At 38.0% G+C, this 246,123-nt stretch overlaps 6 protein-coding genes across 6 annotated transcripts; 5 read left to right on the top strand and 1 right to left on the bottom strand.

Moving 5' to 3' along the window:
* The first annotated feature begins 50,758 nt into the window (after window positions 1-50,758).
* Window positions 50,759-138,372, top strand: LOC127449533 (unconventional myosin-X-like). Its single transcript, XM_051713020.1, has 40 exons — window positions 50,759-51,004; window positions 69,104-69,202; window positions 77,586-77,744; window positions 91,376-91,563; window positions 94,454-94,588; window positions 94,955-95,079; window positions 99,247-99,260; window positions 99,448-99,532; window positions 99,673-99,779; window positions 99,891-100,020; window positions 102,355-102,473; window positions 102,611-102,757; window positions 102,872-102,972; window positions 103,198-103,264; window positions 103,469-103,561; window positions 103,688-103,756; window positions 104,751-104,833; window positions 105,273-105,381; window positions 105,649-105,729; window positions 105,924-106,048; window positions 106,143-106,272; window positions 106,417-106,523; window positions 110,131-110,401; window positions 110,623-111,405; window positions 113,120-113,243; window positions 114,387-114,630; window positions 115,366-115,461; window positions 115,560-115,653; window positions 115,792-115,847; window positions 118,501-118,643; window positions 118,792-118,986; window positions 120,034-120,191; window positions 120,871-120,994; window positions 121,939-122,236; window positions 128,106-128,313; window positions 128,453-128,589; window positions 128,758-128,881; window positions 131,832-132,311; window positions 132,590-132,781; window positions 135,860-138,372. The coding sequence occupies exons 1-40, from the start codon at window positions 50,759-50,761 to the stop codon at window positions 135,962-135,964; spliced, it is 6,351 nt and encodes a 2,116-aa protein (XP_051568980.1). The 3' UTR covers window positions 135,965-138,372.
* Window positions 138,373-140,454: 2,082 nt separating this feature from the next.
* On the top strand, window positions 140,455-150,612 carry LOC127448944 (pituitary tumor-transforming gene 1 protein-interacting protein-like). The gene is made up of 7 exons (XM_051711942.1): window positions 140,455-140,719; window positions 141,298-141,350; window positions 142,220-142,328; window positions 145,461-145,563; window positions 146,740-146,805; window positions 148,454-148,500; window positions 149,138-150,612. Exons 1-7 carry the CDS (start codon window positions 140,644-140,646, stop codon window positions 149,182-149,184), a joined length of 501 nt encoding a protein of 166 aa, XP_051567902.1. The 5' UTR covers window positions 140,455-140,643; the 3' UTR covers window positions 149,185-150,612.
* A 1,250-nt stretch (window positions 150,613-151,862) lies between these two features.
* On the top strand, window positions 151,863-155,446 carry LOC127448947 (small ubiquitin-related modifier 3-like). Its single transcript, XM_051711946.1, has 4 exons — window positions 151,863-152,004; window positions 152,947-153,075; window positions 154,027-154,098; window positions 154,291-155,446. The coding sequence occupies exons 1-4, from the start codon at window positions 151,984-151,986 to the stop codon at window positions 154,351-154,353; spliced, it is 285 nt and encodes a 94-aa protein (XP_051567906.1). The 5' UTR covers window positions 151,863-151,983; the 3' UTR covers window positions 154,354-155,446.
* On the bottom strand, window positions 154,428-184,060 carry LOC127448949 (multidrug resistance-associated protein 1-like). Its single transcript, XM_051711948.1, has 31 exons — window positions 183,945-184,060; window positions 182,738-182,914; window positions 182,177-182,302; window positions 178,706-178,885; window positions 175,288-175,407; window positions 174,149-174,210; window positions 173,932-174,063; window positions 173,044-173,250; window positions 171,986-172,163; window positions 171,670-171,831; window positions 171,381-171,473; window positions 170,450-170,653; window positions 170,081-170,227; window positions 169,839-169,926; window positions 168,385-168,454; window positions 168,113-168,239; window positions 167,011-167,187; window positions 166,403-166,570; window positions 166,108-166,300; window positions 165,859-165,937; window positions 165,115-165,232; window positions 164,793-165,000; window positions 163,879-164,189; window positions 163,479-163,678; window positions 162,617-162,743; window positions 162,189-162,290; window positions 161,822-161,968; window positions 160,821-160,979; window positions 160,425-160,591; window positions 160,062-160,256; window positions 154,428-158,122 (listed from the first exon to the last, which is right to left on the bottom strand). The coding sequence occupies exons 1-31, from the start codon at window positions 183,984-183,986 to the stop codon at window positions 158,014-158,016; spliced, it is 4,575 nt and encodes a 1,524-aa protein (XP_051567908.1). The 5' UTR covers window positions 183,987-184,060; the 3' UTR covers window positions 154,428-158,013.
* Window positions 184,061-218,976: 34,916 nt separating this feature from the next.
* Window positions 218,977-231,263, top strand: LOC127448933 (carboxylesterase notum2). The gene is made up of 11 exons (XM_051711920.1): window positions 218,977-219,287; window positions 219,974-220,026; window positions 220,656-220,751; window positions 220,860-220,920; window positions 221,019-221,095; window positions 221,170-221,269; window positions 225,556-225,744; window positions 228,272-228,372; window positions 228,778-228,925; window positions 229,230-229,277; window positions 230,963-231,263. Exons 1-11 carry the CDS (start codon window positions 218,977-218,979, stop codon window positions 231,261-231,263), a joined length of 1,485 nt encoding a protein of 494 aa, XP_051567880.1.
* An 11,250-nt stretch (window positions 231,264-242,513) lies between these two features.
* Window positions 242,514-245,327, top strand: LOC127448938 (C-C chemokine receptor type 7-like). The gene is made up of 3 exons (XM_051711931.1): window positions 242,514-243,043; window positions 243,249-243,289; window positions 243,791-245,327. Exons 1-3 carry the CDS (start codon window positions 243,028-243,030, stop codon window positions 244,856-244,858), a joined length of 1,125 nt encoding a protein of 374 aa, XP_051567891.1. The 5' UTR covers window positions 242,514-243,027; the 3' UTR covers window positions 244,859-245,327.
* Window positions 245,328-246,123: the final 796 nt, after the last annotated feature.

Below are 246,123 nucleotides of genomic sequence, written 5' to 3'. Positions count from 1 at the left end.
TTTGCTGTGAGCAGTTTATCGAGATGTCAGTTGATTTGAACTGAAATGGTTTTGATCACCAAGGAGGACTTTAAGGATTGCACATATGAATGAAGTGTATGCAGGGTTCCTGCGGATCCTTGAAAAGTCTTAAATTCAGTTTTCCAAAATTTAAGGTCATAAAAAGCCTTAAATGATACAACAAAAGTCTTAATTGTTATTTAAAGAGACTAAGAACATTGAATATAGGCTACCAATTTAAAAAAAAAAAAAAACTATTGGCAGACTAACTGGCTTCCTTTCAACACATTATCGAATCAGCACAATCCAATATCGATCAACCCCTAATTTGTATTTATTTATATAATGGTACATAAACCAATTTTAATGTGATATAAATGTAAGTTTTAAACTTGCATATAGCCTACTCTGTTTTACTGATAAGCAATGTTAAGGCCATGTTGAATGTGTGCCTCTGCCTGTTTAAGTAAGAGTCTATGATACATGATTTATTTTGAGATTGTGTGGGTTTGTTTTGGGATGGGGATACAGTATTCATTTTATTTGTTCAGGTCTTGAAAAAAGTCTTAAATTTGATTTTAAAAACTCTGCAGCAACCCTGGTATGTTTAGTTAAATATTGTTTGCCTTTTTCCATTAACAGAGTATTGTTCAATAGTATTTTAAAGACTTTTGAAAGCATTGTTGGTTATAAATGCCAAATTTGGTTCATTTGTAAAACTGAATTGTCCTGTCTTTTGTAATACAAATGAATATTTTGCTATCAGAATATTTTTTATTTCATTAAACAGTTGCAGGATATGTGAAAAATGAACGATTCTCATAATTACCTACAAAGGTTTCGCCCTCATCTATCATCTTCAATAATTTTTCACCCTGTCACCTTTGCCATTGTTTGGCACTTTTCTTTTTAAAGCTCTTTTGGAAATTGGAACTATTTGTATTGAGAAAAAAGACTACCAGTAAATCGATAAGTTGAGTAGAGTTAAGATAAGAGTAGAGATAAGTAGAGCTTTAACAATTACATGGAATCACTGCATGAATGCCAGAGGAGCCTGACAGCCTAAAGTCTCTTCTGCTGTGAACTGACCAATCAGAATGACAAAAGGTCAAAAACTATTTAATGCATAATTATTTTAATCTGCAGGGAAATTGCCCTGGTAAAATGCTTTAATAAGAATTTACAACCTGTATGGTAAGGATTATTTTAAGTTAAGACTGGACCAAAGTATGGATGACACCTCATAAGAATTGTATAACTAGGAGTGAAGGTTTCTTTTAACCTAAGATTGTCTATCCAATATACCCAGTTAACAGTTGTGCATGGATTTAAAGTTAGTAGAGAGGATTACAATAAATACACTCCTAATATATATACTGTATATACCCCTGAAACTATTAAACACTTATTTTGGGTTTTTCCTAAAGTGCAAGTGTTTTGGAATGACTTGAAAGTTTATGTACAAAAAAACAAAAAAAACAAAAAAACAAAAGACGAATAATTTTGTAATTAACATCTATTTCTTTAAAAATGTTTGTTTCAGTTTGTTTGAAAAGACTTAAATAAATGCCTTAATTTGAGCCATTTAAATTGAGGTCAAAACAGACCTAGAAAATGTAGAAAATATATTAAAAAAGTACATATCTTTTTTTTTTTTTACTATGTACAGTACAATCTTTTTATATTTATTATTTTTTATTATTTATTTATTTTACAATTTGTTTTTACTGTTAATTTTTATTACATATTAAAGATATGATGGTAAACCTACTACAATCTTTTATTATGATAATGTAGAAACCTTTATTAATTGTATAATTGTACTAATAAAACTAATATGTATAGTGTCTTTAATGGGAAGTGATACAGTATATATATATATATACAGTATATATAAGATATACTAGATTATTGCAGAAATAATAAGAGTAGTGCACTGAGCAGTATGCAGTTTTTTTGTATGCTGTACAGAGAGATGCTGTTTTATGTTACTTACTGAAATTTTAAAACAGTAATGTACTACATATAATATTTTACAATGTTATTTGCATGTGGCTTCTTGGAAACACATGGCGATGGGACAAAGAAGAATCTAAAAACTGTAAAAATGAATGAGGAACCATCCTGTGATAGGAACTGCAGTCACGCAATATCGGCAAGACATGAAGAACAGGTTCACTGCACTGTCAAGTGTGTGCCAGATATCAATACTGACTAATTGAGGTTCTAGGCAACTCTCCTGCTAAAGAGATGGTGTGGTGATTTCAGTTTGCATTTATGAACTTTGGTGGAAAAAAGACTGAGGGAAGAATTTTCAAACTGCCATCTTTGTTGATTTTACTGGTCATGATGGGGTTATTAGTTTAATTCCATGCTTAATCAACAAGATGATGTTTATATTATTAAGTTCTGTATTGGTTCATAACTGGTGGAAGACATTAATTTATTTTTTTATTTTTTATCTTTGGTGAATGCATTTGTAATGTGTTTTTTTTTTGTGTGTTTTTTTATCAAGGTAGTGGCATGTGTTTGACATAGTCTTTCATTGTGTCTGTATGTATGCTTACATTACATTATTCACATACAGTAACAAGGTCTTCCTAAAAAAGGCAGCATTGATTGGAAACACAGGGTACTTTTCCCCCAACATTTATTTTAAATAAATACTTTGGATTCCATGGTCTGCAAAACTGAAAGCACAAATATCCACTTCCTCCTTTCATTATGTCTGAGTCCATATAAATAGCAGAGCAAACATCAGTTTGACATAAACTCATAGAGTTTGAGCATTGAGATTTGTTTTTTTACTTATCCCAGCTTATTGTGTGAAATATGCTTCAGCCATGATTAAAATTCAATATCATGACCTGATATGTGGTGTCAAATTTAAAAAGCCTATAATAAAAGTATAGAAAATTCAAGGCGCTCATGATTAACCCTACTATTCTGTAAAAGAAGGGTAGTTTACTGGTTATGGTCATTTTTGAAAGTACAGAAAGTGATGCTGTAACAAAAAATTATGCTGTAATGTCTGAATGTCCTCATTGTGCGGTTTAAATAAATAATGTGATTGCAAATCATGTCATAAAAATTATTTGCCTTTAGGCCTCAAATCCAAAGGTGACTGTGGAAAGAATAACAAAACTCCATAAGATGTTAGTTAATGAAGAAAAAAAAAAAAAACCTTGAGAGAAACCAGGCTCAGCTGGGGGAGCCAGTTCCCCTCTGACTATACAGCATGAATATAATGGCAATATTATTTGTCTATGTGTAATACAAGTCATGTTTTATTTGAATAAATGGAGTAGATGTTGGTGTTGCTATGGTAAGTATACATACTGATATCCTCATTGTCAACATGTTCCAGGGTTAAATCTGATGTTGGAGATGTGTAATGTGAATAAGAATGTTTCACTAAAACGGAGTGATTCATTCACTATTTAATGTATAGCGGCTTTACTAAAACAGTACCTTGAGAAGCCTCTGAATTGCTCACAGCCCTGTCTGATGCACAGTTCTGCAGCAGCATGTGGTTTGCAACAGCTTGACATTTATGAAATAAATCATAGTCATGAGAATACGTTCATAAGAGTTCAAGATGAAAATATACAAAGACCATTGTCAGATTGACCTTCGGGAGGGGTGTGACTTTTCCTGGTGAGCTGCTAGTAGGTTGATGCACATTAAAAAATAAATGTAATTTGAATTTTATATAAAAATTGTCATTTTGAAAATAAAACAGCTCCATAATGCTGCTTTCCTGAGTGTTTCATGCACCCAGCTACTGTCATCTCTTAAAAGACAATGTGATCTCCTACAACTACTACTGACGACTAAAGGTAAGACATATGTTTAGCATGCCTGTATAGCATATGTGTGTGGTCTTATTATGTATTGGTGTAAGAGCCACAAATTAGACTAAGATACAAATATTTATTTACTTTATATAGATGTGGATTTAATAATTGAGAATAATGCATAATATAATATTTGAATATTTATAACAGTTTATTATTTTTATTTAAATTGAAGCTCCAGTGAAGTTGCACAATATTAGCAACATCGTCTCACTAGGACTTTTAATTTGAAGATGTGAGCTTGGGGCAAGACAATTTTTTGACTGTGTAACATTCTCTCTTGTTAATTTTTGTTTTAAATGTTCTTAAAAGAAGTTACTGGACTACTGGATGTTACTCACATTCAACTCATGCTCACAATTCTTGGTGGTACAAAGAAATAGAAGAATTAGATGGAGTGCTACCACAATTGGACTTAAAATGGCATTGTGTCATATACAAGTTACTTCAGGAATCAAGTCATTGTGGATATGCTGAACATTTTACTTACTGAAAGTTCACTTACAATAAGAGGATTTTCCAGCCAGTGTCTCTTGTAACAATGTTTAGGACAACTCTAAACTCTCCTTAACTCATAAAAAAAAGTTGTCTGAAAAAAAACCAAAAAAAAAAAACAACACTTTTGATGATTACATGCTGCTAAAGTTCAGGTCAACACTAACAGATCAATCACAGCAAACCACACCCCAGCACAAGTGATTGTAAGGCGTAAAAAGATGCAAACAAATTTTAACATGCCACCAGGTCTTTAAATGCTAAAATGCCTTTACAAGGAGAGACTTCCTTTCATTGAAAAAAACACATCATGCAACAAGTAAACGAAACTCTTGACAAAACTCCTACTAAAATCCTTAACCGGTTAGATGACAATCCTTAAAGATCTTTTTTATTCTGGTTCTTCCTTAACAAAAAAATAAATACATTTTTTTTGACAGTCTCAGCACGACGTGTTGCTTACGTCAAAACTGCAAACCAGACACACTCAGAAAACTCTTTTTAGGATTTACCCATTTCAGCTGTATGACAATTTTCCATAAAAATCTTTAAATAGTGTGCATATAATGAACCCAAATTCATTGACATCTGAAAACATGATGGTTGGTTCAGGTGAGTTGTCTTGATATGTTGTAGTGTTTCAGCACATCCATCCTATTTTAGTCTGTTAAAATGTGGCAGTTACAATCAGTGCCATGTTAAGTCTTTGTCCTGTGCTTAGCTTACAGAGGTGTGTGTGAGAGAGAGAGAGAGAGAACCAAAAACATTAAGCCCCCTCCGGCCTATTTCTATGGAAATCTGATCATGCTCAAATACTGTATATTCTTGTTATTGTATGTGCACACACACACACACACACAAAATACCTGAATCAGAGATTAGAAAATCAGGTATGTATATCTGTACTTCTGTTTCTGTTGTGGTTTTTGCTGTGAGCAGTTTATCGAGATGTCAGTTGATTTGAACTGAAATGGTTTTGATCACCAAGGAGGACTTTAAGGATTGCACATATGAATGAAGTGTATGCAGGGTTCCTGCGGATCCTTGAAAAGTCTTAAATTCAGTTTTCCAAAATTTAAGGTCATAAAAAGCCTTAAATGATACAACAAAAGTCTTAATTGTTATTTAAAGAGACTAAGAACATTGAATATAGGCTACCAATTTAAAAAAAAAAAAAAACTATTGGCAGACTAACTGGCTTCCTTTCAACACATTATCGAATCAGCACAATCCAATATCGATCAACCCCTAATTTGTATTTATTTATATAATGGTACATAAACCAATTTTAATGTGATATAAATGTAAGTTTTAAACTTGCATATAGCCTACTCTGTTTTACTGATAAGCAATGTTAAGGCCATGTTGAATGTGTGCCTCTGCCTGTTTAAGTAAGAGTCTATGATACATGATTTATTTTGAGATTGTGTGGGTTTGTTTTGGGATGGGGATACAGTATTCATTTTATTTGTTCAGGTCTTGAAAAAAGTCTTAAATTTGATTTTAAAAACTCTGCAGCAACCCTGGTATGTTTAGTTAAATATTGTTTGCCTTTTTCCATTAACAGAGTATTGTTCAATAGTATTTTAAAGACTTTTGAAAGCATTGTTGGTTATAAATGCCAAATTTGGTTCATTTGTAAAACTGAATTGTCCTGTCTTTTGTAATACAAATGAATATTTTGCTATCAGAATATTTTTTATTTCATTAAACAGTTGCAGGATATGTGAAAAATGAACGATTCTCATAATTACCTACAAAGGTTTCGCCCTCATCTATCATCTTCAATAATTTTTCACCCTGTCACCTTTGCCATTGTTTGGCACTTTTCTTTTTAAAGCTCTTTTGGAAATTGGAACTATTTGTATTGAGAAAAAAGACTACCAGTAAATCGATAAGTTGAGTAGAGTTAAGATAAGAGTAGAGATAAGTAGAGCTTTAACAATTACATGGAATCACTGCATGAATGCCAGAGGAGCCTGACAGCCTAAAGTCTCTTCTGCTGTGAACTGACCAATCAGAATGACAAAAGGTCAAAAACTATTTAATGCATAATTATTTTAATCTGCAGGGAAATTGCCCTGGTAAAATGCTTTAATAAGAATTTACAACCTGTATGGTAAGGATTATTTTAAGTTAAGACTGGACCAAAGTATGGATGACACCTCATAAGAATTGTATAACTAGGAGTGAAGGTTTCTTTTAACCTAAGATTGTCTATCCAATATACCCAGTTAACAGTTGTGCATGGATTTAAAGTTAGTAGAGAGGATTACAATAAATACACTCCTAATATATATACTGTATATACCCCTGAAACTATTAAACACTTATTTTGGGTTTTTCCTAAAGTGCAAGTGTTTTGGAATGACTTGAAAGTTTATGTACAAAAAAACAAAAAAAACAAAAAAACAAAAGACGAATAATTTTGTAATTAACATCTATTTCTTTAAAAATGTTTGTTTCAGTTTGTTTGAAAAGACTTAAATAAATGCCTTAATTTGAGCCATTTAAATTGAGGTCAAAACAGACCTAGAAAATGTAGAAAATATATTAAAAAAGTACATATCTTTTTTTTTTTTTACTATGTACAGTACAATCTTTTTATATTTATTATTTTTTATTATTTATTTATTTTACAATTTGTTTTTACTGTTAATTTTTATTACATATTAAAGATATGATGGTAAACCTACTACAATCTTTTATTATGATAATGTAGAAACCTTTATTAATTGTATAATTGTACTAATAAAACTAATATGTATAGTGTCTTTAATGGGAAGTGATACAGTATATATATATATATACAGTATATATAAGATATACTAGATTATTGCAGAAATAATAAGAGTAGTGCACTGAGCAGTATGCAGTTTTTTTGTATGCTGTACAGAGAGATGCTGTTTTATGTTACTTACTGAAATTTTAAAACAGTAATGTACTACATATAATATTTTACAATGTTATTTGCATGTGGCTTCTTGGAAACACATGGCGATGGGACAAAGAAGAATCTAAAAACTGTAAAAATGAATGAGGAACCATCCTGTGATAGGAACTGCAGTCACGCAATATCGGCAAGACATGAAGAACAGGTTCACTGCACTGTCAAGTGTGTGCCAGATATCAATACTGACTAATTGAGGTTCTAGGCAACTCTCCTGCTAAAGAGATGGTGTGGTGATTTCAGTTTGCATTTATGAACTTTGGTGGAAAAAAGACTGAGGGAAGAATTTTCAAACTGCCATCTTTGTTGATTTTACTGGTCATGATGGGGTTATTAGTTTAATTCCATGCTTAATCAACAAGATGATGTTTATATTATTAAGTTCTGTATTGGTTCATAACTGGTGGAAGACATTAATTTATTGTTTTATTTTTTATCTTTGGTGAATGCATTTGTAATGTGTTTTTTTTTTGTGTTTTTTTATCAAGGTAGTGGCATGTGTTTGACATAGTCTTTCATTGTGTCTGTATGTATGCTTACATTACATTATTCACATACAGTAACAAGGTCTTCCTAAAAAAGGCAGCATTGATTGGAAACACAGGGTACTTTTCCCCCAACATTTATTTTAAATAAATACTTTGGATTCCATGGTCTGCAAAACTGAAAGCACAAATATCCACTTCCTCCTTTCATTATGTCTGAGTCCATATAAATAGCAGAGCAAACATCAGTTTGACATAAACTCATAGAGTTTGAGCATTGAGATTTGTTTTTTTACTTATCCCAGCTTATTGTGTGAAATATGCTTCAGCCATGATTAAAATTCAATATCATGACCTGATATGTGGTGTCAAATTTAAAAAGCCTATAATAAAAGTATAGAAAATTCAAGGCGCTCATGATTAACCCTACTATTCTGTAAAAGAAGGGTAGTTTACTGGTTATGGTCATTTTTGAAAGTACAGAAAGTGATGCTGTAACAAAAAATTATGCTGTAATGTCTGAATGTCCTCATTGTGCGGTTTAAATAAATAATGTGATTGCAAATCATGTCATAAAAATTATTTGCCTTTAGGCCTCAAATCCAAAGGTGACTGTGGAAAGAATAACAAAACTCCATAAGATGTTAGTTAATGAAGAAAAAAAAAAAAAACCTTGAGAGAAACCAGGCTCAGCTGGGGGAGCCAGTTCCCCTCTGACTATACAGCATGAATATAATGGCAATATTATTTGTCTATGTGTAATACAAGTCATGTTTTATTTGAATAAATGGAGTAGATGTTGGTGTTGCTATGGTAAGTATACATACTGATATCCTCATTGTCAACATGTTCCAGGGTTAAATCTGATGTTGGAGATGTGTAATGTGAATAAGAATGTTTCACTAAAACGGAGTGATTCATTCACTATTTAATGTATAGCGGCTTTACTAAAACAGTACCTTGAGAAGCCTCTGAATTGCTCACAGCCCTGTCTGATGCACAGTTCTGCAGCAGCATGTGGTTTGCAACAGCTTGACATTTATGAAATAAATCATAGTCATGAGAATACGTTCATAAGAGTTCAAGATGAAAATATACAAAGACCATTGTCAGATTGACCTTCGGGAGGGGTGTGACTTTTCCTGGTGAGCCGCTAGTAGGTTGATGCACATTAAAAAATAAATGTAATTTGAATTTTATATAAAAATTGTCATTTTGAAAATAAAACAGCTCCATAATGCTGCTTTCCTGAGTGTTTCATGCACCCAGCTACTGTCATCTCTTAAAAGACAATGTGATCTCCTACAACTACTACTGACGACTAAAGGTAAGACATATGTTTAGCATGCCTGTATAGCATATGTGTGTGGTCTTATTATGTATTGGTGTAAGAGCCACAAATTAGACTAAGATACAAATATTTATTTACTTTATATAGATGTGGATTTAATAATTGAGAATAATGCATAATATAATATTTGAATATTTATAACAGTTTATTATTTTTATTTAAATTGAAGCTCCAGTGAAGTTGCACAATATTAGCAACATCGTCTCACTAGGACTTTTAATTTGAAGATGTGAGCTTGGGGCAAGACAATTTTTTGACTGTGTAACATTCTCTCTTGTTAATTTTTGTTTTAAATGTTCTTAAAAGAAGTTACTGGACTACTGGATGTTACTCACATTCAACTCATGCTCACAATTCTTGGTGGTACAAAGAAATAGAAGAATTAGATGGAGTGCTACCACAATTGGACTTTAAATGGCATTGTGTCATATACAAGTTACTTCAGGAATCAAGTCATTGTGGATATGCTGAACATTTTACTTACTGAAAGTTCACTTACAATAAGAGGATTTTCCAGCCAGTGTCTCTTGTAACAATGTTTAGGACAACTCTAAACTCTCCTTAACTCATAAAAAAAAGTTGTCTGAAAAAAAACCAAAAAAAAAAAAACAACACTTTTGATGATTACATGCTGCTAAAGTTCAGGTCAACACTAACAGATCAATCACAGCAAACCACACCCCAGCACAAGTGATTGTAAGGCGTAAAAAGATGCAAACAAATTTTAACATGCCACCAGGTCTTTAAATGCTAAAATGCCTTTACAAGGAGAGACTTCCTTTCATTGAAAAAAACACATCATGCAACAAGTAAACGAAACTCTTGACAAAACTCCTACTAAAATCCTTAACCGGTTAGATGACAATCCTTAAAGATCTTTTTTATTCTGGTTCTTCCTTAACAAAAAAATAAATACATTTTTTTTGACAGTCTCAGCACGACGTGTTGCTTACGTCAAAACTGCAAACCAGACACACTCAGAAAACTCTTTTTAGGATTTACCCATTTCAGCTGTATGACAATTTTCCATAAAAATCTTTAAATAGTGTGCATATAATGAATTTAGAATAAATGTGAAGTATTAAATTAAAATTAATTAGGAGTATGAACTTTTAAAACACCTCCAATACACACATGCCCTTCTCTGTTAACAATCACCCCTTATCTTAGTGGCTATTTGTTTTATTTTTTATTTTTAGTTTGATCATGAAGTCTGTGCATCATTGACATTTCATTACAGATTTAGATAGAGATTCAGATTTCTTTTAGTATTGCTTCTAAAGTACTAAGGGTATGGGGGCAGGTAATGGTGATACCACCTTACCTGCCCCCATTTCTGCCCCCATTTTTGTTTTTTTTATCAAGATAGTGGCATGTGTTTGACATAGTCTTTCATTGTGTCTGTATGTATGCTTACATTACATTATTCACATACAGTAATAAGGTCTTCCTAAAAAAGGCAGCATTGATTGGAAACACAGGGTACTTTTCCCTCAACATTTATTTTAAATAAATACTTTGGATTCCATGGTCTGCAAAACTGAAAGCACAAATATCCACTTCCTCCTTTCATTATGTCTGAGGCCATATAAATAGCAGAGCAAACATCAGTTTGACATAAACTCATAGAGTTTGAGCATTAAGAGATTTGTTTTTTTACTCATCCCAGCTTATTGTGTGAAATCTGCTTCAGCCATGTCTACAATGGACTCTGGAGGCACTCTCTGCTCTCATAGGTGCTACTGTGAAGACTTACACTGGATCAAAAGAAACATGGAATCAGGGTGAACTCAACATATACAATTTTATCACTGCTGCCTTACTTGGCCAAGAGATCCTGAAATTAACGTCTGCGATTGGTAATGCACAGGCGACTCTTCAGTCATTTTATAAACCAAGAGATACAAGCAGTTTCAGCTTAGACTTACGCAAGGAGCTGTTTGTGGACATGGATGTGTTCTTTGATCCGAAGTTTGATTATGATTTTACACACTTGAGAGACAACTCAGTTTGCATGCGCGGTAATGAACCATACAAACGCCCATGTGGGTGGTATCGTTTTGGTCTCAATGTTCTGGAAAAGTACCCTGATGGAAATGCCTGGCTCGGAACAAATGGATGGAGAAGTTACTCAGTGGCTGGGGAGTGGCCTGTCTCCTATCATGGAACCAGTATTGAGGGTGCTAAAGGTATCGTTGCATCCCATTACAAAACAGGTCCTAGAGATCTGTACGGAAGAGGAATCTATTCAACATATGACATTGATCAGGCTTCAGGTTACAGCAAGGAGTTCACATCTAAAAAGACCGGGAAGACCTACAGAGTGATCATGCAGAACAGGATCAATCCACAAATGAGGAAAGTTTGTCCCAGAAAGGACTACTGGCTGATTGAGGTTCCCCAAGGCACACCCCTTGCTCAAGAGAAGGAGATTGTGGAGAAGTCAATTCGCCCATATGGCATTCTGCTGAAAGAAGTGTGAGAGAAGAGTTCTTCAAACATCTGACTGCCATCTTTTGATCTTACAGGTCATGAGGGACTATGTGTTAGAATTGAACTGTTTACAGGGATTTGTCTCTGAAGTCTGTTTAATATCCTCTTATTAACAGTATTTTTTGATTTCATAGTTGTCTTGATTAAAATTCAATATCATGACCTGATATGTGGTGTCAGATTTAAAAAGCCTTAAAAAAAAAAAAAACAACAAAAAAAAAACATGTATAGAAAAGTCAAGACGCTCATGATTGACCCTCCTATTCTGTAAAAGAAGGGTAGTTTACTTTATTGCTCATGGTCATTTTTTGAAACAGAACAGGTGTAACCTTTTTTTTTTTCTTTTTTCTTTTTTTTTTTTTTTTGAAGAAATGCTAACATTCCTTCCTAAAGTAAAAACAATCAAATGATGCACTTCTTTTGGGATTTATTTTTTATTTTTTTATTTTTTTTAATCTTATTTACATGTACATTTCTCAATTTCACCCTTCATTTTTTATCTGCAAATCAGCAAATTTATGTAACTTGTACTGCTTGTACTGCTCAGATAAAGGAACATATTTTTATTTAATGGGAAAAAGTGATTTTGGTCAAAAAATGACTAAACAGCATAATCAATTTAAAGGTGTCATGCACTGAGAAATAACATTTTCCTTGATCTTTTGACATATAAGAGGTCATAGTATTATAAAAACATACTGTAAGTTTCAGAACTCAAAATGTATTCATTAGTCCAAAAAAAAAAAAAAAAAGGCTTTATTGAAACCAATATTCCTAAACGAGTCGTTTCCTACTTCCTTGTCTCTATTACGTAATAGAGATGAATACATCAGCACAAGTCTGCCTCTGCATAAACAGGCCAATGCCTATTTCTTCATCATCACCTCTTTGGCTTGCCCACAGGTTTGTGGTTAGAGCGGTGATAAGAGTCAGCACGGCAGGGAGAAACACAGGGATTATTGGAGCAACAAGAGGTTCGAGATGCCTGCAAAGTTTACAATACTTTGTGCAGTGCCGGGTTGTGGAAAAACAGACTCTTTGCATTTGATTCATAATGATCCTAACATGAGGAAAGAGTGGCTGATGTTTATTTTAAGTCCTGGATTGCATCAGTAAGACTTTATTTGACTATGGATTCTTTTTCAAACAAGACACAGTTCGATGCAGGCTTTGCAGAGAGAATTAAATTAAAAGTTGATGCAGTGGCAACTATACTGGACCCGACAGTAATGTCGCAACAGACACGTTTGAGTATCCATGTTAACTGTATTGCATCATATGTTACAAACTTTTAGCTATATACTGAGTACTTGAATGTTTTCACCAAAATTTCCAAGCTTAATATTAGATAGGGCTGAAACGATTAGTTGACGTTATCGACAACGTCGACAATAAAAAATTGACAAAAATGTACGTTGTCAAATAGTCGTTTGATCTCATTTAACGTAACGTGAGGTCACATTAAACTCTAATGATCACACACAGGAGCAGCACTGCAGTTTGCACCTGACTGAGGAGAGGAAGAATCACACAGCTCACAGTCCAGATGCACTCTAAACTTTCCAAACAGCTTCAGGTGATGTAGATCGCAAAGTATGAGGGAATTATTCAAAAATACCAAATAAGTAAATACAGAAGCACTCTCGCTGCGGAATAAGCGGAGCCGGAGCTCTTTAAAGGAAACATTCCGGCGTTACATCTTTAATGCAGTTATATTTAATGCGTTATAGCTTTATTAAAGTTCAAATATTATGGAAGCGGATCATGTAAATAACTACAAACTCCGAAACTGGCATTTTTCTGTGTGGCCAGTGCCTCTGAGTTGCGCAAATGTCCCGATCTAAGGGGGAGGGATTGAAACTACCCGGCTGAGGCACACTCTGTCGCATGCACATCCCTCGAGCACGCACGCTTGCTGCAGCTAGGTTATAACGTGATGGCTTGCGACTTATTGAATCATAATATATGTCACTGTGCATTTCTTATCGTGAATAAAATTGTCAATACGCAGCTTTATTAATAAGAGGGAGTTTGTTTTTTTGTGAGTTAAAGATAGATTGAAGGGAAAAGAAAGGTGAGAGAGGGTAGACTTCACCCCATTATACACTGCAACAAAATACATTTTTTTTGTTTTCCAATATAAATATCTTAAACTCCATTAAAACAACCTACATTTTCTTTAGCAGCTATACAGCAGAAGATTTTCCAAACAATTCCATGTGTAAAGGTGGGGGCGTTGACACTTATTTCATATGCAAAGATGTTACCCAATCATAGCAGTGGGCGTTTACAATGAACTCTTAAAGGGGACATGACCCGAAAATTTAGCTTTTTAATCAGAGGGCCAAAAACAGGATAGAAAATTGACAATTATTTCTAAATTGACAGTTTTTTATGAAAAAATCTTACTAACATTATAACCTATAAAATAAAATAAAAATGCATGACACCTTTAAACCATTGCTATGTAAACACACATACAGCACATCGTGGTGTATATATTTGTTGATATTTTTGTTTTTTTGTTTTTTATTGATTTATTTTTATTGATTATCTGCCTAAATCAAATAAAAATGTAGCCTATTATCAACAGGTTATACAATAATATTAAAGTTGATTGAATAAATAAGCGAATATGTCCACTTTTTTACAAATGTAATTTGCTACACAATAAAAATAAAGGTACAAATTAGTAAACAAGTAATAAACAAAGAATAGTAAACTAAAAATGTCACAGAAGTGTTCCTTATATTCCTGACATTTTATATGACACATTCAAGTTATTTCAATTAAAGTAATTTGTATTTGTATAGCAGTTTTCACAACACACATCTTTTAAAACAGCTTTACAGAAAATTATGCGGTAACACAAAAATGAAGTCCTCACTGTGCAGTTTAAAAAAATAATGTGATTGCAAATCATGCCACAAAGGACATTTAGGACAACTCTAAATGATCTTTAACGAAAAAAAAAAGTGGCAAAGTTGTCTCTGAAAAAAAACAACAACACTTTTGATGATTATATCCAAAACTACAACCCAGATACACTCAAAACACTCTTTGTGGATTTTTCTCCCGATTTGGAATGCCCAATTCCCAATGTGCTTTTTTTTACGTCCTCGTGGTCGCGTAGTGATTCGCCTCAGTCCGGGTGGCGGAGGACGAATCCCAGTTGCCTCCGCGCCTGAGACTGTCAACCCGCGCATCTTATCACGTGGCTTGTTGAGCGCGTTGCCACGGAGACATGGCGCATGTGGAGGCTTCACGACATCCACCACGGCAACCACACTCAACTCACCACGCACCCCACCGAGAACGAACCACATTATAGCGACCACAAGGAGGTTACCCCATGTGACTCTACTCTCCCTAGCAACCGGGCCAATTTGGTTGCTTAGGAGACCTGGCTGGAGTCACTCAGCACGCTCTGGGGTTCGAACAAAACACTCTTTTTAGAATTTACCCTTATAAATTGTATGACAAATTTCCATCAAATTTAAGGAATCTTTAAATGGTGTGCATATTATGAATTTAGAATAAATGTGAAGTATTAAATTAAAATTAATTAGGAGTATGAACTTTTAAAACACCTCCAATACACACATGCCCTTCTCTGGTAACAATCACCCCTTATCTTAGGGTACGTTTACACAACAACGATGCACTAAAAACGGAAAAGTTTTTCCTTTGCGCTTTTGAAAAGTTTGGCGTACAGACGACAACGTTGTCAAAACGATCCCCGTACACACGGATCTGTGAAAATGATTAAAAGCACTGTATTATGCATGCCAGGCCAGTAGTTGGCGATGTCACTTTGTAAAGAAACACTACGCGCCTGCGCACATAAGCATTCTTCAACAGAGCAGTGAATACAAAGATGGCGAAAGCATCGAGCAATTTTGTCTGGACAAAATCTTGAGCAGCACAAACACAGTCCTGTAGTCCATCATTGTAGTTTTGAATGTCTCACGCGTTGTTCTGAAGTACTTGCGCGCATGCCTATAGACTGAACACGTAATACGTGTGCGCATGACGTCATCATTTTCACAAATTCACCTTTTTGTATGTTTACACGGAGATGATAACGGCATCGTTTTCAAAAACGTGCACATTGAAACCGTTTTCAAAAGTTTGCGTTTTCAGGCCCCAAAATGCCATTGTCCTGTAAACGAACAGCCAAAACGCATAAAAAGTTTTCCATTTTTAGTTGAAAACGTTGGCGTGTAAATGGCCCCTTAGTGGCTGTTTGTTTTCTTAATGACTCACAGGTGAGTACAGTTGTCATTCTACTACGATGCCCGTTAATCCTTTTCTAAACCTGGAGGGATTAAACACAGAAATGTGTAGTTTATAGTTTTATAAAAGCACGTACATTAGTATGCTTAAACCCATGTATTATTTGAGCTGTAAAGATGTTTACATGGTCATTTTTACAGTTGTTTTAGGATTTGTTGACCTTACATCGTCATGGTAACGAAGTTGTAAAATTGGATATAACTTTACGCAGAAAAGGTTTTAGTGTGATTTTATCACAAGATACACAGGATAGAGCCAAACCTGTTTATATCGGGTTTAGTGAGCTCGTTCACTGTCAACTCAAAATTTAATCCTGAGTTATGATTAACCCCGAAGCGCATTTATATAAATGAGTGACGTTACCCATCAACAGCCAGTGCCAGAAGTTTGTAAAGAGTCCGTGCGATTTAGCCTACTTCTCGTGACAAATGAGGCATGTTTTACATCTCCGCTGAAGATCAAGAGATCATCATGAATATGTGAAGAATTTGAACATTTACACAGCATGAAGAGATATTGCTGCTGCAGAAGTTTTAGGTGACGGCTGGAAAAAATAACTGAATATAATGTGTAATTTAATTTATATAGGTTCACAATAAGAACACAGGGTGGGCTGCTATCTTAAACTTAGATTAAATCAAGGTATAACTGATTATTTTGCAACAGTTCCCTCTGTCTGGTTGTATAATTGCTCCCCCGTGTGGCTAGTTGTTGCATCAATGATTGAGAAAACATACAAGGTCTACTTAAAGGTGCACTCAGTAATTTTTTGAAGTATGTTGAAGTATGGCTTACACTGGCACCTAGTGGCCTGGATGCTGCATCATTCAAACACAATGATTTTCAGTTACCAATGTCATTGTAGAAATTCACTATGCAAAGTAAACCAAGATTATTTTAATCCAGGAATTAAAGTGTCCAATAACAGGGCAGTTACTGAGATTAAGCAAGTAGTATTCAGCTGGTCATGTGATCCTAACATGGCTGCCCCCAGGAGGTGCCCCTGCTCCATGTAAAATTAAACAGCTTTTATAAGGTCACTGATATGACTGAACTCTCCATCTCACATGAGTGGTCATGATTTTTTACATATGTCTCAAAATTACTATTCATTTAATTATAAGTAAAACTTTTTAAATGAGAAGAAAAAAATTACTGAGTGAAACTTTAATGTCATGAGCTTGCATTTAAAATAATACGAACTGTTACTTTTTGAAATTTCATGTCAAGTACACATTTTAACACAAATTATTAACATGTTGACACCTAAAAAATGAAGCAGAATTACACATATAACAATTAAATACTTTAAACCATTTAAACGAAAAAGTGGAGTTTGTCATAGTTGTCTGATTGTGATCTGCAAGGTCCAATTTACCTCCATAGGTGTTGGAAAAACAAACATTTAAAGTGACAGCAAAACACCTCACTAGCATTTTCACATAGTAAAAAGGTGGTGCGACTGGTGAAAAATACTTTCTGTGCTCCCACATGTAATCAATTTTGATTGACTTAGCTTCATTGCAAACAGGAAGTTAAGAGCACTAAAACGGGAGGGGCCGAAGAAGAAGGAAAATTCACCCAAGAAGGAAAATTCTGTAATAATTTACTCACCCAAATGCTGTTCCAAACTCATAGGAGTTTCTGTGTTAGGCCGAACACAAAAGGAAATATTTTAAGATGGAGCGGAATATTCATCAACATTTTTCCATTAACATTTATATATATATATATATATATATATATATATATATATATATATATATATCTATCTATATATATATATATATATATATATATATATATATATATATATATATATATAAACAATTTTTATTGATTCCATTCAACAATTAAAACAAACTAAACATCACAGAAAATGTGGAATCAAATGATGTACAATTAAACCCTTCCCCTTGAACACCCTTACCTGACACAAACACTCACCCCAGTGGTCATAAATATAAAAAAATAAATAAATAAATAATAAAAAAAAAAACACGCACACAATATTTTTTTTAAAATAAATAAAAAGAATATTTTCAAAAAACAATCAAATTGCACACACATATTTAAAACTAGAGATCCCTCTCCACTACCCCTCCCCAAAAGCCTTCCAAAAAGGCCAAATATCTGCCCCATTTCCTATCAAATAACCCCAGATTTCCCAGCCTTCTATACATCCCTTCCTCAAAAGCCGCCATCCTCCCCATCTCCGAGCACCACTCATGAAATGAGGGTGGTCCAACTGACCTCCAACCCCTTAAAATAACCTGTCTGGTGATCAGGACACTCGTTAGGACCCAACTCTTTATGTGCTGATTCTCAATGTCAATGACCACCCCATCGCCCAAAATACAGAGTCTGGGGCAAAGTGAAAGCCGAGTGCCCAATACATCACATATAAGACTCTGAACTTTCAACCAGAACTCCTGGATCTCAACACACCCCCAAAAGACATGAGTTATGTCTCCAACCTCTGATTGACGTCGCCAGCAGGTGGGTGTGTCTTTAAGACCAAGCCTATACAATCTGGAGGGGTCCAATAAAATCGATGTTAAATCTTAAATTGCATAAGGCGAACCCTTGCATCTCTAGATGCAGACTTGACATTTTTTAGGATCCTAGCCCACACCCCCTCCTCCAATGTCAAGTTTAGATCTTTCTCCCATAATTTTTTGAGAGAATTCAAAGTTCCGTCCCCCAGACTCTGAATTAACAGGGAGTAATACACTGATGCCTCATGACCCTTTCCAAAAGCAGCAATCACCTCTGGGAGTGGTGATTGCTGCTTTTGGAAAGGGTCATGAGGCCGCACTTGGTGGTGGGGGGGTGGGGGGGGTGCATGCCACTCCCAAAAACAGTGCAGAGTAGGTGGCGCAGCTGTAAATATTTATCTGGGAATGCCAAAATGTTGAACCAAATTTTCAAAAGGTCTCAATACTCCACTCTCATATAGGTCACCAAGTGTATTAACCCCCCTCACAATCCAATCTGACCAACAGAAAGGGGACTTATTAATATATAGTTTAGGGTTCAGCCATATGCTCAAGGCTACGTTTAAATAAATATCAGAATTAAACACTCTGGTCACTTTTGTCCATATCGAGTGCAAATGCAAAATAACAGGGTGTGACTTAACTTCTCCGGCTAGTTTAATCGAAAGGATTTGCAGTGGCAAGATAGGGGCAAGAACTTCCTTTTCAATACAAAACCAGGGAGGGGCTCTCTCAGGTGGAAGTGACCAATGAGCCAAATGTCTGAGACCGAATGCATAATAATAAAACAAAATCTTGGGTAGGCCTAACCCACCTTTGTCAATCGGCCTATGTAACTTATTGAAATTTAACCTGGGACACTTACCATTCCAAATGAAGGACTTCACTATGCTATCAGATTGCTTGAAATAAGAGAGGGGGACATCTACAGGGAGAGACTGTAGCAGGTAGTTGAATTTTGGAATACAATTCATTTTAATAACATTAACCTTCCCAATCATCGATAAATGTAATGAAGCCCACCTGTCCACATCATTCGAAAACCTTTTTATTAAGGGATCAAAATGAACTCTGAATAAATCAGACAAATTTGCTGGGAATAAAATTCCCAAATACTTAATTCCCTGTTTGGGCCACTGGAAGGCACCCGGCTGGAAGACCGTTACTGGACAGTACGCTGTCAAAGCCACAGCTTCAGATTTAGACCAATTTACTTTGTATCCTGAGAACTTGGAAAAGGAGTTAATAATTCTGTGGAGGCAAGGCATAGATCTAGTAGGGTCAGAGACGAATAATAAAATATCATCTGCGTAAAGCAGAAGCTTATGTGCCACACCTCCCGCAATCGCCCCTGGAAAATCATCCTCCTTTTTTATCTCGGCTGCTAATGGTTCCAGAGCAAGACAGAACAATAATGGGGAAAGAGGGCAACCCTGCCGGGTGCCCCTATCCAGAGTAAAATAATCTGAAATGAATCCGTTTGTTTGTACTGCTGCTACAGGGTGTCTATAAAGTAACTTAATCCAAACAATAAATGTACTCCCGAACCCATACATTTCCAAAATCTTAAAAAGATAATCCCATTCTACCATATCAAATGCCTTTTTGGCGTCAAGTGAGATGGCAGCAACCGGAGATTGATCATTTGCTACTGACCACATGATATTGATGAGATGCCTAATATTATCAGAAGAGCTATGGCCTCGAACAAACCCCACCTGATCTATATGTATAAGTGATGTCATAACTTTACTTAATCGATTAGCCAGAATGTTTGACAACATTTTTACATCTAACTGGATCAGGGAAATTGGGTGGTAACTTTTACACAAAAGGATCTTTGTCCTTTTAAGAATCAATCTGATCCGGGCTTGTGTCATGGTTGGCAGAAGCTTTCCATTCTTTAATGATTCCATATAAACTTCTAACAAAAGTGAAGCCAGTTCTGTAGCATAAGATTTGAAAAACTCAGAGGCAAAGCCGTCAGGCCCCAGAGCCTTGCCTGTAGGCAAGGCCTTAATTACCTCGCCAAGCTCCTTCAAGGTTATCTCAGAATTTTTTTGCTCAGTCGTCAGTTTAGGAAGATCTAATGGTTTCACAAAGTTCCTAATATCTTCATCAGTAGACGAAGATGTGGAACTGTAGAGATCAAAGTAGAATTCTTTAAAAGCATTAATAATATCAATGGCCAAGGTAAATATTTCACCACCCGCAGATTTCACAGAGGGAATGGTAGAAAAAGACTCTCTCTGCTTTATATATCTAGCCAAAAGTTTTCCTGCTTTGCCCCCCGACTCAAAGTAAGACTGTCTTGCCCTGAATAACCAAAACTCCACTTTCCGCAACAAAATAGTCTTATATCTATATTTCAATCGGATCAATTCTCTGAGGCCATCAGATGATGTACGGCGCTTCAGCTCTGCCTCGGCACTTTTAATATTTCCTTCCAACTCCACAAGTTCTTGTGCTTTGGATTTTTTGGTGAATGAGGCGTACTGTATGATCCGACCCCTAAGAACCACCTTAAGTGCCTCCCAAGCCACGCCCACAGAGGATACTGAGGACCAGTTGGTCTCCATATAAACATTGATTTCAGTCTTTAACATTTGTTGGAAATCAGGATTTTGCAAAAGGGACACATTAAGGCACCAACTATATGATTTCTTTTTCTCTGTAGATGGCAACACCTCTAAACTCACCAGGGCGTGATCTGAGACTAAGATATTTCCAAACTGAGCAATCAACAACAGATGAAATGGATTTGGATATAAAAAAATAAATCTATTCTAGAATAAATCTGATGGACTGATGAAAAAAAATGTATAGTCCCTACCATATGGGTTCAAAAGTCTCCAAATATCTGTAAGACCAAGAGTTTTACACATCCTGTGAAGCGTCAATGTTGCTCTAGGGGGTTTACACACTTATGCTTCACTATGATCAAGGACTGAGTCCATCAAAAGATTAAAGTCTCCTCCCAGTATTATATCATGAGGGGTGCCAGCGGTTTGCAGCATCCCTTCAAGATCTATAAAAAAGCCCTGATCATCAGCGTTAGGTGTGTAAATATTAGCCAAAATCAACCTTTGCCCTTGAATTTCAACTAAAACAATAATGACTCTCCCTAATTTATCTTTAGTCTGTTTGAGACATTTGAATTGTAGATGTTTATTAATCAACATAATGACTCCCTTGCTTTTACTTGAGCCAGCACCAAAGAAAACATGTCCACCCCATATCTTCCCAAATTTTTCAGCTTCCTGTGGGGAGAGATGTATTTCATGAAGAAACACTATATCATATTTCTTATGTTTAAGAAAAGTAATAACCTTCCTTCTTTTTATGGAGTGCCCCAACCCATTTACATTCCATGTGGAGAGAGACAATCCACTCATATTAACATTTGACATTTTGATATAGTAGAAAAAATAAATTGTATGTCAAAAACAAAATTATACAGACCACATTCCCCATTAGTGAAACAATCAGATCCCGAACTTCCCCCCGAACAAAACAAACAGAAAAAAGAAAAACATGCGCATTAACCCTGTGCACGAAAGCGCCAACTGGCGACAATCCCTCTAAACTCAAAAGGTCCATGAATGCCCACGAGCCCCCACAACAACTTTGCCATCGGACTGCTCAATTTAAATTACATAACAAAAAATACTTTGTAAAATAAACCCCAGCCAATAGGAATGAACACAAAGAACATGTAGATTCATTCACAGAACTGTCTCAAAATTGTGATCTTCCACAAAACAAATTCCAGCTTATATAAAACCGTTCAGATTCCTCAGACAGACAAACAAATGTTCAGTGAGCCAGCTGTTATGAGTTCAGCGGATGATGTAATCATTCCAATGTCCCGTAAAAATACTCAACAAAACAAACTCCAGCCAGCAGGAGGAATTAGCACGAAGAACGAACAGATTAATCCACAGCTGTTCCAAAGGAGTGTTATTCAATAGAACAAGCTCCAGCCGCTAGGTGGAACCAATACAAAAAGAAACAAAACCGGCATCCCGGTTCCCCGGATGGTCGAGTCAATTCACTCGGAGGCTGCATAAAAGTATATACCATGACTTACACAATCCGTCAACTTTATAAAAGACATCCTTTGTGTGAGCATGTAGATATTTTGCGGTCATCCATAGTGTCCACTCTCAAACTGGCCGGGAACTTCAATGCAAATGTAATCTTTCGTCAATGCAAAAGTGTCTTTAAGGAAAAGTGTTATTCACAAAACAAACTCCGGCCGCTTGGCGGAGCCAACACAAAAAGAAAAAGAAACCAAAATGACACCCAACTTCCTCAAAAGCCAGAGTAAGTACAGCCAGTCGACCCACTCACATGAGAAACACCCAATGGTTTACTCACCCATTGATTCTATAAAAGACATTGCCTGATTGGGACATGTAAATACTTTGCGACCGTCCTTCGTTTCTATTCTCAGTTTGGCCGGAAACATCAGAGCAAATGTGATCTTTCACTGACGAAAGAGTTTCTTACATTCCTTGAACCGATCGCGTTTCTCTCTTGTCGAACTTGCAAAGTCCGGGAACAAGAAAATATTATGGTTCTTCCAAGAAAGCCTGGTGCAACACAAGATCTTTATCGGATGATCTCAGAAGTTTGGCCAGGATTGATCATGGTCTTTCTCCCTCAGCAAATCTGCGAGCTGGGACTCTGTGAGCTCGATCGATTTCCAGTTTATGGCCTGTTATGTCGAGCAGACTCAGGAAAAGCTCGTTGTAAGGGGGTTCAGTGGAAAGGAGGAGGCGAGAACTGGCTTGACAACTTAAATAATAATTTAATAAACAATTTAAACAAAACACACACAACCAAAAACACACAGTACAGCTGTCTGCAATTCTCTCTCTCTCGAACTGTCGTCCCTGGCCGCCTTTATCCCTCGCGCGCCCCATCAGGCCAATTGGGGACCGGGTGTGTCTCATTCCAGCCCGGCCCCGCCCTCCTCGGCTCTACACTCGTCTAGAAATTTCACCATATCTCTGCCCTCCTCATGCTCAGGAATTCCAACAATTTGAACGTTATTCCTGCGGCTTCTATTCTCAAGATCTTCAAGCTTTTCAAGGAGATGTTCCAAATCAACTTTGGTCGCGGGCGGATTAGTAGTTAATTCCCTCTCTGAAGACTCCAGACAATTGATTCATCTCTCAACATCAGTCACTCTTGTAACTAACTCAGAGAATTTTATTTCCATCACCGTAATCTATCGATGTATTACAGCGAGATCCTCCAAGTCAGCAAGAACCTTCGTCAGCATCACCGACATGTTGGACAACTGACGCTGGATCACCTCTCCCGCCTCATCATCACTCCATCCAAATCGAGTCCTCGGTCTATAGGCCTGAACACGTAAGTGTCTTTTAATGTCTCCAGAGCCTGAGGATTTTGACTTCTTTGCCATGTTTTGCCGCAAAGAGCAAATGTGTAATTGGGTGTATCAAATTTCACAAGATTATAACATGAAAATAATAAAAAATTTAGCAAAGTGCGCAGAGCTTGTTGCTCACACGTCTGCTTCTTGCATGGCATCATGTGACCTCCAACATTTTTCCATTTGTATTCTGCATAAGAAAGTAATACAGATTTGGAATGACATGAGGGTTTGTAAATTATGACAAATATTTTGGCCAAATAATTTCCTTTAATTAAATGTAAAGAACAAAATTAAATAACTATTTTCTGTGGACCATTTTCTCTTTTTTTTCCTTTTTTTTTTTAATCCCTTCTGACACTGAAAATTTCAAGCTTTCTCTACAACTCTAAAAATGTTATTCTTCGTCTTTTAGTAAATTAATCAGTGTATGTACATCTTGGAGTCCAGGCATATTTTATAAATAAGAATGATGGAGTGGAAGCACTGATGTGTGTTTCTGATCTAGCTATAATGACAAAAGTGCCCAGATCAAGGCTAAGATGTTAGTGATTTGAAAAGTTATTTGAGAAGAAAAGTCATCACTGTAGTGCAATTCAAGTTCTACATGTCCCAGTTAACATGCAGTACCAGTGCAGTTGTAAAAATGATAGCGTCATGATACTGTATGTATATGCTGATGTAAAGACTATGGTTCTCCTATCTGCTGAAGAGGCTGAACACCACACGTATTAATTTCCTGTTGTCTGTGCTTCAATCTGCAGATAAATCATCTCAGAGAGCAGTGTGTGGATGTTTATGTGTGAGAGATAGTGTGCTAGACAGGTCACAGGGCTTTACTGTGTTGTGCATCTGACATTTTCATATCAAGGGTTAAAAAGGATCATTTATAGGGCAAGCAAGCATTTCTGTATTGAGGGAATAGAAAAGAAAGGGGCTTTAACCTGCAGAGTTTATTTGGGTGGGTGCTCATTTGAAAGATTGAGTAATCTTGGATTTTGCATGGGAATAAAGTAGCATGGTTAGCCATGCTGAACTGTGTGTGAGAGTCTATCTATTGAGGCAGTCTTTCAGGAAAAAAAAATGTTTTATTTTTTATTATACGTACTCCAATGCAAATCATCATATTTAATGGCAGATCTGGAAAGAGATGCATTCTAACAATCCAATACATTCACAGAATAGAGGTCTGTTGTTTCTGTTTTTACACAGGCTACACACTCTCTCTCAGCAATAGTGATCCCTAAATACAGGCAAGCCTTTTTCATTCTATTCAAGATCCTCTCAAGCCTTGCTATGATCCGAGGCATATCATCTTGATTTCCTCCTCATAAATCTCTGTAAACAAAATAAAAATGTTGATTTTCCCACGCACGTTTCTCCTGCAGTCCGGTTACAGTTTCAGAACACACACACTCTTAAATGCAAGCCAGAATCAAGGACAGTCATGGAGACTCCCAGACAGTTTTGTCTTAAAAGCATGAGAGGGGACATACTGTAAGTAAGGACTTTTAGAAGGGTGCAAAAGATATACCATATCAACTCTATGTGACAAGGCTTATATACACAAGCACATTTTTGTGGTTCAATTTGGTAAGATAGCACCAGACTGATCTCACAGTGAAATAGAAGAAGCCAAAGTGGTAAGTGTTGTTGGGCGTATGGGCACATGTGAGCTCCATTTTCTGGGTGAAATGTCCACGGAGGAGTGCCAAAAGCGAGTTGTTTTAGCTGTACAGGCTGTAATACAGTGAAGAGGAATGCTTATTTTAGAAAATGTACCCCCAAACCTAACCATCAAGAATTTTATTTTAGAGGGTAAAATGCAACCTACGAATCATGCTCACCACTAATTATGCAATCACAAGTACTTTCTATTTTCAGCACAGGACCTGAACCTTGGTTTCCCATGCTGCTGATGCAACACACTTCTGGTTGCACCACAGAGGAAGGTAAACATGTTGGAGCTGATGCAAAAATGTTTCTTAGGAGATGGCGCTTGTTGGCGAGTCGGCAAAATGATCCTAGGGTATTGGTGCGATCATTTTGCCAATGCCACCACAGCCTAAGCCAAGCAAATAAAGCTAAACGTAAACAAATGGATAGTTGATGTATAACATGCCGATGAGCCTTTTTTAAGGTTAACATTCATATGATTTTAATTGACCATATATATGAATGTGGACTGACCACCTGTTCAGGATGTCGGGGGCCTTTGGCTGAAGTCATCTCGGATAGGCTCCAGCACTTCCAATGGCCCAAGTCGGTATAGAAAATGGATTAATGGATGGATTTATATGAATATGTAAAGGAAAAATTATATTTTAAGGTGTAACTGGTCTCCATTTTTATGCAAGTATAGTTTGACTTCTATAGTTCATTTTACATGATCTTGCAGCGGTGGGACAAATTATTTTTGTAAATATACAAACATTCAAGATTTGACTGTTTACAATATTTTTTTCTTATATTGTCTTGACTTGTAAAATCTCAATAAACATATTGTAAAAAAAGAAAAAAGGTACAAATATTCCATGTAGTCTCTCAATTCATGAGATCATAAAAACTACATGAGCGATCATTATAAAACTGATTTAAAGTTTAGACAGTGTATAGCATGTTGCACTACAGGACATGTCAACTACCCAAATATTAATGATTTTACACAGATTCAGCATGGTAATCAATGAAAATGATATCTGAGGTCATAAAATACACCCACTCTGTCTATCTCAACACCATTATACCTCCAGACACAACACCCAGCACTTAACTACAGCATTATCAGTCTTGTGGCTGTCTGGTCCAATAATGGCTATAGATTGATCCAAGATCAATACTTATTAAGTGAATGGGCGTGTCTCTCTAAAATGCCTAAACTTTCATGAAAATACCAAAATTGTGACTTGCTTAGTGGTGCTCTGCAAGGGATTTGAACAAATTCCTAACCCTTAGTATGAAACTTCAGCACGTAACATAGACATAAATAATACTTTTCTTCAAATTGTGTGACTTGATGAGGAAAGGTGAGCTTTTACTTTTTTAAGTGATCACACTTTAACCTGACATAGAAAAAATGGGCTAAAATATCCATATGTATCTATGGTACAGAATACCATACTGACTTGGGGGCACCACTCAAACATCTGATTCTAAATTCCAATGACAGAATTAACTGATTCTCTGGTATGTTTGTTCTATAACAGCTAATTGAACAAATATAAACATGTTTGCTTCATTACATCCATTACATGTCATTGAATTGGCTGGACAGAACTGGGAGAGGGATGCCATATTGCCAGGGGCACAGTGAGATTTTAATCTGTTCTTATTCAGCTTTAGACAAATAATGGTAAATCCCATTAGGCTGAGGCCTCTGTTGATTCACTGAATCAGAGGGATTTATGGTGATTGCTATTGGCTAGTGCTTTTGATTGACAGTAATCTATTTGTTTCTCACCCAGTGAAAAAAAAGACAAGAGTATCTATGAGCTACTGGCACAGATACGATTTCCTGATTCAGCACTAAAACATCAGACTGCAGAGAGGAGAGTACAGTGAAGAGACATAGTAAAAGAGAAGTTGTGTGCAATGCCAAAGTCATGATTTCGATTACCAGGGAACACACAGACTGAGAATATGTACAGTATACTGTAGTTTAAATGCAACAGAAGTCGCTTTGTGAAAAAAGGGTCTACCAAATGTGCAGTAAATGTTAAACAGAGCCTAGCCTCAGTCCCGCAGGCCTATCAGTGTCCCACTTTGGGCCAATCAATTATCTACTATTAATGGTTTTTAAATAACCACTACAAAACAACTTTAAGGGATAGTTAACCTAAAAATTAAAATTCTGTCATCATTTCTCTCTACCTCAGTATTTATATTAAGGCAACTTTAAGGTCATAAACAGCATGGTTGTCATGGTTACATAACTTGTCAATGATGGCAAGTTGCTTTGATCGCTTTTGTCATTACTTTTTTCCAACCCATTTTTTTCACACTTAGAGGTGAGAACATGTTTTACTTCATATCTGCTTATCCACACAGTACAAATGTATCATGATCTGATTGCACAAAACCAGTTAAATGTCTATGATGGTTCTACTACGCAGGGCTTGTTATATAGTATATCACATTCTTCTCATCTGGCTATCTGCACATAATGACATCACCTTGAGCATGCGATTGATGGCACATTAAAATGAGATTTGATTCCACTTGGGATATGACTTGTTTGGATGTGACTCAGTTTTCTCTCTTTCTCTGTCTCCTGTTCAGTTTTTGAGCCTAGCATCATATTAAAGGGATTAAAGTTCTCCCCAAAATGAAAATGCTGTCATTATTTACTCACCCTCATGTCGTTCCAAACTGTGGATGCTGTTATTTTTACATTTTGCTCTCAAATGAACAACATAAAATTACATTAAATTACAAATACATCAGTGACACAAAACGTTATTGGTTCTTGCATGTCTCTTGAGTTGTTATTAAACATCATGACATCAAACCTGCACCATGATTGATTTAAGAGCTGCAGTAGAGGTCAAGATTATCCAGACTGATCACAATGTGAATTGGCAACAGGAGGTCCAAAGTTCTGCTGCTGAATTTGGTTTTTGCTTACCAAAATTGGAACCACTGCCCCTAGTGGTTGAAGCTGGAAGTGTTGTTGACCAGTTTTAGGGTGACATGTCCACAGGGTGGCACTAAAAGCAAGTTGTTCTTTTAGTTATAAAAGATGTAATACAGGCAACAGAAATGCATATTTTATTAACCCTACTCCCAAACATCAGCTGTACACTTGAAAACAGAGTGCATTGTGGGTAAGATTGGGTGAACAAATGTAGAGAACGAGATGTAGTGAACAAATTCATACACCACTAGAAAATGGCCGACAGCCAACTAGTACACTAGATAGTGGATGGGGGCGATTTCGGACACAGCTCTTGTCTCAGAGATTACTCGCACAACACCCTCTCAGTAGCGCCACAGGGAAAGGTAAACACATTTGAATCAATACAAAAATGTCTGATGGGGGATGCCGCTTATCAGTTATTTGGCAGAATGGTTTGGATTCAGAGTACATGAACATTCGGATGCAGCATGTCAATTTTCTGTCTGATCAAATTAGATTATCAGAGAAAAAAAATCAGTCCGTTTTTCACTCAAAGCTATTGTATGGTGTGACGAGGAGGAGGGCGGGGCCAGGCGGGGCCGGGTGGGAGATAAAGAAGAGCCAGTTGGGGGAGAAAGAGAGACACACTCAGCCGCTGTGTGTGTGTGTGTGTGTGTGTGTGTGTGTTCATTTATGCATTAAAAGTTTATGTTGATTGTTCAGCCGTTTCCTGCCTCCTCCTTGCCCATCCTTTACCTGTTACATATGGCTTCAAAAGACTACTCTGGAATGATTAGAATATTGTGCATGAGTCATCTGTAATACTTTTATTGTAATTTTTTATCTATTTTATTTTTTATTTAGAGCTTGACAGATGTGGTCACTATCACCTGTTGTTATAATTAAGAGCTTGACAGATGTGGTCACTATTTCCTATTGTTATAAGGAAAAGAGGTTTATAGATCATTCTCCTTTTTATATTCTGCAGAAAAGAATTTCACTATACCAGTTTGTAACGACATGAGGCTGTGTAAATGATAACAGAATTTTCATTTTGAGGTGAACTATCCGTTAACCGTGTCTTCCTCCTTACTGGAAGTGTGCTGGTGTGTGGGCTTGTTTTATTGTTTTACTGCTTTAGGGGACTTCATGAGCATCGCACAACATGGGCTGGTTGAAAGCAGATTATCAGGTGACTGATTAAGAAGTGAAGTCTTTTCATCTTGTATTGAGCTGTCACAGTAGGAGAGTGGTGACAGTGGAGGGGGGAACCATGTGGAACTGCCCGTAACACTTAAAAATAAAGTAGTTATATTCAGCAGGGCGAAACAAAAGAGATGGGCTGAACGCGAGGCTCTGTTACACTGGTGTGACCCTGGTCCATGTCCCACAATGGGAGGCAAGGGATGAAAGGCTGGAGGAGACAAAGAGGCGATGTCAATTCGGGTGGTGTGCTGCAGGCTACACCGCTGTGGCCCCTAAAACCTCCAGGGCCTCCAGTGACAGGCAGAGGCACACAATAGAGAGGCCCAGAGAAGGGAGACTGTGTAGCCTGACCGTCTGGAGCACAGAACAAGAAGCCTCTTGCCATCACATGACTGGATCGTGTAGTATGGGGAGTGTCTGAGGATCCAGGAAATGAGCGAGGTCCAGCGACCGCACACGCTCCCCTCATTGGTCCGTGGTGTGTGGGGCGGCGGCTTCCTCGGCGGCCTGTCTTCCCAGGGCCGCAGTGTATGTGAGAGGAAAGCGGCCCGGTGTCATGATCAATTGAGTCCGCCTGGTAAATCGAGTCCCCATGGGGGTAACCATTTGTAATGCCTGAGCAAAAACCTTCCATGTTATCATGATAGCATGTCACTGAAGTCTAGGCTAACTGAAAAACACAAACAACGACACATCTTTAATTTCACAATCTATAACTTCAGTTACATATTATTATGTGTAACATATGATTTAAAAGACATTAAATGTCATATTTACATAGTTAAAACTGCATACACCCAGAATGTTTTATGTGTTATTATCCTTATATGCTGCTCTGTACATAAGAAGCTTTCATTTCATCCCCACAGACTCCAACCCTCAGTACACGCATGCTCAGTTTCAAGCAGCAGCTCGAGATACTGTTCTCAGTTCAGTGTACTGTCCTCATCGGTTCTTCGGACACGTCCGAAAGAGACAGGTCTCAGTTCTGTGTGTACTGTGTACTGGCTCACGAGCCGTCAGACTCGCGTTTGTCAATGTAATGTTGATGTGAATTTTTGCGACCAGATAATCGTCGATAACACTATGACAATTATGACACAACATATTTCCAGAATGTTTTATGTGTTATTAGCTATCAGTTCGTCCCCACAGACTCCAACCCTCAGTACACGCATGCTCAGTTTCAGGCAGCAGCTCAAGATAGACTACTGTTCTCAGTTCAGTGTATTGTTGGAGTAACTGGAGCACTGATAATAAGAGTTGGCAAAAAACAGCATCATAGGATTATGTACCCCGGGATATTGGCTCATTTCGAGTGGGAGTGACTGTCAGGAACATCCGAAAGTGAGTTTTGATTGAGTAACTTGTGGATCAGTGTTGACTCGAGCCACGAACTGTTTCAGATGATTCAGTCCGGTTCAAAAGAACAATTCTTCACGAACCGGACATCACTAGTAAGGATGCCAGTGGGTACACACAAGGAGAATAGAGGCCAGATTCCTGAGAAGAGGCGTGGTCTACATTTATTTAGCAGCAGTAACGAGGCCAAACACACATCAGGTGTGCCCGCTGTCCAAACGAGGCTTATTAATTATGCATCGCTTGTCGATCCTGCCCACTTCCATCGTGAGCCTGGCTGAAGGATGGCCCTCAGAGGTGGGGCGATGATGACGAGAGTGAGGGGCAGGTTCATGTGTCTTGTTCTCATTGGATTATTGTCATGTTAACTTGTTATCAGTTCTGTTCTGTTATTGGTTCCTGTTTAGTTGTTTTGTTATCTTGTTATTAGTTAAGTCTTGTCATTGGTTGTCTTTGTCATGTGTTTCCCTTGTCAGTGTATTTAAGCCCTCTTGTTTGCATTAGCCCTTTGTCGAGTATTGTTGGTTGTAACTCTGTTTCCATGTCCTGTCTATCCAGTTCCTAGTTAAGTCTAGACATTTATGTTTGTTTTGTTCCGTTACCAGCACTGTAAAGAAACTGCACTTTGGTTCAGACTTCAGTTACTTTGTCTCTGTCTGTTCCTGTCTTCAGCCTGCCAGAATGTTACAGTCCCTGTCTCCTGACCCTCTGCCAGTTCTGTCCTGGTCTCCTTACTCTCTGCCAGTTCCCTTTATGGAGCCCCCTCCCGACACTCTGCCAATTCCCTTCCTGGAGCTGGCTCTCAAACTGCCGGACCCCATTCCCTTCCTGGAGCCGGCTTTCAAGCCGCCAGACCCCACTCCCTTCCTGGAGCCACCTCCCAAACTGCCAGACCCTGTTCCCTTACTGGATCCGGCTCCCAAACCTCCAGACCCCACTCCCTTCCTGGAACCACTACCTTGGTCTCCGGGCCGTCCGCCTGATCAGCCCTGGTCTCCTGACCATCCGCCTGATCTGCCCTGGCCTCCTTGGTCTTCTGGCCAACCGCCTGATCTGCCCAGGCCTCTTTGATCTCTGGACCCTCCACCTGATCTGCCCTGGTCTCCTGACCGTCTGCATGATCTGCCCTGGCTTGCTTGGTCTCCTGGTTCACGTTAGTCTTCGGACTCCCCATTGGCTCCGCCTCGTCCATTTTGCCCTCTTGTTTCCCCTGTGCTTTCTTGGACTTCCGGTTCCATGATGTCCTGCTCCTAAGAACAATTTTTCTGTTTTGGTGTTATGTTTAGGAGTGCCAGATGATTGGGGGGGGGCTATGTAACACCCGTGACTTTTGCCCTAGCGGCCACCAGAGGTTGCTAGGAGTTTAGAGACTTTTAGTTTGTAGTTCTCTGTTTTCCTTGTCTAGTCTTGTGATATCCTGTTTCCCTCATGTTCATGTGTGTTGTTCTCATTGGTTTATTGTCTTGATATCAGTTCTGTTATTGGTTCCTGTTTAGTAGTCTTGTTATTAGTTAAGCCTTGTCATTGGTTGTCTTTGTCAGGTGTTTCCCTTGTCAGTGTATTTAAGCCGAGTATTGTTGGTTGTAACTTTGATTCCATGTCCCGTCTATCCGGTTCCTAGTTAAGTCTAGTCATTTATGTTTGTTTTGTTCCGTTAGTTACTTCGTCTATGTCTGTTCCTGTCTTCAGCCTGCTAGAAAGTTACAGATATGCTGTCAACTTAAAGTAAATATTTCCTAAACAATAATTTAATCATTTCTGACTTTAGTACAATACTAATTACATTATTTAATTTTTCCAACAAATTTGATTTATAATATCACACTTACTATCAGGGTTCTCACTTTTTTCAAGGCACAATTTTCCAGGATATTTAATGTGCCCAACAACTATAATATTTAAGCAAAAATGCTGTGACTTCATTAAATAAATACATCTGTATGTGCTGTGCACTTCAGAGTGCTCTGCTATCTGTCATTTCACACATACAAGAGCACACATGATGATCATGAGGTGTTATCAGTGTATGAGTGGCTTTTTGAAGTGTGCATCACTTGCAGATTATATATTTAAATAAATCACAGACTTTTGCAGTTTAACTATCACACTAGGACTTTATTTAGCAATTGCTATATTTAGCAATTTTTATTTATTTAGCCTAATTGTGCATTCAACCACTAATATTCGTCAAAATGTGTCATATTCCGTGACATTCTGCAATTAATAGCTAATGCAATTTTTATGACTAGATTCCATGATTCCATGTTTTCTGCATGCTACATGTGGTAACTGTGGTATAAGCAGACTCTAATCATTGAATTATTGAAAATTTATTCATATCCCGAAGTAGGAAGGCTGAATCACCACACTACCAACTTTGGGTGTGAATTTGTTTAAAAAAAAGTGGTCTGACCGTCATCGATGTCTAAAGTTAATAACTCAAATGTTTTTTGTTAACAACAGCAATGTTGGAATGAAAAAATTGTATTTTTTACTAAATCAATACTTAAGCTGAGATGACAATGGATGAGCAGAGAAAGTATGTGACAGGGATTCGTTCATGACAGTTAACCTCTGATGTTGTTTCACAATGCGCAGCCGCTGGACTGACAGTGGCAAATCAATACAAATTTATGTATTTGACTCACATTCAGAGTCCCAATCATTACCATGTTTTAGTACATGTAACAAAAACCTTGTTAGCAACACAGTCAAATAGTTCTATTATATTAAAATATTTTCCAGGACAAATGATTTTCCAGAATATTTAGGTATTTTTATAATTTTCTATGACTTTTCCATGACTGGAAAACTGCACTGCAAAATTCCAGGTTTTCCAGGACACGTGGGAACCCTGACTATTTTTCTCACACAGTATAAATGGATCTTTCTTTATACATGAAAATTCATAGCTGCCTATTTATTTTTGGAAGGGGGTCCCTCGCAAGGTATAGTCATATTTGGGGGTCCTGCTCTGCATCAAAAAGTTTGAAAACCACTGGTCTAATATAGACTACGTTTGAAAATTGGGAGATCTCTCTAATATACATGTTGGTCCAGGATTACAGTTGTTTGTTTCTCAAACTGCGCGAGATACGAGTTTAATGATTTAATACATCTACCGTCTGCTTTATTTGACTTTGATGCCCAGAGTGTCCGAAAGAGCATAAACATGCTTTGTCTCATATTAAGTGTAATTTTTTTTGCAAATATGAACTTGTTGGCCTACAGCCAACCTTCTTTTTCTCTTAAAGGGTTTAGCTAATCTTTATCAATGATGAGTGGATCAGCTCAGGCCCACCCACTCTATCAGTCTAACTTCAGATGTGCTGTTCATGGATCATGCAGAAATATGTGTCAGTGCTGCCATGGAAACGCACCTGAGGGGCGGGCATCATCAGTACCACAACCAACACTGATTCATGTAAGATCCCACTAAGCGACACATGGAATACCAGAAAGTTAATATGTTCAAATTTTGCTATTACACTGTATTTCCAGCTATAGTTGAGTGATTCCCAGTATATCACGTATAGCTTGAATGCGAAACGCACTGATTATCATATTTAAGACGCTATATGATTTATTATGAATTCGGATGTGCAAGTATAGCTGCAATATATCATTATTAGCGTTAAAGTAGTTAAAGGGACTCTGCACTGTTTACGTCTGTGGAGGCTATTTCTTTCATCTCACTTCCGGAATGCGCGGTAAAAAGGGAGACTTATATATCTGCAAAACAAAAATGGGCTTTTGCCAATCTGTGGGCGTTTTCAAACCACTGAAATTCCCTACTTTCATCAGTTAGTTTAGAAATGACCATCCCGGTTTGAAAACGCCCACAGATTTGAAAACACCCATTACTGTTCTGCAGAGACCTATACTTCTTAAAAGGGCGAAATTGAGGGGCTGTCTTTGCGCGCGATGCGCCGCCTCACCGGAGATGCGCAAGCGGACACTGGCTCATTCGCTCTGGTGCAGACACCGGAGTCAGAGAGGCATGTGTGTGGTGAGCGGCATTTGAAATACTAAAAAATATCCATACAGAAACGAAACAACTGCCCGTTTTCTTGTTCTATCAGCTGTGATATATTATAACAGTCGTTTCTCTGACCGTCCGTTGACAGCATTGCCACTTTACGCAGGACTGCAGCGCCCGGCTCTTTATAAACATTCGCGAATGGAAAACTCCTACAGAAGAGACGTGCATCTTTTCAAACGTTTCTCAAATCATTTACATTTTTGTGATTGATTAGCCGGAAAAGGGATAGAGTCTTCTTGCAGCTCCTGAGAAAAGATGGAGACCTTCTTCGCAGAGGTGGGATAATTTTTTATATTATTTTTTATTAGGAAACGGATTAATTAATCTCATGTGCTGTATGTATGGCAACAGCAATAGATTATGTAGTATACAGTATTTATTTATTTCGTTTTTATAAAAAGTCTACTTGTGGTGTGAAGTAGCCTACAACCCGGCGCTGTGCTGGTTTACACCTACCTTAATGATGTGCCACCTTAAACAGTGCCATACCGCTTACATACAATCTCAGTCGGCTGTCGAACACCTGTCTTTTTAACTGACTGTCATTTTCAGGTGGTTAATTAAAAAGAACCAGTGCGTTATTTTACCTAGTCACAGTAGTTGATGGTGTTGTGATGTCGCGTGCATCGGTGTCTCGCGCTTCGACTGGGCTGTGGCGCGCGTGAGGGGGGAAGGGGACTCGCGCATTGAAGCAGAGGATGATATGGTATGTTTTCAAGATTTTCCAAAACCTTGCACACTTTTCTCTTTTGGCATTTTCATGCATCTTTATATATATATATATATATATATATATATATATATATATATATATATATATATATATATTGAAATGTCTTCGTAGATTGCACACCAGCGCGTGGCTGCGTTGTGAAGGCTGTCTTGACATATTTGAGAAGATTCCCAAATTCCATTTTCAAAGCATTCACCTTGAGCTTCGTTACAAGAACAGTTTGGAAACATACTGTATATGCAGTGTTTCGTATTGAATCTGACCCACTGCATGGATGGTGGTTTTGTTTATCTGATCTGTGCTCTGCAGAAAAGGCCTGGACAGCATTTTCAACTTGTGTATTTTGTTTCTACCAGGGGCTGACTGGGACTAAAAAGTGGCCCTGGACTTTCTGGCCCAGAGCAGCCCACCAAGCCCAGCCCGCAACACACCACACCATAACACACCAGCTCAATGATTTCATTTTCCGGCTCAATTTCAGATTTTTATTAAAAAATAATAAATTAAAAAAAAAAAAAAATATATATATATATATATATATATATATATATATATATATATATATATATATATATATATATATATATTAATAATAATAATAATAATTTCTATTGACTGCTAGTCATGACAATGAGCCTGCTGTGACAAGTCAGCATTTCTTCAAAGTTTTTAAAGACCTTAATCACTTTTCAACTTTTTTCTAGAAGTGCAAATAAACTATTGTCTTATATATACTATATATATATATATATATATATATATATATATATATATATATATATATATATAGCTGTACAAGATCATAAAATGTTTAAAATAGTCAGATGAAGAAAGTGTCACACAACAGGACACTGATGACAGTGCTTAAAATTTAATGTCAATTACTCACATAAATGTGTAAATGTTTATTTTAAAAAATCAATGAAAACTAAACTGGCCAGAATATGTAAATATATAAATATAAACATAAAAATATATGTAAAAAATTATAATAAATATGATGGCTCATATTTTCACTCTGTGTGAGTTTGTTGAGTCTTTATATCTGACGTGTTTTAATGCCTTCCCCAGATTATTCTTGAGAAAAAGTGAAAAGCCCAATGCTTTGACAAACACTATTTCTGCTATCCTGTAAACAAAGACTCAAATAGCCACAAAGTAGTATTTTTATTTTCTGCATTTTTATAAGGTGTGAGCATTATTCAGCAAATCACACTTCGGCTCCCAGTTAAGCTTTGAGGTATGAATAAATTATGCAAATGACTATTTACTGCTCATAGCTTTTCATATTGCAAATTCTATTTATGCTGCTGTTATTGTATTTGTTGTAACTTGCAGTTATTTGTCATTTTGTGACTATTTAGAGCTCATCTCATACTTAATATGTTGTTTTTGGTTGTCACCATTATTGTGACTTTTATGTCAAATAATGAAGTCCATGGAGTTACAGTGTAAACATGCTCATGTAGAAACCGCACCACTGTGCAAGTGATTTCAAAATAAAAATCATTACATGATTTCAAAATAAAGGCCATTTGAATTGTTTTGACCTTACTAAATTTATTGAATTCTAGCACTGTTACGGGTCCGTGTGGCCATGTTGGAGCCCAGAGCGGCTGCCTATATCACCTGTAGGATGGTCGGTACTTGCGCAGCAATGGGCTGGCCCAAATTACCCAGCGGCCCACCGGAAAAATGCCCGGTGCTCCCGAGTCCGTCCCTGGTTTCTACTGTTGCTAACAGTGACTAAACCTCTTTAATTTACAGTCAAAATAGCCTAGATGAGTAATAAATGCCCAGTGCTTTCTTTCTTAGATGATTTTATCATTAGGCCTACCACAGTTTCCCTGTCTTTAATCTATCTGTCAAGTGCACACAGTCTCTCACACAAAAACACCGGCATTTTATCTTCTATCCAAGACAGAATTACAGCATCCTCGTTAAGCCATTTATCTTCTTGAGCACATGCTATGTGTCACAAATGGTTTTAAGTGGTCAGCATTTAATCTGCGTCAGAGTGGATAGCACACCAACAGAAGACTTAGTGAGTAAATTACATTAAATAATGATCATGTACACACTTGATATTGTATTTACCAGAAGGGTAATCAGTGCATATTCTGTTGACCACTGCAATACAGTAAAAGGCAAAAGTAGCCCATGTGATTGCCCATAGGTAGCAAAGCAAGAGAGCTTGATCTTTGCACCCTTCATGACTACTATAACAAATTTTTTGCAAACTCACTTTTACGTGCAGTTTCTGTTTCGTCACAGTTCCCTGGTGAAATTAACACTAGAGGTGCTGGAACAACTGTGCGTTTTATTCACTTTCACACAAATCACAACTACAATGGCTGATTAGAACTTAATAGACATTTATTTTTCACACTATTACTCGCACACTGCTATATTATGATATCAAAACACTTTTACTATAACACATTATTTGAAAAACGCTACATTTTAACGCTTGTATTACAGACTCACCTACGTTTACACACTTATTCCAATGGAATTAGCTTGAGTGGTAGCTCAACTCAGAGTGCTGGACTTTGGACTCGGAAGACCACGGATTCGAAACCAGACAAGCATGCAAGGATGTGTGAGACGAGAGTGTCATAGAATCAACATGAGATGATGTGGTTGTTTCAGAGAATGTGCTTTTCCTTTTGCATTTTGATTTTGGACACTATCGGTTAGGTTTAGGCGTTGGTTAAGGGTAAAGATGTATGTTTTGTATCAACCTCTCATTTGATTTTACATCACTATTGGTTAGGTTTATTTTAAAGTTTTATGTTATGGAGGTACGTTTTACTCATTAAAACCTCCATCTAATATTCACCTTATAAACCTTGTCTGATTACGACTCCATTTTACTCGCTTTTGGCGCTCACCGTTGGAAATTTCACTGGGAAACTAAGGGGCCGTTTACACGTTTTCAACTAAAAACTGAAAACTTTTTATGCGTTTCGGCTGTTCGTTTACCCGACAACAGCATTTTGGGGCCTGAAAACGCAAACTTTTGAAAACGGGTTTTGAAAGTTTTTGAAAATCATGCCGTTATCGTCTCCGTGTAAACATACAAAAATGCGAATTTGTGAAACGATGACATCATGTGCATGCATATTACGTGTTATATATAAAGAATGATGGATTGATAGGCATCAATTTGAGATGTATAATTATCAATATGAATACTGGTGTCTGTGCAAATAACAATAATCAACAGTTAATTCATTTGGAGTGTTTTGTATGGAGTGTGAACATTGTAGAACCTGCAATTTGAAAATCTTGAAATTAATGTATGGATTCAGATGGGAAAAAATGTGTTTGTATTTTAAATGTTATTTATTTATTTACTTAATTTTATTTGATGTACCTTTACCCTGCAATTCATTCACCCACCGCTTATGTATATAGCCTATAGACAGAGATGTGATGCCATGTACAGTATCCAATGATATGCTTAGAATATGAAAACATGAGGCAGTGAAAATGTATGTAGATACAGTGTACACAAGACCTCTCTCTCCATCAGAAGATATCCATATATCAGAGTTCTGTCTGATCCAAAACCAGTCAACAGCTTATGTTAACTTACTCTCCTACCAGCCCAAGAGTCAGCAGGCGGAATACAGAAGAAGGCAGGAGACGAAGTGATGGTAAAAATGAGCAAAGTTTATAGAATAATCTTGAGAGTTCAGTCTATAGGCATGTGCGCGAGTACTTCAAAACAACGCACGAGACATTCAAAACTACAGTGGCGGACTACAGGCCTGTGTTTGTGCTGCTCAAGATTTTGAGTTTATTGATGCTTCTCCAGCAAAGTAATTGTAGTAATAAGCAACCTCATTGTCCGTCCAGACAAAATTGCTTGATGCTTTCGCCATCTTCATTGTTTGTATTCACCGCTCTGTGGAAGAATGCTTATGTGCGCAGGCGCGTAGTGTTTTTTTACAAAGTGACATCACCAACTACTGGCCTGGCTTACATAATACAGCCTTTTTAGTCGTTTTCGCGGATCCGTGTGAATGGGGATTGTTTTGACAACGTTGTCTTCTGTACGCAAAACTTTTCAAAAATGCAAAGGAAAAACTTTTGCATTTTTAGTACATTGTTGTCGTGTAAATGTACCCTAAGACACGTTATTTTGTTTGGCAAAAATGTTGCCACAGTCACGTAATGTTCATGAGATCAGGCTGGAATTTACAGTGAAAATCGCTTTGTGGTTTCTAAGGTTTTCTGAATGATTTTTTAGTACATTGCTATGTGCTTGGTATGGTGTTCTGGGTGGTTGCTAGGTTGTTCTGGGTGGTTACTAAGGGTGCTTTCACACTTAAAAAAAGTTAGTTTGCTTGGTCCAAACCCGAGTTTGTTTCCTTCTGCCTCCACTTGCCACTGCTGGTCTCTGTTCACATCATATTTCTTGGGACTGAACCATGGTCCAGTTGCGTCATCAATGCGAGTACATGCGGCAGCTGTATACCACTGTAACTAGGTAACAACTTGAGAAGACCTCAGCTTCACTGTATTATTGAAGTATTCCTCTTTTTAGATTTGCCATCAAAACTTTACATGCACAGAACAACACTTATGTTTGTCTGCTACAGATGCATTGAATGTGCAAAAGGGGCCACAACAAAGTCTCTATAATATTCTGGTCCCTACATATGGCCTAAGTTTTTCATTTATTGGATCGTGAAGTAATTTTTGACTTAATCATAAATCCTTTTAAAAAAAGAGTAACCTTAAGTATGAACAATTGTAATAGTGATGCTTTACTTAGCCAGCACCAATGTTAGTAAAGGGGTTACAGGTTAAACTTTTCCCCCAGGGGGTTGTGAAGGGATGGCACTTTTAAATTGGATAAAATATGTTAGATGCAGTGGAGCATGTTAAGGTCCCCCAAAAATACAGGCCTGCCCGACCAGCCCACTAAGATCCTTATCTATGCCCAACATCCTAATGAGTCATCACCCAAAATTATCTTTGGAGCCCAGAGGTGTTTCTTTAGAGTACCTCACTGACCCTTAAAGCACAACAATATCCAAATTGCTCTCTTTCTCATTTCCATCCTCCCACTTTCTTTCTACACCTCCTTTTTTGCTGTCTGCTCTGTAGTGGCAGTTCATGTTATCATATTGGTGACTCAACACTCCACACCTCAAGTCCCCACAGCAACATTAGAAGGTTGGCTTGTTTTACTGGGTCACCCCATGTTCCTAATGCCGAGTGTTAATTTATGATGAAATCTAGAATGCACTAGATTACCTAGATTTCCTCTGTAAGAGAGGATTTACATTTTGTTCTATATTATTTATCCTAGAAATGTGATTATGATGAAGTTTGCAATGATGTTGATATTACTGACAGCTCTGTACATGATAAAGGCAATGTGTTATGAGCCATAGATTAAAGGGATGGTGCACCCATGTTGTACCAATCTGTGTGACTTTCATTCTCGCTAAAAGAAATGTTTGGAAGAATGTTAGCCTCAGTCACTATTCACTTTCATAGTATAGAAAAAAAACATACAGTGATAGTAAACAGTGAATGAGGCATTCTGTCTAACATCTCCTTGACTGAATTGCCATTTTTACACCTGTAATTATTTAGTGGACAACCTGCTTCTTGCAGGACAGAAAGAATCTGCAATGTAACATCTCTGCTCAGTTTTCAACTGAATGTGAAGACCTAAATTCAACAGGAAGTTCTATTTTCATGCAGGGATTTTTTTTGCTTGATCTCATGAAATTTACGTGACCATAGCAAAGTTTTTGTTAACCAAAATTACGTGCTGTATTACACATTTCGCTGCAGTTTCCTAGTGAACTGTCCAGCGGGTGGCGCCAAAAACAAGTGAAATAATGTTGTGATCAGACAAGGGTTGTAAGTTGAATTTTAAGTTGATGTTTTAATGAGTAAAAGTACTTCCCTAACCTAAAACTTTAGCCTAAACCTAACAAATAGTGTCCTAAAAGATAAATGAGGTGAACATTACAGATATCCTTACCCTTAACCAATGCCTAAACCTAACCCATAGTGTTCTGAATTCAAAATCCAACTCTCTATCAGAATTCCAACTTGGAAACTCATGCAGAAATGTTCAACTCAACGAGATGCAGGTGCATGACGTCACACAAACATGACGGCACCCAGGAAGATTTACAAAGTAAGTGATAAACATTCACTTTTATTAAATAATATCAATACATGAGTAAAAGTTCCTACGTTACGATATTACAGCTTGTTTAACAAACGCCTGTAGAATCAGGTGTATAAATTATACTGTCTTTTGATAATCGTACGTAACGTTCGTAATCGTAGCGTTGCAGCATTGTTTATCAATTGGGTTGCTTGGAGATGTCTCTGGTTACAGTCAAACACCTACTAAGCTAAAGGGAGTGTTGCAGTTTTGTTTCCTTACACATCATCTTCCGAGCATCTTGCAATGGAATGCATTTATGGTCAGAGATCGGAGATGTCAAGTAGGAATATCCTAAGTCCGACTTGAGTGGAACACAGCATATGAGGTGAGCTACCACAAAAGCTAATCACATTGGAATAACTGTGTAAATGTAGGTGGGTGTCTGTAACAGAAACGTTAAAAAATATCGCTTTTTAAATGATGTGTTGAAGTAAAAGTATTTTGATATCATAGCAGTGAGTGAGTATTAGAGCGAAGATTAAGTGTTTATAATCAGCCGTTGTACTCGTGATTTGTGTGACAGTGAATAACACGCACACTTGTTCTCTCACCTTTTTTACGCACTCTCATGCCATCCAAGATGTGTATGACTTTCTGTCTTCTGCTGAACACAAACAAAGATTTTCAGAAGAATACTTCAGCTCTGTTGGTCCTCACAGTGCAAGTGAATGGTGGTGAGAACTTTGTAGGTCCAAAAATCACAAAGGCAGCATAAAAGTAATTCATATGACTCCAGTGGTTTAATCAGTGCCTTCTGAAGCGATCCAGTCAGTTTTGGGTGAGAACAGACCAAAATGTAATTCCTTTTTCACTATAAATATTGACAGGCAAATCCATCCATCACCTTGAGGTCAAGAGTCGCAGAACAGTGTGAGAGAGTAGGTCTAAATCCTGTAATGTTGGATTTTGCATTGATGAGTGTTGCTACCCAAAAATGGCATTAAAGGCTTTGCATCGGATCAATCATCAAACTCTACAGTGTTTTTCACAATATGCTCCATCAGAGACCTATTTATAAACATGGGCTGTGGAGTAAAAGGAGAAAAGGACAGGAAGTCAGAGAAAAGTGTGTTGAAAAATGTATAAAAAGAGATGAGAAATAGTACAGAAGGGTAGACAGAATAAAGCTAGGGCTAACAATCTCGAAATTTCTGAATGGCCATTTCCATAACGATAGGAAGTCTGGATCAGGGATGAGTATATAGACTATATATCTTAGTATATTTCAGCCTTTTTATGCATGTTTTCCACACTGATTTTCACTAGCCTTAAAGGGATAGTTCACCCCAAAATGAAAATTCTCTCATCATTTACTCATTATCATGCCATCCCAGATGTGTAGGAATTTCTTTCTTCTGCAGAAGGTCCATAGTGAATGGTGATCAGACCTTTTTAGCTCCAAAAATCACATAAAGGAAACACAAAAGTAATCCATATGCCTCCAGTGTTTAAATCCATATCTTCAGAAGCAATAAACAGTGGCATGCAAAAGTTTGGGCACCTATAATTTCTGTTGCTGTGAATAGTTAAGTGAGTAGAATATGAACTGATCTCCAAAAGGCATAAAGTTAAAGATGAAACATTCTTTTCAACATTTTAAGCAATATTAGTGTATTATTTTTATTTTATACTATTTTAGAGTGAAAAAATGAAAGGAGCACCACGCAAAAGTTCGGGCACCCCAAGAGATTTGAGCTCTCAGATAACTTTTACCAAGGTCTCAGACCTTAATTAGCTTGTTAGGGCTATGGCTTGTTCACAATCATCGTTTGGAAAGGCCAGGTGATGCAAATGTCAAAGCTTTATACATACTCTGACTCCTCAAATCTTGTCCCAACAATCAGCAGCCAAGGGCTCCTCTAAGCAGCTGCCTAGCACTCTAAAAATTAAAATAATTGATGCCCACAAGCAGGAGAAGGCTATAAAAAAGATAGCAAAGTGTTTTCAGGTAGCCGTTTCCTCAGTTTGTAATGTAATTAAGAAATGGCAGTTAACAGGAACGGTGGAGTTCAAGTTGAGGTCTGGAAGACCAAGAAAACTTTCAGAGAGAACTCCTCGTAGGATTGCTAGAAAGACAAATCAAAACCCCTGTTTGACTGCAAAAGACCTTAAGGAAGATTTAGCAGATTCTGGAGTAGTGGTGTACTGTTTTACTGTGCAGCGACACCTGCACAGATATGACCTTCATGGAAGAGTCATGAGAAGAAAACCTTTCCTACATCCTCACCACAAATTTCAGCGTCAGAAGTTTGCAAGTGAACATCTAAACAAGCCTGATGCATTTTAGAAATAAGTCCTGTGGACTGATGAAGTTAAAATATAACTTTTTGGCTGCAATGAGCAAAGGTATGTTTGGAGAAAAAAGGGTGCAGAATTTCATGAAAAGAACACCTCTCCAACTGTTAAGCACGGGGGTGGATCGATCATGCTTTGGGCTTGTGTTGATGCCAGTGGCACAGGGGAACTTTTCACTGATAGAGGAAAGAATGGATTAAATTAAATACCAGCAAATTCTGGAAGCAAACATCACACCATCAGTAAAAAAGCTGAAGATGAAAAGAGGATTGCTTCTACAACAGGATAATGATCCTAAACGCACCTCAAAATCCACAATGGACTACCTCAAGAGGCGCAAGCTGAAGGTTTTGCCATGGCCCTCACAGTCCCCTGACCTAAACATCATCGAAAATCTGTGGATAGACCTCTAAAGAGCAGTGCATGCAAGACGGCCCAATAATCTCACAGAACTAGAAGCCTTTTGCAAGGAAGAATGGGTGAAAATCCCCCAAACAAGAATTGAAAGACACTTAGCTGGCTACAAAAAGCTTTTTCAAGCTGTGATACTTGCCAGGGGGTGTTACTAGGTACTGACCATGCAGGGTGCCCAAACTTTTGCTTCGGGCCCTTTTCCTTTTTTGTTATTTTGAAACCATAAAAGATGGATATAAAAAAGTAAAATTGCTTAAAATATTAAAGAAATGTGTCATCTTTAACTTTATGCCTTTTGGAAATCAGGCCATCTTTTGCTTGCTTAGCTATTCATAGCAACAGGAATTTAGATCAGGGGTGCCCAAACTTTTGCATGCCACTGTAATAGGTGTGGGTGAGAAACAGAACAATATTTAAGTAATTTTTTCCTCTAAATCTCCACTTTAATTTTCATTTTCAGATGTGAAAGTGAAATTAAACAGGCACTACATGTAAAGTTCAGAGGTAAAAGTGAACGTGGAGATTTAGAGTAAAAAAGGACATCCATTTTGATCTGTTTCTCATCCACACCTATAACAGCATATAGCTTCTGAAGATATGAATTTAACCACTGGAGTCATATGGATTACTTTTATGTTTCCTTTATGTGATTTTTGGAGCTACATAGGTCTAATTACCATTCACTTGCATTGTATGGACCTACAGAGCTGAGACATTCTTTCAAATTTTTTTGTTAACTATCCCTTTAATGAGAAAAAGAAAATTTAAAATTAAACTTTTTTTAATGCAACCATGTGTGCACTAATACGTAGTTATAAACAACCATATTCACCTAAATATATTTTTAGGAAAACGTTTAAATACATGAAAAATGCTCAAGGGAGCTCAAGGGAGGCAAAAGAAACGCTCTTAACCTCTCTCATTTTAGCTTTTAAAAATTAACAAGTCCATGTATTCAATCAATAAATATGATAATATATTGCATATATTATTTTTTGTTACATGTTTATTATTTAATAACATAATTTGTAATATTTACAGGTATTTACATTGATTTAACGTGTGTTAAAAACTGGTACTGTCTCTTTAAGAAAGACGCCTTAAACGGCGCCTATAAATGAGTGCATGTTAATAAGAGAGCCTTGAACGGCTTTATCTCATCTGTCCTATGCGTTATTAGAATTAAATGTTAATTTTTTTGTTGTTTTCAATCAACAACTGACTATAGAGAACAGAAGAGTATTAAAAGATATATTATTCAATAACAAATGGGTGACATGGATTTCATCTTTGGACACACACACATTTGGAACATCTTTTTACTCTCAACATGTAGTGAAATGATCTCACTGCTGAATACTCCACCACTGTACCACACACAATTACTAGTAAGTGAAATCCAAACATTTTCCAGCAAGTTGCCGATCTACATTTTAGTCGCATAGCACGAAATTTGGTTGCTAATGCGAGTGATTTTCAAATTATAGTGGAGTGTTGTACATAGAGTAAAAGATCAATCTTGGGATTTAAGAATCAATTTTGAGATCGTTCAAAAGAAGAATTTTCATAACATCTTGTTCAGTGACTTCAAGTTGATCTAAAACAGGACAGGTATAATCCGGAAGTGTAATCAATCTTTCTCTCCAATATCGCATTGGAAAGTCGATATATTTACCCACCCCTAGTTAAGGAGTAGAGTTATAAAATATGCATTCCTGTTGTCTGTTTACATAATTTACTAAAAACTATTTTTTAATTCAAAATTCACATTTCTGTGGGCATTTCACTCAGATACTGGAGCTCACACGTCAATACATTGAACAACACATTTCGGTAAGTGCAGACTGATTTTTAGCAGCAGAACTTTCGACCTACTGTTGCTGAATTCACAGTGCAATCAATCTGGGACGGTCTATATTTAAGTTGCATCTTGCTGTGTTTTTCCACATCTTGTGACTTTTAAGAAGAACATCTCGAGACCTCTGGGTTTTGTTCCATTATGTTACGTTCTGCCTAGCTATTTTTGAACACAAGAACACATCCTGTGTGAATGCTACTTGGAAGAATGACTGATAGAGTTTTGTTGAATTCTAGTCGATTTTTAAAATATGTAGTTTTGCACTTCCCTAGTTACCATCTGGGTTTCCATCCAAATTTCTCCCTCTTTCTTGTTTTAAGTCATGTTTCCCTTCTATTTCTGTTTTGTGCTCTGTTTTCATAGTATTGGAAAAGCTCTCACAGATAGAGGATATTCTCCTCGTCTCCAAAAATCCTGGGAATTTTTATCGTTTAAGGGCATCACTCTCCTCTCTGCCAAATTCTCAGCTTCAGATTAGGAATTCCAGTCCTTCTGAATTCTCATGAGGTTCCAGTTGAAGGTTCAACTCTAGATCTTTACAGAGAGGAGTGACATGTTGGAGATGGACATAAATGAGATCAACTGGAGAGCTAATGGAGAATTCTGCTTTTGTCTTCTGCTTCTCAGATTTTTATTTTACAAAAATGTGTCTCCTCTAAGACATATTGAGATCAGAGATTTATCAAGATACCAAAAGTTTGCAAATCAAAAGTCAGAGATTTCAGGAAAACCTTGTATATTTCTTATCAAATTATTTTCTGAGCTATTCTATCAACATTAATTTTAAGCACTAATCTCTCATTATACATCAACAGTTGTCTTGTGTGTCAAAACATCAGTTGCAAAGTTGATACTTGAATAACTAAAAGATTAAAAAATAGCTGTAAGAAAAATCTTATTATATCTCCAGAGCTATGAAAGAGCAGCATCTGAGCAATAAAATGTTACCCTTGGACGTTTTTCACCCAGCTGAATTTTGACATCAAGTCTCAGCTTTCTAATGATATAATTATTGTGATTCTTCTCCAAACTGTTGCCCAGAAATAATCATTTAAATATTGGCTGAGATTTTCCCTGTTATTTTACTGCATCATACTCATAAACTCAAAATGAGTTTCTGGGTCAAGGTGACTCGAAATGATGTAGCAGGTCACATATTGTAGCCAGTATATAACACGTACTCTATGTATAGCCTGATCCACTGACATATTTTCACACAGACATACAAACACTAGAGTGTGCACACGTTTGTGCATCATTCTAATTCTCCCACATACCCTTAGTTTGACACAGAAACACGAGCAGAGCATGCAGTGATTTGTGAGCTCATTGAAATCAGGATGGATGGAAGACTGAGATGTGTGTGGATGCGCTTGCATTTTCAGTTAGAGAGACCAGCAGAGAGAAGCACTGAGCAAAAGTTCTCTTTCCTGACCCAGATCAGCCGCCTCCGCCTGCCAGTGAAGTGCAGATCTGACAAACCGCTGCAGGCAAAAGTGCAAATGCCTTTCCAACACAGCTGATGCATGTGTGCCCATTCCTGTTCCATTCCTTCTTTTTCTCTTTCTTTATACATCCAAGACATCACCATCAGGTCTAGTCATTGTTCAGGTCCCTTGTGTATAATTAGAGCATCTCTCATACTGTCACACTTGTCTGGAGTGATAGCTTCTTCTTTTATTCAAGACATCATTTTGCAGGGCATGCTGTGTTTCTGAGAAATATGTACTGTACCCCATGCAGATAGAGACCAGGGTGCTTCAGTCCCAACACAAGTTCTCAGCCTCTGATCATTGCAGGGTTTTTATCCAGGCTTATTTAAGAATGAGGAGCTGGTTGAGAAATGACATGCAAATGTGATTTTGGGGGGGCTTTTGCCAGTTTTTAATTAAGGGGGGGGGGGTCAAAAGGTACATGATGCAAGCCGGAATTGAACTTTAATCTTCTGAATAAGCAAAACACTGCACAAATGTGTACTTGTTTAATAAATAGTTTTGCTAATTTAATTATGCTTCCATCTACTAAAAACCCATAAATCAGGGCAGCTTCTTTGTTTTTCTCCAATAAAAAATGATTGGCAGCCTTAGATGTTGAAATATTGAAATCCAACAACTGTTTGCATTTATGCAACAGGAGAACAAGTGCAATCACCTCTGCTGTATTTGAGTGCATGTGGGTGTGCTCACAGATTGAACAGCACATTGTATCCGTTTGTACAGGTGTACTGTATATTTGTCTGGACATAGAACAGTCCTCACCTCAGGCTCATCGCATTTTTAGTTCATACTAAGACAAGAATGGAAAAGTGGCATATAGCAGGAAATAAATACATGCGGTTGGGGTGCAATTCTGAAAGGACAAAGCATGTGAAAAGGGAGTGTTTAAGAACTGGTGTTTTATTGGATAGATGGCACCACAAATGAGTGAGCATTGCATGCTGAGAATAAACATTAAAAAACTGTTGAAAACATTAAAGAAACTGTTGAAGACATTTGATGGGTTCCATTGAAGTACTGGTTTTTACTAAGATACATACAGAGTAGGGTTGCACATTTTAAGAAATTGTATTAATTGACAATTGCTAACGTTAATGAGTGAAAATCGATTAATCATTAACAATAACAATAATAAACTAAGTGGTCAACGGCTTGAAACTCCAAAAATGCATGCATATTTTTCTTGAATCAAAGCTTTATGTATACAAAGTATAATTTTTGACTGACCAGCCATTCTCATGCAAACTTGAAAACGTTAACATCGGAGAACATTTTTTTACTGCAAAAGGAGATGTGAAAACATTAAATTTAAATTTTGAAATTTTGGTAAAAGAGAAAGATTGATTACACTTCCGGATTATACCTGTCCTGTTTTAGATCTAGTTGAAGTCACTGAACAAGATGTTATGAAAATTCTAACATCACTTAATAACTCAAAGGCTCAAGATATATATGGGATTGATTCTAATTTAATTAAGAGGAATGCTACATCACTTTGTGCTCCAATTACAAGTTTAATAAATAGATCTATCAAAGAAATAATTTTTCCTGATAGTATGAAAACAGCTGTTATTTCTCCTATTTATAAAACTGGTGATACTTGTGAACTATCTAATTACAGACCCATTAGTATACTTCCAATATTATCTAAAATATTAGAGAAGGTGGTAGCAAATCAATTAATAACACATTTAAGTATGGGCCAACATCCTCTCCATCCTATGCAGTTTGTTTTTTGTGAAAAACATTCCACAGAATCAGCTAACTGTTATTTTATGGAAGAAATTAAAGCAATGCTTGACAAGGCTGGAGTGGTTGGCGCTGTTTTTATAGATTTAAAGAAAGCATTTGATACAGTTAACCATGATCTGTTGCTGTCTAAATTATCAACACATAATACATCCCCAAACACAATACAATGGATGTCCTCTTATTTAGATAATAGACAACATTGCACTAGAATCAATGGACATTTGTCTTCTTTTTTTAGATTGTTCAATAGGGGTTCCACAAGGGTCCATTTTAGGCCCCTTACTGTTTAGTATATATATTAATGATTTGCAGTCAGTTGCTCCAGGGGTTAAAATGCAGATGTAAGCAGGTGATACAGTCATCTACGTGCATGCAAAGTCGAAACATCAAGCTGCATCTTTACTTAAAGTAGCAACGGAAAAATTGTTGACTGGATAAATTATTCTTGTCTGACACTGAATGTCTCTAAAACAGTTTGCATGTATTTTTCTATTAAGAAGAATTATATTACTCCACCTGAGATCATAGTAAAAAGTCAGCAATGGAAGTGGTACAACATTTTTAATATTTAGGTGTGTGTGGAGGTGGGGGCGTGGTTGAGGGCCAGCTTGTGAATGGAGAGCGAGATCGGGAGATGAGAATGGTATGGATCATCACCTGTCATTGATCATCTCTGACAGCTGCTTGTCATTGCAGAGAGAGTTGGAGAGGGATTTAAGAGCGAGCCAGACACCAGAGAGGGAGAGAGAGCTGCACACACACACACACACACACACACACACACCCAGAGAGCGTGTTTATTAAAGTCAGCTGAAAAACAATTTTTGAGTGAAAAATAAAATTATCTTTTGAGTTGGATTTCACCGTCTCCCGCTTCCTCCTTTCCCCTCCTTGTGAACTTGTTACACTGATGCCAAAATCAGGGATTTAATGAGGAAGAACGTCACCATGGATGCCTCTCCACTGGAGGAAGTCTTCAAGACCCTCGCCAGCATTCACCAGTCACAGCATCAGGCCCTCCTTGAGCTGCGGTTCATCGCACTTATCCAGGTCCAGGCGGAGGACCGGCAGGTGCTCCGGAGCTTGCTACCCCATGAGGGGGCCCTGCAACCACCCTGCCCCATGTTCCTCTTGTCAAAATGGGGGCCCAAGATGGACCGGAGGCCTTCTTGGAGCTCTTTGAGCAGATGGCAGGTAACAGCACCAACACTTCCGATCACTGACACTTGGTGAGCTCGGCCGCCCATTTGCCAGAGGTGGTTGCTGGCTGAGCAACGCGATGTTGGGACTGTGATCGATCAGGTGGTACTGGAGTAGTTTATTGCTCGGCTTTCGAGAGGGACGGCGGAGTGGGTCCAGTGCTATCACTCGGCGTTACTCCAAGCGGCCATCCAGCTAGCAGAGGATCATATGGCGGTGTATTCGGGAGTTGGCGAGCCCTGAGATCCTTCCTTCTCTCTCTCTCTCTCTCTCTCTCTCTCTCTCTCTCTCTCTCTCTCTCCCCTCCCCTTCCTCCCGTCCTGTTCCTGTTCCCCAGAAATGGGGAATTCCTTCCCCCAAACCGGTTCCCCGGTCCTGTGGACCATTCATCATGCTGGCTTTCCTTAACCCTCTCCACTCTTCCCCACAGGCTGGTGAATCTGCTCACCCATCCACTAATCTTGGGAACGAATTGGCCGGCATTTACTACCTTATTAAGGGGAATGTGTGTGGAAGGGTCCTGCAACAAAACATATAGGTGTGTGGTGTGTGACTCGCTGGTTGGGGAGGTGGAGCCACGCCGTCTATGTCAGCTCCACATCAAAATTACATAAGGGATGGGCACGCCTTTGATCAAGTGAAAGTGATTGATGGTCAACACCTCCTGCCAGACGTTGCACTTGCATATCCATATTTTTCAATTATTCAGGATTGGTTGTATCGAGTGAAGCAGGACGCTCAGACAAAGGAGGATACAACCCAATTGTTAGTACTGAAGAGCCATCGGGAAATGCTATTCCAGACGGCTCATTATAATCCGATGGCGGGTCACTTGGGGCAGGAAAAAACACTAAACCATCTGATGGCTTGTTTCTATTGGCCGGTCATTCGCGGGGATGTTCGCAGGTGGTTTGCAGCATGCCATGAATGTCAGCTAGTGAATCTAGCAGCCATACCAAAAGTGCTGTTGCGCCCCTTCTGTTGATCAAGGTTCCCTTCAAAAGAATTGCCATGGACCTCGTCGGGCCATTAGAACGGACGGCATGCAGGCATCGCTTTGTGTTCATCCAGGTGGTTTATGCAACATGATATCCGGAAGCAGTGCCTCTGCGCAACATCTCAGCACGCAGTGTTGCGGAGGCACTCTTCAGAATCATCTCCCAAGTGGGGATTCTGAAATAAATCCTCACTGACCAGGGCACTAAGTTTATGTCATGTACACTATGCGAGCTGTTTGAATTATTGGGCATTAAATCGATTAGGACAAGAGTGTACCACCCAAAAAGGGATGGCTTGGTCGAATGGTTTAATCAAACCCTGAAAAACATGAATCGTAAGTTCGTGCACGAAGCTGCTCGGAATTGGGATAAGTGGCTTGAAACCCTGTTATTCGCAGTTCGAGAGGTACCGCAAGCCTCCACGGGGTTCTCCCCTTTTGAATTATTGAATGGGCGTAAGCCTTGCAGTGTCTTAGACGTCATAAGGGAAAATTGGGAGGAGGGACCTTCAAACAGAAAAAAATAAATATATGTTTTTGACCTGAGAGCAAAGCTCCACACATTGGGCCAGCTATCACAGGAGAATTTGCTACAGGCTCATGAATGTCAGTCCCGGCTGTATAACAGGGGAGCTCGGCTACGGGAATTTATGCAGGGAGATAAAGTGCTTGTATTACTACATACATTAAGCTCTAAATTACTCACAAAGTGGCAAGGGCCCTTTGAGGTCACACGGTGAGTCGGGGAAGTTGATTATGAGGTTATACGAATGGATGGGGGTGGAGCATGGCAAATTTACCACCTCAACCACTTAAAACCATGGAGGGAGGCGGTCCCTGTGTCTTTGGCGACGGTGGTTCCAGAGAGGAAGGTGCTTGGTCCGGAGGTGAACTTAACCAATCGAGGCACCCCAGTCCCTTGCGGAGACCACCTATCACCATCATAAGTTATGGACATGGCCCGACTGCAAAGAGAATTCTCAGATGTGTTCTCACCTCTTCCCGGTTGTACAAACCTCATAGAACACCATATTGAAACAACCCCAGGGGTAGTTTACGCAGTTGTCCTTACCGATTACCCGAGCACAAAAAAAAGTGGTTCAGGAAGAATTAAAGGCCGTGTTCTTCTAGAGGTAACTGCTGTATTAAATATATATCAACAAAATTTTGTTGATAATTTTTTTCAGTTAGAGCAGTAAAATATTGGACTTCCCTGCCGAGAAATATTAGAGAGTGTAGTACTTTAAAAATGTTTCAATTGGGGCCTGGGTAGCTCAGCAAGTAAATGCTGACTACCACCCCTGGAGTCGTGAGTTCGAATACAGGGTGTGCTGAGTGACTCCAGCCAGGTCTCCTAAGCAACCAAATTGGCCTGGTTGCTAGGGAGAGTAGAGTCACATGGGGTAACCTCCTCATGGTCACTATGATGTGTGGTTCTCGCTCTCAGTGGGGTGCGTGGTGAGTTGTGCGTGGATGCTGCGGAGAATAGCGTGGGCCTCCACACGCGCTCCGTCTCTGCGGTAACACGCTCAACAAGCCACGTGATAAGATGCACGGATTGACGGACTCAGATGCGGAGGCAACTGAGATTCGTCCTCTGCCACCCGGATTGAGGTGTGTCACAACGCTACCATGAGGATTTAGAGCACACTGGGATTTGGGCATTCCAAATTGGGGAGAAAAGGGGAGAAAAAAAACCTGTTTAAATTAGGTGTTAAAAATTGGCTGAAAGAAAAACAGTCATGTGATCATTAGATCGAGTTGGTATAATTTGTGTATGTTGATGTGATTGTGGATTGTATTATGTTGTACATGTCTGTATATGTGGTATTTTTAGAATGTTTAACTTTGTGTAGGGTAATTATTCTTTATTGTTATTAACACTATTAATGATCAATTGTGATTACACGTGGCTTTCCAGGGCGGTACTGCAACTGCCGCAGAGGGACTGAGGTTGAAATTTAGTTTCTAGCTAATACAGTTACAATATATTTATTGTGAATTGTCCCTAAACAAATAAAACAAACAGCCACAATGTATGTGCATGTAGCCTACTGTTTGAATATCATTTAAATAAATACAAAATGCAAGTATTGGTATTTTCAGTTCAGTGTATTTTAATATACTCCGGCTATGTTTAGTATGAATTTGTGAATTGTTTAATTAACTGTTAATGTCTTACTGTTAATAATTACTTGGACAGAAGATACATATTCAAGTAAATTCCAACTTCACGTTATCGTGGGATAATCCAGACCTTATTTTTTATTTTAAATTAAGTCAAATAATAGCACGCTGTGCGAATACAGTAAATAATATGCCTCTACACTGGTGACGGTGAGATTTCAGGAATGTTGTCGGTGTGGATGATACAGGGAGACTGGCGGATCAACAATACTTGTTGTCATGTTGTACTATAACACACTTTTGTGGTTTATGTGGTAAACGTAATGTTCATCTAAAGAGAAATCAAGTGAAGGAAGTGAGGGATGCGCACCTGTGTTTTTTTTATTTTGTGTCGCTCACATGATGGGATGGAGCACGCAAGTGGAATTGAGTCCTCTAGCGGACGGATGACTGTATAGACAGTCTTTTCTCAATCTGGTGGCATGAACATTTAATACTCTGCAACCTGTATTACTTTTCTTCATCCTCTGCACCAGCATTAAAAAATCCATTCAGCTTTAGTCTATATCCATCTGTGTTTGAAATCAATCCAATTCCGCAATGCAACATTTCAACCATAATATTTAGCCTACAGCACTGTCCACACCACTATCACCCTAGTTTATACCCACACCTGCTGCCACGACCCTGCCCCTCTGTTGCCATGGCAGCCGTGTGCATGTGCTAAACCCTTTTATGGAGAGGTGGCAGCTTTGTGGGATTACTGTAACACAGCAGGTGATTATAGCCTTTGTGACTCTCATAGAGGCTTGGATCATTTGTCTGGATATTCCAAGGAAAATTTCATGGGAAATATCTTGCGTAGATAGATGTCTCTAACACTACCTGAAGCATGCTTTTCAAATTGCTTAAGCTAAAGTGTAGTCTTTTGGTAGATTACCAGCTTGTGTTCTCTCTTTCTTGCTGGCTGTAAAGGCTTATAATTATCAGACCACAAAACAGCTTGGCTTTCGGTGTAATTAACTCCCATTGTCATCAAAACTGCAGCTTTAGCTTTCCTGATTTAGTATCACTTGTTTCCCCTGTGATTTCACTCTGCCAAAATACATGACTTCACAAGAGTCCATGTTTAACAATTGCTAGATCTTTAAGGAATAGCTCATCATTTTCATTTTTTGGGTGAACTCCTTTAAGAGGTCAAAAATCAATTAAGCATCAAGTACATTAACAATAATCCAAAGTTGCCAGATAATGGTCTAGTGATGTGTTTCCTTGACAGTAACATAATCACTGCTTTGGCAGAATGGCAGAGTGAAACTGAGGGGAAGAACACTCTCAGATGCAGAGGTTTACATCTTCAGTTTATTGGATGTGTTCCCAGACGTGCTCAATGGGATTGAGATCCGGGCTCTTCGCTGGCCATGGTAGAACACTGACATTCCTGTCTTGCAGGAAATCATGCACAGAATGAGCAGTATGGCTGGTGGCATTGTCATGCTGGAGGGTCATGTCAGGATGAGCCTGCAGGAGGGAGGAGGATGTCTTCCCTGTAAGGCACAGCATTGAGATTGCCTGCAGTGACAACAAGCTCAGTCCCATGATGCCTCAGACCACGACGGACCCTCCACTTCCAAATCGATCCCGCTCCAGAGTACAGGCCTCGGTGTAACGCTCATTCCGTCAATGATAAACGTGAGTCCGACCATCACCCCTGGTGAGACAAAACCGCGACTCATCAGTGAAGAGCACTTTTTGCCAGCCCTGTCTGGTCCAGCGTAGGTGGGTTTGTGCCCATATGTGATGTTGTTGCCGGTGATGTTTGGTAAGGACCTGCCTTACAACAGGCCTACAAGCCCTCAGTCCAGCCTCTCTCAGCCTAATGCAGACAGTCTGAGCACTGATGGAGGGATTGTGCATTCCTGGTGTAACTTGGGCAGTTGTTGTTGCCATCCTGTACCTGTTCCGCAGGTGTGATATTCGGATGTACCTTGTGCAGGTGTTGTTACACGTGGTCTGCCACTGTGAGGATGATCAGCTGTCCTTCCTGTCTCCCTGTAGCGCTGTCTTAGGTGTCTCACAGTATGGACATTGCAATTTATTGCCCTGGCCACATCTGCAGTCCTCATGCCTCCATGCAGCATGCCTAAGGAACGTTCACGCAGATGAGCAGGGACCCTGGGCATCTTTCTTTTGGTGTTTTTCAGAGTCAGTAGAAAGGTCTCTTTAGTGTTCTAAGTTTTTATAACTGCGAACTTAATTGCCTACCGTCTGTAAGCTGTTAGTGTCTTAACGACCATTCCACAGGTTTGTTTATGGTTCATTGAACAAGCATAGAAAACATTGTTTAAACCCTTTACAATAAAGATCTGTAAAGTTATTTGGATTTTTACAAATTGTCTTTAAAATACAGGGTCCTGAAAAAGGGACTTTTTTTTTTTGCTGAGTTTACATTTAATGTAATTAATTAAATACATTTAATGTGTTTAATACATGTTACATACATATAAATACAACAATATAATAAAATAAAAACAGAAAAGATCAGATACCATTCAAAAAATATTTATATACTACAGTACTACACTTCACACTTTTCAGTCCTCCTGCTGTGTCCAGGTGTAGCCTACTTCCCTAAAGTCAAGATAACATTTTTGACAGACTCACCTTGGGCTGAAGTTTCATTCTTTTCACATTATATTTAGTACGGATAGTAGGTGAATAGAGACTTCTCCCTTCACTTGTGTTCTTCATTGTATTTTCTGATTTTTTTGCCATTGAAACACAAGTGCCAGCTTTACAGGTAACACACAGAGGTTGTGCTACATATATGCGACAAACTGAGTTGTATAATTTCCATCATGGTCTATTTCATCCATCATATTAGATAAAATTTCACTGATACATAGTCAATTTTATTTTGTCTTGATATAGTCAACATTTTCAGTTTGAAATGACTTTGCGTAATAAGCGTGAGTCTTATAAAACATGTTCTATTTAATCATTTGCAGAGTTGGGGAACATACTTTTTAAAGTGTACTTGCATTATTGATATTTCTGGATGAGAGCGGCAGAGCACGTCTGGCGAATGGCAATCTCTTTCCCGCACACAGAGGCAACATAGGCGCGCGGGCGGGAGAGTTAAAAAAGTACTTCGAAAGAGTGCGCGCTGCTGCTCTTAGCTAGAATAATCACACGTAAGGACATATACACGTGAAAACTGATGCACAGTATCAAATACACAGAATGTATGATAGTACTAACTGGAGAGAGCACATCAATATGTAGACAAAGCCAAATCCTGGACATTTAGAGGCAATTTTGAAATCCCAGCCGGACACTTTTTCAGGTCTGAAAAAGAGGACATATGGTTACCCTTCGTTACATTATTTGTTTTTTGTTTTTCATTGCATCACAAATGCCATGGACTCTGAAAAAAATCCAGAGTCTGAGTCAAGTCCAAGTAAAAATGCATCCGAGTCTGTGACAGGTCCAAGTCCATTGAAATTGGACTCCTGACTCGGACTCGGTCCGAGTCTGAACTTGAGTACCCCAACTGTACAACACAATACTTTAATAAGCATACAAATAAATAGCACACACAAATACTTGCTAAAATAGCCCATCCTTAATTAGAGTGAACTATTTGTACCGATACTTCTCAGCACTAAATAACACTTCATCAATATTTATATCGCTTCATCCTCCAGAGCTTGCTGATTTTGCCTTCTCCTTGAAGCATACATACGATGCTGCCTTAGAATTTCAAAATGAGATATCTTATAAGGTAGCATATAAACCTTATTCACACTAGCACCATTTTTAATGGGAATGACAATGAGGTTGTGAGGGATAGACTTAGCATATCTTCAGTTGGCTGTACTGCAGTTTAAAATGTTTTTGGATCATTCTACGGACAAAACTTTGATAAAATATCTGTCCAAGAAAATTCAGTATACAAAGAACTCCAGACAACATGAGTTGTGGAAAATCAAATGTGATCTAGGAGCTTTATACCATTCGTGCCATTGAAGAGATAGTAAGTCTATCCCTCACAGCCTCATTGTCATTTCCATTTAAAAATCAAAGATGGTGCTAGCGTGAATAAGGTCTGTTTATGCTGCTTACCTTTTGGAACAGCCTTCACATTGGGACTGTGTCTATGATGCCTTAAAATGTTCCCTACAAAGGCAACTCACTAGGTTTTGAAACAAAGCAGTAATCTCACCAAGTTCCAGTTACTGCTGTTAACATTAATGACCTTGTTCAAGCTGAGAATAAAATGGCCCATAAAACTAGTGTGTGTGCATGCGCGTATGTGTCTTTTTAGTGAACGTTATTATGTAGGCCATAAATTAAAGGAGGATGGGAGAGGCGTTGCAATGTAAGACTTCTAACCTCATCATCATCTCTCTCTCTCTCTCTCTCTCTCTCTCTCTCTCTGTTTTTCTCTGTGTGGTGGAAATCTCTTCTCTCAAGCACAGCTTTTAGGCTAACTGCTTCATCTATCTTTAATTTCTCTCGCTCTTTCTCTCTCCCTCTTTTTTCCTTTTTTCTCTTTCTGTCATGTATATTTGATAGCTGCACAGGAAGTGCACTGTAATGACATTTTCATGCTACTGTGTGTGAACATGAGGCTAGGAGATAAGTGTGAGATAAAGGAGAAAAAAGGGAAGGAGAAAAGCAAGATGAAAGAAGAGGTGAGGAGGAAGATGAAATTAATGTTTTTGATCTGCTGGATATGTATTTCTGTTGTCATGTTTGATGCATCTCAGGATTTCTGCATTCTTCAAGACCATTGAAGTTCTTAAAACACAAATTTTGTTTAAAATCCTTGAATTTTACACATTTCTTGGACATTAAGAAAGGGAAATTAGAAAATTAAGTGAATGTGGTGTCATTTTTGATAAATGATATTACGTGGTTCCTTACATGTATCGCGGCAGCTCCGAGGTGAAACGTGCACTGTTTGGTGCTAAAAGCAAGTTAAATTTTCCTTCAAACAGTTATTAAGGTTAATGCTCCATCGAGTTTTAAATCAATAAAACCTACCTCCCTACTCTAAACCTAAAACTAACTGATAGTGTCATAAAAAGCACATTTGTGATGAAAAACAGATAAGGTTTTTTCAGGTTTAATGATCTAGATTGGAAACAGAAAGGAATAGAATATAGATACTTGGTTACTCCAATAGCTTTTAGATTATTTCACTTATTCCTTTAGGTTTCATTTTTAGCCTGGTCTCATGAAATTTACGTGAGCATTTGCAAAACTGAAATTACGTGCTTCATTACACATTTGGCTGCAGTTTTCAAGAGAAATGTCCAGTAGGGGTCGCCAAAACCGAGCGAAATGAGGTTGTAATCAGACAAGGTTTTTAAGCTGAATTTTAACCTAACCTAACCTAAAACTTTACACTAAACCTAACCAATAGTGTCCAAAAAGATAAATTAGAGTTTAAAAAAACATACATTCTTACCCTTAACGAACACCTAACCCTAACCGATAAAAAAAAAAAAAAAAAAGAAAAACACATGCCACATCATTTTTTGTCGCTTCTGTGCCACTTTAACTTTCATGCATCTTTGGCTCTATTAGGCGAGCTACCAATCAAGCAAATGACATAGGAATAAGTATATACAGCTGTGCTCAAAAGTTTGCATACTGTTGTAGAATTGGTAATATATGTACCATTTTTAAAGAAAACATGAGTAAGCTGGCAAAACACATTTCTTTTATTTCTTATGGGATTCATATTCAACTGTAGGTTATAACAGAATGGCACAATCATAAAACAAAACATGGCAACAAAGAAAAAAATTAAATGACCCCTGTTCAAAAGTTTGCATATCCTTAGTTCTTAATACTGTGTATTGCCCCCTTTAGTATCAATGACAGCGTGCAGTCTTTTGTAATAGTTGTCTATGAGGCCCCAAATTCTTGCAGGTGGTATAGCTGCCCGTTCGTCTTGGCAAAATGCTTCCAGTTCATGCAAAGTCTTTGGTCATGAACCGCATGTTTGAGATCTCCCCAGAGTGGCTCGATGATATTAAGGTCAGGAGACTGTGACGGCCACTCCAGAACCTTCACCTTTTTCTGCTGTAATCACTGGAGGGTCAACTTGGCCTTGTGCTTAGGGTCATTGTCGTGCTGGGAAGTCCAAGAGCATCCCATGCGCAGCTTTCGTGCAGAAGAATGCAAATTGTCTGCCAATATTTTCTGATAACATGCTGCATTCATCTTGCCATCAATTTTCACAAGATTCCCCATGCCTTTAGAGCTCACACACCCCCAAAACATCAGTGAGCCACCACCATGCTTCACAGTGGGGATGGTGTTCTTTTCACTATAGGCCTTGTTGACCCCTCTCCAAACAAAGCTCTATTTTGGTCTCGTCACTCCAAATTACAGTGTGCCAGAAGCTGTGAGGCGTGTCAAGGTGTTGTCAGGCATATTTTAACCGGGCTTTTTTGTGGCATTGGCGCAGTAAAGGCTTCTTTCTGGCAATTCAAACATGCAGCTCATTTTTGTTCAAGTATCGCCATATTGTGCTCCTTGAAACAACTTTTTCTAGAGCAGCCTGTATTTCTCCTGAGGTTACCTGTGGGTTTTTCTTTGTATCCTGAACAATTCTTCTGGCAGTTGTGGCTGAAATCTTTCTTGGTCTACCTGACCTTGGCTTGGTATCAAGAGATCCCTGAATTTTCCACTTCTTAATAAGTGATTGAACAGTACTGAATGGCATTTTCAAGGCTTTGGATATCTTTTTATATCCTTTTCCATCTTTATAAAGTTCCATTACCTTGTTACACAGGTCTTTTGACAGTTCTTTTCTGCTCCCCATGGCTCAGTATCTAGCCTGCATCCACGTGAGAGCTAACAAACTCATTGACTATTTATACACAGACACTAATTGCAATTTTAAAAAGCAACAGGTGTGGGAAATTAACCTTTAATTGCCATTTAAACTGTGTGTGTCACCTTGTGTGTCTGTAACAAGGCCAAACATTCAAGGGTATGTAAACTTTTGATCAGGGCCATTTGGGTGATTTCTGTTATCATTATGATTTAAAAAGGAGCCAAACAACTATGTGATGATAAATGGCTTCATATGATCACAATCCTTAAATAAAAGATTATTTTAAATAAAATAATTTTTTTTGTCATATTTTCAAAATCAATGCCAAAATTTCACAATTTCTGCCAGGGTATGCAAACTTTTGAGCACAACTGTATATGTAGGTGGGTCTGTAATAAAAGTGTTAAAATGTTTCGTTTTTCAAATCATGCGCTGAAGTAAAAGTGTTTTGATATAACAGCGGGAGATGAGTAATAGAGTAAAAAATTTGTTTTTATAAGATCAAAATCAGCAATTGTACTCATGATTTGTGTGACAATGATTAAACCACACAGTTGTTGTGGCGCCTCAAGTGTTCATTTCACCAGGAAACTGCAGCAAACATAGAAAGCGGCACCTACAAGTCAGTTTGCAAAACTATAGAGTAACGTTCATTCTATGAGACCAGGTTGTTCATTTTAGTGTGCAGAGCTGCAGAAATGAATTCCTGACAGTAGCTCACAGGATGAACCATCTGTCATCACTTTAGCACACTGTCTTTAGGGCAGTATGTCTACAGTAAGAACAGGAGCTGCCCTTCAGATCACCTGAGCAGCTAAAGTTCTCTGCTGAGTGCTGGCATAATAACCGAGGGATGCCTGAAATGGAGCAGAAATATCTCAGAATGGTTGCATTGCAGTAACTGAGACACCACTGGTGAACAGTGATATGTCAGTATGTTCCAAAAAAATTTAGAGGTGGGTGATGTGGATGCAGTGATCTCCTTGGGCCTGTAGGTTTATTTTGCCTTTTACAGTCAACTCTCTCCCTCTTTTGCCCTTTCTCTGTCTCTCTCTTTGTCTTTCTCCTTGTCTCCTGGTCTAGCTGGATCACGCTTGACACAAAAGATTGATGAAATCTTCATATACAGTGTAGTAGGAATTTATTTTAAAGAATTATTTTGAAGATAGCAAGCACACATTTCAAGCTAAGCATTTTACAAAAAGAAGTTTGTTAGGTTTTAAATAATAAAACAATGCTACCCTATAAAGCCAAAACATAGTAACTACACCAACACTGAAACTGGGAAAAGGGGCTTTAAAGGTTGTTTTTTATTGTCTGGCCAAATGTGGATTATTAAATGGTCTCATACGAAATGGTCTCATTCTCATAGTTTGATGTTAGCATATTGCTAAGCTAACACTGCAATTAGCATAAAAATGAAAAGCAAACACAAATATTGGGTAAAATAGCTTCGCTTTAATAAGAGTTTGGTTAACTTTTTTTTCTGATATGTTTCAGTATTGAATAGAAAATAAGCATATTTGAAATCAACATTTCTATCGCTTTGTCCATCAAGTTGGATTTTTTTTTTTTACATGTCTATGTTAGGACACCTGTGTGAACTTGAGGGAAACTGACTTCACACATCTACTTAAAACCTCAGGACCAGTTGGTTGAAAGTGCAGTCATTGAAAAATAGCTCCAAAAAGTTAGTTCTGAGAAAAGGTTTAGTGTCATCTGTTGGCAGGTTTCACTTTGTTTGATAATGTATTATATAAAACAATTTTGAAGTGGCGTTTAAGTGTCCAAATACTTTTTGAGGCCCTTATATTTAGTATTTTCTTTTACTCTGCATTTTTGACAAGTTTTCAAGCCAATATTCACAAAAAAATGGAAACTCTGTTATCATTTACTAACAAATGAGCTAGATAATTAGAGATCGACCGATATTGATTTTTTAAAAACCGATACGATAAAGATTATTTGTATGTTTACGTATCCAATAACCGATATGCAGAACCAATTTTTTTAATTAATTTACATTTATTTCATCTTTATTTTACAGTTCAACAGAGAAAAAATGTGCAAAAACTTCTCTGTTTCTTAGCACTTAAACTACACATCAAGCATTTATGTAATACATCTCACTAGAGCATGAATGGCTGTTACGTTTAATAAAATGTATTAATTCAAGCAATATATTGCAAAAGCACGTTACATTACCTGTGGACAACCCTTAGCACTGTTTCCTCTCAAGCACTGCTGCAATGGCCGTCTTGCATGCAATTTCAGAAACTCCTGCTAGATGGCTCCAGTTATCGGTGGATCCGATATTACAAAAATGATATCCGATTAAAGAAAAAAGCTTGAATATCGAAAAAAAAAAAAAAAATAGGAAAATCAGATTATCGGTCGATCTCTGTAGATAATTGATAGTTGGAGGGGATGGATGCAATGTGACATTTACCCATGTTTCCATTGATCCATTGAGGTTTAGAACAAAATGAGGATGAGTAAATGATGGCAGAAATGTAATTTTTAGGTGAAAATTGCTTTCCTAGTTCTCAGAATCTGAGAGGATTCAGGATTCTGAGAATTCAGGCTATTCACGTCCTGTGTCCCTCAGTCTGAACATTATTGTCTCTTCTCATGGAATTGGTACACCCTTAATGAAGGTTGATTAGAGGTTAAGTGAAGTGGTCAACCGATATATTGCAGATCTGATACACAAATCATGATGGTCACTCCGTGACAATCCAAGCAGATGATCCAGGCCGTCAGGAACTGTCAGAAACTGTCAGGAGATTGCTGCTCGCGGTGGATCCACATGGCGCTTGAGTGCAACTTCAAAGTAAAAGCGCTTCACGTATGCTATGAGTAAATGCTTTATTCGCTATGCACTGTATGTACAATTGATTTGATTCAGTATTTTTTGAGGTTGCTGGACTACTGTGTGTACTGTTATTTCCTTCTTCCTAATATATTAACAATTTCTTCATGTGCAAATACATTACTAAAATTTGATGACTAAACAGAAATCAGAAGAAACTGCTATCTACCATTTAAAATACAATTTTGTTTACAATGTTACATTTTTGTGTGAAAATGAGTAAATATAGTGCTAAATAAGAGTTTATAATTTTTTTTTGCAATTTTATGTTTATGTTATTTACTATAATAAATTGTGTGATATATCAGCATTGTATCGGCCTATCGGCCACCCTGCTGATTATGAAAATCGGCAGGGTTTTTAAAAAACTCATATCAGTCGACCACTAGTTTAGAGGACATTGTTGAGAGGTTGAGAGCTGATTTGAATTAGATCAGTAATTGGTAGAGGGTTTATAAACAGGCTTCCTATGGATCCTTAAAAAGTCTTAAAATGTCTTAAATTCAGTTTTCCCACATTTAAGGTCAGAAAAAGTCTTAAATATCTTAAATCATACAACAAAAGTCTTAATTATCATTTAAAGATGTCTTAAATTTGGAGGCAGAAAGACAGGAATCGTGATATGACCTATTGTGAGTATCAAACTTCAAAAGAATACGATTTATTATATAAGTGCATGCGCTGCATCCTTCAAAGTGAAAACGTGGCACTGTTGTATTTTCTCTAAGCTCACGGTGGCTTGTGAGTATTTCCAGCTGTTACAGAGCAGTTTGCATTATATCGAAAATTTATGACAAGCGATAACTAATGATCAGCTGTTGATGATGATGATATAGTGTTGATGAAATATAACAATGTTTACGTTTAATTGTTTGTATTGTAATACGCTGTTGATTATTGTAGGAGTACACATTTTATTTCCCTTATCTTTTGAATGAGCAGCTGGAAGCAGTGAAGCCCATACATTTCAAAATAAGAGTCCCCAGTGTATTTGAGCCTTTAAAGTTAAAAGTTCTGCACTATTGATCAAATCTTTTTTTCTTTTTCCTAGTTATTGGTATTTTGGTTGCACCATAAACTGCGTCTGGAATTTAATTCAATTTGGACTCTTGTAGCCTCTGTCTGGCCCTCCCCTTCACAGGAAGGAAATACTAAGAACATTGAATATAGACTACCAATTTTAAAAACTATTGGCAGATGAAATGCTTTTCTTTCAACACATTATCATATCAGCAAAATCCAATATTTGTTGACCTCTAATTTGTATTTATTTATATAATGGTACATAAACCAATTTTAATGTGATATAAATGTGGAAAACATGTCTTGAGTATTTTAAACTTGCATATAGCCTACTCTGTTTTACTGATAAGCAATGTTAAGGCCATGTTGAATGTGTGCCTCTGCCTGTTTAAGTAAGAGTCTATGATACATGATTTATTTTGAGATTGTGTGGGTTTGTTTTGGGATGGGGATACAGTATTCATTTTATTTGTTCAGGTCTTGAAAAAGGTCTTCAAATGTCTTAAAACAGCAGCAACCCTGATAAAGGCAAGTATCTGTGCAGAGACTGAAGAGGTTCCATTTGCTGAGATACAGAGGTTGTGTCAATGTTGTGTCAATGATTCATAACATGCTTAATGGGTCATACTAAATGTGTGAGTGTCTGAGCTATGTTTTTCATAGTAATGGAATAAGACATGGGGTAGGGGTTGGCGGTCAGACTGAGTGAGAAATTGGTGGAAAGATGGTCCGGTTATTATTAACGCCGGTTCCTCAGGGGCTGCATCTTTAGACCAACCATGTTGCCCTCCCCCAATAAGAGCATGTTCACACCTCATTCCCTCACAGATGGATTATGTGTGCATATGTATGTGACTGTGTGTTTATTAGTGCTGTTTGTTAAGGCAAGCATCTTTACTATTGCTCATATTTACAGTTGGGGATTTGAATAAACCCTTAACCCTAAGTATTATACTTGGCTGTGTAATTCATCTCGCATTGTTTGTGCTATGGACACGAATGATACCTGAAATCATGTGGCTTGTTAAGGAGAGGTGTGCTCCTCATCCACATGCTGTTCCAGTGTGAATGAGGTGTAATAGTACATGCCACAGAGCAACCACCTAGAACACCTGAGCAACAGCATGGCAATGGGCTAAAAGCCACTCCAGCAATCCTCTGGCAACGACAGCAACAGCAGATATATCTGCTGATAAAGATGTTGAATTCCTTCAAATCTGTTATGTTCATGCTTGATTACACTCACCTGCTCTCTATAGGGTTGAGCAAAAAGAGATCTCATTAATGATTCGTTAGTTCAGATCGGGCCTCTGCACGTGCTAATTAGTGGGCTCCTGTTCCCTGTTTGAGATGCTATCTATGGCTGTGTAATGCAAGGGGTTCCTGATAAAAGCATGGAAAAACACTGGAGAAAAAAAAGTGCAGTGGGGTTAGATTGAAGACAAGTCATGTCATTTTCAATTTCTAAACTTCTTATGTGCATAATACACATAGCGAAGTGGATGTTACATTTTTTTTTCTCCTGCTGGTCCACTTATAATGTTAGTCAAGGTTTCTTGCTCTCAAAACACTGACACTTTGAATTACCCTGTTTATGCTTTGGTACCTTTAAGGAATAGTTCACCCAAAAATGAAAATTCTGTCATGATTTACAACTAATGTTGTTCTAAACCCGTATGACTTTCTATCTTCCATGAAACACAAAAGGAGATGTTAGGCAGAATGTTAGCCTCAGTCACCATTAACTTTCTTTGTAATGACAGCATGGATGCCAGAATTTTCATTTTTGCAACCTAGTCTCGTAGAATGAATGTTACTATAACTACATTTTTGCAAACTGACTTTTACGTCCCTCGTTCTACAGTTCATCGCAGTTTCCTGATGAAATTAACACTAGAGATGCTACAACTGTGCGTTTTATTCCCTTCTATCACGACTACAGCATCTGATTATGACTTTATAAACACTTATTTTTCGCAGTATTACTCACACACTGCTATGTAATGATTTTAAAACACTTTTACTCTATATTACAGACCCACCTACATTTGCACACTCATTCCAATATGATTAGCTTCTGCTGTTGCTCACCTGATAGAGTGTTGGACTTTAAACTCTGTGGTCCACAGTCCAAGCCCAGCCAAGCACACAAGCTGACACGAGAGATAAAAGAGTCATTGAAGCGACACAAAATGACATGGTTGCTTCAGAAAATGTGCTTCTCATTTCGCATTTTGTTTTTGAACTCTTATCAGTTTTGTTTAGGTGTTGGTTTACCGTAACGATGTCTGTTTTGTGTCTGCCTCTCATTTGCTTTTTTTAAATCCTCTTGGTTAGGTTTAAGTTAAAGTTTTTAGTTTGGGAGGTACATTTTACTCATTAAAGGGATAGTTCACCCAAAAATGAAAATGTTCTCATCATTTACTCCTCATGCCATCCAAGATGTGAATGACTTTCTTCTGCAAAACACAAACGAAAATTTTTAAAAGAATATTTCAGCTCTGTTGAAAAAAACAAGTGCAAAATGGTGACCAGAACTTTGAAGGTCCAAAAAGCACAAACTGTCAAGGCAGTATAAAAGTAATCCATATGACTCCAGTGGTTTAATTCATGTCTCCTGAATCAATATGAAAGGTGTGGGTACGAAACAGATTTCTTTTTTACTGAAAATCTTCACTTTCACTTCCACATTCTGGTGAGGATGTGACTTTCACTTTCACGTTCAGCAACCACGGGGCCGGTCAAAGGTGGAGATTGATAGTAAAAAAAGGACTTAAATATTGATTGTTTCTCACCCACACCTATCATATTTCTTCTGAAGACATAGATTTAACCACTGCAGTCTTATGGATTACTTTTATGCTGCCTTTATGTCCATTTTGGAACTTCTGAGTTCTGGTCACCATTTACTTGCATTGTGAGGACCAGTAGAGCTGAGATATTCTTCTAAAAATCTTAATTTGTGTTCTGCAGAAAAAAGAAAGTCATACACATCTGGGATGGTATGAGGGTGAGTAAACGATGAGAGAATTTTCATTTTTTGGTGAACTACCCCTTTAAAACCTCCATCCAATATTCACCTTAAAAACCTTGTCTGATAATGACACAATTGCACTCACTTTTGGCGCCCCCTGCTGAACATCTCATTAGAAAACTGCAGCAAAAAGTGTAAAGCAGCATGTCATTTAAAATGTTGCCACAGTCACGTAATGTTCATGAGATCAGGCTGCATTTTTGGGCGAACTGTCCCTTTAAGATTTCTACAATTAAATGACCTTTGTATTGATTGTCTGCTGTCTGTTGTATGTGGTTTTCTGGCTGGGTTGGTTCCTTTATTCAAACCATCTGTTGACAAAAACACTGACGTTTCTCCCCATGATGTCTCATTTTAACCCTCTATATTGTCTTATTTATATTATCTTTATTATCTCTATTACCTATCTATCTGTCTATTTATCAATCTATCTGAACTTTAAAGGGGCACTTTAAAAATAAATATCATTGATCGGTTGATCACAATCGATTATATTATAAAATATATTTAAATTATAAAATACTGTATAATATAAATATATTTTGAGCTTGACAGACTAGAGATACTATTCAGTTACATTATGGCAAATAAACACTGTGTAAACTTTTTAAAAATTCACATTTTGTGTTTCACAGAAGAAAGAAAGTTAGTATTTTTGTTGAACTATTCCTTTCAGGATAGAAAATATAATGGAAAGTCTCCACCATGATAGAAAAACAATAACTTCAAAAAATTCAGTAATGCACAAACACACTTACAGTAAAAATTCTGGTTTGTCAGAATCTTTCATGCTCGATTTTGTAAGATTGTTTGTTTAATTTAGTTTGACCAGTTTAGATGTACATTTGGGTGAGACCTGGTTTGTTTCTTGAACATAATAATGTGCTCTGAAAACATTAACTCGAAAGACTAAAAACTCCTTTCTTGGCTTGAATCGAACTGTTCTGTGCTTGGGCTTTGTGTGTGTGTGTGTGTGTGTGTATGTGGGTGGGCAACCATGAGTGTGTGTGATTAAGAAGCCACACACAGGCCACCCTGAAAGTTGTGAACTTCAGTAGTGAATTGCTACATACGGAATGCGTGTCGTTTTGTGGTTCTGTTGAACAGATTCTCATGATATACTGTGGCACCTTATATGGGATTGTGTTGTTTTATGTATGACTCTTTGTTTGTGTGTTTTGCAGGGTGCTCGGGTGTGGGTAAATCATAAAGATCAGCTTGTTCCGTCAACGGTGAACTCCTGTGGAGATGGAACCCTGGTACTTACCACCGACTATGGGGAGGTAAGACTCTAAGCAATCTGCTTCTCTCATAAAAACACACATACATGCTAACAAACAGATGCTGCCCTTTATGGCTGAATGCATGTTGTGTGAGTTAGAGATTATGCTGATGTGGTATTGTGCTGTGAATGTCATCATAACAGTGCTGCAGTGTGTGTGTGTGTGTGTGTGTGTGTGTGTGTGTGTGTATATGTCTGCCAACTGGGCGTCTTAGTGCCCTAAGTCTAAATCAATACATGCATCCTCCCATGAATGTTCATATGAGTGTGTTAGGCCACTGCACCCTCAGATGATATCATATAACCATTAAATGCAGTGCACTTCCACTCAACACGAGGTGCTCTGGCCTGTTCTGGCGCAATGTGATACAGTATATTCAGAGAAATTATCACAGAGACAGAACATGAAATAGAGAGAGAGAGAACACTGCTTTTAGAGCCTTTCCCTTCCAGAGTTATCCACTAATACATGTTGTCATGGTAACAGTGTATCATCTGAAAAGTGATGTGGCTGGAGAAAATTGTCCCAGGCTTTTTATATGACAAGAAAACCAAAGCAGTGCTTATAACCAGCTGTTATGACTGTGGACATTAAACCAATAGCATGTGAGTACAGGCTGTGTGAAGGAGCATATTATTGGGTTGGACCTACTAAATGAACTCGCCACTTCACTGAACCAGTCTGTGATTTGAGTCATCTCATTCGTGAACGAAATGTGGGAATCAGTCATCGTTCGTGAACAAGGATCTGCTGACTGACTGAACGAGAATGGGGATGTCATTCGTTCAGTTCGGTATGTGAGTCATTCTCCTTCGACAAGGAGAGAAAGCAGGTGCAATGAAAATAGTTTAGCACTATTTTATAGGTATGCATGAAACATAATCCCCAATTTATGAATGTGTAAAAATGACTGAAGACCACACAATTAAAATGATGGTAATTACAAGTGGAAATTATGAGTGGTAGTGCTTTGGTGCTTTGGTGGGTTTAACAAATTAATTGAATCAATGATTCAATGATTCGCTCACAAAACACACAAAAGATGGTTATTTGTCGCCACTTACTGTCGTAAATATGTTATCTGAAGAAATAGTCACTGAGGGAATCAGTGAACAAATCTGTACGTATTTTTTTGGAGGATGGGTTCAAAAGATTTGAATGATGAATCAAAATCCCAGCTACCACTTTAGTCATACTATGGTACTTTTTTGGCAGTGGTAACATGGCTGTTTTGCTATTTTCATGTGGCTGCAGAAGTCTCTTAGTAGATTTATAGCCACACAAATTTTAATAAATCATAATAAGACTTGTTTCGGTCGTGAATGACTATGTGCTTTTCAACAAATCACTTGAATGAATGATTCAGTGACTCACTCATCATTAAACAAAAAATACTCTTATTTGTCAGCACCTACTTAATATGTAATCTGAAGAAATGGTCACTGAAATAATCAACCTGGTCTCATAGTGAAAACATGACTCTATGTACATTTTTGCAAAACTTGTTATATGTGTCTCCAGGTACAATTCCCTGCAGTTTCCATGTGAAATGAACACTAGAGGCGCTAGAACAACTGTGTTTTATTCACTTTCACTCAAATCATGACTAATGGCAGATTATGTCCTAATAAATACTTATTTTTGTGTCTATTACTCAGAAGCTGCTATTTTATGATATCAGCACACTTTTACTCTAACGCATCTTTTGAAAAATGACACATTTTAATGCTTGTATTACAGACTCACCTACATAAATACACATACACTTTTACATAACAAGTTGTAAAATATCTTATCATTTCACCATCTTGTATGAATTATTATGAGTTGTCATGTCATGAGACTATGTACCATCAAAACAAATTTTAAGGGTTAGATCAAGGAGAAACAAGGTCATACTGAGTGTTGACATGCTGCTTCCGAATGTTCATGTACCCTGAAATCGACCCCATTCTGCCAAACTACTGACTAGCGACATCCCCATCAGATATTTTTGCAACATTTAACACATAGCACGTTTCTCAAGTAATTTCTGAGACACGGGTTCTGGTCCTAAAGAAACCAAGAAGTTATTGCGTTCACATAAACAATGGTTAACATAATTCGGAGGTTACATTTGTGCTCTAAAATTACATTGCTACTCCACTGATGGTTAGGTTTGGAGTTGTGGTTTGAGTTAGGGTATAAGGTTAAATCAATATGCATTCCTGTTGGCGGTATTACATACTGTAATTTACAACTAAAACTACAACTCGGTTTTTGCGCCACCCTGTGGACATTTCACCCGCAGTAACAACACATCCAGCTTCAACCACTGGGGGCAGCGGTTAGATTTTCGGTAAGCACAGACTAATTTGAGCAGCAGAGCATCCAGGGTGTAATCAGTCTGAAAAGGAACATTTGCAGGTTACCAGTTTTTACAGTGTATTGAAGGGCGAAGGCTAAAAATCTTAGCTCAAGCTTTTTATGACTTGAAAAATGTTTTTACAATGAAGTTGTGCCGAGTTCCTCTCACATTATCACAGGGGCATTATTTTGTTTGTGGAGTTGGATTCTGACATTGATAGATTGCATTGTCGGCCTTGTCTGCTCGAGTTGAATTTGAGGATGTGGAAAAGGTCACAAAGAATGAATCACATTTGAATGACTGGGCGGACTCAAATGTTCTCCACACCGGCTGATTAACATTGTGGAGGATGAGGGAGGGTTTACGAGATTTAATGTGCATTGCAACAAATACTCAACCTATGGGGACTAGTGCTTTCAATTAGTCAACCTCCCACTTAAGGCCGCGGCACACTCACGGCAAACTGCTTCTTCGATCTCTTCGCTAAAAGCCAGGAAAAGTTCGAAACAGCTGAACAACGGCAACAAGGAGGCGTAGGTGGTTTGAAATTCAATTAAAATCAGATTTTTGGGATTTCGCTTAGGGTGCCAAAATGGTCAGAAACGGCCCTGTATATAGGCAACGGGCAGCTGTACTAATGTCAAACCAAGAGGTCCTTCCTCCAATACTGACACAAAATAGCTATTCTCTGTGTGTTTGTGGTGTGTGTATCAGTGCAATGAAACTTCAACAACTCTAGATGGAACATTCCTCATTAAGGTCTGGGGACGTGATTAATTGTGTACATTTTTTAACTTTTTATTTTATGTAAACTAACTGAATTAACGAATTAAATCGACAGCCCTAGTTTTTTTGTATGTTTTGTCAGTAAATCAATATATATTGTGTGTTTTCAGTTATCGCATTATACAGTATATGTAGTGTACAACTGTACACTGCAAAAAGATGGAACCTGCAATTGTTACCTTTGGGTTTTATTTCTACTTGATCTGACCCTTTATAATTACTTTTTTTTGGTGTACAGTAACCTCATTATGTCTGGTTGATTTAATCATATTTTTGACTTGAATAAAACTAGTTAATTTAGATGTTACATATGAAGCATATATTTTAGAATTTATTTTTTTCAGTGTGTGTGTGTGTGTGCTATGTGCCCTGCAGAGTACTGGTCAGTTAGTATCTCCTTCCTAAGATTCACAGTGAGGTTAGTCTTCTGCTTCATGTAGTGATTGTGTGTGTGTGTGTGTGTGTGTGTGTGTGTGTGTGTGTGTGTGTGTGTGTGTGTGTATACACACACTCACCTAAAGCGTTCACAGGTTTGTTACAGGATTTAAAATTAACTCTAAGGCACAAATATAGAATCCATGACCTACATTTCAGGAGTTAACAGGCACAAATTAAATTTGGTAAATTTGTGTATTTCTCTTTAGGTGTATATGTAGTTTCTCTCTCTTTCTCTCTCTCACCCTTTCTCTCCTACATTCTTTTTCTCTGCTTTCCTCTAAATCATGCAAAGCAGCTTCAAATATCAAATAGCTTTGCAGGAATATCCATGTGCTGAGGGGAAAGAGATGGAGGGGATGTTCGTGTGTGTGTGTGTGTGTGTGTGTGTGTGTGTGTGTGTATATGTGGGTGGAGAAATGGAGCATAAAGACGTCTTCATCTATTTCAGCATCCACACGTACGGTCACATATGCACGCACACACAATTATAAACTTACACAAGTTGTTCTGCCTTTTCTACTCATCTGTATAACATGAGGTTACTGTATTACTACATGCCATATTTGTGAAATGAATATATCAGTTTATAAAGCGTGATAAAAGTTGATTCTGCTGTTTCAATGTGGACTTAGACTTTTGAATGGCACTGTATATGTAAATGTCTGTACATGTCAGATTTGGCTGTACTGACATAATTTCTGTATTCTTTTTTCCCTGTGACAAACTTCTCAATGGCATGGGAAAAAATAGTTAGCTTATTTGTGTTGATGTATTTGTTCTTTCACACATGTTCTTATGTGTGTGTGTTAAGGCCCTTTTGCATATACACATCTGTTTGGAAAAAGCCAGCAGCTGTGTTTGCCAGAAATTAACAGTAAAGAAATACAGTTACCATGTCTCAGGCATTACGGAATGTCAGTTTGGTGCCTGTATACTGTATTTTACAGTATATGATATAAGCGTAATATACCAACCCACTGGAACTACAAAAATCTGCTTTTCACTTTAAAATATATTTGTAAATCCATAGTAACAACAGAAGGCCATATGTTGACTTAAAGTTCATCAAGAGCCCTTCCAGGTGCAATGACCAGTGTTGGGTAAGTTACTCTAAAAAAGTAATTAATAACTAATTACTAATTACATGTTCTACAGTGTAATTAGATTACTGTACTAATTACTGTCTGAAATGTAATTGCATTACTTATTAATAATTACGTTCTAAAACACTTATCAACCTTGACCAGATGAAAAATACAAGGATAGGCGTGAAATTGTTCTTTTAATTGTTTCAAATAAATCATATAAATTCAAATAAATTGTTCATGAACTGGCCAAAGATTTTAAGGGTGCTGCATTAAATTATAAAAAACATACAGTTTAACATTAGACATTAAATTTTGATTTTAAATTCACTATTGTTTTATATAGAATTGTTCTATAGTCTTTACAGTATTTAACACAATTACATTAGAAGTAACTGTAATTAAATTACTGAAAAATTAAGAGTAATCCTTTACTTTTTTCAATGAAAAAGTCATTTAAAGGTGCAATATGTAACAATTTTCATGTAATATTTGCCCTTTTTTTGCCATTGTGTGAACTTGTAACGCAACTTAAAAAATGAGCCCTTCCCGGACTTCCTAGGTTGCCTATTAAAGCCTGTAGACTCAATCTTCATGTGAAACGTGCAGATCGCTAATGCCGGGAAAATCCAAAGGACGTGACGTTTATGCATACTCCGAGAGCCTTGCCTCAGTCATGGCTTCTCATCCGCGGTTCAATAGTGATAACAAATGGTCAACGCTAGGTAAAGTTATCTTAGAGATGAACATCGGGCAGGGCATTTGATTCCTGGAGGACCTTCGTATGGTTTTGGGGATCAAAACCGACCCTGAATTGCCATAAGGATTGATCTGTGTAATTTTAGCTAAACTATAATAACACATTAAATGAATGCTAGACAATGTTCAAGATAATGCAAAAAGACCCATTCATTAGTGTAATGTAACTTGGTTATACAGAAAATATATACATTCTATTATTATAAAACAATAGCGCATCGATATATCTAAATGACAGTTGTGATGGAATCACATCAATACTGAATTGTGTCAACATATTTATAATGTACAGTCTATTTTATAAACAGCTACTGTCATCATCCACCAAATTTAGCTAACAGCTGTTGATAAAGCTGGCTAACTAGCTAACGCCAACATAGTCTATCGTATAAATGCAGTCAATGTATCATGCAAAGAAAAGTGATTACTTCAAACTAAAGTCTCGCATAGTCTCGTATAGTCAGACCTATATCCGCACTTTGTTTAACCCTGTTCCAGCACTGGAGAGTCAAATACAGTAGATAGTCTTAAAGTTTGTAGTAAAACAATCATAACTGTGTAATTTTAATTATGCTACCTCATCTGTCAGCATGATGCTGGTGAATCACGTTGTCTCTTTGTACGTTACGTCATTGTTTTGGTCCCTATGGAGTGTGTGCACGAGCACGAGCAACAGGTAGCTGGCTGCAGTTCACTTAACGGCCACAGGTGTCATTAATAACAAGGGTTTCTGAACCTTACATACTGCACCTTTAATTACAGTAATTAATTACTTAGTAATGCATTACACCCAACACTGTCAATGACCAATACACATGTAGTGAACAGTGTTACCCACACAAACACATCATGGTAACTCGTGATATGTGACACTAAAATAAAGCAAAAGACATAAACTAAACTACATAAAATCTAAAATAGAACACCCCAATGTACATAACTGATATTAAAAATAAGAAGACACAAATATTTTCATCAAATTTAATTAAGGCTACATCTACATTAATCAGGATACGTTTGAAAATGGAGTTTTTGTTTTCAAAATGCTCTCCGTCCACACTGCCGCTTAAATCTTCTTACTGCACATGTGAAAAATTGCCGTTGTACGTATGATCTGAAACGCAATTGCCCTCGTGTTCCGTTGTTGGAAACCAACTCCGAATAAACTTCCCGTCGCCTTTGAAGGAATGCAATGTGAATGTTGTACAAAGTAACATTTTATCTTTAAAAACGCTATAAAAGTGAATGTCAGGCACAACATCTTAATTGTTTTGGTTGTGTGGATCACATGACTGCGGCACATGACAACAAATCGTTTTCAGATATATCCATTTTCCCAGTCCACACTACAACGTGACGACGGTGTTTTCACATTTTTCAACTTGGGAGAGAGTTTTCAAGAAGCTAAAATTTCGCTGACAAAAGCGTCATTGCAGTGTGGACGGAAGGCCAAAACGTAGAGAAAAAGATGTGTTTTTAAACAAAAACGTATTAGTGTGGACATGGCCTAAATGTGATGGTCACGCAGGGACTTCAGGGAACACCTGGTTATTGTTTTTGAACCATAATTTTAAGAAAAGTTTACCGTAAAAGTACATGTATTCTCTTATTAAACATAATATACATTTGTACCATTAATTATACAGTAAAATTATACTTTTTACATAAATAATTTACAGACATGTATTGTCTTGTTAAATACAGTATATATTAAATACAGTATATGCCTTAACATCTACAGTATGTTAAGGTAACTTCATGTCAACCAAGTAAAGTTGTTTCATTTTTGCATTCTTTTTCACATTTTTTACAGTGATGAGGAGGGTGGTGTCAAATCTCATAAGAGACATTTATTTATTCTGGCTTTTGGATGTGACCTCCTCAGTGTGCTGGACCCAGTATATGTGAAAACCTTTAATTACAGGTTTAAGATAAAGAGAGCTATTTAAACCACTGAGTTCAACTGCTATCACCACTCTGTTTACAGTAATCAGACCCCCAGAAACCATCTGACCCATCTGACAGAGAGGAGGTTTGAGAGAGTACATCACACAAACACACAGATGAACTGAAGACAGAAAGCAGAGATTCGTTTTTCTGGCTCTTAAGTGGTTTCAGCACTTCAGATTATTGTAATGTGGTTTTGAATGAGGACAGAATCATGCAAATGAAATTACAATCTGCTTTTATTTATTTATGTCTGGCAGCATGCTAAAATGCCTTACTGTTGAAACTTTGAGAGTAGTCCAATATATTACAGTGATGACAAAGTGAGTGAGGCTGTTCTTTCAAACAGATCAGAATAAATTAATTCAGTTTTATTTCAATGTAGATCAAGCTTCTTTATATATCAGGTTCCTTTGTATATCTCTCTAATGTTTGATTGTGATCAGGATTCTGGAAGATCAATGTCATTACCGTCTGTCGTATTGATTAACAGTAACTTGTCTTAGCTCATAAGCTTTGACCTTTCCTTTCTGTGCATGGCGGCTACCAGCTCCAATTTAACAGCATGTAACTAAAGACAAACATCACTCTCTCCTTCTGTCTTGCTCTCCAGTGCTAGGCTATACATGCGTGCATGTGTGCACTTTAAGGGATTGCGGCTGATTTAATGGGATTGAATAGGAACAGCACATAAATCCATACTTGAGTTAAAAAGTACACACTTATGCACACACACATACACACATTTGTGGCTGTATTGATTCTTAATCTATCAGTATCTCAGCTCCTCATGGACTGGGCTGTGCTCTCTGGTTGCCATGGCAATGGGTGGCGCAAGAGTGAGGTTTCAGCTGAACTGAAATAGACAGAATGTGAAGGAGAAAGACAGAACGAGGGAGCTGTGCATGTGTCAGTCTCCCTTTTGTGCAGCCCACTCAAATAAAACATAGAGGGGAAACTTTGAAGATTTCTGTGTTAAACCCGTAAGTCCACTATCTCCCTCTCTGTTTCTTTGTTTTAGGTGGTATACCTGCAGCAGGCAGAGGTCAACAGGGAGAAGGTGTCTCCCATGCACCAGAGCAGCATTGATGGAGTGGAGGACATGTCCACATTGGCAGATCTCCATGAGTCCGCCATCATGCACAACCTTCATCAGCGATACCAGAAAGACAACATCTATGTAAGCACCTTACAGTTACTTGACCTCCTAAAGGCCCCTGTGTAGCCAGTCCTGCTCGACCCGCTCCAAGCGGGATTTGAACCGGAGTCTCTGGCATGGGAGGCGGGCACGCTAATGAGGAGGCTACAGGCTACAGCCCCTAGCGTTAGTCTCTAGTGTGCCTCTTGAGGCCAGGGGAGTGAGGTTAACACACGCTGCACAGCTATCACGTACCTGCTGACTCCCGTTACACTCACCCCACTAAACCTCTGTCCCATCCGGGTCACGGCACCACTGTAACTATCCTGATTGACCCGCTCCGAACGGGATCCGAACCGGCATCTCTGGCATGAGAGGCAGGTGCGCTAATGAGTAGGCTAAAGCCCCAAGCGTCAGTCGCTAGTGCGCCAGCTATCATGTACCAGCTGGCTCCCATTACACCTGCACACTTCCAATGAAATCAAAGAACGAACAGGTGTGATGTCATTTAGAACAAAATCTGGCCAAAAAGAAGGTGTTTTTGAGTTTGTTTTTGGTTGTTCGTAACAGCTCGCCAGGGCAAAATTTCAGGAAAATTTCTTACCAGCTGCTAAACCCCTTTTACTGCCATTGGTCCACATCATCAGTAGGTGTGACTTGGAGCTCCACCTACTTTAAGGCCGACAGCTAATTCCTGTTCAGTAAGTTACAATCATTCAACATGAACACAATTGTGTGCAGAGTTATTAGCGAGCTGATGCAAACTTACCTACAACTGTACGATTTACCAAGAACATGTCATGCGCTTTTGTTTTTTTGTTTTTGTTTAATTAGTCTACAAAAGGAATCAGATCTTCTCAAATACATTTAAGTGCCCATTCACTCATATGCCATCTGGACATGAAAGCCATTCACACATCTGCCCAAAGTAAGATACGCCTATCATTATTCTTTTGTTCTTATTCTGCCCATTAAAGGGATAGTTCAACCAAAAATGAAAATTCTCTTATCAGTTAATCACATTCATGATATCCCAGGTGTGTATGACATTCTTTCTTCAGCAGAAAACATTTGAAGAAAAATAGAAAAATATCTTTGCTAAGAAGGTCCTTAAAATGTAAGTGGATGGTGATCAAATGTTTGAAGCACCAAAAAGGACAGTCAGTCAGCATATATGTCATTCATATGACTCCAGCGGTTAAATTAATTCCAAAGTGATACGATCGCTTTTGGTGCGAAAAAGATAAATAATTAAGTACTTTTTTAACTATAATCACTTCTGATCAGCAGCAGTATGCACGTTCCTGTCACGAGAATGCTGAGTTCACGTGTTCTCTCATGTGATGTATTCGCGTTGCCATGTTACGGACGTAGGCCTGTCGTGATTATTAAATAACCATCCAGGGGTGTAAAGTAATTGAGTAAAAATACTTAAGTATTATACTTAAGTATTATTTTTGGGGGATTTGTACTTTACTCAAGTGCAATTTAAATGAAATAATTGTACTTTTAATTACATTTCCAAAGAAAAAATAGTACTTTTTACTCTTTACAATTTTAACTAAAGAAATGTTCTCATTGGGGCCTGGGTAGCTCAGCGTGTATTGACGCTGACTACCACCCCTGGAGTCGCGAGTTCGAATCCAGGGTGTGCTGAATGACTCCAGCCAGGTCTTCTAAGCAACCAAATTGGCCCGGTTGCTAGGGAAGGTAGAGTCACATGGGGTAACCTCCTCGTGGTTGCGATTAGTGGTTCTCACTCTCAGTGTGGCACATGGTAAGTTGAACGTGGATCGCGGAGTGTAGCATGTAGCCTTCACATGCTGTGAGTCTCCGTGGGGTTATGCACAGCGAGCCACGTGATAAGATGCGCGGATTGACTGTCTCAGAAGCAGAGGCAACTGAGACTTGTCCTCCGCCACCCAGATGAGGATCTACTAAGTAGTGGGAATTGAGCATTCCAAATTGGGAGAAAAGGGGATAAAAATAAATAAATAAAAAAAGATTTACTCATTACATTTTTGCAGATAATTTTCTTTCGTCTTACTGGACTAAAGCTGCCCTTTTACTGCATCCGACAAACAACAGATGACAGACTAGAGGTCAGTCATTTCAAATGCAGTGTCGCATGGCAGCTGTGTGGAGTTCCAACCATCTGCAGAGGCGGAATTTCGGATCTGATTTGAGCTTCGGATACGCTGAAATATTTAGACCAAATGTGACCGCCCGACTGAATGTGATGTATTCATTCAAAACTATGAGCACGAAGTGAGAAACACTGACAGTTTTTGTCCTAAACTTTATTCTAAACGTCTGCTACTTCTACAGGTTGGACAGTTATAAGTCAAAAATTATAATTCACATTGCAAATATATATATATAAAAACAAAAGGAATTTGTAATTTTTGGTAGCAAACCTCAGAAAACAAGTCACAAAACTACTTTCTTCAAAGCTTATTTTGATGGGGTTTTTTTTTTTTTTTGGTGTCTCAAGGGGCTGGGTGCTCTTTGCTCTAACATTGCAATTCATGAGTACCTTCTCCCATGCAATGAACATTGTGTGACTGGCAACATTTTTGCAAAATAAAATTATGTGGCTCATTACACATATCAGAGCAGTTCTGAGGTGAAATGTCCACTGTGTGGCGCTAAAAGTGAGTGAATGTTCTCACGTCATTTTGCTTCTATGACACTTTCAGCTCACATGTCGATTCTTCAGGACTCGTACCCCGGTCCTTTACATCACAAGTGCAACGTTTGATCACACTCGAACAAGCTTGTAAATGCAGTTGATTATGTGTTGCAAATGCTAAAGTGTATGTCATAAGATAGCATTGTGTGAGGAACAGGGTGAAAAGTAAGTTGTTATGAACTGATAATCTGCCGTTTTACTTGTGATTTTAGTGAAAGGGGATAAAGGTCATTGTTGTTTTTATGCCTATAATGTTCATTCCACCAGAAAATTGGCATGTTTCTTACAATAGGACACATACAAATTTTGCAAAAATGTAGTTATTGTAACATGATTCTATGACCAGGTTGCGAATGACACTGGGGAGAAATATGACAGTCGTCAGAGACAGTAAAAAGGCGGCTTAGCAAACCAATCTAATTAACAGCATCCCCTCTCACACAGTCTCCTCTCTTGATTTCATTCTAGCTAGGAGAAAAGTTGCTTTTTCTTTTTAATACTTAAGTACAATTTAATGTGAATACTTTTTACTTTCACTCAAGTATGTTTTTGGCTAGATCAAAAAAACAAGTGTAAATGTAAAATTGACTAAAAGTGAGACAGATTTGACGTATTTAGAAATATATTGATATTTATAAGTTTTTAAAGCTATAAAAAGGAAATCATAGTTTATCCCTATTTTATTATTTGATTTATATATTTTAAGTTAAATGTGTAAAATTGACTTCTAAAGGTGTATGAAGCACACATGCAGAAAAAAGCACACCTTAAAAAACATGACAATTTATATGACAGTTAATCGTGAAAGCCCTTAAATTTCATAATTGTGACAGCCCTATACGGATCTAATCTCATGTTCTTCTCTCGGTTGAGACATCCAGGATAAGCACATACACACCATTGTGAGTAAACAAACAGATACAAATACAGATCTAAACCAATACCAACAAAGCTTCTGTACAGCATTCTTCCTACTCCGTTGTAAACAGCGCTGCCCTTCCTTGTGTGTCGCACATGCGTCCGTTCACGCGTGAACACGCCAATGCGATTATGTCACACATGCATACTGCTGCTGACCGGAAGCAATGCCTTAAAATTTAAAAGTACTTAAATATTGATCTTTTTCAGAGCAAAAGTGCTCGTGTCACTTTAGAAGACATTAATTTATCCGTTGCAGGTGTATGGATGACATTTATGTTGACTGTCTATGATTTTTGGAGTTTCAAATGTTGGATCACCATCCACGTGAATTTAAGGACCTACTGAGCTGAGAAATTTTTCTGTTTTTCTTCAAATATGTTTTGGTGAAGACAGAAACTCATACACACCTGGGATATCATGAGGGTGAGTAAATGATGACAGAATTTTCATTTTTCGGTGAACTATCCCTTTAACACTCTTTTATACACCCATTTGCAGTAGTAATAGTGCCATCTTAAATTACAATACCGGTATATCGGTATATATAAATTACAATATATCGGTGCATATTATGGCACGTTATCATATTAGCGCCATGAATGCAAAAAGGTAAATATTACTACAACCCCAATTCTGATAAAGTTGGGACAGTATGAAAAATACTAATAAAAACAAAAAGGAGTGATTTGTAAATTATATTCACCCTTTGCTATATTGAAAGCACTACAACTACACATTATATGATGTTTTACCGTGTGAATTTCATAGTTTCTTTTGAAAATGTACAGTAATTTCAAATCAGATGATTGCAACATACTCCAAAAAAGTTGAGACAGGGGCAGTTTAAGACTAATAACAATCTGACGATAACAATTTGACAATATACTGTATAAGGAGCCTCCAAAAACAGCCTAGTCCTTCAAGAGCAAGGATTGTTTGAGACTTGTCAATTTGCCAACAGATGCTTCAGCAAATAATCCAGCACTTTGAGAACAATGCTCTCCAAAGACTAATTGGAAGGATTTTGGGCATTTCACCCTCTACAGTGCACAATATAGTTAAAAGATTCAAGGAATCTGGTCAAATCTCGGTGCGTAAAGAGCAAGACGAAAACCACTTCTGAATGCACGTGATCTCTGATCCCTCAGACATCACTGTCTTAAAGAACATCATTCATCTGTAATGGATATCATGAACATGGGCTTGGGATTACTTTAGTAAACCTTTGTTAGTCAACACCACTCGCCGCTGCATCCACAGATGCAAGTTAAGACTTTACTATGCAAAGCAGAAGCCATACAACTGTGTTTTTTGGTCCGAAGAGTCCACATTTAAAAAAGTTTTTGAAAAACACAGCCGTCGTGTTCTCCGGGCCAAAGAGGAAAAGGATCATCCAAGCTGTTATCAGCGTCAGGTCCAAAAGCCAGCATCTGTATGGGCCAGGGGTGTGTCAGTGCCCATGGCATGGGTAACTTGAACATCTGTGAGAACACCATGAATGCAGACAGATATCTACAAATTTTGGAGTAACATATACTGCCATCCAGCACTGTCTTTTCCAGGGACGTTCCGGCATTTTCCAGGAAGGACAAATTCATACCACATACTGCCCGGATTTCAAGTGCATGGCTGTGTAATCAGAGAGTGTGGGTGCTAGATTGGCCTGCCCGCAGTCCTGACCTGTCTCCAATTGAGAATGTGTGGTGCATTATGAAGCACACCAAATGGCAATGAAGACCCTGTACAATTGTGCAGCTAAAAATCTACATAATGGATGAAAAGGGGAAAATTCCACTTTCCTAACTTAACAAACTTGTGTCTTCAGTGCCCAAATGCTTAATAAGTGTTATTAGAAGAAATGGTGATGTTTCACAGTGGTAAACACTCGACTGTCTCAACTCTTTTGGAGCGTGTTGCAATCATCTGATTTGAAATGACTGCACATTTAAGAAAATTAAAAATATCATCGGGTAAAACGTAATGTAATGTGTAGTTGTAGAGCTTTCAATATAGCAAAGGGTGAATACAATTTACAAATCGCTCATTTTTGTTTTTATTAGCATTTTTCCTACTGTCCCAAATTTTTCATAATTGGGGTTGTAATTACACATTACACACTGCAAATCTATTACTCTAAATCATCATCAAGTAGTTAAATCAGCTTCTTTTACTGATCTTATGTGAATTCTGCTCATAGAATGAGGCATGAGGTCATTGATAACACATTTTAATGTCATATTAGTTGATGTTTTCATGTAGTCTCGTGCATACTCGTATTTAAATGTACCTCCTAATGCCTTCCACAGCGGTGTGGCCGGTGGCTGAATGTTCGCAAACAGTATGTCATTGTTCAGCTGTGCAATGAAAGTGAATGGTGACTGAAACTAACATTCTGTGTTCCCCCTAACATTAATGCTCCTGGACCTTTTAAGTGTTCCTTATGCATCTCAGAAATGCAATATGCATGTCATCATGTTATTTTGCTGGAATAGGATTTGTCTTCAGTGTGTCAACAACAGCAGATTACAAAGGATGGATTAGTCAGAGCCGTGGCCTAGTGGTCATGTACTCTGACACATACAGTAATGCAAGTGCCGTGAGTCCAGCTTGTGTCATTTCCTGTATATGAGACTCCTGAAGTGAGGTTGAATCCAAGTGCAGTTTTCTTTGAAATTCAAACATGGCAACTCTGACCATAACCCAAAAAACAAATACCAAAACCTGGTTCCCCTTTTGGTCCAAGCAAGGATTTAGATATTCTTCATGGGCTATCCAAGAATTTCTGTTACTATTAATGATTTCATCTGTCATTGTAGGTTTGCACATTTTCACCAGGGATCTTCTCTAAGCATATCTAAGGGTGGCAGTTAGTAAAAGAGCTCTCTCTGTCTTTTCCTGTGTAATCAATCCTGTGTTGTTTTCAGTTCTGAGTTTGAGAGTGGACAGCTCTCTGATTGGTTGTGAGAGGAACTAGAGTTTCCTGTCTTAGTGTAGCAGAGAGATATTAACTCAAAACTTCTCAGTCAGAGGCTGAAAGGAAACCCTGTTTGACTGAAGGGTTTTCCTTCTTCAAGAGAAACATCCGAAAGCTAATATAACTCAGACTGTTTTCAGAAGAAACTGATATGATACAGGATGTATTGAAACAATGCAATGATAGCCTAAATGTTCCAGTTTCTGTTAGAGCACTGTTTTATTTCCATTGTTTAAAACTGAGTTTATCATTAGCTCAGATATTTATATTCAAATTAGATAAAGCTAGACTGTTTAATTTATCTATCATCTGCCTACCTACCTACAGGTGGATTGTGTTTAGTTTTAAACAGACCCAGGATAAATTGTTCACTGTAAACAATTTGATGTAAAATCAACAGGCAACAAATAGCCAGCAAGCTGCTGTATTCCATACCACTGCAAAATTACTGTAAAATTATCAACAGTAGTTTACAGCATATTGTATAATGATTTACAGTATGTGCTGTACTGTCAAATTAATTACGGTAGTTGTTTGCATGACGTATATTAAAATACAGTAAATTAGCTGTACAGTAAAATTAATTACGGTAATTATTTGTATGTTGTATATTAAATTGTAGTGTCCATACCGTAGAACTTACCACATTAAGCACAGTTTTAGCTTAGAGTAGAGTAACTCATTTCTATTACAAGTTAAAGAAATGAAACAATTGAGACATAACAAAACTTTTTGCAAACATAACATTTATTACAGAATGACAACTCAAAAATCACATAAATGTTATCATAGAGTTAAATTATGACTACACACATAAAAGTCCATTCAAATACTTCAATATTAATTTCACCAGATGTCCAAATGACTGAAAGAACACTATCGCATTCTTTGACTGTCCAGACCTAGAAAACAAAAATACAAAAATAAATTAACATCATGAAACTTTAGTCTTGTTTTTAAGGGAGAGAACACACTCTCAACAACCAAGGTTGAGCATCATTTAGAAAAGACTGAGATAGAAGTTACTTGCATATTGAATAAAATTCTGAGCAAAACATTGACACGTTATATTTGTACATAACTTTATTTTAGATGGAAAGGTCAAATGAAGTGACCGGTATAAAAAAAAGAAGAAAAAAAAGAGTTGCGCATGTTCGACCGGTGTAAATTTGTAACCGGTTCTGCTCGAACCGCTCCAAGCGAGATTCGAACCGGTGTGAGCCGGCACAGGAGGTGGGCACGCTAACGTGGAGGCTAAAGTCTACAGCCTCTATCGTAAGTCACTAGTGGACCTCTTGAGGCCAGGGGAGTGAGGTGCACTGCTATCATGTACCAGCTGGCTCCCATTACAAGTACAACATTTGTTCACAGACAAGGTAATTTGGTTACTTAGTATTTCAACACTTGTAAGTGCTTACTTCAATACTAAACAGAATGGCTGTTGTAACTAATGCTAGTATCTGTTTGAGAACGTAAACTTTATCATTACATGCAGATCCTCATTGTGAAATGATGAGTGTTTGAAAAAATTATAAACTGCTAAAAGATGTTTAGTGTGATTTTTGGTGCTCGCCTGATTCAGTCAAAAAGAGGTCACTTTGCTTCTGCTCCTCTCAAGGCTGAAGTGACGAGGAGTCGAGTGCAGGCTCAACGTTCACAGGTTGCCAGGTGCATTCCCAGTTCTACTTTTTATGCGATTGTATGAGTAAATCCAATGCAGAGAAGACATCTCCTGGGTTTCATCTTTTTGATAATAGATCACTGAATAATACCACAAATTTCCCCTCTAAATTGTGTATGTGCAGGTTTGAGATTGGGCCAGTTCTCATGAAATTTAACAGTAAATTACTGTAATTATTTTCCCACTCATACACTTTAGTTTGACAGTAACATACTGTAAACAGTTTCTACAGTAAGTTGCAGTTGGAAATACAGTAATAATACTGTCAAAACAACAAATATAATTTACAGTGTTGTCTCGGAATCACAGACGCCATCCATTCTTACTGCAAGTGGGTGAACAGATCAGACCATATATATTTGTGAATCAACATATAAGATATATAACAGTCTCAAAAGCTATCCTAAATGCATTTTTTATTGTAGTGAGAACTTTTTTGTACTAAAGTGGTTTATGACACTTTAACAAACAATTTAGACTAAAGACACTTTAAAGAATGTTGAAGGCAAACTGCAGCTGTGTATTAGCCAGATTTACATAATTAATTAATAGATTAAAAATACCTCTGAGTTTGATTGTTAAAGTGAATAAATAAATATAAGAGCATACTTTAAACCATCTGTTCTTTAATTGATAGTTCACCCCACCCAAAACAATGTAATTTCATACCTGTATGACTTTCTTTCTTCCACAGAACACAAAAGGAGATGTTAGACAGAATGACAGTGTCAGTCACCATTCACTTTCAGTGTATGGAAAAAAGATGCAATGAAAGTGACTGGTGACTGAGACTAACATTCTGTGTTCCTAACATTAGTGAACACTAACAATAGTGTCCCACAGAAGGTCATATGGTTTTGGAACAACATAAAGGTTAATGAATGATGAACATTTTTTTCCATTTTGGGGTGAACTATACTTTAATTTACCCTTCACAAATGCCTCAAAAGACAAACACATGTTATAAATAATTCACCCAAATTGTAGAGATGATGCCTCAGCAGTATGTGGGTAATTCAGCTCATCACTTTTTAGCCTGTGTGTGCATGCGTGTGTGTGTGTGTGTGTGTGTGTGTGTGTGTCTGTGAGACAGAGAGAGAGAGACCAAAGTAGTTGCCCTCTGGACATGTGTAAATAAGTGTGTGCCATCTAGAATCTTACTGATGATGCTAAGGTGAATACTGAAAACAATTCGACCCCCGCCAAGTTTTCATCTGGATAATCTGTCCCCCGCAAGAAAGTAGTTGCTCTGCAGATTAAGGTGCTCCACTTGCATTGTTAATGCTATAACAAGGCAAGTTCTTGCGTTAACACACATGCCACTGTGGATGAGCTTCTCTCATAGCACTCATGACTGCGTAACTGATATCAAGGTTTTCACTAAAAATGACTTAAATTCTAAGTTGGTTCTCAACAAAACCTATCGGATGCCTTCAGAAGACTTGTAATATGGGTCAGTGATGCTCATTTTTTTTTTTTTTGTCCGGATCAATTAAAGGAATAGTTCGCCCCAAAATGAAAATTCTCTTGTCATTTACTCACCCTCAAGGCACTAAGAATGTGTATGACTTTCTTTCTTCTGCTCAACACAAACAAATATTTTTAGAAAGATATCTCAGTTCTGTTGGTCCTCACAATGCAAGTGAATGGGTACCAAAATGTTGAAGCTCCAAAAGCACACTAAGGCAGCATAAAAGTAATCCATATAACTCCAGTGGTCAAATCTATATATTCAGAAGCAATATGATAAGTGTGAGTTAGAAACAAATCAACATTTAAGTCTTTTTTAAGTTTTAACTATCAATCTCCACTTTCACATTCTTATTCTTGTGTTTTTGGTGATTTGCATTCTTTGACTTTAATATTGATCTGTTTCATACCCACATCTATCATATCACTTCTTAAGCTATAGATTTAACCACTGGACTAGTATGGATTACTTCTATGCTGCTTTATGTGCTTTTTGGAGCTGCAAGATTTTGGTTGTCATTCACTTGCATTGTATGGATCGACAGAGCTGAAATATTCTTTTAAAAATCTTTGTTTAGGTTCTGCATAAGAAAGAAAGTCATACAGATCTGGGATGGCATGAGGGTGAGTAAATGATGAGAACATTTTCATTTTTGGGTGAACTATCCCTTTAAGTTATTCAAAAATACATTTAAATTGTCTTCTAAGATGAATATGTTTTCAATTACCTCAATTAAGACATTTTGATATTTTTTCTGGTGCTTAAAGTAAAAATTGTTATGTGGTTTAACCATTTGGAGACAGTAAAAAAAAAATGTATGTCTCATAGTTTCTCTCAATCGCTTTGGCTCATTTTTTTAAACAGTCTTAACATTCTCTAAACTGTAAGTGCAATTGTCACAGCTGTTTTATGGGACATCTCAACTCTATTGCACGTCTGCAAAATGTAGTTACTCACCCAAAACATTTAATTCATGCATCAAAACCTTGTTATTATGTCAGTAAATTGGCCAGTGCCACCAAAATGAAAAGTTTTTTTGTCATCGAGCCGTACAGGTCAAAATGTTTAGATGTTTTTTCACCATGGCAGTCAACCCTGGAAATGTTTGTTATATACAAATTTCCTTTTTGTTCTAATTTTTTGTTGACACTGACTGTTTACTGTACTATACAAGAATGTCAGGTTTGTCTAGCTGGATGCTATTGTGTATCACACTGAGCTTTTACTTTTACAGTAGGTAAAAGTTTACTGGGAAAAGTCAATACTGTACAATACTGTAGTACACAGAAAAAGGATATGCACATTTGTATGTCCATTTTTACACATTTCTTACATGTAAAGTCATACAGTGAACAGAAAATTGCCACAAAATGACATCCATGCAAAAAAAAAAAAATGCAACAATGAAAAAACCTGCGGTAGTTTTGTAAAAAACAATAAATTGTACCTCCTCACAGTACGTAACACTAGAAGTTCCCATCCTCTTGGTGGACATCCTGTCGTTCTTGTTGGTCTGGCCAGAGATTTAGCAGACATCACAAACATTCCATGTCATAGATATTTATGGAATATACATGTACAGTATGTCTGACAGATTTTGATAACTGAATGGATCAATTTGCATGTGATGACTTTCACGATGAAAGAATGTTTAGAAGTTGTGAAGAGAATGACAATTTCACTGAGAATCAACTCATCAGTTTTGATGAGCAAGACATGTGCATTTAGTTATTGTGCAAATTGTAGACAGTTGTACTTACTCTTTTGCACACGTGCCAAAACACGTGCAATTTGCTTAAATGAATAAGAAATTCAAATCTGGTGTGAACAAAAAACTAATTGTTCAGAGATTTGAAATGATTGTTTTGAAAAAATAATTATAATTCGAGAATTGAGCCAAAGCGAATGAGAAAAACTGTAAAAGTTGAAATTCTTGGAAAAAAAATAAAAATAAATGTTGGCATGAGTAGTGCATAATAAGTATTTATTAATACTTCTTAAAAAAAATAAGCAGTGAAACAATTTTGTTTTAAAATATTATTAATTAATCCACCAAATCAACCAACATGAAGGTTACCATTTTGTATCAAATAAATAAATAAATAAAACAGAGAACCTTCTTTTAGTACAACCCTGTGAAAACCTGATATCCCTTGATGCAAAAATTATTTTTAAATAAAAAATAAAAAACAAAACATATATATATATTTTTTATTCCCTTATAAAATATGTTTGAAACTTTTAAATATTATATTTTAAACATTTTCAAATTCTTTAAATGATTCTTTTTGGTAGGAAATGTATAACTGTTTTTCAAAAATATATGAAACAAAATTAGACACAAAGATTACATTTCGATGAATTTAACACTTCTGTTTTAAACTGATTTTTTTTAAAGATCTCCGCTATACTTCTATGATAATTTTGGGACCTTTTTAAGCTTTAAAATGAGGCACTATCAACTGGAATTGTATTGGGCCTATCCTCATTTAAATACCTCGTTTTGTGGTTCTCACAAGAAAGAAAGCCAGACAAGTTTGGAACGACAAGAGGGTGAGTAAATTATGACAGAATTTTCATTTTGGATGAACTTTCCCTTTAAGCAATTCAAACCCATTTCATTACATGATCCATTATCTCACTCTAACAAGTGACAATGGCTGTAGGGGTGTTTGACTCAGTATGTGTGTAGGTAACGAAATACAAGGGTTTATGAGACACAGTATGATGAATAGCTCTAGTTCTCTGATACAATAAGACAGGAAATTATGCATGGCTTTGTAATACCTCATAATAGCAGATCTTGAGTAATATTCACTATCAGTGTCAGAAAATAGCTTTCAGGTCATTTGAATAAAGAATCTAAAGCAACATGTGAGGCCTCATTTGTCTGCAGTGTTGTTTATCTTGCTTTGGACTGCACATTTGTGCCATGTTGAGCTCAATGGAGTGAATGTGAAGGAGCCCTCTTATTCCATCTCGGTAAATAGATACTGAAATTTACCCCTCCCACTGCCAGTGTCTAGGTTTGATGAATGACAGCAGTGGTTATCTGGTTTATCTGAGACACAGCCGACATGAATAAGAATGGCTGTCCTCTGTAGCGCCCTCTTGGGGCTGTAGTGGGAAAAACAACACAAAAATGAAAGGAAAAACACTGACACTTTTTAGAGCCACAACAACCAATTTGATGTCATTTTACACAATATCAGCATCTATACTTTCTCAATCATTTGTTTTACTCCTTAACAGGTTTATGATTCAGCATCTAGTAAACAATTAATGTACCAGGTGGTAAATCTCTCCTGTTCCATTAGTGATTATGTTAAGCCATAGATTTATTTATTCCTGCCCTCACTGGTTATTGTCCATAGTACCATATGTCTGGTCCAGTCTGGCACATCTCCAGGCTTCCAAGAAGGTCACTTGTTAATCTAATCGCTCTGCTGTCACTAAGATCAGTAAATAATTTTACTGTGTTGTTGTTAGCCTCAATATATGAAAATGACACACAATCACTCAACCATACCTAAACACATTAATAAGACCAGTATCTGCTAATGCAGTCAATATTAAATAGGATGGATTTGTGATGTCACAGCACTCATAGATAAGGACACACATCACCCACAATCCTCTTGTGGCCCACTAACCCTGAAACAGCCAGCTTCTGATGTCGAAAGTGTGACCTAACTGACATACTGATTATTAAATTTCCCTCATCAGAGATTTTTTCAAAGAGAAAATGGATAGGGTTAGGGTATACATAGAATATAAAGTAATTCTAGTTAGCTTTATATAAAAACAATAGAAGCCTATGGTATGTCCAGAGTTAGATGTCTTTCTGTATCTATTCTAATGCTTAGTGTCGAATAGTTTTCATCCAATTTTTTTATACCTGTTCTCTCTGTTTATCTTTCTCTCTATCTCTTAGACTAATATAGGCTCTATCCTGGCAGCCGTGAACCCTTATAAGCAGATCGCAGGGCTGTATGATCCCTCTGCAGTGGAGCTATACAGTCAGCATCATTTGGGCGAGCTGCCGCCACATATCTTTGCTATTGCCAATGAGTGTTACCGCTGCTTATGGAAGAGACATGACAGTCAATGTGTGCTGATCAGGTAACGTAACCCCTCCAAGCACAACACTCTTTGACTGTGGCCTTGATACAGAGACAGAGTCTGCGTCTGTCCTCATTAAAAAAAGTAAAAGGTATGCTCATCCAGCCTGTATTGGACACAGGTGTAAGACACAATGCAATAAACAAAGGAAAAAATGGTAAGTACACTGATTTTATTGCTCCAAACTACTTTATTAATCCTAATCAATTTAGAATTTCTTAGCGAATGGTCAAAATATTGCAAATTGATTAGGATTAATAAAGTATTTGGGGGCATTAATATCAGTGTGCATAGACTTACCATATTTTACTCATTTAATTGACCCTCATGCCCTCCATAATAACTGTTGCTCGCTTCATAGAACGTCTAGGGCTGTCGTGATTATGAAATTTGGCTGACGATTAATTGTCAACCAAATAATTGGGATTATGACGATTAATTGTCTCGTTGAGGGCTTTCATGATTCATTGTCAAATAAATTGTCATATTTTTTATGACAAAGTAATTTTTACATATTTAACATCAAATATATAAATCAAATAATAAAATAGGGATAAACTATGATTTCCTTTTAAGGCTTTAAAAATGTATGAATGACATGAAAAATACTGTTTTCAATATCAAAATATTTCTAAATACTTAAAATATGTCTCTCTTTTCGGTCAACTTTAGTTTTGGTCAATTTTACATTTACACTTGTTTTTTAACCCATATATTTTATATTTTTTAAATAAAAAATAAAATATTATTTTTATATATATTTTATTATATTTATATTATATTTTGATTATATTATGCAACAGTAAAAAATTTATTTCCTAATTTCTTCACTTTCACACGGTATTTTAATGCTCTGATTAAACCCCACTAGCCCTTATTTGTCATGAAGCAAAACCTTTGAGATTTAGTATCATCATTTTATCACTCCACAGAAATAGAGTAAACATGCATCTCCTCACTGCGTGTCATTTTTTATTATTTTTTCTCCCCTTTTCTCCCCAATTTGGAATGCCCAATTCCCAATGCGCTCTAGGTCCTCGTGGTGGCGTAGTGACTCACCTCAATCTGGGTGGTGGAGGACGAATCTCAGTTGCCTCCGCATCTGAGAACATCAATCCGCGCATCTTATCACGTGATAAGTTGAGCGCATTACCGCAGAGATGCAGTGCGTGTGGAGGCTCACGCTATTCTCTACGGTATCCACGCACGAGCGAGAACCACATTATAGCGACCACGAGGAGGTTAACCCAACGTGATTCTACCCAACCTAGCAACCGGGCCAATTGGTTGCTTAGGAAGCCTGACTGGAGTCACTCAGCATGCCCTGGATTCGAACTTGCGACTCCAGGTGTGGTAGTCAGCGTGTTTACTTGCTGAGCTACACAGGCCCCCATGTCACTGTGTGTCGTTAACCAGGAACATTTGCCTTCACATGATCGTTTAGTGAATGCTTTGCATTCACTATCATAGTTTCTACTTGTTCATTTATATTTTCGCGGGAGTTTGGCGCGAGCCTCTGCTGAGCCTCTGCTGACAGCGCACGCATCAGAGCGCTTCACACGCTCTTCGGGACAGGAGCTGATTGACCTCCACGGTGCGGCTCAGTGACGCTTGACTGAACTCGGACTTGAACTGAATCACACACAAACATGCCGTCCATGGCATTTATACAGTATACAGTTCACTTACAATTCCCTTATCTGGGCATTAAAATGTGTTTGGAATTTGAATGCCCAGTAATCGCGGTTGTCTCGAATAACCACGGTTAGATCAAATAAAAGCGATCAGATGGTTATTTAATAATCGTGACAGGCCTAAGAATGTCCCATAAGAATGATTTAGAGATTTCCACAAACAGTGCAATTTTCAGTACAATATGCTCATAAAGTGGTATACATTGAGTTGGATGACATGTGGCATTACAAAGCATTTTTATCTGCTTTTCTCTTTAAAGAAATTGTTAGATTACGCAGTGGAAACTAGGAATCAAGACAAATGCTTATCACAATCACTGAAATCGAAAAGCCTCATTTGATTGTGATTACTACTGATTACTTTAGTGTTAGCAAACAAAACAACATACTCACTGTGAACCCTTCAGGTGAACTCTTTATTGCCTCTACTATGATCATAATCAATAAGTAGTAATTAATAATGTATTAATGTTACTGTAAGTTAGTAACATTAGCAAATGGTGCCCGTTACTCATGTTATACGTATTTATTTGAAAATAATGGCTGACACGTGGTTTAATGCACTGCATGCACTTCTCAAGATTTGGAAAAAGAAAAATAACACAGCATGTGTCTTATCTCGGTACCTTGTCTCACTATTATAAGTGGGCAATGACGTTTTAAAGTATATTAGGATCATTTAATTCAGTTTAAAACTATTCAAACATACAAGACTTCCATAGACTTCTGTTAGAAAATAACAAAATCTTGTCTGATAATATGGCGGTGGACATCAAGCATAAACAAATAGAACATGAATAAATATATCAAGCATTCGCCCTTGTGTTTTTAAGAGATATGTCTCTGCCACTGCTTTCTGGGAAAATCAAGCATTTTTTTGTGACTTAGAATCAGTTGTATCTTGTTTTAAAGAATTTGTAGGTAACGTGAAGCAGATTTGAAATGCTGTTGGCCTTATTCGCTGACTGATAACTGAAGAGGGTCCATTATTAGATATTATCTCAGTTTGCGACTCTTGTTTGCATTAAACCTAAATGCTGAGTTTAAGCAACTATGGCTTAGACTTTCTGCCACAAAATGCAATCGACTTTCACAGCAGTGCAAGTTCAATGAAGACAAACAGGTTAAATAACACAAATGTCAGTCTAAGGTCAATTAAACTTGAGTCTGTGTGTGTGTGTGTGTGTATACAACAGTGGTGAAAGTGGAGCTGGAAAAACAGAAAGCACCAAACTACTGCTGCAGTTCCTATCTGTCATGAGCCAGAACTCTGCCGGGATGCCACCTGCAGAGAAGAGCACACGCGTTGAGCAAGCCATCGTACAGAGCAGGTAAACAAAAGAAGAAGAAATCTTCATTACACGGAGATTGCTCTTTCATAGCTGAGTAGACTGAATAGAGAAATAAAAGGAGAAATAAAAATAGACACAAATGAGACAAATGCTGACATATTGGAAGAGCATAAAGTTATCAAATAGATCTGGTTAGCATCGCTCAGAAAATTTGATCTTGGAATAATTTAGTTGGAAATGTGATGAAGATCAAATTTGGCAAATCTTAGTTACAATTTTTTCAGTTTTCAGTGTAAGAGAAACCATTGAGATCTCATTTGTGATTTTTCCACATTCTCTAATCCACATACATAAACACACTTTCACACATAGAAAATCCTTTACACTTTTCTCTCTCTTGTGCAGCCCCATCATGGAGGCATTTGGAAATGCCAAAACGGTCTATAACAACAACTCCAGTCGCTTTGGGAAATTCATCCAGCTTCATTTCTCTCAAAGTGGGAACATCCAAGGAGGATGCATCGTCGACTGTATCCTTCTCATTGTACACAAGCATTCACACTCACTTATTGTATATGAGACACCCTGTCTCTTCGTTATAGATGCTGCTGTGCACTGTTAAAAGTGGTAACCTACAGTTGTTACCTTAAGGAGCTATTTCTACCTGATTAAACCCTTAAAATTTGTTTTGTTGGTATAACCTGATGTATTTACAGTAGGTTGATTCAGTGATGTTAGATAATATTTTTGACTTGAATAATACCAGTTAGTTTAGATGGTACCACATGGAGCACATTTTGTAGGTTAACATTTTTCAGTGAAGTTTAATAATCCAGTCAGTGTTACTGAATAAGCATTTTCAGTGTATTTGACGCATTAATCAAGTTAATCACTGTGCAGTGGATTAGACTCATCATAAAATGCAAAATACTTAACTAGCAATTAGTCAGTGCTTTATAAAGACCATTATTAAGCATTAATTGCTGTAATAGTAAGTGTTTCTAAAACAGTAATAAACACATTAATTAAGCATAAATGAATATCTGTAATGGACTCGACATGGAGGCGAAGGTAGAATCCATATGCAAGAAGTTTATTACAATCAACAGACACAAGGCAGAGACGTAATCGTTGAAGCAGGCAAAGTTACACAAGTAATCAGTCCAACCAGGCAAACAGAGCAAAACAGTAATCCAAAATAGGTAATCCAGTAAAGCAGGCACAATGGTCATAACAAGTAGGCAATAAACAGGCAATGAGAATAACGCTTGGTAAGGCAGTGAAACTGGCAATACTTCACAAAGTCATAATTGAAGAGCATGGCTATTTATATGGTTCAAACAGGAAGTAACCGTAGAAAAAACGGTCCAGTGTCAGTATTCGGGGGAGGGCTCCCTCTGGTGGCCGGCTGAAAGGATACCAGCCTCATTCGTTACAATATCCAATTCATTACATATATAAATGTATATTTCATCTTTATTAACTATGAATTTATGCCTTCTTAATGTTCTCATTAATGCTTCTTTACCACTGGTTTGCTTCAGCTGTAATTAGGCATGTGAGGGTATCAAATTTTCACGTCACGATAATTGCTGAAGCTTTTATCACGGTATATGGTATTATCATACGGTATTGAATTACATTACAAAAATGGGTAATTCGGGACAGGAGTTTGTTTTTAGGCCATTTATTACTTTTTTGGCTTACATCCTTAATTTTTCACAATGCCAATATGCATGAAGCCACTAAACAGACTAAAATCAATCTGAAAGTTTTCACAGATCCATTTCTTTGTGAAACTAGTGTTTTTCCATCATAATGATCATGTTTCAAGAATGAGACCTCTAAAATCCTATAACACAGATCTTTTAGGTAAACTGTTGACTCCAGAACTCAAAAATGGTTAAGAGACAAAAACTGATCTGTGAAAAAATTCACAAATCATCAAGGTCTTTTTTGCCTACTGTGACCTGTGAAGATGGTCAGTTTTTAGAATTATAAGCTGATTTCCTATTATTACTCAAGGCAATGGGGGTAGAGCAGTAAGATGCAATCAAACGCGACCAAATATGATTGTGAAAGTTTTCACAAATCATGCTCTATCAAAAACAAGTAAATTTGCATGAACCCAGACTGCGTGTTTGTTGGAAATGTGAAAGTGAAAGTGAAGAACGCTTATTTGTCATGTCCCGACTCATGGACTTAAAAAGGGTTGACAGGAAAACAAACTGCTGTGAAAAAATTCACAAATCAGACAGGTCAAGATGAGAGTGGTTTCAGTCTTCTAGGTGTTCAACTTTTGGAGCTATTTGCATTAGAAAATGAAGAGTAGTAAAATTTAAATGACCGATTGCAGAGCGAAGGATGATGTCATCTGAATTCACAATCATGAAGAATAACGTGACATTATTTACATGTCTACGACAGCGCATAGCGGGTTTATAGCAAATCAAATTCTGAATTTCAAACTGCAAACTGTCTTTACCACGGTACAACAGTTCACTTTCTTTGTTGTCTTAGTTGTCGCTTAGCTAGGTGTCGCTTAAAGTGTTGTCTCTCAGTTTTCAAAAACAGTTTGGAAAACATAGCAGAACTGTCACAATTTTTATCTCACTGAATTGCACGGGATGATTTTCCCGCAAATGAGAACATGTGCGAGGTGTTCCCGTGATTCGCTGTCACTTTTCTGCCATGTTTTACACAAAGGGACACCATCTTCCACCAGCAATCCCTCTGCATTTTTATGGAACCCAAAATACTTCCACACTTCTGCCTTAACCCTATTAGAAGGCGGATAAAGGTTCGGCTACATTCCTCCTTCAACCATGCTTCTAGTCCACACTGGTTTGTTTACATCAGAGTGCGCATGTGTCATTTGTGCTGCATACATGCAGTGTTGCAAATCTCAGTTCAAGGATGGGATAAAAACTACTGTGCGAAAAGAAAAATCAAAACAATTTAGCTAAATGGTTATCTAGAATTATTTACGGTATTTTGAAGTGCCCATGATAAAAAATTGTGCATGTTAATTACCGTGATATACCTTAAAACTGAATACGTCACATGCCTAGCTGTAATACATTAATTATGTATGGTAACCAAGTTGTTTTGTAAGGATGGAAAAACATTAAACTGCTTATATATGAATTTATTAAACAATAATAAATTGTTTGCTACAGTGAATATAAGTGAAAAACATACTGTTTGTATATAGCCTATTAAAGGAATGGTCCTGGTTCATTACAAGTTAAGCTCAATCAACAGCATTTGTGGCATAATGTTGATTACCACAAAAATGAATTTCGACTCGTCCCTCCTTTTCTTTAAAAAAAAAGCAAAACTCAGGGGCCTGGTAGCTCAGCGAGTATTGATGCTGACCACCACCCTTGGAGTCACGAGTTCGAATCCAGGGTGTGCTGAGTGATTCCAGCCAGGTCTCCTAAGCAACCAAATTGGCCTGGGTGCTAGGGAGTGTAGAGTCACATGGGGTAACCTCCTCATGGTCGCGATTAGTGGTTCTCGCTCTCAATGGGGCGCGTGGTAAGTTGTGCGTCTCTCGTGGAGAGTAGCATGAGCCTCCACATGCTGTGAGTCTCCACGGTGTCATGCACAACAAGCCACGTGATAAGAGGTGCGGATTCACTGTCTCAGAAGCGGAGGCAACTGAGACTTGTCCTCCGCCACCCGGATTGAGGTGAGTAACCGCGCCACCACGAGGACCTACTAAGTAGTGGGAATTGGCCATTCCAAATTGGGAGAAAAGGGGATATTTTTTTTTTTTTTTTTTTTAAAGAAAAAATTGAGGTTATAGTTACAACAGAAGTGAATGGGGCCAGTTTTTGGAGGGTTTACATTAGGCACTTACATTAATTCTTCTGTTAAAACTTGTATTATTTGAGCTGTAAAGTTGTTTAAACAGCCATTTTTACAGTCATTTTAGGAATTTAGTTTTTGTTGACATTACATTGTCATGGCAAGTAAGATGTAAAATTGGCTATAACTTTACACAGAAAAGGTTAGTAAGCGATTTTATGACACTAAAATCATGTTTACGCACACATTGTTTATATCTTGTGGCTATAATTTTGAAACAGTGTGTATTTTAACATAAAACATTGGCCCCATTCACTTCCATTGTAAGTGCCTCACTGTAACCTCAATTTTTGCTTTTTTTTTTTAGAGAAAAGGAGGGACGAGTCAAAACTGCCTTTTAGTTTAAATAGCCAATCGAAATAGCTAAGGACATTTCTGGTTTGACATATGTTATTGAAACATATTGTTTTGGAGATTTCAGTCTTCCCCCATTTAAGTGGATGAGAAGCTGTACTTGCATGCCTATTGCTAATATAGAAAAAAGCGACCCGGGGGTGATGCCTTAAATTTAATGCAAATGAAAACTGGGCTGTGTCGGCTAGACATACAGTCTGTTCAATGTGTTCGCTTAGCTATCAAATACATTAAAAGTCTGTCTTTCCCAAAAAAAATTGAGCGGACAAAAAATGGAAAAATCTTTAGACGTGACCCAGCACTTCAGGACAATATGACAAATTAAATAGACTGTCTATTCCTCACAGTCTCCGTTTCATTTGCATCAAATTAAAAATGGTGTCTACCATGCCTAAAGTCCTTTCTGTAAGATACTGTATAGCAACCTACTGTTTAATGTATCTGCATTTTCCTTAATTTTTTTATTTCAGATTTACTTGAAAAGGTAAACCTTGCAACTGCTGCTTATCTTTGATGATAATGTAAAGGTGTACATAATGTAGAACAGGCCATTGTTCTGCTAATATGCTTTGGCACTGAAAATCTTGTCAAAGGAAGAATCACTCCATCATTTTGTGTCTGCCAAAGTGAGATTCTCGCCCACTCATCATGTGTGATCTGATCTGTTCCAGAATCGGGTGGTAAGGCAGAACCCGGGGGAGAGAAACTACCACATCTTTTACGCTTTGCTGGCCGGGGCCAACAAAAGTCAAAATGGTGAACGAATGCAGAATACACACAAACTCGCATGCATTCACACACACTCAAGATGTGACATGTACTCCTCCATGTATCAACACAAGACAAATGAGCAATCGTAGCCTACTAAAGTATTTGACATGTCTGTCTGTTTTTAGAGACATATTTTCTGGCAGACCCCCCAGAGTCATTTCACTACCTGAGTCAGTCAGGCTGTGTGAAGGACCGCAGTCTTGATGACAAGCAGCTTTTTGACGACGTCATGGTACAAAAAGTGGAGAATATTTCAGTTTATCTGATAATACACATTCTTGAGATGGTCGGGAAAAATTTATTAAAAATTGCATAATGATTTGATCTCCCTCCATCTCTGTAGGAGGCTCTGAAGGTCATGGAGTTCACAGAGGAGGAGATCAGAGATATGTTCAAACTGTTGTCTGGAGTGCTGCAGCTTGGCAATGTGGAGTTCATGACAGCAGGTGGCGCTCAGATCACCACCAAACAGGGTGAGAGGTGGCATTTCTCTTTTACATTTACCCATTAGGCAGATACTTTTATCCAAAGCGACTTCTAAACAGTGTTTATGTATTTTATTACTCCATATGTTCCCTGGGAATCAAACCCATGACCTTGGCATTGTTTGACATGCTCTGCCAGTTGAACTACAGGAACACAATATTGTGAAACTTTTAATGCCAGATAGAAATCACTAATATGTGTGTTAGTAAGGGCCCCTGCACACTTCAAACAAAATCGAAGAACGAACAGGTGTGACGTCATTACGAACAAAATCTGGCCAAAAAGAAGCAGTTTTTGAGTTCACTTCGAGGTTTACAACAGCTCGCAAGGGTGAACTTTCAGGAGGCTGCTAAACGCGTTCTTACTGCCATTGGTCCACGTCATCAGTAGGTCTGACCTGGAGATCCACCTACCGGTACTTTGAGACAGACATCTGATTTCCATTCAGTCAGTTAAGATCAGTCAACATGAACACAACGGCGTTATTAGCAAGCTGGTGCAAACTTACCTACATCTGTATGACTGTTCCCGTAGAGACATTTTCCAAGAACATGTCATGAGATTTTTTGGTTTAATTAGTTTACAAAAGGAATCAAATATACTCAAATACTCTTAAGTGTCCATTCACTCATGTGCCATCTGCAGCCGAAAGCCATTCACATATCTGCCCAAAGGAAGATCTATCTATCATCATTCTTTTGTCTGTATTCTACCCATTAACACTCTTTTATACATCTTTGCAGTAGAATCAGTGTCAGTATAAATTACAATGCAGTGTAATTGGCGCATATTACAGCCACGTATATCGTATAAGCACATTAGCACCATAAATGCACATGGTAAACATTACAAATGACAAATTATCTACTGCATATAGATTACTTTAAATGATCATTGAGTAGTTAATACAGCTTCTGGTGTGAATTCTACTAGGGATGCACCGATACCAATTTTCTCTTCCAATCTGATTCCGATACCAATCTGATACCAGTCTTGTTGTTCTTTTTTCAAAATTTGTTTAGAATATCTATACTTCACTGTTTGATACTAATTGGGGTATTCTTTTATATGTAAAGAAACAAACCTTTAACTACACATTATTTCACTATAAATGTGTAACCTATTAAGAAAAACTTTATTGTTAAGTAGTCTACTGGATAATGTAGCAGCAAAATTAACAGTAATTCAATTGAAAGTCTTCAGTAGAAAAGAACCCAGTTTTCTTTGCACATTTTTTTCAACTTGTATCTGGACTTTAAAGGATTCAGATCTCTTTTTTTTTTTTTTGTTCAATTTAGTTATAAGATATCAGTCCACTTTTCATTCACACAGTTATTTTTTGGCACCAAGTCAACAGTTAATTATAAGCAAATAATAATGATAATACTAATACATTATTATTATAATTATTATTATTATTATTTACTTTTAGAATTTTATAATACAATAGTAATATATTTCAGTTGTGCACCTTTTAAAACCCATAGGCTTTTATTTTGACAGTCGGAACTCTCCAGGAAGTCCTTTAAGTGTCTGTATGTGGGCTAGTTCACAGTAGTTTAATTCGCTTCTTATTCAAACTCTGGTGAAATGCTCCTACCATGCTGTTCTCAATAAGTGGCCCAAACTATTGAGCATCCACATCTGAGATTTTGTTTGTGTTTAGCGCTCATACTGTATATTGTACACTGCTGTGAGAGCTGAAAATAGCCACGAGCACATCACCAGCCTGCGTGTGCTATGAATGTCAACAGAGCCATGCAGTTCACTAACGCACTGCGCATGCAGAACTATATATTTACTTATATAGTTACACAGCCTTTTTATGATTCACAAAGCTATCGCATGTTTTCAGGTGGCTTTGAATAAAATGCACGAGTCATATGGACTACTTTAATGGTTCTTATATGTAATATTTGGAGCTTGACAGTAATGACCCTGACTAACACACAGTATCGGATTTGGATCGGGCCCGTCAGACCGATACTCGATCGGTCTAAAAACATCAGTATCGGAGCGATACCGATCCAGGTTTCGGCTCGGTGCATCCCTAAATTCTACTCAGAATGAGGCATGAAGTCATTAATAACACATTTTAATGTTATATAAGTTAAGGTTTTACATCTTGTGGTCTTGAGCATCCTCATATTTAAATGTACCTCTAAACGCCTCCCCCTGCATTGTGGCAGGTGTCTGAATGTTTGCAAACAGTATGGTGTTGCTTGGCTGTTTTGAACTTCTTTTTGGCTCTGAGTGATGAACGAAGAAGTACTTCGCCGTGAGTTTTCTGGGACCTTTATCTCTCTTTCTGTTTCCTGCAGTTGTCACTAATGTGAGTGAGTTGCTGGGGCTGGACTGTTTCCAGCTGTCTGAGGTTCTGACCCAGCGTTCCATGATCCTCAGAGGAGAGGAGATCTGCTCACCACTCACAGTGGAACAGGTACAATCCTTTAATAACAAGTTTCTACTCACTACTACTTTCTTATAATCAAAAATACACAAGTCAGAAGATAAAAACTCTTCTTAGCTGTCTACTCCTGATTAATCCTATTTGCTTTTCTAAATTCCGATTGGCAGGCGATAGATTCCCGGGATTCGGTTGCCATGGCACTATACTCTCAGTGTTTCTCATGGATCATAATGCAAATTAATCAGAAGATAAAGGGCAAAGACAACTTCAAATCCATTGGAATCCTCGACATCTTTGGCTTTGAGAACTTTGAGGTGTGAGACCCCTCCACTCAATACACCACACAGAGCACATGCACATTTACACAGAAAGACTCACACACTTATATTTTTATTCAGATTTAACCCAAGTCTCTGTGTGTTTTGAAGGTGAACCGTTTTGAGCAGTTCAACATTAATTACGCCAATGAGAAATTGCAAGAATATTTCAACAAGCACATCTTCTCTCTGGAGCAACTGGAGTATAACAGGTAAAGTCTGATAACATGAAATAACCATTTTTGATGATTAGTGCATGTTATAACATGATTATTAACATGTTATAACCTAAGTCAGGTTGCTAATACATTACAAATACATTATAATTATTTACTTTTACATGCTAAATCACTTCAACAGCCAATTTCAACTTTTGAAAATAATTTTGTTAAGCTTTTCTAAACTGTGTGCAAAGACTGATGGACTGTTTCTTACAGGGAAGCCATTCATTGGGAAGCCATTGACTGGATGGACAATGCAGAATGTCTAGATCTGATAGAGAAGGTAAACAAGTAACGGTCATCATTAGGGGACTATTCAGGTATATTTAGCCTAACCGTATTCGTTTAGATTGTTTTGGTTAGTCTCAGGCACTAATTCAGTTACATTCTACATTTAGTCATGTAAAGTTCAGTTTGATTATTCCAGTTGTAGAGCTTTTTACATTTGTATTGATTGACATGTTTATTTCATGATGTGTTTGTGCAGAAACTGGGCATGTTAGCTCTAGTTAACGAAGAGAGCCGGTTCCCCAAAGGCACTGACTTCACCCTGCTGGAGAAACTACACAGCAGACACTCTGTGAGATAAATCCTTATAATAAAAGAACATAATACATTTGACAGAGTCATTCACCAGTGACTTTAGCATGATAACACGAATGTGCTCTGTTTAAACACATATTTGCTCATATTTGTTTCTTCACAGACCAATCCCTACTATGTGAAACCCAGACTGGCGGACCATCAGTTTGGTATAAAACACTATGCTGGAGAGGTAAGTGAAAGTGTGTTTGTGCATTTGATGGTGGCTTGACAACTGCAACATCTATCTATCTATCCATCCATCCATTGATCCATCCATCCATCCATCCATCCAAGGGACTGCATTCCCGCTGAACTCCCACGGGACCAATTAGATTACTTGTGGCACAGCATCAAATTTCCGAGTTGATGGCTGGAGCGGACGGTGCTTTCAATGAGTGATTTGCGGCAGGGGGCGGTCAGAAAAGAGCCTGAAAAATCCGATGTGGATATCTTTTTTTATGTTATTAATTTATGAAGGCTAGAAAACAATAATTATTTTATTTTACAATTAATTTATTGTTGATAACTATAAACAGAAAATACAACAAAAAATAAATGAACACAACATGTGCATCAATGACCCAATATTTAGAGCAGGCTATGCAGGTAGTTACTGGGGCTTTAGAAGAATGGCAGGGCAAAGCGTTGATAGACTGTGTTATCAAAGGAAACTTTGACTGGAAAATGGTCAGTTCATTGTTCAAGTCAGACAGGCATCATGTCACTTGTCATCTGATAATTGCAATAACAGAAAACTAAAACGTTCTTTTTGTACACTTCTTGTCTATTTGTATAGCTTTTGCCCTGTATGGAAAACACATGCGGGTTGTGGGAACAGGAGCGGTCAGAAAATAAATCACTGCGGGCAGAGAGCGGGTGAACATTGAGTAAAAATTTAGTGGGAGTGTTCAGTGCGGGATAGAAACTTGCGTGAATGGGATGGAAAAAACGCAGAACTCTACATCCATGCATCCATAAATCCATCCATCAAATCAACCAACAAATTATACAAACTGCAAGGCTTTTTAAACTTTTTTAAACTTTCAGACAAGGCACTTTTGTCACTTAACATTTGTTGTGTTCCTGTAGTTTTCCTTGTAGAAACTGCATTAGAATGACTATTATTTTTCTTACTCTGCATTTTTATCTTTATATTTTTCTATGTTCCTTTTATTTCTTTGTAGGTTTTATATGACGTGAGAGGGATTTTAGAAAAGAACAGAGACACATTTAGAGATGATATCCTGAACATGCTGAAGGATAGTAGGTAAGACACAAGCACTTGCACAAACAACATATTGAGGCATTCATACCCTTGTGTACATTGTTTTGCACCCACACACACTCACATTTCATGAACCTATGAGTTATTGTGTGTGTGTTTGAGCAGGTTTAAGTGGTTTGCGAGGACTTTTTTTAGGTTACAGACTGGTAATTACAAGGATATTATGCTATAAATGTGGTTTATGAGGACATTTCTAGTGTTCCCATAATTCAAAGCGCTTAAAAAACATACTAAATGATGTTTTATTGAAAATGTAAAAATGCAGAAAGTTTTTTGTGAGGGTTAGGTTTAGGGGTAGGGTTAGGGGATAGAATCTATAGTTCGTACAGTATAAAAATCATTATGTCTATGGAGAGTCCTCATAAGGATAGCTGCACCAACGTGTGTGTGTGTGTGTGTGTGTGTGTGTGTGTGTGTGCAGACTGGATTTCATCTACGACCTCTTTGAGCAAGTGAGCAGCAGGAATAATGAGGAGACTCTGAAGATGGGCACAGCCAGAAGAAAGCCCACTGTCAGCTCTCAGTTCAGAGTGAGTTACAACTGCCTTAATAAGACCTTTAATTCAAGCTGTACAACAAAAATCAGTCCTGCTAGTTACATGACTAGAGAATATTATAGAATTTTTCAATCACCAGAATAAACTCATGAATTTAGATTCATAACGTTTTATCTGTATTGGGACTATGTTCTCAGACAACAAAGCAGTGTACTGCACTGAAAATTCATGTCCAGAATGACCACTTATGACTTCTCACTGATTAAAGACTTTTAATTGGTTGTCTCTCCTGTCTCTTAGGACTCTCTTCATGCCCTAATGGCCACTCTCAGTGTGTCCAACCCCTTCTTTGTGCGTTGCATCAAACCAAACATGAACAAGGTGAGAACAGTCACATGAATCAATTAGAATGCAAGATGTGATGACATCATGGTGAGATCATTGTCACTTTGGATCAGTAAGTTTTCTGTACTCTTTCAAAACCAATCGCTGCTTGATTAAATTAAATAATGGCATCTGGTTCCACACACAGTGTTATAAATGCCATTCACCTGTTTTGTTTTTCTCTGCTGTAGACTCCCAACAAGTTCGACCCAGATGTGGTTCTGAATCAGTTGCGTTACTCTGGTATGTTGGAGACAGTGAAGATCCGCAGAGCCGGATTCCCTGTCCGCCGCACTTTTAAAGACTTCTTCAGCAGGTAAATTGTAAAGTTCACACAGTTGCATGAATTTTTGAGGGCTCATATTTTTTTAGGAGGCTTTTTATTGTTTGTTTGTGGTTGTGTACATCAGATATAAGATAATCCTGAAGGATAAAGAAAAGGTGGCCGTGGCTTCAAATGGAGATGAGAAGAAGAAGAGCACAGATCTGCTGACCCTCTACAACTGCACCAAGAAGGAGTGGCAGCTTGGAAAGACCAAGGTGAGTGACCTTTGACCTCGGTAACTGTTCTTATGTCTCTTCCCTCTCTTGGCTCTCTTTTCACTGCTTTAAGGTATTAAGGGTAGGCACACATGTATTTGTTATGTTCAGTGGCACTGACCTATAATGACCTTTGACCTCTAGGTGTTCCTAAAAGAGCCTCTGGAACAGAAGCTGGAGAAGGAGAGAGATAAAGTGCGAAGCAGAGCTGGGCTTATTATACGAGCCTATCTTCTGAGATACATAGCAAGGTGTGTGTGCATTTCTTGGTTTTTGCACAGAATTACATGGAAGTTGGTTAATTCACCGCATTTATATTACATTTAGCTTTTGCCAAGGTTTCCAGTATGTCCATTGATTAAACCCTTAATTGCGATTAATCGCATGATTTTTCATAGTTAATCGCAATTAATTGCGGATTTTAAAAGTGCTTATATTACATTTAGATTTTGCTCGGGCTTCCAGAATGTCAGTCGATTAAACCCTTAATCGTGATTAATCGCATGATTTTTCATAGTTAATCGTGATTAATCACAGATTTTAAAAGTGCTTATATTACATTTAGCTTTTGCTCAGGTTTCCAGAATGTCAGTCGATTAAACCCTTAATCGTGATTAATTGCGTGATTTTTCATAGTTAATCGCGATTAATCGTAGATTTTGAAAGTGCTTAAATTTGACTGTATATATACTTTTCTTGCATTTAGTTCCTTCTTAGAAAAGAAAACAAGATGTACTGTAACAATAATGTTTTATTAACATTTTCCAAACAAAGTAATCCACGGTATAAAAATAGAAATGCACTAAAATAGCACTAATTCAAGTAACATTAAATATTTCCCAAAAGTGTAAGGTTAACAAAATGAAGTTTAAGAATTCATTGCAATGGGCATTAAATTTCTTAAGCACTCATCCTTCACAATATTAATCGTGGCTATCCATTGCTAAAGCAGTCGTGAATTCACATTTATATGATTTACACCGTTTTGAACTCCACAGGAAAAGCACTGCGAGAACATCTTGTTTTGCTTTGAGTGCTGGCACTGTGCACGTAAATTATACTTTATCTGAATTGTCCTGTAAGACTGTAGAGCAACAAGGTGCCTGGGAAACGCTGATTCTTCACTCCAGCAAGTCGTGTTAATGTAGATTTTCACAGGTTCCATTTTGGTTTGTTTTGTACAAAAAAATAAATATACAGTTAAGAGGTCCTTTTTCCATCACTTGTGTGTTGTGTGCTTTTCTGGTGTGTACGTCAGTGTAAAAACCCCAGACACATTGCAAATGTTCAGCCCTATTCCAGCCAGGAGCTGAATAAAATGTCAGAATCGAGTGGGAAAATAGGTAAAAAATGTACGCTTTTATTTTGATAGCTCTAAAATAATAAACATTTCAATACTCCATTGTAAGGGGGTTCAGTGGAAAGGAGGAGGCGAGAACCGGCTTGACAACTTAAATAACAATTTAATAAACAATTTAACACAACCAAAAACACACAGTACAGCTGTCTGTAATTCTTTCTCTCTCGAACTGTCGTCCCCGGCCGCCTTTATCCCTCGCACGCCCCATCAGGCTGATTGGGACCGGGTGTGTCTCATTCCAGCCCGGCCCCGCCCTCCTCGGCTCTACATCCATATACTAACAGAATATTACCCTCTTTAATTATTTTTACACTTTTATTACCTACTATGTCTATGAAAGAGACATCATCAAGGTTTTCCCAAGATGACAAAACTTTCCAAATTGACCAAAACATTTTTTTGTTTTGTTTTGTTTGTTTTTTGTACAATAAGCCTTCTGTTTTGAGGCAAGACACAAGCTCATCCCATTTATCCATTGAGAAACCCCTATACTACTTTTTTTATTTTACAATTTTGAAGAGAACTTGTAGAAGAACATTTGTTTAAATGTTTAAAGAACATTTAACATTCTCTTCTCACAAAATGCTTCTATGTTACTTTTAAAGAAGTAGGTTCACTAGGTTGGTTAATACTAGAGTTTTTGTACCAAGTCAATTTACCTGAGTATTCACAGGGACCCGCTTTTAGGCCCAATATCCCCAACCCTCCCCCGGGAAATTATTCTGACATTTTCACATCTCTGAATGTGAAATGTCAGAATAATAGTAGAGAGAATTTTTTATTTCAGCTTTTATTGCTTTCATCACATTCCCAATGTGTCAGAAGTTTACATACACTTTGTTAGTATTTGGTAGCATTGCCTTTAAATTGTTTAACTTAGGTCAAATGTTTTGGGTAGCCTTCCACAAGCTTCTCACAATAAGTTGCTGGAATTTTGGTCCATTTCTCCAGAAAGAACTGGTGTAACTGAGTCAGGTTTGTAGGCCTCCTTGCTCGCAACTGCTTTTTCAGTTCTGCCCACAAATTTTCTATCTGATTGAGGTCAGGGCTTTGTGATGGCCACTCCAATACCTTGACTTTGTTGTCATTAAGCCATTTTGCCACAACTTTGGAGGTATGCTTGGGGTCATTGTCCATTTGGAAGACCCATTTGTGACCAAGCTTTAACTTCCTGGCTGATGTCTTGAGATGTTGCTTCAATATATCCACATAATTTTCCTTCCTCATGATGCCATCTATTTTGTGAAGTGCACCAGTCCCTCCTTCAGCAAAGCACTCTCACAACATGATGTTGCCACACCCATGCTTCACGGTTGGGATGATGTTCTTCGGCTGGCAAGCGTCACCCTTTTTCCTCCAAACATAACGATAGTCATTATGGCCAAACGGTTAAATTTTTGTTTCATTACACCAGAGGACATTTCTCCAAAAAGGAAGATCTTTGTCCACATGTGCACTTGCAAACTGTAGTCTGGCTTTTTCATGGCGGTTTTGGAGCATTGGCTTCTTACTTGCTGAGCAACCTTTCAGGTTATGTCGATATAGGACTCGTTTTACTGTGGATGTAGATACTTCTCTACCTGTTTCCTCCAGCATCTTCACAGGGTCCTTTGCTGTTGTTCTGGGATTGATTTGCACTTTTTGCACCAAACTACGTTCATCACTAGGAGACACAATGCATCTCCTTCCTGAGCTGTATGATGGCTGCGTGGTCCCATGGTGTTTATACTTGCGTACTATTGTTTGTACAGATGAATGTGGTACCTTCAGGCATTTGGAAATTGCTCCCAAGGATGAACCAGATTTGTGGAGGTCCACAATTTTTTTCTGAGGTCTTGGCTGATTTCTTTTGATTTTCAATGATGTCAAGCAAAGAGGCACTGAGTTTGAAGGTAGGACTTAAAATACATCCAGAGGTACACCTCCAATTCAGTACACCTCTTATCAGAAGCTAATTGGTTAATTGTCTAAAGGCTTGACATAATTTTCTGGAATTTTCCAAGCTGTTTAAAGGCACAGTTAACTTAGTGTATTTAAACTTCTGACCCACTGGAATTGTGATATAGTCAGTTAGAAGTGAAACAGTCTGTCTGTATACAATTGTTGGAAAAATTACTTGTGTCATGCACAAAGTAGATGTCTTAAACGACTTGCCAAATCTATAGTTTCTAATATGAAATCTGTGGAGTGGTTAAAAAATGAGTTTTAATGACTTCAACCTAAGTGTATGTACACTTCTGACTTCAACTGTACAATGACAGCAAGAAGGTTTCTGAGGGCAAAACTATTTTTTATTTTGTTGTTGTTGTGTGACTGCTTAATCTCTGATTATTAATCCACATCTTGTCATGAAAAAAACAAAACAAAAGATCAATATGAGACCTTAAAATCTTAGTTTTCTGTGCCAGGTAGTGTCTTTCAGCTTTTGACTTCTGTCCTCTGCCACAGGCAGCTCAAAAACTTTTTCTAAGAGATCTTGTACTATTTCCTCACCACAGAAAGAACTTCAAGAAGGCTCTGGCCAGCATTGTAACCATCCAGAAGAACTACCGCGCTCATCTCTATAAACAACGGTATCTACGGAAACGTTCAGCTGCGCTTGTCCTCCAGAAACACAGACGAGGACAAATGGCCCGAGGAATCTGCCGCAAACTGCGGGAGGAAAAGCGTAAGAAAGAGGAAGAGAGGAGAAAGAAAGAAGAGGAGGAGAAGAAGACAGAGGGAGAACAAAACAAGAAAGACGAAGAGGAAAAGGAACGAGAGATAGAGGTGAGTGACTTTACAGGCATAGTTCAGCAAAATCCTGAAAATCCTGTCATCATTTACTCACCCTCATGTTGTTCCAGTCCAAACCTGTATGACTGTATTTCCTCTGTGGAACACAAAAGGAAATTGTTCGCCTCAGTCACCATTTGCAAGATCCTAATATTTGTTTTTAATCTAATGTCTCGCTTTTTTCTCCTTTCTCTTGCTCCATCTCTCTCTCTCAGTCTCCACGCCCTGCTGAGGAGGAGAGCCATCAGATGGAGGAGATCCTGCGTTTGGAACGAGAGATTGAGCGCCTGCAGAAGCAGAGAGAGGACGGCGTGTCCATGCTGTGCGAGAGCTCCAGACAGGAACTCCGTTTACGCAGAGACGCTGAGATTCTGCGTCAGAAAAAACAAGCCTCTCGTGCTGCCACTGAATTCCTCGAGCTGCTTGACACTGGAGGTCCAGAGGTCATCCCTGGTGATCCTAAAGAATCCGCCTCCAGACCGGCAACCACTACAGAGGAAGAGGTAGACGAAGGCTTCCACGCAGAGGAAGAGTGCATACCCCTTCCAGAGTTCCCTCCTCCAGCAGAAGGCCCTGTAGATCAGGAGATCCTTGCCACACTGGCTCCTCCACCACCTGCTTTTGCCGAAGGTATGGTGGCCTCGTCCACACCTAACGCTCCACCTGGGGCTCCTCCACCACCCCCTCCTCCACCTCCTCCCCCTCTCCCTGGTGGATCCAAAAAGGAAGATGGAAAGCCAGAGGAAGCCATATCAGCTAAAGAGGTTGATGGGAAGAAGGAAGGAGAGGATGTAGACCGCACCAGCAGGCTGACCGCAGTGGAGCCTCTGCCTGATACAGAGGAACCCATCTACAGTGTGCCTGGGGATGAGTCGGACTATGACCAAGATGACCTGGAGGACGGACAGAGCAGCATCACAGCAACAGACATAGAACATGCGCGCAAGTCTACCTGCACTAACGCAAGCCAGGAGTCCTACAACCGCAGCTCAGATTCGGTGAGTTACATACGGATAATTTGCACACACGTCTTCAATGAATATTTCTCCCAGAAATTAACATTTGTCATAGTTACTCTCCCTCATGTCGATCCAATCCCATATGACTTTCTTTCTTCTGCAGAATACAAATGGACACACTGTAAAAAGTTGTGACCTTAAGGAGCTATTTCTACCTGATATAACCCTTTTATATATTTTCTTGTTAGGTGTGAATCAGGTTGATTCTAGGGATGGGCATTCTCAAGTAATTTTGTAGTCGAGTACTCTAACCCATAAAAAACGACTACTCGATTATTACTCGTACATGAAATTTATATTTTGTTTTATACACAAACATTACTAAAAATGGTTTCAAAATTAGATAACTTCAACAAACTGTGCTTTTCCTTTGGGGGAAAATGAAATAAAAAATATGCATTAATAAAAATGGAAAACAAAAAACATTTGCACTTACCTGGAGCTACAGTAACTTGGAAACCAATACTGACGACATAAAGGTAATGCACATATAACCTATAAACTCTGAGTCTTCATGAAAGCTATCACAGCATTTCACATGTTATTATTCATAAAAACAAGTGGTTAAAGTTGGCTTTTTATAAAATGTGCTCTGCCCGTGTTTAGAGATTTAACGCACACATACACATACTGGTCTAAAGCTTCAGAGTTCCTCATATCTTTCCACTATTAAAGTAGATCCTCATCCGTTGGTTTACATGGCTCCAACATGAACCGAATACAAAAAGAGTAGAATTCAATAAGAATCAAAATAATATTGTCACACTTTGCTTTCAAAAGCACAGACGCCATTATATCATCTTCTCCCATCCAACACCTCGATGACACACATCCACAGCACCTCCCTCAGTTGTACCTGCAAGATTTGTTGAGAGATTCTAGGGAAAATACAGTGTAATTCAGCGCTGCTCGTGGCAAGCAAATGAATTTCTGATATTCTAGTAGTGTTTTGAATACTCGAGTAGCTGCTGCAGAACGAGTCCTTGATTAGCCTACTCGATTACTCGTGCACATCCCTAGTTGATTCAGTGATGTTAAATAATATTTTTGCCTCAAATAAAACCAGTTAATTTAGGTTTTACTACATAATGTACATATTTTAGGTTAAGATTTTTTTTTATCAGTATATATTTCAAAAAATGTCGCAATTGCTGATTTTAATTCAATGGCAGTTTATAGTGACTCACTTTGAAGCTTAAAAAGCACCCAAAAATAACTCGTGCGTCACATTAATACATCTTCTGAAGGCAAACAACCACCTTGTATGATGAACAGACCAAAATGTAAGTCATTATCACTCTCAAATTAAATCAAATCGTTGATCAACTCCTGTATATGGAGCACAAAATGCTCTATATCAAATAAGGTGACATGTCATTAACATTAAACATCTTTGTGTCATCACATTATTACATTTGGTCACTAGATGCTCAAGAACCAAAGAGCTTTGATATTATTGATGTGTCACCATATTTGATTTGGGCTCTATATACATGAGTTGATCAATGAGAATGATATTTATTTAAACACATATGTTAACGTGCTAACCCTCAACAGCTCTAATGATTATATATGTACACATACACACTACCATGAACGTTTACACAAAAACATCCTTTGACAAACATGCACAAAAACATATGCATAAACATGCATGCACACTGTCTGATCATTCACTGTTTCTTTCACTCAGTATGCCGAGAGTGATGATGAACACGATGGTTATGTGGACACAGATGAGGAGGTGTCCAATGGTAGAGTCAGCATCTTAAATGGGAACGGACCTCCATATTTCCACAGTTACCTCTATATGAAGGGTAAGAAATCATGTTATGACATCATCATAATTACAATTAATTAACTCCCTAACTCTACGAAAGTTGTACAAAAGTTTCTCTGATTCAATACAGCAAAACATCATAGCATTTTAGGTAATGCTATGATTGTTATGTTGATCAAAGAAAATACACTATAATATACTTGATGTACGAAATCAAAGAACAAAGTTGCCAAATTCACTAAGCAGTCATGCCACTTTTCTGTGTAGTTTTTCAGCGCAAAAAGCTTATATTCACTAACCTTCAGCAATCTAGTTTAAGCAGGCGCAATCAGTGCTGATAGAATGCTGTGTATTCAGTGTTTGAATTAAGTAATTGTCATTCCTATCCACACAAACACACTTCCTTTCTATGTAAATTAGTCTTATTATAGATTGTGCTTAAGTCACAAAAATAGCCAGGCGCAATTTATATCGCTTTATTAGCTCCAGATGAAAGCAGGTAGTAAAATGAATTTTATTCAAGAGATGTTTGTGTACATTTTCTATCGATCATTGCCGTAGTAATTCATCAAATAATGATCAATTGATGAAGAAATGTGTTGTAACCTGACATATGTCCAGAAGCGCGGTGTAGTCAAGCACACTTTCATTATGTTAAATTGATGATTCAGCTGTCTGGATCACAGTAGTGGAGTGATTCTGTCTCGGCAAAGTTTGTCAGACTGCGGTGGTCTGCTGCATTCTCCGCTATTTCCTTGCTCAGAACCGGCCTGTGAGATTGGAATTGTACCGTGCACACGCAGATAGCGTGCGCGAATAACTGCCACTTTTACGGGGTGCGATTCATTCTTGTTGAATTTTCCTGTGTGTCTTTTATGACATCAACAACAACAAAAAAAGGAAACCACCATAAGTCATAAAACTCATGATCAAATAACTCAGATTTAGAGAAAATAAAGCTGTTTCTTCCATAAAATAAAAGAGATTTAGTCCACCCAAAAGCAAGTTAGTCCTCACAGTTTTACTTATTTTATAAGCCCTCCTCTCAGCCCTTTACATGTTGTTTCCAGGCAACCAAGAACCAATCACAGCCCTTTTAACAAAAACATACAAAGAACATGAGTTCAATGATAATACAACTCTATATTTATTGATTAAAATGTTCTTATTTGTTTCACAGCAGGGTTGATGATTCCATGGCGCAGGCGTTGGTGTGTTCTGAAGGACGAAACCTTCATGTGGTTTCGCTCCAAGCAGGAGTCATTTAAGTCGGGCTGGCTGTATAAGAAGGGTAGAGGTCTGTCCACACTGTCCCGCAGGAATTGGAAGATGCGCTGGTTCGTCCTACGTGACACCAAACTCATGTATTTTGAGAATGACAGTGAGGAGAAGCTGAAAGGGACCATTGACATCCGCTCAGCCAAGTAAGAATAAGTGGAATAGGAGACGGCTTTATGAATTAAATAGATGACAGTGCATTTTTATTAAAGTTGCTTGTTGTGCTATTGTATTTAATTTTTCTATCAGGGGTCTTTAAATGGTAAAGGTATTACTTTTCAAAGTTTCCAGACTGTACACTTATTGAGCACATTATTAGGAACACTATGGTCCTAATAAAGTGCCCAATGTGGTCTTCTGCTGTTGTAGCCCATCTGCCTCAAGGTTTGATGTAACAATTGTACAGTGCGGTTATCTGAGTTACCGTAGCCTTTCTGTGAGCTCGAACCAGTCTGGCCATTTTCCGCTGACCACTCTCGTCAACAAGGCGTTTCCGTCCGATGAACTGAACCGGATCTTTTTTGTTTTTGGCACCATTCTGAGTAAACTCTAGGGACTGTTGTGCGTGAAAATCCCAGGAGATCAGCAGTTACAGAAATACTCAAACCAGCCCGTCTGGCACCAACAATCATGCCACAGTCGAAATCACTGTGATCACATTTTTTCCCCATTCTGATGGTTGTTGTGAACATTAAATGAAGCTCCTGACCTGTATTTGCATGACTTTATGCATTGCACTCCTGCCACACGATTGGCTGATTAGATAATCGCATGAATAAGCAGGTGTACAGGTGTTCCTAATAAAGTGCTCAGTGAGTGTATGTAAACTAAAGACTTTGTAACAAATAACAGAGAGAATTTGTTTTCTGATCTGTTTCCAGGGAGATTGTGGATAATCATGAGAAGGAGAATGCTCTGAACATTGTGACAGATGAGAGAACGTACCAGGTGTTTGCTGAGTCACCAGAGGATGCCAGGTAAACTTGTGTCAGTATTTTCCTTCTTTTTTTTCATATCACTAAATTGCTCTCACTCACAGTTTGCTCTCTTGCCATTTTGTGCCCTCTATCTTCAGTGGTTGGTTTAATGTGTTGAGCCGGGTCCACAGTGCATTACCAGAGCAGCTGTTGGAGATGTCTCATGAGCAGGCCAACCCAAAGAATGCAGTGGTTAGTATCATTACACATTTTGTCCTGCATTCCATACTTTTGGAGTAAACATTTCTCTCAAAAAATGTTCATCTGTTTTTGCTCTCTCTCTCTCTCTCTCTCTCTCTCTCTCTCTCTCTCCCTCTCTTTCTCTTTTAGGGCACACTGGATGTTGGATTGATTGACTCAGTATGTGCTTCAGACAATCCTGACAGGTAAGGGTTGCCTTTCGTACAGAATTACACCTAAAACACAAGCCGTTAAATTACATTTCTTATCATTTCTTTTATAGTATGGTTTCTCTTTCTAACATTTGTTCGGTATCTCACTATGGGAAATCGCCTCGGGCGTGACCATTCCTAGAAGCACCAATAACACCACGTCTGTCAGTTGACAGACCAATCACAGCAGTGATAAGGGAGTCCCACCTCCCTCTTAAGTCACAGCTATAGGTCCTTCATTATCATTCCTGTTCTCTTCATTGTGAAGATCATTGGAAGCTATCCTCAGCAAGGCTCGCAGTGGAGTGGTCACTAAACTGTTCATCAGACGGGCGTCAGGTACGTCGAACAATGCGACTAAACCGAAAGACAGACAGAAAGACTATCGGCCTCCATATTTCAGAAGATCTGCTGATCTTCAGCCCTAGCCATAAGGGCTCTTAATGCCACCTCGCCCCTCACAGCTTATCAAGCTGAGCTGATGGAGGAGCTGAAGGACGCCTCGTTGTGGGAAGAGATCTGCGTCATTGTGGATTTCAACCTGCACACGTCGAGAGGGGCAGTCCAGAGCTGCGGCCAAAGCATGGGTCTCGCCATGGTGGGCAAACGGGCTCTTTTTCAGAGTTACCCCGGGTCCTTAAAAATGTCTTAAATTCCATTTTAAAAATGTAAGGCCATTAAAAGCCTTAAATATCTAAAATGGTAAAATAAAAGTCATCATTTTCTTTCAAAGAGGTCTTAAATTTGGGGATGGAAAGATCGGAATCACGATATGGCCTAATGTGATTATTACACTGACAAAGGCTGTAATTTAATTCAATAAATATGTAGTCTGCATGCTGCATGCTTCCAAGTGAATATGCACCAATGTTGCTCATTCTTCAAGCACGTGGGGGGCTCATGATACAGTATTTTCAGTGGTTTCAGGGTGGTTTGCAATCAGTGAGAACTGAACATTCATAACACAGAAACACAACTCCCCAAGAATCCCTTTCAAAAATGTACGGAATAATTCAATATATTAATTAAAATAAGTCATTTTGTTATTTTAATGAGTTGTAAGACAAGAGTAAAATGTTAGTCTTAATAATAGACTATAATTTTTAGAACTTATATAGTGGTCATCGTGACTGAGATACATAGTGTATGGTAGAGTTATAAATTAGACGTAGCTCGTTTTTCTTCAGTACCACATGCCTAATTTAATTGTAATCTCTCTTGTCACTATCATTTATTGGCATGGCTTGCGTATTTAAAGAGCCTGAGGGAGGGCCACTCATCACGGGCACAGCATAATTATTGAAAAAATGTATTTCTCCACATAACATCCATATAATAACTTTACAACTGTTTGATCATGAGCTAACGTGTAGTGTTAGATAAATACCAGCAAAACTACATGCATATTAAAGGGATAGTTCACCCAAAAAGGAAAATTCTCTAATCATTTACTCACCCTTTTACCATCCCAGACGTGTATGACTTTCTTTCATCTGCTAAATTCAAATGAAGATTTTTAGAAGAATTTCTAAGCTATTTTGGTCCATACAATGCAAGTGAATGGGTGCCAAAATTTGAAGCTCCAAAAATCACATAAAGCAGCATAAAAGTAATCCATTCGACTCCAGAGGTTAAATCCACGTCTTCAGAAGTGATACGATAGGTGTGGGTGAGAAACATAAATATTTAAGTCATTTTTTACAATAAATTTTCCTCCCTGCTCAGTCAATCTCCAATTTAACTTTCTCTTACACATTCTTCTTCTTGTGTTTTTGGTGATTCACAGTCTTAATGCATATCTCCCCCTACTGGGCAGGGATAAGAATTTCTATTTGGGGCTAGGGTGCTCACAATGCGACAGCAGTGCCTCTAAAGAAAGAAGGATGGTGAAGCTTTCGAAACCTGCCTTCCCCGGAAGTTCACTGCTTGGGCCCTTCAGCCAATGCTTCTAGGTTAGTATTAGAACCCAAACGCTTCTCTGTGCACAAAGACAGTGGGCAGAGAGCACAGCAATGTGTGAAAATACACATGGAAACGCACAAAATAATGTCCATTTTAGAGCTGTAATCCTCGGCTCTGCCGCTAGATGGTGCTGCAACACCATCAGTGAGCGAGAGCTGCAGTGGACTTCCCTCCTTGCAGTTGAACGGAGAAGAGATATGCAGAGAATGAAGGGACCTATGGCCGTGACTTATGAGGGAGGTGGGACTCCCTTATCACTGCTGTGATTGGTCTGTCAACTGACAAACGTGGTGTTATTGGTGCTTCCAGGATTGGTCACACCTGAGGTGATTTCCCATAGTGAGATGCCTCACTCCTGCTATCAGAGAAGTGGGGTTACATGATAACCTAATGTTTGTCATTTTTACTTAAATGGTTGAGCAAAGATTTTCAACAGGTTATGCTGATCCAAAAAGAAATCTGAGATATGGCAATACACAAAATGTCCCAACTACCTGTCAATGATTTTGCACTTGTCTTTGGAGGGTGGGATATTGGAGGGAGGGCATATGGTTGAAGTTAATGAAATGGCTGAAATCGCTTAGAGCACCTTTAACCTTGTACTGCTAAATAATAAGAGGATGTAATAGTGTGTACTGTTGTGATTTTACGTCTGGGGATAAAACAACTTTTTCTTTCCCAAAAGGCCCAATTCATTTGTGATCATCACAGCCAATCGTGTGATTCACTGTAACTCAGATCTGCCAGAGGAGATGCATCACTGGATCAGTCTGCTGCAGAAACCCAAAGGAGACTCTAAAAGTGATGGCCAGGAGTTCCTGGTCAGAGGTGTGTTTTTCATCTTTAACTGAGATATAACCTACATTTAGGTAGCAAAAACCTGGAGATTTTATCCACAGAAAGGCAATTCTTACTAGACAAGGTGCTTTTAGCTAATACTGCATTACTCTTTAACCTCTGCTTGTGTGTTACCCAGGTTGGCTGCAAAAGGAGATGAAGGCGGGGGCCAAGAGTTCTGCTCTCAAACTGAAAAAGCGCTGGTTTGTGTTGACCAACAATTCTCTGGACTACTACAAGTCTTCTGAACGCAATGCATCCAAGATGGGCACTCTGGTTCTGAACAGCCTGTGCTCTGTTGTCCAGCCTGAGGAGAAAAAGTTTAAAGAGACAGGTGAGTGTGACCAGTCAAAGCCAGTTAAAATAAAATAAAATCACAGCTCACATTGCTTGATTTGTCTTGTCTTTAGTACAATTTCATGCCACATGTTTGAGTCACCATTGAAAAACAATAAAAACATTTTTGGGATGCATTTGTTGCAGTATTATTTACGGACTGTATTTTTAAAGCTGATGTGTCATTTTTAATGTCAAAATTTTTATGAAATGTCAAAAGTCTTTCTTGTATCCCAGCTTAATCTGAGAGTCAACAATAATACGCCATTTTGCAGGTTGATTTCACCTAAAAGTGTAACACTGTGTCTCTGTGGCACTATAAAAAAAAATCTTTTAAGTGGCCCATCCAGACCAACAAAGCAACATTAACTCAACAAATGTGTGAGTTTGGGGAAGGACTATCTGTTTGTACAACCAATGGAAGATGGGAATGGAAGTTTTCTGGAATCTGTTTGAAAACAGGGATTACTTTTGCAATTCCGGAAAAATTACCCACTTCAGCTTTAAAGATACTATTTGATGACCTTAAACAAGAGTATGCCTGGTATTTTGTTTGAATCATATACAGGTAATAATTGATTACAAAAACAAATATTGGTAACACTTTACAATAAGGTTCTATTCGTTAACATTAGTTATACATTAGGTATCATAAGCTAACAATGAACAATATATTTTTTCAGCGTTAATTAATCTTGGTTAATGTTAATTTATCAAAATACTATTATTTATTGTTAGTACGTTTTAGTTTATAATGCATTAACAATATGCAACTTTTAATGTAAAAAATTTATTACCGGAAGTATATGTAGAAATTAACACCAACCAAGTGCCGAAAAAGTATTGTTCATTGTTAGTTCATGTTAACTATTGTGGTTAACTAATGTTGATGAATACAACCTTACTGTAAAGTGTTACCCAAATATTATTGTTGGCTATTTGTTAGTAATGCTGTGTTTAGATAATAGAATATAAAAATGTACTCTTCGCTTTTACTCGCTTTAAACTGAGTAACACGTGATGCTGACATGTGTTTACACTGCAGGCTATTGGAACATCATAGTTCATGGACGTAAACATTCATACCGTCTGTACACCAAGATGCTGAATGAGGCGATGCGCTGGGTGTCCTCCATTCAGGGGGTCATTGACAACAAGGTGCCCATTGAAACCCCCACCCAGCAACTCATTAGAGACATCAAGGTAAAAACTCCTTATGCATGTAATCAGTTTAAATTAGCTTGGTCTTGGCACTGAGTGTAAGAATAAACAAAGCTGTTGCTTAGTACTACGTTCCCACAGTCATGTAAAACCAGGAAATATCAGAGAATTTTAAAATAGAGATTTCAAGGCCTGGAAATGACAAGGACATTATTTAAAAGTAGTGGAAAAGTATACATTTGTCTAGTCAGGCTCTGTTTTAGAATATTTCATTGGTTAGAAATTGCTCTTCATGAGTGCGATCCCTATTAAATGATTCTCAAAAATCCTTATCCAGTAATAAGAACAACTGAAAAGGTTATGGAAATGAATTTGTCAAAAAGTGTGGGAACCCTGTTAGTATTAATTAATTATATTTATTTATCACACATTTGCACATATACAGTGAAATTCTTTTTTTCACATATCCCAGCTAAGCTGGGGTCAGAGTGCAGGGTCAGCCATGATACAGCACCCCTGGAGCAGATAGGGTCAAGGGCCTTGCTCAAGGGCCCAACAGTGGTATCTTGGCAGTGCTGGGGCTTGAACCCCCAACCTTCTGATCAGTAACCCAGAGCCTTAACCGCTGAGCAAGTGCCACATTTGTAATCATATTGCTGTTTTATCTTCATCATCTTTAAAAAATATATGGACTCTTACTTGACTTTTGACCCATGTCTAGGAGAACAGTGTGAACTCTGAGGCTGTGGAACAAATGTACCGAAGGAACCCAATCCTCAGATATACACAGCATCCCTTGCATTCACCTCTCCTGCCCCTGCCCTACGGAGAGGTCAGCGAAAGCTGTGAGTATCTTCACTCAAATATGCAAACAAACCAAAACCAAAACAACAAATCCATTAAAGTAGTTTCTGACTTGTTTTATTTTGATGCTGAGGTGTTTTTTGTGTTTTACTATGTTTTTATTTGATCATCCTTTCTTTTTCTAGCATTTCTCTTGTTATCCACTTGCAAAACATACATCTACATGTAGGGATGTAGAGATGTATCGGTTGCCAATATTGACCAATTTAAATTACTAAGACTTAGAGTACTGAACCTTAAAAGGATGTGTTTTAAAATATAGTCTGCATTCAGCTCTTCAGTCAGTGGTGTGTGAGCATGCAGCGCCCTCTAGCAGTCTGGACGGCATTATCCATTATCCATTATCCAACTATAATACAGAATTTAAAAGGGGGTTTTGTTCTCTTGGTTAAAACTTTTTATTTTTCCATGATGTGGTTGACATTGCCCAACATATGCATAGTATGAATTTGTAATGTTCTACAGCACATACGTGTAAAATGTGAGTTCTGTTGTTTTGAACTGCAAAAACCAGTGCAAAAATGTTTTAAAGTGCAAAATAAATTGTTTTATATATCAATCATCATTATATCATATTAAATTATTTTTGTATCTTTTTATCTTATTTTTATCTTTCATTGTGGCTCTCTATTAAAGTTTTGCCTGTCATGTGTTCAACAGATCCAGTCCATGTTCAATGGAAATTATTTATTGCTAGAACAGTAAAAAAAGCTTTTGTACCTCTTTGTACATTTTTGAAGCATAATTCCTAAGTAAACCAGTGATCTGATGACAAAATAAGGTAAATGTGCAAAACATCAGTATCAGCCTATAGGTTTTTGTTAAAATCGGTATTGTATCGGCCAAAGGTTTTCATATCAGTGCATCCCTCTCTACATACATTACATACCTACATTACTAAATCTTTCTCTCTTTTTCTCTGCAGTGCAAAAGGAGAAGGGTTACGGAAGCCTGCAAGATGAGGCAGTGAAGATCTTTAACTCACTCCAGGAGATGGAGATCATGTCAGACCCCATCGCCATCATCCAGGGCATCCTGCAGACCTGCAACGACCTGCGGCCACTGAGAGACGAGGTGTACTGTCAGCTGATCAAACAGACCAATCACGTGCCACAACCCAACAGCCCTGCAAACCGCGCTCACTGGCACCTGCTCACCTGCATGAGCTGCACCTTCCTGCCCAGCCGTGCCATCCTGCGGTACCTGCGATTCCATCTGAAAAGGTGAGAAGCATCCGGAACTACAAGAAATGCTCAGTGGCTACGTTAACATGCACATCATTTTTCGATTAAGGTCTGTATTCTGGTGAAGCCTAATCTCAGAAGCTACTGGAAAATTCCTTTGTATATTGTAAACAATCCAAATAAAGTAATACATGCACATTATTTTCCCACAAATTCTCTTTTGGAAATCTTATACAATTTATTGCACTGTATTTTAGTCATTCTGCACAGTAGTTTAACCCTAAAAAGTTTTTTGTATAATGGGGGATACAAACATTTAAGAGGCTGGGGAGAGGAGCAATGAGTGAGTCTGTAAATTTTTTTTTTTTTTTTTTGCTAAATATTGAAAAGGGGGTCCCTGCAAATACTGAGGACATGTGACTTTGTATATAAAGTTTGGGATCAACTCACAATCTTTATCTAAAAGTAAAAAGGCAGCGTTTTTTGAGAAGGCTGCTAACCTAGAGGCAAACACTATCTTTTCAATGATATTTTCATGATTTCCACAATCTATAAAATGTCAAATAAAAGTAATATTTTAGAAAAAAAAAAAAAAAAAAACATGGAAATGTATTATGTGGGCTCTAATGTGGTGGAAAATAGCAATTAATTCATTTTCAGAGGTACCTTTATATACTTGCCCTTTTTAGGGTTAAACAACTCTTCTTGTCCCTCAAAAGCAGAATGAATTGCAAAATGTAGGTCAAGAGACTCTTACGGTGCTTTCATTAATCTTTATATAAAATCTTTTTATGCATGTAAAAAGAATCTGGGTGGAAATTAAAGGAATAGTTCACCCAAAAAATAAAATTCTCTCATCATTTATTCACCCTCATGCTATCCCAGATGTGTATGACTTTCTTTTTTCTGCAGAACACAAACAAAGATTTTTTAGAAGAATATTTCAGCTCTGTAGGTCCTCACAATGCAAGTGAATGGTGACCAAAACTTTGAAGTTCCAAAAAGCACATAAAGGCAGCATACAATTAATCCATAAGACTCCTGTGGTTTAATCAATGTCTCCTGAAGTAATCTAATCAATTTTGGATGTGATCAGACCAAAATATAACCTCTTTTTCACTGCACATCTTGCCATTGCGGTCTTTAGGTACTGACGTGATTTCAAGCTCGATTACACTTTCTAGTTCTTAACTCATGCCCAGAGCGCTAGGAAGTGTAATCGAGCTTGAAATCATGATCACTAAGGAGGCTGCTGATGACAAGATTTATGGTGAAAAAGGAATTGTATTTTGGTCTGTTCTCATCTCAAACCGATTAGATCACTTCAGAAGACATGGATTAAAACACTGGAGTGTTATGGATTAATTTTATGCTGTATTTATGTGCTTTTTGGAGCTTTAAAGTTTTGGTCACCATTCACTTGAGATATTCTTCTAAAAATCTTAATTTGTGTGCAGAAGAAAGTCTTTCACATCTGGGGTAGCATGAGGGTGAGTACATGATGAGAGAATTTTTATTTTTGGGTAAACCATTCCTTTAATATACATATATATATATATATATATATGTAAGGGATAATCTACGACTAGGTGTGCGTTAATCTATTTTAAATGCACGACGTGGAGGCAAAAAACCACCCGACGTGAAGCGCATTTCAAATTGTTTAACACACACCTAGCTGTGGATTATCCCACCTATACCATGGTCACTTGCCAGAATTGATTAGTTACAACTGTCATAGATCTTTTTGCAGCCTAAATTTTGACTGGAACAATAAAAAATAATGGTTAATTTTATCTAAGGGCCGTTTTGGATCTGCAGCTCCGCCTGTTTTAAATCTGACACAGAGAAAATGTAGTGCGACCACACACTTGGTCAAAACTGTCAATTTATATGCACAATCCAGAAATAATAATATCCACAGAATGTAGAGGGGTTGGCACTCCAGTGGACATGTATTATTTAATTTTTATTCACTGTAATTTTCACATTCATGTGGAAAAACTGACGTTTCAAACATGACAGTGACAGTAAAAGTAGCACTTACTGTATAATAAGGGGAAACCCATTCAAAACACACTCTAGAACCTGCAGATTTGGACCTCTGAGACATCGGTATGGTATCCATCAAGGCTGCACGATTGACTGAATTAATGAAATCGCAAGTTGGCCCTGCACGGTAGCGCTTCACCACAAAAACGCGTTCACCTGCGTTTTGTTAACAACAGCGCTTCTATTCCGCGTTTGAATCAGAGATGTGTGAGTGTGGGGGGCCTCTAGTGGCTATAGACGGCACTACAGCATAGAAATATACACAACACATTACAGTTTAAATCGTCTTGCATCGCTGCCTTGCTGGACAGTGAAAGCCGCATTTAATAGGTCCTGATCAATGCAGATAAACGAATGTTACAAACGTGTAATTTGTCCTTGAATGGTAAAGATACACTGCAAAAGGCTGCCTGTATTTTAGAAAACATTCTCCTTCAGTGCAGAAATGTCTGAGCACGGGGGCCCATTTGGATATCAAAATTAAAAAAGAAAAAGAAAAAGATTGTTTAAAGCACATAGAGCTGTGAATAAATTACCTTCACTTTAGTTAGTTATTTCATGTATAGATAAAGAATTATGCTGGTTCTAAATCAAACACAGAGAGAAAGCAGTGCAGTAAGATTAGGCTTACATTTATTTGAATGAATTAATAAATATATGAACGAATAATTATTTAAATATAGTTAATTAAGATCTGTTCAAATAAATGGAAAGCACATTACTTTAGGCAGTTGATTTAAATTGCATTCAAGCTCCTTTAAAGCTAATATATGTTAAACCCAAATATTTGGATTTTATTAAAGATAATAATGACAAATACTATTTAATTTACACAGTTAGGATACTGTAAATTTCGTGAATTATTTACAATAATCAGGGCTCTACAGTACCAGCGTTTTACTCGCATTTGCGAATGGAAATTACTGCTTGCGAATGCAGGACATTATTTGGGCGCACGGCGCAAATAACAGCTAATCTAACACCTGAGTTATGAACTTTTTATTGCAGCCTACCATCAGAATTAAAATTCCTTTTTTTCACTTTCACATAACTGCGAGCGCTGTCAACACACTCTCATGGCGAAATCGTCAGGATTCATATGGCTTCTCTAAATTTGGCTAATTCGTATGATATTGTGCAACTGCACACATTTGAATTCGTACGACTTTCACCACAGCCAATGACGTCGCTGGACATCGTTTCCATCTAATCCGTGACGATTACTGGCTTCTGTCACATGCAACAGTTTCTTATCATGTTTACACACTCTACTGATTGGTTAAGTTTAGATAAGAGGTTTGGGTAAGGGCATACTATTAATAAGTATGTCCTTATCGCCTCATGCACGGAACTCGTGCTTCCGCATTTGACATCCGGGAATTTGCACGTGATGAATTCGTATGAGTTTATGCGAACAACATCGTGTGAAACCATACGAAATAACCAGCTCGTAAATTATGTACGAATTTTCATGAGATCGGGTTGCCGCTTTCCCCCCCTTCTCTCTCTTTCTTTCACATGCACGCAGAGACCGAGGGAGAGATACGATATACCACGTGAAGATGGTTTCTTGCTTGATGTTTATGTGTCAAAATTACAGACAGTGTTTTAAATAATGACAGATTAATCTCACGCTCACATGCAAGATTCTGAGAAAAATAGCGAGTCAAATTAAAATGTGCGAATCCATAATATGCGCAATAACGGTAAACAGCATGTCAGCGTCCTTGTCTCCCTGTAGTGCTGTCTTAGGCATCTCACAGTACGGACATTGCAATTTATTGCCCTGGCCACATCTGCAGTTCTCATGCCTCCATGCAGCATGCCTAAGGCACGTTCAAGCAGATGAGCAGGGACCCTGGGCATCTTTCTTTTGGTGTTTTTTTTTTTTTTTAGAGTCAGTAGAAAGGTCTCTTTAGTGTCCTAAGTTTAATAGCCTACCGTCTGTAAGCTGTTAGTGTCTTAATGACCGTTCCACAGGTGCATGTTCATTAATTGTTTATGGTTCATTGAACAAGCATAGAAAACGTTGTTTAAACCCTTTACAATAAAGATCTAACATAACTAATAACTGAAAAAGGGACGTTTCTTTTTTTGCTGAGTTTACAAATGCAGAATTGCTTCTTTCTGGTAGTTTATGTCATATAAAATATATTAACATTGTATAACTTTCACAAATAACCCATTAAGCATTATTGCATTATACAACACTTAATAGACAGTTCAAATTGAAAATACATTAATGTAGTTAAGAATGTCCTGAAAGTTTGATTTGAAAGATTTAAATGTTGATGAACTAGCTACTAATCTGTTAAAAATGTGTCATACCTACAGTATATGTTTGTTAATGGCAAATGGAAGTATAAAGTGTCATCAATATATTATTAGTTTATTAGTGGCTTAAGGAGATCTGTCAGGACTGATGTAGTTTGGTGCAGCCTGTAAGGTTAATTTAAGAAATAATAATTTGAAAAAGGTTTATCAGAGAAGATGTCCTTTGTCATGTATGAAGAATCTTTAATTTTTAATGCAATCATGCTCTGTTGCGATACATTACCAGTTGTATTAACCTGAACACCGACTGTGCCCCTACATACCGCAAAGCGCAACACCTCCCAATCAAAGGAAAAGATAAGAAAAGAAAGATGGCTTTGCACGAAGAGGAAGAGAAGGACTCCGGGACTTATCAAAGCATAACTGAATGTTAAACCAAACTTTTCTCACTAGCCCTATGGGTGTGTGAGGGGAAAGTGAAGGTGCGTTTCTTATTTTTTCCAGGTCGGACTCAGTAATACGGGGGTGCTGAGCACTGGTGACGTTTCCGTTTTTCCTGTCGTTTTTGACAAGTGATCTAAAGACGGCATTGCATGACTTGAAGTCTGCATCAGTTATGATGTTATATTTTGTGATGTTACAAGTATATACAGTGTGTATATATATATATATATATATATATAAAGCACAATCTATAATGAGCCTAATTTACATAGAAAATGAGGTGTGTTTACGCAGAAAGGTATGAAAATTACTTCATTTGTATACTCAAGATGCAGCACTATTCCAGCACTGATTTCACCTGCTTAAATTGAATCGCAGGTGGTTTTTGCACTGAAATACCACGTGCAAAAGTGGCACAACTGTTTAGTGAATTCATCTCTCTGTCTCCTCCTTGCTCCAAAAATGTGTTACCTCGATATCTTGTAGCACATAATTATTTTACATTTGGATTTGTGGAGATTGTGGAGATAAATAAACATGTTATAGAGGAGATTCCGAAGGTGCTTATGTGACAGAATTTCCATTAATACAAGTAAATGCCAGCTGTCGGAGCACGTTTACATGATGTATTTATAATCAGAATATGAATACATTCATACAGAATACAGACCTTATTCACAGAAACTACATATTTATTTTTGACGTGAATGAAAATGAGGCTGTGAGGGAAATACTGACAGTCTCTTAAATTACATGCTCTGTATAGGGCTGTATAAAGCTTCTAGATATCATCGAATTGTCCACAATTTATGTTTTCTGGAATTTTTTTGTCTACTGAAATCTCTTGTAAAGATTTTTTTTTTTCAATGTTACATCAGAACAACGAACATTGTAAACAACCGTACAACCCATTGAAGATAGTGTAAGTCTGTCTCTTGCAGCCTCGTCATTCCAGTAAAAAAATTAAGATGGCGCTACTGTAAATAAGGTCCATATTATTCCAAATTTTTATTTGCATGTTAACATAGTCACTGTCTCTAAAAAGCCCGACTCATTTAGCATCTTGGAGTTGAACAGTGGTCCCTTGAATATTTTCAAACACTTCATATTTGACCTCTTTCTATAAATAACTTCCCAGAGTTCGGGAGCGTTACTCTGGCACAGAGATTGAGAAGTACGCGCACTTCATTGGTGAGTCCCTGAAGAGGACAAAGACCAGGGAGTATGTGCCCTCACAGGAGGAGATCGTTGCCCTGCTGAACAGACAGGAAATGACAACGACAGTGTACTGCCATGGAGGAGGGTCTTGCAAGATATCCATTAATTCACACACCACAGCTGGAGAGGTAAGAGGCAGAGAGGTGGACAATTTTAATACTAACAAACTCCGAAATCACTCAGACCTTTGTGCTTTATAATGAAATGACACAGCATGCAATGTATTGCATTAGCATAAAAAAAAAATATATATTATTGTTTGTCAAGGTGGTGGAGAAGCTGATTCGTGGTCTGGCGATGGAAAACAGCAGGAACATGTTCTCTCTCTTTGAACACAATAAAGTGGAAAGCAGGGCCATAGAGAGTCGTGTCATTGTGGCAGATGTGCTCGCCAAGTTTGAAAGGTATCGATATAGTGACAGTTCGTATGTTGTATTGAATGTTATTGTTAACTAGGTGATTTTGAGTGATGTGTTGCTCCACTCCTGTTTTTAAAACACCCATAGCATCCATTAAACCCGTTCAACATTTCTGATCATGATATTCACATATATATGTATTTTTTCTCTTAGGTTGGCAGGCGGTGAGGATGAGGAGGAAGAAGGCCCCTGGAGGCTCTATTTCAAGCTTTATTGCTTCCTTGATGTTGAAAGCATGCCAAAAGAGGGAGTGGAATTTGCCTTTATGTTTGAGCAGGTGACTTAAAGAAGTATTTTTTATTTTCAATTACCATTATAGGATAGCATAGGCTAGCATTCTTTCTGTTACCTCACCTTATTTAACCCTTCTATTGCCATTTCAAATAGAGTATGTTAGAAATACCACATTCCAACCTTACAAGGTGTTTTGCATATTTAAATAGTTGTTTATAAATCTATGAATCAAATTTGACCCAAAGTATTTAACATTTTATAAGATTTAGCCTATCACACATACTGCTTACATAATATAAGTTATAAACAAAGCATTTAGCAGGTAAGTAGTTCATATATGTCATATACAGTTGTGCTCAAAAGTTTGCATACCCTTGGAGAATTGGTAATATATGTACCATTTTTAAAGAAAACATGAGTGAGCAGGCAAAACACATTTCTATTATTTCTTATGGGATTTATATTCAACTGTAGGTTATAACAGAATAGCACAATCATAAAACAAAACATGGCAACAAAGAAAAAAATGAAATGACCCCTGTTCAAAAGTCTGCATACCCTTAGTTCTTAATACTGTGTATTGCCCCCTTTAGCATCAATGACAGCGTGCAGTCTTTTGTAATAGTTGTCTATGAGGCCCCAAATTCTTGCAGGTGGTATAGCTGCCCATTCGTCTTGGCAAAATGCTTCCAGGTCATGCAAAGTCTTTGGTCGGCTTGCATGAACCGCATGTTTGAGATCTCCCCAGAGTAGCTTGATGATATTAAGGTCAGGAGACTGTGATGGCCACTCCAGAACCTTCACCTTTTTCTGCTGTAACCACTGGAGGGACAACTTGGCCTTGTGCTTAGTGTCATTGTCGTGCTGGAAAGTCCAAGAGCGTCCCATGCGCAGCTTTCGTGCAGAAGAATGCAAATTGTCTGCCAGTATTTTCTGAAAACATGCTGCATTCATTTTGCCATCAATATTCACAAGATTCCCCATGCCTTTAGAGCTCACATACCCCCAAAACATCAGTGAGCCACCAACATGCTTCACAGTGGGGATGGTATTCTTTTCACTATAGGCCTTGTTGACCCCTCTCCAAACATAGCGCTTATGGTTGTGACCATAAAGCTCTATTTTGGTCTCCTCACTCCAAATTACAGTGTACCAGAAGCTGTGAGGCATGTCAAGGTGTTGTCGGGCATATTGTAACCGGGCTTTTTTGTGGCATTGGCGCAGTAAAGGCTTCTTTCTGGCAACTCGACCATTCAGCAAATTTTTGTTCAAGTATCGTCGTATTATGCTCCTTGAAACAACCACACCGTCTTTTTCCAGAGCAGCCTGTATTTCTCCTGAGGTTACCTGTGGGTTTTTCTTTGTATCCTGAACAATTCTTCTGGCAGTTGTGGCTGAAATCTTTCTTGGTCTACCTGACCTTGGCTTGGTATCAAGAGATCCCCGAATTTTCCACTTCTTCTTAAGTGATTGAACAGTACTGACTGGCATTTTCAAGGCTTTCGATATCTTTTAATATCCTTCTCCATCTTTATAAAGTTCAATTACCTTGTTACGCAGGACAGTTCTTTTCTGCTCCCTATGGCTCAGTATCTAGCCTGCTCAGTGCATCCACGTGAGAGCTAACAAACTCATTGACTATTTATACACAGACACTAATTGCAATTTAAAAAGCCACAGGTGTGGGAAATTAACCTTTAATTGCCATTTAAACCTGTTTGTGTCACCTTGTGTGTCTGTAACAAGGCCAAACATTCAAGGGTATGTAAACTTTTGATCAGGGCCATTTGGGTGATTTCTGTTATCATTATGATTTAAAAAGGAGCCAAACAACGATGTGATAATAAATGGCTTCATATGATCACTATCCTTAAATAAAATAAATTTTTTTTGCATGATCAGTCATATTTTCAAAATGAATGCCAAAATTTCACAATTTCTGCCAGAGTATGCAAACTTTTGAGCACAACTCTATAAATATATATATATATATATATATATATATAGAGAGAGAGAGAGAGAGAGAGAGAGAGAGAGAGAGAGAGAGAGCGAGAGAGAGAGAGAGATACTGTATATCAAATATGTATGGGATAATGTACTGTCAGCCTGTTGTTATCACAAAACAAACCCTGCATCTTATTACAAGATTATTTGCCAAACAAATAAATAAATGCACACAAAACAATGATATGAGTTGAAATTATTTAATTAGCTAACTCAGAGATTTCACAGTGATCAGAGAAGCAGGAAAGATGGCTCGCAATACCCGGATGAGCGGTCTGAAATGTAGATGTACGGTTGTTACTGAGAAATATCAGACTGCTAGATGGCGCCATTGACCAAACAAAATTGAGTATTCTGTGTAATAAGAATATATATCAACATATATGAACCAAAATTTCACAACATTGTATTTGAACATACATTAATAATCTGTTAACTGTTGTATGTTGTAAGTGTTTGTTTTTATTTTTTACATTTGTACCATTACAAGATAAGTGGTAATTACAAGTAGTAGTGTTTGAAAAAAAGTCTTTATGTAGTATTTTGAGGATAAAGTGAAAATTGCAAGAGTAAAGTCGTAGCATTATAAGATTGAAGTCATAGGGGAAGTCAAATCAAAGTGATGTGGTGGAGAACAGCTAATGTTCACACATTATTACACCTTTAATCTCCTAATTTAAAACTTTATTCTTGTAACATTCTGACTTTATTCTCAAAACATTGCTACTTTAATCACACATTTCTAAGACTTTGTGATAATTGTGATAATATTACGACTTAAATCTTATAATGCCAAGGCTTTATTCTCATAATTTTCTCTTTATTCTTAAAATATTTTTTTATTTTTTTATTTTAATGTGGCACTAAAATGCTTTGTAAAATAAAGGGGTGGTCTTATGAAGTGATAGTCTCTTTACTACTGTATTTCATTGCCTCTGCTCTCTCGTTTTCTCACTTTCTCTCCACTTTATGTTCACCGTCTCTCTTAGGCTCATGAGAGTCTAATCAGTGGTCATTTCCCAGCCCCTGAGGAAACCCTCCAGCATTTAGCAGCCCTGCGTTTGCAATATATCCATGGTGACGTGGCCCGTACGCCCTGGAGCCTGAGCAGCATGTACCCCGTGGGGCGACTCCGCACACGCATCTTCCAGTCTACTAAGGCAGGGGGTGCTGGAGTACCTGGGGCAGGTATAGTCGGGCCAGGAGCTCACACTTTAGAGCGCCGAAAGGCCAACTTCCTCGATGGGACCCTGAGACGCAGCTTCAAGACGGGGTCACTGAAGAAACAGCGTGTGGAGGAGGAACAGATGCTGGAGATGTTTGTTAAGGAGGAGATGTCAGCCACACTAACCAGTGTGCTGGAGAAATGGAGCCGTCTGCAGGGGATGCCTCAGCACCAGGCCATGCTCAATTACATGACCGTCATGAAAGAGTGGCCCGGTTACGGGTCCACATTGTTTGATGTGGAGGTGAGAATCATTTCTGCAAGGCTGTGTTTTGGATGCAGGTGTGCATAGACATTGGAGGACAACCACAGGGGGATGCCAGCTCCCACCCCCCATAATCCAATACATCCCTTAACGAGCATGGAAATTCAAGATGCTCTTTTCAGCAGGAATAATTTTCCTTGGTATTTCCATGGTATAACGTACTATGGTATTTAGGGTTTGAGTTTGGTCTCAATGTTTAGCCACTGTTGTTAATTGACATTTCTAATCGCTTGTGTTTTTTTTTTATCTGTATGCAGTGTAAAGAGGGTGGTTTCCCTCATGATCTGTGGTTGGGTGTCAGTGCTGAAAACATCTCTGTGTACAAACGGGGCGAGCCCAAACCACTCGAAACTTTCCAGTATGAGCACATCGTTTTCTTTGGAGCGCCTCAGCCCAGCACATACAAAATCATTGTTGATGAAAGGGAGATGTTCTTCGAGACGCCTCAGGTAATCGTGAAAAATCAGTTGAGAAAACATGCCTTTATTCCTCTTTTATCAATGCTAGTTTGTTACATTGAAGAAGTGCAAGTTAATTGAATCTTTGGCAAAGTCGACACATCACAGCCATTATATCACAATTCCATTGCTTGCTTTTCCCTTCACTAAAGCAGTTTTTAAAAGATTTGCATGAGATAAAAAAGGGTGCATTTTTTTTCATTGTTATAATCCTTTCTCCTATACCAGCTTAAAGGGATAGTTCACCCAAAAATAAAAAAATAAAAATAAAAAAATTTTTTTAGAAGAATACCTCAGCTCTGCAGGTCCATGCAATGCAAGTTAATGGTGACCAGACCTTTGTAGCTCCAAAAATAACATAAAGGAAACAAAAGTAATCCATAAGACCCCAGTTTTTAAATCTATATCTTCAGAAACGACATAATAGGTGTGGGTGAGAAACAGATAAATATTTAAGTCCTTTTTTACTCTAAATCTCCAGTTTCACTTTTACATCTGAATGTTACATGTTGTGCAAGTTTAGTTTCACTTTCATGGCTGAAAGTGAAAGTTAAAGTGGAGATTTAGAGTAAAAAAGACTTAAATATTTATCTGTTTCTCACCTACACCTATCATATTGCTTCTGAAGATATGGATTTAAAAACTGGGGTCTTATGGATTACTTCTGTTTCCTTTGTTATTTTTGGAGCTACAAATGTCTGGTCACCATTCACTTGCATTGCATGGACCTGCAGAGCTGAGATGTCCTTCTAAAAATCTTTGTTTGTGTTCTGCTAAAGAAGAAAGTAATACACATCTGGGATGGCCTGAGGGTGAGTAATTGATGAAAGAATTTTCATTTTTGGGTGAACTATCCCTTTAATAAGCACAGACAGCTATAATTAGTCAATTTTTAGGCTGATTTCCCCGAAAAGTGAAAAACTGTGGCTCTATGAAGCTCTGTTTGTTTGAGCATCCCATCGCTGCAACCCGACACAGCAACATTTGCTCAACTAATTATGTGAGTTTGGGGCAGAAATATCGGTTTAACCGACCAATGGAAGATGGGGAGAATGTTCTGGAAACCTGTTTGAAAATAGTCATTATGTTGGCTTGACAAAGCCAAAAAACTGTCACATAAAAATATGCGCAATATCTACCTATCTACAGTTGAAGTCAGAAGTTTACATACCTTAGCCAAATACATTTAAACTCAGTTTTTCACAATTCCTGACATTTAATCGTAGAAAACATTCCCTGTCTTAGGTCAGTTAGGATCACTACTTTACTTTAAGAATGTGAAATGTCAGAATAATAGAGAGAGTGATTTATTTCAGCTTTTATTTCTTTCATCACATTCCCAGTGGGTCAGAAGTTTACATACACTTTGTTAGTATTTGGTAGCATTGCCTTTAAATTGTTTAACTTGGGTCAAACGTTTGGGTAGCCTTCCACAAGCTTCTCACAATAAGTTGCTGGAATTTTGGCCCATTCCTCCAGAAAGAACTGGTGTAACTGAGTCAGGTTTGTAGGCCTCCTTGCTCGCACATGCTTTTTCAGTTCTTCCCACAAAGTTTCTATCGGATTGAGGTCAGGGCTTTGTGATGGCCACTCCAATACCTTGACTTTGTTGTCCTTAAGCCATTTTGCCACAACTTTGGAGGTATGCTTGGGGTCATTGTCCATTTGGAAGATCCATTTGTGATCGAGCTTTAACTTCCTGGCTGATGTCTTGAGATGTTGCTTCAATATATCCACATAAATTTCCTTCCTCATGATGCCATCTATTTTGTGAAGTGCACCAGTCCCTCTTGCAGCAAAGCGCCCCCACAACATGATGCTGCCAACCCCATGCTTCACAGTTGGGATGGTGTTCTTTGGCTTGCAAGCCTCACCCTTTTTCCTCCAAACATAATGATGGTCATTATGGCCAAACAGTCAAATTTTTGTTTCATCAGATCAGAGGACATTTCTCCAAAAAGTAAGATCTTTGTCCCCATGTGCACTTGCAAACTGTAGTCTGGCATTTTTAAGGTGGTTTTGAAGCAGTGGCTTCTTCCTTGCTGAGCAGCCTTTCAGGTTATGTCGATATATGACTCGTTTTACTGTGGATATAGATACTTCTCTACCTGTTTCCTCCAGCATCTTCACAAGGTCATTTGCTGTTGTTCTTGGATTGATTTTCATTTTTCACCCCAAACTACGTTCATCTCTAGGAGACCGAATTCGTCTCCTTCCTGAGCAGTATGATGGCTGCGTGGTCCACGGTGTTTATACTTGCGTACTATTGTTTGTACAGATGAATGTGGTACTTTCAGGCGTTTGGAAATTGCTCCCAAGGATGAACCAGACTTGTGGAGGTCCACAATTTTTTTTCTGAGGTCTTGGCTGATTTCTTTTGATTTTCACATGATGTCAAGCAAAGAGGCACTGAGTTTGAAGGTAGGCCTTAAAATACATCCACAGGTACACCTCCAGTTGACTCCAATTAGCCAATTAGCCTATCAGAAGTTAATTGGCTAATTGCCATCATTTTCTGGAATTTTCCAAGCTGCTTAAAGACACAGTTAAGTTAGTGTATGTAAACTTCTGACCGACTGGAATTGTGATATAGTCAATTAAATGTGAAACAATCTGTCTGTAAACAATTGTTGGGAAAATTACATGCGTCATGCACAAAGTAGATGTCCTAAACGACTTGCCAAAACTATAGTTTGCTAATATGAAATCTGTGGATTGGTTAAAAAATGTGTTTTAATGACTTCAAACTAAGTGTATGTAAACTTCTGACTTCAACTGTATCTATCTATTTATCTATCTATCTGTCTGTCTGTCTGTCTGTCCATTCCTCCATCCATCAGTCCATCCATCCATTGGTTTATCTGTCTGTTAAACCTTCAAATTTCAAGCTTTTAAAACGGTTTAATGTTTCAGGGCAGGCTTTGTCAAGCCAACGTCAAAGTTTATCTTTATGAACTTTATTTATCTAATTATTTTTGCAATTTCATGTAGTGTTGCTAATGGCAGATAAATTACACACTTAACCTTTCAACTAGGGGTTAACCAGTGTGTGTTGTTGTGTGCTTTAAGGTGGGTGAAATCACTAAAATCATGAAGGCGTATATCAACATGATCGTCAAAAAGCGCTGCAGTATCATGTCAGTCACCAGCAACAGCAGTGCCTGGATGAGGTGATCGAAACCAACCGATGAGATCAAAGCATCCAGCAAGATGAGTGTGATGACAGTGGAGTAAACATCTGAACTGGATGATAAGAGAAAGAGAGTGAGAGAGCACAGAGGAACTAGAGACATCACCTCTCCGACAATTTAACTGCTGAAAAACTCTTATTTGTCCTAAATACAACAGCACATTACAGTTTATTTAGTATTTATTTTTCTTTTCAAAGCACAACAATACGACAGCCTACTCACTGTTCTCTCCCTTCACTGCCAGCACCTTAACTGATGACCAAACCTATTTATTTTCTTGTCTGTTCTTCTCCATTTGGCTCTCTAAATACTCAGTTTTCATTACGTGCAACATGATCACACAGGAAATCAACATGTTGCTTCCGAATGTTCGTGTACTCTGAAATCAACCCCATTTTTTGGAATTACTGAAAAGTGCCACCCCCATCAGACATTTGTGCATTGATTCAAATGTGTTTATCTTTTCCTGTGCCGCAACTGATAGTGTTTTGTGCGAGCAACCTCCGAAACACTGGTTTTGGTCCCATGGAAACCAGGAAGTAATCACGTTCCCATTAGCAATGGTGAACGCGATTCTGAGGTTGCATTTTCACTCTAAAATGACATTTTTACTCCACTGACGGTTAGGTTTAGGGTTGGGATTTGGGTTAGGGAGTAGGGTTAATAAAATATGCATTCCAGTTGACTGTATTACATCATTTACAACAAAAAAATACAACTTGATTTTGGTGCCACCCTGTGGACACTTTACCCAGAAACTGGAGTTCAAATGTGTGCATGGGTTCAACAACACTTCCAGCTTCGGCCACTGTGGGGCAGTGGTTTGAATTGCGGTAAGCACAGACCGATTTCAGAAACAGAACTTTTGACCTCCTGATGCCAAATTCACAGTGTGATCAGTTTGGTCAGTGATAGTTGCCATTTCCTAAACAATATGTTCCTAACAGCCAATCATTTATAAATGATCATCTACTAACTGTTTTACTGAAATGTATGATTCACGTCAACCTTTCTGGAGTGTGAGAACTCAAGCGAACTTTCCTTCAATTCACATCCAGAGCCTTTTTGCAAAGCCATGACTGCTCATGCCAATCAGATCACAGCATACCTGTAAAGCTTCTGAGGGCAGTTGTATGTGGATATCAGCAACAAAGACACTACAGCAGTGACTGTGTGACTGTTCACACATCAGCTCATATTTGTGACAGTCCACATTTTCAACATAACAAACATCCTATTTTCTGTTAAATGGCTATTTAAAAAATAGTCTATACTGTACATACATATGCTAATATGTCTAAAACTGTGTATTTACATGCAACATTTCCTTCTTTTTCTTTCTTTTTTTTTTTTTTTTGCCAATGATAATAACCTTGTATAACTTAATCTGTTCCATTACACAAAGGCAAACCCAGCCAGAGCAAGTGACTTACTATGTTAGAGGAAAAACATGTCCTAGGCACGTTTGCGCCCTATTGCAGGGATCAAATGGTTATTGAGTATTATATAAAGTAGCCCCAGGTCTGCCTGCCCAATGCAAACAATGAAAAGTGGCCCGCCGCTAAACAAGGATTATTAATCAAGCAACAGTCAAGATTCAATAGGCATGTTTTTGTACTTTCACTATGTGTGTGCGTGACATTAATTGTGTAACACTACACTGTTGTCAAATGATAAAAGCAGCTCATTTGATTAGAGCTTGTTCCTCATGTCAGGATTTATGCAAAAAATTATCATAAAGAGTCAAGCAGGTTTTTGATCCTAGGAAAACATTTAAGTGCTTCAGAAGCATTTAAATCTTAAATATAGTGTGCAGAATTGATACTAGACCCGTTACTGGACTGTGAAATCTTGATCAACAAGAGGATAATCGCAAATCATCGGCCTTGGACCGATTCACCAGAACTCCACAATAAACCTGACCATAAACTTCTGATAACATCTCATATTAAAACAGAGATGAAGACACAACATTCAGAAAGTTACAATATTTGCACTTATCATAATGTTTCTTATTTTGCTTTCTGGCATTTACATTTTTTGTTTTCTTGCATTTTAAGAACAGGTTCTCAACAAGGTCAAACCAGCCTTTTTTGTTTGCCTAAATGATAGAGCTCCTTTGGTATTCTTATTAGGTTTCAAATGGTTTCAGACTGTTGCCAGAGAGAACAGAAGACAAAACAGAGATCTAATCTGGATCTAATTAAAATGAAACATCATCCACTGACTCTCGATCAACAATGAGTCCAGGTATGCCTGTTATTTTTTATTTAATGTGAGTATAAACCTGCAACAGTATGTGTAATTTTGCTGTTTGATATGCAACTAGATTTGTCAGTGTAATGCAAGTTCTTTTGTGAATGTATGTCTGAATTAAACAATGAATTGAAACATGGGGGGAGGGGGGGGATCATAATGAAGGATTCAGGATGATAATGATGAACATGATGGATACAGAGTTTATGTGTATGGGTATTTCTATTAATATATTGTTATGATTATATTTATAAAATGTGTTTGGGAAGGGGGTGGGTGAGGGTTTGGTGTATTTATATGCTATTATAATGTTATAGATGTTATTTGGAGAAAAAAGTATCAGGAGTCGCCCTTTCATTCTGATCTCAAATCATTCCCCCTTTTTACCATGCTATTCTTAAAGGGATAGTTCACCCAAAAATTAAAATTCTCTGTTCATTTGCTCACCATCATACCATTCAAGATGAGTATGACTTTTTATCTTCTGCAGAACACAAATGAAGACTTTTAGAAGAATATTTCAGCTCTGTTGGTCCTCACAATGCAAGTGAATGGTGGCCAAAATGTTGAAGCTCCAAAAGCACATAAAGGCAGCAAAAATGTAATCCATACGACTCCAGTGCTTAAATCTATATCTTCAGAAGCGATATGATAAGTGTAAGTGAGAAACAGTTCAATATTTAAGTCCTTTTTTACTATCAATCTCCACTTTAACTTTCACATTCTTCTTCTTTTGTTTTTGGTGATTCGAATTCTTTGTGCATATCGCCACCTACTGGACTGTGAGGAGAATTCATAGTTAAAAAAAAAAAAGAACTTAAAATTGAGAAATTTCATTTCTGGGTGAATTATTTCTTTAACCATTAAAGGAAAAACACAAAACTGCACTCAGATCGGCATTAAAGGGCAGCCTCTGCCGACACTTTTAAATTGTGTGAGCACTGTGAAGGAACTAGAATCAGAGGAAAAGAGGGACGTGTTTCATGCGACTGTGTGTTGAAACAGAGTGCAACAATAGATGTGTGTGTATGTGTTTCTGGGTGTGCTTGTGTGTGAGTATGTGTGTGTTTAAAGGAGGTGGCGTGTCAAATTCTATCGCAGTTGTCTATCACCTCACATTCATCAGTAGGGCGGTAGCGAGTGGTGTGAAAGGTGGTAATGATTCTAGGAACCCACAGGTCCAGAGGGGCCCCACAACAAATTATAAACTTTATTTTTCTAATAGGAAAGGGGCCCTGACCAATATACAGTCAGGGAGCCCAGAATACCTTGCTATGGCCCTGTTCATCAGTTAAAGCACCTTTCAAGCAGGTCGACAGATGAACACTCAATTGCTTTCAATTGAGAACAGAGTAGCCGAGAAGACTCAGGTGCTAGTGTCCACTCTGTCTCAAATACATACATACATACACACACTCTTATGCCCACACACACACACACATTCACACACAAAGATCAATATTTAACATGCACACACACAGCACGATTGGTTCTGTCTCTCTCACACATTCACAATGGGGTCCTTGCTCAGCTGCGGGCAGCCAGTACAAGGCCTGATTGTAATTTCCTCATTATCATTGTTATAATACAATAAATTATGCTCACAAATAGAATAATTGTGCTTGTTAAAATATTGAAATTATTTTGTAACTGGCTTTACAAAATCCTTTAATAAATTATTGTAATTTATCGCAGGTAATGGTTTCATTTGTGTAATGAGTGTCTAGTAGACTGTTTAGTAGACTCAGATATGAAAATTGTCACAATTTCTTGTGATGGAATGTGTTATATCAATCAACCACCAGAGGACGCCATTTATTTATAAATGTACTCACAAAGTACCTGTGGATTTGACAAAATATCGGTAAAATTAAATTAACTTATCAAATTTATCAGTTCAAAATCAAAATAAAAAGGTTAAAGAAATTAAAATCTCATGCGTACTGAAATCATGATTGTGATAGCCTGATACAGTCTCTCCAAATTCCCGAAAAAACATGAATCCTACTATGGTGAAGATTTGTTGCTTTATAATCATAAGCAAGACTTGCCATTGGAAGCTGTCAACGCAACGTCAGCACTAACTAATTAATATTCAGGAGCAACGCCTTCACCATTGGAGCTATCAACAACGTCAACAGAACTTTATTAATATTTATTAGACACGCCTTCGCGTGTATGGACTGTAATTTAGTCTAGTAATTCCAGTTTTGCGGGACAAAGGGGAAGCTACATGGTCTCTTTCGCCTGGTCGGATGAAATCTCACCTTCGCTGACTTTTAAAAGGGAGATATTTGCTTAGAAAATTATTACAATAATTACAACCATTATTGGATTTTAGTTTGCTTTAGGGAGACTACCTGCGAACAATCTTATTGAGTATTAATTAATTTATAAGAAGACAACATGAGTTTTATTCCTCTCGTCCTACTTCTGTTTGGTTTGAGCTCAACGCTGGCACAGACTACAGCACCACCTCCAAGTAAGACAATATATATTGACTATATTGTATCCTCAATCAATTTCTAAAACCAACCAGAAAATTTAGATTTAATAATTAAATAATAATAATGATTAATAATTAATATAATAATAATTTAAAAATATGCCAAAGTTTGCATTGCCTAAAATTAGTTGTATCACATAAGACTTATTTTTTATTGCTATCACTATTGACATTAAATTGCCAAGCAGAATTATTGAAAATTATATATTCATGTAGGTACTGTTTGTAGGGCTCGTCCATAAGCCCTGCAGATTTTTGTTGAAACATTGAATTCTCCTGGGAGACTAACAAGTTGTACTAGTAAATAACAGCAAACCAATGTCTCATATGTCTAACTGTTGTATTACATCAGACACTGAAGATCATTGCTGTGGTAAACACAGAATCAGACCAAACAAAAAAATTGCAGTTTAAATCTTACTTTCTTTACCTGACCTGATTTTGCTTTTTGTGTTGACTGCATGTGATGTCCTAAGGTTTTATACCTTCCTATCTAAAATGCACATTAAGAAGAAACCTTAACTAATGTGTTCTCTCTGTTCTTAACTCTCTAGGCTGTGAGAGCAAGAATGGAACAAGCTGTGAAGAATGCTTGTCAAGTGTGAATGTGAGTCCCTCTCTGTCTGTGGTTTTGGAGATCGTCCTAATCTTTATTTTTAGCCATTACCAGCCCTCAAAACAGACTGGCCTGTTTTACATACACTGTGTTCACTCACCTGTCTGATAAGGAGGCATGAAGAAATAACAGTGTTGACCTGAGAGCTAAGACCTAAAACGGGGGGAAAATATGAGATGAGAAGGAAAAAGAAAGAAAATAGTTAGAAGGAATGTACACAACGGGAAGCTGGATTGCCAGGGTTTTTTTTCTTTTTTTTCTAACACTTATCAGATTATCATCTACCTTACCCGTGGAACAGGTTTGGGCTGTTGTGAACGTGTACAGCTCTTCACATGCTTTCCTGGAACAGCCTGTGCCTTCACTTCTAAATACTTTCATCAGACTGTACAAAGTCTGTCATAGTTAAGGCAAAAATGAGGAAGGCCATCTGGACTAAAGTCATCCTTTGAAATAGTGGCGCTTGCTATTACTATTGGAGAATTGAACAAACCTTTAACCATAAGTGTAAAACTTTGCCCTTGTTTGTATTTCTTTAGCTAGACAGTAGAACGTCGAATGACGCAGCTGTGGGACGTTGACATTCCGTTTGTTGAGATGCTTACAGACAAGCATTTACATACCACACACACACACACACGCAGGTGTTCTCAAAGTTCCTGACGTGTATCAGTCCATTGAGTTATCCTTTCCAATCCTGTGTTGACTCATCACTACAGACGTCATTAGCGTCAACATCATTGTTGCGGCTGCCATCTGCAAATTTGCCCTAAAATTGAGGGAAAAAAACATCTTGAGCTTTGACTCTCCCTTCACTGGATTCATCCATATAACAATCTTTGTTTTCAATCTGTTTTTAGTGTCTGTGGTGTATCCAAACTAAAAAGTGTATAACATACCCTGCCAAAACTATCCTGCCCCCTCAGTCCCTCTGCCCACTGAGTGAAGCTCGCTGGGGCCTTTGCTCAAGTAAGAATTTTTTCATGTTTTTAAGATTTCTCTCACTTTCCTATTTTGATTTTCGTCTCTTTCAGCGTCCCTCAACCTTTCATTCTGTTCAGTTTTGATTCTTTTACTTAAAAGCACTGCACAAATATTGAGAACAACACTGAAAAAATAAAATCTTTGAAAAATATGTTTAAAGAAAAAAAAAACACCCCGAAGGATGTCCAAAATAATTACCGTCAGGTTGTACCTGCTTTCCCTGCATTTCCTTGATTCTATCTTGAGTAGTTAACAGTAACTACTGTACTTGATCAGTATTATGGTACTATATGTATGGTTGGGAACCAAGAACCTGTTCTTATTCAGAACCCGTTCCCTTTTAAAAAAATAAAAATACCGGAACGGAATGCTTTTCATGACTTTTGGTTCCATTAATGATTCTCGAACATGCATTCTTCTGCCGATGAGGACTCAACACCAGGCTTAAAACATACAGTGCGATCCAGTGTAGTCCAATTCCCAAACGAATGACTCTTATAAGTCAATTCTTTTGAATCAGGAGTACCGCGTGAGCATAAACAATTGTAAAAGAGTGATTTAGGATGTGACTCATGGAGTAACTTTTACCTTGTGAAAGTGTGTGATTGTGTATTTATCCCCTCGAGGCTTGCCGTAGAACACATATGCCCATGTGCAGCTTTCAGTAGCCATGTTTACATGCAACCAAATAATCCGTTTATAGTCCGACTGATGGCTCAATCAAAACACAAAATTATAAACACAAAAATGATCCAACTGAGCTGGATCCGAATGAAATTTCCATCCGATTGAAGGGGGTGATGTAGACCTAAAATAATCAGTTTAAAAGAAAAATATTAGCCATGTAAACGTTTGAATCCGACTACTTTCTCAATCGTATTCTAAAATACCTTGTGCTCATGCGCAGAGCAGTGGTGCGTATATATGTTTATACATGATACTCTTTGCAGGAACCTAATTTATACAAAGCAATGACAAAACGCCTTATTAAGGGTATGTGGGCTCACACTGAATATTCTGCAGCACACATATGTTTTTTTCATGACATCACATAAAGCAAATAAAACAAAACAAATCTTTGTTTAATAGGGACTTTAAGCAGCAGGTGCGGTTATGATGTTCTGTGTTCCATTGCGTGTACGTGACTTCACGCTTCTTGACATCGAAACCATTTCTTTTTTGCCATAGTGACAGTCGATTGACGTGACAGATTAGGAAAGTAAATGTTAGAATATGTTTTACAAGAGATGATGCAAAGCGAACACAGCAAATAGCCTAAACATCCTCCTCAAAACTTGTTAAATTACATGTGATTATAGGCTTTGAATAAAAAAACCTCAAAATATCGTTAGCCTATTAATAATAATATCTAGGTTTTAGACGTAGGCTATTTATATCGTACAAGGGTAAAACTCTTCTTCTAATAGTTATTGAACACTGCAAGCATCCCTTCTCTTCTCTTTTTTTTTTCTTTAATCCCCTGTTTCTCCCAATTTGGAATGCCCAATTCCCACTACTTATTAGGTCCTCGTGGTAGCGCAGTTACTCAGCTCAATCCGTGTGGCGGAGGACAAGTCTCAGTTGCCTCCACTTCTGAGACCGTCAATCTGTGCATCTCATCACGTGGCTTGCTGTGCATGACACCGCGTAGACTCACAGCATATGGAGGCTCATACTACTCTCCGCGATCCACGCACAATTTACCACGCACCTCTATCGAGTGCGAGAACCACTTAATCGTGATCACAAGGAGGTTACCCCATGTGACTCTAACCTCTCTAGCAACCAGGCTAATTTGTTTGCTTAGGAGACCTGGCTGGAGTCACTCAGCACACCCTGGATTCGAACTCGTGACTCCAGGGGTGGTAGTCAGTGTCAATACTCGCTAAGCTACCCAGGCACCCAAACTATTCAAGTTTTGAATAGCCTAACTTTTTTTCTTGAATAATTAAATGTTCCGTTCTGCCGTCATTATTGCTTAGTGATTTTTGCGTAGCATCCCATCCGCAGATGTTGCTTAAAGTCCCTATTATTTTATTTCCATTCCACATCTGTAAACTCCTTTAAGGACAACTCTTACCCACCTGTCTTCATACTTGCATCCAGACATGTCTATGGTTAAACTGGAGGAGGAATGGGCATGTGGCAAATGTATGGTTAAGTCAGACAGGGTATTAGATGCTGCTTCTAATTCTTAGTTTGCTGAGTAGAGTGAGTAACATAAGCTTTTCTGGCATATTTTTTATCTTAAAGCAAAAACACTAGTTACTGACTTTGGTGCCATTCTCACTTTTTCATCCTTACTCCGCTTCTTCAGAACGCAACGACTGACGCTCTTCGCATACGCAGAAGTTTTGTTCAGAATACATGTAATGCACATGTAAACTAATATTTGTATCGGATTGCAAAATTTAGGGGACATATAAACAGTACATTCGTAATCTGCAATCAGATTAAATTTATTCGGATTGAAGAAAATTAGTGCATATAAACATAGCCAGTGAGTAAAGAAATTACAACAGACTGTTGTTTCTCCGCTTTCTGATTTCATTAGTCATTTTAGTGTAGGAGAAAAACACAGGAAAAACACTTTGTGACAGAATCACTATGGATTACAATCAGCGTTTGTGATGATATGCAGCTGAGTGCGATGAAACCATTCAGATCAGCTTGACATCTTGTCAGTTCATCAGTAAAATAAAAAGCTCATTGGTCATTTGAAGAGAACACAAGAGCCCGCCTCGGCAAGAGAAAAAAACGAAAATGAAATGGTGTGTTTAAACACACCATTTGCAAGAATCTGTTCTGTTAAAATATCAAATCATCATTAGGCTACTAAGGGCAGTAAATCCAGTAAGAATTACATTTCTTATTTCCAAAGAAATTTAGTGAAAATATACTTAATGTATCATATTTATTGCCCAAGTCTTCCTCCAAAGTACTAAAAGAATCGTTTATGGAAACGTTAAGGAAGCTGAATCATTAAGAGAAATCAGAATCGGAACCAGAATGATTAAATTCCTTACGATTCCCATTTCCAACCATATGAGCAGGTACTATACATCCTTGAGATCGTTGTTGAGATTTGACGCCATTTCTTTCTTTTGTGAAATTCAGTGAACTTCCAGATTTTGATCATTACATTGTCAGTGGCTGGTGCACTCCTCATCATTGGCATTTTGGTGTGTATCTTCTGTTGCTGCAAGTGTGAGAACATTGGGTAAGTCTAAGATTTGTTGACCTTTCATAACATATAGCAAATAAGTCACACCCTCCGTTTGGCTGTCCTAAATTTTATGGGGAGTCAAAGATTGAGTACTTGCCTTTAAGTAGCCAAAATAACCAAATAATAAGTTGAGACACTGTTTGTTTAGTCAGATTATTTAAAGATACTCTACAGAGGATTTCTTGATTAATTTTTCCTTAAATATGATCAAAATACCATTATTAAGACTTAATAAAAAAGACATAAAAAAATCAGTGTTCAAAACCGGGTTCTTGCTATACCCTGAGTCACTAACATCATGTCTGTAAACAAAGAAGGGCCTAGTACAAGACTGTGTACTTAACGTTCTAAATGAGGGAATGAACTACAAAGCATTGTGAATGCAAATAAAATCAAATAAAAAATGATGGAAAAATATACAACTTTTGATTTCAAATTGTTAAGTATAGAAACGGTATATTTTAAGATTACTCAAAATCTTCCGTTATTTACAAGTAGTAAATCGTCTATAAGTAGTATATCTGTAAGTAGATTGAGAGTGTGGTTGTGTCATTCGCAGTATGTTATGGGAGTGTGCGGTTGCTGATGGGCTCTTTTGCAGCAGTTTGTTTGCCGTGATACTGTGATTGGAGAATTTTTCCCTTTTAGGATTGTGTTTAGTGTTGATCTTTGCCAGGAATTTCACGTTAAAATCACAAACTGATGGCTTCAGCAGAAGCACATACCATTAATTAACAACCTTGATGCTCACGGTACAGTTATCGTTACTAATATATTACCCTACGGAAAGCATGAAGGAGATATTTACTAGGCTGTTGCACTCTGTACCATATACCAAAAACCATCAGATTCATCTGTGCAGAATAGCAGTCCCGACACAGAACTGACACAGCTAAAAAATAAAATAAAGTTCCGCCTCAAGTAACTTGCAATTTTATGTTTTAACTACAGATATCGACAGAGAGCCAGAATTCCGTGGTGTACCTTTAATTCCAAATGTGAACTCTGATAAAAACTTGCTTCGCTGTAAGAGTAAAGAGGTTTACAGAATCAAGAAATAGAACTCAATATCCAAAAATTATTAAAAGGAGAAAACATGCAAAATCTACTTTCAAGGGCCTTGACGGTGTCAGCTACTTTTCTCAATCTGGGAAACTTTGTCTTTCACAGATCTGCTCGATTTGAGAACAGGATGAACCGGCAGACAGACAAGATGAAAACAAAACAAGAGGAAAGGTGAGAGTTATTGACTGGAATACTCAAAATGGAGACCACTGCACTGTAATAACCTCCCATTCTGTTTATTGGTAAAGATCTATGCTAGGCATTTACATTTGAGATCCAGATTCATACACTGGAATGACTTGCAGATAGCATGAGGCCCTGTTTTCATGTGCTCCATATGGCCAATTTGTCATGTATCATTGCTTAGGTTTATCAAGTAAGAAACAACTGACCATCCGTAAAGGAACACTGGGACTATGAGGATCACATATTTACAATTATTGAGTGATCAACCAAATAAAAAAATGTGTCATGCAGTTATGGTCATTAATTCTTCGGTTTGTGAGAAGTTGTTATTTAAGCAATATCACACAAGCAAGAGTGATATTGCAAGTGTGATATTGCTTTTATACAACAGTTAGTATTTCCTTCATAACTTAATCAGTTAATCTTTTTAGTGAACAAATCATTCGCTGTCACTTCCATTGTTTCTGTGGTGAATGTGTTTTTTTTTAACAAATCAGTTGAGTCGATGATTGAATGACCTGCTCATAGCATAAAATAACTTATTTGTCGCCACCTACTGGAGTAAATTTGCAATCTCCTGAAATGGTCAGTGTAATAAAATCAAAATTGACTATGAATCAAAATATCTCCTCCACTATTTGGAAAGCCACGAACATGGAGCAGCAAAGTGAAGCGTCCCAGTGCTGTTCGACTGTATATCGGTGCTCTTGGAAGGCCTTTAGTCCAATCAGATTTGAGTACCGGAACTAACTGCTGTATCATGCAATATGAAAGAATCCTTTGTGAAACTGCTATAAATTCTCCTCCAATACTTCATACAAGATATATTAGACTACTTATAAGTATAAGGGATGCGGTATAATGGCAATTTTCATTGAATAGTTACACTATATGGCCAAAAGTTTGTGAACACCATATGTGCTTGATGAACATTTGATTTCAAAACCTTAGGCATCAATTTCCCCCTTTGCTGTAATAACAGCTTCCACTCTTTTGGGAAGGTTTTCCACTATACTGTTTGTAGTAACATGGCTGCAGGGATTTGCTCTCATTCAGACACAAGGCTATCAGTGAGGTCAGGAACTGATGTTGGTCGATGGGGTCTGACTTACAGTTGCTGTTCCAGTTCACCCCAACAGTGATCAGTGGGGTTCAGGTCTGGGCTTTGTGCAGGCCAGTCAATTCTTCCGTGCCAGACACAGTAAACCATTTCTTTATGGACCTCAGTTTGTTCACAGGGGCATTGTCATGCTGGAACTGAAAAGGGCTATCCCCAAACAGTTGATACAAATTTGGAAGCACACAAAGCCCAAGCCATTACATAAAGAAACATTAAGATGTTTCTTTACTGGATTTAATGGAATAACCAAATTCATTAATTAGAAGGGAGTGTCCACAAACTTTTAGCCATATAGTGTAAGACCGTTTTCTATATCCATATATACTGTATACAGACAATGCAGATGCATCATGGGTACTGTACCAAAAGATATTATGTTATGAAGAACTTATATGTTTCATGAGAAACCTGTTTTACAACTTTAATGTCAGCCTACCTCAAGGGTGTGTGTGAGTGAGTGAGTGAGTGAGTGATTTCAGCAGGAATTTATGTTCTTGTTTTTTTGTGCCACAGAAAAGCAGAGTTGAAGATCAGACATGATGAGATTCGGCAAAAATATGGTGAGTTACTCCAACAATCAACTTTCAGAAACAGTATAAATCAGTCAATACTCCTCCTCAACCCTCTTTAAGGCATTGGGCATAAATACAGAAACCACATCAAGGAAATGAAAATAATTAGTGTCTTATTTGAAACCATGTATTCAGCACTCTAATGGAATACAGTGGGGTGTTAGTAATTATGTGAACACATTTATGGTTGCAAAATCACTCAGTATCCCAAATTCAGAAATTATGGACAATACTTTTTAAATCAACAAATCACCCTGACATGACGGTGTTTACAATGCACTGTAACAATTCTCACAAATCTTTAATAATTTGCACTCCCCCAATTTGCCCTCTGGTGTTTGTGCAGTAAAGCAAATTTAGAATACACTTTTCAGTTTAAAGTATGTTTGAAGTATATATATGTACATTCAGATTATCTTGATTTTGTTAAATTAAGCAAGCTCTATAAATTATAGCTTTTATCCTGAGGCCTGTTTTACTGAGAAAATAGAACAGGGGGCTTATTGTTCTCAGTTATTCAAAGATGATAAAGGATCACAAAGATGATTACAAAGGTATATTGGATTTATGTATTTTATTGCAGCTTTTGAGTTAATTTCACTCTCTCTCTCTCTCTCTCTATCAGGTCTCAGCAGGGCAAGCCCTTATGCCAGATTTGAGAATCCCAACTAAAATTATGGGTGCATTGTTTTATAGATTTATCCTTTGACAATATAATTTCCATGCCAATGGGAATTAAAACGGATAAACAAAAACCAACACACAAAATTTTGATTTTTACAGTTGCAACTTCTCTTATTTAGTGTTTTATATATATATATATATATATATATATATATATATATATATATATATATATATATATATATATATACAGTATATACATACATATACATATCTATATACACTACCTGTCAAAAGTTTTGAAACACTTGACTGAAATGTTTCTCATGATCTTAAAAATCTTTTGATCTGAAGGCGTATGCTTAAATATTTGAAATTAGTTTTGTAGACAAATTTGTAGAGCATTGCATAATTGTGCTACCATATAAATTTATTTCATTATAAAACTAAAATGTAATTTAAAAAAAATAAGTTTTTAAAATTGATGACTTGGACCAAATAATAAAGAAAAGCAGCCAATAATGAAGAAAAGCAGCCAATAAGTGCCCAGCATATAGATGGAAACTCCTTCAATACTGTTTAAAAAGCATCCCAGGGTGATACCTCAAGAAGTTGGTTGAGAAAATGTCAAGAGTACATTTCTGCAAATTCTAGGCAAAGGGTGACTACTTTGAAGATGCTAAAATATAACACAGTTTTGATTTATCTTGGATTTTGTTTAGTCACAACATAATTCCCATAGTTCCATTTATGATATTCCATAGTTTTGATGACTTTACTATTATTCTAAAATGTGAAGAAAAAATTATAATAAAGAATGAGTTAGTGTTTCAAAACTTTTGACCGGTAGTGTATATAATTGTATTTACTTTCCAGTATATTTTTTCAGGTACCTTGAAAATTATTTTTACTTTTTCACTTACTAATAAAAACTACCTGTATGTATTTATTTATGTTAATTAAACTTATGTGTTTTAAAGTTTTAATAAGCACAATTGTTCTTGTCAGATACTGATAAAGATTGTATGCTGACACAGGACATGGCAGGCCCCATACTGAATGGGTTCAGGATTTGGGGACTGATATGGCAATGCATTTACACATCATTCTCATGTTGATTAGACTGTTCAGTGGCGTTCATGACCTGTGGATGATCGCAATGTCATCCTAAAAAGAATAGAATAAAAGAATGACCCATCATTTTATAAAAGCAATTGCTAACTAAGTCTGTGTTGTCAGTGATGTTTTCTTTTACCCTATGAGGGATTCACTGAAACGTAAACTATGCTTGGAAAACGTACCTCACTCTGTCAGTCATCTGAAGCATTTATATTAAACAAAGCCTCTTCCGTTGGTTTTGAACAGAGCGGAGGATGACTCATTAGTCCATGACTGTTTTCCACAGCCTACACCACTTTTGTGAAACTGCCTTTTCATGCCATGTGTTGATATTTGTAATAAAATAATTCAAAGTTGCCTGCATGTTTTGCTTTCAATCTCAAATCAATGTAAGGACATTTCGGTGGGGCACGTGGCAAGTCGTGAGTGGATGCTGTGGAGAATAGCGTGAAGCCTCCACATGCGCTAGGTCTCCGCGGTAACGTGCTCAACAAGCCACGTGATAAGATGCGCGGATTGACGGTCTCGGACGTGAAGGCAACAGAGATTCGTCCTCCCTCACCTGGATTGAGGCGAGTCACTACGCCACCACGAGGACTTAGAGTGCATTGGGAATTGGGCATGCCAAATTGGGGGGGAAAGGGGAGAAAATAAAAAATAAAAATAAGTGCAAGGACAAAGTTGATGAGTTTCTCTTAGTAGATTACATACATTACTTCTTCAGGGTTCCACATATTGGCAACAACAGCAACTTTGCTACTTTTCTGATTCTTGCTCCTTCATGCTTCAACACAACATAGCCATTAGCCCTTTATTAATTATTACAGCCATCTGGCCTGCAACATGTGGCCTTTCATAGAAAAGGTTTGGACATCCCTGAATTAGGCCCACTGAGACGTTTTACTATAGTTGTGACCAGGACTGGATTATGAATCAGCAGAGAGGCCAATGCCAGAGCCTCCATAGCCTCAGGACACATTGTCCAAGTCAAGATTACCAAAGGAAGTTGAACACCAGGGCCCTCAGAGCATACAGTGCAATTCGGTCACTAGGGTCCCACTGGACCCCTCAGCACATACAAGCGAATCACTAGGACCCTTAGACGCCTGGCCACATTCTTTGTTTTATTTGAATACTGTTCAAATTTTCTAAATATTACAGCAAGCATTGTGTAGCTTACACAGTTTAAGATTTGTGTAGGCTACTGTTTTTTGTTTTAATGTTAGCTTAGCTAAATTATTTTAGCCAGTTGCTTTGGTCTCTTAACACAGGATAAGGAGTCTGGACCATGATAATTTGTTTCTACTCCAATAAATGCACTTTTTATGTCTTTTCTAACACTTGCCACTAATAATTAAAGTGGGAAACCTGACCATGTTATATTCATCACCATCACATAACACATGTAAACATAACAGGGCCCATTACACTGACCGCCATTGTCTTCAAATGACGAAATGTAAGGCCTTTCCCCATAGTGGTAACTTCTTTTAAAGCAGAAAATGGACTAGTTAACTCTGCCATAACCTGGGCGGTCCATAAACCGGGCCAGAGCTTTGCGCGCTCTCGTGAATGAGAGGACTGTCACGTGACCCGGAACCATCCAATCATTGATACAGTAGGTAAAGGAAAGCGCGTCCCCGTCGGCAGCTGTGTTGCTCTACAGTGTTGAGAGCGCATCTTGTGTTCATTATACTTCATAACACAGACCAATAGACACCTGCTAAAATGTCCGAAGACAAACCTAAGGTGAGTGTCCGATTTGTGATTTTACTGTAACTTTAAAGCGTGGCTTGAAACGAGCCGCGTGCGGCCGAGTTCCAGTTTCATTTTGTGCAACCTTGCTGTAATAGTTAGATTGCGCATTTATGCGGGACTCGGGCGGTCGGCACGCAATCATTGTCTAATTTTCATTCGAACTCCATCCGTTTTCATTTTTGAGCTCTGTAGTTGAATCGCAGCATGTTTTATTGAGGGCATCGAGAAGTGCGCCATTGTGTTGTATGTACCGCGCATTTTTTCTCTCCCGGTGTAATTCAGCGTTTGCGGCTTTTTCTTTGTGAGAGCGGAGTGGCGCTGACCGGCCATGTTACGCCATTGGCGTAAGGAAGTGCCGCAAGAACAGCGGAGCGAAATATGAAAGAGCTCTGTAGTACACAATGATAATCCTCCTTTTTGGCGATATATACGACGAATTAAGTATATTTTAACATTAATTGACCGCGGTCAACCTAAAATCTCATTTCGTTAATTTTTCAGTTCTGGATATTGAGCTCTGAGTTGCACCTCGCTGCGCCAGATGCTTAAAAATGGCGCACAAGCCGCAACCGTGTTTGAGAAGGCGGCTGATTTTCAGTACAAATGTTCAGACGAACCATGTGGATGTATGTGGATTACACGTCTTGCTGAATTCACTGCACATATTATGGATGACAAGGTGGCCAGGATGGGCTAAAAATGAGTCCAAATAATAAGTTCACTTATAAAAGAAACTTTTAGCATCCACTGGGCCTAGTTGTTCAGTAGTTGCTCATTTGCCATTTTTCAAAATATGTGCAAAAAGCAGCCCACCCCTTTCTACTGTAGGTTGGTTATCTAAAATGAGAGTAAACTTTTAGATGCACTAAATTAATTTGACCTATGTGTTATGTGCTTGCTTATTCATGCACAATGCATTTATTGTGATTTCAGGAGGGAGTGAAAACCGAGAATGACCACATCAATCTGAAGGTGGCAGGCCAGGATGGCTCGGTGGTCCAGTTCAAAATTAAAAGGCACACGCCGCTCAGCAAATTAATGAAAGCGTACTGTGAGAGACAGGTAGGTTTTTTTGGGCGTCTGTACTAGATAACTAATTTCCCCTATGCATGGTAAGAACCGTACTTAGGACTGCTGTGTAGGCAATCAAATCATACAATACAAATGAAAACTTTTAAATCACTACACGCAGAAACCTTTTAATGAAGCATATTGTTGTTATTGTCATAAGTTGTATATATTAAGTATAATGTAGGGTCAGAAATGTAGGGGGGATCGGGGCAAAAATGCCACCAAAATTCAGAATGGGGCTGCATTAAAGTGCCCTTTTTGTTTGTCATCTTGGACTTAGTGACAACTAGTGGTGTGGATGCAGCATCATTCAAAATCAGTAGTTTTCAGTTATAGATGCCGTTGTATAAATTCACTTTTCACGATCAGCCATGATTAATTTAATCCAAGAGTGAAAATGTCCAAGAACAAGACAATTACTGAGTTTAAGCAAGTAGTTTTCAGCTGGTCATGTGATTCTAAAATGGCAGCCCACACGAGGGCGGCCCTGCCCAGTGTAGAATTAAGCGGCTTTTATAAGGTTACTGATATGCCTAGAGTCCTCATCTCATGTGAGTGGTCTTCATTTTATACATGTGTTTCAGAATTACAAAACATTTCTTTAGGAGTAAAAGTATTTTAATTGGTAAAAAAATTATAATAGTTCTGAAATAGTTCTTAATATTCTATTATAGTCCTAGTTATACATACTATGTCATAAATATGTTTATTTAATTCTTATGGTAATTCTTAACTATTTTTTTTAAATGGTTAAGAAAAGTATGCCCTCGTAAAGGTACAAAATTACCCTGAAAATCAAATCGATGGGGCTAAATATTGGCCCTTAATGAAGAAAAATAGTTTGACACTTATAAAGATTTTTAACATCTCTTGACCCATCTCTGTAAATCCATCAGACTTTCCTTCTCTTTGAGCCCTAACACAAGTACTTTTTTCTTATAGGGTTTGTCAATAAGACAGATTAGATTTAGGTTTGACGGCCAGCCAATAAACGAGACAGACACACCTGCGCAGGTGAGTGTGTGTTGAAGGCACTATAAAATTCCTGATCATCATTTTTTGATTTAAAACTTTATTAATTCCAGGTGAAAATGCATTGTATTTGTAACACGGTGACTGGATGTTAAATGTTGCCATTTATCAATTTTATTTATATAGACTGTACCAAATCGTCACAAAAAGGTTTTCTCATTTGTATTGTGATAGTTGGAGATGGAGGACGAGGACACAATTGATGTATTTCAGCAACAAACTGGCGGCTCCTGCTAAAAACTCAACAACATATGGACCCCACATTTATCCATTTTATCCTCATGATGTTTTCATTCACATTATTTCCCCTGCTCTCTCTCTCTCTCTCTCTCTCTCTCTCTCTCTCTCTCTCTCTCTCTCTCTCTCTCTTTTGTTGTCTCTAGCTTTCCTAGAGTGGGCATCAAAATGTGTTTCCTGTGATCAATATTTAAACACATGGTTTAGACAGCTACTGTGGTGGGAAAACAAACACAACATGTCTGCCAGAGGGTGTAGTTGTTCAAATTGTCCACAAGCCTCGTCTGCTATCTGTTAGACCGCTGGATTAAATGTTGTTCAGCTAATTCACTGAACAAGCCCAAAATGGAACAATTGACTCCCATAGTTTACTCGCCCAATAAAAGGTGGGGGACACTTAGTGTTTGTTTGTTTTTCACCCCTTATTCTAAAGAGCTTTAAGTAGGCCTGTTTCAGCTCAGATTCTATTTGCCTGTATGTGTCGTAGAAATAAGTTCAACCAGTGTTGTATTCATCTGCCTTTTTTAATGGGGCTGCTTCTAATTGGAGCTCACTGCAAGAGCGGGACTGTGGACTGTTGTGATGGTCATTTAAAAGTGAAGAGACTCGCTACATGACACAATTTGCAGAGAAACCTTCTGGACCAAACCCCAAAGATGGTGCTCTGATTGTCTGACAAGGGCACGATTATACCAACGACTTCTAAGTTCATACTTTTAAAATGTCTGTAGAAATATATCCATTTACCATTCCCATTTTCTCCCATATCTTGACAGAGGAGGCAGGAATGTCCTAAAAGACCAATACGTCCCTTTTTTTTCTTTTTAAATCCCAAAACTACTACCAGATCTTGAAGCTAAACAAAAGGGAACCATTTCAAGCTTTGTTGCAGAAATGTATCCATCACTCAAGGACTGGTCTAATCTCTTTTAACATCGCTACCCCTCCCACTGTACTTCATACGGTTCACAGGGAGAGAGGTTTTTAAGGGTTGACTCAAAGATTTCCGGATGTTGGCATCTTTCTGTACTGATTTGTACATTTGTTTTGTTGTCCTTTACTACTGTAAACAATAAATATAGTTTGGTACTCATTTCTTGGTGAGGCTTCTTCATCATGTCCAAAGAATGTGTCCATAATTGTTTGATGGCATGTCTAAAACTGTAGAAAATCTTTGATAAGCACAATGATGCATCCTTTAACAAGATGTCAAAAATTCTTTATTTACATGTATAAACATACAAAACATGAGATGAAGTGTCAAAGATTAAATATATAAATAAAATAATGTACATGTCACACGTAGCTTTTTTGCATAGTGTTATGAGATGCAATGTCTTTTCGTGTCCACGTTTAAGTTTAAAGTATATTTCTAAAAATCTACAGTAACGGTTACAGAGAACTGAAGTTGTATAACATTGGGATTTCTCTTAAATTGTAGTCAGGGTTCCCACACGTCTTGGAAATCCTGAAATTTGGCAATGCAGTTTTCCAGTCGTGGAAAATGAGAAAATGACCTGAATGTCCTGGAAAATAATTTATAATATTAAAACTGTTTGACTGTCACTAACAAGGTTTTTGTTTCATGCACAGAAATATGGTAATGATCGGGACTCGGGATAGATGTCAAACACACGATTTGTCACTACCTGCGGCTTCACATTGTTAAACATCAACAGTTGATTGTCATGAACAGCCCTGTCACATACATTCTCTGCTCAGCTGATGTCATCTCTGCTTTGCTCCGATGAAATAGTTTAACAGCACTACAAATCTGAATGATAGGATGATGCTACAGTGCAAAATATTATTTATTTCATTCCAACTTTGCTGTAATGTTAACTAGAAAACATTTGAGTTGTAAATAATTATTAAAAAAAAGACCTTCGGAATTCATTTTGTAAATATATGTGGACTGAATCACTGATATTAGTCGTAAAAAATGCCATATATTGGGGATGAAAATAAATGTTTAAATGCACAATTAATTACATTAACATGATATGTCCTAGTTTATTAAACCGCAAAAGGCTGCAATTCAATTAATATATAATCTTCATGTGCTGCGTGCTTTAAAGTGAATGTGTGAAGCCTCCGCTCATACACTGAAAACACCTCATCATCATGATCAACATGCGCGCTCTGCGCATGTGTCTCGTTGTTTGGGGTTTAATAATCACACTTGGCCATGTAGCGAACTTTTATCTGGAAGTGAGACTATGGTCAAAAACACAGAAATGGCAAAATAAAAGCTCGATTTAAATGGATATGTGAAATGGGGGAAAAAAACAACAATGTATTGTAATATTTGTAATATGTAATATTTACTGTAATTTGTATCTTGTGTGTTTCTGATAGTGCTGTGAAGATTTTCGGGGAAAAACACTTCATTTGATAAAACAATGCAATGTTATGTTGAAAAATTAAATGAATTAAAATAATTCTGTTTTTATTTGATTTAAGTTTTTTGAACTGATTTTATTAGACATCATTTTGATAATAACATTTTATTAAACTCTCGAATACAGAATTAGGAAAAATATCCATACAGTAACCACTATATACATCATGACCGCTTGTGTGTTTTTGCTTAAATATTACACCCGTTGGGCACAAAATGCCCTGGAAATATCCTGGAAAATTGTGCCTTGAAAAGAGTGGGAACTCTGTGAAGTGCAACACTGCTAAATAAAAATCTTGCCTTAAAACTGAGGTAAACAATATTTCTTAAGATATTAAAACTGCAACTATTTTATCATTCAGCAGTTTATGGAGATGTTTAATTAACACCATCTTATAGTGTACAGATTGCATGTTCTTTCATCCAGCCATTATTGCCCATTTTATGTTTCCTTTGGCTGAAACGAACAAACACCACAACCACTTGGGCGACCATACTGTTTTGCTCCCTAAACCCTCTCGTTAAAGCTTTAACTGGTGTCTGAGTGGGAGTCTGGTATTTTTCAGGGAATTTCAGGTCAAGTATATGTGGCAATATGTTTGTAAACATATTTGTCCTCTTTTTTTTTTTTTTATGATTCTTCACATAACTTACAGTCTGGAATACTACAAAGAGCACTTTGTATGGAACTACTAGAGCTTATAGAATTGCCTTCTTTGATTTGTTCCAAAGTTACTTGTAAAAAAATATATTTTGCATGTCAGCTTTTCACATTCTTTCACCATAGGTTCAATGCATAGTTGGAAAAGATACTTTCATTTTATTTGATGTAATATTTTCAGATTTCAATCAACTAAACCTTTCTATTGTGTAACCCTACAAACAAAGTTAAAAGCATCTTTATCTTTTGACAGGAGAACCTGAAATCTGAGCAGGAATGGTAAAGTATTTTCTCATATCCCTAAAGAGCTGCATAGAGTTACTATGCCCATGGAGAAGGCAGTAAACCTGAGTAGATGGTTACATCTTAGCTTTAGTAAAAATTTATCAAGATAACCACTTCCACTATATGTAGGTGTGGTGAAAATTGGACTGCAAGTCTCCAGTTTTTTCCCCTTGTGAAGCACCAGTTTGTGGGTAATTTGAGGTCCACTCTGTGCTTTTTACATGAATTACCGAGAGGCTGCAGGTTCTTCGCTTTCACCACAAGGGGGCGCCAGAAGACAGTTGGTTTCCGATGTCAGTGTCCGTCCACAAGTTCACAAGAGCCCAGCTTCTCTGCACATGTAGTAAAACTGGCCTCTCTTTGCTATCAGGTTAGTGGGAGAATCCATCTCCAGTATATGTCCCTTATCCATAACAATTACCCTGTGAAAACAGAGAAGATCACAAGTTGAAATCAATTATTCAAACGTGTGCGTAATATGCAATATGCATTCCTGTGTCGTTCTCAAACTTTGGTGCATATATATATATATGTACCTCTTTAACACGTCACATATGTTAGTATTTTATAGACAAAAAAAAAAAATAAGTTCCGGGTCGCTCACACAGAACCCGTCCTTGTGCTACAAAAAGCTAGAGGCAGCACCACGAAATAAAAGAATGGGTCTCGAGACGCGTTTTTAACTAGTAAAAAAAAGAAACGAATTTTTAAGAGTTTAATTTCTTTTTAATTTGACAAGACAGCAAAAAAAAAAAAAAAAAAAAAAACTGCTTCAGCTGCGACACTGGAAAAACAAAAAAAAACAAAAAAAAACAAACAAACAAACAAAAAAACAGCCATACTGGACAGCGAAACAGGTGCCAAGACTAGTGAATGTTACATAAAAACAGGCAAAACGCATTCAGTGTGCCACTTTGTCATTTAATTTTGTGACTAAAACAATTTCTAACTTTTAATATCACATAAGGCGCTGAGGAACTGTTTGATTCAAAATGGTGGGGGAAAAGGCAGACTTTTCAAGTGTAAGTGCCATACTGTTGGTAGCCTACAAAGAAAGTTAAAGGGATAGTTCACCCAAAAATGAAACTTTTCTCATCATTTACTCACCCTTATACCATCCCAGATGTGTGTCTTTCTTTCATCTGCTGAACTCAAATGAACATTTTTAGAAGAATATCTCAGCTCTGTAGGTCCATACAATGCAAGTGAATGGGTGCCAACATTTTGAAGCTCCAAAGTCCACATAAGGGCAAAATAAAAGTACTCCAGATGACTCCAGTGTTAAATCAATGTCTTCTGAAGTGATATGACAGGTGTGGGTGAGAAACAGATACATTGTTAAGTCTTTTTGTTCCTATAAATTCTCCTCCCATCTCAGTCAATCTCCACTTCAGTTTCACTTTCCCATTCTTCTTGTTCTGTATTTGGTGATTCACATTCTTTGTGCATATCACCCCCTACTGGGCAGAGAGTAGAATTGCTGATAAAAATTACTTACTGTAAATATTGATCTGTTTCTCACCCACACCTATCATATTGTGTCTGAATACATGGGTTTAACCACTGGAGTCGTATGGATTACATTTATGCTCCCTTTATGTGGATTTTGCTTCAAACTTTTGGCACCCATTCACTTGTACTGTATTGCCCTACAGAGCTGAAATATTCTTTTAAAAATATTAATCTGTGTTCTGCATCAGAAGGAAAGTCATACACATCTGGGGTGCCAGGAGGTTGAATAAATGATGAGAGAATTTACATTTTTGGGTATATTATCCCTTTAAAAGTCGTTGATAAATTGTACTACTTTATATATACGTATATATATATATATATATATATATATATATATATATATATATATATATATATATAAAATATTATATTTTTTGTTATTGTTTAATGTTATTGTTCATATTTCATGCAGGTAACAGGACACTGCCCACATTCCCATATTAAATATGTCCGGAAATGTAAACTACATACAGTATATGCATACCTAAAGAATGTGCTTTATTAATGGTCGAGAAGTAAGTTCTTCATGTAATACAGTACATACTCTGAAAGTATGCAGGTAAAACTTAATGCGGGAGTGGAACTCACTTTTACTGAATAGTGTGCCACATGAGAAGGTAAGAATCTACAATCACTATTTGTTTTACAAGTATTCTAATTTACAGTTTTACAGTATTTTTATGCACAAATTGGATTTTATTACAGTTATACAAATGTTATTATGCCTATTACCATGTTTAGGTGAGATAGTTTGATGTGGTGACTGACAATAATCAAAGATAAAAAGCGGCTGTGTGGTATGAAAATTTTGGGAACCATTGTTGTATGGTTATGGTCATGACATACTTTGTGTAGTCCATAATGGTATTGAGGCGGTGTGCTATGGTAAGAACAGCACAATCTTCAAACTGGCTGCGGATGGTAGACTGGATCAGGGTGTCTGTCTCCAGGTCCAATGCAGCTGTTGCCTCATCCAACACCAAAATTTTTGTCTTTCGGAGAAGAGCTCTTGCTAAGCATACCAGCTGCCTCTGACCGAGACTGCAGGATTAAAGGAGAACACAGCACTAAGTTACCATTCTAGGTATGTGCAAAATGTCATATTTTTCGTAATCAACAAGTTGGTCCTTTTACCATTCACCATGATTAACCCAGTGGATATGTATTATTTAATGCTATGGTTCAACTCGAAATCTTGGATCCTCATACCTTAGGTTTTCTCCTCCCTCTGAGCACTCATGATTGAGTTTATCTGGAAGATTTGACACAAAGTTTTTGAGGTGAGCCAGTTCCAGGGCATTCCACACCTCCTCATCAGAGTAGGCATCAAACGGATCAAGGTTCATTCGGAGACATCCAGAAAACAGCACTGGGTCCTGTGAGAATAGTAAAATTACAAAACAGATTAGTGTGGAATGGATAGATCCTCATAACATATTGAAATACTGCCACAGTGTGAAGATGAGAAGCAACTATTGAGTCATTTGTGTTCCAATCGGTGGACTAAAGAGAAGAGTTTGATGGGGAGTCACTAAAAAGAGAAAAATTAAATATTTGACTGTGAAGAAATGACCAACAGTAATGGCAGGTCTCAGTTCTACTTACCTGTGGAATGATGGTGATCCGGGATCTTAGATCGTGAAGCCCGATTTCTGCAATATTGATTCCATCAATGTAGATCTCTCCTTTTGCTGCTTCCAAGATCCGAAAAATTCCAAGAGCCAAAGATGACTTTCCAGCACCAGTTCTTCCCACAATACCAATCTGTGAGGATAAAAGGAACCAAAGAGTGAGACTGTGGGAATTTTTCAACATTGCTTAACCTCCAGACAAAGAAATTACTTAAGATATGATCAGTAAGACTTTGCATCACCACAATCCCACCAAATGTTTGACAAGTATAATTACCGTAATGTGCTTTTCACTGTTACATCCTAATGATATCATCAAATGGTTAGGAAAATATTGCTTCATCTTTGTCCTCTCTTGAGCTAAAATCAATGGTTCACCCAGAATTAAAATGATGTCACCATTTACTTACCACCTTTATGCCGTTCCAACCTGTATGGTTTTCTTTCTTCCATAAAACACAAAATAAGATATTATGTAGAGTTTCCAAGCTGCTCTTTTCCATATATTTCTGTGATGAGCACACTGAAATTTAAATGGTTATTAGCTGGAAATTTTCCCCTTATGCAGCCCTCAAAATCTCAAAGTTTGAATATGCGCATGCACAAATGAGATTTGAGAGCCATGGGGGAGACGATTTTGAGTGAATAACAACACAGATTTCATGCTATTGTATGGCTTCAGAAGACTTGGAATATAGTGCACAAGTAATTTTATGTTTCTTTGTTCCATATTGGAAATTGACAGCCCTTGCTCAAAATATGCTTTTATTTGATGGAAAGGAGCAGCCTAGACATCTGTCAAACATCTCCTATATTGGAAGAAAGTAAGTAAATATGGGTTTGGAATGCTATGACGGTGAGTAAATGATGACAGATTGCGTGAACCATCCCTTTAAATACCACAAGGTACGGATTATATTTGTAGAGAAGTTTATTATTATTATTAGTTTATTTGAACAAACTGTCCACTTGTACCTTCTCTCGCTCTTGGATTCGGACAGAGATGCCCTTCAAGGCCAACTCCAGGCCTTTGCGGTATTGAAGACCATATTCATGAAACTCTATTGTCCCTGTTTGAGGCCAAGATGTTGGCAAAGAACTTCCTTCTATGGTCCATGCTGCCTGTAAATAATAGCATTCAAAGTGAAAAGGTAACTCTTAAAATGCTTGCTCTGACCACGGACCAGACAATATAATGGTATTATGTATCTATACTGTGGGCCGACAATGAAAAATTGGTGCTTAACAAATGGTGACCTAAAATATTCTCTCTGATCTTTTTCCACTATTCAATTAATACATTTTTTTTTATTTTGAATTAGGGTGCACATTTCACACACACCTCTTTCGGTGTGTCTGCATACTCCTTTACTCTCTCAACCGACACAATGTTGTTCTCTACATCTGTCCATGACCTTACGATCCAGCTCAGGAATCCTGTCACCTGAAAGACAGTAAATGCATTTCAGAAGTTTAAAATAAAAGGATCACATTGGAGGATCTGTTTTGCTTTGTCCTTGTGTAACACAGCTGAACTACGTTTAATGACTGTATTTTCTTCTCTGCATTACAATTTGAAAAAGGCTGACCACAAATTAAAAAATACTCTACAGCAGCACTTGTGCAAGTGTGAAAGTCAATTTTGAAGTTGAGGTTTGAGGGTGAACATTGCAAGAGAGAAGCTGCCACATACAATCTCTTCATTAGCTCTCATAATATTTGTGTTTGTAATATTGGATTCTGCACTGAAATATTTGTAAAGATTCCCACCTGAAGTGAATGTGACACAGCCAGACCAACCATCCCAGGACTCAGGGTTCCTTTTGCCATCACAGAAAGAATCGAAGCAGCAAGAACAATGCCATTACCCAGAAACTCCAGATTCACACCCAGCCACCTGCACCGAAAGACATCACCAAATGAGGTTAAATGTCAGCACAATGCAAATACATCAATATGTACTTCATAATATGCCTACCACAGTACATAGTAAGGTTCCTTGTCAGGGGATTTTCAATCAGGATGTGTTTTTGCATTCTGTCAGCACTGTTTTTTAACTGTTGGTCTATGTACACATGGATCAGATGGATGTCTTTGGTCATAGCATCACATCTCATGTTTTTTTTTTTCTTCCGATCTCTGCATTCTGTTCCATTTCATTGTACTTCATCTACCTGTTTTTTAATGCAAGTATGCATCTTGCGTGAACGCCTTCTAACGGCTCGAACATATTCACCCTTGCACAGTGAAATTTTGCAGGCGAAGAAGGCATGGGTGGATGAGAAGAGAGTGTGAAACCTGCACGTGCTATGTACGAAGGACCTCCCACTCAGAGGTCACTGCCAAACCAAGCAGCTTGCTATTAATCAACACTGAGAATTTGCATGTCAAAGTGCACCAAACTTAAACCCCACATGAAATTCCTGTAGGGAAATTTCTTTGCCACCGGAAGTCCATCAAGCAAAATTCCTGATCACATGGATTCCCATTGAGATGATTGTATTTCACCAGCAGAACTTCGCTGTGCAAAGATGAATGTGACCAAACATTACATCTATTTGTTTCTGAGAGTAGATTAGAGTAGTTATTGTAATTGTTAAACTGAATTTGCTTGAACCTCTTTAAGACTAACCTTGTGGCTACAAAACGGGGGAAGTAAGCAGTTTGGTTATGATCCACCTTGTGATTGGCACCCATGATGAAGCGTGACTGTTCATTGAATGCCCGGATGACACTGGCACCCTGCACAGTCTCGTTTAAGTGTGTGTAGATGGGAGAGCGACTCACTGACTCCAACCGCCGCAGTTGGCAAGATGTGGCCACGTAGAAACTCTTCAAGGGTGAAAAGAGCGAGATAGAGAGAGATTACAGTCAAAACCCAACCAGGACTTTTAATGATTTCCAACATTCCCGGTAGATTCAGTTATTGTTGGACTCAGCAGGTGGGTTGTAGAATCTTCTAGAATGCCTGCATTTGCGGTTAGCAAATTAACCTCCTTTCCTTAACCCAATAAATGCAGATTCATGCATACCTGTATAAAAGCATAGAGGAATGCCATAGGGAGGATGATAACAGCAGCAAAAGGAGTGGCCATCAGCACGATAATACAGACTTCCATTAGTTTGAAGAAGTAACTCAGCATCATTTTTAGCCCATCTGGGATCATATTGTCTATGGCGTCTATCTCTTTCGCAAAGCGATTGAGGAGGTTGCCGCTTGGGGTGGACTCAAAGAACGACATGGGGGAGTGAAGTACGTTGTTTAGAAGCTCCAGGTGAAGATGACGGGAGGCGATGATGCACCCTAAGGAGATGGCCACAGTAGTACCGAATATGGCGATTCCTAAAATGCAACAAAAAGGAAGACAATGACCAGTGGTGTCATGAAGAAATGTTACATTCAGGAATGACACCAATTTTGTGTACAAATATGTAAACATAGATCAAAACTGAAACTGTTGGAGGAAAACACAAAAGGTGTCTCAAATAGCATACTTCTGCACTACTCTGCGCCATTTTGTATTGTAAGTAGTGTGGGTAAAATGCAACAAGATTAAGAGTATGACGAGTACCCAGATGATATTCAACCAAAAAATGGAATGTTGCATGTTGGACAGTTACGGCTTGCCCCACGTAGCAGTAGGGCAGGGTTACCTGACCACAATGCTGGCCTGACAAAACAATTGGTGAATGTGGCAACTACTGAAACTTCTGGGAAGACAGCACCTTGCACATTTGAACTGAATTCTATACCATCACCCCATGCTGTGTGAACATGTATGTTATTTAAGATATAGAGTAAGTGTTGGATTGAAGCTAGCAGCAACACATCGCATGCATTTGAAATGTCATTTCCATGAGTAGGAAAATGCTGAATGCTTACGTGTAGTAAAAAAAATCATTAGTGTTCAATTTGAGACAAAACTACTCTTTAGATTCTACTGACCTTGAGCAAAACCGAGCGCTCCGTAAACTCCCAGTTTCAAATCTGTGTTTAACTGAGTGCCATTGATGACAGGCTGATCAGCCCACAAGCTTAACCAGTAATTATAACACAGAGATGCAGCTTGTTGGAAGGCATAGAGGAATACTATGGAAACTATCAAAGGCAAACCAATGGTGCGGAAGTATTCAATGTACATCTCAAGTTTGACCTATAGGGATAGAGCGAAAATGGAGACAAAATATCATAAGTCAGACATCTGTGATTAATAAAAATGGGAATTTGTAATTTTTTAAGAGTTAGGTTTTAAAACTAATGATCTTACTCTGCCTATCCGTGCTTTATCAACCTTAGTCAGTTTCCCTAGGTCTTCTGGGATTTGGTCCTCATCAGAATCGGGTAGCGGCTCGACGCTCTGCATTGTAATGCTGTTTGTGTCACCACTAAAAGAGAGATGAGTTATCAATCAATCAACATGTAATCAGAATTTTTGTTTCTGAAATTTCAGGTCTGTAAGTGTTGCAGCTGACTGTGAGTGGTATGATGTCTTTGTTGTCTTGTTGTGTGCTCAGCCACAAAGTTTTACTATTCGCTACAGACTGTAACTTTAAAGCTGATGTGAGTTGTTTTTTCCATGTTAAAATTCGCTCTCATATTTCAGCTTAATATGCATGGTCAACTATAAGTAAACCATTTGAAGGTTGATTTCACCTAAAAGTGTAACTCAGTGGCACTATCAAAACAGTCCTTTGTTTATTTGAGCAGCCTGTCAAGCCAAATACAGTACATCAGCTTGACCAATGGTGGGAGTTTGGGGCAAGACCATCTGATCGTTCAGCCAATGTAAGATGGGGGAGAGTTTTCTGGAATCTGAAAGCAGTGATTATTTTTGCAGTTGCGTTTGGTGATGTTAGAGGTTCAGAAATCACACACTTTAGTTTTAACAGACTATCTTGGTCAGCCAACTTTAAACCCAGCCATTCAGCACCAATATCAGAGTAAGCTTCTCTTTACTGCATGTCATTTAATGTCATAGGCATTTATCCACATTAGCACTGAAATCACATACCCAATGAGCTGCTCTTGGGACAGATCCCTGGAGAACGGCATGAAGTCTGCAACACTTAATCTTAAGGACTTTCTGGAGCCTGCAATTGAATGATTTCAACATAAAAACCAATGAAAATAGTTAAATGTAAGGTTTATTCCGTTATGTTAATTCAGTTATTAAGTCATATCATTTGGATATGACAGTTAGCTTCATGGTGTGAAATGAAGTTGTAGCAAAATACTTGACCTCTCAGCACAGGAAAATTACCTCTTTTAAAGGCCTCTGAAAGGCACTCTTTTCTTTCAGAGTTTGCAAAGGTGTGGATGAAATCAGCAAAAGCACCATTCCGGTTCAAAAGCTCCTGATATGAGCCTCTTTCTGTGATCTCCCCATCTACCAGAACCAGGATCAAATCCGCCTGAGGCAAGAAACTCATTCCATGGGTCACCAAAACCCGTGTCTGTTAAAAATACTTGATGTTAGATTTTGGAATATTTTGTGAGTATGAGCAAGAAAATGACCCCCACTCCAACTGCAGGCTACACCCTACAGTGATAGTCACCTTGTCTCTTAGTATGCCCTTGGGTCCAATGACTTTGTTAAAGATGTGCTGACCAACATGTGCATCCACAGCAGACAAAGGGTCATCAAGTAGATAGACATCAGCTTTTCGGTAAACAGCACGTGCTAGGCTCACCCTCTGTTTCTGCCCTCCGGACAAATTTATACCCTAGCAAAAAAGCAATAAAACAAAACAAAACAAAAAATCTCTAGATTTATATACTGATGCATTCTCAGTGGTGATGGTCTCCCTGCTGAAAAGACCAGTATGAATTCCCATGCTGGTTTATGCTGATTTTTGCTGTCTTAGTGCTGGTCTAGCTGGTGGACCGATGTTGTTCACCAACAAAAAATGTTGCATGTAGCATGATCTTTCTGATGAAGCTGGTTGACCAAGGACGTCTTGCTGGTTAAGCCTGTTGAGAAGCTTGTGGGGACATCCCATGCTGGGGACCAACATCTCAAACACAACATATCCTTATGATCAGCAGTGCTGGTCTTTTCAACAGGGCTTATGATCATTTTGAATGGATAAGACTAATGAATCTTATTTACTTCAGCTCCTACTGGTTCAGTTCCCAACTTTGGCTAAGGTTCCAGATTTCTTACCTTCTCTCCGATCTCAGTGGCATCTCCTGCAGGCAGGTTGTCTAGATCAGGTAGCAGGGCACATGCCTCCAGCACTCGCTGGTACCAACTTTCTTTCTTTTCCTTTCCAAACAGAATGTTGTCCTGCAGGCTGGCATTCTGGATCCAAGCTTGCTGGGGAACGTAAGCAATGGAGCCCTAAATAGACAGAGGTGTGAAAAATGCAGAGAAAACACCAACTGTAAGGCTAAATATATTATATATATTATAATTACAATATATTAATGTACTCTTTATGTACATTAAAGATAGGGCTGTATTTTAAGTCTCATAACTATATAATCATAACATGCCAATCAAAAATGCTATGGCTGAGTATTGATACAGATTTCCCAATTCGATTAGATTTTGATCCATTATGCTTTCATATGAAAGAAATTCTCTCCCAGCTAATGCTGTTAATTATACAGGGGACCTTCTAACTAGGTACAATAAGAAAATATTTATGTCATATCATTTTGGGCACATCTGAGCTTTTTAAAAAATAAACAAATCAATGTATTCCATCAATAAATATGATAATATAATGCATATATTATATTTTGTTAAATGTTCCTGGCAGGTATTTTGTATTTACATTGACTGGTTGAACACGTGCTAAAAACCGGTACTGTCTCTTTTAGAAAACCGGCATTTTTCTAAAGAGCGTCTGTAAATTAGCGCATATTATCTAGAGAGAATTTGAATGGCTTTACGTGATTAGAATTAAATGTTTCTTTTTTGTTGTTTTTGATAAACAACTGACTGTAAAGATCAGAAAGGGTATTAAAAGTGACATTATTTAATGACAAATGGGTTGCGTGGATCTTGTCATTGGACACACAGAACGTGTCAAACCAAACTTTTGAAATAGTGTAAATTTGGGTGCAAATGCTAACTATTTTCTTCTTCTCTCTTTTGTAGTAGAGGATTGCGCATAGAGTAAAAGATAGATCATGGGATTTAAGAATAGATATCGATATCGTTTTAATGAAGATCACGATGCATCAGAAAATCAATATTTTTATCCAGTCCTAAATAATACCATGATTTAAAAAAAGCTACAGTTAATTAGTGTAATTACCTTGACAGAGACAGTCCCGCTTCTTTTTTCAGTTTCTCCGAGCATGGCAGAAAGCAGCGAGGATTTTCCACTGCCGACATGGCCGACGACAGCAACCAGTGAACCACAGGGAACTTTAACGCTGATCCTGCACACACACACACACACACACACACACACACACACACACACACAAACACAAGAGGAACTGAGTGGGGAGTTGCAGAAGCTTCAATACTAATTGTCTAATTGTTTTTTCAGGTGTCTTGTGGAAACGTTCTGGATCATGATACCTTTTTAGACATGGAGGGCCATCTTTTGACCAGCTGAAAGTTCCATTCTCAAACACTAAACCATCCTCACCTGAAAGAGAAAGTGGAAAAATGACCAATGAAAGAGGAAAATAAAATAAAAATATTTTTCATTAAAGGAATAGTTCACCCAAAAATGAAAGTTCTCTCATTATTCACTTACCCTGATGCCATCCCAGATGTTTATGACTGTCTTTCTTCAGCAAAACATAAATTATGTTAAAGCTCTGTAGGTCCTTATAATGTAAGTAAACGGGTGCCATCAGGCTGCTGGCTATTTGACGGTCCAAAAGGCATATTTAGACAGCATAAAAGTAATCCACACAACTCCAGTGAATCAAATAATGTCTTCTGAAGCAAACTGATAGGTTGGTGTAAGAAACAAATCAATAATTAAAACTTTATTAACGTTAAAAAATCGCAGTCAACGCATCAGTGACGTAAGTGTTATGGCGCGTTCACGCGAGAAGTTGCAAGCATGCTCTTTGTTTACAACGGAGGAACGAACATCACGCAAGAGTTAGTTAATTTGTTAGTTAAACAGCAATTCAGCGCTGGGTGGAAGCAATGATGTAAAGTTTAAAACGTTTTAATTATTGATTTGTTTCTGACACCAACCTATCGGTTTGTTTTAGAAGACATTAATTGATCGACTGGAGTCATGTGGATTACTTTTCAGCTGCCTAAATATGCCTTTTGGGCCATCAAACAGCCAGCAGCCTGATGGCACCCATTTACTTACATTATATGGACCTATAGAGCTTCAACATTTCTCAAAAAAAATCTTAATTTGTGTTCTGCTGAAGAAAGACAGTCATACACATCTGGGATGGCATCAGGGTAAGTGAGTAATGAGAGAATTTTCATTTTTGGGTGAACTATTCCTTTTAATCACTTCCCATAACAGTTAATTTCTGGAAGAAATCTGCACACCTGTGTTGCAAGCACAAATTGTTCTGGAGAGACAGAACACTTATAATTAAGGTGAGTTCTTCTGGCTAACTAGACCTCTACAGCAGCTTGTGAAATCATATACTCACTTTAATTACATAATCTAATTAGCTTCATCTTCAAAATAACTATTTTCACCAGCCATCCAAAACAAGCAAACCTTTGATGGATTAAACAAATTATTTGCCTTTAATTATTGTAGCAGATCACACTGCACTGATACCACACTCCTGTTGTGTTATCCAATGAACATTCAGAGATCTCACTGGAGCTAATGCCAGTTGGAGGAAGTGAGACAGCACTATCATCCAACTGTGAAATTTCGAGGCTATTGCCAAACTATTGTTAGTCTTGCTTTCATTCATATTTTTTATTGACGGAAGGAAGAGAAGGACAGAGTCTCACTGGGTACTGACAATACTGAGTCTGTTTTTAGCCATACTGATCTGTTGAATAGTAAAGTATGTTATCAGGTGACCACTCACCGGATTTAAATGGATCTCTAGATACATTGTCTGGTTTGAGCTCATCTTGACAGAGAAATTTCCCCAGACGCTTGAGAGAGACGACAGCCTGGAACACAGGAATAATTTGTACATTTAAATCAATTAAATATCAGTAGTCTGTCAGAATCCTGAAATAAAGGAATAGGCTAACTAAACAGAAACAGCATCCTTAAATAATCAGGGCAGAAGGTAAATGGTATTGGAGTTCATGTCATCTTTACCTGCAAGGTTGTGCTCATGGCGAAAGGAAGCTGGCTCAGTGGAGTTTTCAGGATGTTGATGATAGCCATTGACACAAAGATTTTCTGAGCATCCAGAACATTCTTATCATCAATAAGCACATAAACTCCAAACATAGCAAAAGCAATCTGGCAAAGAATGGAAATTACAATCACCGTCAAAACTGAGAACAAATCACAAAGTCAATTTCAAGATGAGTCGCTTCAATTATATCATGTGCTGTCTTCCATAAAGGTAAGTTTACAGTCATTACCTCTGTTTAATGTAAATTTTTCTTTTTCTTTCCCACATGTCTACATTAAAAGTGACAGCCCTGAGGCTTATATTTTAGAAACACTCTCTTTTCTCACCAGGAAGGACGAGGAGTTGAAGGAGGCAATGGACACTGAGTATAAGATCTGCGATTTCTTCAGAGTTTTGAGCTCCTTCTCTCTGTATCCCAGGACCTGCTCCAGAAAGGCCTTTTCCCAAGCATAGAACTTCAAGATTTTAATACCATTCAGAATCTCATTCATTAATTTGACCCGTCCATCCATGTACTTCATTTGTATCTCCTGTAGAATGGACATACAGCAGCCAACAGTCATCTAAACATCTAGAGCTCTTGAGAGGACAAGACTAAGTAACTGGATAATTGGATAAGTTTTGGTTTTGTGGTGTTATAAACATTTGATATCATAAAATTAATGATCTGGTTGTCTGTATTAAGTACAACAAGCCCTGGCTGATCTCACACCATATGCCTTTAACCGTTTCAGAGAGAATGATTGATAACATTGAAGAAGGCAAGAAATTCCTAACTGCTTAGCCTGGAATACTATGGCTCTGAGCTAAGAGATTGACTTGAGCAGCATCATGCCAAATGTCTGTTGTTTTCTTAAAATAAATGAAACTTTAAGCTTTTATTGTCATTTGCCAGCACTGTGGTTCCTATGCTTGTAAGGGAAATGTGAAGAACTTCAAAGCAATGAGAGAAGCTTAAATCCAACCCGTACACCCACACTACACTCACTTCTCTATCTAAACCAGCTGTGGACCCTTCACACTGACTTAATTTAGTGGTCACTCAGAAGAAACTCATTGTTCCTCTACAGTCTGCTTTCTCAGAAAGCATCTTAGTGGATGACCTGATCGAGTATCTAAACTAATCTTCATCTGCAATGTGAGAATCTCATTCAGATTGAGCCATCTCTCTGTGAAAGGATTCAAGAGCTAAGAGATCAGGGCCTCGGATGGGAGATAAGTGGAGGACATGAATCCTGTGTTACAGCTCTAAAGTACCTGGAGTTTGCTTCTCTTCCTTGCAATGAATCCGTTCAAAGGGAAAATGAGGATCACTGCGGCGATGCCCGCAAGAGCCGATGGTCCTAAATGCTGCAAGAAGTTACATTTGATTGACATACATTTTTCTTTGTGCAAAACAAATGCTGCAGCCATTCAACCAATATCCCTAAATGCTTAAAATATATTTAGTAATTTTATGTTATTATTAGTTGGACCAGGCAGATAGTACTGGAGTGGACTAGTAGTTATGAAAATAAGCAACTATATGTGGTCAAAGTGCCCTTACCTGCCAAAGAAAGAAGAGACAGAGTGTGACCTCAATGGGCGCCAGCCACACTGCATTGAAATATACCACAAAATCCATTAACTTTTGGGTATCAGCAGAGACCAGATTCACTATTTCCCCCACTGTGCATGTTCTGCGTGCTCCACTATTCATGACAAGAGACTTCCAGAAGAAAGAGCAAAGAAAGAAAGACATTTAAGGTCCCTGGTTGACAACAAGACACAATTTTGGCAAATTCCCCTTTGACTTAAAAATGGACCAATCCTCTCACATGTTCTTACAAATAGCAAGGTCTTATGTTGGTGAGATGGCCTACCTTTCTGTAGACCAGACCCATGACAGCTGTTTTCACCCGCATGCCCACAGTAAAGCAGGTGTATGTGTATTGGTGGTTGAAGACAGACTGCAGGCAGGAGAGTAGGAACATAAGAGAGGCATAGAAATATCCTTTCCATAGCGGAGCTTCCTCGTCCTTCATAAAGCCTAACAATAGACTTCAAAAAACAAAGAGAAGAGAGAGATGAATGAAGGCACTATATGAAGAAATTTGCTGATTGCTTATGTAACTAAGCATTTTCCTGGATTCCTGTCCAAGAGACCACATTCAACCATTGTGGTCAAGCGCAAGGTTTACAGTAGTGGTTAAACCCACAGCTTTCTTTGAAAAGTTTTGAAAATGAAGAATGGTAGATGTCTTGAGCCTAACAAGAAGTAGCATGCTTGACTAAAAAAAAGATTCTGAATGCTAACCAAATGCTACAAAATTCCGAGAGCAGAAGACCTTGAATGTTTCCACAGTTCTCACCAATGCCCACCTTTTTTCAACACTAGATTCCAGTACAATAGATCTACTTGCTACAGTTTGAATCACCCTGCTGAGTTCGCTGGTAACTGACTGAACCTCCCATTTAGCTGGCTGCTTTCCCAAAGCAACCACAACCCCGTCAGTGTTCCTCTACCCTCCCCGAAGCTAGCACGTCTATGGCGGACAGAGTGCTGTGGTCATCTCTCACTCTCTCAAGCTTTCAGACTTGAAGCCATAATTGCATCTCTGTGGGCAGAAACAGCATGATCTCTGTCTGGTTGGTATGGCGTCTCTGACTCAAGCACCTGCCGCACACTGCCACTTCCTGTTTTCATCCCAAGATACTGTGAACCATAAGATGTCTCTTCTAAAAATATTTTGATAACCTCGCGAGCTGTCTTGAAAAGCCAATAGGGGCCATCTGTATTTATTTGAAGGCAGAACTTTTCATTAACTCAGTCCAATGCCTAAGTTTCCCTAGATACACTAAAATCCCAAGGTTTATGAACCCAAACTGAAGACCAGGCCTGGGTGACTCATCTCTCTCACATAAGGTTTGACTTTCTCACCTTAGAACCTGTGGAACTGCAAACATGAAAGCATCATGCATCATCAGGCACAGTGTCCCGGTAAGGAAGTAGGGTCCAAAGCTACGCGCTAGTGTTCGTAAGAGGCAGAATCCTGAACTCTGCTCTTTCTGGATCTTCCTGAGAAGTTGAGCCTGGTCTGGTAGTCGAGATCCCAAGGCAATACTGGTGCTAAGGTGGTTCTCTTGCCTGTAGATGGAGAAGAGGCAAAGAAATTGGCTGTAAAGCTTGAACACAGTGGTTAAGCTTGTTACCCTCTTTTTAAGTTCTAATTGGAAACAGAATGACATTAAAAGATCCTGCGCCACAACGCAAGACAAGTTTATACAGCTGTAAAATTTGACCTGTGAGGGCTTAAAAGAGCATTTCAGAGGACTTAAACATACTGGATGTTCAAAGCTGAAATGTGTTAACAAGCCAGCCAGTTGACCTGTCTTGACAATGGATGCAGTTGGGCTTGTTCCTTTTGTGGGGGTCTTTCAGATGGAAATGTGATTAAGTTGATCCACAACAGCATCAAAATCAACATATATTATGTAGTGCAAAATGCCAGATGTCTGATGGCTGTAGGATTTTTCATTCATAACAACTCAGAATAAGGATATGTGATGTTTCAATGGCCTAAGGTGTCGTTCCAAACATGTTTTTGCGTCTGTCCACACTGTTTTTCTATGTACTCATGCACTAGATGGACATCTTTGACCATTATGCCACTACTCACTGTTTTCTTCAGGAGCACCCCATTTTTAGACTCTGTGTCAAGTTTAAAAGAACTCAAGACACCTGCATTCTGTTATATTTGTTGCGATTTGTCTAGGTTTATTTAGTACAAGAATACGTTCAGTCTGAACAGCCTCTTACAGCACTTACTGCTGTAACTTGGTGCGCTCCGCTGTCCATTCTTCCTCCAGGTCGGATATGATTCTCTTAGATGTATCCTCTTTCCTCAGACACCACAGATCTTCTGCTTGCAGTGGAGAACGGTATCCCTTCAAAACTAACCTGGAACCACAAACAACCCCACACAAATTAATGATTGCATTACTTTAACTGGACCAAAAAGCATTTAATTTATTTAATTTCCTACCCGCTAAACCACCAAAAGAGGATCTTGGACAAGAATGATGCATCATCAACAGGACATGCATTCTGAGAAAAAGACACAAACAGGTTGACTGAGGTTGTCAGCACGATCGAATAGTCAAAATCATATTCACAATGCTGTTAAACATACTTGGGTTCAAATATATTGTCAACTATAACAAGACTTGTTGAAAGCTGTTCGAACATTATGCACTAAAGACTAAACCAGGTGTGAAACTGTCAACAGTCAGTTTCAGAAAGAAGAGATTCACAGTTTTGTTTTTTGGAAGGAGAAACCAAGTCGCTAGAAATCATATTTGGCATCATTGGACTGAGAGTAAACAGAGAAACTTTGAGAGTGTGCTTATGAGTAAGAGTGGTAGACCTCTATGTGTATGTGTGTGTGTGTGTGTGTGTGTGTGTGCCTTATGTGCCAAGTAACACACTTCCACCCACTGCTGACCTCAGTGCTGCCCCCTTACCCATCCACCCAAACACTCTCTCGCTCTCTCTCTCTCTCTCCCACCTCCTCACCAGAAGTCTCACTCTTCAGGACTCTGTGAATAGCCCAGCACAGAAAGTGACTGAGCCAGGAGGGGATCAAGGGGTGTGGCACAGACGTCTGTGGCTACAACCTCATTACAAACACACTACTTTCTCTCTGAGCTTGTTTCCTTGTTTTTCTCTGGAGAAGAACAGTGAGATGGACTACTATCTTAAAGAGGATTTTAAAACAAATGTCTGCAGATTTTGTTCAGTGAAATTGTTTCTTTGCTTTGAGCTATGTGTGTAATTTGGATACAAACAAACTGTGGGTGGAATGAGTCAAGAATTTACTTTAAAATAAGCATATATCATTATCTGGGCAGGAAGACCACAGAAAACCTGAGTTAATATGTACTGTAGATGAGTCAAGCTGAATTCTGAAAAACATCCTGTCGTGAGTGTAGCTAATATCTAGGCACCACATAGTTGCGGGAGATGGTAGAAGGATGTCCTACAGCCATTACCATAATTCAGGAGGGGTTGTTTACTTTCTTACGTAAAACTCAGTGTAGACAACAATAATTCACCACAGGATTGTTTGAGATTTATTATTTTGGGGGATGACTTTTCGAGCTGCACAGTTTGTTCTGTTCGTACCTTGAAGACAGCTTTGCCTGAGGATGCCCGGTCTGCAAAACAGCTAAGAAAGAGCTGTGCCAACTGCAGGGCAAAGTAAGAGAAAAAGGCCAGATACCGCACAATATCTGGAGAGAGACCCTAAAAAGCCGAGACACAAGAATGATATACAGATTAGAGAGAGTGAGCACAGACAGACTTTCCATTTTAAATGAGTACCACAACCAGGGATTTCCCATCATCTTAAAGTGATGTTGTTCCTTTCCCAATCCACGGACTTCCCAACACACATTGTTTATATGTTGCTTAACATTCTGTTTATATGGACCTTGATGAAGAAGAAAAAAAAAACGGCATAGCTGGTCACCAGTGTATGTTGTGTTTTGTATGCTGGTCCACAACATGTGTTGCTGGTGTGCTGGTGTCCCAACAAGTCTAGCTTAATCAGCCAGACTTCCTTAGTTATCTAGAATTACCTTTGAATAAATCCAGGTGCACATGTTTTTTGTGGTTCGTTACGATTGTTGCTTGTCAGACTGTATGATATGATCCCAATTTCAAATGTGAAAGTGAAATTAAACAGGCACCACATGTGACGTTCAGATGTAAAAGTGAAAGTGGAGATTTAGAGTAAAAAGGGACTTACATTTTTATCTGTTTCTCACCCACACCTATTATATTGCTTCTGAAGATATGGATCTAACCACTGGAGTCTTATGGGTTACTGTTTCCTTTATGTGATTTTTGGAGCTACAAAGGTCTGATCACCATTCACTTGCATTGTATGGACCTACAGAGCTGAGATATTTTTTTTTTAATAAAAATCTTTGTTTGAGTTCTGCTGAAGAAAGAAATTCATACAGATCTGGGATGGCATGAGGGTGAGTAAATGATGAGAGAATTTTCATTTTTGGGTGAACGATCCCTTTAAGCTGGTCTTCAACAGGGGAACTTTTGGACCACACCTTGAAAAATGAATTGGCTCTCTCACTCTACTCTCTTCTCTCCACCAATAGCTGGTGTGTGGTGAGTGTACTGGCGCACTGTGGCTCCTGTCGCATCATCCAGGTGGAGATGGTTGAGGAGAGTCCCCTGCTCACTATGTAAAGCGCTTTGAGTGCAATGTCAGAAAAGCGCCATATAAGTGTAACGTTCATTCATTTATTAATTCACCTTGTTGATGAACACCAAACTCAAGACGACATCTAATTAACCTTGTAGCTCAAGGGCCAGAATGTGAGGGCATTTACATCAGGTCAACCAAAATATTACGCATGATCTCTCTGAATGAATATGCATTGAAGAGCTTGTTGATGGAGAAAGTTGGAGATATGATGTTTACTGAGTGATGTCATGTCCCAAACTAAGGATTAATGTAAAAAATATGATCTGTTAATTCTATAAGAAACTGTGCAATGCGGGCTTGCCCCTTCTTACTGTGCCTAATGTCAGAAGACATGGGTGTGCGCAGGCATTAACAACATAGTAAAGCTTATTTTGAACAGTTAAGGCAAATCATGGTGAAAACCAAACTCTTTAATGGCCTGCTTTATATAAATGAATTACGTATGAAAAGAGTTGTAAAAGGCCTCAAGTCACGCTACAATCTGGAAACTCATAGATTGCTGCTGTTGAAGCCTCCGGCCACTATTTGTTGGTGAGGAGCCAAAAGCAGCTATATTTGCAAACTTTATCACATGTGCTGTTCATATGCTTTGCATGCATTTCGAAAACATAGTGGATTCTAAGTTTATCTTCCTGGTGTCCTGTATATAGCTCTGTATCTGAAGTCCTGGCTACTCTATTGGAGCACAAGTCGTGTCTGAGACAAATCTGTAGTAAACATCCGCTTGGCTATGGAGCCCCTTGCCAAGATAGAGGCTATATTCTTAACCACACCACAAAATAAATAAAAAACAAGGCCAGAGTGGTTTTGGTGGTCAAAATGTAGGTCAGTCAAAATGTCTTCCCTCTCTTATCCAAGCATAAACTCAGTATGCAGTGAGAAATATGCTTATCTGTCTTTGTGTTTTGACCCATTTTCTTGGGGTAGAGTGATACAGTATGGGTCAGAATTTTGCCTAGTCTGGTTTCTAAAATTAAACCTGTTTTTATGCTAGCTTTTTATTTTCCTTGCAAAAAAAATATCATATTTTCCTTCAGTTGCAAATGACTGAAGGATATCAAAACTTCTTGGAAAATGTAATTGTACATGGCTATTGACATAAGTGCCGTCCTGAATGTCATGTTTAAAGCACTTGTTATTAAGACATGTCAGTGTGTTCACATGTACAGCAGGATCTCTTTTATGTATACTGAAAAAAAAAAGGCTGAATTTTGGCCGAATTTACAAAATTTATTCGAAATAAACAAAAAGGGATTTGCTTAAAGGAATGTTCTGGGTTCAATACAAGTTAAACTGAATCAACAGCATTTGTAGCATAAAATTGATTACCACAAAAATTTATTTTGCCTCATCCCTCCTTTTCTTTAAAAAAAAAGGGAAAAAAAGCACAAATCTGAGTTACAGCGAGGCACTTACAATGAAAGTGAACGGGGCAAATCTTTTTTTGTTAAAATACTCACAGTTTCAAAAGTTTAGCCACAAGACGTAAACAATATGCATGTTAACATGATTTTAGTTTGATAAAATAGCTTACTAACCTTTTCTGTGAAAATTTATAGCCAATTATACATCTTCATTGCCATGACAATGTCATGTCAACAAAACCTAAAATCCGACTGTAAAAATGACGATTTTACAGTTTAAACAATACATGAGTTTTAACAGAAGAATTAATGTAAGTGCTTTTATAAAATGATAAGCTTCACATTTCTGCTATTGGTATTTTTGGTAACCAACATTATGCCACAAATGCTGTCAATTGAGCTTAACTAGTATTGAACCTGGAATATTCCTTTAAGCAAGTGAGTTGTTACTTAATTTATATCAGTCGGGCAATTCGTTTTCCATAAACCAACTACTTTTAAAAAAATCTTTTTAATAAAAATAAATATTGTCCATATCATATCAAATCATTCATATTTCTCTATTCAACATATGTTTCAAACTAACACCTACTTGGACTTCACCTGAACTTAATAATAATATGAATGTGACAAATCAAATCCTAACATGGGGTGAATCAACAAGGGTACTTAAAGTAGACACTGCTGGAATGCAGAGCTGTTTTGTATGAGGATGTGTTTTTCTGGGTGTGCTGTAATGTATTTGCTTATATCTGTGTACTGTATGTGTGAGCATGTGTATGTGTTTGAGCATGTGTATGTGCTTGAGCACGTGTATGTTTCCACACGTGCATTTGTGTTTGCTGCAGTCATCCATATGTGAATGTGTGTACATATGCCCATATGTGGCCATATGTCACTGTATGTAGTGGTTTTTCCAAGGTTTTCAGAATGTAGTATAAAATTGAACTTCCTCGAATTGGGGGGCCTGCGTCAGTGTCATTTCTCTCACCTGCTCTAGAGCCAGCTGGATCTTTGCGTGGAGTGGAATCAGGGAGCAGATCACGCCCAACAGCCAGAAGAAGAACAGGAAGACAGAGGAACGGCATCCCCGCACTCTCTCCCAATGAATCACAAACACAGCTAACACCTATCAAACACAGAGCTGTTAATGACATTGTTATCAACTGCAATGAATACAGTTCAAGATCAATTTGATACAAAATGACTTTTAAAATGACCCCGGACCTGAATTCAACCTTTTGAATATGTACAGAATTACATATTCTTCAAAAACTTTGTTACTATGAGTTTAAGCTGGTTTAGTGGTTTATGCTGGTCTTAGTTGATTTAAGCTGATCTCCCAGATGGCCAAGCTGGTGTTCAGCTGGTTTAGCCCCAAAACCCCTCTAAAACAGCCAAAAAACCATTCTTTCCAGGCTGGGAGAACAGCTAAAACCATCAAACTAACTAGGCTTGGTTACGCTGTTGTTTTAGCAGGGATGGATCATTTGAGCACTGAATTTGAGTCGCTACAGAACGAATTAATACAAAATGGACCCAAACTTTGACGGGAGTAATTTCATGTGGTCTGTTTGGGAAACTTTCCTTTAAATAAATTTACTCTGCCTTCATTATGACCTGTAGGCTTATACATCAGTAAATAAACCTTATTTTTTGCCTCAGCAGTGTTTTGAGGTTATACTGGGATTTCTCTGTCTACCACCATAGCTGCCTCCTCTAATAAAACAGAAAAGTGTGGCCTCTATTGGTCCCAGATCTCTCTTAATTACTGTGTCTTTTCTTGCTCCAGAAAGCATTTGACATTCTCCATTTATCAAAACCAGACCTTCATACAGTGGCTCTTGCCCAATCCCTGGGATAATGTGTTGTTTTGAGCATGTCAATTCTAAATTTAGTGGAGGAAACATAATTTTTTGCAGTATCTCCTAGGTAGCGTAAAACATCATTTGATTATGTGACCAGGAGACTCCTGGTGTGGTACAGATGAGGCATTGGGACGAGTTCCACAAATGCCTCCTCCAAACCAAACCAAAGTCTTATAACTTCAGAGAAATAATGTGAAACTTTTAAGAGGAACTCTTAATCACCTCCTAATAAAAAACGCCTGCGGAGGGTTTGAACTACCTGGAAACAGAGCACGTAAATGAAACATCTGCATTATTGATGTTGTGTTTTGTCTTCATGCTTCATAAGAGTACGCCATGACTCCTCTGGACAGTGAGAGGAAGCCAAAGCTTCATTTAAACCATAGACTCGGTGCACAGCTAGTAATTATCCTTTAAGAGCAATAGAAGACAGAGACAGATTTGCATCCTGTGGCTCTAAACACCAGCACACAGTAAAACCAGCAGCAGCTTTTGCCAGCTAGAAACAGTAGCCAAGAATCATGGCAGACTTAAGCTCCACATTGTTTCTTTTCACAGGTCTGAGACCTGCTTTATGGTGTCTTAAATTGGTTAAAGTTATCATTTTGGTTGTGGAAGCTGAACTGAGATCAATGTAAATGGTGAACTCTAAGAGTAGGATACTAGGTCCTAGATTCTAAGTTGAAAATAGAAAAATAAACACCTGAGACTTGGTTGAGCTAAACTGTATGGTTGTTGTTTCTTTCACCTACTCTAAACTGTTGACTGCATAAGCTCAGATATTATGCAAGAGAAACCATAGGTGGTAAAGTAGGTTGGGCATGGCAAAAAAGCATTTTTTTTTTTTTTTTTGGCAATTTAACAGCAATTTTTAAACACCAAGTTAATAAATCTCCAAAATGTTTTCTGTGATTTTATTGACCTGCATCCCTGAGCTTGGCCAAGTAATAACAGTGCATTATTTTCCTGTGTCCAATTAAGATCACAATCTGATGAGGGTGTTTTGAGGACAAAAGTGCACTGTTTAACTCTTTAAGTGTTTTTTCCTTGACACCAGCCAATGTTGACTTAGGTGTCTGAGGAGACCACAGATGGGTCATGAGTCTGGTCTGGTGGCCGTCTCTGCAGAATGCAAATGGAACATGCGGACAGAAAGGGATGATGAGATTGTGTTCATTAGCTTGAGCGTAGGTGTGCCCCTAACCTAACTCAGCTCGAAATGTCACAGTCTATTAGATGAAAACAGTTTCTGCTGTATAAGATTTAGGCGCAATATTACAGATGTAAGCAGGTGTGTTGAGAAATAAATGATGGCCAGGACGGGTTGTAGGAGTTGACGAATGAAGTTTTAACCTTTATGTGGGTGAAGCGTCCATCTTTCAGGCTTATATTTCTTGGATGACTGGGCAGGATTTTTAGATATGTTATCTTATTAGTAAAGGGTACAATTTCCAACTCGGTCTCATGACAAGTCGTAATAAAAGTATAACATGGTGAAATTGTTAGAAATCAAGTTGGCTATGGGGGGGCCTGGGTAGCTCAGCGAGCTTAGACACTGACTACCACCCCTGGAGTCGCGAGTTCGAATCCAGGGTGTGCTGATTGACTCCAGCCAGGTCTCCTAAGCAACCAAATTGGCCCGGTTGCTAGGGAGGGTAGAGTCACATGGGGTAACTTTCTCATGGTCATGATTAGTGGTTCTCGCTCTCAGTGGGGCGCGTGGTAAGTTGTACCTGGATCGTGGAGAGTAGCATGAGCCTCCACATGCAGAGTCTCCACAATGTCATGCACAACGAGCCACGTGATAAGATGCACAGATTGACTGTCTCAGAAGCAGAAGCAACTAAGACTTGTCCTCCATCACCCGGACTGAGCTGAGTAACTGCGCCACCACGAGGACCTACTAAGTAGTGGGAATTGGGCATTCCAAATTGAGAGCAAAGGGGATTAAAAAAAAAAAAGAAATCGAGTTGGCTCGTACAAAAACGTTCTATTTTTTACTCCTATAGAGAAAAATAATGAACCAACAAACAATGTTATTATGATTTTTCCTAAATTTAAGCCCTTGCCCAAACCTAAACCTAACCCTAAACATAACCATGATTTTCATAAGAAAATAACTTTTGTGTACCATGGAAGAAAGAAAACATTGGGCTTTGGAACGAGACGAGGGAAGCGTATTACAGGTAAATAAATAAATATGGAATGAGTTCTAAATTTGTTCACAGATGTTTTCTTTTTTAAAACAAAAGTTTTGGTTGGGAGGCTAGCATTAAATTTGATGCCTGTATTGTACTGATTTGAATTTATGTTTTTTGATTGTTTGTTCTCTATGGTAATAAAATTCGTACCTATCGTACGAGCCAAGTCATACTATGTTTTACACACTTTATCTATACTATATTTTAAATTTTCTTTGCCATTGTACAAATTACCAAGAGTTGTCATGAGATTATGTTGCCAATTTTTGTGCCTCTAGTGGCATCAAACAGAATTTCAAACATATTGACTTGCAAATTCATAATAAGGATGGAACCTAAGGGTTACGTTACCACGGTGAGACTGCGTATGATGGGACTGAGCAAGAAGACAAGGTGTTGCTCGATTTGCTGTCTTCGTTCCAACAGGATGTAAAAGAATTCCACAAAACCAAAGGATGCCAAGAAGAACCCCAACAACTGTGAAAGAGCAAAGACAATTCATATCAGTGTGAGAACTGAGTCAGTCTCCCGGAAGCTCCGGTGAGCACTGATATGTAGAGATGAGGTGCGATTTACATTATTTTTAAGACAAGTTGGGAATCTGCTTGACTCTAAACAAATGGAGGAACAACTATATTTCAAACAAAACAGGTTTTCGAACAAGAGTGAAAATCGACATCACAGCTCACTAGAGTGCTAACCGCATTTATACCACAAACTGAGGTTTCACACACTGCTCTCTTTTATTGTCTTCCTCAGCCGCTAATGCGTGAACCCGACCCTTATGTCTACCCAGACCACCACGTTCACTTTGTTTTAACACTCTCTGGTTTGGGTTGGCCCACATAGCTGGTACCTGTGAGCCCTGGACAGATTTGTATAACATTAACAGGTTTTAGCGGTCTGTTTTACCAGCTTAGCATTGCAGAGCGAAGAGAGGGGCAGACGACTTTGGCCATGGCAGTACAAATGAAGGCAGTAGAATGGAGAGAAGACCCACAGGTAAATGCATGGAGCCCACACCAGGACTGTGTTCTGGAAGCAGTCGCTCAGTTCAGGGTTATGCGTGTACCATGTCTGGTTCCAGTCCTAGAGATGAAGAGAGGGGTGTGGTATTGGTGGTTTTTTACCAGTTATTTGATAACTGATGAATGAAAATAGAATACATTGACAATGGCTCTGAAGAAATAGATACAATGGCCATCCAAAACATTGTCTTGATCCAAACCCTGTCCACACACAGACCAGTTATGATCTGAATGGTCCAGAACATCCAAAATTAGGTACAAATTTGTACTCTTTGTGCTTTGTATAGCATGCTGGTGCATTTTTTAGGACACTGGTAGTTCGGCACCAAACTAGCACAAGTCTAGAATATGTATTGTGTTTTAATCACATTTTAACTAGTTTACTCATTGCTCATCTTGGCCAAGCTAGCTCATCAATGACATGGGGCTGATTTCTTCTGGATTTTTCTATTCTGTTATATTCAATTAATTTAGTCCAGTGACTGGATTCAGTTAATCTAATTAATTAGGAAACAGTCTTATTTATTTTTCCTCTAGACCAGGCCTGCCAGGAATTCTGACAAATGGAGCAGATGAAATCAGTGTATTAAAATGTTATACACTTGTAGCATTACCATCTGCAAGCTCATTCAAAATATAAAATGCCACGCAAAATAAATCATATTCTAAAATACAACATACAACATCTCCAACTACAACAACAACTTAATGACACATTTATTAAATATTCCTCTTGAAAGTGATAAAATTTATGCAGCACATAAAAACCAGTGAAGTCTTAAATACAGTCTCCAAAGAATTTTCAATGCACATATTTAAAAAAAAAAAAAAAAAAAAAAATATATATATATATATATATATATATATATATATATATATATATATATATATATATATATATATATTATTAATAAAAATAATGATAGAATTAAAACTAATTAAAATTTTATAACATTTTAAAACGTATTCATAAAATTAAAACATTTTTTATTTATTAATAAGTATAAGTTTGAAACCTACAAAAAATAAACAGAATCCTTTATTAGATCTATATAAATATTATTCACGATTCAGGGACATTAGATGCTCACCCACAGAGGATCAAGTCCACTTAGACTACAAAAGGTATCCATTCACTTGTCTGGTCCTGAAGCTGTACCTTTCCTGCTGTGTATCCTTGTTCTTTCAACTGTTATGTCACACTTAAGCAATATCTGAGTTAAATGCTCCTGGAATCTCCTTCACTCTTTCTTTCACTTTTGTCCCTCCTTGTCTCTGAGAAAGTCTGGAAATGTCTGCTTTCTGACCACTGGTGGGTGGTTATATTCACTCTCTCCTTCCAGCCCTCTTCCTTAAACTCTCTCTCTCTCTCTCTCTCTCTCTCTCTCTCTCCTTCTCTGTTTATCTGTCTCTTTCCAGGACTCCCACGTAATTTAGGTTCTTTATCAAAACAGCACTGTGGTTTGTGCAAAGCTCTGTGACATGATCCTAAAAAAATCCCCACCCTTAACGCTCTTCCCTCCTCTCCCCCATAAAACACAATCACTCACATTCTCCCCCAAGCATTCACCTCATCCCAAATACAGAAAGTGCTGCTAGTAACACTTCAGCGCTATTTGTTTGTCCTTATGCAAGTGCTATTTTTCACTTTTCTTGCATGTACCTGAAGAACACTTAGTAAGATCAGACACGACAAAGCTACCACACTCTCCACCATCAGGTATGTCAGTACAGTTCAGATCAGAAGCAGTTTACTACTTTACTACTCTGACATTTAGCTGACGTTTTATCCAAAGTCACTACATCCAATCAAACTCTAAAGTGTTTTGGTGCAAATTCATCTGTCGGCAGATGCCAACATGGAAAGATTGCGTGACATGCCCTCCTCGAAAAACTATGAACATTCTTGAAAACCATGAACAAAACTATGAAAATATGACCCAGACTATGTTAGATACAAGTTCACTTTGTACAATAAACTATTTGGTAGCCATGTTGTCCAATGCAAAATGTGGGTGCTGAAGTAGAACCAGTTGAGAAGCACTACAACAGGCTAAATCATCGATTTTCAGACACAAATGAGGCAGAAGACTCTGACTGCATTTGAATCTGTGCAATCAATTGGCCTTATACAGAAATGTGTTGTTTTATGAAATGCAGTGACTTTGAATTGCTGTATTCTGTCTCAAACAGATTAGTCTCAAATGTGAGAACTGCAGCCCTACAGCTGGCTGGCATGTCAGATAGGTCATGAATGTTTGAAAGAGTAGTGCTCAAGAATTCTATTGTAAATAGACAAAGAACGATGCACTAAGACATACATTCAACACTGACAAAATCTCACATTCACATAGACATAAATTCTCACACACCAACACAGACACATTTATATGGCACCGACACAAGTTAAACAGACAGTCAGATATTATGTATGTCTCTTTTGAAGCTCTCAGTAGTCTGTTATGAGGTAACATCAGTCCAACAGAAATGCTGGAAAAGGCCCATATACTGGTGGAAAGTTTTAGGTAGACCTTAACCGAGGAGCTTCAGCAAAGACATGAAAAAAACGATGGATGGACAAACCTACCCACAAGCACTCCCTTTGGCCAGTCATGTGTGAAAAGAAAGCTGAATTGTGGTATTTTTAAGGTGAGAAAATATTATATATCTGTACATCACAATTAAATCATAGCTCCATTTTCAAATCTCTTACTGTAATGACCATATAAGAGGCTTCCTAAAGCACTTAAAGGGATAGTTCACCCTAAAATGAAAATTCTCTTATAATTTACTCACACTCATGTCATCCCATATATGGTATGGTATGTGTATGACTTTCTTTCTTTAGCAGAACACAAACAAAGAATAAAAAAAATAAATATATATATATATATATATATATATATATATGCTCTGTAGGTCCATACAATGCAAGTGAATGGTGACATCAGACATTTGTAGCTCCAAAAATCACATAAAGGGAATATAAAAGTAACCCATATTACTCCAGTATTTAAATCCATATCTTCAGAAGTGATATAATAGGTGTGGGTGAGAAACAGAACAATATTTAAGTCCATTTTTTACTCTAAATCTCCACTTTAACTTTCAGATGTAAAAGTGAAAGTGGAGATTTAGAATAAAAAAAGGACTTAAAATTTTATTTATTTCTCATCCACAACCATTATATCGCTTCTGACAACTTGAGTCTTATATATTACTTATATGTTTCCTTTATTTTATTGTTAGAGTTACAATGACAATGAGGCCTCTGAAGGTAGTTAGAAAGAAAGTGATAAAATATCGGCAAAAACACTCACTGCTCATGCTGATAATCTCTTGGAGGGAGGCACAGAGGAGACACAGATAATATCTGTCCTGCTTTGCTGGTTGACAATGCCTCTTAGTTTATTAGCTTTTAGTAAAGCTCACAAATTAAGCAACAACTGGTGCAATATGACCAAATTCTGATTGATTTGAAAATAACTTTTTTAAGTAACTGTGAAAGAACCTGGAATTGAGGACAGAAGTCAAATTGGAAGACTCCAAAAGGAATGGTTCTTAGGAAAGTCTAAGAAACTTTATACCAAAAGTATACTTCTGTTTTTACACGTATGCTAGCATATGCGTACAGACAGGGCACGTGACATAAATTCTGTCATCAGCAGGGTATGCTAGTACTCAGGGCCGAAGCTAGTGGGGTGAAAGGTGGTAATGATTCTAGGGACCCGAAGGTCCAGGGGGCCCCACAATAAATTCTAAACTGTATTTTTTAATAGGAAAGTGGCCCAGAGCAATGTACAGTCAGGGGGCCCAGATTACCTTGCTAGGGCCCTGCAAGTACTGTACGTGAGCAGCCTGATTTTTCTAACCAGGCATACTCTGTATGCATAGTCTGCGCAGGCACCTGAATTTGTTTGCACTAATAAGTGGGTCTACAAGATGGCAACACTCACATTTGGACCAGTGCTTTCATGAGGGAGTGCAGGAACACAACATACACACCAGTTAACAAAAGGAGACTAAGGTGTGAACAAAAACAGTGGAAGTACACATCAAGAAAGCATGTGTGAAAAGGTAAGGAGATACCTGCATTTGTATAACTCTAGCCTGAAAGACTTTAAATAAATATTTATGGTTCTAAACTCTTGAAGAGTAAGTAATGTGCAATTGCACATGCATCCACCGCCTCTGTACACGCATATAGAGTGTTTTTCAATTACAAGGCTGCAGCCTAGGCTGAGTCCTTCCTAGACCAGACCTTTTAAGGCTGTAGGCTAGGCCCCTCCTCAGCATTCAGCGCTAGAATGAGATGGTCTAGTAAGTGTGCATGGCTATGTCATAAAGGTTTCCGCCTCCGCAGTCATGGTACGAAAACTTTGAAGAGAAAACAAGTGGCATTGAAGATGACAGATGTGGAAATTGTTCTGATACTCTGCAAGTTCTTTGTAGATATGGAGGAAGAAACTAGGACAGTGCACAGTCATGCAATAGCATGCAGAAGGACTCGTTTTCCGCCATTTTTATTAATAAATTGGGACAAGTGCAAGGGATTGTTGGTGGTTAAAGTTCAGCAAAGGATGCACTTGATGCATCCTCCAAAATATGGCGAACGAAGGCTTCAAAACGAGGCTACCTTCCAAGGGTCCTCACAATTGAGACGGCCTTCGGCGGTGCTTGATGACGTTGCAGCCATGATATTCAGCCTAACTAGGCTGCGGCCTTCTGATTGAGAAGCACCGATAGTCAAATCAAGTATACTTTGAAAGGCTAGAGCGTTTAACTGTGCGCATAGTCGCATACGCTAGAGTATGTGTAAAAACCAAAGTATACTTTGGGCTTAAGTATTCAAAAAGTCTCAGGGCCCTATTTGAAGAGCACTACATCTTAAGTGCAGTGCTATGTGATAGGCCGTTTGAGTAAAGTCATTGGGCATGGCCAAGGAGTTTTAGAGCTTTCGAGCAAGCATGCGCTAACTCTTAGGCCATAAACATACATGTGCAAGTACATGTAACGCATTGCCAACACACGGTCCAGTTAAACATGCTTGCATACAGTGCATTCTTGCATTACTGTGCTGGTAACAAACTTCAGTACTTAAGGGGGCTAAAGAGTTACCTTCAAAGTCTGGACCATTAAACTAGATGTGTTATTAATCAGATAAGTTGCTGTAAATATGACTTTACCTTCCTGCTCGGCAATATTGTCTTCAAACTGTTGCTCCACCATAACAGTTGTTGGCTTGAAAGAGAAAAATTACAGTAGATCCGGAGAGTTCACATTAATGTCTGCTAAAGTGCCCCTTGCATCAACGTTGAGAATGCAAAGCATACTTGCGTTGTGTTATAAAATGTGGTCTGACACATTTTGGAATGCAACAATGCACAGAATCAAACTTGCTAGAAGCGTCTGTATTCACATACTTGACTCAAGGGTGTTTTGGCCTTTAGGCATAAGTGGGTTGGCGAAATGGCAGGTAAAGTGCATACAATATAAGTGAAGACAGCTAATTCAAATGAAGTAGTGTAAATGGGCTGCATGCAATACATTGGTAGACAACAGAAATATAGCGTATGATACAATTTGTGTCTTATGTTATTTTACAATAGCTGAGTCCTTGAATATAGGCCTATGACAAGCACATTATGTACCCATGAAAAAGGTGGTGCTCATCAGGACTAACTGGTTGTAGGATCCATTAAATAATTCAATTACAATTAATTTGATAAAGAATGGTAAATCATATTGATCTTCTGACAAGCAAAATCATGGCTAGTATTTACTGCAATTTTAAGGGACATAATTTTATGTTCCACTGTAATTACAGAGTTTGGACATGCACTTTGATAGCATCTGCTAGTAAAATCCCCAAACTGAGTTTAGACTTTGCGCAGGAATAGACACTATTGACAAGAACCTCCTATATTTTTTTATTAACACACCCACAGTTTGAGTGAATACACCCACAGACAGCACCTACATCCATTGTGTGTTGCCCAAGAAAACAATTGGATACGACGTAGCGCACGGTTGTAGCACGTAGCCCTGCACATTTTCAGGTTTGAAAATAGAACCCCTAATCTAAATCTAGCATGTAGTTTGTTGCAAAACAGCATATGATCAGTTTTAAATACTTTTCATGTGTTTTAATGTTTATATAACTCACTTTAAAAAAAATAAATATAACAGCTGGGATAGGCTCTAGCACTACCCACGACCCTGCATAGGACAAGCGGCTATAGAAGATGGATGGATGGATGGATGTATGGACGGATGGATGGACTTTTAAAAAATAGCACGCTCACTTTTCAATTGTATTATCGACTCTATGTCAAGCTCTCAGTGGATAGACCACCTATAGAAAAGCCAAAATTACTGAAACATAACATTATACTGTCAGAACAACTACACAGAGAGATGAATAGATGCATTCTTCCTGGTCAACCATGAATCCACCAGGGGTTTGGCAAATGGACTTCAAACAACAATGACCATCTTATTCTGTCTATCGTTTTGAGGACAGTGCTTAAGGCATTAAATGAGCCAAAACAACGTGAACTGAGAAAAATGCCACATTGAAATATTGCATGATAACAGCAAAGCTTGTGGGTAATTGCTGAAGATGCTATTTACATTTGACAGTAGCTCAAACTTCAGAGAGAAACACAGACGTGTTTCTCATCTAAAACTCTCAAATGATCATGGTTGCCCACTTTTGTTTTTGTTAATCAAGACTAGACAGTTAAATAGCAGTCTTACAACCAAATAGTCAAAGTGCTATTATGGTTATGCAATGGGGTGGGGCCACACGGTTTCCCACAGCTGGGCTGTTTGTATAGTACGTATAGCACTTTGCATCACATCTTGTCTTCTCCACTAGAACGTATAGTTCATTATGACTGTATGTTGAATAATTAGTCTGTGGTATTGAGTGGGAAGCTAAAAATAGTCAGGATGTTCGGATTAAACATAGACTTAACTTCAGATACTTAGCCAAAGAATTCTGGTGGTGGAAGATGTTTCCTCAATGGATGTGATCCATTTATAGTTAGTACTGCCAAATTGTTTTTTTTTTTTTTTATTGTGAACATTTTGTCAAAATATTTGTGTTAAATCACATAAAAGGAATAGTTCACCCAAAAATTGAAAATTCTCTCATCATTTACTCACCCTCATGCCATACCAGATGTGTATACTAGACTTTCTTTCATAAGCCGAACACAAACAAAGGTTTTTAGAAGAATATCTCAGCTCTGTAGGTCCATACAATGCAAGTAAATGGTGATCAGACCTTTGTAACTCCAAAAATCACATAAAGAAAACATAAAAGTAATCCATACGACTCCAGTGTTTAAATCCATGTCTTCAGAAGTGGGTGAGAAGCAGAGCAATATTTAAGTCCTTTTTTACTCTAAATCTCCACTTTAACTTTCACTTTCAGATGTGAAAGTGAAACTAAAAAGGCACCGCATGTGACTTTCAGATGTAAAAGTGAAAGTGGAGATTTAGAGTAAAAAATTACTTAAATTTTGATCTGTTTGCACCCACACCTATCATGTCGCTTCTGAAGATATGGATTTAACCACTGGAATCTTATGGATTACTTCTGTTTCCTTTATATGATTTTTGGAGCTACAAAGGTCTGATCACTATTCACTTGCATTGTATGGGCCTACAGAGCTGAAATATTCTTCTAAAAATCTTTTTTTGTGTGTGTGTGTGTGTGTGTTCTGCAGAAGATATAAATTCATTCACATCTGGGATGGCATGAGGGTGAGTAAATGATGAGAGAATTTTCATTTTTGGGTGAACTATCCCTTTAACATGTCACCAAACTGGGTCAGATTTGTACAAATCCCAGAATTCTTGCTCATGTCCTAAGACATCTTACTGGCATTTTTTATACTTAAGTTGTCCATTTGTGTAAGAACACAATTATGCTACATCATAGTACCTGTACAAGATCAGTACAACTGCAGCTCTGATTGCAACATCTCCACTTTCCTGTCTGCCTCTACTGTCCTGTAAATAAAGGCTAAGGAAGTGGGACATCAGTGGGGCAGGAAGCTGAAGTCAGAGCAGTTTGTAGTTGGATTGTGCCTACTTACTGTCAAAGAGAGTGTCTTTTGAGCTGCCATACAGGTGACTAGAGAGTCTGTCTATGTGCCAATCTAGCAGAAACAGGGCCAGTGCATAGGTTCACCAGTCAAACTCCCCTGCATTTCTTTTAGCCATTCTCTTTTTCTATCTCTTTCTCTTTCATTTATTCTGGAGGGGAAACTAGAGAAAATAATGTCTAAAATAGCGTCATTTTCTACCTACTCTTTCCAGTGCAGACAAATATAGCACTGGCCGCAGAGGTGCCAAGCCCATTAAGACAGCTTTTGGTAGTAAGTAAGAAAATATGCTTCTTTCTCTTTTTTAAAAAGAACCATCATAAAGTCTGTGGGCAAAAGGCCAAGCAGTGGTAAATCCAGATGTGTCAGCCTACGCACGCAATTATGACTTGTGTTGTTTTCTGCCACGCTCTTCCACTCCTCCCTCCCTCCATCTTGCTGTATCGTCTGCCCCTTTTCATGAATCAGAGGGGATCAAGTGTCTGGATATGTGTCTACAGACCTGTCTCACAGGTTTAGGCTAGTCCTTCTATTCCTGAGGCATTTGCTACCAGACTTTTCTGAGAACTAAGTATTGAGTTTTTACATTGATACAACTGAAATTGTATTATATATGTATATAAGTGTGCCACTTTTTTAGCAAGTAGTAATAAAATATGCCTAATTAGTTACATTAGTTAGCAATTAATTAGAAAATATGCCTAATTATATTTCAGAATATCTGCTATCAACTGAAGTTAGACAAAAGTTACTTTAACACAGGAAAAAATAAATATGATTTCTAAAAAAAGAAGAAAAAAAAAGAAAAGTGGTGTAGTGACCCAACTGTACCCCACATTAGGGGTAAGTAATGTAAATTATTTACATTTCAAATACAAATATGAAGAAAAAAAGCATTTTCATAAACTAGCCAGGAAAAGTTTAAATATTCTGTATTTTTTAATTTAAAATTCAAATTCAGGACAACTGTAATTTGTAATGGTATTTCCTAGATTTGGAGGCAAAGCTTACTATCACTAGCATTTTGTACTATACTCTATACGGAACAATGCTTCATGTGATAATTCATGGCCAGTTTTTATCCAAACAATTTATATTTTATACATTGGCAATTACATATTGTGGCAGCGGGGGCATGGTCAAGCGCCCGTCCGGAGAGAGAGAAAGCGGTAAGGGTGCTTACACCTGAGCTAAATTATGCCTAACACCTGTTTCTAATTCCAGTGAGCATGGGGAGAGCTGCATAAAAGCAGCCCCACAACCAGCAGATGAGAGAGAGAGCCTGGATCCAGAAAGTTAATATTGTGAAGCTGAAGAGATTATTAATGTGAAGCTAAGAATTTATTATTGTGAAGCTGTAGAGATTAGTGTGTGAAGCTGTGAGCGCTGAAGTGTGGTCATTAAAATCCTTACCTGTGAGTGGAGCAACCTGCCTCCCGTGTCCTCCTTATTGACCGCCTTCACACATATATATTTTTAGACCTGCATTGGTATCCTCTGACATAAAATTCATTTTACATGCCTTGAAAATGTACTATGACATACAAAAAAGCAGTTTTAGCATAAAAAAAATCCCCTTGTCACAAGTGCATCTCACAATCACAGGCAAAATGATGTGCTGTTTAAATAAATGGTCGTGTGAAAGAAATTACGCATAGTTTGTTAGATTAAGGGGGCGACACAGTGTACCCATTGACAGATATGCTTTTTTTTAAATTTTTAATTAGGCCCCATCTAGGGTTTTTCCAACTAAATCCCATCCTACACTGAGTTGTCTCAAAGAATATTATATCACTTTAGAGATTTTACTGATGAAACAGATGGATTTCTTTGGTAAACAGAAAAGGAAAACCACAGAAGCCTGCTAAATTGCAGACGCTATAAACGGAGGGCACTTCTGTCTGGATTCCTCTGGATGAGATGACGGTTTGCTTTTACCGGAAATGTATACGTCAAGATCTTTCATCTCAGCAGTCACTCTCCTAATTACAGGATGGTTAAATGAAAATATGTCTTAATTTTATGCCTCTACACATTTTGTTCAATCGTATAATTACATGTTCATGGCAGGCATATCAACTGTTGAAACAGCTTATATTAGAGCAAAGGTAATCAACATTTTTGGATCCAGAGATCCCCTGGGAAACCCTCTTTCTCTTTTTTCTAAAAAAACCCTTACCCATGGTAAAATCACAGTAGTTCATGCCCTTAAGTGGCTTGATCACATGGGAACTACGGAACGTTTCGGTACCCTGACATCAACCACATACTGTGATGATGCGTTTCTGCCTTATTTAGCAGTGTAAGTCTAGCAAATGTAATATTTTGTTCTTTTTCTTTTGGTTGGAGAAAATGGGTAAAAAATGGGTAAGCAATGGGTAACCCTGCAGTAGTTTACTTCTGCATTCCTAAACCTGGAAATGTGAAAAAAAGGTCTATTCTGCCAAGATACTGACATGTGCCATCTCCAATCAGACATCTTTGTATTAATTCAAATCTGTTAACCTTGTCTTGTGGTGCTAATGAAAGCTCATCATGCAAGCAGCCTCAAAGGCATGGGTTTTGGTCTTATGGAAAGCAGGAAGTATTGATTATCGCGTTCACATAATCAATGATGAGTGTGATTCTGAGGTTGCATTTTCCCTCGAAGATTAAATTTTTTCTCCACTGATGGTTAGGTTTAGGACTGGGGTTTGGGTTAGGGCATATGGTTAATAAAACGTAAATTTCTGTTGACTGTAATACATCATTGCCTATTACATAATAGGGCTTAAGATTTCATTTAGGGGGCATGATTAATTGCAAAATAAATGTAACGCAGTATTTTTTATATTGTTAAAAAAAAGTGGCACAGTAATTCACACCCTCTATATTCTGTAATAAGTCTTAATGTTTTTGCGTTCCACAGTATGCTGACTGCTTGGGCTGTACAGGCAACACACCTCGTGAGAGGAGGCAGCACAAAATGAATACAGATCCTTTCATAGGTGACATGCATTTGCATTCAAAGACAGTAGGGCAGACTACAATAGAGTGCAAAGATCTTGAGACATATTTTTCAAAGTTTCAATCTATATTTAACAAGACAGCGTCTTAAAATGCGTGTTTACATTACAGTGCGAGACACTGAAACGCAATGCAACCAAAGTGAGATGCTCTCCAAATTGCACAGAAAAAGCATGACCTGTGAGGGATTGATAAACTCAGTTGAAAATGGATAACTGTCTAGAGTAGGCCAATAATAAGCTTAAGCCGGCACCACACTAGCCAATTTTTCCACTGATTTTCAGGTGTGAGCTTCATTTACATAATCGCCCACCAGGCGAAGGGGGAAGAAGCACGCGTTAGCGTCTGTCAGTGGGAGGTTGTTAATCACTTGACCTTCGGGACTCCCTGCTAAACTAATGGCTTCAAAAACTGAAAAAGTGCATTACTCTTGCTTAAAAAAAATGTTCTGTCACCGGGGCGGGCTCTTGTGTTGTCCTCAAGTGACCAGTGAGCTTCTTCATTTACTGATGAATTGACAGGACGTCAAGCTGATCTGAACGGTTTCATCGCACTCAGCTGCATATCATCACAAACGCTGATTGTAATTTATAGTGATTCTGTCACCAGCCGTTTTTCCTGCATTTTTCTTCTACACTAAAATGACTAATGAAATCAGAAAGGGGAGACACAACAGTCTGTTTTTATTGATGTCATTTCTTTACTCACTGAAAGCTGCATATGTACATACGTGTTCTACGGCAAGCCTCGAGAGGATAAATACACAATCACACACTTTCACAAGGTAAGTTACTCCATGAATCACATCCTAAATCACTCTTTTACAATTCTTTATGCTCATGTCGTTCTCCTGTTGTTATTACAGCAAGCTCCAAGTGACAGGGAATCAGAGAGAGAGCTGCTGTGAGTTGTTATTTCTGTCACCCCTCCCCCATTCTCAATCGGCAAATGTGTCATACCTCCGATTGAAGAGAGCGGGATCTCAGCAAAACAGTCCGCATGTGTGTCACCCTTATGGTGCGTTCAGACCAGAGGCGTCGAGAGCGTCAAATCGACCGGAAGTCATTCATTTTCTATGGCAGCCAGCGTCTCTCAGCGGCGAGAAGCGGCGCGTCCGTCTTGGGTGTTGTGAGCATCAGAGGAAAGTTCAAGTGCGGGCAACATTATGGTAATGAGCTTTGATGCGGTTCGGCGGCAACCTATTGGAATATAGAAGTGCTCCACTCTAGCGAAGTCTAGAGAACACAACAGTGTAAATTTTGGTTCCCACCAAACAATAGTTCCGAAGACAAAATGGAGGAGAAACTAATTATTGCCGTGGTGGGTTTTCCCATAATATACGATCTGTCCCTATTTGCTTACAGGTATATAAATTTATAAAACGATGCATGGACAAAGGTGTCTGAAATTGTTGGTGTGCCAGGTGAGTTGATGAAGTGGATATTATGATTTGTATAATATTATATATAATATATTGCATGCTAATTTTGGCACCATAGCATGCAAAACCGTGCTGCCTGATCAATTGGTAACACATTTATACCATCAGCGTTTGTCTTTTTATATTTAATTACTTTCTGCCATCGATCGATTTCTTACTTTCACATTTAAAAGATTTCATGAGGATATACGCTACTTGTGATAGGTCGGCAAAAAGATACCGGTCGACATGTCTGGATGTTTTGTAGCCCCTTTAAATATAGTTCACAAAACCAAGCATTCCGAACGAACATTGCCGCCTATTTCAACTACGTCAGAGCGTCCACGAATCTTCGATAGCGTTGTTGGCAGGGCAGCCAGAGTGAATTTTGATGCTCTCGCCTCCACTGGTCTGAACGCACGGAGTCTGCTAGTGTGGCACCAATGTTATGGAAATAAATATATGGAAGAAAAAAAAGTGGATAGAAAATAAAGTATATATAGAAATACACAATAAGACTATATATATATATATATATATATATATATATATATATATATATATATATATATATATATATATACACACACACTACCGGTCAAAAGTTTTGAAACACTTGACTGAAATATTTCTCATGATCTTAAAAATCTTTTGATCTGAAGGTGTATGCTTAAATGTTTGAAATTAGTTTTGTAGACAAATTTGTAGAGCATTGCATAATTGTGCTACCATATAAATGTATTTCATTATATAACTCAAATGTAATTAAAAAAAAATTAGTTTATGAAATTGATGACTTGGACCAAATAATAAAGAAAAGCAGCCAATAAGTGCCCAACATAGATGGGAACTCCTTCAATACTGTTTAAAAAGCATCCCAGGGTGATCCCTCAAGAAGTTGGTTGAGAAAATGTCAATAGTACATGTCTGCAAATTCTAGGCAAAGGATGACTACTTTGAAGATGCTAAAATATAACACAGTTTTGATTTATTTTGGATTTTGTTTAGTCACAACATAATTCCCATAGTTCCATTTATGTTATTCCATAGTTTTGATGACTTTACTATTATTCTAAAATGTGAAAAAAAATTTTATAATAAAGAATATATATATATACGTATGTACAATATACAAATACAAATCTGTTATATACAGAAGCAAGGGAATGTACATTCCTTCTGTTTACAGACTCATCATCATCTTGGATGAGGCCGATGACAGTAGTGTTGTCTGCAAACTTCAGTTTGACAGAGGGCTCCTTGGCAGTGCAGTCATTTGAATACAGGGAGAAGAGTAGTGGAGAGAGCACACATCCCTGGGGGTTTTCAGTGCTGATTGTACATGTGCTGGAAATGAATTTCCCCTGTCTCACTAGCTGCTGCCTGTCCGTCAGAAAGCTGGTGATCCACTGACAGATAGATGTGGGAACAGAGAGTTGGTGTAATTTAGTCTGGAGAATAGCTGGGATGATGGTGTAGAAAGCCGAACTGAAGTCTACAAAAAGGATCCTTGCAAATGTCCCTGGTCTGTCCAGATGTTGCAGGATATGATGTAATCCCATGTTGACTGCATCATCCACAGACCTGTTTGATCGATAAGCAAATTGAAGGGGATCTAGGAAGGGTCCAGTGATGTCCTTCAGGTGGGCCAACACCAGTCTCTCAAATGACTTCTTGACCACAATGTCAGAGCAATGGGTCTGTAGTCATTAAGTCCTGTGATTTTGGGTTTCTTTGGGACAGGAATGATGATTGAGCATTTGAAGCAGCATGAGACTTCACACTGCTCCAGTGATCTATTGAAGATCAGTGTGAAGATGGGGGCCAGCTGGTTAGATTTTAGACAAGTAGGTGAAACACTGTCTTGGCCCTGTGCTTTCCTTGTCTTTTGTTTCCGAAGACACGGCACACCTCCTCTTCACAGATCTTAAGTGTAGATTGAGTAGTAGGAGGAGGGAGGAGGTGGGTTGAAGGAGGTGTTGATGTTTGAGTGAAGTGAAGGTCAGAGCAGGTGTGGGGTGTGAGATTCGGCCTTTCAAATCTACAGTAGAACACATTCAGGCTGTCAGTCAGTTGTTGGTTCCCTAAAGTGCTGGGGGATGGATTCTTGTAGTTAGTAAATTGTTTCATGCCACTCCACACTGATACAGGGTCGTTAGCTGAAAACGTATTTTTTTTATTAGAGTAGCTTCTTTTGCCAATCCGATTTCCTTATTCGGTGTGTTCCTGGCCTGATTGTACAAGATTTTATCCCACACCTCTTTTGCCTGACGAAGCTGCCTGAGTTTTGCTGTAAACCACGATTTGTCATTGTTATATGTTAAATAAGTCCTAATAGGAATGCACATATCCTCACAGAAATTGATATATGATGTCACAGTACCTGTGAGCTAATCCAGATTGGTGTCTGCAGCCTCAAATACACTCCAATCAATGCAGTCAAAACAGGCTTGTAGTTCCAGCTCTGCTTCATTGGTCCATCTCTTTACAGTCTTTACTACAGGTTTAGCTGATTTTAGTTTCTGCCTGTAGGTTGGAAGATGAAACAGAGAGTCCCAAAGCTGCTCTAGGGACAGAGCGATTTGCATCCTTTATTGTTGTATAGCAAAGATCCAGTATATATATAAGTCTCTGGTTGGGCATGTAATATGCTGTTTGTATTTGGGCAGTTCACGTGTGAGGTTTGCTTTTTTAAAATCCCCAAGAATAATAATAACTGAGTCCACATCTTCTTTAATGTTGTTACATCTGTACACTAACTTTCATTGATGTAAAAGCATGTTCCACCGCCTCTTGTTTTCCCCATTAAGTCTGCAAAGTTTCTGTGAAGCACAAGGCAGCAGAGTTTGAAAAGTTCTTGTTTGTATGGGTGAGGAGATGTAGTTTGTCTGTTTTGTTAGGAAGAGAGCAGAGATTCGCTAGATGAATACTCGGCAGCGCTGTTTCGAAAGCCGCACTGATGAAGCTTGACCAGCATGCTGGTTTGCTTCCCTCCCTTGCATCTCAAAGCGCGTTTAAACAACACAACTGCGCCTCTGACTAAAATGTCCTGCAAAATGTCCAAATAGTCAAAAACTGGGAAAAGATTGTCTGGTATGTGCTGCCGAATGTTCAGCAGTTTGTCCCTGGTAAAATTGATTAGAAAAAGATTACTAAACACAGGACAAACAAACAAAAACAACAAAAGAATTGGACAGCTCCACACTGAGGCTACCATCCATGGCGCCATCTTATCATTATATTATCTGTGGCATGGGGGGTGTGGTCATTCTCTCTCTCCACCCCCTGTGTGTCATTGGGTAAGAATAAACAGGTGAGGGTGAGGTGTGTGCATGGTGACATTCACATGTATCCGGTGGTTACCACTGAGATACGATTCTGGGGAAAAAGGCATAGTCAAGGCCGCTGTTAATTCCCGCCTCACCCATCCACTAATTCTGGGAACCAATTGGCCTGGTTTTAAAAATGTATTGAGGGTAATGTGTGTGGATGGGTCTAGCAAAGTGGTGTCACGGTGTGTGACGTGCGACGCTATGGCTGGAGAGGTGGTGCCAGGGCCGTCGACGGCAGCCCCACATCATGATGATGCAGCCTAGGGAATTCCTGTACTCAGGGGCTTCCCTGAGGGGGATTCCCTCTGGAGCAGTCACGTGACGAGTCCCTCAAGCACGACTTTGACCATGTGAAAGTAATTGATGGTCAGCAGCTCCAGCCTAATGTGGCACTCACATACCCACACTTTTCTATTATTAAAGAGTGGTTGTATCGAGTGACGCAGGACACTCAGACCAAAGAGAATACAACTCGGCTATTAGTACCAAAGAGCCATCGGGAAACACTCTTCCAGGCAGCTCACTATAACCCAATGGCTGGTCACTTAGGTCATGGAAAGACTTTGAACTGTATAATGGCCTGTTTTTTTGGTTTTTTTGGCCGGGCATTCATGGCGACGTACGCAAATGGTGACCAAAAGCACCACTGCATCCTCTGCCGTTGATCGAGGTCCCCTTTGAGAGAATTGGCATGGACCTCGTCGGGCCATTAGAGCGGACTGCATGCAACCAACACTTTGTATTAGTTCTGGTGGACTATGCAACGTGATATCTGGAAGTAGTGCCTCTATGCAACATCTCAGCATGTAGTGATGCGGAGCATTCTTCAAAATTATCTCCTGAGTGGGTATTCCAAAGGAAATCCTCACTGATCAAGGCACAACATTCATGTCACATACACTACGCGAACTGTACAAATTATTAGGCATTAAATCTATTTGCACCAGCGTTTATCACCCTTAAACTGACAGGTTGTTCAAGTGATTTAATAAGACCTTGAAAAACATGATTCGTAAGTTCGTACACGAAGACGCAAAAAATTGGGATAAGTGGCTCGAACCGCTGCTGTTTTCAGTATGAAAGGTCCCGCAAGCCTCCACAGGGTTTTCCCCATTTGAGGTACTGTATGGGCGTCAGCCGCGCAGTGTGCCTGACGTCATATGGGAAGCTTGGGAGGAGGGACCTTCGAATAGCAAAAACCAAATTCAATACGTTCTTGACCTTAGAGCAAAACTCCACACTTTGGGGCAGGTAACACAGGAGAATTTGCTCCAAGCACAAGAACGTCCACACCGACTGCACGACAGGGGCACTCGACTACGTGAATTCGCACAGAGAGATAAAGTGCTTGTAGTGCTGCCCACTTCAAGCTCCAAATTACTCGCCAAGTGGCAAGGACCCTTTGAGGTCACACTACAAGTTGGAGACCTTGATTATGAGGGGAGAAAAGAGACTGCAACTTCTAGTTCCATGAGCCCTGTTTGAGTTGGCCACTGAGAGCCGTTGATTTTGTTGACCTGTTTGTGTGTGAGGAAATAAATACTAACCTCAACTGTTTGCTGTTTCCTGACTCCTCCATTGCCCAAGAACTAAGATCCTTTACATTGTCATTTTACCCATTAGCAGATTTTTAAAGTAGCATTGCATTTCAATTATAGAGGAACACAAGGGAAGGCACTGGCAGTATGTGTGGGCTACCAGGATGATGCATCTGAACCCGGGTCTCCCACGTTGCTGACACAACCTGTTTCTAGTCGCACCACAAAGGAAGGTAAACACATTGGAGACGATGCAAAGTTGTCTGATAGGAGATGGCGCTTGTCGGTGAGTCAGCATAATGTGGCCGATCCTAGGGTACTGGAACTCTTGGATGCATCACTGTGTCATTTAGACTAGTGTCTCTTATTATTCCAAAACTGTAGATCAAAGGCCAAGCACAAAAACGTGGTCAAGTCTCCTTGATTAAAGACTTAAAACTCTGAGAAGCAGCCACACTTTTCGCACAGATTTATACATGCATCCATGCAGCATACGGAAAACCTGATCACTACCCATGCCGACTAAAAGAAGCACTATGCTGTGGCAAGACTTTGTCTTTGAGTAAACAAAGTCCAGTTACTTTAACCTTCCTTAGTATGATACTGTGGCTTTTTATAAACTAAAAGCAGGCCCTCTTGCTCCAAAATAGTATCTTGTGGAAATCCGTGGGATCAGCCCGCAGACAGTTCACTGGAGCCTGTCCTCTAATCTAATGTAGTATACCACCTACTCATGCACCCCAGCTCAGTGACGTACATCCATTCCTTTATGACATAATTCGTGGTACGGACTCATGCTACACAAACACGACTTAATGTTTATTGGTGTATTTCAGCTAAAAATATTTTTGCAGGACTGTTCGAGTAAGCGGAAACGCTGAGTCCTTTATGAGTGTTTCTCCACAAAGAACGAGAGTGTTTAACAAATGTTTTGTAGTGTAGTCTAAATATTTTATTTTCTTACTTTCCATAGCTAATTAGGATCAGATGGAGCTCTAAAAAAAATTCAAATTATTAAACCATTTTGTGCTTGGTTTTATAAGTTTACTGTGAATGGTACTGAGACTACATGGGCTCAGATATGTAACGTATATGTCTCCATACATAACAATAGCTACCCTGGTATGACTGTATCAAACAGGGGCCTTTAAAACAATTGTATACTTTGTTCAATTAAACATGAAAGGTTTCAAATTGTATTTACAAAAATGCTATTTTTACTGTATTTTTTTTTTTCAGGGTTGTGTTTACAACAAATGGCGCAGCTGTCATCCAGATGGACCACACCGCAGTCTGTATAGAAGAGGAGGGACACCAGAGAACCATTATAACAGGGCAAAACCCTTTACCGGGCATCCTTTCAGTGTCTTCAAAAATCATATTTTTCATCTGGTATGAATTTCTGAACACCATAAAACATTAGGTCATTATTTAAAATAAGATGTTATTGAGTAAAGTCACAGTTCAGTGCGCTCACTGTTATGAGTCTTCCACTTGTGCTGTATTAAATGGCCCATCAAAAGATACTTTGTAAGAGTTTTCTGTTATGACACAGATGCCCAGGCATCTAAGACACATCCCAAGTGTCACGGCAAATTTCACCGTGGATAAAACTGTAGGATTCCATAAATAATGGACTAACCACACCTTTATTACACCTTTTAAACAATACCGGTCGACTGCCTGCACTTTGGAACTTCTTGAGTACACAATATTGTATGATTACAAAAAAGAAATAAGCTACATTATTAATGATTGATAGCTCAAAATGATCCACAGTAAGCTTGTCACATCACATGACAACGTTCTCTGTAAATCAAACATTAGTAATAAGCATTTGTGTATCATTTTGTCTGCGATATGCAGACGATGGCTTATTTGCCAGCTCATTGTGAAATCTGATTCATTGCAGCCAGCCACAGGGAGATTTGTCTGGACATGAAAGCATGCGACCCACAGCCAGGTGCAGATGCAAAACATGCTGGACAAGCCCCTGAAACCTCATCTTCCCCTTCAGTAGTCGACTTGTTAAAAGAGCACAGACAGACGCAGTGGCATGTATTAGCTTACATTGGTCTGCTAATCCCACAGTCTGCAAGAGTAGCCTGTTTTTGAGCGGTTTAACAAGGTCTGCAGATGAGGAGAGACATTTCTGAGTGTAAACTCTTCAGTATTGGCGGTCACTCTCTCCCTTATATAGTGGACTATAAAAAGAGGTGTGCATCTGCAGGGAGACAATGCAGATTTAAATCTGAATTTGATTTCTGTGCTGTTGTCATTGCTTTTATGAGTATATTTGTCTTTTCCAGGGGGATACCACTGAGCAACAATAAAATAAAAATTGTTGTGCCAATTTTTACACTTGCACCAGTGTTGCATAACAGCCGCAAGCAAGTAACCCAGTTCCTGACCACAGACTATTATATGCACAAGTTTTTCCCTGAGTCTGCTGTGCTATGCAGGTGATTTTAAAGCTGAAGTCAGTCAGTATTAAAATACTTTCTTTATCCCACACTGTGGCTCTGCCACAAAACGTTGCACTGTTTGTTTGAGCATCCTGACCAGCCGGCATACTGTAGCAACACTGGTTCAACCAACTGGAGCAGGCCTATCTGTTTGTCCAACCAACAGTAGATGGGGGTAGTGTTCAGGAAACTTGTTTGAAAAAAATATATATATTTTTGGTGACAACAATCGCAGAAATTACAACTATTACGTTTCCACAACTTTCAATAATAGGGAAAAAATAGAGAGTGGTGGATTACAGCAGTCAGATGAGAGAAATATGCCAAATTTCAATACATTCATTTCAAATTGTTTCGTTTTACACAACTCTAAATAAGGCGGAAAATCCTCATCACACTCTGTGAAAAGGGTCCATTTAGATTGTCGTGCTCCCAGGGTTTCAAACAGTGTTCTAGAGTTCCCAAAATGAATACATTAATTAACTTACTTACACACAGACACAGTAGAACTCTGGGTTCTATCTGTGACAAAATTATATAATACAGGGTGATGTTGAAATTGTGTCTGATAAGAACCGTCTTCCAAGGTATAAATATCTGGTGAAGACAATTGCACAAATTCCTTCCTCAAAAAAACAGTCAAGAAAATTCCAGAGGTTATGCCTCAACATATTGAGTAATTAAATTAATTGAATCATCCAAAGGCATTCACTGTGTATTTAATTGTGCACACTGGCTTTAATAAGCTACAATGCATTCTCACATATTGAGTTAAACCACATAAGGTGATTTTATTAGTCAGTAAAAGTGCTGAAATTTTACTAATCAGGCTCTTTTCACCTTATGCTTGAATTGTGGCAAAGTTGTGTTCAAATGTTCAAAATATAAACAGATTGCATTTGATTGCATTATGATGGCAAATCAAACAAAATGATTAACTACACACTTGATGTGCCAATATTTCCAAAATGTTTAGATTGAGTACATCACATCTGCATACATCAAGAGAAGAGTTCACTTCTCTCTTATTAAGTGCAGCCAAATTAACTAACTTTTGCCTGAGGCTCTTAGACTATACTCTACCACAGCTATGTGATATCTAACCAGATATAAGTCAGTCAAAGACTGATTCCAAAAAATCCAAGACAACTACCAGCACAACATAAACAAAAATGCACCTGACTTACTTTGTCAGACAGTTTGGTCTGTAACATCAACAGGTCCTCTTTATAGGTGTAGACCCAAAACGGATATAAATAAAGAAAAATATGTCAAATACAAAACATCAGATGTACAGTTGTGGTGCTTAAATTAAACGTTAGCTCTAACCACAAGTGCTTGCTAATGCATTACTCCAGTGTGACACAACAACATCTTGATTCGACAAAGATTCATTATAAATATAACAATTGTCAACGGGGGCGGTTCTACTGTCATTGCATATTCGGGCTATATAGCCCAGACCTCTGTGGATACATATGGGCCTTTGATGAAATATTGGAATATAATACATTTTATAATAAAAATGTAAATTTAACATCTGTGAGGTGTCATTTAAATAAAGTAAACCTTAAATAAAGGACTTTACTAACTTTTGTTAGATCAATGCACCGCTATATATTATATTGCATTGTATATAATTAATTTGTTGGGTGTTTATAAGATAAATTAGAGGCTCTTCTGATTTATTTACAGGCTGTCAATAGGCCAAAATAGATGCTTATGAGAAAAAGAAAAAAAAATTGTTGTTGGATTTGCCAACATTTGTGAGGTGCTTGCAATGTCTTCATAAAAGATGGCAAAAAAGCACAAATGTCCTGGCTAGTGACTTAAAGTTTGCAAATTTCTCAAGTAATACTCTGTGTTTTTTAGGGGTATATACAATTATTTGATACTAATTGCATCTGGATGGACCAAGTCAACACAGATTTCAATATCTCACCATGAAAGGCATTCTGACCATTTACACACACAGCCGTGAGCGCTCTTCAGTCCCAGCCAAGCCAACAGTCCCGTTTGAGCCGGAATGTCATGTATTTTGGGGCCTCTTGTTCTGTATTTAAGCGGCAAAATGCTCGTATTGAAGGCACCATTTCCCATGTTGAAGAGGCAAAATCCTCAAAGGGTACCCTCTAAAACATTCGGGACTTTACTAAAAACATACTAAAGTCCCGGTAGCCCATCGCTAACTCCGCCCATAAGTGTCAACATTGTTCTACTTATGTTTCTCTGAGGTAATTGCACTGTTCCCCTTCAATGTCCTGTTTCTCAACCATCTATCATACATTCTACATTACATCATATTGTATATCATAGTTTGTTTAAAGCTGAAGCTGTCTTGTCATGTTGATCTAGTATCCGGTTCCCATAACTAATTCACTGCATCGACTGTACAGGGCAAATTCTACCTACAGCTCAATGTTTACCTAATGCCAGTCGCAGTTCCATAGCAGTCAGCACCTTCGTTCTTCAGAAGACCAAGCTCCACTGCAATATCCAAGGGCCTACAGTTTACACACCATGAAAATGCCTTTTGGAAAATGCATGTACTGATTTGCTAGACTATTCCACTAATTACAAAGGCCTGAAGTTGAACGTAAATGTAGAGGGCAGCTGTCTACGTCTACACCACTGAAATGCACCATTGGGAACAATTGGGAAAGTATGGGAACAAGAAGTTGAAATACATTGAACAAATCACAGGTTTAGATTATATGTCTTGTTGACAAATGTTTTCTGCAATACTTGCCCATTTTAAATAATCAAACTGAAAGATATCACTGGGCTCTTTCCATTTCAACCCATTTGTTTGGGAGTGCCACCTATGGGCCATTGGGTGAAATATTGAAAGGACATGGCTTGTGATACACCAAAAGGTTATCTTTTGTGATACAGAAGAGATGCTATTTTTGTCTTTCCAAAGCGTTTCCTTTGTCAAAAATATTAAAGGGTTCTAAAACATGACATTACATGTGCACGAGTGTAGTTATTCAGTGCCACGATGACGTGATTTTAATGCGTATAGTGGTAATATATCCTATTTCTCTCTAATTTCACTGTTAATAAATTTTTTATTGTTCATAGATATGCAGAAAGCCGTGAGTTATGCTGTAAAACATAAGTTCAGGCTTGTTTTCTGTCTGTCAAACGTAAGGAACTGCCCTGCCCTGAACAGAGGTAAACGTTTGCATGTGTGTGTTGAGTTCATGACAGCTGTTTACTCACTTATATATAGAAAATAAGAATGGGATTTTTAGTTACTCTCCTCTAAATGTAAACAACTTGCAGATGAGGACTAAAATTTGAGCAAAGCATTTGTTTGTAATGCAGGGATTTGAACCATGAGATACATTAGTATAAATTAAATTAAATATTTACACTGGCGGCCAAAAGTTTGGAATAATGCACAGATTTAGCTGTTTTGGATGGAAATTGGTACTTTAATTCACCAAAGTGGCATTCAACTGATCACAAAGTATAGTCAGGACATTACTGATGTAAAAACAGCACCATCACTATTTGAAAAATGTCATTTTTGATCAAATCTAGACAGACCCATTTCCAGCAGCCATCACTCCAACACCTTATCCTTGAGTAATCATGACAAATTGCTAATTTGGTACTTGAAAATCACTTGCCATTATATCAAACACTGCTGAAAGCTATTTGGTTCATTAAATGAAGCTTAACATTGTATGCAATAGGTTGGCATGTCTTAAGGTCAATATTAGGTCAAAAATGGCAAAAAAGAAACAGCTTTCTCTAGAAACTCATCAGTCAATCATTGTTTTGAGGAATGAAGGCTATACAATGCTTTAAATTGCCCCAAAAAACTGAAAATTTCATACAAAGGTGTACACTACAGTCTTCAAAGACAAAGGACAACTGGCTCTAACAAGGACAGAAAGAGATGTGGAAGACCAGATGTACAACTAAACAAGAGGATAAGTACATCAGAGTCTCTAGTTTGAGAAATAGACGCCTCACATGTCCTCAGCTGACAGCTTCATTGAATTCTACCTGCTCAACACCAGTTTCATGTACAACAGTAAAGAGAAGACTCAGGGGTGCAGGCCTTATTGGAAGAATTTCAAAGAAAAAAACACATCTGGAACAGAAAATCAAAAAGAAAAGGTTAGAGTGGGCAAAGAAGCACAGACATTGGACAACAGATAATTGGAAAAGAGTGTTATGGATCTTAACTCCATTGACTTTTGTGGGATCAGCTAGACTGTAAGGTGCGTGAGAAGTGCCCAACAAGACAGCCACATCTATGGCAAGTGCTACAGGAAGCGTGGGGTGAAATGTCACCTGAGTATCTGGACAAACTGACAGCTAGAATGCTAAGGATCTGCAAAACTGTCATTGCTACACATAGAGGATTTTTTTATGAGAAATCTTTGAAGTAGTTTAAGAAGTTCTGGGGGGAAAAAAATTCAAATTGTAATAGTAATTTTCACGTTATTAATGTCCTGACTTTACATTTAATCAGTTGAATGCCACTTTAGTGAATAAAAGTACCAATTTCTTTCCATAAGAGCAAAATCTGTACATTATTCCAAACTTTTGGCCGCCAGTGTATATTTGCATGTATTTTATAGGCAGACTTACATTAATTTATTCATTTAGCAGATACTTTTACCCAAAGTGACTTACAAATGAGGCATAGTACACAATTTACTCATCTTAGGGAGACAGTAACATTAGGAGTGCTGCAAAGTTCCAAAATTGGCTAGAAAAGTACAAGATACTAAACGTGAAATGTAAATCTCAAAAATACATGCCAACGTGAAGACTAAATGTTTTCAATTTAATTTGATTATTAAAGAATTTCGGGATGAGGAAATAGAACATCATGACGCTGGATTGGAGCACGACGCTGAATCTGTGAGTGGGTTAACTTGTTGGTTAGATAAGTTGGAATGTTTTTCTAAACTCTTTTCCTAACTCTGTTTTTCCTCTCTGTAAGTGCCATGATATTTGGTTTTAAAAAAAACATTAATACAGACTGGCTGTAAAGCTGCAATCTATATTTCCCAGCGTATTTAGAGTCATTTTAACAATGCATGACATGTAAATATTGTTGACATGTAAATATTGTTTTATCTCTGTCATTCATGTACAGTAAATAGCTGATGTCAGAACAGTACTTTTTGAAAGAGGCTCTAATCGGTTTATATGACACTAAAAGAAAAATTGAGAGATCTGCAACATTTGTGCCATTTTACAATTAAAGGATACAAACAAAATTATATGCCTTTTGGCTTTCAATTAAATGTGTTCTCAAAGTGTTCAGAAATGTTATTCCAAAAATCTTTTGTTCATTTTTAATTGGCATAAGGTCATTCGTAAAGGAATGCAGTAGTTCACGTGAATAGTTAATGTGTATGACTTTCTTTCTTCTGCTGAACACAAACGAAGATTTTTAGGAGAAACTTTCAGCTCTGTTGGTACAGTGAATGGGTCCTAAAATTTTTAAGCTCCCAAAACCGCATAAAGACAGCATAAAAATAATCCATACGACCCCAGTGGTTAAAACTATATCTTCAGAAGCGATATGATAGGTGTGGGTAAAAAACAGATCAATATTTAAGTCCTTTTTTACTATCAATCTTCACTTTCACTTTCACATTTTTCTTCTTTTGTTTTTGGCGATTCGCAATCATTATGCATATCGCCACCTAATGGGAAAGGAGGAAATTTTATAGTAACAAAGTACTTCAGTATTGATTTGTTTCTCACCCACACCTATCATATCACTTCTGAAGATATAGATCTAACCACTGGTGTCTTATGGATTACTTTTATGCTGCCTTTATGTGCATTTTGGAGCTACAAAGGTCTGATCATCATTCACTTGTATTGAATGGACCTATAGATCTGAGATATTCTTCTAAAAGAAGAATATCTATTCTTCATTTGTGTTCAGCAGAAGAAAGAAAGTCATACACATCTGGGATGGCATAAGGTTGAGTAAATGATGAGAGAATTTTCATTTTTGGGTGAACTATCCCTTTAACAGAAAGACTATTACAGAAAAATTAAAGTGGCATTTCATTTTTTGCATTATCACACACACGGTTTCCTTGATTAGACATTCTGAATAAAGTCAGCTGACTTGGGCTAAAATATAGAAATGTTTACCTAATTCCTCATAAAAAGTAGCCATTCCAGTAATAATAGTTACATTTAAACTATATATGTTGTTTGTATGGCGCCACCTGGTGGTCATTTAATGCAAGATGACTGTAACATGCTTGGAAATGTTAAAATGCAGAAAGATGTGATGATAGTCATATCTTGCTGTCCTTGCTCTAAAGGCCAGACCACCAGAGGACAGCTGTTTTCATAAAAAGTATGATAGAGGTCATAGGGGTCATAGAACCCCTTTTAAATTATTATTTTTTTTATTTTATTTTTTTTTCATGGGAAGGATTTTTGATGACCTGAAAACATTTATGTGTTTGCATTTGGCAGATGCTTTTATTTAAAGTGGTTTACATTCAAACTATAGATTTAACCCTTTGGTTCAGTGGCCAGATAATGCCATTTTAGCCATTCCTTTATTCAGGGATAATGAGTTTGTCTTGTTAACCACCTGACAATGGATCACATATTTCAGTGCTCAGATGACATCACCTTCTACCCATATAGCGCAACGAGCTGAACTACCGGTGAGCCCTATTTCACATATATAAACTGTGATGTGTATGTTCATAAATCATAAATCATGTCCCCTGTTTAGATCCTGTTGCAAAACACCCTATAAATTTAAAATGGTTTAATAAAAGAGATTAAACAGCAGTGTTCTCTTACTGATATTGTTTTAGAAACAGACATTATGTAAATGACAGCTGTCAAACCCTTTCTACATGAGATGTGTTCATTTCTCCAAACCTCAACTATGGTCAGATTTCAGTGAATACTGATATAAATTATTCTCTTGGCTCATACTCTTAGACAGTGTTTATAACAAGACAGTGTAACCTTATGGGATATTAATGGCATAAATACATACCATAAACACATAATATGTGAAAGCAATTGTCTACTACAATATTAGATTACTGCAACCTTTGAACAACACAGGTTTTTTTAATTTTTTTTTATCTAGTTTACATTGTGTAATGGAATGCAAAATAAAATATAAGCAATAATATTTCCCATCACAGAAGTTCTGACTTTTGACATGTTAAAACAGTGCATATCCTTTGCTGCCCATCTTTTCACTGGATGGCAGCAAAATTTGCACATCTTAAAGCCGAAGTCAGGGGATTATTTCTGTTTTAGATTAATAGTGTTGACAGCTTCATAGCATGATGTAAGATGTTAAATAAAGCAACAAGAATTGAACTGCATATTTGGCATGCATATTGGGTGACAAAATTACCATAACATAAAAACATGAGTTATGAGTTCAGTCAAGCTGCAGGTGTTAATAACAGAAACCATAAAACCAACATCTATATTAACTCACTGTTTTGGAGGGCAGAGCCTTCCAAGTACAAAAACGCTTCAATGCAGAAATGTGTTTACATCATAAAAAATAGAGATCATGTTAATAGTTTTACCTTTTACCTTCCCCATTCCCCCTGAATCATGCCCATGTATAGTCCTGATTATTACTACAAAAATTTAATAATGTCAAAAAATGAAATAAAATGAAAAACAACAACATTGTGCTTTATTTAAAATGGCAACCATAAAATGAGCACATATTTGGTATGTCCACATGGTGGCGCTTTTCCAAAATATTTGATTTTTAATGGGAATGACTGAGGCTGTGAGGGATAGACTTACCATTTCTTCAATGGCACGAACGGTATAAAGATGTATAAAGCTCTTAAATCACATCTGATTTTCCACAACTCATGTTGTCTGGAGTTCTTTGTATACTGAATGTTGTTGGACATCTATTTTATCAATGTTTTCAGAATCAGAATGAGCTTTATTGCCAAGTGTTCTCTCGTGCATTAGGGAAAAAAAATTTGGTGATAGGAGAAACAAGTGCACACAGAACATTACAGTGAGACACAGAATATAAAACAAGGTAAGAGTATAAATAGACATACAAATAATAGGACATATAACAGAATGGTGTATGTATGTACATGTGCAAGTGGTAATGTATGTGCAAGGTAGGGGTATGTACAGTTATTTAATTAAATATGTGAATTTGCATATGTACATGAGATATGAATTTACATTATTGCACTATGGGGGAGTCCTGAGACAGTTTAAATGTTCATGAGGAAAATGGCCTGAGGGTAAAAACTGTTCTTGTGCCTGGATGTCCTGGCGATCAGTGCTCTGTAGCGCCAGCCAGAGGGTAAGAGTTCAAAGAGGGAGTGGGTAGGGTGTGTGGGGTCCAGAGTGATTCTACCTGCACGTTTCCTCACTCTGGAGACATACAGGTCTTGGAGGATGGTGGGGGGCACCAATAATCCTCTCAGCAGTCCTGACTGTCCGTTGTAGTTTCCTTCTGTCTGATTTGGTGGCTGAACCAAACCAGACAGGTATAGATGTACACAGGACAGACTCAATGACAGCCGAGTAGAACTGTGTCAGCAGCTCCTGTGGCAGGTTGAAATCTTCAGCTGGTGAAGGAAGTACAGCTTCTGCTGAGTCTATGTGGGTGTCCCACTTAGGTCCTGAGAGGTGGTAGAGCCCAGGAACCTGAATGACTCCACTGCTGCCACAAAGCTGTTCAGGATGGTGAGGGGGGGAGTGTGGGGGATTTTTCCTGAAGTCTAATATCATCTCCACTGTTCTGAGCATGTTCAGCTCAAGGTTGTTGTGACCGCACCAGACAGCCAGCTGTTCAACCCCCAGTCTGTATGCAGACTCGTCACCTTTGCGGATGAGGCCGATGACCGTGGTGTCATCTGCAAACTTCAGGAGCTTGACAGTGGGGTCTTTTGCAGTAGAGTGATTCGTGTACAGGGAGAAGAGCAGTGGAGAGAGAACACATCCCTGAGGAGCACCAGTGCTAATAGTGACACTCACTACTAACTAACTAACTCCCGGATGTGAGTTTCCCCAGTCTCACTAGCTGCTGCCTATCTGTCAGAAAGCTGGTGATCCATCGACAGATTGGGGTGGGCACGGAGAGCTGGGTCAGATTGGTTGAGAGAAGATCAGGCATGATGGTATTGAAGGCTGACCTGAAGTCTACAAATGGGATCCTTGCATAAGTCCCTGGTCTGTCGAGGTGTTGCTGGATATAATGCAGTCCCATATTGACAGCATCATCCACAGACCTATTTGTTCGGTAAGCAAACTGAAGGGGGTCCAGCAGGGGTCCAGTGATGTCCTTCAGGTGGGCCAAAACCAGTCTCTCAAATGGGGGGGGGGGGGGGGGGGTGGACTAGAATGATGGTGGAGCGTTTGAAGCAGCAGGGAACTTCACACTGCTCCAGTGATCTATTGAAGATCTGTGTGAAGATGGGGGCCAGTTGGTCAGCGCAGACTTTCAGACAGGCAGGTGAAACACCGTCTGGGCCTGAAGCTTTCTTAGTCTTTTGTTTCCGAATGACCTGGCTCACATCCTCCTCAGAGATCATAAGTGCAGATTGAGTAGCAGGAGGGGGTTGGAGGGGGGTTCCAGGAGGTGTTGGTGTGTGTGTGAAGTGAAGATCAAGGTCGGGGAGGGGTGTGAGATTGGGCTTTTCAAACCTGCAGTAAAACACATTAAATTCATCATCCATTATTTGATTCTCTACAGAGCAAGGGGGAGGTTTCTTGTACTTGGTGATGTTTTTCAGGCCTTTCCACACAGATGTAGGATCGTTGACTGAAAACTGGTTTTTCAGCTTTTCAGAGTAGCTTCTTTTAGCCACTGATTTCCTTAGTCAGTGTGCTCCTGGCCTGGTTGTACAATATTTTATCCCCACTTCTGTAAGCATCCTCTTTGGCATGACGAAGCTGTCTGAGTTTTCTTGTAAACCATGGTTTATCGTTATTGAATGATAAAAATGTTCTAGTAGGGATGCACATGTTTTCACAGAAACTGATATATGATGTCACAGTATCTGTGAGCTCGTTCAGGTCTGTGGCTGCTTGTCCACGGAATGATCCAAAAACACTTTAAACTGCAGCAGAGCCCATTGAAGAGACTGTAAGTCTATCCCTCACAGCCTCGTTGTCATTCCCATTAAAAATGGTGATGGCACTAGCGTGAATAAAGTCTTTGTCTGAAATTAGGTGGGAAAGTTTTCGGAACTAGCACAGTGATTTTTCATATGATCATATTTGTGCAGAAAGATTGTTACTCTATATACTGTATGTCCAAAAATACTGAAATCAGACAGTGTAACTACTTAAGGATATTTTCTTGACATTAAATCATGAAAGTCAGTTAAAACTGTTACAGAAGTTAACAAAAAGTGTTACAAAAGTTAAACAGTGTTAGAACAGTATAATTCACAAGACATACAGTCATAATTTTGAAAGTTTTTGAGGAAACATAGGTCTGCATCAAAACCAATTCATAAATAATCTGTTACAGTCCAATGACAATGTCTTTTGGATACTAACCTCCACATTCTGTAGCTATGCAGGTGCTTGTGGAAGAGCAACTTTGCCTAAACTCACCTCTCAGAGGAATCTACTTTTATATTAAGGAAATCAGCAACAGATACGAGATTTAAACATTATGGATCCTGTATCTGTGAAAAATTGTTGCCATAAATTTTGAGGACAATGGTAATATAAATCTACATAAGCCATAAAAACTTTCGGATGCAGATAATTTTGTTTCTTGGCAACATCAGAAGCACCCAATGAATCACTGACTATAATGTCAGGCACCCTCTCTAACTCACCTTTTTTGTCAAGTATGTTTTTCCTGACAGATGAAAGTGTAGCTGATCATTTTTCTAGTGTAAGTCCTATTCTGTTTTGAACATAATATGTGTTTACGGAACGTATATACAAAGGTGTAGTTCATCAGCTAAGAATGGATATTATGGCATGACAACCAGAAAGTGTCCAAAAAAATCTTATTTTTTACAGTATATTTATCTACTTTATAATTTAAAACCTAACAAAGTTTTTATTGCTGTCTGCGCTCACATAAGAGTATGTAGAGTATGTTTCAGGCCTTACTTTGCTAAGCCTGCTGATAAAAAACAACAACCCTGGCTGACTAGTCTTGGCTTTGTCAGACTGGTTTGTTAACTGGGTTTAGATGAGTTTTGCACACTTTTTAGCTTGTCAGTTTGGGAAACTGAGTTCAGAACTCAGGAGCTGTGTTGAAAACTCAGTTCTCTGTTTCCTAACATCATGCAGAACTAGAGAACTTTTTCGAAAGTCTCCGTTCAGTATGGATGAGTAAACGTAGCAAAATCAATTCGTTTCAACTGAAAATGTATTAGTATGGCCTAAGACCATTATTTAAATGGAATGTTCTATCAATCTCTGTAACCTCAGATTTTCCTTAGATTTACTGGTTTAAAAAAAAATAAATAAAAAAAAAATATATATATATATATATATATTAATCTTTAATAGGTAAAAAAAGTAATTTATGCCTATATTAAAAATAAAAGTCAATGTATTAAATGGATGACAAAACTCTGTCATGGCTTTGCCACAAATTCATTAATATGAACACACTACTAGGGTTGTAATATTAGCTTATACAACAGGTGAGCATATGTGTGAATGTATGGATGTTTGTCTTTGTAAGTCATTACACTGTTCGGGGAGCCTGCAGTTGTGTTGGCACCTCCACCGGCTGTGTTTCTGATCGGATGGGTCAGCCTATATGAGGTCCCAGAGGGTGGTGTGACCCCAGGGAACATTTATCAGTGGCTTTGACAGGAGTGTGGCTTCACCAACATGACTTCAAGGCCGTTCTGCTGCTCAGCACTGTCATGAGCTTGTGCTGGCTCTTCAAGCTATTTGCCCAAGCATTTGCTGAGGCCCCACAACAAGTGATCAGTAACAAATGCTTACAGATTGATCCCAATATTGCCTACATGAGGATTTGAATGCATGCTGTATGGTGCTATGGTATAATGATTAAAGATTGTGGTTAAAGTTTGTAGGTTCAAACCCCTCATAGCACCCTCAAAAGGTGATCCATGAGTTAATACCATTGTGCCCTTGAGCAAAGCACTTTAACTTAGGTTACTCCAACGCACTCCAGGACTCAGACACAGACTTAGAAGCGAAAATATATAAGCAAAAAAAACATGAGGAAAACAAGTTCAGGACCAACAGGGAAAACAAAAACGGACAAGATTACTAGAAACTAGAAAAAAATGAACCAGCACAAATAAAAAGGCAGGCAAATAAAAGGTAAAGCTAATTAACACAATCAAGGACTAACAAGAGGGAAGGTAAAACACATGGCACAGAACAATGATAACAGAAACCCATAGACACAAAAAAATAACCTACAGGGAACCAAAACAGAGACAGTTAGGGTAGACCAAGAGGGCACCGGAGGCACAGAACAACGGGGAGTGGCAGGCGTGGAAGACCAAGGGGACATTGGCGGGGCAGACCAGGGCGGAGTGGCAGGCAATGGTGGCATGGTGGACCAGGTAGGCACACAGAGGAAAGACTAGGAGATTGCCAACAGGACAGACCAGGAATGACAGACTGAATGATGTAGTTATTAATTCTTGGTGGGTTAAGTTGGACATCCTATGTTCCGTTCCATTCTGTTGCACTTTGTCTAGCATTCTGTGTGAACAACCACAATTGCAGCACTTGGCCCTGATACATGCTGTTTTCGCAGTTAGGCAGAGTCTTAGCCAAATACACAGTTCAACTGAAATGCCACTACCATCTGGTAAATTCACTACTGTACACACAATGGTAATTACGGTATTTTGAAGCTTGTGTACTGTGGTAGTACTCTGGCACCGCTATGCTGTGCAAAACTATATTGAAGACAAGTACTCTTCCACACTAAAGTTAGATATGAAGTCATGGGTTAAATCTCTTGCATGATGAAAGTGACTTTTGAGTACGGCTCTTGTTGTGGAACCTCATTCAATTCAAACATGCCACTTGTTTTCTATGGCTATTACATCATGGAGCTTGCCAAGATCATCAATCCCACTGACTGCTTACAGAAGGTTAGCATGTCATCTAACATAACGCCAGCTTAAGGGCACTTGTCCCCTTCAGTGGGAGTCTCGCACTTTGCACCAATCCAGCAAAGCCTGAGATGTCAGTGCTGATGACAAATAGCTTTAACCACTGAATCCCTCTCAGTAAAAATCATCACTCCTCTTAGGGATTACATTGTGAGCGTGCAAGTCACCTGCGCATTTGCGCATATATTACTTTCATAAAATGCACTTGAGCGCTGGTGACAGTAAAAAGTATCTGAGATTTTCAAATGATCCTATTCCTCCCACGGTTCAATTCTACTTACTGCTTCAAATGAACTTGGATCTGCATGCTCTGAACAGGCCGAACACCTGCCTGGTGTGTAAATTGTGGATGCTTAAGTCCCAGGCATTTAGTTTCGATGTTGATACCCTCTGGATCATGACCTTTACACATTACTCTGCTCTGAAAATCACATGTATTGAAGTTTGAATAGGTGCGGCATGCTTTGATGCCTGTCAGCTGAGAAATGCACTCGACTGCCTTCAGCTTCAAATGCAGTGATGACACACACTGCCGTAGACAAAGTGCTTGGACCACTCGAGTGCTTAATGTCAGAAACTGACCTTGGGTGTAGATTCGAAAAACACATTCCAAACAAAACCAAGTAGTTCTCTGTCCTCTGGGCAATTACTTGGTCCAACGATTATCCAATGATGTGTGATTGCTTTCCATTTTAACCCAAGGAAACTTTTTGGGCTCCTCTTCGTGTCATTATCGATGAGGAACATAACAATGCGTTGTTGCTTCAGGTTCAGACCCACAGACAGAGTCTGAAAATCTTCCGCATATTGCCAGCTTCTGAAAAAATCGATTGAAGCAGATATCAAAGACAAGAAAGACAAGAAATGCCATCTAAAAGCTTTTTTCAAAACATTCTGGCTTGTATTGGAAAATAAAGTGAAGGATTTACACCTTTTTTTCTCTGTTTTTCTGCATTTTGAGGTCTGCTTCACAGATTGTTGCAGTGAATTCTAGGAAGGCATGAGCACTTTGCGTGCTTCTAAATACAGAAAGAATGAAGAATTTTTAAGCTCAGTAGATCAAATTCAGAAAGCAATGTCATTTGATTAGCTGTTTAGACATTTTTTTTATCTAAATATTTTCACATAGCCGAAGCACTTCTGGCAACACTTTAAAGCCTTCAGCTCCCTCGACACAATGAAAGATAAAAACATCTTGAGTCTAAAACTAGAACCTGCAAACATTAAGTCCAGTTATAACCTTATTAAACAACCTAAGAGTCAAGAATAAGATGTGCAGGTTGTTATATTTTGCCATCCTCATTGATTACAGACAGATTTATTGTTACACCAAAGTTATCTAATTGTGAAAGACTATCCATATGAAACCACTTGTTATAAAGCAGTTATAAAGAAACAAGTAAGAGGTTTCTAGATACATAATCTTTTTTGAACCAAAGCTGATTAGAATCACTGATTCGTTTATAAATGAAACCACTTGGGATCTCATTAATGGCTTGATTGACATGGAAGGATGGTCTACATTTCAATGATGAAGCTTTCAGAGGCCAGACTCGTGATCTCTTTGCTAATCACTACGTCAGCCTATAAACATCCCATTGGATTCAAATATGCTTCCATGCTGTCTCCATATTCTGGATCCAGAAACAACCTGTGCAATACACAGGAAAATATTATGTACATGTGAAAAGTTTAGTAGGAATTACCCAGATGTGAAACATTGTCAGTGGATTTATTACTGGTATAATTGACTAGATAACTTTTTTTTTTTCTTGTAAGAAAATAATATCTACAAAGTGTACCATTTTGTAGCAGTTGTAGAGTTTTGATTATAACAGACCAGTTACAGTATAAATTGGTTATAATTGGTAATTGGTTTAATTGAAATTCCTTTGAACCTTTACTGAGTCCTGTCACTCTTTTTCTTTTTTATGATATTATATATAGTCTTATGTATTTTATATTTTAATTATATTTTCTGGATTTTCTTTTTATATTAACATTTGTTTAGTGAAAAGTTTGTAGAATATATATTTAAATTCTTATGAAACAGTGTAATAAAAAAGGTATTTTTCAAGCATGGCACACTCAAGCATGAAGTCCTTGATGTGTACTTTGATGGTCAGACGTAGAGACAGATAGGCATTCCATGACGCAAATTTTCCATAACAACATTTACATATAGATTTCTCCATGAGAGATCAGCAGAACAGTTAATGGCAGCATCAGCCTGACACCAACCCAAACCGCCTGGTATAAAAATCACCAGGTACCTAATTAATCTGCACACAACTTACTGCCATGCTACAAACTGTTCTCTCTGTAATTTAAAAGGAATTTACATTTTGAGATGAGAGACTAATAGGATTATTTAGAGTGAGTGAAGAGTTTCTCCCCATTAGAGTAAGCAGGGAGAGGTCTGCTCCACTGACCTGGAGCCACATGCCATGTAGCAGCAGGGCTGTGCAGGTATTTCAACCATTTAGGTGTTTAAATCAAAGTCGAGGGAGGGAGGGCTTGTTATGGGACTAAGTTAGGTGGGGAGGGGAAGTCTTTGAAATATGGTTGGGAGAGTGCATGTTATCTTTTCTCCTCGCCATTAGACGTCCAGGTTTGGTGTGTCATTGGTTGAAGCCCAGAGCTGGCACTAGCTCAAAGGGGATGTTGAGAAATGCAGTCCATATGGTGGCACTATAAGTCTAGCCCAGACTACAACCAGAGACCAAGATCGGCTCAGGACGCCAAAAATCTAGCTTTCCCGCAGCAGCCGCAGTGGTCCGTAACACTGAGGATTTGTGCAGTGTGAAAGACGCCAAGGGGACCAGGACCATTTACTTAAAGAGGTAAGTTTGTTCACTCCAGTACTGTGGACTGATAGATCACTTTTTAGAGATTGATTACTTCTGGTTTCAATGGTGGTTATAGACTGACTCATTAGCAAATGAATTCAAAAAGGACAACTGGAAAATGGCCTTGGAATCCTTTCACTGGATGATGAGGGTTACCACTGCTCTTCCTTCTTTTCAGTATTTGGTCACAATGGAAAATAATTAAGGTGATGATTAAAGTCTTTTGTGACTTCCATGCAGACTGTTCTCTTTGGTATTTTTAGGGAGGTCCTGCTGGATTTGATATGAATATTCTGTGTCATGTTACGTACCTGCTTCTGCTGGGAGTAATTTCTTGCCAGAACAACCGCAATGCCAAGCCAGGCGGGAAAGCTCCAAAGAAGCCTAACAGCCAAGCTACAGACACAACCCACCATGGCCCTGAAGATGAGCCACACCCTGGGCTAGCAGGTGCTGTTGATTCCAGCAAAGACACAAACTCCGGAGGTCGTAGCACCACACAACAAAGTGCATCTGTCAACAAGGTTGCTGATGAAATGAAGCTACACTTTGTAAAGAACACATTAGTCACATGCAACGACGGTACTGCCGCTGGGTAAGATACAGTTTTAAGATCCTCACATTTTAGCTGAAAGCAAACTTGACTGTTGTTTGGGAACATCAAAATGTTTATAAAGCTGTGCGACTGAGTGCACAGCAAATTTGATTTTCTCTGTTTTAAACTGGTTTCCTACCCACCAAGAGGGAACACTCCAACAACTTTGGCTAATGTTATGGAAAGTTAAGGAAAAAACATTGAAATAACATTAATGGAACATCCTTATGATGTTTTTAGAATTTGAAAAAGTTCTCACATTGTTAAGAGAAAACGTTCTTACTGCAACATTGTTCTTACATCCTTAAAACAGATTTCTTTACTTTTTTTCTGAGAGTGAAAATTGATAAAGAAGTTTTCACGTCCTCAGAAATGTGCTAACCTTTAAATAACATTTTACTCACTCATAAAGAAACATTTTCATGATCACACGACAATGTAACATTTGGAAAACCTTTTAGGAGCATCAAATTGTAGCTGGGATTTGTGTCAAGTTAATGAACTGTAAGAACTTTGGATATTTGTCTAGGTGATGGCCAATTTCACTGTAACATACATACAAAATTGTTGCAGTGTTGCAATGTCATGTATAATAATTTTCCTTTGACTAATGACTGAAACACTTTCAAAAATGCCCTCATATGGCAATGTTCTCTAGACCATCTATATTTATTTATGGCCCATAGGTTTTACCTAAAGGAGTTCAAAGGAAGCAAGAGATGGCTGATATTTTTGGAAGGTGAGTATTTAAAACAAAGTTAATTTTGTCGAGAGAGGTCAGCAAGCTTAAATGCAGTGCTCTGCATTATTTTGACTGTTGGTCATCTTCTTCAATGTAATTTTTCTTGCTTTTTTGAGCACGTCACATCACGCTCACCAGTATTCAGAGAAGGTATATGGTGTCAATGGTTAAGAAAAGAAACATGCTACGCCGTTGAATTATCAGATTCAGAATTATACAATACAGGAAAGAGAACAAGGTGAGAGCACATATATCATACCATGTCCCTTTACTTAGAAAGCTTCACCATGAGGAAGTGAACTTTAAATGGATGTTGAGAGACTAGCATACCTACTGGTACGGCACATGTTTTTGTAATAATAGTAAGCTAGCTATAAGCTATCTGCGCTAGCTAGCTGGCTGCCATTGATTCATTGCACAGTGTATAGTTTTTGGGGATTAAAACAAATTTTAGAATAATAAAATACATGTATTAGTTCTACTAAACTGTATGCCCTTTATGACAAGCTGTTATTTTTCATCACTAGAGGGGAGGAATAATTCAACAAATTGTGCCAAGCAGTCTGAGCTTTGAAACTCTATCCTAGTGTCTAAATGTAAAACTAATTGTAATTAATCACTTTTAGGTGGCTGGTGCTGCTACAACAAAGAGACTTGTGATTCCAGATACAAAACTATCCCCCGCCTAATGAGCTCAACTGACTGGCCACAAACACGCAAAGGTGGGCTGATATTAACCAGACATACATTAGTACATCCTATCTTGTTCTTGCTATTCAAACAATACTTTAGTGCTTCTTAATAAATATACCCTCTTTGATTAATTGCAGGGAGTGGTATACTATCACCACAAGCCGAAGAAAATCCTCACTGGTATAATGCCAATATTGTGTAGGTTTCTGAAAAATTTCTGTTTGGTAAATGCAAAAGTGAAACTTCATGCGAGCTTTATAAATAACACATCTAACTGACTTGTGTCTTGGAACTAGGTTTGTTCCCTACTGTTCAAGTGATGTGTGGAGTGGTAACAAAGCAGCATCAAAGCCCAAACAGGGAAAAGAAACAGGTACATTTCTCCCTAGTAGTCTTTGCCAGACCATTAAAGTCTTTGTCACACCAAAATTCTTTATTTCACCTCAGAATACACTTTCATGGGATCTCTAATCATTCGGGAGGTGATCAAAGACCTTGCTACAAAAGGATTGAAACAAGCCAAAGTTGTGATGCTGGCAGGAACCAGGTGAGACTTCACAAGTCATTTTATGCAGCATGTCTAAAATACTTATTTATGAAATTTACTGTAAAAGATGTTATGTCAAGAAACTTGAAAATCTAATTATCTGGTTTTATTCTAAACTATCTTATTATTATTTTATATGTCTGGGTTAGGAATCAACCTAACTGAATCAACCTGAATACATTAAGTGACCCCAACAAAAGTAATTTGTTTTAGCTTCTTAATATAACCACTGCACACTTTCACTTTCTACAGTGTAATTTTTGGCTGTTTTTGAAATAGCAGTGTGCATTTACAGTGAAGGAGGGATTAATTAAAGGTGCACTCATTAACGTCTTTTTGTTTGTGTCATCTTGGACTTACAGTGACACCTAGTGGCGTGGATGCAGCATCATTAAAACTCAATAGTTTTCAGTTACAGATGCCATTGCAAAATCCTATGGTGGCGCAATGCTCCCACGTACTTATTATTTTTTTCATTCAGTTGTGTTGCAAAAATGACATCTTTTCTCGTAATAATGAGAAACGATGTTGTAAAAACAACATCTTTTCTCGAAATAACGAGATATTATGCTGTAAAAATTACAAATTTTCTCGTAATAACGAGATATTATGTTGTAAAAATTACATCTTTTCTTGTAATAGAGATATTATGTTGAATAAACAATTTATTCTCATATTAATGATATATTATATCATAAAAAATATATATTTTCCCGTAATGACAAAATTATGACACTTAATAACTGAGAGCTCCTATGGTAATTTACCACTTTGTGCACTTGTTGGTAGTTGCAGCTCTGCTCTGTAGCCTAAATAACGGCAAATGAGTTCAACATATAACCATGGCACAGTTATTTGAGATCAGTAATTTTTATTTTCTTCTTTGTATAAGCCATAAAGAAATTGTACAATGTGAAAGTAAACAGTAACTCAAAATATGAATATTGAGTAATATTAAAGTAAAAAATGTAATAAATCTTAAATATTTTAAATATTTTTTAGTGTGTAAGTTCGTTTAGATTAATAAAATGCATCGAAATATTAATGTACAATTTAGCTTTAACAGTTTTGCATTAAAAAAAAAGTTATTCATTGCACACTTTATTAAGTGGCAAATAAAATGTCAACCAAAAAACAATATTTTAATGTATTATTATTATTACAGTGCCTCTGTAGTTTTATTCCTTTTAATGCCCGACAAAATATTGGATTGCATTTATATTTATATATTCGTTGTTTAAAGAATAACTGTTTCGAAGTGCACAAACAATCTCTAATAAACACGTTCAATATACAGTATTTATTATATGCAATTATTTGTAACATGAATTGTTTGATAAGTGGTTGATGAAATTCTTGCATTATTTTCTAAGTGTCATTAAAATAGCTACTTTTATGATTTTACACGATCTTTTTTTTTTTCTTTATTTTTAAACAAATATTATATTCTCGCCCTTTTTGCAAACAATCCAAAACATCTTGGCCTGCAGTTTACACTAGCACAGTTCAGAAAACATTGTTCAGCTTCATTTTTTTGAATATGGTCCTCTAAAACCGGCCGATTCTAGAGAAAAATCCCCAAATCCATGCTGACTTGACAAAATGTTACAAAATAAAACAGTTTGACGTGTAGGATTCATTTACCACTGAGTAGCCTACACTACACTGTTAGCACAGGTGGGCCGGGACATGACAAGTGATACATAGCCTAATTTAATTTGTGAGATGCTTAAAACATCTCATGTTTTTATGACAACTATCTTGTTATTATGAGAAAAGATGTCGTTTTTACAACATAATATCTCGTTATTATGAGAAAATATGTTGTTTTGACAACATAATGTTTCGTTATTTCGAGAAAAGATGCTGTTTTTATGACATAACTGAGTGAAAAAATTAATAAGTATGTGGCAGCATTGCACCACCGTAAAACGCACTGTTTACAGTCATCCATGATTACTTTAATCCTGAAAATAAGTGAGCAGTATTCGGCTGGTCATGTGATTTTAATATGGCAGCCCCCATGAGGGGACCCTCTCCATGTAGAATAAAAGAGCATTTATAGGTTACTGATATGACTGGAGTCTTCATCTCATGTGAGTGCTCATGATTTTATATATACACTATATTGCCAAAAGTATTCGCTCACCCATCCAAATAATTGAATTCAGGTGTTCCAATCACTTCCATGGCCACAGGTGTATAAAGTGAAGCACCTAGGCATGCAGACTGCTTCTACAAACATTTGTGAAAGAATGGGCCGCTCTCAGGAGCTCAGTGAATTCCAGCGTGGTACTGTGATAGGATGCCACCTGTGCAACAAGTCCAGTCGTGAAATTTCCTCGCTACTAAATATTCCACAGCCAACTGTCAGTGGTATTATAACAAAGTGGAAGCGATTGGGAATGACAGCAACTCAGCCACGAAGTGATAGGCCACGTAAAATGACAGAGCGGGGTCAGCGGATGCTGAGGCGCATAGTGCGCAGAGGTCGCCAACTTTCTGCAGAGTCAATCGCTACAGACCTCCAAAGTTCATGTGGCCTTCAGATTAGCTCAAGAACAGTGCGTAGAGAGCTTCATGGAATGGGTTTCCATGGCCGAGCAGCTGCATCCAAGCCATACATCACCAAGTGCAATGCAAAGCGTCGGATGCAGTGGTGTAAAGCACGCCGCCACTGGACTCTAGAGCAGTGGAGACGCGTTCTCTGGAGTGACGAATCACGCTTCTCCATCTGGCAATCTGATGGACGAGTCTGGGTTTGGCGGTTGCCAGGAGAACGGTACTTGTCTGACTGCATTTTGCCAACTGTGAAGTTTGGTGGAGGGAGGATTATGGTGTGGGGTTGTTTTTCAGGAGCTGGGCTTGGCCCCTTAGTTCCAGTGAAAGGAACTCTGAATGCTTCAGCATACCAAGAGATTTTGGACAATTCCATGCTCCCAACTTTGTGGGAACAGTATGGGGATGGCCCCTTCCTGTTCCAACATGACTGTGCACCAGTGCACAAAGCAAGGTCCATAAAGACATGGATGAGCGAGTTTGGTGTGGAAGAACTTGACTGGCCTGCACAGAGTCCTGACCTCAACCCGATAGAGCACCTTTGGGATGAATTAGAGCGAAGACTGCGAGCCAGGCCTTCTCGTCCAACATCAGTGTCTGACCTCACAAATGCGCTTCTGGAAGAATGGTCAAAAATTCCCATAAACACACTCCTAAACCTTGTGGAAAGCCTTCCCAGAAGAGTTGAAGCTGTTATAGCTGCAAAGGGTGGGCCGATGTCATATTAAACCCTATGGATTAAGAATGGGATGTCACTTAAGTTCATATGCGTCTAAAGGCAGATGAGCGAATACTTTTGGCAATATGTTTCAAAATTACAATTTATTTCTTAAGGAGGAAAACTTTTTTAATGAGGAAAATTAAGGTAATGCACCTTTAAGTCTTAATTCAAAATACAGTTTAGTTTTCCAAAATGTCAGAACAAATACCTCATATTGAACAAGGAAACAGTGATTAGAGCCTTGTTTTATTTTAAATTATAATGTGAAATACATATTACATTACAAATTGCTCATAAAATTATTTCTTTATTCTAAGCGATTTAGTTCCACAATCCAAGAACTGTAGCTATTATAAATCCCCTAATTGGATTTGAATTCACTGATAAGCAAAGATAACTCTTTCCACCTGTTGTGACACATTAAGATCTAATAACAAGATGTTATGAACAATTGAAACAGAGCTGTAAAATATTATAACACTCCATGGACCACCCACCGAGTTTTACCACAGCACCACCTTCACACACATCACTGACCGAAACACTATTTTCAGCACATCCTGTTGTCTACCATAAAAATGTTTACTGCAGCCTGTAATACTATAGACAATGATATAATATCTATATATGTCCTTCTAAGCAGGCAGAATGAGTTCTGAGGATTCTTCCCAGGTTAGCAACATGTTTTGGGTTTTTTTGGTCAATGAAAGAGCCAAATAAAATAGAATACACTGAAGCAAATTTCTTATCACAGCAGAGACATTTATAGTCTTATAACTTAACTTTAGTTTTGGGAGCAGGGTATGAAATTAACACCCGCCAACAGCCAAAGTTGGGTGTTTTTTTTTCACTTATCTACCAGACAATGTAGCCGGCAACCTGTAATACGGCTGGCAAAACTGGCTATTCAGCTGCTACAAAAACAAAAGTCATTTCCCACCCTGTTTTGATAGCTGAGGTAACCTTTTGATTGAAACAAGAGTCAGGTGCATATTCTGTCTTGCAGTGCCGGGGGAACAGGTGTGCTGCTTAACATCGATAAGGTGTCCAATCTTCTGGAGCAGTTGGGTGCAGATACTCAGGTGCGCGGTCTTGTCGACTCGGGCTGGTTTCTGGAGAGTAAACAGCAAAAAGTCCCTGACTGTCCAGACGGTGCCTCATGTACCCCTGTTGATGCCATCAAGAAAGGACTTCGGTAAATTTGATGTTATTTCAAATTGTGGTTTTAAATTGACCAGAACAGTGAATAGTTACGGAACCGCTTTACATTAGTGTCTGTAGTATTATACAGTATGATTTGCATTACCATTATTCAGTATTTAACTAGCGCTTGCTAAGGCAAGTATCACTGTTACTATGGCTCATACTGAGGCAGTGTTGGGTAGTTACGGATTACATGTAATATGAATTATGCATTCAGATTACAAAAATAAAGTACTTGTAATTAGATTACATTTTTAATGCACATAATCACATTAGTTACATTTTATGAATTACATTTTATATTATCAATCAGCCAATGCAAATAAATAGAGCGTAATGTACTGATTATGCTTTGAACTCTTTGGTAAAAACACAAGCTGCAAACAAACATTTTCATTGTGTTGATCGTGTGCAAATTCAATCTTTTGCATCATGCAAATGCACTTTGGCCCATGTTTCAGGAAGGTGCAAAAAAAGCCTGTCATAAATTAAGCCTGCACCTTCACATGAATAAGCATGAGGAGGTTCAAATCATACAACATTTCTAGAGACATTCACTAATTGTTCAATTCAAAGTCAAACAGAAAGATAGTCCAATCCCTAATAAAAATGTCCTAAATAAAATGTTGTTTTGATCCTTTTGATTTACCATTTCAAGTAGCTTTTGTTTTTGCTAAACATGCAAAAGTAATCCAAAAACAGATTAGATTACCTAAATGTAATCTAAAATATGACATTACTGATTACAATTTCAGTTATGTAATTTGTAATCAGTAGCAGATTACATTTCAGAAGTAATCTACCCAACACTGTACTTTTTGAATGTTTGCCATGCACTTCGTCCTGCACCATTTATGCTACAGACATGCATGGGACAAATTGTGCAGCTTATTAAAGAAAGGTGTGCTTATACTTTTCTAAGCATTTGGATTTTCACCAGACCATAAAACAAGTGTAAAAATAAACAGACTTACATTGAAGGAGCGACCACATATGTAGGGACCAGATTATCATAAGTTATATATGCTATTTACACCCCAGGGCAAATAGTGGCAGATATTATTTGCACCCCAACCCTGGTGCAAATAATGGTAGATTCTAATTGCACCCTGCTGCAAATAGTGTTAGATACTATTTGCGCCCATATTTAAATAATAACATACACTATGGGCATCACTGCAGTGTGTTTATTGTGTTTATTTACATTACCTACATTAACTCCTACCCCTAACCTTAACCTTACCTTAGAAAAAATAACCTTAGTTTTACTACAGTAACCATGGTTCCACCATGGTATTTTTTGTAAATTTACAGAAACCACAAAATTAACCATGGTTTCTATATTACCACCATATTACTGTACTAAAACCATGGTCAACTGCATTATAACTATGGTTTCTGCCAAAAACATGATTTCTACAATATTAGTAATATAGTGATGCAATCTACACACATGCGATGCTGATCCACAGGAACCAGTGCAATCGACAGTCCCTGTCTCTGGATCAAATCCTTCTCTGCACTCCTCGACATTCACTGTGACCAAATCACTGTGATGAAATTAACATTTATATTAATTTTTATCTTTTATTTTAAGTAGTATTAAAGGAAATATTAAGAGTAGTAACAGGAAATCGGATGGGAAAAAAGAGTAAGATAAAACACAGATTCGAGCCGCTGTCGCTAGGACAACACTACACATTCACCCACCGTCTTTACACTCCACTCCACTGCAATGACACCGAATGCTTAGTTTGTTGTATATTTCTGTGGTTACACCAGATTATTGGGGTGCAAATAGCTGCACTGTGTGGCAGATGCTATTTACACCAGGGTGCAAATAGACACTCAGTTATCATAAAGACTAAAGTGTTGGTGTCTTTTGACTTGGGCCAGTAAGCAACCAGCGAGTAACCATCCAGAATACCCTAGCAGCACCCAAGTGTAACACTTGGGACATTCTCCTAGCGGCCACTAAAGGTCGCTAGAAGACTTAAGACTTTGTTTGAATATTTGTTTTGGTTTTTGTTGTGTCTCTGTTCTCTGTGTTCCTCCTTGATTGATCCCAGTTGTGTCTTGTTAACCTTGTTAGTTCCTTTGTATATATTGCCTTCATGTTCTCTCTGTCTTTGTTAGTTGTTTTCCTTTTATGGATGTAATGGTTTGTTCCATGGTTGAGTTTTGAGTTCTTTGTTTATTTCTTTGAATTCTTTATTAAAAGCCTGCACATAGATCCATCTCTCACCTCATTCCTGCAAACATTACACCTAGCAACCACCCAGAACACTTTAGCGACTGCATAGCAACCCACTTGCAACCGCCAGAACCCTTTAGTATCGTAGTGGCAAGTTTTGCATGGACAAACCAAAAATAATTAACAGCATGTAATTACATTTTAACATGACCAACTTAATGTCAAGTGTAACTGTAGTTGCTTTAATTAGTTATTGTCTGTTTTCTGATGCAGCGAGCTACATCGCACAGTTATGATATGTTTGTTTTCATGAATATATATTTAGGTTGTGGAATGGAGTTGTTCCAGACAAATGCAAGCAGCAGTATAAAAGAGGCGAGGATTGGCAATGCTTTTTCGGACACAAACTGTACTCCTACATAACCGGTGAGGCCTTGCTGTGTTTTAGTTAGTCGTGATCAAAACAGAATGAAATAAGTGTTCATACATTTGTTTGTTTCCTTCTTTCTTTTTGTTTTTTGTGTTTTGTCATTCCATTTTATTTATCTTTTATGGGGTCACAATAATAGAGTTGCATCACTCTCACTATTCTAGTACAACAAGAGTATAAAACATTGAACCCCCATTCTTCTATCCCCCAAACCATCTCAACCCAGCCCACATGGGACAAACTAAACAGTCAGAACAAAACCATCAGAAAGAATAATATAAACAAAGAACAGAACAAACAGGTTATAGAAAAGAAATTATGTTAAAAGAGAGGAATACATTTAATTTAACAGTTTTTAAGGCTCACTTCCTTTAGAATAACAGAGAATGTGTTAATTGCAGCTCCGCTGTTTGTGGTGCAATGGTTGTTTGATGAGGAACAGTTACGAGTAGAGAACATTTATATGGGTGGCCAGTCACTCTCTGAGCAACAATGGACTTACATGCAGAACCTGGGAAAAGAGTTTAAAAATTCACTCAAGGATGTTACGTGAGTACATTATAGTATATAACTATATAATTTATATGATAGTATATTACTATGATATAGTACATACTTGTGGTTTTAATCGATGCTTCCAGATAACTGCTACATAGTTATAGCTGCATTATTACTATTATTATATAAGTATTTTTTTTCAAATAAATATTATTGTTTGATTGTTAATAAGAGTTATTTTTATTAAGTGTTTATTATGGATCATTTTAGTAATGTTTTACAATATGGTTAAATGGTTTTCTCAATGTTGTATATCTTATGAATACTGAAAATATCCCACTGTTTGTTGTTTTAGGGCTGTGTTCGCCCCCTCCTGCCTTTCCCACACTTTGATAACCAAAAGGTAAGGACATGCAGGCACCGTAAGACACACTCCTCGAGGGTGAGCTCATACGCCTGCATTTAAACACTCGTCACTCATGATGCATTCTGGGTGTCACCAAAATTCCACCTCATGCTTTCACACACTTAACTAATAGCCCCCTCCGTGAGCTCAGCTGAGAGAGAGCAGAGGGGCAGATGATTTGCGAGGTGAACCACGCAGTTAAAGTGAAACATGGATGAGGTCACACTTACAGCAGAGGTGGCTTCTTATAAGGAGATAGATGGACAAACTGACTGATTAGTCTCCTATTAAATATACATACACTCATTAGTGCTTGCAAGACCTAATGTAAAGCTAAACCCATGTTCTGAACCTCTAACCCTAAACCCTAACCCTATCCCTTGGTATCAGACTGCTGCAGTCTATTCCCTCCAAACTGCTTAGTGTAACTAACATGTTTTTTCAACTTTTAAAGTAATAATGTCCCAGTATTCACATATGCTGATGCGTGAAAAATGAATGATTTTTTTTTAAGCAGCATATCAAATGAAATTAGAGACAATACTCTATAAACCCAAAAAGGTTACAATGAAAAACCTTTAAAGAGGTTTCTTACCAGAGGCACTATTGTTGGCTCTGCACCCGTAAAAGCGCTTCACGGAAATCGACACCATGCTGTTGTGTCACGTGACTCGGTGCGCCAGAAGTTTAACCCTTAAAGTAGATTGTAGACTGTTGTGAACAGTATTCTTTCAGTTTAAATTAATTAAAATGATGCGTTACGTATAGTGAAGCCAAAATACTATGTCCATTTGGACACAGGGTCCCACGAGGTTAAGAAATTGAAGTTTAAAGAACCAAAGAACCGCAGAACCAAAGGCTAAAACTTTAACCCAATTCTTGTTCACGATCATTTGTCATTTAATTGACAATTAAATTGTTAGTTCACCCCAAATTGTTTTTTTTTTTTTTTTTTTTTTGTCATTTACGCACCCTCGTGTTGTTCCAAAACATTTCACTTTGATGTTAAGTCCACAATATCATACATAACGTGGGGACAGGCCAAGGTGACAGACTGAGAAATCACTGGGAAGGAAACGTCTCATTCTGATGATACAGGAAATCCACCTGCTGCTTCCAAATGTTCATGTACCCCGAAATCGACACCTTTCTACCAAATTACCAACAAGAACCATCTCCCATAAGACATCTTTACATGTATTCAAACATGTTCATTATTCCCTGTGGTGTTACTGCTGGCATGTTGTGTGAACAATCTCCAAGAAACAGGTTCTGGTCCCATGAGAACTAGGAAGTAATCTTGTTGACTTAAACGTCTTGAACTATGGTGAGCGCGATTCTGAGGTTGCATTTTTGCTATAAAATTTTATTTTTACTCCACTACTGGGTAGGCTCAGGGTTTGGCTTTGAGTTAGGGACTGTTAACAAAATAGACATTCCTGTTCACTGTATAACACAATTTAAAAACAAAATACAGCTTGATTTTGGCACCATAATTTGGACATTTGACCTGGAAACTAGTCAACATCACTTGGTTCAAATTTCGGTTAGCACAGACTGATTTCAGCAGTAGAACTTTCACCCTGTTGTCGTCAAATTCACATTGTGATCAGTTTGAACATCTTCCCTGTTTTCTACACTTCACCACACTATTTTTAATTACTAATTTGTCTGTCTTTCAGTAACTGGATGGACTTCCAGGTCAAGGGGACGTCGCTCTCCCGTGCTCTGCAGTGCTGGGACAGAAGTCTTCAGGAGGCCAATAAGAACAGCAAAACGGCCCTGAAGGGCTGTCCCTTTCATCTCATAGATAACTGCCAATGGCCACAGTGCAATCCAACCTGTCCGGCCCTGATTGACCAGGCCACACAACAGGAGATGTCTCTCCTCCAGGTTCTGGCTAGTATGGGCTTGGACCTGCAAAAGCTCGGCTTGGATGGAAGAGGTGATATTTCAGCTGGCTTGATCAGCAATGGTGGCTAAAGGGGTTAATGGGTGTTGGTGTTTTCATCAACACAGTTCATCTTAGCAATACTTTAGAGATTGTTCAGTGGCTTTTTCCACTCAGCATTCTATTGAGTTCCAAACTGACCTGGGATGCTTGTCTAGTGAGCATGTCACTGGATTTCAATACTGACAGTCTGACTTTCTATCATCAGGAATGATGTTGAGTTCTCAATGTAAGCGACTTATCAGTTCTAAGTGCCTATAGCTAGACAACAACTAAATAATCCAATTCATCTCTTCAGTAAGTGGACGAGTGTCTCAATTCAATGCTTTAGCTAACACTGTCTGATACAACTTTTCTGTTAACAATACTGCTAAAGTGGGAAAAGATCATACTTTACAAATAGAACCATTGAGTTTACCAAGAGTTAAATTATTATTTACTAAATTGGAAGAATTAATAATATTTTAACAGTTTCATCCAAAAAAGCACAGTTTTAGAAGGTTTCTATTTCCATCACATTTTAAGAAAATCTGTGAGCAGTCTATTAGCGGCAGTGGATTTCAAACAAACTACATTGTTGTTTAAAAATAACTGCATCTCAAGACCTAAAGACAGCACCCCTGTATGCTGCAGCATCTACACTTTCCAAGAACACTGCTGCAAGCAATACTAACACTAGATTGTATGTCTTTATTATTTTTTTAGAAAGTGCATGCTGTTTTAGGATGTTGTAGTTCATTTTGCAGACGAGTCATAAAAATGCTGACACATATTGAAAACTGCCATAAGCATCATGAATGTATCAGTGTGTTATTTGTTTATTTTTCTGACTTGTATAAGAAGTGTGTGATTCTAATATTGACAGTCATCCTCGAATATACTTATGAACACCATTAAGCACAGTCAAAATGCCACGATCAGAAGTAAACTCTTTCAGATTGCCTGTTTTATATTTAATAATCTCACATCCACATAGTTATACTTTTTGCCTATTTTCATGATATGTAATATCCATCAAACTCTTTTGACATTTATGGTTGGTTTGACTTATCTTTAACACTAATAATAAAAAAATAAAAAAATGGAAGCTTTTGTATGTATGATGTTTTGATCTTAGTGCATTGAAAAAAAATGACTAGTAAGATTCACTTTTATGCACACAGGTTTTCTAAGTAAATTTGAATTGTATGAAATTAAGTAAAATCAACTTAACTTCATAAAATAATATTGATTAAAGTGAGTGAGTAAATTTAAACATTTCAGTTAATATAGTACCTTTAACTTCCAAACCTGATGTACATGGAACTTATTAAACGTAAATGAACATTGTATTAAACAATTTTATTTCACATTTTAAATTTTCCTTAAACATGTTTAATCATATACCAGATGACACATGGAAGCCTTTTCACAGGGAAGCGTAATGCATGCTATGAATTATCACACTGAATTACTGGTGATTAGAATAAGATACAGAGCTGAGCATGCAGACCTCATCATTTGGTGCATAAAACACAATGACGGTAACAATCAGCAGAATTTTTTTTTATCATGAACGGGTAATTTTCAGTAGAAAATAAATTAGACTTCACAAAACAGTTACCAAACATAACAACAAAATCAACAATAAAAACAGTGTAAAGAAACTTGAAAACAGTGCAACCATGCAACCAGTCAAACCTGGCGCATGCTAGGAACACCAGCTTTGAAAAGTTAAGTAAAATTTACTTAATTTATTTACTCAAATTAGCGAATAAATACGAATAAATTGACACATGATGACGCATTGTAGCGATAACAGACTATCATGAATAATATTTACTTATAAGATAGAGCATTCATTTTTACATGTTTAAATTGTGTACAAATGTAGAATTAACTTAATATTTTCATGCTTAAAAAACGTTCTCTGCAAAATGTACTTCACCAAAAATTTATTTTTTTCAGTGTGTATGTTTTCTATTTAATGTGTCTGAGCAGCATAGAGAAACCATGCTAAATATCAATATAGGTTTCAAAAATATCTAGACACATTTACTGCATTCAAACTTGTTTTATCAGACTGATGTATAATATGAATTTTACATCTTAAAAACTACCAAAAGACTGTGTGATTGCGGTTGACTTAACATAAGTTTTATGACCCTTTTTAATTGAAAATCGTACCAAAAGGAATGGCACAATTAGGTGCACTACAAAACGTGGTAAGTTTGGTCGTAAACATTAATTGATGTGTTTGAAAGGTGGTCCGAGTGGTTCCTGATTAAACCAAATGATTAAAATGTATCAGTCTTAAAATCACATGTTCAACCACAATCTTATCATATATCTTCTGTTTACACTTTTAAGTAGCTGTATTTTTGGTTTCAGACATACCAGGTTGTGCATCATCTCCGAAATGAAGGTATTCATTTACTGACTGAACTAACTTGACTGTCTGAGCAGAGTGTGATAGAGTGCCATTTCACATCAGTCTTTCTACATTCCAGCTGTTTCAATGGCAGTTGGTCATTTTTAGAAGTTACTGCAATGTTACTGAGGTGGAAGAAGCGATAACTAGCTGTTCTCTTTCAGTTGTTTCTTGTAATCACTGCACTATTAAATGTAAACATCATTTAATAATATGGGGATGTGGGGCCTGGGTAGCTCAGCAAGTAAAGACGCTGACTACCACACCCGGAGTCACAAGTTTGAATCCAGGGCGTGCTGAGTGACTCCAGTCAGGCTTCCTAAGCAACCAATTGGCCCGGTTGCTAGGATGGCAAGAGTCACGTTGGATTAACCTCCTCGTGGTCGCCATAATGTGGTTCTCGCTCTCATTGGGGCACGTGGTAAGTTGTGCGTGGATGCCGTGAAGAATAGCATGAAGCTCCACACGCGCTAGGCCTCCGCAGTAACGCGCTCAAGCCATGTGATAATATGCACAGATTGACAGTCTCAGATGCAGAGGCAACTGGGATTCGTTCTCCACCATCCAGATTGAGGCAAGTCACTACACCACCACGAGGACTTAGAGCACATTGGGAACTGGGCATTCCAAAGTGGGGAGAAAAAGGGATGAAAATAAAAAAATAAATAATAATAAACAATTTAATTATATGGGAAATCTAGAAAGAGTAACTGGAAATAGGTGTTGTTTCTCATGCAGTTTCATAGGAAGGATTCAAGCTGAAACTTTGAGTGGGAGTTTCAAGATAATCATCTGTTGTTTTCAAGTGATTAAGCAAAGTCGTGACTAATAAACTTCTCAGCAAGGTTAAAACAATATGTCTAGAGGGGAACTTCACAATTGTATACATGCATGGAAATAACTCATTATGAGAGGGAGACAATGGTGGAGGGAAAGCATGTTGAAATGTTACATGTCGGATACAAAGACCTAACACAATTGCACTGTTGTCTCAGGTTTCAGTGTCAGAAGCTGGTTCTTTTCTTCAAGGACACACATACAACACAGAAACAAATTTTACAGTCTTACTATCTTGTAACTTGTAACACAAAATCACTGTAACCAGGAATTTCAGTCTAGAAATGAGCTATTTTCATTTGACGTGACATTATGCTTAATTATTCTTAAGAATTGTTATATTCTTATTCAGAGGTCATACTCAGTGTTTACGTCTTTGAACTTCTATTCTGACTTCCCATGTGATCATGTTGTCTGAACCACAAGAGAGCAGCAATGTGAAGCCTCGATCATCACACATTAACAGTTCACATGCTAAAATTCTATGATTTGTATGTACTGTACTTTTTACGTGTAACAATCTTCAAAAGTGTTTCAAGTTTGAAAAGGCTTCAGACTAAACATTCTGTTTAGATGAACATATGTCTGCACTGTATGCTTGATAAATTATGTAACATTTTGATAAAAATCCATGTGATCAATATGTGAACCAAATAACTGTGCCCTTTTGACATTCTTTACTGAGTGGCAAAACTGACCTAGCTAGGAGCGTTCCATTCAGGCATTACATTTTACAAAAGGTTTATATCTTACACTTCTGTTGCAGTATCATCAGGGTGGCGACAGAGAATTTTGTTTGCCGGTGCTATGGGGGTGCCAAATCATTTGACAGGAGGAGCTGCAGGGGTGTAGCAGTCATTTTAGAAGTGTGGGTGGGAGGGGTGTGGTGCACAGCTTTGAGTAGGTGGCTCGCACAGACCCAACACTTACAGAGCAGCATTAATATATTATAGTATATATAAATATATGAGTATGATATAAGTATTATATTAATATATATGTATTATTTTCTTTTAATATTTGTAGTATTTTAAACATTCAAGTACTGCAAAATAATTGCAAAATTAAATAAAGGGCATCTTGTGGAGCACTTGCTTCTGTTTTACACATGACAATAAAAGACTGAGCACAAGCATGTCTTGAATAAATTATTTAATAAATTACAATAATGACAAATGTGCATGTGCACAATTGTATTTTTTACTCTGTGCTTGTGCATTGTGGGATTTAAATGTATCCAAGTGACTCGAGTGTTTTGACTACGTTCACCAAAATTCGTTCTAAACTCAGCAAAAAAGAAACATTCCTTTTTCAGGACACTGTATTAAAGATAATTTTGTAAAAATCCAAATAACTTTACAGATCTTTATTGTAAAGGGTTTAAACAATGTTTTCCATGTTTGTTCAATGAACCATAAACAATTAATGAACATGCACCTGTAGAACTGTCGTTAAGACACTAACAGCTTACAGACAGTAGGCAATTAAGTTCACAGTTATAAAAACTTAGGACACTAAAGAGACCTTTCTACTGACTCTCAAAAACACCAAAAGAAAGATGCCCAGGGTCCCTGCTCATCTGCGTGAACGTGCCTTAGGCATGCTGCATGGAGGCATGAGGACTGCAGATGTGGCCAGGGCAATAAATTGCAATGTCCGTACTGTGAGACGCCTAAGACAGCACTACAGGGAAACAGGAAGGACAGCTGATTGTCCTCGCAGTGGCAGACCACATGTAACAACACCTACACAGGATCGGTACATCCGAATAGCACACCTGTGGGACAGGTACAGGATGGCAACAACAACTGCCTGAGTTACACCAGGAATGCACAATTCCTCCATCAGTGCTCAGACTGTCTGCAATAGGTTGAGAGAGGCTGGACTGAGGGCTTGTAGGCCTGTTGTAAGGCAGGTCCTTACCAGACATCACTGGCAACAACATCGCCTATGGGCACAAACCCACCTTCACTGGACCAAAGAGGAATGACAAAAAGCGCTCTTCACTGACGAGTCGCGGTTTTGTCTCACCAGGGGTGATGGTCGGACTCGCATTTATCGCCGAAGGAATGAACGTTACACCGAGGCTTGTACTCTGGAGCGGGTGGAGCGTCCGTCATGGTCTGGGGTGGTGTGTCATAGCATCATCGGACTGAGCTTGTTGTCATTGCAGGCAATCTCAATGCTGTGCGTTACAGGGAAGACATCCTCCTCCCTCATGTGGTACCCTTTCTGCAAGCTCATCCTGACATGATCCTCCAGCATGACAATGCCACCAGCCATACTGCTCGTTCTGTGCATGATTTCCTGCAAGACAGGAATGTCAGTGTTCTGACATGGCCAGAGAAGAGCCTGGATCTCAGTCCCATTGAGCACGTCTGGGACCTGTTGGATCGGAGGGTGAGGGCTAGGGCCATTCCCCCCAAGAAATGTCCAGGAACTTGCAAGTGCCTTGGTGGAAGAGTGGGGTAACATCTCACAGCAAGAACTGGCAAATCTGGTGCAGTCCATGAGGAGGAGATGCACTGCAGTACTTAATGCAGCTGGTGGCCACACCAGATACTGACTGTTACTTTTGATTTTGACCCCCTCCCCCCCACTCCACTTTGTTCAGGGACACATTATTCCATTTCTGTTAGTTACATGTCTGTGAAACTTGTTCAGTTTATGTCTTAGTTGTTGAATCTTTTTATGTTTATATTTACACGTTACATTTGCTGAAAATAAGAGCAGTTGAAAGTGAGAGGACGTTTCTTTTTTTGCTGAGTTTAGATCCATTTAATGATTCAGTGACCATTTCTGGTGATGCCAGAAGGTGGTGACGAATGAGTGTCTTGTGTGAAATGAGTTAGTCACTGAATCAACAATCAAAAGAAAATTTTTATCCTTTAAAATGTGTGTCTACAGACCTACAAAGATACTTTAGCAGATCTATCATTTCCCTACAGTCTGTGAGCTGCTGAGCATGACTTTTATCAAAAAACAACAATAATAGTCTTATAATAATTATGAGTTTCAATAACGTCCGTACGTTTTCATGTATAAAAAAGCGTGTCTACATTTCAGTTCAGTAAAATGCAAAAGAAAAATTCTAAGAACACAGCAGATCTATCTTTTTTCTACAGTTTGTCGACTGCACACCAACATAGAGGTAAAAAACAGGAGCTGATATTAAAAATAGCTTTACATATTTAACATAGATCTAGTAATCTGCTTAAATTGACAAAAACACCCGATCAAACTATTACCTCGCAAACATAATGTAAAAACTTAATGAAGACTCCTGCGCTGATATAAACTACACTTACCATGTGTGCTTAAAAGAAGGATTGTCCTTTATTTTTTGCAGTGCATTTCACGTAATGCTGCCAATCAAGAACGATATGCCGATAAATAACTCTCATTTGTGTTCCTCATCTCTAGATAATTAATTTAGATCAACATCAATGCCAATTAAAAACATGGATAAATGAGCATTGTTGAAAACAGCTTTGTAGAAATGAACGGAGCCGCACTGGTTAGACTGTCTGACTGACGGCCTATTACGTAAGGGTTGTTTCGGATCATGAAACTCACCTGTGATTGGCTGGATGGTCGCTCAATCAGCCCAAAGGAACAAAACGCAAAGAATACTGTATCCACCATTTGGACTCAGTATGGGTTTAGCTTGGAAAAGTGTGGGGACAAAAGTCACCTTTATAAAGAGTGGGGGGACGTCCCCCGAGTCTACTACGCCCTTGGAGCTGAGCTACAGTCAATAAATATCAGGGGCAGATCATCCAATGGATTTTATGGGTGTGTGCCCAGGGGGCCAGGCCGCTAGGGGGCCCTCGTGAGCAAAAAATCAAGCCGATGTAAACACGGAGACGTGTGCAACAGCAAAATGCATCTGTGTATCACATGGTCTTAGGGTAACGTTCCGCTCCAAACGTCATTTGTAAAATGTTTACCTTGTGTTTTACAAAAGCTGCACAAGTAGGTCTTGAACATAATAAAGTCCCTCATTGCCGGCAAACGATTGGATGCATTTGAAAGTCACGTTTCAGTTTATTGTATGGAAATGTCCACTTCATCCTCTTTTTGCTCTGTACTGGTTATTCCGTTGTATATATGTGAGTGAGAAACTGCTCCAAATGTTTCAACGTGTGAGCTTTCCAAGTGATTCACGGACTGAATTTGATTGAAACAGCCGACAGAAATACAGTAACCTCCAAAGGACATGATTGCTGAAAAACGGTCTGAAATTGTTTTAAATCTTTATGAATAGGCTAATAAATATTTGTTGGGGATGCTACAGGTGTGCTACGGACTTTCTTGGGGAGGCTGAAGCACCTGCAAGCCCCTCCTTAACACCGCCCCTGAGTATCATGCAGTGTTGTAGTACTCAAGACTGGACTCAGTCTCAAGACCATATTTTATGGCCTTGGTTTTGTCTTGGACTCGGGAGCATTTGGACTCAGTCTTGACTCGGACTCTAACAAGTCTCGGACTTTACCCCAACACCAGTCGAGTCCCTTCGGAAATATATAACATGAGTGCTAATCTTACAAACATTTCTCTGATGTCAGCGATTAAGACGTGTGTCCCGTATTTCTGTTTCTTTGTAGAATCAGAATTTGCGATGCCTGATTCACGAATAAATCATTCTTTTGAGTCGTTCTTTTCAGTGAATTGGCCAAACGGGTTAGCAAAAAAAGTCTGAAACGATTCGCTACTCAGTACGATTCATTCAGTGCTACATTATGGAATCATTGCAGCGGTTTCTTGCTCAGTAAAACGGCATCGGGATATTTTAGAACACTGAGGAAAAAACTATCTTTGGATGAAGTGGATATTTAACTACAATCATTTGAGTAAGGGGCCATTCATACCAAAGTATTTTTGCATCCATCCATGCTGTTTTTCAGTTGTTTTTCTATGTAAACATGCTAAATGGCAGTCTTTGGCCATTGCATCGCATATGGCTGTGTTTCTAGCATCTCACTCAGGAGTGTCACAATTTTTTCTGCTCTATTTGTTGCACTGTCTTGCTTTTTTAGTACAAGAACATGTTCGGTTTGAACACACTCTAAGTCTTTTAGAAATGCTTTAGCCATTAGTTACATGAATGCTACACATTCTGATGAAAACGTAAAAATACTTCTTTCAATGTCATCTGAATTGAATGGTTTTGGTCTTGTTTTTGCAACACTGACATGTTGTAATTGTAATACAATTGTTCACTTAACCTATGTGGCATTTATTTAATTTTTATTCTTGACTGTTGTTTAACTAACTTAAGCTTAAGCAAATAATATATGAGGTATATTAAATATGTATGAGCCTAGAGTCAATAGTTGTTTACACTTGAACTATACATTTAATGCATTCATTAAGAGTCTTGTCTCAGACTCAATCCTCTCGGTCTTGATTTGGACTCAGCTCTTTTCTGGTTTGGTCTACTGTTGTCTAGGTTTGGACTCAGATGAGCTGGTCTCGACTACAACACTGTGATCGGCATCAATCCTGATTTGTCTCACTTCTTCAAACTTTTACCTCAACACATCCATATACAGTACATATAGCAATTAAATACTAAACAATAAAACTGATCTTGATTATACTTTGTTTTTGTTTTTACAGTTTCCTCAGTTATTGAAACGCAAGGCCGTAGCTAGTGGGGTGAAAGGTGGAAACAGTTTTAGGGGCCCAAAAGTCCAGGGGGGCCCACAACAAATTCAAAACTGTATTTCTTTAATAGGTAAGGGGCCAAGAGCAATATACAGTCAGGGGGTCCAGAATTCCTTGCTACGGCCCTGCTGAAACGTTTAGTTTAAATAATTTCTCTGAGGGTTTGCGATCTCTTTCGTCTGCCATATCACATACCACATTACTGTAGTTTGGTTTACAAGGTATATTGCATTGCCTCAGGGTCATAACCCTTCAGATTAACTAGGTGATCAGTATGGGGTTTTGTTTTCTTTGGTTTTTCATCCTAGTCTTACTATTCATCCCTGTCACATCAACAAACATTTCCCCCTTCCATCCCCAGACTCACAAACACTTTAACATCTTCCTATTTATAGTAAAACCATTGTCAAATATTTAGCTCAACTCTCATGATTTACAAAAAGACAGGCAACCAGCAAATTTCATAACAAAAATGAGTCTAAAATTGCCTTAGACCACAGTCTTGAACTGCATGCTTGCGTGCACCTTGACAAACTTTCCAATGACATGCGTAGGTTTGTTTTTACTACAGGTGGTTTGAAAAAAGGGAACTTGCACCAGTGATGTTTTCTTTTGTGATTTTTAGGTAGGGAGGGAGAGGGGGGGGGGGGGGTGTTGCGTGTTCCTTTTCTCTCCTTCTCTTTGATGTCTCATATCAAAAGTTTCAAAGTTTGAAAGCTGCAAAGAATTTATGACCTGCATTTAAACAATAGATATATTCTTGTCTTTGCCCGGCTCATCTATTTCAAATATTTATTTTATGTTCATTCACCTTAGTTTAATTAATATTGATAATTAATAATATTATATGTGTGTATCCATTTCATTTGAATTTAAAGTGTTTATTTGTTCTGGTGGAACCAAATTTTTGTGTCTGTTTACTTTTCAGCATTCACTGTTTGTATAAACTGTGGGTACATTCTGCTCCATCTAATTCTGTTGTTTGAGGCCAAACACTCTTTTTAATTTTTGTGCGTATACTCTATTAATTTATAAAATATTCTGCTCCATGACATAGTCTCTTATCAATCATAAACAGAAAAAAAAAATCAGGTGATCATACAAACTGAGGTTTATTCACAGTTTCTGTGAGCGAACTGTTCTTTTACCACGCAAATTACCTGAGTTGTGGCCAGAACACGTCTTCCTGCTTAGGCCTCCTTTCCTGGCAGTAATGTACACACAAAGCCACAACTGCACTTGTGCAGCAGTGCGTGTACCTGTGCAAAGCCAAAACTGAGTGAGGGAAGTGTCAGTGGTTGGGGACAGGGAAATTTAAAGAACAGAAGAAAAAAAAGAGCAGGTTGAATGAAATGTTGTTGTTGTTGACAGTCTGAACTTTTTCTACAAACCCACAGTAAGCGAGAAGATACTGATAGGAATTGTAAAAGATAATTATAATACATAACAGGAAAGTAAAAGCAAAAACCAGACTAGCTTGTGATCTGAATGAGATTCCTAATGTGATTCTTAAAGGTTAAGTGTATACAGGCCAATATATACTCACTGAGCACTTTATTAGGAACACCTGTACACCTACTATTTCTTGCTATTATCTAATCAGTCATCGTGTGGCAGCAGTGCAATGCATAAAATAATGCAGATACAGGTCAGGAGCTTCAGTTAATGTTCACATCAACCATCAGAATGGGGGAAAAAATGAGATCTCAGTGATTTCGCCCGTGGCATGATTTTTGGTGGCAGACGGGCTGGTTTGAGTATTTCTGTAACTGCTGATCTCCTGGGATTTTCATGCACAACAGTCTCTAGACTTTACTAAGAATGGTGCCAAAAACAATAAAAAAACATCCAGTGAGTGGCAGTTCTGCGGACGGAAACGCCTTGTTGATGAGAGAGGTCTACGGAGAATGGCCTGACTGGTTCAAGCTGACAGAAAGGCTACGGTAACTAAGATAACCACTCTGTACAATTGTAGTGAGCAGAATAGCATCTCAGAATGCACAAAATGTCAAACCTTGAAGCGGATGGGCTGCAACAACAGAAAACCATGTTGGGCACATTATTAGGACCATGTTCCCAAGAAAGTGCTTGGTGAGTGTATATTTATATTTTGAAATACTTTGTCCCATCCCAGCCTAATATGCATAGATAGCTAAAAGTATTCTATTGGTAGGTTGATGTCCCCAAAATGTATAAATACTGTGGCTCTGTGCAAAGACCACACATTTTTTGTTGTTGTTTGTGCATTTTGTTTGGTGATGTTTGTGGTGCCATAATTACACATTTCACGTTTTAATACAAATGTACTCTCTCAAATAAACTATTTATTATGTAAGTGGACAAAAATCAATCATTTATTATGAAAGTGGGGGCATCAAATTAAAGGCAAATGTGAACACCAGTTTTACTCTGTACTGCAGTGCACTAGTGCATCACTGGACAAAAGTGTGTGCTATATGACTACTTCTTATTTTAAAACATCACAGATCAGCTTCTGTTAACTATTATATCAGACACAATATTTAGACACCATGTTTAAGAAATTAAATTAGAAATTATTATCAGGCACTGACAAAATATTGAAAGATTGTGAATAGATCTATTAATTATTAAACATTACTGGAGTATTTCATTTAAAGAACATGGCAGGGAAAATGCATTTACAATTCAACGTATAATAAGACCTCTTTTTGGTTGTGCAAATGTAAATGAAGATCTTGTTTTTCTTGAAACACAGCACAGGTTGTGGTGAAAACCCTTTCCTCTGGTCTTGGCTTCAAAGCTAAAAACGGTGCTTCACCTTTTTAACACAGTACATAGAGAGCTCTCATAATCACTGTGTTGTTAGCAGTCCTGGAGAAACAATAAAAGTGAAAATCATGAATGCCTTTGCCGGTAAGCATTTGAGTCTTTAAAATAAACTGCTGATATCAAGTTGCTTTTATCAAATAGTTGCACATATTTCTAAAAAATGTGGTCAAACAAGAAAAACTGCTGGATGCATTAGTACATTTTTCATAATTTCCTTTTAAAACTTTCACTTGTCTATAAATGTAATGTATCATTTCTTTTACTGACACACTCTGTCTTTCATTGACAGTTTTTTGTCCTGCTTTGCTGATCTGGTCGTGCCACATAAAGGTAATTTCATGGAGTAAAACAAGACAGACTACACTCACATAAGATTTTACCACCTTTCATTTTAACCTTTAAGATCTTAGTTCACAAAAAAATTTAAATTCTGTCATCGTTTCTCACCCTCACGCTTGTTCCAAGCCTGTTTAACTTTTTGTTGGTCCATGGAACACAAAAGGAGATGTTTGGCAGAATGTTTGCCCCTGTCACCATTCACGTACTGTTCATTGCATCTTTTATCCATACATTTCCATATGGGTGAGTAAAGGATGACAGAATTTTCATTTTTAGTAAGACTTCTGGAGGACTACCCATTTCTTTGAAAAGTAGTTAAAATCCAGGGTTGTACAATAGAAAGAAATTCTTAAACACTTTTTAATTCAAGGCCAGCAGTAGGCATTTACAAATTTAACACGCTCTTGTGGTATCACTCTTTTTGCTAATTGATTCATTCTTTTCAACCTCTATAAGAGTTTATGTGAAACTTCTGCTTTACCTTTATTTCAGAAAAGTTGGTCCAATGAGACAACTGAATACCAAGCAGAAGAAAAATCCACAAAAGAGTATGAGTATTCCACAGAGATGGTGGACTACAACGGGCTTGAAATGATGTGTGAAAAGGCCGCCAACCGTTACTTCCGTGCCTGGTTCTTGCCCACCATCTATACCATCATCTGCCTCCTGGCCCTCATGGGGAACTTTCTGGTCATCCTAACCTACCTTTACTTCAAGAGGCTGAAGACGATGACCGACGTCTACCTGCTCAATCTAGCCATGGCTGACTTACTGTTTGCAATTTCTCTTCCCTTCTGGGCAGCCAGTTTCATGAGCAAGTGGCATCTGGGTCAGTATACATGCAAGGCCATGTTTACCATCTACAAGGTCAGCTTCTTCAGTGGCATGTTCCTGCTCACCTGTATCAGTGTAGATCGCTACTTTTCCATAACGAAAGCTGTTTCTGCTCATCGCTGCCGCTCCAGTGCAGTCTATTATGGACAGGTGTCTTCTCTGGTTACCTGGGTGATGGCAGCGACCTTCTCGGTCCCTGACATGATGTTCTCTGAAGTCAACGTCAATGGCACCTGTGTAGCAAATGGTAAAGACTATGAAGACTACCACGTTAGAATGCTGGTTAGTCAGATGGTCCTGGGTTTCATACTTCCAGCACTTGTCATGGGGTTCTGTTACATCTGCATCATCAAGACTCTCATCCAAGCCAAGAACTTCGAGAGGAATAAAGCCTTCAAGGTCATCATTGCTGTGGTAGCAGTCTTTGTGTTCACCCAACTACCCTACAATGTAGTCATGGGGGTGACCTCCCAAGTAACAATGAATTGCCACAATGACAACAGCCGACTGTATGCTATGGATATGTCAAGGGCCGTGGCCTTCTTGCGCTGCTGTCTGAATCCATTCCTGTATGCTTTCATTGGGGTTAAGTTTCGCAATGATCTTCTGAAGCTACTGAAAGACTTGGGCTGCATCAGGAAAAGCCATCTACTGTACACTCACTGTGGTAAACGAAGATCTTCTGTTGGTCTGGACACCGAAACCACCACATCATTTTCTCCCTGAATGTTCTAAACCACTTGAGAGATCAGAGTCCGAAATTTATTTTTGTCATTTACGTACCTCACTTTAGTAGTACAGTGTTAAACAATTCATTAGCTCCATTTAAGGAATACTGCTGAAGAAGGACTGAAATATTATACTGTTCATTTTTTCTATGCAGTGTTAATTGTAACTTATTGTGCAAAGTTGAGCAAAAACCTGTTCCTGCTTTTTAACAAAGAGCTTATGACTTATTTTTGATTGACATTTTCAAAGAGGAAAATCACTTTCACATCTCTTTGTTATATGATATAACCTTGTTTTATGAATTTGACTTACATGTACGCTTGTACATAATATAAGACATATGGTCAATTAACATCAAATCAACTAGCAACATAATCCTCTGTTATGGCTGAATGATGGCTCTTTGAAATATTCTCTCTCTTTTCTCTTATCTGAGATGTTATAAAACTGAATAAATACAATTTTCTGAAATAATTGACTCAAGTTGTCCTCAGTTTTTTTAAACATTTTTGGTATTGTTCTTTTCATAATTATAGCTTCATAAGAACTAAGTGAGAACTGATTCAGCCTTGGTTTGTCACCTACATTTTCAATGTGTGAATAGGGTTCTGACATTCAAAGCCTGTGGTCACACCATTCGAGTAGGTACTACATATGAGGTTGTGGTTAGTTCCTTGGAATTACTTGCAACCATTTTACTATAGTGAAAGTCATGTTGTTGGTGGAGCTCAGTTTACCATGCTCTGTTGTGTTGTGGGCTGAATTCACAAAAATAATTTGCACTAAATTCACAGTCGTGACACATTTGTTCACAGTATTTCAGCACAAAACTCTTAATTTTCTTAATCTTAATAACTAGCCACCCACAATTCAGTTAACCAGCTGTATATACGCTGGCACCATGCATATGCAAATGCATCATTGTCATTATTTTCACAGCTAACGCCTCCTTTCTATGTAAATTAGGCCTGATTCACAAAAGTCCGCACTATTAACGGTAATTAATGGTAATGTCCTTGAATGGAAATTTGTCTAAAAGAGACTGAGAGACGTTTGTTTACATTTTCTAGCGATCATGGCCACATTATTTCCTGACATTATGATCAAAAGATGGAGTATAGCGTTATAACTCTGCATTTATCCAGACATGCCTTCCGTTTGAGCACACTTTTAGCATTTTAAAGAGTAATTTTCAGGTGTGCTATTTTGAAGCATTCTGCTGCATCCTCCACAATCTGGGACCCATGAGCAGGATGGAAAAT

This window comes from Myxocyprinus asiaticus, chromosome 12 (assembly GCF_019703515.2).
Source record: "Myxocyprinus asiaticus isolate MX2 ecotype Aquarium Trade chromosome 12, UBuf_Myxa_2, whole genome shotgun sequence".
Classification (NCBI taxonomy): domain Eukaryota; kingdom Metazoa; phylum Chordata; class Actinopteri; order Cypriniformes; family Catostomidae; genus Myxocyprinus; species Myxocyprinus asiaticus.
The sequence above is the reverse complement of the archived record's forward strand: the minus strand, read 5'-3'. Positions and strand labels throughout refer to the sequence as shown.

Excerpts from the sequence above, each read along its gene's own strand:
- LOC127448944 (XM_051711942.1), top strand. The coding sequence starts at position 140,644 with ATGAGTTTTATTCCTCTCGTCCTACTTCTGTTTGGTTTGAGCTCAACG. Across the intron at positions 140,720-141,297 it reads GACTACAGCACCACCTCCAA|GCTGTGAGAGCAAGAATGGA; the intron begins GTAAGACAATAT and ends TTAACTCTCTAG. Across the intron at positions 146,806-148,453 it reads AAAACAAAACAAGAGGAAAG|AAAAGCAGAGTTGAAGATCA; the intron begins GTGAGAGTTATT and ends TTTGTGCCACAG.
- LOC127449533 (XM_051713020.1), top strand. The coding sequence starts at position 50,759 with ATGGATGCCTCTCCACTGGAGGAAGTCTTCAAGACCCTCGCCAGCATT. Across the intron at positions 103,757-104,750 it reads TAAAACACTATGCTGGAGAG|GTTTTATATGACGTGAGAGG; the intron begins GTAAGTGAAAGT and ends ATTTCTTTGTAG. Across the intron at positions 113,244-114,386 it reads CAGTTACCTCTATATGAAGG|CAGGGTTGATGATTCCATGG; the intron begins GTAAGAAATCAT and ends TTTGTTTCACAG.
- LOC127448938 (XM_051711931.1), top strand. Across the intron at positions 243,290-243,790 it reads TCTGGTCGTGCCACATAAAG|AAAAGTTGGTCCAATGAGAC; the intron begins GTAATTTCATGG and ends CCTTTATTTCAG.
- LOC127448933 (XM_051711920.1), top strand. The coding sequence starts at position 218,977 with ATGAATATTCTGTGTCATGTTACGTACCTGCTTCTGCTGGGAGTAATT. Across the intron at positions 221,270-225,555 it reads GTGATGCTGGCAGGAACCAG|TGCCGGGGGAACAGGTGTGC; the intron begins GTGAGACTTCAC and ends TCTGTCTTGCAG. Across the intron at positions 228,373-228,777 it reads ACTGTACTCCTACATAACCG|CTCCGCTGTTTGTGGTGCAA; the intron begins GTGAGGCCTTGC and ends TGTTAATTGCAG.
- LOC127448949 (XM_051711948.1), bottom strand. The coding sequence starts at position 183,986 with ATGGATACCTTTTGTAGTCTAAGTGGACTTGATCCTCTGTGG. Across the intron at positions 168,240-168,384 it reads GGCCCTCCATGTCTAAAAAG|GATCAGCGTTAAAGTTCCCT; the intron begins GTATCATGATCC and ends GTGTGTGTGCAG. Across the intron at positions 160,257-160,424 it reads GAGGGAGGAGAAAACCTAAG|TCTCGGTCAGAGGCAGCTGG; the intron begins GTATGAGGATCC and ends TTAATCCTGCAG.
- LOC127448947 (XM_051711946.1), top strand. The coding sequence starts at position 151,984 with ATGTCCGAAGACAAACCTAAG. Across the intron at positions 152,005-152,946 it reads TGTCCGAAGACAAACCTAAG|GAGGGAGTGAAAACCGAGAA; the intron begins GTGAGTGTCCGA and ends TTGTGATTTCAG. Across the intron at positions 154,099-154,290 it reads AGACAGACACACCTGCGCAG|TTGGAGATGGAGGACGAGGA; the intron begins GTGAGTGTGTGT and ends GTATTGTGATAG.